This window comes from Lepidochelys olivacea (assembly GCF_965140295.1).
Source record: "Lepidochelys olivacea isolate rLepOli2 genome assembly, chromosome: 10".
Taxonomy (NCBI): Eukaryota; Metazoa; Chordata; order Testudines; family Cheloniidae; genus Lepidochelys; species Lepidochelys olivacea.
Window position 1 is genome coordinate 79,783,089 of NC_140420.1, and position 288,358 is coordinate 80,071,446.

Here is a 288,358-nt window from a genome sequence, read left to right on the forward strand (position 1 = left end):
TCAAGTTTTGCTCTGCAACTCTGTGGACAGGAAACTGTCTCAGTTTTCATTTTAACAAAAGTTCCTCTCCTATTCACAGGAGTCCAGGAGCTGGGGCATAAAAATACCTCACCCCAACTATCACCTGGGTAACACTGACCCTTCCCTCCTCAGCACCAGCTCCATGCCCCCTCTGGCTCAATTTCCCTCAGAGCCATCCCTCCCCCAGGCCATCCCTATCCCCTCAGCACCACCTCCCTCAGGGCCAGCCCTAACCTCTCCCCCCAGCACCATCCCTATCCCCTCAGAGCCACTTCCCTCAGAGCCAGCCCTATCCTCCCCGCAGCACCATCCCTGTCCCCTCAGCTCGACCTCCCTCAGCACCAGCCCTATCCTCCCCCCAGCACCATCCGTCCCCTCCGTGCCACTTCCCTCAGCACCAGCCCTATCCTCCCCCCAGCACCATCCCCATGCCCCTCAGCCCCACCTCCCTCAGCACCAGCCCTATCCTCCCCCCAGCACCATCCCCATGCCCCTCCGCGCCACCTCCCTCAGCACCAGTACCATCCGTCCCCTCCGTGCCACCTCCCTCAGCACCAGCCCTATCCTCCCCCCAGCACCATCCCCATGCCCCTCAGCCCCACCTCCCTCAGCACCAGCCCTATCCTCCCCCCAGCACCATCCCCATGCCCCTCAGCCCCATCTCCCTCAGCACCAGCCCTATCCTCCCCCCATATCACCATCCCCATGCCCCTCAGCCCCATCTCCCTCAGCACCAGCCCTATCCTCCCCCCAGCACCATCCCCATGCCCCTCAGCCCCATCTCCCTCAGCACCAGCCCTATCCTCCCCCCAGCACCATCCGTCCCCTCCGTGCCACTTCCCTCAGCACCAGCCCTATCCTCCCCCCAGCACCATCCCCATGCCCCTCAGCCCCACCTCCCTCAGCACCAGCCCTATCCTCCCCCCAGCACCATCCCCATGCCCCTCCGCGCCACCTCCCTCAGCACCAGTACCATCCGTCCCCTCCGTGCCACCTCCCTCAGCACCAGCCCTATCCTCCCCCCTTGGCACAATCCCTGTCCCCTCAGCCCCACCTCCCTCACAGCCAGCCCTATCCTCCCCCCCAGCACCAGCCCTATGCCCCTCAGCACCAGCCCTATCCTCCCGCCATAGCACTCCCACTGTCCCCTCAGCCCCACCTCCCTCAGCGCCCGTTCCCCCTCCCTGCGAGGCAGGCTCCTCCCTGCCGGCGGAGGCCGGCGTTGGGCGCGGCGCCGCCTCCATTCCCCTGCGGGCGCGGACGCTGAGGGGCCTGCGCGAGCGTCCCGCGCCTCCCCGCGGCCCGATGCAGCGCACGGAGAAGGTGCTGCAGCTGCGGGGCCTGCAGGGCCGCTCGGTGCGCGTCGTGCGGGAGCACTACCTGCGCCCCGACGTGCCCTGCCGCAGCGCCCTGTGCCAGGCCGCCTGCCCCCGCGGTGAGGGGGGCCGGGGGCGCCTGGCGTGGGCGGGAGTGTCGGGGGGCGGGCGGCAGGGGCTAGTGGAGGGAGGGTAAGAGCACAGGGACCGTGGTGCTGGGGGGATAGGCGGCCGGGAGGGGTGGTGGAGGCAGGGGAGGAGGAGTAAGGGGCATGGGGGGGGGCTGTGTGGGGGCACAAGGACTAGGGTGTTTGAGGGGTCTGGGAGGCGGAGGGGGGCGCCAGGGACTAGTGGCACCAGGAGTAGAGGGCATGAGAGGCTGGGGGCATAGGAGGGCAGCAGGCCTGGGGGAGAATGGTGGAGGGTGGCTTTCAGGGGCTAGGCTCCTAGGCTGCTGGCCCCAGGTTTAAGGATCCCCAGAAGGAGGGTACAGAGGGGGGTCACTGAGGAAGCTAGTGGGAACGGGTCGCAGGCACCAGGTGTAGAGGGTAAAAGAGGGATTGCAGCCGGTGTAGGGTGCAGAAGGGGAGCATGCTGGTCTCGTGCAGGGGTAGGCAACCTATGGCACACGAGCTGAGTTTCGGTGGCACTCACACTGCCCGGGTCCTGGCCACCGGTACGCGAAACCTTAAATTAGAGTGAATAAATGAAGACTTGGCACCCCACTTCTCAGAGGTTGCTGACCCCTGGTCTAGTGGTACTGTAGAACTTCAGAGCTATAGACACCTTGGGAATGGAGGTTTTTTTCGTAATTCTGAAATGTTCATAACTGAGAACAAAATGTTATGGTTGTTCTTTCAACAGTTTACAGTTAAACAGTGTTTTAATACAGCTTTGAAACTTTACTATGCAGAAGAAACTGTGCCTTTTAACCATCTTAATTTAAATGAAACGAGCACAGAAACGGTTTCCTTATGTTGGAAAAAATGTCTTAAACTTTCCCTTTGTTATGCTGCACTTGCTTCTGTGCGTGTGTGTCTTCTGCTGCCTGATTGCGTGGTTCCGAGTGAGGTATGTGCTTAACCGCTTATTCATAACTCTGGTGTTCGTAACTCTGAGGTTCTAATGTAGTGGATGGGGTGGCACCATGTGTAAAAGACACTGGAGTCCGGGGTGCAGATAAAGGCACCAGGGACTGGTGGCAAGGCCTGGGGGTATGTTGATACTAGGTGCTGACAAAGGAGATGGGATAGAGGTTAGAAGACAGTAGGTGTAGGGTTCAGGGGTCGCAGGCATGTAGAGGAGGGCTTGGAGGCACTAATAATGAATCTTAGTTTTCCCCAGCCAAAGCTTTGGGGGTGCTGTACCACAACAGATACAATAGTAGAAGGGGGAAAACTGAGTTCTCAGGTTATAATTATCATTGTTAATGAGACCAGTTGCATTGTATCAGTTCTTGGGGAACCTGAGAAAGTCAGTCGATTTGTCAGGATATACGCAATTTAAATATAGTCCACCGATGCTTGCTGTACATGCTGCAGTCCCATGTTAAAAATGGCATTAGGAACAAATGGATACACAGAGAAAAAAAATATAGCTGATCGTAAGAAAACATTATTTGCTCTCCCAACAACCCAGGAATGCTAAATGAAATTAAAACAATCGGTGTTGAGGAACATTTTCCAATGTATTTCTGCCATGAAGGATTTCTCAGGAAGTTTTTTAGAGAGTTAGGCCCAGCAGAATGTGTATGGTCTTCCTTTAGGGTAAACGATAGTGATATTTTAGATCTGAAACCTTTCCTGTTACAGAATTCTCTTCTTTCCAAGCATGTACATTTGTGCAATATTTTATATAGACATACAGGTAAAGAACTCTCTGGTAGTAAGTGGGTATTAACAAATCATGAAATCTGTGGAAGCAGTGGTATGGAAGTACCTCTCTCCCTCTTCTCCCCCCACATGCCCCTCCCCCCAAATAAATCATAGGAGTATTTGTTTCAGATACTTTTAACAAAAAATCTTTTCATGTAAAAAGTAGAGTAAATTGATCTGTTGTCTGCACTTTAAGTGATCTATTTTGTAATGAAATTAGATTTTTGCTCACTTTAATTTTGTAATTGAATTTTCACCAGATTGTTCCATCGATGCAGATCCCTTATGACCCCAATCACAGATAATGTAGTTTGAGAAGGTTGTATTATATGTGATTATATTTTATTTTATTCATTAGAAAAAATATTGTATAAGAGTTAAGGATTACTACGTTTTTCTTTTGCACTTCAGGGAAGTTCTGTGGCCTGTGTTATGCAGGAGGTCAGACTAGATAACACCCTAGTCCCTGTTGGCTTTATAATCTAAGAATCTGTGAACTAGGATTTCCTGGCATGGGGACATTATTAATAAACCACAATTGAAAATGATGTTTAAACTTTTAAACTTTGAATTATATTTCAGATGGGAAATTGTTGTCAGATGATGTGACTCATTATGTTGTCCCTGACTGGAAGATTGTTCAAGATTACCTTGAGATTCTTGAGTTTCCAGAACTGAAGGGTATTATCTTCATGCAAACAGCATGTCAAGCTGTCCAGCATCAAAGGGGTCGCAGGTATCTATGCCATAATAATATACTACTTCTTTAGACTTGTAAAATTTGTTGGAATTGAAATGGCAAAATGTAGAAGCATTTAAGCATGGAAACCTGAGCTCACCAAGACACTGGTTATTTCTAATGTTTAAAAATCCCACAAGAAACTTTATAATGTAATTTGGGGGGTGGGGGGAGAGAAATTGTGACTAGTTGCATATACAGAAGTGTCATTTTCTTTTTCTCTTTGACAGGATAAGAGCAATAGTACAACTTGCATAGTATTCAGCAATCAGATGCCTTCTTAGTAGAAGCTAAAGTCAGTATGATTGCAGTTTTTGCATTTTACATGCTAAAAATGCATAATTGTAAAGCAATATAATTGTATACATTTTATAAAAGTGTTGTACATGGCTTACATTTGTGTTTTGTAGTGTGTATTTCTTTTGTGTTACTATAAAAATGTACATTAAATAGATCAAAGTGAAGATTTTTCTGGCTGATCTGTTTCTGAAATAGTTAAAAAATTACTTGACGCAGACATATTTTGTTGCTACTCTTATGCTCTTTCATCTTTAAAAGAAAATCTAAATGCTAAGTATTATATAATCAATTTCAATTTTTGGTCACTAAAATATATTTCTTGGACATGTAAAGGTTAATAGTGTACTGCAGAAACTATGCAAGTTAATCTGTGCTCTAAAGTCTGAGATACCCAAAAGTTAATCAAGATTGGTCTAGCTGAAGTTGGTCATAGGAATATTACCTGTGAATATTTCAAAGGTTAGATTTCAAGTATGCTTAATGGAAATATTTCTACTTCCTGAGCGGATGTAAGCAAAAAAATGTATGTAAAATACTTCTGGTTATCCCATCATTTGCCTTTTTAGCCCTGGAACATTTCCCTGGCTATGCTTAAGTTTTCTTGTGAGTGGTATGCCACAGCATTTGGGGCATATACTAGCAATATTTTATGGCATACTATTTGACCTTTTGTCTTGAAGTGTATGTCCTCTAAGAACATCTTAATCTTGTTCCATTTTTACATAAAAAGTGTTATGATCCCAATTTTACAAATGGGGAAACTGAGGCATAGAGAGGCTTAGGCTTATCTGATGTCACGTAGTGCTTTGGTGGTAGAGGCTGGGTAAAGCATTGGTGTCCTGATTCGCAACTCCCTTGCCTAACCTATAGCTTACTCTGTAAATACTGTATAGAAACAGCAAAGTATTTCTAAAAGTGTTTGGTGTATACATACTGTTTTAGTAACTGTTCATTTTGCTCTACAAAGGTCACATTCTTTTCCCATTAAAGTCAGTGGCAAGACTTCCATCAACTATACTGGGATCAGGATTCAGCTTTATCGTGTTAAAACTAATTGTTATAATTTTCCTTCATTTTTCCACTAAATCTTTAACTAGAGTTGAAACAGCATTATTAAAAAGGTGACACAGTGTACATTTGTCTTGCTCATATTCCAGACAGTACAACAAATTGCGAAATCTAGTGAAGGATGCCCGTCATGACTGTATTCTGTTTGCTAATGAATTCCAGCAGTATTGTTATCTGCCAAGAGAGAGGGGAGAATCAATGGAGAAATGGCAGACCAGGTATGTTTTAACTAATAATGGGGGTATTCAGTTTTGCACTGAACAAAAAAGGCATGACCGTATGGACCGTTCATGTCTAGAAATACTAGGGCATTGGATATGTAAGACCTAAAGCGGTCAGACTACCTGGCCACAAGGTAATATACAGCATTTGAAGTCCTAGGGTGTCCTTTTGTGATTAAGAATGCATTAAATTATTTTAAAATATATTTGCCTCTATTTTTATGTAATCATAAGTTTATAATAAGTAGATAAAAATAAACTGAACTGAGGTAAATTCAAAGGTGGGTTCTGAAGAGATCTGTAATTGTAGGAGGTAGAACACAGTTTTATTCGAATGTTCAGGCCGAGTAGTTGTAGGCCCTTTCTGAACAGCACCATAGTACTGTGTCTATAATGGAAATAACTTTTAATATTCTTATCACAATAGTCTTCTGGAACACATTAAGCCAAACTTCCAAAACTTTGATGCGTACTTTCATGAAGAAAATGTATGCAGCAACAGGCTTGACTTTCATGCTTGTATTTACATATTCAGCTTGCATTCTATTTGCATGGTCAAAGCAACATTTGCTCACACAGTTACTTGATTTGCACTTGCAATTGTAATATATATGCATTTTGAATTTTTTAGGGGGTAAGGGGGCCTGAGTCTTTTAAAAATAAATTGCTCCATTAATGTATGATACCTTACCTGAACCATAGACTCTCACTGACTTCAGTGAAAGATGGATTGGGAGGAACTTGCTTACTTCTGTCTGAGGTACTTGAGGATTTAGGGCGTGCAAAACTGTTGTGGCTAAGATATGGTGTTCTTAAGCACTGTGCCTAAAACTGGTCACAGTCAGAAGAGCAGCTCTGGCTAGACTTTTTACACCTGCTTTGGAAATGAAGTATACTCCCACCAATGCCTGCTGCCAGACGTTATTGTAGGTGCCAGAATGTTAGAGACATGGCTACATTCCAACTTGTTGTACAACCTCGCACTCAAAGGTGCACTATGTCTTTGTTGCAGCTGGGTCCCATGTGGATGTGTTTTAGGGAAGGAATGACGCTACCTGTTCTATCTTTCTCTGATAGAGCACCCATAATTTTGACTAATATGTTGGCTATTTGCTAACCTGATTTCCAAATCTCTGAGTATGCATGTTAGAAATGTAATCACTGCTAAGTAGACCCTAGAAAATGTCTTAAACATAACAGATGTGATGTGATAGACATGTTAGTGTGAACTGTACTTTTCTAGGAGTATTTACAATGCAGCAGTATGGTATTATAATCACTGCTTGGGTCAGCTGCCGGTTGTTATGGTAACAGAAGATGAAGATGCTATCCAAGAATATGGAGGTGAAACGGAAGGAGTGTTTGTGATTTTATTCAAGGTAACGTGTTAAAAGAAGTAGAAGAAAGTTGCCTTTGTGCAAGATTAAAATAATGACAAATTAAGGACTATAACGTGTAATGTGTATGTTAAGCCGTCTCAAAGATTGCAAGAAAAAATACTACACTTCTAACTTTTAAGTTAGGAGGTATAAATGAAAGCAAGGATTTGGATACTAGGAATATATCAGAATAGATAGAGGTAGATAAAACAGAGGAGGTTTGGAAGAAAACAGCAGGTGCAGGCTGTTCCTTGCCCATGCTTAGATGCTTTGGGGGCCTTTTCATCTTTTTTGCAGTTTTCGTTACATTTTATGTTAGCAAATGATGTCTGCAGTGCAGGTACAGCGCAGGCAGCACAGCATAAGATTCATCTTCATTGTTCTGCTCATGAGCCTCAGCCTTGAGTAGTTGGGACTGTCTATAGTAATGGGAAGGTAGTTCAGTCAGTCTCCATGATCCATTCAGTTACTGGCCTCTGTTTTGAGACTGTCAGCGTGTACGTGTGTGGGGGGAGGAGGACAGTTGATGCCAATTGTTATGTGGACACTGTTTTATTGGTAACCAAACTGAAACTTCGCCAGTTCACTTATGTAAACCACGAAATATTTGCTAAGTGTACACCACTTCTGATTACTACCAACCTGGCTCGTATTCACTCTTGTGACTTGGTGATGAAAGGGGTGTTGTTAGGCTAACAATAACATTTAAACAAACTAACAAAAACCCCACTTCTTTTAAACAGCATCTTAGACTATAAAAAATGAAGTAACTTTAACTAAATCTAATTTACTTTAAATTAGGTCTGTCAATTAATCACAGTTAACTCACACGATTAACTCAAAAAAATTAATCGTGATTAATCACAGTTTTAATCGCACTGTTAATAAAATACCAATTGAAACTTATTAAATAGTTTTGGATGTTTTTCTACATTTTGAAAGATATCGATTTCAATTACAACACAGAATACAAAGTGTACAGTGCTCACTTTATATTATTTTTTATTATAAATATTTGCATGTCTTCTGGAATGGTGGTTGAAGCATGAAAGGACATATGAATTTTCAGTGCATCTGGCATGTAAATATCTTGTGACACGGGCTACAGCAGTGCTATGTGAACACCTGTTCTCACTTTCTGGTGACATTGTAAACAAGAAGCAGGTAGTATTATCTCCTGCAAATTGTAACCAACCTTGTTTGTCTGAGCAACTGGCTGAAGTAGTTACTGAGTGGACTTGTAGGCTCTAAAGTTTTACATTGTTTTATTTTTGAATGCAGTTTTTTTGTACATAATTCTACATTTGTAAGTTCAACTTTCATGATCAAGAGATTGCATTACAGTACTTCTATTAGGTGAATTGAAAAATACTATTTCTTTTGTTTTTACAGTGCAAATATTTGTAATAAAAATAATTATAAAGTGAGCACTGTACACTTTGTAGTCTGTTGTAATTGAAATCAATATATCTGAAAATGTAGAAAACATCCAAAAATATTTAAATAAATGGTATTCTATTATTGTTTAACAGCATGATTAATTGTGATTTTTAAATTGCTTTATAGTCCTACTTTGAATTAGATCTTTCAAAAAGTTATTTAATTTTTATAGTTAAAATGTTATCTGAAACTAAGATAATGATACAAACCCCTTCTACAGTATTTCTGGTAGCAAAGTGATTTAGTGGGGTACTACACTGTTCTTCTCTAGAGATATGGATTAAAATGTGTGTTAGCTTACTGCTGGAATGCGTTTGTGGTATTTAGGATACTGACTACCAGCATCACAGAAGCATTGTAGAGTCTGCGTAGAATTCTGTTGTGAATAGAACAATAGCTCTCTATTTAAAATCTTTTGTGCTCTGTTTATAATGTGTATATACAGAATTACTTGGATAATTTTTGGCCTGACTTAAAAGCTGTCCATGAACTCTACGATTCTATACTTCAATCTCGGCGTGAACGAGAGTCTGAAAGCCAAGAAAACAATGGGAAGGAATACCCTGAACATCTTCCTATGGAAATATTGGAGGCTGGGATCAAATCTGGAAGATATATACAGGTAATCTATTATTTATAGAGCAGACAAAGAAAGATGAGGCCTGGGCCAAGGAATTTATAGTCTAACTCAGAAAACTGTGATATATGAAATAACATTAAATGCAGGAGGTTGGGAGAATGCATTGGTGAGGGAACATGTATTATAAGGCTTCAAAAAAAGCAGTGAGGTGAGGGGGTGGGCTAAAAAAAAATGGAAAACTGTTCCCAGACTAAAAGTGACATAAAAGAAAACATACAGGTAACAGTGAGAGAAGGGATTGGAAGGAGTGTAATGAGCAAAGAGGGAGTATGAGGTAGATAACAAGTAAACTTTGAGAATCTTTTTGTTCCTGTCCCCTTCTTCTCAAACAAAATGAAAAAGTTGATCAGATGAGTCCTGTGGATTCCATAATTTTTTCTTCAATTTCTTGCTGTCATGGAAAAGGATTTGATGGGAGCCTGTTGGTGCTAATCTTCAGCTGGCCTTTAAAGATCATTGTTTGTTTTAGCACATGATTCACACATCAGTTGGGAAAGTAGATACTGTGTTTAGAAGCAACACATCTGTTTTTTAAAAAATACAAATAAAATGTGAAGCTATAATACCTCTCACCTTTAGGTTGTCTGTTTGAATCCAGTTCAGGTCATTAGTAATCAGCATTCTGTACCAGCTTATGGCTGTTCATTGGCTTACGTTCAGCTGTTAGTGGATACATGTCCATGTTATGAAAAATAAAAAAACACCAAAAGAGGCAGAAACCTGGTATCTTCATTGGCAACCTCAGCAGCAAGGCAAGAATAGAATACACAGACTTAATTTTTTGCCTCGTAGGTGGTAACTCTGAGTCAAGACAGGGCAGTGCCATGTGTGTTAGTTTTCACTGACTCTGCTTGTGGTCTGCCTAGTCTGTGGATAAAAATAGAGCTGTAGTAGTCTTCAGAGCTTACATCTGTGCTACATTAAATAAAAAATTTCTAGAAAGAATGCTTGGCTCTTTCAAGAATTCAGTATTTCAACTCTATTGTATGTAGTATGAGCCCCACAAGGAGAAACAGTCTTGTTCTAAATTTCCTATGTAAATGATTATGATGGATTTTTAAGAAGTGAGTACTTTTAATGTATATGAAGTTGGTCATTTTGAGGTGTGGAGATTTTTTTCCCCCCTGTAGTTGCATCTATTGGTTAGTGACTATTGCTTTATTTTAGGGTGTCCTGAATGTCAATAAGCACAGAGCACAAATGGAAGCTTTTGTTCGACTTCAAGGAGCCAGTGGTAAAGAAACAGGTGAAAATATTTCTGATAAAATGCTATATTTAAAGATTAGTTTGAGTGCGTTCCACGCCACCTTCTGGTGACTCCTTCTAGCTTACTCAGGAACAACGGTTCCAGGCTCTCTACAAGAAGCCATACAAACTCCTCAGTCAGTAGGACAGTTGGGAGAGAAAATACAAGAAATTGGGTTGCTCCGGTTTTCTTCATGTGCTGAGAAGGACTCTGAAAACTGCTCCACGTGTATCCCCTTTAAACAATAATCTGTATTTCAGCCTTCCCTTCTCCCACACTATACAGTTTAATGGATTATGGCTCTGTCTGTCCTGCATGGTTTGGAACAACCCTGACGCCCCATAGTTGGGCAAACACTTATGCATGTGTTTAGCTTTGGCTTCAGTGAGACTACTCACATGATTAAAGTTAAGCATGTGCACAAATTTTTGCAGAAAAAGGGCGTTGGTCATTGTGGGCTGATGACAATGTGATTGTTTTATCCAAGACTCCAAATACCAAACTTAGCTTTTTAAAAAACTAAGAGAAAGATTCCTCCTGGCAATGTAGCATTGGTACTTGCCCACAGTCTTTTTTGGGAGCAGTCCTATAAGAACTGCCAGATTACTGGAAACTATTGTTTCAACAAAAAATAGCCAGCGGAGGAGTGGTGTGAATTTTCAGGAATGTATAGTCTATTTTGTTATTATTTTAAACCTAGATCTCCAAAGTGATATACTTATTCATGGTACCAAAGCTCGGAACCGTGCAATCCATGGTGATGTAGTAGCTGTAGAGTTGTTACTCCGGCATGAATGGAAAGGAAGAACTGCTTCTCTTTGTGAGAATGATACTGAAGAAAAGGCACCAGGAGACACCTCCAGTGAACCTATGCCCACAGGTAAAGTAGACAACAGTGCAAAGTAGGTTGAAAGTATTTGCCTTCCTCAATTTATGGGACTGCCTTGTTCTTGTGGTTCCACAAACTGCCCCCTTTCCCAAATTTCCATGTTTAATCATGGAAAGAGATACCATACTAATAAACAAGATTGCAGTTTTGTGTGTAATATATATATACACAATGATTTGATTTTTTATATATATATATATATATATATATATACACATATATATATACACACACACACACACACACACAAAAACATTGTTCAGGTTGCAAAGTCAAGCACTCTGAAGTTAGGAAATGGCAGAATTAAGGTGGTCTGTGCAGCCTTTAATCAGCCTCCTTGTACATATGCGTTATGATGCACGATCACATACTATTTTTTTCCACAGGACCCTCTTTCAGTGCACTGAATGGACAGTGCTCATTAAATAAACAGCTGTTCTATATTGTTTTTTCATTGTTCAATGTGTGGCTCTATGCCTTATTTACTGCATTCTATTCAAACAAACACCTGTTCTCACCTTCAGGTGACATTGTAAATAAGATGCAGGCAGCATTATCTCCCATAAATGTAAACAAGTTTGTCTTAGCGATTGGCTGAACAGGAAGTAGGACTGAGTGGACTTGTAGCCTCTAAAGTTTTACATTGTTTTGTTTTTGAATGCAGTTATGTAACAAAAAAACCCCCTTACATTTGTAAGTTACACTTTCACGATAAAGAGATTGCGCTACAGTATTTGTATGAGGTGAATTGAAAAATACTATTGCTTTTATTTATATTGTTTACAATGCAAATATTTGTAATAAAAATAATAACAAAGTGAACACTGTACACTTTCTATTCTGTGTTGTAATAGAAATCAATATATTTGAAAATGTAGAAAAACATCCACAAATATTTAATACATTTCAATTGGTTTTCGATTGTTTAACAGTGTGATTAATCGTGATTAATCTTTTTGAGTTAATCGCATGAGTTAACTGCAATTAATCAACAGCCCTAGTCAAAACTGTTCATTAATTTTGGGTGTCCAATTTGAGACGCTCAGAACCTGATTTTTCAGAGAATTTATTATATAAAATTTAATATGTTCAAAGTACAGCTCCCATTGACTGCAAACCAGGGTCTCCAGTCAGGTGCCCAGAAAATGAGGAACACACTATTAGTGACTATCTGTGAAAAACTTGGCTTAAGTGACTTCACTAGCACAATTTAGGCATTCTGTGGCAGAAACTTAGATAGAATCCAGTTCTCCAGGGCAGCGTTATTCCCTAGCCTTATTCTTGGAAGTGGTTGAACCATTTTGGGCTTAAATTTTCCAAAAATAATTAGCCTGAGGGAGGCAGCTGGCATGGAAAACTTCAGTAAAAATGGTTAGTTTAACAAATTTATAAGTAACTGAAAATAGATCGATCAATAGAAGATATTAATAATAAGGCAGTGCTGTTAGCCCCACCTATAATATTCCCACGGAGTTATAGTTGCTCAAATGCATTTATCAACAACACAATCGCTAAACATTAAGGTGATTGGCAGTTAAGATGAAATTGGTTTGAATGATAATATCTTGCATACTTTACTACCGAAACACACAGTCTCTCACTTCACAACATATTAACTCTCAAATCTGATAGAAACACTCACGGTGCACACTGCTCCCAATTCTGCATAATCACACTCAAACACAAAACACTGAGTGCAACCTCCTCCTTTCCCATGTTCAAAGTAACATTACCAGTAAAACTTTCAAAAACACCTAATGACAGGTTTCAGAGTAGCAGCTGTGTTAGTCTGTATTCGCAAAAAGAAAAGGAGGACTTGTGGCACCTTAGAGACTAACCAGTTTATTTGAGCATAAGCTTTCATGAGCTACAGCTCACTTCATCGGATGCATAAAGTGGAAAATACAGTGAGGAGATTTATATATACACACACACACCATGAAAAAATGGGTGTTTATCATACACATTGCAAGGAGAGTGATCACTTAAGATGAGCTATTACCAAAAGGTTTTCTCTCCCCCCACCCCACTCTCCTGCTGGTAATAGCTCATCTTAAGTGATCACTCCCCTTACAGTGTGTATGATAACACCCATTTTTTCATGGTCTGTGTGTATATAAATCTCCTCACTGTATTTTCCACTTTATGCATCCGATGAAATGAGCTACTGTAGCTCACGAAAGCTTATTCTCAAATAAATTGGTTAGTCTCTAAGGTGCCACAAGTCCTCCTTTTCTTTTTGCAAAAACACCTAAGTAATTTAAGTGCCCATCTCCCATTGAAAACCAAAGGATCTAGGCTCCCAAATCACTTTGGCACCTTTGAAAATTTTACCCTACCATCATACCAGTAAATTCATACCTACCAGTAAGAGATCTTAAGTTTGCTCAAGTCAGAGTTCAGGTTTTAGGAGATGTGTTCTTCTTTTCCTGTCATAAAATGAAAAATGATTTTGCTGTTGACTATTAAGCAGTTGCCACATTCCACTCCAGAGTTGGCTGCATTTCAATGATGAATTAAGGAGATTCCTGTGGATAGTTTACGGATAAATCGGTTTAAGTCTATAAAGTACACTGGTGTCCTTTGGGATGAATGGTGCTATATAAATTTAGCTCATTATAGCCTAGCTGTGTAAATGTCAGTTTATCATAAACTTGTATTTGAACAACATTCATATTGATTTTGATCAAAACACAAAGGTATAGCTCTCAAAACATATATTCACAATCTAAAGCTCATTAGTCACTTGCTTGCATATTAGATCTTGTTAGCAATCCTAGTATTGACTTGTGGGATACACAAGCTCATGCTGCAGAGTGATGAATCCACCAGACCTCCTACTTTAATATTTCTCCCTAACCCAGTGGTCCACAGACTGGGGGGCACACCCGCCCAGGTGGGGCACAGCAGGGCCCAGGCCAACCCCCATAGGGGGCAGGAAGGGAGCCCCCCCCCCGCTCTGCTCCCCAGCCCAGCTCCGACCCCAGCCGTAGCTCTGCCCTCATTCCCTTTCCACGCCTAGGTCAACTCCGCCTCTAGCCCCGGCTCCTCCTCCACCCCCAGTTCTTCCCCGAGCTCCATCACTGCTGAGGAAGCCTTGGCTGGGCAGTAATGGAGCAGGGGCACAGGTAGATTCCACTACTAGTAACAGAGGCTGGGCACAACAGGCAAAGTTTGGGCACCACCGGCCTAACCATTTGATGTCTAGCCAACGGTACTCCTCTTTCAAAGGTAGAGTTGTTGGAATCATTCAGAAGAATTGGCGAGATTATGTGGTCACTTTTCCATCCAAAGAAGAGAGTCAATCTCAGGGTAAAAATGCCCAGAAAATCCTTGTTACACCTTGGGATTACAGAATTCCTAAAATCAGGATCAGCACACAGCAGGCTGAGGCGCTACAGGTAAATAATATGACTGCTATTTCTGCATTGTGTATGCCAATATGATAGTGCTGGTGTCATATATTTTAATATAATGATTTCAATGGCAGTGAAAGGTTTAAAATTATTAACTTAAGCCACTAACGGTAGTCCAAATTTTGGCCTCACAAGTGTGTATTCAACTAGTTGCTTCATTTCATGCTAATGGGAGCTTATCGGAATCCTGAATTTGGGCCATTAACTACTTATTCAAACAACACTTTCTTTTGGCATCTTCAATTAAGCAATGAAATCTGGACTGTTTCTTCATATTTTCAAATTCTTCCTTTTAGGATAATGCCATGGTAAAACCTGACGAGTATATACCTGAAATCCAATTTGAATTAAGTCTTTAATACATTTTAAAGAGACCCTTTTAAGATAAAATTCATGTTTATTTTTTAAAAGTTGTCTTTGTGATACTAAATTCACTTCACATTATTAAAAATGAATTATTTTAAAATCTAGTGTTCTTTACGGTATTATGCTGTTTATTTTGTGATTTCCTGTGAGCTTGACCATGGAAAATAATTAGTCAACTTCTTTTTGTTTCTAGTGCGTTTCTTTTTCTGGTTGTCATGTATTAACAACATGCTGCAATGTTTGGGTTGCAAATACTTTAGAGGGATGTTTAAATCTCAAGCTATCTATTTTCATGTAATCTTTAAACAAATTACTTGAAAATATTTTGTTAATACTGGGTTTCATGTAATCTTTTGGGGTATTGGGAGGAAGGGAGGGCGAAGTATAATCTATCTAGCATATGTCCTTTCAGACTGAATCCCAAATGCAGTATTATTTGGGCAATGCTTATAGATGTACAGACAAATAAAATAAATACTAACTCACTGCCCCCAAAATCGTATATGTAAAATAAATGTAAATAAATACATGGAAGATGAGGTAAGAGGCTGTATTTTTGGTATATGTAGTGTTTGATAGTTGCTATATCCACTTTTATTTAAATTTTCCTCCTCAATCTCAGTCAGTCCTCAGAAGCAGATGCAACATCTTATTTTCATGGCAGTCCAGCAGCAGCGAGGACATAATAAACATATGAAATGCCGTCATACAACTATTATTTATAGCATTAGCCACAAATGCACTACATGTGAATTAAAACACATGGGTCTCCTTCCTTCCGACTGCTTGTTATAGACTGTAATATATTTTGCGACGAGTAGCTTCAAGTAGCTAATATATATTTTTTTAAATGATCAAGAAGTAAATTCTGGTAGTTTGGATAACAAATTCTCATTCCACCATGAAATTAAGAATTTATCAGCTATCTCTGACTTTTTTTTTTTTATAGATTATGACTCACATATGCTAGTATAAAGATTGTGTGGGGTAGTATGAATGACAGTACTGACTTTAAGTTAAAAACAACATGGCCTAGATTCTCTGCTGCAGCAGAGATCATCTGGAGGCAGCAGAGGTGCTGTCAGAAAGGAGCTATGACTTCTTGATTCTCTGCCCCATTGTACGTCAGATATGCGTGAATGTAGACCTATACGCATCTTGATTTTTAATTTAATGATGCAGATTCTGTTATTAAATGCTTAGCCGTGGTCTTTGATAAGGAAAATGTATAGTCTCCTTCAGTGTGTATTTTATTTATTTTTATGATTGCCAGTGTCTTTGGATTTCACTATTTGTGTCTCTGCTAGCACTTATGTTGATTGCTTTTCAGTAATGCATTGCTGCCCTAACATGAGTTATTGTCTTACCGCAGGACTGTCGAGTTATTGTGCGTATTGATTCTTGGGAGTCAACGTCTGTGTATCCAAATGGACATTTTGTACGAGTTTTAGGACGGATAGGAGATCTCGAAGGGGAAACTGCAGTTATTCTAGTGGAGAATGGCATTTCTGTTGCCCCTTTCTCAGAAGCCCAGGTTTGATTTTTGTGATTAATTGAACTCTTTAGCATTGTGGTTCCCAAACTGTGGTCTCCCAAAGAGAGGAACCCATGGATGGTTTGAAGGGATTTAGCTGATCACCTGGCACCATCTCTCATCCCACCAATTTCCAGTTTCTGAAAATACAGGATTAAGACTACTTTTCCACCTAAGCAATTGCTATCTTTGCACCAAATCATATTATACAATTGCAAACCACAGGGAAAGTGGTTTGAGATAATCTCTCTGTTAAGATGTGCTTCACACTGTGAAAAGGTTTGAGAATTTCTGCTTCAATATAGTCGTTCTAGGTGGAGTTTTAAAATAGTTCTGTCTTTAATATTAGGTGTTCATAATAATGATCCTTTATAGCCCAGTCTTACTATTGAAGTCAGTGTCACAATTCCCATTGATTCCAACAGAAGCAGGGACCTGCTGTCCAAGCAGAGTGTTTTGATTCTGTCATTGTATACTTTTATAAACTGAGTGCAATAAACAGATATGCAAAAGACAAGATACATTATTGATATTTGCAAGACCTGTAATATCACTCAGTTATTAGTCTCCAAAGGTCACTTGGAAGATTACCATATTAAAGTATGGGACATTATTACTTTCTGTAAGGCAAACATGAAGGAAAGACTTGGCGAATACAAAGAGGGAACATGTTTCAAATGTCTGTTTCCTGAACGAAAAATTTATAATCCAGTAATAGATACTGATATTTTGTGGCACTGTAAGAGAAAAAGGGAATTTTAAATCTAGTTTGTAAACTCTGTATATAGAAAATTCATAAAATTATGATTGCCAATACTCTTTGCGCAGACGTGTGAGATGCCTTCCAGTACCTCAGAGAATCCATGGAGGGTGAATCCAGAGGAGGAACTAAAACGCATTGACTTGAGGAATACGCATTTAGTATTTAGCATTGACCCCCAAGGCTGTGAAGATGTGGATGATGCATTGTCCATTCGGACACTAGCCAATGGGAACCTAGAGCTAGGTGTCCATATTGCAGATGTAACCCATTTTGTGGCAGTAAATTCTTACACTGACATTGAGGCCAGAGCAAGGTAAGTTTTATTTACTATGGAAAGTGTAAAGCATATTGGGGAAGGAAGAGGAGCTGGAAGTTTGAAGTGAGACAGTCTTAAACAATATAAAGAGATTACTGAGCGTTGGAAGCCTGTTGCTTTAAAATTGAAGTAGGTAGATAAAGTAGGTGTCATGTTCACAAGGCTCAGCGGCTGCAAAAATATTTAGTGAGCCACTAGTGGCCTGCTGCCTGCTCTGGAGACAGCAGGATTATGGGGCAAGGAATCCCTGTTGACCAGTCTTGTGTCCTTTTTTTAACCATAAAATGTCTCCTTCTCAGTGAGTCATGTCTTGAAGTTTAGTAAACTTAATTAATTTATGCCATTAAAAATATTGTCCTGTATTATTTCAGTGCTGATATACTTGTTTATTTTGGGAGGGACTGTATCTTTACAGAAGACAGAACATCTGTTGCACAGAAAGCAGCCCTTACATGAATTCCAGCGTATACACATCATTGCTTAAAGCATAAGAGAGGCTCTTTTGTGCTATCACACAGCAGAGCCAACAAGTAAAATTTCTGATCCTTAGAATTGTCAGCTGGAAAACTTATGACTGTGAGGAGGATACTGACATACTGGATTTTGATTTGCCAGATGTCAGTCCTTTTCTAGTCGTGCCATTATTTTGAAATTAAAATATTCACACATTGTTTTTATTAAATATATTGCTTTATGCAATTGCAGACTTTTATAAACTTGATATCAAGTAGTGAAGATACATGGTACAGTCTATGAATAATCTACTGTTTTTCAATGACTGTTTAGGTCTTAACCCTGCATTCCTTGTGTACCCACAACTCCAGATTGAAGTTGCATGAGGAAAGCAGGATTGGGCCCATAATTTGTAAATGAATGTTTATTTAACTTGATTGGATTACTGCCTTTGTGTGCATTGTGTAAAACTAACCTTTTGAAATCATGCTGACATTTGTATCTTGTTATGCTGAAGCTATGCTTATGTTGCAAACTGCTTGAGAGATGTACATGAATGTGTCCCTGTGAAGAGTACAATAAATGTGTTTTATGTTCAGGGCAACAACCTGTTATTTAGCTGATCGTCGTTATGATATGCTGCCTTCCATCCTGAGTGCTGATTTATGCTCTCTTCTTAGCCGAGTTGAAAGGTATGATTTTTGTAATATTTATGACTAAAGAGGGATCTACTGATGCATGAAGGATTTACACAAATAACTTTCTTATTGCTACCAACAGCTACTTGAGTACATCCCTTGTTCAAACATCCAGTATTAACATGTTTGGGATCATGTATATAAATATCCCATGTGTAGTGAGATTAATTCTGTAAAACTAATAAGGAATTGTGACCAGGTGCCTGGAAGGGCCATGCTGAGAGTGCCATACTCAGGGCAGACTGCAAGAAATACGGCAGACAATCCCCAAAAACTAGTGGTTCATTCTATAATTAGATTCACCAAGCCAGTAACAAAGGAGCTTCTGCAGTACCACACTGGTTAACCAGAAGCCAAACAAAGTCCCCTTTAGGCATTCCAGAGCCAAGGGCCAAATATCACGCTGTCAGCCAATCCTTAGTAAACTAACTACAGATGTATTAATAAAAAAGAAGTGTTATAAATAGTTAAGGAATCCTATACATACAAGTGATTGGAAAGTCCTAAAATTAGATTTGTAGCAGTGATGGAACAGACTGCTGGCTTGCAAAAGTCTCTCTGGTAATTTCCAAAAGGTTGGAAGGTCCTCAGTCTGCAATTCAAGATGCTCCTTTTAGTTGTAAATCCACAGTCCAGAGAATTAGAGCAGGAAAGAGGCAAAATAGAGGGGTCTCAGAGGTCTTTTATACACTTCGCCATGTGCATGGAAGTTTACTGTTCCAAGCAAAGCCCACAGCCCAGGTGCATGGAAAATTACTGGCCCAAGATGGAGTCAAGGGTCCTACGAGCATATCACATGTCCTTACATGGTTTGCTGAATCGTAGGAGGTGGCCATTGGCTCCTCGTTGTCTGAGGCATCCTCAGGAAGAGCTATCTGGGCAGAATGAATTTTGTCTATGGCCCATTGTGAGTGTGGAGGGTCCTCAAGGGCCATCAACACATAACTGTCTAGCCTTGATGTAAATCTGTCTGGAGGGTGTCACCCAGAAATACAACACAGGTTTAAGATTCAAGCACATAGTAAATATTCATTACTTCAGATACAAAGATGGTACTTGCATATAAACAGGATAATCATACTTTGCAAATCATAACTTTTCCATTGATACCTTACGTGGTACAAAGAAAAGGAGTACTTGTGGCACCTTAGAGACTAGCAAGTACTCCTTTTCTTTTTGCGGATACAGACTAACACGGCTGCTACTCTGAAACCTTACATGGTGTACTTTGTGTAAGATTTATTGCAACTTGGTACCCATGGTGACTGTATTAGTGTAACCAGTCATTTTTATACAGCATCACGGGAATCACTTCTTTAAAAACTTGGGAAACATGTACTTTTAGTTATTTACTTTGGAGGTGTAAGTTAATGTGCATAATGTGTATGTGCATTTTTTTAAATCCCCAAGTTAGACAATTACATGCATTTTAAAAAAATCACTATCTTACCTGTGAAAGAACTGATTTAGACCATGGTCCTACAAAGATTTATACATGTGCTGCCTTTTTATTTAGTGAGAATAGTTCTGTTTACCAGTCCAGTATGTACATAACTCTTTGTAAGATTAGAGCCTTAGTGTGCAATCACAATTAAAATTGAGGTGGGGCCTTTTTATTAAAATGTAATATATTCCCACAACATTTTTTGGCATGTAAGTGTCCCTTTGGTAATACTCCCTTAATGGCCATTCCTCTCCATTTTTAAAGAGATTTTTTGGGATGAATTTCATGCTAACAGCAATTCTACGGGTCAGAGTATAGTTGGTTTTTATACCCATTCAAACATTGGCACCTGAGTCTGTCCACAAAAGGGTATCAGTTGTGCTTGATGGTTCCTGATGCGGACACCTCTACAATGGGAATTGCCATCAGATGTTAATAACTTAGGCAACCAGAACTTAATTTAACTGGTGACCTAGAGATGAAAGGGTCTTCTCTTCTTTGAGTGATTGTCCACATGGACGCCACTCCTGGTGTGTAGGTGCCCCAAGTGTGCAATATAGGTGTCTGTTGGGGTCACACCTATGCCCGAGATGTCCTCAGCCCCCTTCCTCTCCCTAGGGCATCCCTCAGTTCCTTCTTACTGCCCAGGGTTGTGAGACAGAACCTGTGCAGCGTCTGCCTTCTGTTTGCACTGTTCTACAGTTAGTTGTGTTATAGCTCAGTTAGTTACTAGTTCATATAGTTATTTGCCTGTTGACCAGAAAAAAAACAAACAAAGGTTGTTTTTTTTTCAGTTGAGGCTAGACAGCCCTCCCACTCGTACAATAATGCTTGCAAAATGGCAGGAGGTAAATCTCTGGGTTTCCTGTGATGCTTCAGTACTGATTAACAATGAGCGCATAGGAGAAGGACCTATTTCTGAAAATGTTGTTCTCTTTAAACAAACTGAGAAAGCTACAGGAGCCAGCCTGAGGTTGTTCCTCCTTGAGACTTTGATGCAAGCCTCCTATGGACACTGTAAGGAAGGACATTGCTAACCACAGTCCCTCTCCATTAGTGGCCAGGTAAATCAAGATTCCACCCCAAGCTCTTGAGCTTGCCAAGAGTGGAATCCATGGAGGCAATAACGCAAAGAAGAGAGAAGGGTTACTTACCTTCTCCACGATATGCATCTGATGAAGTGAGCTGTAGCTCACGAAAGCTTATGCTCTAATAAATTGGTTAGTCTCTAAGGTGCCACAAGTACTCCTTTTCTTTTTACCTTAACAGTGACTGTGGTCCTTTGAGATGTGTTGTCCATGTGGATTCTATGACCTACTCTCCTTCCCTGCTAGGACAGAGTCCTTCTCTGGGATTTTGCATTGGCGAAGGAACTGAGGGATGGCTGAGCCCATTCCAGCTTTATGCCCTCAGATTGGGGGAGGGGGTGCAAGGACATATGGGGGGGTAAGTGTGGCCTCAATGGACACTGCTGGCTAAAAGAATCCACTCATGCATGAATGAGGCACATTCATACCAAGAGTGGAATTCATGTGGACATCTCAAAGACCCACAGTAACAACTGTTCTTTCTAATTACCAATCACCTGAGCCAATGAGAAATATAAATATAAAACATAGACTTTTTATAGGTTAAAAATAACAAAGATCAAGATGCTCTTGGTACATTTCACTAAGATGCCTTCAAAGTAAATGAAAACATTACAGAACTACTGCACTTTAAAAACAAAAGTGGCGGTATTTCTTAGAAGTAGAATACTGCTATTGCCGATATAATTCATCTTCATGTATTGGCCACGTTGTCCCCAGGGTTGAAAGGCAAGTGCATGAGCGAGTGGCACTACCATGCCCGTTTGTTTCATGAAGTATAATGATAGAGCTGTTAGTACAAGAAACAAAATGGAATCTGTAGGTTTGTCACATGTTGACATCTTTCAAGTTCTGTTTTATGAAAACTGGAAGTGGTTGATTAACTGAGGTTTTTATTTTTAAGGTATGCTGTCAGTGTCATGTGGGAGCTAGATAAAAATTCCTATGAAATCCTGAGAGTCTGGTACAACAGAACCATCATTCAGTCTTCGTACAAACTGGTCTACGAGGTAGCTCAAGGATTATTAGATGGTGACCTAAGTGTTGTTGATGATATCCTAGAACTCAAAGAACTGGATGAGAGAACTAGACAACAGAAGCTGGAAGAATTGGTCTGGGCAATAGGAAAACTGACTGATATAGCTCGACATGTTCGGGCTAAACGTGACAGCTGTGGTGCTCTAGAGCTGGAAGGAGTAGAAATAAGAGTGCAGCTGGATGATAAAAAGAACATTCATGATCTCATCCCTAAACAGCCACTGGAGGTGCATGAGACTGTTGCTGAATGTATGATCCTTGCCAACCACTGGGTGGCAAAGATGATTTGGGAGAACTTTCCTCACCAGGCTTTGCTGCGCCAACACCCTCCACCACGACAAGAGTTTTTTTCTGAGCTCCGAGAATGCGCCAGTGCCAAAGGCTTTTCCATAGACACACGGTACCTTTTACTTCTTAATTTGTTTTAAGCACTCAGAGTGAAATTCCAGTGGTTAACCATAGACAGATATTTACAAACTATGATAAAAGTCACTGTAATTGACTTCTCATTTCAGCGTAGCCTTTCAGTGAAATTGGGTGTTGCCATTCTAACTGAGGGATGTTATCTGAAGCTCATTTGGCTGGGCCAGGAATAGATGTTACCTGAGTCATCTGGAACAGCCTTCCAAGGGGAATAGTGGGGGCAAAAAACCTACCTTGTTTTAAGACTGACCTTGATAAGTTTATGGAGGGGATGATATGAGGAGATTGCCTACAATGGCATGTGGCCCATCTGCGACTGCTATTAGCAAATCGCTCCCGTGGCCGGAGATGAGACAGTAGAGGGGGGGAGGGTTCTGAGTTACTACTGAGAATTCTTTCCCAGCTGTCTGGTGGGTCTCGCCAGCATGGTCAGGATCTAACTGATTGCCAGTCTGACATAGGAAAAATTCCTTCCTGACCCCAAATATGGCAGAGACTCTGGAGGGTTTCTCCTTCTTCTGCAGCATGTGCCACGGGTCACATGCTGGTTTGAACTAGAAAAAATGGTGGATTCTCTGTAACTTGAAGTCTTCAAATCAAGATATGAAGACTGCATTAACTCAGTGAGAGGTTATGGACTTATTAAAGGAGTGTGTGGGTGAGGTTCTGTGGCCTGCAATGTGTAATAGGTCAGATTAGAAACTAGATGATCATGATGGTCCCTTCTGGCCTGAGTGTAAATGTGTCCAAATATTCTGTCCAGTCAGTGTGGAAGGGCCAAATTGTGTTCACTCTGATTTTTAAGACGGTTCTAGCTTTGGTTGCTCCCTAATTCCTCTGGTAGCAACCTGAGGGATTGCCCTTGTTTGAGTAAAGGAGATTCAGTGGAATATAAATTAGTACTTAATGTAGGGAAAGGTTGTACCAGTGAAGGTCGTGATGTGGACTAGTGTGACTCCAAGGGAAGCCCCTTCCAGAGCTCCTGTGAGTACCTGTGTATTCACAACTACATCCTTTTGGTTGGGGTGCAGCTTACCCCACCTGCCATATGTGGCCCGCTCTGCAGACCACTGCTTGTAGAGTGGGTGAAACTAGCTCCTCCGTCCATTTTATGATACTGGGCAACCTCACAGAAATAAGGATAGAGTAGCCCCCATGCTCCAGTTCTGCCTGGCCCTCACATGGCATGCATCAAAGGAGCAGAAGAGGAAGAGTAACTAAATGAAATTTGGCATTTTCAAGTAAGAATACTTGTTCTAGGGCAGAGGTGCTGCTACAGTTTTTGGTATAGAAGTTTTAATGACTAATCTAATTATTAATTACTTGAATGTGTATTGCCTTGCTGTTCTTTAATCGCACGCTCTAATGTTCAGGGACGCGTAATGAAGAATTAATGGTTTGTTTTTGGTAGGTCTAATAAAGCACTGGCTGATTCTCTGAGTAAAGCAGATGATCCCTTAGATCCAACTGTGAATAAATTACTGCGGTCCATGGCTACTCAGGCAATGTCTAATGCACTGTACTTCTCGACTGGCTCATGCCCCGAAGAAGAGTTCCATCATTATGGTACCCTAGCCCTGGTCTGTGTGTCTGTCTGCGCATGGGCAGTTCCATGTATCTTTGTTAAATTGTTTGTGTTTTTTTTTAATTACTTTCTTTTTTCGTCACTGTCTCCCTTTGTCTTAGGACTTGCCCTAGATAAATATACCCATTTTACTTCTCCAATTAGAAGATATGCTGATATTGTCGTCCACAGACTGCTAATGGCTGCCATTTTAAAAGACACTAAAGTAGATGTTACGGTTAATTTGTTCAGCAACAAAGATCTTGAGGAATTGTGTAGACACATCAACAACAGAAACAGGGTAAGATGGACAGCAGCTATGTCTTCAGATGAGTTTGAACAACACCTTGTGCAATGGGCCCTGACCCTGAGCCTCTGGGTGCTACAGTAACACATAGTAAAGTTAGTCTTTTAATTAAATAATTATTAAACATAATTAAATACCAGTGTAAAGTGGAGACCGTAATCAAAGTAAAAAACTTGAAATTGTCATTACAGCTTATACTGAGGCAAAACAGGAAAATATATAACCAGGCATGCAAAGTTTGAGTCCTCTTGAGTGTGTGGTGAAGCATGAGAAAGGCAGGGTATTTCCTACACTTAAAGTATACAGGAACTTGCAACATGTGCTTATTCAATGAGGGATATTACAGAAAATTTAAATAGTAATTCCTTTTTTTTAAATGATTAACAAGAAACCCCAACCTTTTTAAAACCATGTTTCTCAAAGAAGGCTCTGGAGTTGTAAGGATTTGAAAAACACAAACCACACTTAGGGTTTCTCTGCTTCAGCCTGAGCCACAGCATTTTGACAACACAGTAACTACTGTATAGGGAAGCTGGCCCTGTTTTGCCTGTGCTGAAAGCAGCCTTGATGGCAGGAGATGCTAAAGTTTGGACTGAAAATATCAAAATGTCTTTTGATTTTGGAGGGCTGAGAGTCTTCAGTCTGTGTGTCCCTTGCCACAGCTGAGCAAAAATTGGTACCATTTGGGCTAAATTTTGTTCTCAAAGCCATGTGCACATTTGAGGAATAGACTGTTGCCTTTTGTTGACCTGGTTGCTTCCTTTCTCAGCTATTGTATTAGTGCTAAAAATGAATGATTGTTGTTTTAAGAAGGGTAACAATACTTCAGTTTCTTTCATGGGGCATCTCTGAGTTCTTCCATTTCCTTCTCTAATGTTTTTCAGACCTGAAAACCCTTATTCCCAAAATTTTAGTGAGTTTTCACTGAAGTTCTGATGTTCAAAAATGTACAGCTTGATTCTGAGAATATGTAGCTATCTTCAACCTTGGGATAAAAATTTGGGGATTAACCTTCAAAATCTTTTGGTGTTCCTGCTAGAACTATATGCTTGACATTTTCTTTTTTTTTTAAAAAAAAAAAAAGTTTTTGCCAGTTCATAGCCTGATTTGTGTCAGGCAAATTCTGCTGATGTAAGTAAATTTTCCTGTATTGAGCTTTTAACAGAGCAGCTAACAAAGTTGTAAATCTGTAGGGACAGAGCGTGATAAGATCTTGAAGAGACAAACAAGTAATTTAGGTTTAAAGAGTAATGGGACTTGCATCAGTTATGAAAAGGGAGGGTCAGAGAGAATAAATCATAGATTTTAGCTACACTTTTTGCTTTGGATTTCTTGCAGAGGGAGACTGTCCCTCTCTCTTGGACAGAAAGCCCCTTCTACCTCTGCACAGATTGTGTCATCAACGGGGCCTGCAGCAGAAGCTAGCTAAAAGTAGCCTAAGGGCTTGTTTGGACAGTGGGGTAATGCTCACTATGAGAGTGTGATTTCTAAAGTTCAGTAACATGTGCCTTAATTGGTCCCTGTGTAGACCCTGCTGGTGTGCACTAAATATTCCCTAACATGCTTTAACGTGTACAAAATAAATAAAAAAGAGCATGCTGGAGTCAGGGACTCCTGAGATGTTATTTTAACATCTTTCTAAAGTCTTTTTATGGGGCACTCTTTTGACAGGCTGCACAACATGCCCAGAAACAGTCTACTGAGCTTTTCCAGTGTATGTATTTCAAAGACAAAGTCCCTGAAACAGAAGAGCGCTGTACAGCAGATGGTGTTATTTACTCCATTCGAACAAATGGTGTACTTGTTTTTGTACCAAGGTAAGTTAGGGCTTGCTGGTGGTAGAGAAATAAGATTTAGCAGGGTGTATTAATGGAAACTTCTGGTTCTTGAGAAAGGCAGCAGTAGCTAACTATAGCGTAGTTGGTTGTTGGAAGATGGCTCAGTTTTAATGTTTTGGGTTTTTTTTAAATTTAGGCCTAATGGCTATCTGGCTCTTGACTCTAAAAAGCATAAAAGTTCCTAAAAGGAGGAAAAAAGAGGATGATATATACAGTATATCTATTTTGAATTCTTAATTTCTGACCTTAAACGACTGTCTGAACCCTCCTCCTTCTGTTGCCCGGCTTCCTTTTAATTGAAATTTGTGTCTCTAACAGCATAAATTGGAAGTTAGTGTTATTGGAAAATTTTAAAGTAGCCACTTTAAAATTTTCCAATAACAAAATTAATTTGGTCTACTTAAAACTAAGTAAGTGTTTTTATAGTAGAAAAAATGACAACTCTGTTCCCTGGAGGAAGTTTAAAACTGTGCATTCTCCAGCTGTCTCTACTTTGCACTGCATTAATTTCCCCCCATTATTTAACATAAGGGGTATTTAGATTTTCAAGAGGTCAGAGTTGATACCAGCTGTGCCCTATTTTTCTTATTTTAATAACATCCCATCTGTGTCTGAGGATATAAGGGTGGTGGTGGGGAGAGTGAGTAGATGTGACAACACTGTATGGGTTGGGAGCATTTGTGGCTCAGCTTTCTTGGCCAAACAGATGTGGTAGCAGTACCCAGAGGAATTGCTTCCATGATGGTAACGTACCGTCACTTACAGAAACCCGTATCTATAATTATGTTAGCATCATGTGCTGGGGAGTTATCCGCTAAGGACCTCTTACATGACACAATTTTAATCTTGAATTTCTGATCTTGGAAATGTGTTCAAAATAGTTTCTCACACTTCTAAATGTGTTAAGCATGTGATATAACAAACTATACTGAATGGAATGAGTTGGGAAAAGCAGCTGGATCGGTGTAGAGGTTAGAGAGCCCTACATTTCACAGTAAGGAGAGATTTCTCCAGTCCCCAAATACCAGTGAAGAGCAGCTTGTGCTGCTAAAGTAGCAGGGGCACCCTGCTTTCTATTGACAATGTAATTATGCTTCTGATTAGCTTCTTGAGAGGTGTCTGAGTTGGGTGGTGAGATGGACTTTAGCACTGGTTAAATGGAGGGCAGATATGCAGAATAAGTGTGTATCTTTATGGTTTTACTTTTTTGTTCTTCCCCTTCGCAACTGCCTGCTCTTATTTAGATTGTAATTTTTTGACAGAGGGGCTCTCCTCATGACTGTGACACTGAGCACTGTCATTGCTTGATAAATATCTTCCCTCAAACTCAGTGTCAATGTACCTGAAACATTAGGGGCATTATGATCAAGATACAATGCATTCCTATTCATTATTATTTTTTTACATAGATTTAATCCTTCTTCGGATGGTTTAAATTCACTAAAATGATTGATAGTTCTTTATAGTACCATAATATTATTTGTCAGATACATTTGTATCTTCACTTTGTGCGTCTCGTAGGTATGGCATTAAAGGTGCTGCTTATCTGAAAAACAAGGAGGGTTTGGTCATCTCCTGTCAGTCTGATGGCAGTTGTGTGTGGAAACCTGGTTCTCTTCAGCGTTTTCAGAACAGAATTACTTCCACTACAGTTGCTGGAGAATCTTTTACATTGAGTCTGTTTGACCATATAACAGTAAGTCTTAATAAATTTGCTAATGGAAGCACTAGAGCACAAATGAAGGGAAAAAAATAACATTGTGTACTTTTGTTTCTAAGGTAAAAGTATCTGTGCAGAGTTCACGCTGCCATCCTGACACCATCAAGCTTGAAATAATTAGCAACATACCTTACAAGAATACAGCCACAGAGCTTTACCAGAAGAATTTCCACATAATGAAAACTGACTTAGTAAAAGAAGTAACCAGATCTGCAGAGGAAGCTCTACTTGCCCAAGAAAAAAACAGAGTTGAAGTAATTCAAGAAGAACATCAGGAGTATTGCCAAACAAAGGGAGTTAGCTTGTACCAACTGCTTGAGGAAATTAGGGACTTGGCTCTACTAGATGTATCAGCTGGTAACTGAGCATGAAATAGTATTTAGCTGTACTCCACTGAAGCAGGTTTGCACAATTTTAAATCGTTTTTAAAATGGATAGTGTAAGCTGATAAACCATTTTTAATGTTTTCTGCTTTTGCTAATTTGAACTGTACCTTAAGTAAAATTTAACACTGATTTTAGAGTGAAACAGCAGTAGTTGATTTAAGATGTTTTATACATGGTTAACTACTGTATTCTCACTGAAAGACTAAAGATTGTATTGGGGTAAACTACTTAAGATGCCTTTTTAAAAAAACAAATCTGATCTTGATCTAAAAAATAGGTGACTGGACATTGTTTTTTCTAAACTAGATTCTTGTAGGGAACCTATATATATCTGCATAAGCAATACAACACTGATGTAGCCAGACCACCACTAATCTTGCCCCTTTAGTTTTGATCCAATTAATTTAACTTTAAATACCTTTTTAATTCTACAGCTCTATTTACATTAAACCTGAATGAAGCAGTTCTGCTTCACCCTTTATATGCTTGCTACACAAAAGTGCACTTTAAAAAAACCTCAAAGCTGTCTACAATTACAATACAAATTAAATCATGCTTCCAGGCCTTATTCCAAGATTATCAACATAGTTGTGGGTGATTTTCACTGGCCTCTAACTCAGTTACTGTATAAACAAACAAAAATGGTTACTGGTACATGTGGTTTTAACTTGATTACTGGAACCTCTGTGGGTATTTATAACATACTAATGGAAGGGACACTTTAGGGGAGCCTCACTGCCACTATCAAAATTAATATGAAGCTAAATGTAACATTGTTTGATGGCTTTAATAAAGCATGAAAGGATTATCATCTGAAGAAAATTTCTTTGGGGAGGTTTTCAAAGTTAGAAAAGGAAGTTAAACAAACACCCAATTCCTACAGAAAGTCCATTCAACTTTCCTGTATTGGTATACTACCACAATTAAAAAAAACCTATTCTAAACTTAATTTTCAATGAAGTTTTGCAAGCTTTCTGTGCTTACTCCCTTCTCTAAAAGAAAAATTAAAATAAGGGAATAAATACATAGCACTTGTTGTAGGAGGCAAAAATCCTTGAAAAGGATAACCAGAATTCAGATGATTTGTTGATGAATGGCTAAGTCCACTATCAGATACACCCCCCCCCCCCGACCACAGAATGCTTTAACAATTGTAAATCTGAAGCTACTTAACTTCCTGTCATGTGATTGTCTCATGACTTAAGCAACACCAAATGAGTAGAGTGTTTAGAGCAGATTTGATTGACAAATTTGTGTGGGCCCATCATATGAGAGTATGTAGAGAATATTTTTCAAATTTGGTTTCCAAAATTTAATAACTTTTAAGGTGCTGTATAAAATAACTTACTAAAATATAAGCATTTCATAACGAAGTACTGTTACAAAATGCTTCAGAACAGTTAAGACAGGGTGCATGTTGATACTGAGCAAAAAGTTCCTGACACTGAACCATCACTTACGTTCTATTAAAAAAAAAAAACCAAAAACCCCACAATTAACGTGATGTAAAAAACTTTATACAAACTCAGGCTTTCAAGACCCAGGTAAGTTAAACTTGAGGAATGTGAATTGTATAAGTAAAAAAGTCACTTCATAGTATAAGTCCAAGAAATTAATGTCAATATTTTCACTGATACCTTTTTTTTGTCTCTGTGGAAAACGCAAGTTTTAAAAAAACAGTTGAAATAGAGAGTAGGTGTGTTAGTTTCCTTTCTTGAATTACGGTATTGGAGAAAACAGTTACTAGAGCTGATATCTGCTTTTTTACACAGAGAAATGGATTAATTTGGTCCAGCTACATTGATGTCATGACTAAGCTTTCCATAGAATGTCCAAGGTTTAAAGGGAAGGGGGGAAGAAGTCAGTGACACTTGAGCATATTAAGATATCTGGGTCTTTCTAAAACGTCATTGTATCCAGAGGAAAGGTTATTTGATTTCTTCTGCACCTTTAAGTTGTATATCTTTGTCTACAGCTTCCATATCAGTAGCTTGAATTTCTACTTCTGTCAGGTCAGCTGGATCCCGAGCCACAATTGTTTTTAATTCTTCATTTGGCTGGGTGGCAGACAGATCTGTTTAAAAAAGTAAAACATTATTGCCTATGATGTCAAAGTACTCCAGTTTCATTTACCATCTGCAATTTAATTGCTCAGGCTCATACCTCTGAGCCGCCACCCTCAAGAATTCAGGACAGTCACTAATTTGAAATCTCTGACCAGCAAAGATAATTGCACAGGGTTTTGCTGGGAGATGGATAAAGATGCAGCAATCAACTTACTTTCTGCATTTTAGAAAAAAAGTGCTATCAGTTATCCCTAAAGTAGAAGTCTAGCTGCAACTTCTTGGTTGGGAATAATAGACACAGTCAAAATGAACATTTTGCCAAGGATATCTTTCTGTAATAATCCCAGATAAAACCCTAGCAGGAATACAGAGGATGACGATAGAATTTATGTAAAATAATAAAAGATCAAGAGTGAGTGCACATACTTTATGCAGACCACAAATATTCTGTTACTATCAAGTCAGCCAGATCAAAGCAGTCCTGGACGGGGGTTGTTCTAACCCAGCCAAACACTAAGCCTTTACACTGCCAAAATTTTCTTGTTCAATAATCACACCTTCCAGAAATTTATACGCATCCTTTAGCAAAGGCTACTCTATGGGTTTGGACTAGAACTAGAGAAGAAATTATTTTCCCTTGCTAATGACATCTGTTGCAAATGATCCAGATCAGGGGTCGGCAACCTTTGAGAAGTGGTGTGCAGAGTCTTCATTTATTCACTCTAATTTAAGGTTTCGGGTGCCAGTAATACATTAATGTTTTTAGAAGGTCTCTTTCTATAAGTCTCTAATAGACAATAGTTTAGTTATATGTAAAGTAAATAAGGTTTTTAAAATGTTTAAGAAGCTTCATTTAAAATTAACTAAAATGCAGAGCCCCCCAGACCGGTGGCCAGGACCCGGGCAGCGTGAGTGCCACTGAAAGTCAGCTCGTATGCCGCCTTTGACACACGTGCCATAGGTTGCCTACTCTGATCCAGATCTTAACCCAAACTGCAAAAGTCATAGAATACAAAACAGTTGACTAGCTATTAAGCAAAAAAAAAAAATTGAGATCAAAACTAACTGGCACACACTCCTATGGCAGGGGTTCTCAGCCTTTTCCTTACTGAGACACCCCCTCCCCCCCAACATGCTATAAAAACTCCACATCCCAGCTATGCCCCAACAACATTTTTCCTGTATATAAAAGCCAGGGCTGGCGTTAGGAGGTATCAAAGAGGGCAACTGCCCAGGGCCCCACACCACAGTGGGCGCCACAAAGCTACATTGCTCAGGCTTTGGCACCTGGTAGTGGGTCTCGGGCCCCAGGCTTCAGTCCCATTCAGCAGGGCTTTGGCTTTCTTCCCTGGGCCCCAGCAAATCTAATGCTAGTCATGCTTGGTGGACCCCCTGAAACCTGCTTGTGGCCCCAGACCTCTGGTTGAGAACCCCTGTCCTAGGGTACCAGTACTTTCAGGTTAGGCATTACGTTTTTCAACTGTCTATACAACAGCTTTTCTAGACCGCTAACTTTGACAAAAAAACAAACAAAAAAACCCCCAAAACTAATTTGCATCCCCCTTTGACAACTTTCCTAACAAAGAAAAAAAAAAAAGTGTCTATATGACATGCTGGGAATGGATCTATATAGACAAATCACCCCAGAGGAATGGAGTCTGATCTACAAAAAAGGACCAGCAACCTCAGTCTGTAGTAGGATAAGAAAATTTATTTGAGATACTATTTCAGTGGTACCCTCACACCCATCAGGTTAATAGATGGATACATTCTGGAGAAATTGTGGTGAAAGATTTTTATGCACAGATGATGGCCATATCTAGCCAGAGTACTGGGATGGAATTTGTAACCAAATATCACAAATAATTGGATATTTATTACCAATGTATCCTTTGGTAATCCTCCTGGGGCTTCCTAGTGGAAATGGTCACACAGCAGGAAATGAAGAATTATCTTATCTACTATTAGTAGGCTATTGCTAGCCTCCCACTTGGGGAGGGAGGGGAGGAAGGGCAAAATAGTGAACTGTAGAGAAATGTTTTTAAAATGTGGGAGATGGTTGTTTTAGGAAAATTACCAGCAAAACAGACAGAAGACAGATAGATATTTGGTTACTACTCAAAGTACAGTCCTCAGGGGAAAAAGCACACCTGTGCAATTTTTTTGAATATTAACAAATCAGGTATGTCTATCAAATGTTAAATGTGTAATGAGAGATTTTCACTCCACTAATAAAAATCACTAGAAATGACATGTCATGGGTAGTGAGTGTCAAGATACTCACTCTAACATGGTAACACCATGTTCTAGATCACTGGATCTCTATGTATTACTGTGTAATGTTTCTCTCAGCAAAAGCTCAGTTGTAATGGTTGATATATAGTCTCCAATAATTACACAGCTAGAATCTGTAAACCTGTTAAAACTTCCTAAAGAAAAGAAGAAAACCTAGCTCTATAGAGGGTTTTTGAGCCTGCCACTTTCTAATAGGAAGTAAGAGGCAAGACTAGTGGATCAGTCTCTAATGTGTATCCATTACATCATAATTTAACCCCTCTTATATCACCACATTAGCCCATATACACATTATCTTTAGAACCATGAAGACTAGAAACTCCCCCCTCCAATATGAAAGCTTAATTGACAGGTAACTTTCTCTGGGGAGGGGTTTATCTGTGTGGTTTTCTGAATGGTTAATCTTAACTGCAATACAGTGAAAGCTCCCACTTTGCACAGGTAAAGGTTAAATCCTGAAAAATAGAGCATTTCAGAAAACACCATTCAGTTAGGTGTCTACTGCTCCATACAAGCACAACCCCCTAGAATAGGGATGGCCAACCTGAGACTGAGAAGGAGCCAGACTTTACCAATGTGCATTGCCAAAGAGCCACAGTAACACACCAGCAGCCCTCCTCCCCCATCAGCTCCCAGTGTTTCCCACCCGCCAGCAGCACCACCGATCAGCACCTAATCCTCCACCCCTGTGCCTCCCGCTGGCCGCGATCAGCTGTTTTGTGGTGTGCAGGGGGTGGGGAAAGAGGAGGAAGAGCAAGGGCGCAGCAGACTCAGGGAAAGGGGTGGGGGCCTTGGGGGAAGGAGTGGAGTGGCGCTGGGGCAGAGCCAGGGGTTGAGCAGTGAGCACCCTGTAGCACATTGGAAAGTTGGCACCTGTAGTTCCAGCCCCGGAGTTGGCGCCTATGCAAGGAGCCGCATATTAAACCACTGAAGAGCTGCATGGGGCTCTGGAGCCCCAGGTTGGCCACCCCTGCCCTAGAAAATCAGCAGCTTTTTTAAATATATTTTTAAAGCATGTCCTGTGTTCTTCTTTGGTTTGATGGTGTGGGCTTTGAGATTTCTAAGCTATGAACATTACTTATCAGCATTTAAACTGCAAAATTGTGTTACTATTTACCATTTTCTTGTGACTGACTGTTAAATTGCAACTTTGCCTGTCTTCTTTCCAAGGCTAGTTGCCGGTTTCTCTCAATTCTTCGCTGTTGCTCCTCTGTCAGGGCAGTACTTGAGTGAGAATCAAATTTTTCCTTCACATGTTCAGAAAAGGGGTCTAATTCTTCTTCAGGAGACATTTTGAGCCCATTATTTCCCCCTCCACTACCTGTATATAAAAAGGCATGAGTAAAAACCATCAGCACTTTTGAAGCCAAAGCTTTACTATTAGTGAAACCAAAAGTTTCAATGTAGGTCTAAGATTGTAAAACCACGTTAGAAAATAAATTTTAAAATTGTAAAGACTACATTGGTAGCTAGAGATAATTCACTGGTTTAAAATGAGGCTAGATAGTGGGTCTCTGATTTCTATAAAATCTGTGTTCTTTCCCCCTGGAATACTAACAGTGTTGACCAGCACCAAATAGTCCACATTAAAAAAAAAAAAAAAATTAGAAGTTCTGAATGCATAGGGGTTTTTCTGGGTTGCTGGTTTTTCTGTTTTGTGTTTTTGGCTGCACCAGGGCTTGAAGGTTTGAGGTGAATAAGAGGTAGGACAAAGGGCTTGTCTTCACATACAGTCTTGCAGTGCTGCAGCTCTGCCGCTGTAGCCCTTTAGTGAACATGCTACTATGCCAACAGGAGAACTTCTCCTCTTGGCATAGTTAATCTACCTCCCCGAGTGTGGATTTTTATACCGATATAAGTCTGGCCAAATCAATGACACATTAAATCCTTGTTAAAAGGTTCAGATTCTCCACTGTGCCACATTTCCTCCTGGTGAAGAAAAATGGAGGGTTAGAGCTGACTGATTCTCTGATGCTGGGAATCAACAAGACATGTTCAAATACATTTGTTAATTTAGCTGTCTATCAAATGCAAAACCAGTCACTCTTTAGAACTCCTCATTATGTTGCTACAAATAGGGAATACTTATCAGCATGACTGCCATATTTTACAAGATGCAAAATGGAGGTAGAGAAATCGAGTGACTTGCGCAAGTGTACAGAGTATTAGAAATCAGGAGTTCCTGGTTTTAACTCCATTATAGACACATCCCTCTCCCAGCAGAGTAGAGGATTAGGGTGTCCTTTCACTTGAAAGGAATGCATCTCAGAAGTGCCCCAAGGCAATGAGATGGCAGAAAATGTTTTTGAATAGAATTTTCAAGCTGACTTCCGCCAAGCAACTGCTCAAATTTTTCAACTACTTCTGAAAATTCTCTATGAAACATCTCTCTTTGAAATCTGAGGACTGGTCTACACTAGGAAATTAGGTCAGTATATTTATGTCGCTCAGGGGTGTGAAAAATCCAGACCCCTGAGCAACGCAATTAAACTGACCTAATACGCAATGTAGATAGCGTTAGGTCGACGGGAGAATTCTCCGAATACCACCGCTCAGGGAGGTGGATTACCAATGCCGTGCGGAGAACCCCTCCTGTTGGTATAGGTAGTAGTGCAGCTGTGCTGCTGCAGTGTTTTAAATGCAGACAAACCCTGAGGCATCTATCACGGCGGTATAACTGCTAGTGCCATCAGTCTTAATCTCTCTCTTTTTTTAAAAAAAGACAGCAGAATCTTGATTTTATGAATGCCAATCTTACGAACAACCTGTAATAAAAACTATTTTTCCCTGACTGGGAGGGTGGGAGGGAAATAAGTCACATAAATGTGTTGTTGAACAACAAGTGAACATCCTGAGGTCCCTTCCAACCCTGATATTCTATGATTCTATTAGTCTGCAGAAGAGAAGAATGAGGGGGGATTTGATAGCTGCTTTCAACTACCTGAGAGGTGGTTCCAGAGAGGATGGTTCTAGACTATTCTCAGTGGTAGAAGAGGACAGGACAAGGAGTAATGGTCTCAAGTTGCAGTGGGGGAGGTTTAGGTTGGATATTAGGAAAAACTTTTTCACTAGGAGGGTGGTGAAACACTGGAATGCGTTACCTAGGGAGGTGGTAGAATCTCCTTCCTTAGAAGTTTTTAAGGTCAGGCTTGACAAAGCCCTGGCTGGGATGATTTAATTGGGGATTGGACTAGATGGCCTCCTGAGGTCCCTTCCAACCCTGATATTCTATGATTCTATCCCTGCATATTCTGACACCTTGAGTGCATTGACAACTGCCTGGCATTGGTTTGAAGGACAAGAAGAAACTGATGCAGTGCAGCAGACCTACTGTAATTTTGAGTTGTTCAATTTTATTAACTCCTCAATCAGTTTGTAAAATTGGTGTTCTACTATAACATGATTTTAAAAACTAGTGTATGGAGCCATCGCACAGAAAGTCTGATAACTAGACAGACTCTGTCGGCAGGAACCATGTGTTTTAATGTACGTGGCTGTTTAGGGTTGCATTAGATTACTAACAAATACAACCAACAGCAAATACAGCCACATTTATGTAGTTGCACTAATGTCTCACACTGGGTTTGAACTCATGTCTCCTGCATAACATATTTGATCACAAAGCTAGTTAGCTTTTTCTCAGAACTGTTTTTCGTGGCACAGAGTCACCTGAAAATATGAAGTGTCATTCACACATTGTCGTATTATCTTTTTTTTTCAGAAACACTGCAGTGAAAGCATGAGTATTACAAAACACTGTCTGTACATTAACATCTGCGTTCTCTAAAGGTTTTCTGCATTTAATGACAAAATGGTCTATGGACATACATTTTTGTGTCTATGCTATTCTGTAAGATACCTCATATTTACATATGATCAATTAAAATTGATAAAATAAGCCTCACTATTTTTTCTAGTATTAACTCTTGTGCTTACAGTTTATATTTCTTGACTTTACATGCCAACATTGTTCCATTGTCACACAGAGGAGAACCTACACAATATTAATAGATCCTTCCCAAAATGAAGTAGATAAACTGGGCTATGATAAGGATTGGCCCCAGTCACAGTATCTCCCTCTTCAGGCTGACTCACTGTGGGACAATAAGGAGGCCAGAAGACAAAAAAACACTCAACATGAAAAGGAACAAGGAAGTATAAAAAGAATTGACTGAGATGACTGCAACCCCCTATGGGCACAATTTATTTATTGTGTAGCTCCAAGACATCATCTAGACTGGAGATTTGGCCAGATTACAGTCATTGCTATAGAGGCAACAGCATCAGATCACTAATCTAATCAGATCCCCATGGTAACTAATACCTCATCTAGATAATTTAGAACTACTGTTCATAGCACAGCCTAAACAGATTTTATCCACAATGAAACAAGCAGACAAGGAAGGTGGTAATATGTTTCACTAGTTCTGCCACAGAATGATCACAGAGAAAAAGGGAAAGATTTCTTACTGCTTGCTCACCATAAGCAATGAGGACCCAAGGGAGAACTATGGTCTGTTACTTCTCTCTAGTATTACAATTTCTTTCACAACATTAACTGAATCCAACTCACTTTTCATGCAAGGAAAAAAATTTTCCACAGACTAGTAATAAGACTGCTTTCTGGTTCATCTGAAACACTATTTGATTATATAAAGAACTGTTGCATTAGCCACTTCAAAATTCCCTATTGCCATTAAAAAAAAAAAAAAGTATGATTTTGAGATAGTGGAAAGAATTAAAAGGAGTAGTACGTACACAGAGAGCTAAATACAGTAGTGGCAGCAGACACCAATAAGTATTTTTAACAAGAAAAGAATAGTCATATAGACTGACTAGTCTGTTAAAATGGGAAACTTATACATACATAAATCACTTGATGTACTTAACGAACCTTTCAGAGTAACAGCTGTGTTAGTCTGTATTCGCAAAAAGAAAAGGAGTACTTGTGGCACCTTAGAGACTAACCAACCTACTTGAGCACAAGCTTTCGTGAGCCACAGCTCACCTCATCGGGTGAGCTCACGAAAGCTTGTGCTCAAGTAGGTTGGTTAGTCTCTAAGGTGCCACAAGTACTCCTTTTCTTTTAATGAACCTTCCATTTCCTATCAACCACAGACTAGTAAACTGCAAGAGCACTTCGATTCTGCACCTCTACAGGTGAAGTGGAACCCTAATGTTCATTTTATGTCAAAATAGAAAGCTTCTTGAAGCCTCTAACAAGTCAAACATTGTTGATGTCCTGCTTTTGGGTTAATGTATTATCCACTACCTATTTCCCTGCTGAGAATGGATAATAAGATGTTGAGAAACTTCTCCTTTACTGAAAGCTACTCATCTCTAGAGATATATATAGCCTGATCAGGCTGTAGAGGATAGACTTAAATGTGATCAAAAAAAATTTAGCATAATTCTATAAGTCTTCTACAGAGACATGTTATTAAAAGCGAGGACCAGATAATCCTAGGAGTTTCCCCCTCCCCCCATACAAGGATGCAGATGTATTGTTTTTCCATTGTACCTTATTTTTTCATTGACTGTGAAAGTTGAGAACAAGTTAATGTTTAAATAAACTACTGGAACAAGCTGCAGAAAAGCATACATGCCTTCATTACTTGTAAAATCTTCATGCAAAATTGGAAGATCAAGTCTAATTCGCTTTAAGCAGGTCTGAAATGAGAACAGATGCTGTTTATTATAGATCAATGTTTTCACCAAAACATCTTTGCACTATTTCTCAGTAAAACAAGAGAGAGTTACATAAAGCTTAATGTAAAACCTGAAACTTAATTGGTAAATTTATATACAACTGAGGATACAGGGTGTAATCACAGGGCTTCCTGCCACCACACCAGGCGCGCACACCTTTACTAACATTTCAATCACTGATGTCCTGCATAGTCCAGAAGGAAGAAAACCACATTGGGGTCTCTAAGGAAAAGAAAATCAGCTAAATGGTATGCTGCCTTCCATCTACTCACCGTTCTCGCACTTACATCAGAATGGAAGAGAAGCTGAACTTGGCAGTAAGCCTCCCTCTCCCTCCAAAAAATTTTAGTATAAATTTATGTGGGTTAATACCATATTAATTCCTACAGCACTTGATCTTCCACTGCCTTTCCCCAAACCCGGGATTCTGCAGAGTGCAACAATGGACTGGCAGTAAATAGCAGCATAATTACTGGTCCTGCCATACTGATGCAGCTTGAAGCAAGTACTGCGGGGCCTCTGGATTCCATTTCTTTTTTTGGCTCACCCTTAACCAATTCCACTATGCTATACCCGTGTCAAAACTTGTGAGATTTTGAATTACTTTGTTTCCCTCCATATGCTCTTGTATTAGAAGAGATGGTTACGAGCCTGTGTATGTATTAGACCAGGTCAGATAAAATTTAACATCTGTGAGTCAATCAGTTTTAGCAATATAACCTGAATGTCTCCAACAGCCAGGCTAAGAGGAATTGGAGCACATTTTACTTTTAACCAATACAGAGGAAAATAGACAGATTGTGAACAATTGCCTCTTTTGCTAGGCTTTTGGCGACTAAAAGCTTTCCTACTCAGGCCTCCATTCACAGTTGTCTACTGGTCTGCTATTTTTGCCTGTGAGGTATCATCTCTTTCTAGGTGATGGTAAAGTGTTTAACCTGCTGCTAACCTGCTTTCACCCTCTTTTCCCCTCTCAGGAAGATCTGTGCCTTTCTTCACAGTTCCTAACAATTCCTCTTTTTCCCTGCTTCTCTGTTTGGGCTGAAACTCTGTGCTGTTAGAAGTTTGTTTTTCGGGTTCCCCATCTTTCCTTAAGCAGTGCAGGAAACAGCACACCTACTAAACATTCTGCTGCAGATGTAAATGTAAAAATAAATTCCAGCACTCCAAAATAACTTACTTTGGTAATAAAGGATGCACCTACAAGTTACAGCATGTTCTCTGAAATACTGTTTTGAATGAAAGGTAATGTATAATGAACTCTTAAACAATTTATTCAACACTGATTGAGATTGTTAATTCAATTAAATAAAGATGTGCATTTAATTTAATTAATTATTTAGGAGAGCATTATAACTTGTCTTCCTTTTTTGCACAGTATTATTCTCCCAAACTCTGTCTCTTGTACAATATGGTATTTGTAACAAAATAAAAAAAGGACATGACAAGCACTCACTTGAACTTCCTTTTTATTTCCCAAAGACTCTACTCTCTCCATGAAATCATCAAACTGCAGTTTAGGGAACAGCCTATGAGCCCAGTGTTCCATGTGTCGTAAAAGTGTCTTCAAGTCCTCTGTCTGGAACATAAATAAATGACATGCCATTCCAACAGTTGGATAAGTCTGCAGATTATAGCGTGAGAAACATTTTCAAAGACACTGGTAGCTCTTGTTTTTTGCAAGGCTGAAAGTCTCCTGGAAACTGAACAGGTAAGTGTATCAGGTGATCTTACATTGTACTAGATAAATTAATGATTGCTATTATGGGCTATTACGAAAGAGTGTAGCCAATCTATAATAAGAATAGTGATCAGCATTCAGATACACACCTGCATAGACTTTAAAAGCACCTTTTCAAAAACCTATAAACTGAAAATTAATTGTTTTTGTAAACAAAAGCTCTTTAACAGAAGAGAAAAAAACGAACAAGTGCTGAAAGATTCATTGTCACAATTGTGACAATCAGGGTCCAGAGACCCCAAGCAGAGAACAGAAGGTTTAAAACCCCCCAAAAGAGCAGATGAAGCAAATGACTGCGTACTGTATTATTGTACTATGCAAGTGTCTTATGAAAGCTTGCAGTGTTCTGAACTTGAAGATCATGAGATATGTAGACTCTGGTTCTGAATGTGGGTGGAAGGAAGAGGAAAGATGGAAAAGCGTTGTAAAAGCAGGTTTGCAATTGAGGTTTTCTTCCAGAAACTGAGGGGCAGTCATTTGGCAAGTGATGTCAGTGAAACTCTGGATTCTCCCTATGGCTAGGGCATACACTGGGAAACTGTTTAAAGGCAATAGGTATATGGAAGTGTAAAGCCTAAGGTTGCATCTTTTTTATTATACAAGTTACACATTAATGTTTAAAGAACGAGGAGTACTTGTGGCACCTTAGAGACTAACAAATTTATTTGAGCATAAGCTTTCGTGGGCTAAAACCCACTTCACTTCACTGCATGCATGCAGTGGGAAATACAGTAGGAAGATTACACACACACACACACACACACACACCCCATGAAAAAATGGGTGCTGTTATAGTGTATGGCAACACCCATTTTTTCCATGTTCTCTGTATGCATATATATATATACACAGTAGGAAGATATATATATAAAAATGGGTGTTGCCATACACACTATAACAGCACCCATTTTTTCAGTGTGTGTGTGTGTGTGATCTTCCTACTGTATTTTCCACTGCATGCATCCAATGAAGTGGGTTTTAGCCCACGAAAGTTTATGCTCAAATTTGTTAGTCTCGAAGGTGCCACAAGTACTCCTCATTCTTTTTGTTGATACAGACTAACACGGCTACCACTCTGAAACAGTACTGTTTACTCTCCCTTCCTATTTCATCTTTGAATCTGTGGCTTTTCTATTCAATAAACCTTTAGTTTATTTTTACTCCAAGTAAACAGCAGACACTGTGTTCCCCCAAAGTCAACTGATAACTGAGCGGCAAGATTCATGCCTTTAGGGGTGATGAACCAAAGGGGAAACAATCAGAGGTATGGTAGTTAAGAACTCAGGGAGGATGGATTTGGGGAGACGTGGGGATAAAGGGTTATTGGTGTCACCCTGCAAGAAGTAACTAGGCTGGTGGAAACCAGGGTGAGACTTTGTGGGCAGGTGGCTCGTGTCAGGGACCTGAGCCATAGTAGCACAGCATTAAGGGACCCCAAGGTTATACGGCAGGTGATAACAGAACCCCTAACTGGGTGATCCCTAAAACATCACAAAAATAGTCTAACATTAACAGAATTACAAGAATTAAATATAGATATATTTTTAAAACCATCCCATTCTTGCAAACATTTCAGATCAGATCCTTAGTTTTGCCGAAGTCCTTTTCATGCTACCGCTGCTGTGATTCAAAGGGAATTTAAAATGACCTCAGATAGGTTTACACCAAATGCTTTTCCCACCACTTCAAGTGGAGAATCATGTGCAAGGGTGAGACCAGAGCACACAGGACTTCAGCTGATCCTCTAACAATGGAACATTCCAACTCAGTGTCATTTAGAATGGCCCCAAAAATGCTTAAGTACATGCAATGTTGTAACTGAGATTTTACAAAGTCAAGGAATTTGGTGGTTCCCATAGCAATCATAGCAGTCCACATATATTGTATGTTCTATTCTAGTCATGTTAATTTATTCTTTAAGGTTAAAAATTAAATTACAGCTGTTGTGGGAACAATAACTTTGAATTTCCTAGTACTTTTCTAACTTTTATATGTGTAAAACTTAATTAAACCACGTTATTAAGTCAAACTATTCAAAGACACTAACAATATCTGTTGAAAACAGAATAATCAGTCTTATTACCCTCCCGAAGTTTAAAAACAATCGTTCTGTGGGCACATCAAAAGTTCCAGCAGAATGGTTCTAGTTTGGAAAGTTAACTAGAAATGGTTTAAGGTCAGGATGCATTTTTCCGATCATATTTCTTCAGTTGGTGTAGGTTAATATGACTGAAAAATCCCCAACAAGATGCATTTGAAATAGCATTAGCTGGCCCTATTTTAGTTTAGGATGAAATTTTTATACATTTTTAGAAGGTAATGTTTGATTTAGTTCTGGAGCTGTACTTCACTCCTCCCAATTACAAAAAGTAAACCTTTCAACCAAACTATATTCCTAAGAAACAGGATAAAAATTGTTCAATATTTCTTACCTCATGTCCTTTACCCTTAAATTTTGCATTATCAAATACATGTCGCAAGGCTGGAAGTCCTCTCTCTGAAATTAACCTGTGAATATGAAAAATGTCCTGAGTTAATATGGTTTTCAATTTTTTTTTAAGTTATTCAACTAGAAATTCTAAAGCTTACTATTTGTGATTTTTTATTAGGGCTGTCGATTAATCACAGTTAACTCACGCAATTAACTCAAAAAAATTAATCGCACTGTTAAACAATAGAATACCAATTGAAATTTATTAAATATTTTGGATGTTTTTCTACATTTTCAAATATATTTATTTCAATTACAACACAGAATACAGAGTGTACAGTACTCACTTCATATTTTTATTACAAATATTTGCACTGTAAAAATGATAAAAGAAATAATATGTTTCAGTTCACTTCATACAAGTACTGTAGTGCAATCTCTATCATGAAAGTGCAACTTATAAATGTTGATTTTTTGTTACATAACTGCACTCAAAAAACAAAACAATGTAAAACTTCAGAGCCTACAAGTCCACTCAGTCCTACTTCTTGTTCAGCCAATTGCTAAGACAAACAAGTTTGTTTTCATTTATGGGAGATAATGCATGGCACTTTTGTAGCCGGCATTGCAAGGTATTTACATGAGATATGCTGAACATTTGTATTCCTCAATCAGGATCAGGGCCACATTGTACAGTGTCTAATACAAACGTAATAAAAAACGGTCCCAGCCCTAACAATTTACAGTCTATGTGGAACAGAGAGGATGACCAGTGCTAGTATACAGATAACCAAAAGGTTAATATTGAATGCTTCCAAGACACTCAAGTATGATATCCTAGAATAACATTTAGTATACCTAAATGACACATCTTCACAACATAGGGATTCAGCCCTGTTTACTTTCCCATTTAAAAAGAAACAGAAGGATGCAGAAGGAAATTATTTTCTACTCCTTAACAATGCTAACTACAACAAATATAATCTCGAGAGCAAGAATTTGTATAATATCTATAAAAATCAGATTTTACGGCACTTCACAAGACTGGATAACACCTGGGAAAGATCAACAATCTGAAGTCTTATTTTGAAGGATTTCCCAATTAAAAAAAAAAAAGTCAGAAGAAATATTCTTGAGACAGGCTGAAATCTGAAGTAATCTGAAGGACAGATAAAAGATATTATACAGAAAAAATGCACTCTCATATATGACACTTTACCAGTAAAACAGTTTTCGTGTCCCAAAGCGCTTACAATAAAAGTATGATGTAGGATAACAGCACTATAAAGGTAAGTGAAGAACAAAAGGATCAGGTACATTTGGCAACAATAAGCTAAATATATTCATCTCTTAATCTAAAACCTGGTAATGACCAAGTGGTTAATGTGGAAACATATAAACACCCTAAATCATTTCTGCCAGGCAGTCACACAAAGATTACTATTTTTTGAACACTGAAATCATCACCAGTACATAGGAACACTGTGCAATAAATACCTTTGAGCATCTAATTTAGGTATTGGCCTTTTAACTGCCTTCTGTATAGACACAGTAGAATCCTTCGTTTGGGATGGTTTATTTCCATCTTGCTCTGACAAATAGAACACAACATACTATAAATCTATAATGCAAGTGATACAAACTATCATTACTCAAATTAATGTTTTGCATGTTTATGTTCTACTAATATCTCACTGGCTCTACCAGTTGCCAGTTTTCCTCTGAATGTTTACAGAGCACATTCTGTACATGTCACTGTGAATAACTGATGCCTATATGTTCTCTCCTTCCTTTCCCCCCAAATGAACTTTATTAAAAAAGTGTTTAAAAAGAAAAAGGAATATTCCTGGTATCTTAAAAGAATGATCTTTTCTGGCAAATAATAAAACTATTTCCCATCTTAATGAAAAACTCTACTTTTAAAATGTGTTATTTTTATATTTTGTTATATTAATAATTTATGTTATGTTATATTTTGTTAATTAGTGTGAACAACAATACACTGTGTGTGCTTTAACACCAAAAATCAAGGCTATAAATTATAACTATGGTGTCAGGAGTCCTTAAGGATTTTTTTTGGGGGGAGGGGAGAGAGAAAGGGTGAGGAGGGGAAGAGAGGAGGAGTTAGCTGCAACAACAAAATAAAAGGTAACTAGACTAAGGCCTGATTGTGCAAAGATTTACACACGTTCTTAACTTTACACAATGCATAATCCTTTTGCCTTTAACAGTGCATAAAGTTAAGCATGTGTTAAGAGTAAGGCTTAAGTTAAGTGCTCTCAGAGTAAAGCTATGTGAAACTGGTATCTATTTAGGGAGGCAAAACTTTCTCAAGTGCCCTAAGCCAATGGTATTCAAACTTTTTTCATTTGCAGATCCATAACAAATTTCGAATGGAGGTGTGGACCCTTTTGGAAATCTTAGGCATAGTCTGTAGACCCTCACTGCCCTAAACAGATGGTGATTAATTCAAAACTGAATGAAAAAGTAGGGATGCTGACCAGAGCCACCTGAGTAATGGCCATGTCACCTAAACTTTAGAGAGTCATAGTAGAATAACCAACAAAGCAGTACTTTAACAGTATTCTTGTTTTGGAGTCAACATGAGATTTCTCAGAGGATTACAAAAACAAGCCAAATTAATTTATTCGTAATTCTCACCCCCCCACTTTTTTCTTTTTCAAAGTATCCCAAAAAAAAAAAAAAAAAAAAAAAAAAAAAAAAGAGGCTCACACATAATTAATCCCCTCAGGTGAAAAATAAACTGGGAGATACTCTATCAGCAAATTTTTAAAAATCCTTAGGAGTTTGCTAAATGAGTGTAGTGCATTAGATAGAAGAGAAGAAAAGAACAGGGACATTGCAAAGAGAAGTCTCTCTGTGACAGTCCTGATATAACTACAGGCCTGGTAGCCATTGCCAGTTATGAAAGATAGATTTCTGGGAATCAAAAATAAAACAGCTGAACTCAGTGAAATATGGAAATAATATTACTGGATAACCCTGTAGGATATGACTAAGACCCTGATTGCGTAACGTGTTCTGAAAAGGCAGTTCCATGAACCAAAACTGACTTCAAACAGGACTCTGTGTGGTCACATGGTCCATCCTTACCGTTCTCATCACAAGACTAGGGTCTATGTTAATCAGATTTATTACAGTAATACCTAAGGGCCAACCAAGAATGGTGCCCCATTACTATAGGCACTGTACAATCTGTACATAAATTCTTATATTACATGCTTTATTCTCTGAAGTTCAGAAAATTCAACAGTTGGGAAATTCATTTCCACATATCAACATTAGTGTGCTTATCCAAACCAATCTATTCCTGATCAGTAAGCGTTTCACTTTATTCTAAAAGGGATGTAAATCAAGAATCAAGGAATTCATATGTAAAATCTAATATTTGAGAAATGGAAGTTTAACATTATTCATAGTCAAAGTGTACCATCTTTATATAAAACAACTGTCCAGTCAACTTATTTGGCTATCAGATATTCAAGTCTTCCAAATTTTTAAACTAAGAATAAACGAGCTACCATAGTGAGTCAGACCATGGTCCATCTTGCCCAGTATGGTGTCTTGGACAGTGGCCCATACCAGAGCCTCAGGGGGCAATTATGGAGTGATCCACCATCTTGGCTTCTCATGGTCAGAAGTTTAGGGTTGCCCCAAACATGCGGTTGCATCCCTGACCCTCTGGACTAATGGCCATTGATGGACTTATTCCTCATTAACTTATGCAGTCCTTGTTTTTAACCCAGTTATACTTTTGGGCACACAATATCCCACAGCAATGAGTTCCCCAGGTTATCTGTGTGTTGTGTGAAAAAGTATTTCCTCTTGTTTAATAGGCAGCAGGTTTAATACAATTTCTTAAAAGGTAAACAGAACTTCTCTATTCACTTCTTCAAAATCAAGAATGGAGTGATAGGCCTCCAACATAGTCCCATCCCTAGTCATCTCTATTAATCTGAACAGTCCATAAACATTTTTGTTGCCCTTCTCTGACCTTTTTCTAGTTCCACTGTATCCTTTTTGAGATTGGGCAACTAGAATTGGACAGTATTCAAGGTGTGGGTACACCACAGATTTATAGAGTCGCATTATGATATTTTATTTTCTATCCGTTTCCTAATAGTTTCTAACATATGGTTAGCTTTTTTGACCAATACTGTGCACGGAGCAGAAGTTTTCAGAGAAATATCAATGGTGACGCCGAGATCTCTTTTTTGGGTGCTAACAGCTAATTGGGAATCCACCGTTGTATATGTAAAGTTGGGATTATTTTTTCAGATGTGCTTTACTTTGCACTTATCAACATACAATTTTATCTGCCATTTTATTTGTTGCCCAGTCACCCAGTTTTGTGAGATGCCCCTGTAATGCCTTGCACTCTATTTGGACTTAACTATCCTGATTAATTTTGTATCATCTGCAAGCTTTGCCACTTCCCTGTTCACCCCCTTAAAATTAAAATATATCCTGAAGTACTTAATAATTGGATTTTTCTTAATCCATATAATTACAACCTGTTATGCTTAGCACCCTTATTCTTCAGAATGTTACAACTCCTGTTCCATTAAAAAAAAAAAAAAAGTAGTCACACTTTGCAATGTGTGAAAGTATTTTATTACTGGTAATCTGAAGCAAGTGGTGTTCACTGACTATTTGGTTTCTGTGTTGTAGTATTCATTCCTTTTCATTGATATTACAAGAATATAGATTTTTCAGAATAAAAAAGTATATTGAAACATCTATTTTGTTTTACAGATATTTTGATGGGGAGTGTGCAATACAGAAAATGTTTCGTTCCCCTGCAGGGTTTATCATGCACAATCAGGTCCAATTTTAATTTACAGAAGCAGAACAATTTTTCCAATCAATTTTAGATAACTAGAATTTTATAAACCAATTTAACAGAGTACGACACTAACACCACAGTCAATTTCACAGTATTTCAGTATCTATGCTGCAATAGAGATTCTTTAGTTCTAGAAGATATTCACCTTCATTAGCGAGGGCTCCTTCAACATCATCTCTCCCTGGGGAGGAAGGAGGTGGAAGAGGTGGAAAAGTTTCATCTTCTGTATCATCGTACTCAGGAAGATCAAACAAGTTGTTTGCTAGTGGATCTATCATCTTCACAATTAAGCTTTTTCCCCTAAAGAAGAGTGTCAGACATTCAAATAGGTGGGGTGTGGAGAACAGGATGTGAACTACTAAAAAGATACACATACTTTGTCTGACGATACCCGCATTTTATGGAAAATATGTTTGCCAGTTAACATGAGGGATTCAAAACATCAAGTAGTCCAGAAGATTAAAAGGATGGGATACTTACACAGATAATCACAGTGGTAGCCGTGTTAGTCTTCATCTGTAAAAGCGGCAGAGTCCTGTGGCACCTTATAGGCTAACAGATGCATTAGAGCATAAGCTTTCGTGGGTGAATACCCACTTCGTCGGATGCATGTAGTGGAAATTCCCAGAGGCAGGTATAAATATGCAAGCAAGAATCAGGCTAGGGATAACGAGGTTAGTTCAATCAGGGAGGATGAGGCCCTCTTCTAGCAGCAGAGGTGTGAACACCAAGGGAGGAGAAACTGCTTGTAGCTGGCTAGCCATTCAGTCTTTGTTTAATCCTGAGCTGATCCTGTCAAATTTGCAAATGAACTGAAGCTCAGCAGTTTCTCTTTGAAGTCTGGTCCTGAAGTGTTTTTTTTGCTACAGGATGGCTACCTTTAAATCTGCTATTGTGTGTCCAGCGAGGTTGAAGTGTTCTCCTACAGGTTTTTGTATATTGCCATTCCTAATATCAGATGTGCGTCCATTTATCCTTTTACGTAGGGACTGTCCAGTTTGGCCGATGTACATAGCAGAGGGGCATTGCTGGCACATAATGGTGTATATTACATTGGTGGACGTGCAGGTGAATGAGCCGGTGATGGTGTGGCTGATCTGGTTAGGTCCTGTGATAGTGTGGCTGGTGTAGATATGTGGGCAGAATTGGCATCGAGGTTTGTTGCCTGGATTGGTTTCTGAGTTAAATTACTATGGTGCGGTGTGTAGTTGCTGGTGAGAATATGCTTGGCAGGTTGTCTGTGGGCGAGGACTGGCCTGCCCCCAAGGCCTGTGAAAGTGAGGGACTGCTGTCCAGGATGGGTTGTAGATCACTGATGATGCGTTGGAAAGGTTTTAGCTAAGGACTATATGTGATGGCCAGTGGAGTTCTGTTGGATTCTTCCTTGGGCTTGTCTTGCAGCAGGAGGCTTCTGGGTACACGTCTGGCTCTGCTGATCTGCTTCCTTACTTCCTCGTGTGGGTATCGTAGTTTTGAGAATGCTTGGTGAAGATCTTGTAGTTGTTGGTCTCTACAGACCGTAGTAACTCAGGAACCAATCCATGCAATAAACCTCGATGCCAACTCTGCCCACATATCTACACCAGCGACACGATCACAGGACCTAACCAGATCAGCCACACAATCACCGGTTCATTCACCTGCACGTCCACCAATGTAATATACGCCATCATGGGCCAGCAATGCCCCTCTGCTATGTACATTGGCCAAACTGGACAGTCCCTATGTAAAAGGATAAATGGACACAAATCAGATATCAGGAATGGCAATAATCAAAAACCTGTAGGAGAACAAAAAGAAAAGGAGTACTTGTGGCACCTTAGAGACTAACCAATTTATCTGAGTATAAGCTTTCGTGAGCTACAGGTTGTCTGTGGGCGACACTTCAACCTCGCTGGACACACAACAGCGGATTTAAAGGTAGCCATCCTGCAGTAAAAAACCTTCAGGACCAGACTTCAAAGAGAAACTGCTGAGCTTCAGTTCATTTGCAAATTTGACACTATCAGCTCAGGATTAAACAAAGACTGTGAATGGCTAGCCAACTACAAAAGCAGTTTCTCCTCCCTTGGTGTTCACACCTCGACTGCCAGAAGAGGGCCTCATCCTCCCTGATTGAACAAACCTCATTATCCCTAGCCTGATTCTTGCTTGCATATTTATACCTGCCTCTGGGAATTTCCACTACATGCATCCGACGAAGTGGGTATTCACCCACGAAAGCTTATGCTCCAATACATCTGCTAGCCTATAAGGTGCCACAGGACTCTGCCGCTTGCACAGATAAATTGACTGGACAGTTTCATTATGGGACATAAACAGGAGGGCTGGTCAAAAATTGTCCATCAAAACAGTCTTACAAAAATATTTGGTCATATTTTATGAGACATGTCTGCTTTCCATGGAAAACGTGTCAAAAAAATGAAAACATTCTAGGGTATTTTTTATGAAAATAAAAATAATCAACATCTCCTGGAAAAAAAATAATCCAACCAGCTCTAACATAAATCTTTGTGCTTCAAAGCATAGTTTAACCCCAAATTAATGGGGCTAGAAATAAAACCTTCCCATGTCACCAAGCTATTCCATAATGACCGATTATGAGAGGGGTGGGTAACCTACAGCATGCGGGCTGGAAGCCCCAAGCCTTGGCATCCCCCCAGCACAGCTGGAGCCGGGAGCACTTGCTCACCCCATTGCACGGGAAGCTGGTGTTGCCAGGCCGTTAAAACTCTGGTTGGCTCCACACAGCTCCCAGAAGTGGCCGGCATGTCCCTGCAGCCCCCTAGGAGCAGGAGTGACCAGGGAAGCTCCACACGTGCTGCCCACCACCAGTGCCAGCTCCACAGTTCCCACTGGCTGGGAACAGCAGAAAATGTTAGCTGTGGGGGTGGCACCTGTGGGCGTGGGCAGCATGCACCGTGCAGACCCTCCTGGCTGCGCCTCCGCCTAGGGGCCGGACATGTTGGCTGCTTCTGGGAGCAGTGCAGAGGTCAGGCAGGCAGGGAACCTGTCTTAGCCCTGCTGCTAACAAGGAGCCGCTGGAGGTAAGCACCACCTGGTCGGCGCCTGCACCCTGAACCCCCTGTCCCAGGTCAGAACCCCACCCCCACCCTAACTCCCTCCCAGAGCCCACATCCCAAACCTCCTCCCAACCCCCTACCCCAGCTGTGAGCCCGCTCCCGCATGCCAAACCTTGGCCGCAGCCCAGAGCCCCCTCCTGCACCTCAAACTCCTAGGCCACAGCCCCCTCCACTCCCGAGCTCACACCCCAACCACCGTCCCAGCCTAGAGCCCCCTTCTACACCCTGAACCCCTCATTTCTGCCCCCACCCCAGAGTTTAGGGGACACCCCCAGCCTCTACGCCCTCCCCCCCCAGGCTGTGTGTGTGGCCTGCCACTGATTTTTTCTGTGGGTCAGTGGTCCCTGATACAAAAAAGGTTCCCCAGCCCTGCATTGCGAGGATTTTAGTGCTTTCCCCTGAAGCAGCTGGTCCACTGCTAGAGACAGGTTCGACAGGCCGTCAGCTTGACCCACTCGGGCAGTTCCTAAGGTCCACAAAACTAGAGAGAGAAAAATAGTTGGCCTCCGATCTCCTGCAGTTACAGGAGTCCGATGGGTACCCGCAGCAGGAGGCGGAGCCAGCTCCAGGCACCGGTGGCTGTTGGACTGCCCGTGTGCCCCCTACACTGCTCCGCCGGGGGTCGGCGGGCTCCGGGCTGGGCCACAGCTCCGCCGGCTGCGTGAGGCCAGCGGGCGACACGGCCCTCCACAGTCGAGGTCCCGCTCCCCTCTGGCCCCCAACCAAGGCCTGGCCCGGAGCTCGCCTGGGTGCAAAGTACTCACGAGCCGGCCGGCTCCCGGACCGGTCAGGCCACTCACAGAGGCCGGGGGCAGATGGGTGCTTGCCCCACCCACTGGGGAAGACAGAGTCTGAGAGGACCGAGCCGCCATGGGAAGGAGGCTCCCCGAGGCAGCCCCTCTTTCATTCCGTCCCTCAGGGGAGCCGGCTGGGCAGTGGGGAGCGAGGGAACGGCGCTCTGTACCTCAGGGCCGGCCCCGGCCTCGCGCCAGCCCCTCCCCCACGTCCCGGCGGCTGGAAGGCAAATCCAGCGCGCCCGCCTCTGGGATCGACCGGGCATCCGCGCAGCCAGAGGAGGAGGAACGAGGAAAGACCGCGAGAACACGGCCGTGTTCGCGCCCTCTCCCCGTCCCGTCAAAGCTTGGCTCTCCTCCCACCCTCAATGATGAAATCTCGCGAGTGTTCAAAAAAAACCACCGCGCGCGACGCATTCTCGCAGATCCTTTGTGCTTCGGCCTCCCTTGGCGCCAAGAGTCCCAACGGCCTCCCTCGCTCGGGTTGAGGGACTCGGCGCGTGGTGAAGCACCCCGGCTTCTCCCTCAGCTCTGGTCTGCTCGGAGTCTCTAACTCCCTCCAGCAACAATTCTCCGCCTTTTTGAACGAGGCCTCGCCTTCGCATTGTGTTGTTCTTGGAGGCCCCTTATAGTCCTGAGTCAGTAATTTATTATTCATTGCTAATTGATCAATTAATCCAGGAATTAAGGCTGATGGAGCCAAACATACTGAAATAGCGTTGCGACCCGTCACATTAATCATTATTAAATGGCTCCCCCCATACTGACCCTGCCAAGGGCGTCTCTCGTGCGGGCTCGCTGCCCTCCTGCAGCCCGGGGAATGGCCTATTTGCCTGGTCTTAGTTCCCTATAGTTCTGCAGTCTGAAACAAATGATCTTCTGCAATTATTTGTGTGATGTTTGATGTTACATTGGGGGGGAGGGGAGCTCATAACGCAGAAGTGAAGGATGGCTCCAATTTACAGTATTGCCAACCCCAAGTATTCGAAAAATTAAAAGTCAAGCCTGCCAAAAATTAGCTTTGTTCCATAATACATTGTGGGTTCTTTTTATTTTCCTTCTGGGTTTTGAGCCTTTTGGTCAGTCTTGGGTCATGTTTTCACACTTTTTCCATAAGTTGAGGGCTTGGAATCTGCCCCCCCACCCCCAAAAACAAATGATCATATAATGACTAGCTTTCAGGACTTGGGGCTTTAAGGAATGCGTAAGTTATTGTGAGAGTTAACAACATTATCAAATATAATAAAATATAATTGAGCTACACCTAAAAAAAATAGGATTGAGATTTTATCATATTGTTTACTATGGGCTGCCTACGTTGCCCATATCACAAATAAAATCACTTTTTAGTAGGTCTCGGAAATGTAAATTGCAAGTGAAAAAATCATTTTCCAGTGTGTCTTTCATATTTCCATACAAATATAATTTATTTTATTCTTAGTATGACAAAACAACTATTGACACTTTTCAATGAAGCAAAATAACATTTTATCTTTCAGTTAAAAACTAATTTTACATCTGATACTGTAAAACTGTTTCATCACGAATTGCAGGAACATAATATATAGGCAAGAATGTATGCAAAATACTAAGCAGATTATTTGTTTAGTAGCTGTTTGAAACTATTAAAGGTCATACATGTTTGTCAGCATTCCTGTTTGCATTTATTTCTCTGCTTTCTAGATATCGTGTCAAAGCTCTTCAGTTTACTGCAGCTCACTAGTTTGAAAAGAAATCTAGCCAGAGAAATATTAATAGTAACATAGCAAGTGTTGCGCTTACCAATCAAAATACATAACCTGCTTTACATAAAAATATGTACATATATCGTAACTAATTCACATTTAATGTTGGTTTCAATAATGACGTGAAAGGAAGCATAATTACTGAAAATAAAAATTTCATAAACCATAGCAACACTGCTCTTTGTACTACAAATTAATAAATAACAATAAAATCACTATTTACACATTAACAGAAAATCTCCACAAAAGAAGGAATCAAATGAATAATTTATATGTGGTGGTGAAATGTGAATACATTGTTGATTCAAAAGTTTTACTGTGTGTGGATCTTTTTCTCGAGGTTTTCTTCAATTATTAATATATTTTTGTCTAAGAATTAATTGGTTTTGGATTACTTTGGCTCTGCTAATTAAGGGGTATATCTTTGATTATGCCAAAGGTGGAAAAATTGTATTTCCAACTGTTGCTGGCACCCAGTGCCAAGAGGCTAAACAACAGCTGAAGTTGGTTCGTTACACGGTGTGCTACACCCAATAATCACAATGGGGTGGAGAAGCAGAAAAGTTTATTTGAAGCTTCAAATAGGTACAGGGAGATTTGAATCTCAAATGCTGTACACAGAGCAGGAAGTTACACAGGCTTTTATACATCCTTTTTCCCAGCATACTTATCCAATAGCAAGCTGCCCCAAGTATCCATATAGCCAGCCAATCCAGTTCCCAGCTAGTTCCCTGGTTCTCTGTATCATTTATTAAACTATACATAAAGCTGCTTTATTCAGCATTGTTCTTCCATATCTGCCCTGTGTTGCCTTGCTTAGTTTCAGGCAGTCTGACTCTGCAACATATTGTTGCAGATTCTCAGCATAACTGCTGTGTGTGCCTCCAGGCGGGGGGGCCAAGGACACTTGGGCCTAGTATGCAGAGCTGCTGCGAGTGCCTCCAGGCTGGGGGGGGGGGGGGGCAAGGACACCTGGGCCTAGTGCGAGGGGGCTTCATTGACACTCGTGGTCTTCCATCCCCTCGAGTTACCTAGTGGCCATGCCCCAGTGTCCCCAACACAACCATTTGCTTTTAAGTAGTGTGAAGATATCTCGATTTATTCAAAGCCTTGTCTACACTAGAAAACATTTATAACAATTTCTCGTAGTTCCTAATACTGATACAGCTGTATTGAGGTTAGCAACACTAGGATCCGTAACACAGACAGCTTCTTGGTACTGGCCGCTGTTTTCAGTAGCATATTAATAGTGTTCCCTGTTTTCAGTTTTTACCGATTTCTACCAATAAATTAACAGGTTTTTTATTAAAGGAGTTCAATTTTTACTGATTTACACCTGTTTATCAATCCACTCAGTATTTTTTTGGGGTACTTATTTTTGTTAAACACTAATGCTTTACATTCCTGCATCTCCGAAATTGAAGCAGTTTCACAGAAAAACAGAACACATATAGGGTGGTAGTTGGAAAAGTCAAACAATGTTAATATCGCGCTATGGTTAGCTCAGAAGGAGATGCTGCTCACCTATTTCTTTGCGTCCATTTAGTGCAGCGTTTAGTGCAGCGTTAATTGCAATTGTGCACATCTGTGACATTTACTCTCTGTTCTTACAGGAAGAATTAAATAGTCAGCAGTGTTGACATCTAGATCATCATCTATCTTCACACCGTAGAGATGAATAAGGTAGTTTGCAACAATCAGAGCAAAAACAATTTCTACAGTGCTTAGTTCATTGCTTTTGTTATAAACATGAAGTAGAAACTATCAAAAGATTAAAGCAAAGTCTCATACAGAATGTCTGTGTAACAAGTACGCTGCTTTGTTAGAGTAGAATCTTTATACAACTTTACATAAATCATTTTTAATTTACTTCATTAAATAGAAAGTGTATGGCAAGTGATATGGATTGTTTTTCCCGGGAAATGAATAACTAGCCACATGTTGATAAGTTAAAAAAAAAAAAAAATCAGGACTTGCGTGTATTAGTGAAAGGTCTTTTGCTTTTTAGTTGTAAATGAGTTATAGGTGCTACTTGCTGGCTCCAATATTGAACAGTTGTATTTTGTCTGAAAAAGTGGAGAAAATTAGCAGTGTAGTTTCTATTTCTGAAATTTTCCTTTCCAGTTTTGTTCTCCAGAGCAAACGTGACAAAAACAGCCAAGTTTAATGTATGGCATAAAAATGTAAAAAAATAGGAGGTTTACATTTAAATTATTTATAAGTTTGTTATTCCAAATTCTACTCTGCATTAATTTAACAACATAAATTATTATGCCTTCAAGTTCGTTTTTTCTGGTGAAGAATATTGATTTTGTCCATACTATTATTTTTTTCTGAAATTGATCCTTTCACCACTAAATAGACTATATACCAGTCAGTCCTACATAAAGCTGTGCAGGTGTCTGAGCAGTAATATTCACAGTTTTATGTATGCAGTCTAGTTTTAGAAATTGAGCTCTTATTCTATATAGGTAACTGTGCATGGGGTGGGTGGAGATGATACTGGCAATGCTAATGCTGCTTTTTGTGCATTACATAGTGGCTCTCAAATACTCAGGCCTTATCTTTACTAGAAAAAAAAAGGTGTTTTTTACCACATTAGTTAACTTGGTAAAATCCCAGTGTAGATGAAGCAGTTGTTTTCACAAATATTAGCAAGTGAAGTAAACCCAGATTCCTTGCTAGCATTTACTTGGACCTGCTCACGCATGTAAAACTATAAATTGCTATTTCCACACTGGGATTATACCAAGCGTTAGTTACCACATTAGTAACTTTGTTTACCTTGGTTATTAAAACAGGTAGCAGGGACACCTGCCAGCTCACTATTTTGGAGGCATAGTCCTTACTTTCATTAATGTCCATTTTCTGTACATGCCCTATTTATATATTTTTTAAAATATTGGCAAACACGCCCATTTCTACTTTGGCTTTTTTTAAGTGTTCTCATATACTTCTATCATAAACATTTTTTTCAAACAATCATTTTTCCTACATGTTAAAGGTTTATTTTTAAAAACAGACACGCATCTATTAAAAAGATACAAAAAAAGTATATAATTGTAGTTTATGTTTTAAGAAAAAAATGCATTTTAAAATCTGTTGGAGTTTTTTCAGAAAGGGTTAGCAGATTTGGGGCCAATTCTGCTCAGTTACACGGATTTAAATCGATTAATTTTAGTCTAACTGGTCTGAGAGTCACTCTGTGATGCCAGATTCTGCTTTCAACACATTGCTGTAAATCTGGAGCAACTCTTCTGAAGATAGATTAGTGTAATTCAGAGTGGAATCTAGTCTATTCTATATCCGATTTAAAGTTTCAGTGACTTTTAGCACTAGCCAGAACAGACTGGTTTTACTAAATATTTTTGCGGATAATTTGACTATTGATATCTTGGTAAATTAGAGACCAGTTCTTCAAACCTTTACTCCCCTGAGCATTTTTATGCTAGTAATTTCACAGAAATTTGGGATTATGTATCTGAGTGAAGATTTACAGGATTGCATCCTCATTTATTGCATTTTTTAATGTCATCAACAAGAGTTAATAAATTGTTCTTGTTCCTGTAATCAGATCTATGCAGAGTCCTATTGCCTTAAATGAGATTCTGTGCAAAAATAATGGTCAGCCTATGCAGATCAGATTGCAGAATCTGGGCCATTGTTTTTAATACCTTGATATCTATACGCCATAATATTATTTTATTTGTATAGTCAGTCAATTCAGAATATATTTATTTTCTCATTTTAACACAAAATGGCATATTATAGGCCTTAAAAGATAATGGATTAATAAAACACATTTTCCTATTGTTTTACAATAGTTCAGATTTGTGTTTGCAGTATAAGTATATATTTCACCACAGGAGGGAGCAGTCTCTTAATCAGATATTATCAGTTACTTGGGGCTGGGGAGAAGCTATATGTTTGATGATCAGACCTGTGAAAATGATAAAATAATTTTACCTTTTGTAGTTTAAAAAGGGTAGGTATCTAGGAGTGATATAATACATTATTTTGTTATATAAAAACAAACAGTATTGAAGGGAAAGAGTAATTCAAACACTAGGAGAAATTCTGCAGCTGACAGGAAAAAATATTTCCTCAATGCACAATTTTTTCTTTTAACTCACCTTAATAAGCCAGGTGATTCTAGAGAAGAAGACAGAAAAGAACTCCAGTGGAGAAAAAAAGCAGTAGACTTTTAAAATCCCATTGGCAAATTTGTGGGACCGTTATTAGTGCAGGCAGTCACGACAATTGCATATGCAATAGCAGTATTTTGTGTATGAAATCAACCAGTTAGATATCTAAGTGTTCTGAAATTATCATAATTGACATCAGTGGTTAATTGCACATGTAATTGGATGGGCACAGTTAAAAAGATCTGGATAATTTTAAAGTCATTTTTGGCGCTTGGTGAACAAATAAGAGTTTTTTTGTATTCATTGCATATTGAAGATGAATTAAAAGATTTAGACAAAATAAGCGTGTTAAAACAATATATTTTTATAAGCAAATTTAAAGTGGAATAAATGGCTGCTGTAAAGATAAGCTCTGGAGGATAAGAAAAATGGTTTGGAAAATAAAATGATGGCTCATGTATTATCAGAAGAAAAGGACACCCTGAAATGGAGGCGTTCCTAGCAACTAAGAGTTGTTTTCTGGTTATATGAAAAAATAGCTTTTCTTTTGTTATGAAACCTAACAGCCACAGTGAGAAATGGCTACGTCAATTTCTTGTGACAAATAAATCCACTTCTAGTCTAGAGAGAATTCTGTCAAGTGGGTTATCAATGGTAAGCATGTCCCATTCATGTTGATGAGTAGTACATCTAGATCAAGAAGGGCCTGCAAGTCAGGACACTTGTCTTGAATTCTATTCTTCGCTAGAGCAAGTTATTTCACCTTTTGTGCCTTTGTTTCACTATGTGTAAAAGAGGGACCTGCTTCACCCAGGCCTTGTCTTTACTAAGAAAGTAAGAAAAAAGTAAGTTTTTAACATGTTAGTTAACATGTAAAATCCTAGTGTAGCCAGGACAAGTTGTAATTTTAACATTTTAGTTGTATAGTGGGGGTGCTGAAGGCCATTGAACAAAACTGTAAACCCTGTATATGATGGAAACCACTTTAAACCAGGGGGTGCTACCACACGCCCAGCACCCCTGAATGGTGTCTACAGCCATGTTCACATTAAGTATCAATGGCAGGGGTGCCAATTGGGGGCAGGGGTGCCTAGGGAGGCAAAAGGGTCACTTTGCCCAAGGCCCCTCATTTGAGAGGGCCAAATCAAAGGGCATTGCCACCTGTCATGTGGGGTTGCAGCACCCACTCATTTTTGACTGGCGGCCCCTCTGTCAAGGGTCTGCTGGGCCAAACCTGAGTGGTGCTGTGACCTCACCTCCCAGGTCGCAACGATGTGTTAATAACAGCAATCTTTGTATCTGGTCTTCATGCCTATTTTAATATTTATAATGAGTTATTTTCTAATTGTATTCTTAAAGTTTAATTTTTATTTCAAGTATTTATGGGGAGAAATACTTAGCAACCATTAATACACAAATTCAGCTAATGTTTTAATTATAAATACAATAGTTTCAATATAAAGTATACAGAGTAATGATTTTATATCGGGAGTAAAATAAATTGTGCTTCATTGAACACTGATTTAATAGTGTAGGATGATATGCAGAGACAGTATTTATGGTAGACATTTCCTAATTTAATTGCTACTAATATCCTCATAATTCCATTTCACAGTACTTCTGAGAAATTATAAACAAAAGGTTACATGCCAATAGCAGATTAATTTACTGGATGTTGACAGTTCCTTCTGTAATCCTGTTTTAAATACAAAGCACAAATTAAATTGGTCTCATTTAGTTATGTTACAGTGACATTCTTCTGCTTAATTTATTAAGTATTAGCTTAATTGTCGTACCATTAACCTACAGAATGTTCTGGTGACATGGGACCCTAAGATTCACCCTTATGAATTATAAACCATTTGGAACAGCTTAAACATAAAACAAAACTGGCCAACAAATTATTAGAATGCAGCAGAGAGGAAAAAGAAGAGCTGGATTGTGTGGGTTTCCTGTTGTCTTTCTGGAAGCATTGACACTGCAAAGTAGATTGCTACAAGGAAAGTCTAAATGCTAAGATGCTTTTAAAAATACATATAACATTGCTCTTTCACAGAGTATAGCACATTCAATGAACTACTCTATCATGTCATCCAACGCTCATAACTCTGTAATAGTCACAACATTCATATTGTTTTGATCCATTTTCCTGACTTCCGATGGGAATCATGTCCTCCTCTGATCTCACCCTCTATGTCACTAGACATAGCCCATTCTCCTTTCGAGAGAAACACGTTTCTGTATATTTTGCTCATTACTCTTGTCTTGTAATCCCCTTTCAATTTATAGTTTTAACCAGTGGCACCCTTTAAGATTGGGGAGTGGGGGGGAGAACTTCAACCATGATTCCATTCCAGGGGATACTTTGGCACCTGAAAACTCTAGTTTTTTTGCAGGTAATAACTTAGAAATTAGCTAACAGGAACACTGTTCCTAATTCCTATTTGGTAAAATCCAGGCATTCACAAAGGAATCAGCATTTCTGTGTCACAGCCTATGAACCTAACCCAAAGCCCATTGTTGGCAAAGGAAAGACTCCAATAGACAAGTGAGACTAAATGGCACAATAAATGGCCACACTGGGGTACCGCCATTCACTACAAAATTAGGGAGTTGGGGAAAAATGGAAAGTTTTAAGTGAAATTGAAACAATATTTGTGGTGGTGGCAGCTCATACTTGGTTCTTCACATCAGGGAAAGATTACAAGTTTTCTATTCTTCAGCACTGCTCTTGCAGCCTGGCTGTGCTTTACTTTCTGCATTTATCTAAGATACATAGCCTTTTAAAAAAGGTTTTGGAACCTTTTGTTGTCTATGGTTTTAAAACGGAAAAGTTTTGTTTTTTTTAAATAAGTTATAGATACTGGAACTAGGGGTACTGGGGCTGCAGCACCCCCTGGTTTGAAGTGGTTTCCATCATATACAGGGCCAGCACAATGGCTACATGATATCTAGATTATTCTTGGCCATAATATTTTTGGAGATCTTTCTAATTCATCATGAAAGAAAATTTCAGGTTATGTGTTGTAACTTGATCTTTCTCCACTAACATAAATGAGCTGATGCTAAACTACAGGGGTTAAGATGAACATTTTAAAGTTTGTCAAGTGGGAAAGTAGCATTAGAGGGAAAGTATGTGCATTAATTAACAGATGAAGGGGGGGGATGAAATTAATGATGACTCAAAAGTAGATGAGGTATCAAATTTAAAAAAAAATCTCTTAAAAAGTCACTGTCTAATTAAAATGATGGATGTTAGCACCATGGATCTATACAAAATTTTGGCAGCCAAATCTTACAAATTGTTCAGATTGACTTGGGTTTATGTGCACTGAAGGGTTTATACAAATAGTTATGATAAATACAAAGGATTCAGTTGGAAGGATTTGAGAGAGTAAACATCATGTCAATGAAATTCATGAGTGGTACTCAAGTTTGTGAGACTGCCATCCTCAGAAATATTAAAGAAAAAGTAAACAGGAGCTAAGATTACTTACCAGCTGGAAGAGAAGGACATACAGCACAGCAGACACACAGCTATAAGATGGCTGTGTAAGGGCAGGACAGCAGTTGCTTGTATCTGCATAAAAAGATCCATTTTCAGAGCAGTAGCCGTGTTAGCCTGTATCAGCAAAAATAACTAAGAGTCCTTGTAGCCCCTTAGAGACTAACAAATTTATTTGGGCATAAGCTTTTGTGGGTTAGAACCCACTTCATCAGATGCATGGAGTGAAAATACAGGAGCAGGTATAAATACATGAAAGGATGGGGGTTGCTTTAGCAAGTGTGAGGTCAGTCTAACGAGATAAATCAATTAGCAACAGGATACCAAGGGAGAAAAAATAACTTTTGAAGTGGTAAGAGAGTGGCCCATTACAGACAGTTGACAAGAAGGTGTGAGTAACAGTAGGGAGAAAGGTCCTAGAAAAGTGCAATCCTGAAGAAATTTGGTAAGATCAAGGCATTCACAGAGGAATCAGCATTTGTGTGTAACAGGTTGTAGAGCCCTATCCGGCAACCTGACCTAAAGTTCATTGTAGCTAAAGGAAACACTCCCACAGACAAGTGGGACTAAATGGCCATACTGGGGTACTGCCCTTCCCCCAAAAATTGGAGAATTGGAAAAAATGGGAAAGCATTAAGGGTAATTTAAGCACTATTTGTGGTGTGATACCTCATATTGGTTTCTTGACAGCAGGGAAAGATCGCAGGTGGTCATTCTTCAGCACTGCTGTTGCAGCCTGAAATTTGGGCTGGCTGTGGGGATAATTATCCCCTGAATGTGTGTGGGGCAGCAGCCCCCTCCTCCCCTGCTTGAGTAGCCCTGTGTCTACTGATGTCACAAGGGGCTTGCTCCTGCCTTTGTAACATGTCCTCACCTGAAGGTAAGGGGCAGTTGAGTCTAGGCAGATCATGATGAAATTTGCAGCAGGCATCTTCTGACCTAAGCACAGAGGTTCCTTCTCCTGACCACTTCCTGAGCATGTTTGTTTCAATGAAAAGATGAATTTGAAAAAAGTGCTGCGGAAGCCCCCAGCCCTGCTATTGGCTCTGCCAGATACACCTCTGCATTCCTATTGGCTGAGCGAAGACTTGCCAGCCCAGGGAGGGGAGGGGGTCCTCATTGGAATCCTGGGAGGTAAGTGGGCACAAGCCCGCCCATGTCTAAAGGCCCCTCCCCCAGCCTTGCGGGGGGCAACCACTGGGGGAGGGGACTTGGGCGGGGGGGGACAACTAATGAATAACAGGGTTAGGAGTGAAGGTCACACGTTCAAAACTAGGGATCCATCGAACAGAGAACGCTGGACAGGGGCTGGGGGACAAGAGTGAGACTTTTAAGCAGAGACTTGGCTCTGGCGGGGGGGGGGGGCACTCAGCAAAGCTTCCCCTACTGGGTGGGGAGGGGGAAGAGGAGTAAGTGAGGCCAGCAACCTGACTGCTGTCTCCTTTGCGTTTTGCTTTTGCTGCTGTAGTTCTTGCCAGTCAGGAGGTGATTTCAACCCAGCTCCTGATTTCATGACAGCCAGGCGCCAAGCAGGAGTTGGCACTGGCTGGGCCTTTTGTTCTGCTGGATGAGTGTGCCTTGCTGCTCTCACTCCCGGCTGGGGAGGAGTAAGCAACTTGCCTGCGCTGCCTCTTGTTCTGGCTGGGGCGGGGGCAGCCCCCACCCTCCTTAAACGGCGCCAGTGGTTAACAAGGGGGGGTGTGTGGGTGTGATCTGAAGAATAACCGAGTGATTCCAATCACTTAAGTTCTTGCAGACTAGGAGCTGTGTCCGAGAGGTTCCGCGCCCATGCGAAACGGGTGAGAAGCGGTGCTGCACTGGATGCAGTAGTGAGAATGAAGGGAGAGAAACCCTGAGCTCTGGGGAGTAGCCGTAGGAGGATGGGATCCGGAGTCGAGGGGCGCCCTCGATCCCCAGGCCAACATTTTCCTGCATCGTCCCGCCCTGGTTTTCAAAGGAAAAAGAGTACCTTGCTCTCCACAGCTACGCAGGCGCCAGGCTCACGCACCTTCCCCCATACACTTGAAGGAAAACTAAGGGCAAAGGGCAGGGGCTTCCATTGAGCTTCACTTCCCAGTGCCCATGTGCAGCTGCGCCACACTTGCGCACTGGGGGCGCCCGAGAAGTTTGCACATGCACAGTAGCGGAGGGGGACACATTTTGAGAGCGGGCAGTGTTTGCTACCACGGTGCGGCTCGGGGAACTCCTCACTGCTCAGTCGGGGAGTGGCCCCTGGCGCTGGTAGATCTGGAGCTGCTAGGAGAGTTCCTTAACTCTGCTTAGCTAGGGAGAGCCCGCTGGCTGGTGGGAGCGGGAGCTGCTGGAGGAGCCCGTCCCTGGGAGCTGGAGAGATAGCCCTGTAGCCCGGCTGGAGCGGGAACTGCCGGAGGAGCCCCTCACTCTGCCTAGCGGGAGGGAGCCCCCTGGAGCTGACCGGAGCAGGAAGGGGGATTTTCGGAAGTTTAAGCTCCATTATTCCTATTTAAAATGCCTAAAAAGAAGCCCATGCCCATTCAGTTGAACCCGGCTCCAGATAGCTCCACCATCAATGGGACCAGCACTGCAGAGTGAGTACCGCCTCTCTGGGGTTTGGGTGTTACTAGAGGGAGGAGAGGGATGATGAAGTTAAAACACACTATTTGCTCTACTGCTGTGTCTATGGGGATTGCTCCTAAATCTCTGAGTCTGGGGATAACGAGAAACGTTATTCCTGCACACTCTTTAGGACTCCAGCAATGCAAAATGAGAGGATGTTATTTTGCAGGAACTCCTCAATCTCTGTTTTAAAAAAATGCACACAGGAAGTGTTAAAGGGTATTATCAACATGATTTTTTTTTTAAAACCCTACCATTAAAAAAAACACAGGTTCTGTTGGAGCAGCCTTTTATCATGGCCTAATTAAAAAAAATTGAGGTTTTTTGTTCCCTTGCTGATGTGTTCTTTCCGAAAAGACAGTGTATTTGGCGACACAAAATGTCAGAGATACATAAAGTAAACAATGTGGAAAAAATTGAGAATATATCTTCAGTTACAGTTTGTAATTCTAGTAGATACAAAATTTTCAGATGGAAATGTAAATGTGATTTCCAGTTAATAGTATCGTTTTAATGTCTATACTACAGAATAAGTACTTAGCAAATGTCAACTAAATTTTCCTTTTCTAATAGGAAAATTTTATATATGTAGAAAAAGTAAGTTGCACTGGAAATCAAAGCATCATTTCTCTACTTTTATTCTATAATAGACTGCAGTCCATTTTAGTAAATCTGTCTTTCAGTCACCTCCGCTGTCGCATTTGGTTAAAAATAATAATATTGTGGAAACTAGATACTACACCTGAGCTTTCCTGGGTATAATGAAAACATTGAAAAAAAAATTCAGGAGGGAAATAGCTATGCATGGTGGAAAGGGAGGTCTGACTAACTGATTTTGATTCTTCATTTAACAACAACAAAGATTGCAATCCTTAAACCGTTACACTTTAATTATGGGTTACCTGTGAATTTATGGGTAAGGAAACCTGCTTGCTTCAGAAGCCTGTATGTAAACTATCTGTAGTGTAAAAGAATGAAGTATTACAAAAAGTTTGTTAAAGACAACATGTTTGCACTCATCACTTCATTCTTAGCCTGAGGTTATGAGAGAGATAAATAGAGGTTTGAAATACCTACATTCCCTGGACTCACAGGTTGCTGTCCCAGAAAGATTATTTTGGCCCCTCTGCTTTCTTAGGCAGATAAAATGAAGTTTGTGGGTGGGTTTTTCAGAGGACACCTGAAATGGAGGTCCTGTTAGTCATGTGGGGCTGACACCTGCAATTGGTGACAGGTTTTCAAATGAGCTCAACTTTCATTGTTATCTATATAATACTCCAATTTTCAAAACTATGTAGCACCCAGGAGCTCCCATTGTTTTCCCAGATTTTAAGAAGCACTCAGTATGCATTGTGCTGATCTTTTAAAAAAAATCTAACCAACTACTTTGGTGCCTAAATGGGAACTGACTTCTTCTGAAAATCTGTTTTGGACAGCAGGTGTAGAGCTCTTCTGAGAATTCTGGCCTAGATGTCACATGGGGTTTGTTCTGGATTGCTTGGTAAAGATTAATATAATGATATTTTTATAATATTTCCTATTCAAGGACCTTCATGGTGGTTAAAAACATAATTTGATTTAACATTACACATCTGTGAGAGATGGATATCATTATCCCCATTTTACAGAGGAGAAGCTGAGGCACAAGTAAATTTTTTTTTATTTTGATACCTAAAATTAAAAAGCATCTATCAATTGCATCTCTCCAATGTTCCAACTTTCAAGCAATGTTACTCCTTTTATTGGAAATTTCCATACAACATTGCATTCAAATTTGGAGTCCCTTCACTTCTCTTGTTGCAAGTTAATTACATCAAAAATAGAGTCATGAAACTAAGGTTATATAGAAAATGTTTTTTACACTGAAGATATGGATCTCACCGCATTTTCAGTTTCTTGTAGTAATAATTATGTGTTTTTCCCCCTCATTTTGGATCTTTGTTATATGTTGCATCTCATATTTAAACCTTGGGAGGTTTAAGAGGTATGGTAGGTGCTTTTGATGACACAATTAACATAAAGAGCAAATCCAGCAACCTGCCCATGCTTACCCAGAAAGAATTAACCAATCAGAAACACTCAATCTTCCCAACAAATGCTAACCCTCATTGTGATACTTCCTGTGTGACTTTTGATGCATGAAGTAGAGCTGGGAATGAATCCCAAATCTTACTCCATTTCTATGACTTATGAGACCATATTATACTTTCTTTTGCCTTCTACCCCTTCCTTTCCAAGTTCTGCCATGTCATGATTGGTTAATGCCTGCTTTCTACTGCAGCAGAGGTGCCTGAATTTCAGTAGTGTTGTATGCATATCACTTGGAAAGTTTTGGGGATTCTATGGGAAGAAAGGTGTTATGTATTTGTAAGGGTATTAGCCTTTTTGACAGTTCATTTGCTAGTTTTATGCAGTCCTGGCCTATTCAGTCTGGTCATTTTGAGCCCCAAGTTGTTACTCCTTTGTTGGCCTCGTACATATACTTGCCAATCCAGTGCAATTGTCCTGGTTGTTCCTGTATTCTTTCTCTCACCTGTTCTGTTGTATAGTGAAGTTTTTAAAATTTATCTTGCAAAGCCTGATTCTCATTTACACTAATGCTCCTTTATAATACCAGTGGTATAAAAGTGGCTTTAGTGTACTTTAAGAGTATGTACACTGAACATTTAGCCCCTGAATTCCTGGGGCTGTAGCCTACAACCAATGCTTCATTTCCCATTAATCATTCACCCAGTCTATTTCAGATTCATCTGGGGCTCCCCAGTGCACTTGTCAGCCTGTCAAATACTAGACTAACACAGCTACCACTCTGAAACCTATGAAAACTTGGTGCAGGATTGCAGGTCCTCTGTCAAACTGTTCACTTTTATTTTTAACACTACTCCGAAGAACAGTCTCATAGGAGGGAGGATTTTACCACTGTTGTACTCTTTGCATCCACTGCTACCTGAGGAAGTAGGTACACCACAGTGGAAGTTAGTGCAATACTGACCAGACTCAGATTAGTTTTATTCTAGTGCTGCTGCAATTGGAGAGCAGAGATTAGATAGAGAGGGCAACAAGCAAACAGAAAATAAGAAAACTAATCAGAGTGGAAATAATATTTCTTTCTCCTTCTAAATTATTTGTGATAATTCATTGACTTGATATCCAGAAGAAAGAAGGAAACAACATCAATTTTTCATTCCCCTAAAACTTCTGCATTCCCTTCCTCCATCTGAAACTTTGTAAGCATTCCAGGTCCATGTGAGGTTAAATGTGCTCATTCTTAAGGCCAGGCTGGATCGCGCATCCTAGACAGAACCTATTCAGTGAAGCAGAGACAGAGTAGTTTTAGAGATAATACTTCTTTTTATTCTAAAAAAGTTCCTTGTTTATTGTTAGAAAAAAGCAACTCCATGTGATTCCTAGGCTGTGTCTTCATTCCAAAAAACTAAGTGTGTTTTTTATATCGAGATAGGTATCTCGATGTAAAATTCTAGTGGAGCCAAGGCACAGGTAGTTTTTAACCTTGAAGTAGCTAGTCAAGGTAAACCCCAGGTGAAGGAGTGTAGGAATGACCTCTGCTAGCAAAATTGAGCTAAAAACTACAGTGCCTTCTCTCCACTAGGATTTTATATTGAAATGGGTATCTTGATGTAAAAATGCTTCATTTTTCTAGTGAAGACAAAGCCTTTTACACTGCCACATGACAGTCCTGTGATGGAAAATATGAAATGAAAGCACAGCATTGTCTAAGAACTCCTAGCTCCTGATGTCTCTCCTGAGCACTTCTGTCCTCTTAATTTTGCACTGCCTTAATGACTCATCTGAAACACAATAACAGAAGTCCCAGCACAACTAGCAGCAGCAGCACACAACGGGTAAATCTACACTTCGAGCTAGAGGTGTGATTGCCAGCTTGAGGAGACATACTTGCACTAGTGCTCATTGAGCTAGCGTACTAAAATAACATACTTGGGACAAAAAAAAAAGCAAGGTGTTTTTGTGGCACCTTAAAGACTAACAAATTTATTTTGGGCATAAGTTTTCATGGGCTAGAACCCACTTCATCAGATGTATGAAGTAAAAGATATAGGAGCAGGTATAAATACATGAAAGGACTTGGGACAGTGCAAGTGATAGAATGGGCTAGCAGCCCTGAGTACATGCGTAGTGTCTCTGATGGGTGCATGCTCAGAGCAACTAACCCATGCTATGGCTCACGCTGCCCTAGCTACATTTTATATTTAGCATGCTAGCTCAATGAGAGTTAGTGCAAGAATGTCTCCTGGAGCTGGGAATCACATCCCTAACCTCAAGTGTAGATATACCCTAAGGGCTGATTTACAAACAAGCTTGCACCAATTCAGCTAAACTGTTTTCCTAAGCCCAATCTAGTTATTTTAGTGCAAGTCTGTGTTTGAATATTTACTTTGGAATAAAAGTGGCTGAAGATGATTTAGTTAAAAATGGTTACACCAAGAGGCAGCACCTGTGCAGTGCATGGTGGCTCCAAGGAGATTGCTATAGTTGCACCTTCCAAGATAATCTTTTGCTTATGTTTACTAGGTGTTTTTTATTGGGGCTCATTGGAAACTAGCAAATAAAAGGATCAGTATAATGTTGGGTTATAATTTAAACTGATTAAGTCAAGTAAACTCCATAGTTCATGTCTAAATATTGTAATAGCCTCAGAAAATTGAGTAAACGTATGTCTGCAAGAATACCTATGCACAAAAGAGTCTGTAAAGGAGAATCAGGATAAACTTGTGGGGTCTCAACTACAAGTAAAGAGACTGGTTATGAACACATATGGTATTAATAGATCTTCTAAAACTGTGTACTGGATTGTTGTAATGTTGATAGTAAGCACTGTCCTCTTGTTTCCATTTGAGACAAGTAGGTTAACTTGTCTTTCCCCAGAATGACTTCAGTTCCCTTCTGAAAATAGCCATTTATCATAGAAACGTAGAGGTTATCCAGTCCATTCCCCCCATCTTGAAACAGGACCAAGTATCCAGGATGTCTGGTATTGCTGAAGTACTTGCATTTTTAATTTCAGAGGTAGCACTTGGGACCTCTCTAGATTACTGTGCTTGCTCATCAGACATACCACCAAAATGCCGACCTACTAATGGGGCAGTTCCAAAGTTTAATTTTTACCTTGATTAAGTAGATAATGGATACTTCCCTTTCTCTGACACTATAATCTGGACTTGCATGGGGTGTCTAAAACTGTGGGGTCTGTCCTGATGAAAAATAAAAACCATGTAAAGTTTCAATTACAAGTGTATTGACACATTTGGTATCTCTCTTGTGTACTGTATCATGCAAAAGTTTTAATTGCATAAGAATATATGCATTCTGGGTCAGACCAATGGTCCATCTAGCTCCGTATCCTATCTTCCAAGTGTGGACAATCCCAGGTGCTTCAGAGGGAATGAACAGAACAGGTAATCATAAAGTGATCCATCCTCTGTTGTCCACTCCCAGCTTCTGGCAAAGAGAGTCTAGGGACACCATCCCTGCCCACCCTGTCTCATAGCCATTGAAGGATCTATCCTCCATTAACTTATCTAGTTCTTTTTTTAACCAAGTTATAGTTTTGACCTTCACAACATCTAATGACAATGAGTTCCACAGGTTAGCTGTGCATTGTGTAAAGAAATACTTCCTTTTGTTTGTTTTAAACCTGCTGCCTATTAATTTAATTGGATGACCTCTGATTCTTGTTTTATGGGAAGGAGTACATAACATTTCCTTATTCACTTTCTCCACACCAGTCATGCTTTTATAGATTTCTATCATATCGCCCCTGAATCATCTCTTTTTTCAAGCTGAGATGTTCCAGTCTTTTTAACCTCTCTTCATACAGAAGCTGTTCCATACCCCTACTCATTTGTGTTGCCTTTTTCTGTATCTTTTCCAATTACGATATCTTTTTTTTGAAATGGGGGATCAGATATGAACGCAGTATTCAAGATATACCATGGATTTGTGTAGAGGTATTATGATATGTTATTTCTTGTTATCTATCCCTTTTTTTCTTATCTATCCCTTTTCCTAATATTCTGTTAGCTTTTTTTAACTGCCACTGCATATTGGGCAGATGTTTTCAGAGAACTATCCTCAGTGACTCAAAGATCTCTTTCTTGAGTAGTAACAGCTAATTTAGACCCCATCATTTTGTATGTTTAGTTAGGATTGTGTTTTCCAGTGTTCATTACTTTGCATTTATCAACATGGAATTTCATTTGCCATTTTGTTGCCCAGTCACCCAGTTTTGTGAGATCCCTTTGTAACTTTTTGCAGTCTGTTTTGGACTTAAAGGTGATTTGAATTGAAATCTCAAGTTAGATTCTTGTTTGTTTAAGGAATTTCAGAATATTCAATGTACAGAAGAATATACTTTAGCGGCATCCAAAAGTATGCTGAGCTCCTCCAATTCAAATAAAAGAAATGATTTCTGTTCCAAGAAGATAATTCCAAGCCAATTTCAGACATGATACAACAAGGGGTAACAAGGCAGTAGGGTGAGATATAAAATAATGGAGCGGGGTGCCATCAATAAGATTATGTTCTTACTGAACAAGGCTAGTGACAGTATGACGAAAATTTTTTTTTAATGAAATAAAAGGAAGAATTAATAAGTAGAAGATCTAATTAGCACACTTCTTGAGGCATTGTATAAGAAGTGGGTCTTGGGAGGGATTTAAAAGAGGAGAAGATAGTGGCTTTGCAGACAATCTCAGGAAAGGTGTTTCATCCATAGAGGGTGGCATGGAAAAAAGGCCACAGGTGATTGTGGGCTGCTCCCTACTATGGAGAGAGTGCCGTATAGTGAAGACCCGCTAAATCGATGGCAGAGCGCTCTCCAGTCAAGCCCGGTACTCTAGCTCTCCGAGAAGAGTAAGGGAAGTTGACCATAGAGCATCTCTCAACTCAGCGCATTGAAAATACTGGGGTAAATTGAGCTAAGCTACGTTATTCACGTAGCTTGAGTAGCGTAACTTAGGTCAGTTTACCCCCGTAGTGAAGACAAGCTCTGTGAAAGAAGTAGAGAAATAGGGTATATAGGATGGTAGTATCATTGACAATGCAGAGTTGGGCATAGGATGAGATAATCAAATATTGTTTCTTTTAGTCTTTGTATAATGGATCCAGTCCTTAGAAATATTCAATGCACAATTAAGAGTAATTTCTGAGAAAATTTTGAGTAAAGAAATATCTTCGCAGCATTGGACATATTTTAGCCTCTCCTTGCAGCCTGTTCATTCTGTCAAGTGGGATTAAAGAAGCCACTGAATAGCTGGCACTATCCTCTGCTTACTGTTGCCTGTATTTGATGGCCAGAGAAGAGTTCAGGAAATTATCTCATGCAGAATTGGCTTGGAATTCAATTCATAATACAATTTGCAAATGAACTATACAGTGACTCATTTCATATGTACCTCACAGGTTTCCCTTAGCCAAAACCTCTTGGGCCAAAATCTTCATCAAGAAAATTTTGTTCTATGCCTAGTGGGTATAGAAAGGCACCTTGACTCCAAGTAGCACTGCTGTTGTCTCTTCAAGTCTGTTTGATAACATTCTTGCATTTTTACTCTTCTCTTCCTCCTACCCCCCAATTATGATGATTTTTCTTTTGCCATTGCAAAAGGGACCTAAATGAAGAGTGTAACAGAGCTAGATAGGTTGGGCCAGATCCTGGCAGATCTAGTCCTCTGAGGATTTGTCCTATGTGCGGGAATCATTAAGAAGTGTAGGGCTACCAGAGTCTTTTTTACCACCATGTCTTTAGGCTTCCTGCAAGTGGATTTAGACAACATGGTTTAAAAAGCAAACAAACCAAACCCACTGCTTGTCTCAGTAATGCTCCCACTGTATAATTTTTTTTTTTTTTAAAAGATAAGGTTAGAAATGGTCCATACACAGAATTCCCACTGATTTCAATGGGAGCTCTGAGCTTGGAATACTCTACTGGATTAAACTCTAAAGCCTCTGAAAAATGGAATTTTATAATAGCTATAATGGCTATTCAGCTATTTCAATCTTTTGTGTATACAATTATTGTAGATTTATAAAAGCTTCTCTTTTAAGAGCTTATGTTAAAAGCCGTCTCCTTTTTCATCCACTGTTGATAACAGGTTAACCAGTCTTCCAAATATGTGTGGTATGAGGGTGTACTTAGTACATTTGGCATTATGAGTTCAAGATAATTCCAAGATAACTATGAACCTTTTGTTATTAAATAGAGCCTTCAAATTCAAATTAAAACCCTACCCATTTCATATCCTCCAGTTCAAATCTGCATGTGGCTGATATTTTCCTTAATTGCATTAGACATTTTGTTTTAATAATACTAAAAAAGGATAATATAACATTAATTATCTAATATTAAAATAATGGATATTCAGAATCTGCAACACTGTCTTAATTTTCTCCACTGTGACAGGGTGTATCCATTTAAAAAAAAACCCAATAAGTAATTAATTATTTCAAACTAATACAAAAGTATGCACAAACGCTAAACTAATTAAACAAAACCTACATCATTCATTGCTTCTGACAAAATAAAGTCTCTGCATCTGGTAAGGATACAGAAGGATTTGCAGAAGCTTAAAACTGATGTTCCGGCTGATAGCAAGTCTTATTATACATTTCTGACTGTGTGACAGCAAAATATTGAAAAAGTGATTTTACTGTAATTCATAAGACAAATTTGGTTTTGTTTAGTAAGCATAAATTAAGCATCAGCAAACCTGTTTGTTTAGTGAAGTAAGCTATAATGAACTCGAGTGGGGAAAAAAAGCTTGTCAGATCACTTTTAAATTGTCTAGTTACACTCTCAACATTCGCAAAAAGAAAAGGAGTACTTGCGGCACCTTAGAGACTAACCAATTTATTTGAGCATAAGCTTTGCTCAAATAAGCATAAGCTTATGCTCAAATAAATTGGTTAGTCTCTAAGGTGCCACAAGTACTCCTTTTCTTTTTGCGAATACAGACTAACACGGCTGTTACTCTAAATACTAAACGTTAAATAAATGCATATAATTGTTTCCTGTAATACCAAATTTGCAAACACTATTTGTAAGCTCAGAAACTTGTCTTTTTCCCCGACAGAAGTTGGTCCAATAAAAGATATTACCTCACTCACCTTGTCTCTCTGTTAGTCTGGAACCAACAAGGCTACAACTATTTCTGAGATACTTTACTGCATTGTGATTAATTGCATTGTTCTTCTGGATATATACTGATGTACTGTATAAACATGATTAATTTCATAGTGCATTTCTTTCTAAAATCCTGTTTCTCTTTACACACAAAATCTCTGGCTTTATTTTATTAAGCAAGGGAAGAGGTAAATTTCTGTTTTAAACAGTTAATGTATAGCAATAGAATTAGAAGTGAGAGTCCAGCATCACAACAGGGGTATTATAACAGAGCTCCTATAGTTCCATATTGCTACATCCTACTATATCAAAGACCTTTTAAAATATATAAATTACTTAAACTTTGTATTAATTTGTATAAAGATTTTTAAAAAACTAAACGTTCTACTAGAAATGTAATTGATTCAGTATCATGAGAATAATGGCACAGGTTTCCCACAAGTTAAAATATTTTTCTGTTAAGCAGTAAAGTCACAAAAATGCTTTTTAGTTTTATTTATTTGTTTTAACAAAACTGAAGTCTTAAAAAATATTATCCTTACTGATCAAAGGAAAAATATTCTGAACTCCTTCCAGTCTTCCACAGATGCAACATACATGTGAGGTGCTGTACCATCTTGAGCTTGGAAATGGTTAAAATCTTAGCAATGTTAAACAGAGATTAAAAATGTACTTCCTTATTTTAATTGCTACACATCCTACAGTTCTATAATCCAGAGTGACTTTATGTTTTGCTTTTTGGAAATACCAAAACATATTTTTTAATATGCCATATATATTAAAAGGTCAGATTTGCTTTGATTTAGACTGCCAAAGGATAAATGGACAAGTGTTTACCATTTCCCATTTTAAAGAAAAAAGCTCAAAACCATTAACCAGGCAAAATTGATCATCTTTGCTCTCTTTCACGTGTCTACACACAAAATTACCACAGAAAAATTTGTAGGCCTGATTCTCTTCTGCTATGCACCTGGTATAGTCATTCACACCTATGCATAATAAGTCCATAATGTTTCCATTCCCATTTAGTAGCATTTAGAATTTTTGGGGCTCCAAGAACAATACTACCAAACTTGCTTGAACCCAGTTCTCTGCTGATGCATGCTTGCTGCATCTTTCATATATAATTTTAGCTTTGCTACTGCTGTTACTAGTAAACCTCCATTTGGAGGACATGGGAAATGGTGTATACTTGAGTTCCGCCCACCGCAGTTCAAGAAAGAGTCTTCCTGCCCATGCATGAGACAGGAAGCGCAGCTGGTCAGAAGCAAAACAGTGTAACTGACTGTATGTTAAGTTTATTTGTATACCCAAGATACACACACTGAAAAAAAGGTGTGAATTTCTATACATGGAAGAGAGAGAGGTGTTGCGTATAACAGAGTGGGTACCAAATTTTTGGATATGAATGTGATTTGTTTTTTTAAGTCACCCTTTACTGTTGCTAGAAGCAACCTTGGGGATTGCCTGGGATTTATAAGGTTTGCAGACTGTACTGCTGTCAGCCAAAAATTCCTCTCCTAGGAGGAGCAATAGTTGACAACTTCAGGTTCTAACTTGCAGAATTTTCATTTTGTTTCTCCCCCTCCCACAGGTTTTTCTTTGGAGGGAGCAGTCAGCTGTAAGTGTTTTCTAGATGCATATTGTTTTATCATTGGAATGTCATGACCAAATGATTTCTGTTGTGGTAAATGTTCAATAGTATTAGTTCAGACAAATATTGCTTCTGAGGAGACAGTACATTGGAAGGCACATGCCAACTGTACTGCCAGTTACTGCCCCACAGGGAATTAACAACTATTTTGGAGAAGGGAATAATTCACTGCTTAGTAACTCTTCTCAAACATCTGCTAAAGCGGAACTCATTGTTACCCGCAGCCATTCATACAGTCATGCCTGAACTAGAAGAGAGTGAATTGCAATAGAACTTCATCTACTGTCACGTTAATTTATGATCTTGTGCCTATATTTCATCAATTCTGAGACATTCCATCAGGAGAGAGTATGGTGTGATGTCAGTGATCAGATGATACATAGGAAACTAATGTGCAGGAAAGTAGATTATTTTAATTTACAGTCTCTGTGGGACTTGGTACAACAATTCTGTCCCCCAGATTCTCTATAGAGTAATACCTTTTCTTTTCTTTTTTTCTTCTTATGACCCTTATTTTTTTTTAAAGACCTTACCAGCAGCATTTTTGCCTGAATTTTTTAAAAATCTGTTTTGTGCTTCATTGGGGGGGGGGGGTTTGTGGGAGGGGGTATTGTGAGTCAGCAGTTCTGATTCTCAAATGAAGACATTCAAGGATTGCTGGATTTGTCATATAAAGTCACAACAGAGCAGAGGTTCACTTGATTCAATGGCTGGGTCAGCCAGAGCAAGCTGCGTAGTTTATCATAATTATAGACAGATTTGTGAACTTTATATCAAAGGGTTGATTTAATCCCAACAAGCTTTTGGGGGGAATTTTTTTTTGTTTGTTAATTTTATTTTTCTCCTCCACTCCTGCTCCATTAGGCTGGCTCCAGGTTATGACAAAGTTCTTGGGGTGTGTTATGTGTGTGTGTTGCTTCCTTGTCTCCACATATCTAAGGAATGTGTATGAGATCGTGAGTCATGAACTTCTGACTTCTAATCCTGGCTCTGCAGCAGACTTTATAGCCTTAAGCAATTTATTTCATCCCATTGTGCCTGACATCCTCATCTCTGCTATGAAAATAATATTTACCTACCTTTTGGGGAGGAGTTCAAAATGTTTTACAAATCAATTAATCTTCACATGTAAAAGTGCTGTATCATCTAAATGTTATTTGTATGTATAATAACTCAATGGAAGGGCTGTTGTGTGTATGTATTGTAACTGTAAAGTTGACCACCCATCAACTGGTTACACCAGTGGTCCTCAACCTATTTACCATTATGGGCTGCATATGCAGCTCTCAGTGTTATGTGGGCCACATACACAGAATATATATATACTGTCTGTATTACCTGAGAATGTCACATGGGCTGCAGCTGTGGGCTAATTGAGCCACAAGTGGCCCATGGGCTGTGGATTGAGAACCACTGGATTATACAATTGTGTTTGCAGTAGCTGGGTGGCGCAGCTTTGTAGTGTATAAATATATCCACTCAGACTGGGTTGAAGCCATTAGGATACTTTACGTAAGGGATCTGAACATGGGTATCTGGAGAAGAAATGCTAATGCACTAAATGTAGTGATGTACGTATGAAGGCCCATTCTGCTTTGAAATAAAAATATAGTTCTGCATCACAGAAATGGATTATTGAATACAAAACTGTTTAGGCTCTTAACAAAGGGAAAGAGAGGTCAGCTGTTCAGTGAAGGTTATTTAGTTGCTAAAGGATTGGATTGTTACCAGAGTACAGAGGGCTTTACATGTTTGTTGGTAAGGATTAAACTAAATCTTTGGAAAATGGATAAAGTAGCTTGAAAAAAACTCTCGTTTGATTTTTTTTGGTATAGTGTTTGCTTTTATGTATATTGTTGGTAACTTGGAGGTGGGGAAAAAATCAATGATTTTTTTAAAATTAGAATTTACCTTGATTACAGCTAGGCATTATTATTATTTTATTAATGACTAACATCATGTGAAGTGAAATTTTGCTTGTTTTTCAAGACAATTGAATCAGATTTAAAGCACCCTCAAACTTTAGGGAAATTCAGACCCAGATCTGGATCTCCCTTCCATTATAAATTATTAAATGGTGGATTTTTCTGATCATGTCAACTGTAAGTTAATATTTACTGTTAGTACATCATGATGTATTGTATACCATGGAAACATAGGACTATTATTAGTCACTCTTCAAAGCTTTCTGGATATAGTACTTGCTATAAAAATTTTGAAAACCTGTAACTTCCTGGTATTCCATCCTAATGAAAAGTCCCATAGAACAGACTGGCAAACCATAACATGTATTTTTACTGCTGAGGGGCAGTCTGTGTATCCAAAAGAATTTCCGAAGAACCCTTTAAACCTATTCAAGGGACACAGGATAAATGTTTTAAAACGTATTCTTTAAGTGTTTTGTTAATCACTCTGTATTAGAACTGAAATAATTTTGAAAATCTAGCATTTGCTTTCTCTGAATGTTTGTTTGTCTCAGTCATTCAGATCATGTGACTGGCCTGCGGAAGTTCTAATTAGATATATCCACATGTGTTATGGATGGGGAAATTGTTTGTGACATGCAGTTTCTTTCAACAGATTTATATTAGATAGTTACTTGTCAGAAACTGGATCAGAATTCATTTAAGATTTTTTTTTTTTATTTTTTGTTATAAAACTAATTCCAAGTGTAACTGAGTAGGAATGAGTGCCACACTGAAGACATGTCTATATGGAAACACACAGGAAAGTTGAGGTGAATCAGCTGAAAATGTGAAGTCAGTGCACATAAATTTAAAAATTAGTTTAACCTTAGTTTGCTGTAACTTTGAACTAAGGACATAGATGCCTGTCTGAGAGCATCCACTTGGGAGTTTAATGCACTTTAATGTACGTACATAGATTTCACATCTTTGATTTGCCTTAACTTTCTTGAGTGTCTCTATGTAGACAACCCTTTACAGTAGTGTACATCTTTAACAATAAGATCATTAGTTTAATTCAGGAAGAGGCTGCAGCAGCAATAGTTTCCATATACTCTGCACCTTGGGATCAAATTATTTTTCTTCTTGATATAGTTTTCCAAAGGTGAGACATGGGTAACTCTCACCACTCAAACAAAATCTGTATGAAAGCTGAAGCAAACTTTTTTTTTTTTAAAATGGAAAATGTGTAGCTAGCTTGTAGTAGTAACTTTATGGCTTAGTCTATGCTTAAAAGTGAGGTCAACATAGCAGTGTCAGTCAGGGGTGTGAAAAATACACACCTCTGAGTGCCACATCTATGCCAACCTGCTGCAGAGGAGCATGTGGATTGGATGGAGACTTCTCTTAGAGGAATGTCTATTGATAGAGATTCTCTAGGTTTTAGTGAGGAGGAGAGGATGGAAGAGGATAAAGTATGGGCCAGATCAGACGAGAAACATTCACATAAAAAAGAATCTGACGCATCAGAAAAATAAGCAGTGACAAGTTTTTAAAATGCTTGTACACAAATGCTAGAAGTCTAAATAATAAGATGGGTGAACTAGAGTCCCTCGTGTTAAAGGAGGATATTGATATAATAGGCGTCGCAGAAACCTGGTGGAGTGAGGACAATCAATGGGACACAATCATTCCGAGGTACAAAATATATCAGAAGGACAGAACAGGTCGGGCGGGGGGGGGGGGGAGGGGAGTGGCAATATGTGAAAGAAAATGTAGAATCAAATGAAGTAAAAATCTTAAATGAATCCACATGTTCCAAAGAATCTCTATGGATAGTAATTCCATGCTCTAATAAGAATATAACGGTCGATCTATTATCGACCACCTGACCAGGACAGTGATAGTGACGATGAAATGCTAAGGGAGATTAGAGAGGCTATCAAAATAAAGAACTCAATAATAGTGTGGTATTTCAATTATCCTCATATTAACTGGGTACATGTCACCTCAGGACAAAATGCAGAGACAAAATTTCTCGATACTTTAAATGACTGCTTCTTGGAGCAGCTGGTACAGGAACCCAGAAGGGGAGAGGCAACTCTCGATTTGGTCCTGAGTGGAGCGCAGGATCTGGTCCAAGAGGTAATTATAACAGGACTGCTTGGAAATAGTGACCATAATATAATAACATTTAACATTCCTGTGATGGGAAGAACACCTCAACAGCCCAACTACTGTGGCATTTAATTTCAGAAAGGGGAACTATGCAAAAATGAGGAGGTTAGTTAAACAGAAATTAGAAGGTACAGTGACTAGAGTGAAATCCCTGCAAGCTGCATGGACACTTTTCAAAGACATTATAATAGAGGCCCAACTTAAATGTGTACCCCAAATTAAAAAACACAGTAAAAGAACTAAAAAAGAGCCACTGTGGCTTAACAACCACGTAAAAGAAGCAGTGAGAGATAAAAAGGCATCTTTTAAAAAGTGGAAGTCAAATCCTAGTGAGGTAAATAGAAAGAAGCATAAACACTGCCAAATTAAGTGTAAAAATGTAATAAGAAAAGCCAAAAAGGAGTTTGAAGAACAGCTAACCAAAAACTCAAAAGGTAGTAACAAAATGTTTTTGTTAAGTACATCAGAAGCAGGAAGCCTGCTAAACAACCAGTGGGACCCCTGGATGATCAAGATACAAAAGGAGCACTTAAAGATGATAAAGTCATTGCGGAGAAACTAAATGAATTCTTTGCTTCAGTCTTCATGGCTGAGGATGTTAGGGAGATTCCCAAACCTGAGCCGTCTTTTGTAGGTGACAAATCTGAGGAATTGTCACAGATTCAAATGTCACTAGAGGAGGTTTTGGAATTACCGTAATTGATAAACTTAACAGTAACAAGTCACCGGGACCAGAGGGCATTCACCCAAGAGTTCTGAAAGAACTCAAATGTGAAATTTGCGGTACTATTAACTATGGTTTGTAACCTGTCCTTTAAATCGGCTTCTGTACCCAATGACTGGAAGATAGATAATGTAATGCCAATATTTAAAAAGGGCTCTGGAGGTGATCCCGGCAATTACATGCTGATAAGTCTAATGTCAGTACTGGGCAAATTAGCTGAAACAATAGTGAAGAATTAAAGTGTCAGACACATAGAAGAACATAAATTGTTGGGCAAAAGTCAGCATGGTTTCTGTAAAGAGAAATCATGTCTTACTAATCTATTAGAGTTCTTTGAAGGGGTCAACAAACATGTGGACAAGGGGGATCCAGTGGACATAATGTACTTACACTTCCAGAAAGCCTTTGACAAAGTCCCTCACCAAAGACTTTTACGTAAATTAAGTTGTCATGGGATAAGAGGGAAGATCCTTTCATGGATTGAGAACTGGTTAAAAGACAGGGAACAAAGGGTAGGAATAAATGGTAAATTTTCAGAATGGAGAGGGGTAACTAGTGGTGTTCCCCAAGGGTCAGTCCTAGGACCAATCCTATTCAACATATTCATAAACGATCTGGAGAAAGGGGTAAACACTGAGGTGGCAAAGTCTGCAGATGATACTAAACTGCTGAAGATAGTTAAGACCAAAGCAGACTGTGAAGAACTTCAAAAAGATCTCACAAAAGTGATTGGGCAACAAAATGGCAAATGAAATTTAATTTGGATAAATATAAAATAATGCACGTTGGAAAAAATAACCCCAACTATACATACAATATTATGGGGGGCTAATTTAGCTACAACTAATCAGGAAAGAGATCTTGGAGTCATTGTGGATAGTTCTCTGAAGACATCCACTTTTTTGACTGCCGCTGCACACTGTGTGAACAGGATGTGGAGAATATCTTATTGCCCTTATATAAATCCATGGTATGCCCACATCTGGAATACTGTAAACAGATGTGGTCTCCTCATCTCAAAAAAGATATACTGGCATTAGAAAAGGTTCAGAGAAAGGCAACTAAAATGATTAGGGGTTTGGAACGGGTCCCATATGAGGAGAGATTAAAGAGGCTAGGACTTTTCAGCTTGGAAAAGAGGAGACTAAGGGGGGATATGATAGAGGTATATAAAATCATGAGTAGTGTGGAGAAAGTGAATAAGGAAAAGTTTCATAGTAACAGCCGTGTTAGTCTGTATTCGCAAAAAGAAAAGGAGTACTTGTGGCACCTTAGAGACTAACCAATTTATTTGAGCATAAGCTTTCGTGAGCTACAGCTCACTTCATCGGACGAAGTGAGCTGTAGCTCACGAAAGCTTATGCTCAAATTAATTGGTTAGTCTCTAAGGAAAAGTTATTTACTTGTTCCCATAATATAAGAACTAGGGTCCACCAAATGAAATTAATGGGCAGCAGGTTTAAAACAAATAAAAGGAAGCACATCTTCACATAGCGCACAGTCAACCTGTGGAAATGCTTGCCTGAGGAGGTTGTGAAGGCTATGACTATACCAGGGTTTAAAAGAGAACTAGATAAATTCATGGAGGTTAAGTCCATTAATGGCTATTAGCCAGGATGGGTAAGAAATGGTGTCCCTAGCCTCCGTTTGTCAGAAGGTGGAGATGGATGGCAGGAGAGAGATCACTTGATCGTTACCTGTTAGGTTCACTCCCTATGGGGCATCTGGCATTGGCCACTGTCGGTAGACAGGATACTGGGCTGGATGGACCTTTGGTCTGGCCCCAATATAGCCATTCTTATGGTTTTATGTTAACCTAACCCTAGTGTGGATGCAGCTATGTCTGTGAGAGAATGCTTCCATCAATGTAGCTAATGTCTCTCAGGGAGGTGGTCGTACAATGACCAGAAAAACCCCTTTGTCAGAGTAGACTGCGTCTACAGTGATCTTGCTATGCCAATACAGTCTCCATAGTGTAGACATACCACGGGTGGGCAAACTTTTTGGCCCAAGGGCAACATCGGGGTTGTAAAACTATATGGAGGGCTAGGTAGGGAAGGCTGTGCCTCCCCAAACAGCCTGCCCCCTGTCCCCTATCCACCCCCTCCCACTTCCTGCCCTCTGACTGCCCCCCTCAGAATCCCCAACCCATCCAACCCCCCCCGTGCTTCTTCTCCCCTGACCGCTGCCCCGGGACCCCACCCCCTACCCAACCGCCCCTTCTCCCTGTCCCCTGACTGCCCCGACCCCTATCCACACCCCCACCCCCTGACAGGCCTCCTGGGAATCCCATGCCTATCCAACCCCCCCGCTCCCTGTCGCCTGTCTGCCCTCCAGGACTCCCCACTCCCTTACCCTGCTGGAGCCAGCCACATCGCTGTGCTGCCCGGCAGGAGCGGCGGGCCAGAGCGCTGGCGGCGTGGCGCGCTGAGGCTGCGGGGGTGGGGGGACAGCAGGGGAGGGGCTGGGGGCTAGCTTCCCTGGCCGGGGGCTCAGGGGCTGGGCAGGACAGTCCTGCCTCTGAGACATACCCTATATAACAAATCAAACCTTATCTGTTGTCTAAAACATTTGAAACAGTTGTGAATTATGTGTGAGCTGCGTACAACTGAATCATTTTAAGTAAAATTCCAGTCTTGGTTGAGTAAGACCACATCTTGATTATCATATACAATGATAAAATGATTTAGCTAATGCCTTTGGTGCTGAATACTTCATGATTAGCAGTATGTTCAGAACATTCCTCTTCTCTCTAGACATGTTTTAATGAAATTTCTAAATTTACCCTTTTTAAACCTCAGTAGATGAAAGAGGCTAACTGAAACCAGTATTTGCTTTACTGTTTAAGTAAAACTGTGGAGATATTTCAGAGAGTCTGGAAAACATGCCACCCTGAGCTCTTGTACGTAATGTAGTTGTAGCCGTGACAATCCCAGGATATTAGAGATATGAAGTAGGTGAGGTAATATCTTTTATCGGACCAACTTCTGTTGGTGAGAAAGACAAGCTTTCGAGCCACACAGAGTTCAAAGTAGGTCCTGAAGAAGAGCTCTGTGTGGCTTGAAAGCTTCTCTCTCTCTGTCTCTCACCAACAGAAGTTGGTCCCACAAAAGATATTATGTCACCCACTTTTTCCACTGACCAACATTTTTGCACTCTGTAGTCTGCTAGCTGAAAATCACAGGGCCTGTGATTACCCATAATTCCCATCTACTTCAGTTGGAGTGATGGATGCTGAGAACACCTGCAAATCAGGCAATTGGATTTTTTGTGCCACTAAGCACTACACTGTCACACTCCAGCTCTTTCTTTACTGTAACTTGAAATCTAGGACAACTGTATTTTCAAGTCTGTTAGCCCAAGACCTATCCCCATCATTACCATCCCAATCTGTATCTCCTGTTCTTATATAGAGAATATATATATACAGAGATTAATAGGACAGTGGAAAAACAGGACCTCTGTAAGCACAAATAGATTGTTGGTGCTTACAGCTGCTACTGTAATTTCTGAGAGATGTTTACTTTCTATTGCAGTACTGTTTCTTCTAATCCATCATGTAGGTGTATGCTTCTGTCTATAAGCAAAACCTAAATTGTCTGTTTCAAGATTACTGTTGATTATGATGGGGGGAGAATGAATTTTCTTCAGTTATTTCTGAGTTCTTATTGAGTTTTCAGTATCTTTTGTTGTTGTTGGTTGTTTTAACCTCTGGTTGAAACCCTTTTTTATCGCAAACTTGAGTTTGGCGGTAAGGTCTCCCTGTGGAGGTCTTGTTAATTGGGCAGAAGCAGTTAATCACATTGTCAATTTTTGCACCATCATCAGTCCCCATGGCTTCCCTTCTTCCTATGATCTGCTCCAGTGTCTGTTTTGTTTCAGTTCAGTTCATACATGTTACTGAGACTGTCTCCTCGAAAAGCATATGTTTCAGGTTTTCTGTGACATCAGGAACGCTGTGGCAAAGGAGGAAGAACCAAGAGAAGGATTCTTGGTTTTTTCAGTCCAATCTATAAACTACTTTTGCAGATTTATTTTGTGCCGTTGGTTGCAGAGCCCTTACTCTGCAGGATTGTGCCAGAGCCCTTCAACTCATCTGGCCATCTCTTTTCCTTTGTCTGAAGTCCATATCTTCCAGCTTTTGAAGATTGAGGACATGGATTGTCAGTATGGAGAGAGAATATTATACAAAACAAAATGTGCTTGGCTATACTTTCTTTTTACATTCCTTCTATCATTGAAAGTCTGGTTTTTAAATAGAGCTGTTTCCATTTTGGTCCTCATTGATGTTTGTGTCCTGATGATACTAAACCTGAAAATGTGTCTTAATCCATCCCAGAAATGAGGTGATGGCTAATCTGCAGGCAATTCCTGACACTAACCTTTTTTATTTATGGGCTACTCAAGGGCATGCTGGAAATTGAGCAGTTTCTTTGATGACTGACTTCAGTGGCAGCCTTTATATTCTGGGCTGATCCTCAGTGGTTTAAATCAGTGTGGGTAGCTCCACCGATTTCAGTGGAGCATCTGTTACAAGTTATCTTTAAGAAGGCTTATGTTTCTACTTGGAAGAAGCAGGAGGAAAATAGACTGAATCTCTTCTTTCCTTGGCAATATATGAGGACTTCCTCAAGATCCTAACATACTTCTGGCTTCTTGTCTAATCTTAGACTCTCTGCATTGCTTCTTGGGTAGGTGGCAATGGGAGGATGTTGGAGGAAGATCTGGACCAGGCATTAAAGCAGAGGTGGGCAAATTACGGGTGGCCCGTGGGACCCTCCTGACCGGCCCCTGAGCTCCTGGCCCGGGAGGCTAGTCCTCGGCCCCTCCCTCACTGTCCCTCCTCCCCCATACCCTCACCTCGCCGCACTGCTGGCGCAATGCTTGGGGCGGCAAGCTCCTGAGGCAGCGCAGCTGCAGAGCCCGGCCTGACCTGGTGCTCCAGGCTGTGCAGTGGCATGGTTGGCTCCAGCCGGGCTCCAGCCACCGGTGCTCCAGGCAGCGTGGTAAGGGGGCAGGGAGTAGGGGGGTTGGATAGAGGGCAGGGGAGTTCTGGGGCGGGGGGGCATGGACAGGGGTTGGGGTGGTCAGAGGGCGGGGAACAGGGGGTTGAATGGGGTCAGGGGTCCGGGGGGGCAGTCAGGAAGGAGGTGGGTTTGAATGGGGTGGTGGGGGGGCAGTCAGGAATGAGAAGACAGGATGGATGCGGTGGGGGGGGCACGGGTTCCAGGGGCAGTCAGAGAGAAGGGGTGGTTGGATGAGGCAGGGGTCCTGGGGGGGCAGTCAGGAATGAGAGGAAGGTTGGATGGGGTGGCGGGGGGTAGTCAGGGGTGGGGGTTTTGGGGGTGGTCAGGGGACAGGGAGCTGGGGGGGGTGGATGGGGAAGGGGTCCAGGGGGAGGCATCAGAAGGCAAGAAGCGGGTGGGGGGGGAATTTGGGGCAGGGGCCGGGGCTTGGCCACCCCTGGCTGTTGAGGGAGGCTCAGCCTCCCCGAACCAGCCCTCCATACAATTTCTGAAACCCGATGCGGCCCTCAGGCCAAAAAGTTTGCCCATTCCTGCATTAAAGGCTACTTCTGACTGGATACATTCTTCTCGCATTCTTCCTAGCTGCTGGGCAGGTGTTCAGTAATTTGGCATATGCTGAACTACTGTTTTGGAGGAAGCTGTTAGCATAATATGAATTTATTTTGTGGTAGAATTTCTAGAAATTGCCCCTCTAGTTCATCCTCATCAACCCTCAAGGCCTCAGAGAAATTCAGACTGAAGGAAAATGTAACCTCTTATATCATCTGGGGCACATCACATCATCATCTTTGCCTCAGTTTCTCCATAGGTAGATTGGAATAATGATACTTGCCTTCTGTTCTATAGTTCATTGAGTTCTATGGATCTGATGTGGTGTAGTAGAGCTTATTATTTTTTATTCTTCAGAGGAGAGGATCCTAAAGAACAGAACATGATTTAGCCTTTACAGAATGTAGTGAGAATAGGAATTGTGCCCTTTAATTGGTTACTATCAATTACCATATCTTCACTGGATAGAGCTTGATGAGTTTTCTACTCTGTCCCCCCAAAAAGCATTCTTTTAAACTTTGTTATGCTCTTTGTATGAAAGAATGGATCAACCAGATGCATAGGAAGGAACAGGTTGTGTCCAGGCATGTGATAAGTTTGCAGTCCTGTCTGTGATTGCAACAGGAACACTGCGCAATAGTTTTTGCAAAGTGATAGAGCAGTTTTGTTTCAGTGGAACTACTCATGGAGTAAAATACTACTCTGTGTGAGTCAAGGTAGCAGAATCTGGACCTTCGACCCCTATTCAAGAAAGCAGTGAAGCACAATCTAGTTACATTCAATCAATACCTAACATTGAAGTCAGTGAGGTGGAAGCACATACTGCAGGGCTTTGCTGAACTGGGGCTTATAGTTGCCGACACATATGAAGAATCCTATTTTGGATTTTTTTCTTTTATCTCTATTAAATAGATGGACAGATAAATTTAATGCATTGGTGCGAAATATCGGTTGTCCAGTCATTGTGAGCATTAATTTTGAAATCAAATCTATTGTAAAAACGGAAAATAGATGAAATTGACAGAATGTACAGAAATTACTGTTTTTGTGCCAAAGAACAGAGTCCTTTGCACATTTTGAATGAATTTACATATCTTGGATAAATCTTTGTGGACTGTGTTCTGGCTGTCACTTTGTCTTTCAAAATGTATAAGATGTCCTCATGATCTTAGTTCAGAATTTTTTTCAGTTCCCAGATTGCTGTGGTTCATGCAAATCATGTAGTGCACTGCCTACTTTCTTTTTAGAGTTGACAGGTATGTAGGCGCGTAGAAAAGCTTTCCTGTCACTGTTCCAGAAAACAGCCTCCAGTAGATCTGAAGGATACTGTACCTTCTTCTGCAGTCACAGAATTGCACCTCTTTTTGAATAGATTGTAAAAATACACACAGCTAAAATGAATAAAAATCAGCAACTGAACAAGTATTTGAAGTATTCAGGCACAAAGATTTACAGATAACGTATTACCTCAAAAAGTATTTTAAGAGTATTAACGTTGTGGTATATTATTAATTATTCTGTCACGGATGTGAATCCGAAATGATCTTACCCTCTTTTAAAATGTAAATAGAAATCTATTTGGTTTGGTCTAATGGGTTTGGCATTATTGGTAGTGTGCTTTGAAAATGAGGAGTTCTTTTCTGCTTCTCTGGGGCTAGATTGTGATATTACCATCTAGCACAGAGTAAGCGGCAGCAGTCTCCTTTCCTGTCTCCCAGCTGCTCCAAGGAGGGAGTATGCTGCTTCAGGTTTCAAGGTTCACTGTCCAGATTGATGGGCCTTAAAAGTGACATAGCTTAAGTGGTAGCATCTGGATGACATTTTGCCCCTTCAGGAGTCCCTGGTGAGATTATGTACTGCACCTTTAGAAGGCCCAGCTCTGTCCTCAGGGACAAGTAGGGACTAAAGTGGATTTTAGCCAGCTGTTCACCCTCCAGATTCTGGACTGCTCAAGGGGCCCTTTGTCTAATTTAGTTGGCCCTTGGGGCCTGTCTAAATTATGGTAGCCTTTCTGGGCTTCCCTATGGGCAGCAGCACTGGCCAGATTCTCCACTGGTTCTGTGCTGTTGGCCCTGCCTCTGACACATTCCTTCTGATTCCAGCCATGCTCCTGGCATACCTCTGTGCTGTGACTGAGAGAGTGACAGCCCTGGCCAGAACTGGGGCTTTTACCGGGTATAAAGGGGCCGGCGTAAGATTATGAACCTCTCCCCATGTATGGCAATATTATTTATTGATTGATGGGAAGCTGATCTCTGCTACTACTCACACAAAATCTGAAAAAGTAGCCCCAAATACATACATACCTTGCAAGAAAATCCTGCCTTTTTCAATTGGTCCGCATACTTATACCTAAATTTAACTTAGACGTATGCACAGCACATTTGTTCTGGTTTGACTTTATTGCAGTGAATTGCTTCGAAATACAAAAGCAGAATTGTGAAATTACTGCAGTAACAGAAATGTTCCTTGTGCAAGAGGCTGGGAATTATGTCTACAGTGTTGTATCTGAGGCCACGTCTACACTACCCACCGGATCTGCGGGTAGTGATCGATCTATCGGGGATCGATTTATCGTGTCTAGTGTAGATGCGATAAATCGATCCCTGATTGCTCTGCTGTCGACTCCGGAACTCCACCAGGGTGAGGGGCGAGAGGCGGAAGCGGAGTCGACGGGGGAGCGGTGGCCATCGATCCTGCGCCGCGAGGATGCAAAATAAGTGATTCTAAGTCGATCTAAGATGTGTCGACTTCAGCTACGCTATTCTCATAGCTGAAGTTGCGTATCTTAGATTGAACCCCTCCCTGTGTATACTAGGCCTGAGGGCAGGAGGGAAGAGGTAATGCAACATACCCCAAGAGAGTTATGACTAGGCAGGATGGGAACGGAGCCAGCCCCCAACCCTGTAAACCTAATACCTTGATACTGGTGTTGCATTTTCTTTAAAAAGACATAAGTTCTGCTGCTCAGTTGTTGTTTTTTTCCCACCTTTATTGCCCTAGAAGGCATTCTGTAGGCATAGTCCCTCCAGCCTGACTGTTCAGGCATGGCACTTTATAGAATTACAGGGTGCCTTTAACAAATGGAGTGACATTACTACTGCTCTGTTTAGATGATCATGGCTACAAAATCTGGACTCGTTCACTACTGCAGAGTGTCTAATATCTGTGCTTGTGCTGGAAAGTCATAGAAATGAATTAAATGGTAGCACCTGTTTTAAAATAATACTTGGAATACTGAAACATTGGATGGCTTGATTATTTCTTGTTTTGATGGAACTCTGGCAAAGGCATAGCTTTTTGACAATGAAAAACTGACTCCAAGACCGCATACAGCAATGGTGATGAATTTTAATAGGTAGTTTTGTCTTTTAATAAGAGTTTTTTATATAAAGATACAGTATCTACCAGACTTTTTCACAGTCAATTACTACCTCTTCCCGCTGATCAAGCTGCCTTAATGTTTCTCACAGTGCACTGGTCTTAAAGACACTGGTATATGAATTCCCCATAATCTTCCTCTTCGTTTGTTTTGTAAAATTTCATATGCAAGGCCCTGGGACGACAGATCTAAAGAAACTTGGGGATCTGTAGGACTTTCTCCATTCCTCTTGCACCATGTTCCTCACTCTACAACTTAGCTGTTATGGGGAATTTCACCTGGTAAGGATCGAAAGAATCGAGATTTTCCTCTGCTCTTCCAAACTTCTAAGTTCCCTGGGTTAATTCAAATTCTCAGCCTTTGAGAACTTAACTACCAATGTGGTGTTGCTAGAGATTTTTTTTAAGTCGTGCAGATCACCCTTTCCCTGACTAACTGAAATCTTATACTGTATTTCTTATCTGTGGCAATTGATAAGGATATTCCATATGAGCAATATGGCAGCTGTAAGATTTGCAAAGAGAAAATGCTGGATTAGTTGGAATTTTTCTCTTCCTCAAAAAAGATATTGAAAAGTCGTCTGGCATCCTGTCTGTATATGAGTCTGGTTTCTTGGTCCTTCCAGTTGTGTATTCCTACCACTGAGAGAGAATCTCTTGTTTCCTCTGACTGGCCTTCAAGAGGGTGCACGAGCCCCTTAAAGGGAAGCTTTGTAGCAGGCCTTTTGTTAGCAAGTGTAACAGTCCCCCTCAAGACTACTTGCAAATAAAGACGTGGATTTTGGACCCCCTCCCCCAATAGTCAGCGGCATACAGACCAGATTTTTCTAAAGCTGTTATTCCCCATTGAGGCCAGATTTTCAGAAGACCTCAGTCCCCATTTAGGCACCAAAGTCGGTGGCCAGAGCTGAACATGTTGAGTGCTGAACGCTCTGTTATTTAGGCATATGCTTTTCAAAAGTGCTTAAGTGACTTAGGAGCACAAGTCCATTGAATTTCAATGAGACTTGTCCTTCTAAACAACTTGAGTGCTTTAAAAAATCCTGCCCTAGGTGCCTAAATAGGATCTGAGGTCTTTTGAAAGACAGGCCCCAGTTATGGTGGCTGAGCACTTGTACATCCGTCTTTGAGCTCTTTTGAAAATCTGGCCCTTTGTGTTAGACCTAGGACAGTGTGTCTTCTGCATAGAAATCATGTTAGACAAAAATGATTCTTTGGTTTAATACACCTTAATGGACCATATGTTCTTGATCATCACAGGCCCTATTTAATGCAAATAAATAAATTAAGTAGCTGAAAAGGACACTATGAAGGAGTTCAGTTTTAATGGGAGTGTACTGAAGCTCTGGGAAGTTGCTCCAGGTGTCCATAGGGAGACATTTTAAAGGATGCAAAATTTGGATGGGTGACCCAAAGAATATCGCTCTCCTCACCCTCCTGTAATTTTGTAGCTTTCCCATAAAGCATATAGAGCTGTACTTCCAAAGTGTTTTTATCTGTCTTTGTATCTCTTTATTACACAATATGTTCAACATTGGTTAGGAATGTGCATGGAATTTTTGTTGTTTAGTTCTGCTTCAGTGACCAGGTGGGTGAGGTAATATCTTTTATTGGACCAACTTCTGTTGGTGAGAGAGACAAGCTTTCAAGCTATACAGAGTGCTTTTTCAGGTCTGGGAAAGGCACTCCGAGTGCCACAGATAAATACAAGATCAAACAGCTAGTTTAGCATAAATAGTATCAGAGGGGTAGCCGTGTTAGTCTGGATCTGTAAAAGTGGCAAAGAGTCCTGTGACACCTTTATAGACTAACAGACGTATTGGAGCATAAGCTTTCGTGGGTGATCCGATGAAGTGGAGCATAAGCTTTTGTGGGTGAATACCCACTTCGTTGGTATTCGTCGGAAGTGGGTATTCACCCACGAAACCTTATGCGCCAATACTTCTGTTAGTCTATAAGGTGCCACAGGACTCTTTGCCGCTTTAGCATAAATTAGTTAGCACATATGCTAAGGGACCATTCAAGGTGAAGTGGCCCATGACGAATGGACACTCTGGTCTCTTACTGGCGAGCTGTGAGTGTAGCACATGGCCATTTGACTAAACTATAACCTGCTGAAGACTTTAGCTGACATGGTACACTCTCTGACATAGTAAATGGACATGAGGTGAGTGGGCCTGTCAGCATGTGTTCTTTGAAAACATGAGCTGCTTATTCTCATCTGTCAGCAAACTTCCGGTGCAGGATATAGAATTTGCTTGCATCAATGCTCAAGAGTTTACTGTAACATAATAAAGGGTACTTAACTCCTGTTAATCATTGCCTGCTCTTATTTTTATCATGTAATTATCTCAGTAAGAAAAGAAACGGAGGACAGCTGCATTCCCTGAAATATATATTTTACTTGACCTGATGCTAAGTTATTTTTCACTGGGCATATTTGAGAAAATTCTAGTTTGCTAGTTGGCTTTTAGTCTTATGCTTGGGAAGTTAGATGAGGAAAAAGTATGCCTCTTTCTTTACAGCTCAACTTTACAATAGTGTCTGTCTGCTGGACTCCTTTAGCTATTGGGCTTTTCTACATGGGAAAATGTCTTGTTACAGCTATCTTGAAATAGCTATTCCATTATAGTGATACTGGTGTAAATCCCTGTGTGGAACTTGATTCTGGTATAATTACTCTGCTTCCAAATTATTCTGTTTAATTTCTGAATAAAATCACTTTGATCCCAGAATAAAGTGTCCACACAGGGACTTAAAATGGTCTTACTATAGTGCAGAAAAATGATTATAGTATAGTTATGCCAGAAATTTTCCCATGTAGACTAGTTCATATGTAAAGTAGCCTTGCAAAATTACACTTGTCCAGGGTGAGTAGATTGTGCATTTTTCTTTTCCTTCGTTCTTTTTTATTAATTGAGTAAAATATTATATTTCTGCTCATCCTCTTGGTAAGGGTGGATGAGCTGATCTTGTGCGTCCGCTAGCAAATCACTATTAAATTCAGCATTATTGCAATGAGAATAGGCTTCAGTACTGGAGAAATAGACCTCAGGAATTCTCATACTCTGTATACAACTTGCTTAATAAAGGGATAATGCTTAGAAAGAACTAAGTTAACCTTAATTGTGTCTTGTCTAACTCAACCATTCAGACTTCTAACTGATCTAAGAGTAGGGTGGCGTACAAATAATGATTGTGATCATATTCAGGGAAAGGGCTGTTAACAATGCCTAGGTGTGGTTTTGTTTTTTTTAACCCTTTCATGTTCAGATGGTTGGATTAAGTTTTCTCACAAATGGGCTCTTAATTGAACCTGCTTACCCCTTCTTGATGCTAATTCCATGTCTGCTGTGGAAGCTCAAAGAGGGATAACTTCTAATTTTGGGTGCTCTCTTTGGCTCTGAAGGAGCAGTTTAGCGGAAGTGAAGTGAGGGAAGTCATGTGCCTGATAATTTTACCGTCCACTCAGACTTATTGCTATATTAAGATAATTTGTCGCTGCTGTTTAGAGTGGTCTGTGTCTGGCTGAGAACTCAGAATGCATCTTCCCTTCAGCCATGGTTTCGAAAGTGAATAGTATTTATAAAGTGATGCTTATAAATGGTTTTGCTGGATATCATCCTTCACTTCTTTAAAATCATCCCTAGAGAAAGTGTTCCTGCTGCATTCTCTGAAAGGCTGTGAGCCAGCTCCTGAAATCCTTACTCTCACAGTACTGAGTTCATTGGGAATGTTGCCTGGGTAAGAGCTTCATGATTTGGCTGAGCAATAATTTGAAGGCTTGTCCCTAGATATTTGCTGCAGCTGCAATTTATTATTGTTGTTGGATTCAGGAATCGCTGTATCTGCATGGGTTCTTGTTCAGATGTACTATTTCTTAGATATGAAATACTTTTAAGATCTGGAGTTAAATTATGGTTTGTTTTCTTCATGTAGAAGTTGAATGTATTGGCTGCTGTCCCAAATTTAGCTGTCCTTTGAATTGCTATATTCGGCTCTTTATTTTTCTACCAATATTAAATCAAGCTTTCTGGCTGGCATGTTATTGACCAGAATAAGTGGTGAACTTGAAACCTTTTTGACTGATTATTATTGAAGCAGTTTATTTTGTCCCTGAAGTGGCTATTTTATGTATGTATTTTCTGTTTGTGCATGATTTGAATGGCTTAATTGCTTTATTCTATTGGCTATGCTTTATTTGCTCCTGTTCTCTGCCTGTGGTACACAAAAATTTAGTCTCTGGAGGATTGTAATACTTTGGTGTAATACTGGTTGTTGGGGTGATGTGAGTATTAGGTGGTCTTGGTGGCCTGTGACATACAGGAGGTCAGACGAGATGATCTGATGGTCCCTTGTGGCCTTAAACTCTCTGACTTTCTTTGTATCACAATGCAAGTGAGAGGTTTTTGAATGGATTGTCAGATCTTTAATCACATGTGAAGATCAGTGTTTAAAACATTCAGACAAACTTTGCAGGAAGTTGCATATCACCTATTAAAAATCTGAATCCAAAAATAGTTTGTGTGGAGGTGGTATAATATTCATCAAACCATTAACTAGTACTGCGGAGTCATTGAACCCACTAGGTGGATCAAGGAGTTCCACCAGACATGAATTTGGTCCAGTGCCTCAAAGAGGAGGGGGATAGACATTATCTAGCTACTTTTGTATTATTTTGTCTGTACTGAAACTATTTACATACACCAAGGACCTAGTTGTGTGACTCTTGTGAGAGCACGTAAGACGTGATCCAGCAAGATGATGCATGTAAGTGTAAGGATTCAGGGTCTTACTCCAGTAGTCTTTGATTTCAGTGGTACTGCTTCTCTCACCCCTGCAACATTGTTTAGGCCTGGTCTACATGTAAAAGTTAGATTGATCTGGCTATGTCATTCAGAGCTGAAAACTTCATGCCCTGACTCCCGTAGTTAGATTGACCTAACCCCCAGTGTAGATATGGATAGGTTGACAGTAGAGTTCTTTCAGTGACCTAGGTACCACCTCTCAAAGAGGTGGATTAACTATATTGATGCAGAAACCCCTTCTGTTGATGTTGGAAGTGTCTATACAATGGTGCTGCAGTGCCATATCTGTGCCGCTGTAACGGCTGTAGTGTAGACATCTCCTTAGTGAGATCAGATAGCTTAATCAAATTATGCTCTCTTTGCTGCATAGGACAAATTTAGAGGCGCTGCAGAAGAAGCTGGAAGAGTTAGAATTGGATGAGCAGCAACGTAAACGTCTTGAAGCTTTCCTTACTCAGAAGCAAAAAGTTGGGGAACTGAAGGATGACGACTTCGAGAAAATCAGTGAACTGGGAGCAGGAAACGGCGGTGTGGTCTTCAAAGTATCTCACAAACCTTCTGGCCTCATTATGGCAAGAAAGGTGAGAACCTCCGTGGCAACAGGAGCTTTAATGATGCCTTTTCAAAGCTTAGTGCCCATCACAAAGTGACATTGACATACAGAATATTACTAAAGACCACTTCCAGGAGAAGTGGAGATGCCTTCTCAAAATAGCAAAGGTCAAATACTTCTTTAGCCTCCACTTCCCCTATCTGTGGAGATGGTATTATGTTCCATGTTGTCGCGATGAAAGGCCAATAATCCCCTCCCTTTTTTGTTAGCAGCTTCTCATATTTTGTAAAGTAAGAGGTATTTTATTTACTGCCAAAAATTTTCTCTCTCTGACGCAAAATCTAAATACACGATAGAACCTCACTAATGACTAGGATATCCACAACTAATTACTAAATGTTTTGGATTAGCATAGCGGCATATCCTGTCCCCTACGCCAGGCTTGTGTACAGAGGCTTCATACGTTTTACACTGTTGGGGTTGGAGGAGCGGGAAATTCTTCTCCTCATACTTCTCCCTCCACAGGCTGCCGAAGAGGAGTAGACCTACTCTGTGTCTGCTACTGCACCGTCAGGGCTCCTTTATTGTGGAGCAGGGGAAATGGCCGATGGAACCACTGTCTCAGCCCCCCTGTCTCCTTCATTGGAATTCAGGAAGAGCCCCTTGTCTGTGTGGTAGGAATACACTGCCACAGGAAGAGCTCTTTCTGGCGAAATAAAAAATGTAACTGTATGCATTTGGCAAGTGTCATGTAATTATTTAATATTGCATAGCATGCTAGTAAATCATGATTATTAATCATGTTTATTAGAGTAGCAACTAAGGGCCAACCAAGAATAGGGTCCCATTGTCCTAGGTGCTGCAAAAACCTAGAGCAGCAGACTGCCCTGGCCCTGAGTAGCTTGCACTCTCAATAGACAATGCAGACAGGGGAAAGGGATAAACACACAAGTAGCATGAACAATGTGATGGTGATAACATCATGTTATTGCCACAGTTTATTTATTGTTTGAGATGGTTTTAGTTAAGAGGGGATCAGCTAAATGGAAAGTGGAAGGGAGAATAGGGTGGGGGGGGGTGTGTGGAATGAAGCTGACTGAAGAGACTGTCCTGGTGGGTGGGAAGAGAGGGAGAAAACAGCCAATCAGCACAGGGCAGAGGCTATTGGAGAACTTTCTGCAGTTCTCACTAGAATATCCAGGGGTCCTGAGGTCCCTCCTTTGGCTACTTCTGGTTCTACTGGCCAGAGTCTCTGGCTGCCTGTTCTCTGCAGTTTCCCCCCCAAGGTCATATGGTGGTGTGGGTTGGGGAGTGGAGGTGAGGCATCACTTGGACCCTAGTGCCCCCAGTATGGAAGAGGGGTCTCCCCTCTACAGTTCTGGGTCCAGGTGGTTGTTGGGGGCAGGGACAGTGATGGTTCAGCTCCATTTCATCCCCCCACCCCCCAACGCTAGTGCAGCAGTCTGGCAGTTTCTGTAAGAAGAGTAGATTGAAAACTTTCCATCAAAACTCTTTTTCATCTGAAAATTTGGATTTCAGGTACGTGAATTTTTTCATGAGAAGTGTCCGCGTTTTGTGGAGGTTTTCTTTACTTTCACTGAAAACAAAAAAAACCTTTAATTTTGAAATGCTGCTCTGGTATCTCATGAGAACTGTAGTTCAGATGCCTTTTTTCCCCGTTCTCTATGTGCTGGGTTCCCTGACCAGACTACATCTCTCATGAAGCACTGTGGTCAGGAACATCTATTATGCCCTGCTTTGGCTCAGCAAGAGGGGAGGTCATCATAAATCACAGGAGATGTAATCCAGCTATGGAGCCCCTGGCCCAGAAGGGAATGGGGCATGAGGCACCCACATTATAACCCTTGTGAGGCACCATGGCAGAATTTCAAAATCCGAGTTTTCAGCTGAAAGTTTTTAGTTCAAATTTTTGGCTCAAAAGTCCACCATTTCCACAGAAAATTTTCAAGAAAGTGACATTATTTTCATTTGCATCAAAATTTTCCATGGGGAAAAAAAACAATTTCCAATCGGTTCTCTTCAGTAATATACATCGTTACAATGTTCTACTATCAAAGCTGTGGGAATCAAGGCGAGTTGGCCCTTTTTCAGGGTGAGACTTCTGAAGCTTGCAGATCAGTGAGAGTCTCTTGCACGGAACTGATTTACTTGATTTTTTTTTCACTCATTTTATAAAACGTTTAGAGGGAATTTCAGCCTAGTTTGTGTCATTTGACACTTAATTGATTTAATAGCCTATAGGTGATATCTTGGCTTAATTGCTTTTTTTTTAATGTCCCCAGTACCATTTGTTTTCCATCAAGTATTCTCAGAATCTGCACTCTTTATGAGAGAAATAAAAACCCTTTATTTTGCATTAGGCAAAACATAGTCTAGCTAAAAAGTGTAATTTTATAGCTTCTCTTTAGATATATATTCATACTGATGAATTTTTTTTAAATGCCCAAGGTGTGACTGAATTCATTCTTCACTGAATGTATTTGGGACATTGCTTTGCAAACATCTGGACAGATGTCTTTCTGCAGCTGCTTGAAAGCTATTAGACCTTGTGACATATTTTACTATATAACTTCATTCGTGGATTTTTCTCAGTATACATAGTCTCAATAACTGAAATAGATCCATTAACCGTAAATAGATGGAAGAGGAAAAAAAATGCATTGGAACAAAATGTTCCCACTGAACAACTTCTTGAAAAGATGAAAAATCCCACTCCTGGTAATATAAGTAGTATACATCAGGTATTCTTTTATGCTATAATTAATGTCTCTCAAGAACTGTGATTGTCATAGAGCAAAGAGTAACATGTTGCATTTTAACATTATAGTAGATTATCTTTTACTTATCATAATTAGAATTTTAATTTTTATCAAAAGAGCAATTTTCTTACTGCCACTGCAGGTTGGGAAGATTATCTTGCATTTTTGTTTTAATATAGTTGTTTTCTTTTGTGTTTTGCTTGTCTTTAAATTGAGGAAGAAAATGTCTTTACACAGTACTCTCATCTGCAATGTTGGGGCTTACTTGTATAGTTCTAGAATGTCAGAAATGTCCTCCACTTGAAAAATAAATAAATAAAAATCCACACCTTTGGTGCACTCACTGTATAATAAGACTTTTTTTATATCTCAGTTGAGGTCTATTTGAGGTTGTGTTATTTATATTAAATTTGTTTTAGTTGAAATAGACCGACTGTTCCCTAGTGGCCACACACATGCACAGAAAAGTTGCATATTGCAAATTGCATCCTTTGTCAGTTTCACCAGAAAAGCAAGCTATTAACTAGGCATGGAGACTGAGCTATCCCCTGTCTTCAGAGCCTTCTATTCATGTCAAGTTGGTACGGTTCATATGGGGAACTTTCATTGCTCTATGTGTACTGTATCTATTCTGAGGATAATTAGAACTTCACTCTCCATTGCTGTAAATCCAGCATCTTTTCATGAGCACTGGAATTTACATACTGTTGTTTTTATAAAGGGTACAAATATGGAACTCCTCTCCCTCCGCCCCGTAACAGGTATGCCTACAGTGCTTAGTATTATTATTTCAGTGGGTTAAAATAAATATTGTAGCATCCAAGTCATGTATTATTTTTTTTTAATCCTCACTGAGGGAACAATAACAATTTGATTTATTTTACAGTTAATTCACTTAGAGATCAAACCAGCTATTCGAAACCAGATCATTCGTGAGCTACAAGTTCTACATGAATGTAACTCTCCATACATAGTGGGCTTTTATGGAGCTTTTTACAGTGATGGGGAGATCAGCATTTGCATGGAACACATGGTAAGTACATGTGTATCTGTGTGTGTTAATCTAAATTTTGGTATCAGACTCCTGTGAATATAAAATCCAATAGATACCATATTCTGAATATATTCATAGAACTTCTGTTAACATGGGAGCCCTTTCTGCATGTATGAGGAGTGGAATATTGGAGTTCAGCTCTACCGTGAAAATCTGAGGACTTTGGATTTAGCATGGTTACAAGATGGTTATGTTTTTACGCCCTTTCCAGAGACTGATCCTGTCATATCTGTCATAGTCCTACAAAAGTCCCTATTTTCTTCTCCTTTATCCCTAGTCTTTGAGAATCCACATTATAGCGACCATTCTTACAGCCAGTCCACATGCTGTTTAATTAATCAGAGGCGTTACTGTTGAGGAGTGTGAGGGGAAAAATAATCTCATTTTGCAGCAACTACCAGCATCGGTGCAGCTCCACCAAAAGTAGCCATCATTGTGACCACCGGTGTAAAAAGGGGTCAGCTGTTTTTTACCACTTGAAAACGAGTTCTGAGCTGGGTTTTTTGACACAATGTTAAAAATACCTGGACTGTAATGCCAGTGGTGGCTTATCATTGGTGCAGCTTCTGTAAATATAGGTATTTAATTTTTCTAGTGTAGATACATTCCCTCTGTTCTCTCTGAAATGATATCTGCCCTGCCCATCCTTTGTGAAATCTTAGAGGAAGTATAGGGGAAACTAGCAAGACCAGAAGCACCGTAAACAACGGTTGTTTCATACCAACGTTATTTTTTTGACTTTTTTTCATTTTGATAGAAAAGTACACATTATTCTAGCCATCTGCCAACATTTCTCTAAGCCATATGGAGCCCAATGTTTAGAGCAATTTTTCTGTGATTAAAGGTCAATCAAATCCCTCCCTTGCTCATCAGGCAGAGGAGGCTTTGAACAATTTCTGTTCAAAGAACCACATTTTCTTTCAAATAAAATGGTATTTATAGAAAGAAGGTTTATTTTATTTTCTGGGGATATTATATGTGGTTATATTAATTTTGCCTTGACCTTCTTTAAAGGAAATCTTTAGGGAAAATGTATGGTTGCCTAGATGCATGTGATCACAATCTAATTTATTTTACTATGTGCAAACAGAATATGGTGCTATCCAATAATATATATATTTGATGCTTTAAAGAGGCCTATTCCCCAAAGTTGAAACCAATCTTGAGGAAAACTGAATGCGTGGAAATGCTTAAACATAAAAACAGGAATGATGATTGGTAATTGTAGTAAAAATGCTTTGATAGATGCCCAAAAAACACAATTCTGCAATCATGAAAGATTATTTCTATTAGTTAAAAGCCATCTTGGTTAAGAGGAGAGGTGAAATAAGTGCATGCTGTGTGTGAGTGTGTATTACACATACAAATGGAGAAGCTGATAGCAATGAATACAAATACAGCAGTTAGGAAATGCAGACAATTGATAAGGGAAGCTAAACTTATCAGTCAGTAGGAGTAAGAACAATAAGAAGGAATAATTTTTACAGAAACAAAGAAAATCCTATCAATGCAGATTAAGGGGGATTTAAATTATTGTCCAGCTGAAAATATCAGAAGTGAATCTTAACTTCAGCTAGCAACAAGTGCTTGACAAGCAAAATATTCGGGGTTTGCTCTTAAAAGCTGCTGAGCTCCTAGACTTTCATAGCAATTGAAGGTTTCAGAGTAAAAGCTGTGTTAGTCTGTATTCGCAAAAAGAAAAACAGTACTTGTGGCACCGTAGAGACTAACAAAATTAGTCTCTAAGGTGCCACAAGTACTCCTTTTCTTATAGCAATTGAAGGTATCAGCACCTTGCAGGACTGGGGCCTGATTCAAAGGTCTATTGATTGCCTTGGAGAGTGAATCCTTCTCTGTGATGAATCAGTTTCTGAGAAAAAAGGACTACATGTTTTTTCTACATATTATGTAATGTATGTATTTTACATATATATATTTTTGCACTTTTTTCTATTGGTGCTTTTATTTCTTTTGGCTGAATTCACATCTGATTACATGAATGTGAGTACGACATTTAACATAGGCTCATATGCACTTTTTAAAATATTTCCCCTGGGAACGTTGGGGTGCACTCCTCTGAATTATAAAAGCTTGCATTGTAGCTTGCATACTATATTGTTCTCTTTAGGGGTATGAAAAGTGACAGAGTACTTTCCACTGCTGTGTTTTGTAAAAGGCAGCAGAAAAATATTATCCCATGCCTGCGGATATGATTTCAAGAACTCTGGAATATTGCAAATCATCAGCCATGTAACTGGATCTTGTTTCTGTTTTAAAGAAATAAAATTTAGAAGTTCTGTTTTTGTTATGTAGTCTCTGTTCTAGAAAATCTGCACAAGGCTACTGTGAATTAGATCATAATCGGTTGCTAAAAATAAGTATCATTTATACAGCTTTTCTTCTCTGAAGCTCTTAGCAACAGAGTTACTTGAATTTGAAAGGGTGTAAGTGCATGTGTTAGTAACTTATTTAACTCCGGTAAAATTAGTGGAGTAGTTACTCAAGATGAAATCTGAAAAACAATTTTTTTAAATTTTTTTTCTGTTGGTGAGTCATAGCCTGTCCCCTGTGTCTGCATTTGGTGGTGTGCGTGACACATTGGCATCCTCCGTTACCATAAATACTGCCTAGAGTTCGTACGGGACTGGCTATCAGTGGGGTTCCAGGGAATATGCTATCGACAACCTCAGTGTTATTTGTTGCAAAAGAGGGAGGTCGATATTCCCAGATTTCTGAGTGCAGTGGAGCTGATAAATAGTTAAATAATTCCCTACCTAGTGCTCAAAGTTCTTCAGTAACTCCTGTTAACCTTTGAGGTTGGTCTTCAGGTGTCTTTCATAATTGCTATACTGTCTACTCCGAGTGTTAGGGAAATAGAATTACAGAATCAAAACATATACAGACAATGTATGAAAAAACTGTATATGGTTGATGCCTTCCCTATGTTCCTTGTTGTCTTGGATTATAAGCTTTCGAGGGTGTCCATCTCTGTGCACTGTACATAGCACAATGGGGTCCTGATCCTGCTTAGAGCCACTGTGTGCTACTGGACAATCTTCCTGTCTATTGTGTATATTACATCGAACTAGAGTACTGTATTTCCCATCCAGATAAAATGATTCTGAGGTCTGGTCTTGCCTTTATCCCAAAGATCAGCTCAGACCATCACAGATCACAAGATATAAACCTTCCATCCTGTCTAAATCCTGAGCATCTAAAAGAGAGACAGTGGCACCCCATGGACATGCAAAGAACAGTTAAAATGGATCTAAATACAACTGTAGGCTGCGGAAATCTTACTGCACTCCTAGTGCTTTGTCACTGCTGGTCATGGGCAAGGCCTCCTTAGTAAGGAGAATCAGCCTGTGCATCGTGGAATTATACAAGGCCAGAAGACCATTAAATGACGCAAGGGGCCACCTCAGTGGTTGACAGGTCTCAGGTTGTTCGATCAGATTAGTATAAAACTGATTAACCTTTTCTAATGACCAGCTGCACTTTTTTCCCTGATACTCACCACTACAATATAAAGCAAAAAGGATAGTTTATTTCATCATGAGCAATGGGAAACAGCACATTGTCTGCCTTCAAAATTACAAGATTTTTTTCCTCCCAGACTGTAGGCTTTAAAATGTTTTGGATAAATATGATTAATGTTTTAATGTTCAAACACTTATTATTAGGATGGTGGGTCCTTGGATCAAGTACTGAAAAAAGCTGGAAGAATTCCAGAGCAGATTTTGGGCAAAGTTAGCATTGCTGTAAGTATATTTGTAATTTACTCTGGGAAGCAGGGACCAGATGTCTCCATATTATATTAGGATAGTGTCAGATCCAGAAGGCAAAAGCAGCTGGTTTGTGGGATTGAGGAAAATTTAAGTGGGACAGGCAAATATTACTGGGCTTTAAAGTGGTGGTTTTTTTTTTTTTTAAATACATGTCACCACTTTGTAACTAAGGGCATTTGGATGGATCACACACATTCCATTGCGTATGTTTGCTTTGATTTCCCGCTAAGGGATGTCAGCTGCTGTTACTACCACTGTGTGGGAAAAGAACCAGCAAAATAATTCAAATGGTCTGAAAAGACCGCCTATTAAAATGTTTGGAATGTTACCCTTTAAGTATCTGTACTGCAGTAGGTTGTGTCCATGACATTTCTGGTGGTTGTTTGGTTAACATTATTCTCTTTTATGGCAAATTTGAACATGACTGCCTTTATTTTCTCTTTCAATTCTTGCCATGGTGTATTGTGCTTTTGATTGTAGATGACATTTTGAAATTCTTGCTTGGACGAAACTCATGTTTTCATTTTTACTGGTTTTACAGCTTTGAAATGTTGAATTTTCTTTTCTCTAGGTAATAAAAGGTCTCACATATTTGAGAGAGAAACATAAGATAATGCATAGAGGTAAGACCATGCATTACATCCCTGGCTTCTCTTTTCCTTGTATATTGAACATCAGTAGAAATCAAGAGATTTTTTTTCTGTTTGTTTTTCATGCTTTTATGTCTCATCTTGAATTTTTTTTCACCTGACATATTGTTTCTCCAAATCTCTTTCAACCATTAACCCTGTAGCTGGTGGGTGCTCTCACAACCTCAGTACGTTGCAGGTGTGATGAACATTCTTTGAAATGTTAGCATGCAGCTTCCATCGCATCCCGTATGCAGTGGTGATGGTGTAGCTGTGTCGGTCCCAGGATATTAGAGAGACAAAGTGGATGAGGTAATATCTTGTATTGGGCCAACTTCTGTTGGTGAAAGAGATGAGCTTTCAAGCTTACCATCAGATAAGCCCAAGCCAATCAATATGAGACATGTAGGAATTGGTGTTTGTGTGATTACATATTTGATATACTCTCTTGCTTTATGAAGAAAATTGTTAAATACATTATGAAACAATATTTATGACATTATAGTTCTCTAATTGTAATGGGTTTTCTTCTGGTAGCAACAGGTCTATTAGCCATCTTAGCTAAAAGCTTTGAAGAGTTTCAAAGAAATACAACACGCTGCTTTTAATTTCTGTTAATTTCCATTATCACCATTAAGACTGTGGTTCCTCTTTAAATTAAAAGTCACAGGCTTTTAGTAGATGTCTCAGGCATTCATGTGCTATTTATAGAAGTCTACGAATCAGAAGCGCAGCCCTTTATATTTATTACCTAGTTTAACGGTTGTTAACAACATGGGTAATTGTTAAATCACACAAAAAAGAGGCAGGAGTTCAGTTCTAAATCTGCCCAGGTCTTTGAATGGACTTTACCGTAGGGTAAACACCCATAATGTTTCCTGCATCTTTTACCTTAGCCTTTTAAATCCAGCTGTTTTTTAATCGGCTGCATGTCCTACTAAATCAGAAATGGCACTTGTGAAATAAAACATTCTGTATTTTCTTATGTCACTGTAAATTACGCACCAGAGATGGATTGCTCTACATTTTTGTTGCCTCAGCTCATTGCAGTGATTACACAATATAGCTGTTAGTACTGACCATTCAGCTAGTCTCTTGCATCATTTAGGACTCCACAGACTTTTGGTTATAAAAATATTCCATTCATCAGACTAGTCACCTGATATGTGGTTGTTAGCAAAACCAGGAAAGGATTAATAGGAACGCACGTAGATGTGACAGATTGAAGAACCACTTTAAACATGATGCAGCAGACTGTATTTATTACATGTTCTCTTTTGGGTTTTACTAACAGCTGAATATAGGCTTCTGCCAAAGGGGTGATAGGGACTTCATGTGGATATCTGATGGTAGCTGCAAAGGAATGTGGTTTCTAGTTTAGCGCTTAACAAGGTTTCTTGGAAAAGAGACCCACTGTTTTAGGGCAGACAAAAAATGTGACACTTGTACACTCTCAACACCTAGTTCAGCAATGGCATAACTCCTTTGACATCAATGGAGTTGCAGCCTCTTATGACAGTGCTAACTTTGATCCTTCAATATTAAACATTGTAATGATGGGTGTGGGGAAGAAGGAGAATAAAATGAACTATATAGTAGTGTGGCTTTTTTTTTTCTGTTTTGTTTGGTGGTAATGGTGGTTTTTCAGGAGGGGTTGTTTGAGGGGGTTTTGTTTTTGAGATTTTCTTGTTTTTATTTGTTTGCAACATTTAGACTTGCATGTTTTTGTCATTGGTATATTTTTGAGGTTATAAAAGGGAAAATCAAACCACCTCTGTTGGAGATACCGTCACATCTTGTAAAAAGACATCGTTTGGCCTAGTTAGTAGTAGAATGGGAGACCTCCAAAAAACACCTTTGTAGTGTTGGTAATTCAGTAGGTGGCATTCTTCGGTTTGAGTCTGTGCTGAACAGTGCCAGCTGGCCTCTGTTCTGATGGAGATACCAAAAGCACCAAAATGACTTAAAAGCCAAGTCCTATTTTCATCAATGACTTAGAAGCCAAAGTCTCATTGAAAGTCAATGGGATTTAGGCTCCAAAGTCTTGTAAGCATTTTTGAAAATTTTACCCTAGATCCTTTGTAGAAATCCTAGAAATGTAGGCCTGGAAAGGACCTTGAGAGGTCATCAAATCCAGCCGCCTGCACTGAGGCAGGACCAAGTAAACCTTGACCATCCCTGACATGTGTTTGTCTAACCTGTTCTTAAAAGTCTCCAATAATGGGGATTCCACAACCTCCCTTGAAGCTTATTCCAGAATTTAATTACCCTGATAGAAAGTTTTTCCTAATATCTAAACTATATCTCCCTTGCTGCAGATTAAGCCCATTACTTCTTGTCCTACCTTCAGGGGAGATGGAAATCAGATGATCACTGTCTTCTTTATAACGGTTCTTTATATATTTGAAGGCTATCAGGTCCCCTTTCAGTCTTCGTTTCTCAAGACTAAACATGGCCAGTTTTTTTTAATGTTTCCTCATAGGTCAGATTTTCTAAGCCTTTTACCACTTTAGTTGCTCTGCTCTGGACTCTCTCCAGTTTGTCTATATCTTTCCTAAAGTGTGGTGCCCAGAATTGGACACAGTACTCCAGGCCGCACCGGTAACAAATAGAGCGGGTCACCTCCCTGAGTCTTACGTACCACGCTTCTGTTAATACACCCTAGAACGATATTAGCATCACAACTGCATCATAGTATTGACTCATGTTTAATTTGTGATCCACTATAATCCACAGATGCTTTTCAGCAGTGCCACCCCCTAGCTAGTTATTCCCCATTTTGTAGTTGTGCATGTCATTTTTCCTCCCTAAGTGAAGTACTTTGCATTTATCTTTATTGAATTTAATCTTGTTGAATTCAGACCAATTCTCCAATTTGTCAAGATCATTTTGAATTCTAATCCTGTCCTCCAAAATATTTGCAGCCTCTCGCAACTTGGTGTCATCTGCAAATTTTATAAATATGCTTTCCACTGCATTATCCAAGTAGTTAATGGAAAATATTGAATAGTACCGGACCCAGGACTAACCCCTGCAGGACTCCACAAGATTCACCCTTCCAATTTGACAGTGAACCATTGATAACTATTATTTGAGCATGGTCATTTAGGTAGTTGTGCACCCACCTTATAGTAATTTAATCTAGACCACATTTCCCTAGTTTGATTATGAAAATGTTATGTGAGACTGTGTCAAAAGCCTTACTACGATCAAGATATGTCCTGTTTATTGCTTCGCTCCTCTCCACTAGACTAGTAACCCTTTCAAAGAAGGAAATCAGGTTGGTTTGGCATGATTTATTCTTGACAAAGTTATGCTGGCTATTCCTCATAACCCTATTCTCCTTTAGGTGATTAAAAATTGGTTATTTAATAATTGGTTTCAGTATCTTTCCAGGTATCAAATAAGATGTAAATCCAAAATATGGATGTGGTTGTTAAAGATCCTATGGCACATTTTGCAAGGGTAAGACTGACTATTAAGGGCAGGTCTACACTTCAGTTTTACCATCAGATAGGGGTGTGATTATTTTTTTTTATGACGTAGCTAGGTTGGTAAAAGCCCTTCTGACAGTATAGCTTATTTCACTCACCAAACCAATATAAATGGTAGTGGCAAGAGCACTTTGCTAGTATAACTACAGCTACACTTGGAAGGCTTTGCCAGTGTAGTTATAAAAGCAAAACTTCTAAGCGTAGGCAAGGCTTTAGCCTGGTGTCCTACTCCTGTTTCAGTTTGGGCAGCTACATGCTCCTTATCTCAGCTTCTCTTTTTGTTCTTCGGTTGATTGTTCTAAGCTATGGTACAGCTACTGCATTTAGCCCCTTGATTGTGGTATGGGGGGGAATGAAATGATCCTTGTTCTTAGCTTGTATAACAGTTTAAGGACTTGATCCAACAGGAATGTACAAAAGTACTTGGAAATTAGTATACTGATCTGCATCAGAAGATGCTGCACAGGGTGCACTGCTGACACCAACCCAAATGCCTCCCATCTTGTTGCTGTTATGATTCACGAGGGGCTTAGTCCTGAATTGGAGTCGGAATAATGAAATGGCTGCTGGATGCCTCACTAGTTGCCATTGGATTGTGTTTAGGGATATGTTTGGCCATACCCTTCCCCTGCCCTTAGATATGTTCACTTTCTCCCCTATGAAATGCTTCTCACATCGCTGCTTATTACAGGCTCTGCCGAGCAGGGCTGTTCATTCTGTGGAAACTCTACTGCACTGCAGCAAGTATGTGCTGAGCACAGAGCTGCTCAGCACTATGCAACGACTGCTCTGTCAGCCATAGTATTGGGCCCCAACTCTAAAAAGGGGTTTGGGGTCTGTGCCTGGTTGCCTGGGGCAAGTGATGATGGTGGTCCCTTTATTTGTTGTAGTCATGGGCCAGATCCGGATCTTTTCATTTGTTGTTGGTGGGCTCAGATCCAAACCCACCTTACCATTCCAAAACCGGAAGGGGCCTATTTTCTGGTAATTGTTCAGCTGCATCGAGAATCTCTCAAAAACAGGCATTCTCATAGGATTTAGGCCCAAGGGGGTGGAGATCTGGTGAGAATAGTGTTGTTTTATGATACCTAACTGAACCTGAGCTCCAGGAAAATCTGGATCTGAGCACCGAGCACCAACCACCACCTCCTTTCTAGTTTAGTTTGACACTAGATTCTTACTTAAAGATGGTCAGCAGTGTAAAAATGCATCTCTCTTTTCTGAGTTAAATTCTGCCACAGATTGTGTTGAGATACTTCACCTGGGACACCACAAAGCCTGGGTTTCTGTTGGACAGTTAATGGTGATACTGTATTCTGTACCCAGCCTTTTGTACTCAACACACTGAAAACTCACATGGTGGGAAGTGCTTCTTGTTACTTATAAACTCTGAAACTTAGTTTTAGAATTAATTTTAGCTAATATTAGCACTTCTGGACCTCCTGCTGCCAGTCATTATCTTGGGATGCTGGTGTTAGTGGAGTAGTGGAAATCAATATGAGAGATGGCAAACCACTGTTAAAGTGCAGTGAAAAACATTTTAAATAATTTGAATAAGAAGTCTGCTGTTTGAATTTGTTGGTACATATCAAGGAGCTACAGATGTCCTTTTGTTTTTAAATCCCTAATAAAGCTGGATGGAATCTCACTTGCTGTCTCTGGTACTGAGCCTCCATTCTATCACCATCACAAATGGGTGTCACTTTTCACTCCTCTGGTGGCTGCCATATAACACACTCAATAGCAGAAGTTTTTAATTAAAACTTGATTTTAAAAAGTACTGTTTCACAGTTCGGACATGGTGAGAATTGCATCTCTCTATGGGAGCCCTGTGAATGCTGTAAGTAGAATGAGGGATTAATCCAAAACCATTGTAGTTAAAGGGAGTATTTTCTTTGACATCAGGCCTGCAATGGAGCTTTCTTTGTCAAGCTGACTGTTAAAGATTTATGATCTTTCGAATGTATATCTTAAAGTGAATGCCAGCATGTTTCATTGTCTTGATTGGTGACCCATTGAACAGCTTTGACTGATTTTTGGGAGTGCATTGAGGACTCTGACTTTCTGGCTTAGCAGGTGCTAGAGATGAAGCATCAATCTTTCAGTTGATGTGAAGGGGCTGATTGTGTCATTTATGAAGTGATCCCTGCTTTCTGATGTTTGGCTCCTCACTGGCAAGGCTTGGATTGAACTAGTACACAGGGCTAAGGCGTAGTGGCACGTCTTTCACGCTCCTTCCTTGTTCTCTGGAATCTAAGAATCTGTTAATTAAAAAGAGTTTTTGTCTAGCCATTGTTGCTGGGATACACTTGGGTCACGTTTTTGAGACTAACTGATGCTGTGACAGCTGCCTGTTTGCACAACCTGAAATAATTCTGAGGTGTGAAGCCCTGCCCGTTCATTTAGATGGGTGCTAACTCAGATGCCCACTGATAATACCTTAAATGTCAACATTCCTTACAATTTCATTGCTTATCAAAGCATGTATGGAAGAAAAGGGAAAATCTTATTGTGAAGATCTGCCCAAATCTACTGTGAGTGACAGCCCATTTGGCCCCAGGAGTGAGTGGCTTTGGTAGATACAGCCAGTCCTACCCATATACACACCCAATAAAGGAGTAACCTAGCAGAGCCCAATTGGGCATCTTCACCTTCCTCCCAAGAGGGAGTGAAGCTCACAAATGCCAGTGGAACATCTGAGGCTTGTCAAGGGGAAGCCAAACTCAAGGAGCCCAGCAAAGGCAGAGGCCCTTTGTGTATTCAGATCCTACCAAGGGCGAGCCAAGTGCTAGGAGCCCAGAGAACATGCATGATTAGAGCTTACATAATCTGCCATGATGGGTGTCTCCGATGGGCAGAGTTTAGCACTCTCTTTAGTTTCCAGACTTATCCACTTTCCAATCACGGAGAACAGGGAGCAATCCCATAATGAACAGCTGGTAAAAGTCCTCTAGCTTCATTCAGATATATGGTAGACCCTGTAAAAGGCATCGTCCAAAACTTGACCTGATGATACTGTTTGTGCTAAGGGTCTTGCACCACTTAGTCAGGTTCTGACAATTTTTAGCTGAACTTTAGGGCCAGCTGTTCCTTATGGTGGGTTGGCCTGTGCTTTAAGTTTACAATTTGTAAATCAGATAAATTCTGGTGCGGTAGCTTTGACTCTGTTTAAGTGCAGTCATCCCTTGCAGTCGTGGATGCATCAGAGGCTGCTCTTTCAAAGTGCATGGTCCAACAGAAGTTCCTCCTTTACATTCCTTCAGTTTATCTGTTATCCACTTACATGTGCTCCATACAGCCAATGAGCTATATATCTGCAAACAGTGCATTTTGTATTCAGCTTTGTTGTACTGTGCGTTAACAGGGTCAGGAATATATTCAGTTTACACACACTACATATTCTCAGTAGAGAAACTCTTTTAGAGTTGTGGGGTGCTAGGCAAAGCAGAGTGATTAAAATAATATTAAGATGAATCCTTTGTACTTTAAGGTGATACCACGAGCTACAAGATCAAAAGGAGGAGAAGCAGTCAGTATATTTCCTTATCTTGACACATGTTCATATCTGAGTTCCACACAAGTTCCAACTTGCGGACTCTCACTTTCTATAATGGCTCAGTGTAACTCCCTGGTGAGTGTGATACAGGTTCCTCTCTGTGCCCGATTGGCAGAGGAAATGTCTTTGTGATAGCCACAGCTAGAGAGCATTGGCTCTTTAGCTCCAGCAGCAGCTCAGGAGGACCCAGTTCAGTCCTCAGTGTATTGGCCATGTGACTTCAACGGACCACAGAGGGATACTGTATAAATAGGCTGACTTCATGCCCCACCTCTACCCCTTTATCCTGCTATCTAAGGCACTTGGCTGATTTTTAAAGTTAAAGTAGCTTTTTTACTCCCATTGCAGATCACCTTTCCTGAGACTTCCTTGATCGCTGTCTTGAATAAAGAACTCCTAGTTGCATATGGACCTGGAGCTGGGGTACTAAATAAAGGAGAACCCAAGCAAACTAAAGTGCTTGGGAAAACTTAGGCCATGTCTACACTAGGAGTGCTTTGCTTATCTAGCTATACTGTTTATATTATACCACCAAAGTGCTCCTAGTGTGGATGTACCTTGTTACCAACAAAAAAGCAATTTTGCTGGTATAGCTTATTCCAATTCCCCCAAGCGAAATAAGCTATACTGGTAAAAGCACAGTTTTGCTAATATATCTTCATCTACACTGGGGGCTTTTGTTGGTACCGCTCTGTCATACCCCTTCACAACTCTGACCGACATAGCTATGCCAGCAGAAGTCTGTAGTGCAGACTAGGCCTACAATCCTACCACACATAGCAAACAGTATCACCTATTTAAAGTAGGTGGTCTATATTGTACCAAGTTATGTTCCCTTAATGGTGAGATATAAAATGTGAACTCATACCGTGGAATGAAAGTCCCCAAATGGTCCCATTTCAGATTGAAACATATGGATTATCTCTCCAGCAAATAACCCTGGTAACTATGCTGATATTGTAAGATTACAGCAATCAAGTGACTTTCTACAAAAACATGGCTTCACAGATAAATCTCTGCTGTTTTGGGCCAGAACTTTGTAAGAATAGTTTTTTAGTTGTTGTGGTTTGTCACCCATTCATAGTTGGTCCAGAAAATAGACCCCTTCAGGTTTGGATCCGAACCAAGAGAAAAAACATAAGAGGAAAGTTTGGATGTAAAGATTTTAATCAAATTCCTTTGCTCCTTCACACGCACTCTCCCTTCTCTGAAAGGGAGATGCTCAAATAAATTGGTTAGTCTCTAAGGTGCCACAAGTACTCCTTTTCTTTTTGCGAATACAGACTAACACGGCTGTTACTCTGATCCCTTCTCTGAAACCCATAGATGTTCAGATTCAAGTTTTTGTTCTGGCTCAGCTCTACTAATAACATTTATTAATACAGAATGTGTTTTATAAATCAAATATTCTTGTCACAGTTTTTGCAGCTTTGTATTTAATTCTGCTTGGGCAAGACAGTTTAGTCAGTTTCACATTTGGGTTGTCATGAACTTCACATAGTGCTGGTTGTTTTAAACCTTCCCTGCAGTGCTGGAAAACAAAACAACTCCCCTTCCCTCCCCTGAGCTGCAGGCACGTGCTTTCTCTTTCTTTGATCTATTTAAACAAAACATTCAGGATAATATCTATTCTCAGGTAGAGTGAAATACAGAATCAACATTATGGGCCTAAGCTATGTGCCTGTGTCCTTTAATTTTTCTGGACTGTTTCTTGGATCACATTGCATCGTCAATATCTTTTGGAGATTGGGTGGAATTAGGGTATATCTGCTTAATAGGAATCAATAAGTACTTGGAAACTGTAGGCCATATAGCACAGGCATTTGCATTAATGTAATTGACTGCAGCTACTGTTGGTCAGCTGTAACTGACTTTGCAGCATTGCTGGGCAATAAAACAAAGGAACATTATGGTAACACTAAAAAAAAATAGACACTTACATTTTTCACAAAAAGAGTATTTTATCATAAGATGTTAACAGTAGAGTGCTCCTGAGGTCCAGAGCTAGTATATTTGGTCCACAACACATCACACAGTAACTAGCACAACGGGGCCCTGACTTCTAGGCATTACTTTAACACAGATAAATAATAATAATAGTGCTGACCTGGAGAAAGAGAATGAAGGGGAAAGGCAAACTTGTTGGTGACACAAAATTAGTTAATTAGTCAAAAGCAGGGCGAATGATAAAGACTTGCAGAGAGACCAAGTGAAACTAGGTAACTAAACAACATGACTTTCAGCGCTAAAACTTTAGTTGTTCAGGGGTGTGAAAAAACACCCCTCTGAGCAACCAAAGTTTTAGTGCCGAAAAGCACCAGTATAGACAGCGCTTTATCGTCGGGAGCTGTTCGGGGTGGAGTTTTTTTATCGCTGTGAGAACTCTACCCCGGCGGTAAAGCGTGTCTACGCTGCCGCGCCATAATATGGGCAGTGTAGACATACCTTAGAGACACAGGTGGCTCCTGAACTAGCTGTGACCTTTCAGGAAAACTATTCAGGCATCATGATGGACAGTGAAGAAGTCATTAGGGTGCATTAAGAGGAGAATGGAAAATGTTATCCCTTTATATAGATTAACTCATTTGGAATGCTGTGTTTTGTTTTGGTCCTCCTCTCTGAAAGGAGAACTGGAAAAACTTTGGAAGGAAAGAATTAAATCAAGTGGACATAAGGCAAGGATAACTGGAGAAGAGGAAAGGAGGAGGCAGGTAATGTGAAGAGCTTACCAGGCTAAAAGGATTAGGACTCTTTTTTGCAAGGATTAAGCAGAGGTGTGATAAAGGTACATATACTCTTCCATACTACCAGAATAAAAAGGCTCCAAATGATAAGGAAACAAATTTCCATACTGTGACTAACCCATGAAACTCCTTGTTGCAGAGTATTAAGATAAATGGCATGATAATTGTATTGGTTTGGGTGGGTTTTTTTGTTTTTGTCTTTTGTTTTTTTTCAAGAAACCATCACTACATGAATAAAAATAGCAAATAGCACCTGCAGATGAGCCAGGATAAAATTCCAATTGGTATCAACTATACTTTCATATAGGGTTTTTATTCTTTTACATGCTTGTGTGTGTGTAGAGGATGAGGTTATAAGGAGGTTACTTCACGTCCCCATAAACCCTGAAGACCCCCACTGGAAATAAGATGCAAATTTTTAGCAGTGAGGGTAATTAACTGTTAGAACAATATACTAATGGTTATGGTGGATTATTCAACACTGAAAATGTGTAAATCAAGATTGGATATATTTTTAAAAGATATGCTCTGGCTCAGACTTGAGTGAATTCAGGGAAGTTCTATGGCCTGCGTTCTAGAGGAAGTCAGACTCGATGACCACAGTGGTTCTTTATGGCCTTCCTTATGAATTGCTCTATTTAGCACCCTCCTCTCTTCAATGTTGTATATCCATCTTTCTGTCTTGAGAGGACTGGCTGGGAATGCTCAGCGCCATTCCTCAGTTGTCTGGAGGGATTGATGTTAAGTGACATGCGACATGCCCTTTCACCTTCTCCAAGGGTTCAGTACATGGCTCCTGCAGCACACTCTGGCCAGCTCTCCTGTGTGATAGTACAGAGCCTGGGACTGATCTCCAGGGGGTTGTCCTTTCCCTCAGTGTCGCAGCCAAATCTTTCCATTGTGAAGGGTGTTTTGACATGCTCGTTCGATTTGGGCAATACGAATTGCGTTGGGAAAATACTGGGTGCAGGGAAGCTGCTCAAGAGTAATCTGTTTACAGAGGTGGGGGGTGGGCAGTGGAGTTCCAAACATCATGTTCTCGTTCGAATCAGAAGCTTTAAGCAGACAATGAATATGCTCAAAGAATGGCAGGCTTTATTGCAAAGTCCAGAGTTTGCTGGGCTATTGTAAGAGCTTCAATATGTGATTATCAGAGTTGTCAGTAGAAAAACACATGCAAGGCACAGTTTAAGCCTTCAGAGACAAGCTGTATTCCAGGTAGTCCCCAGCACCAGAAGTACTGTTAGAAGTTCACTGACAATGGAATGCTGACATTTTAATTGTTTCTTTTGCCGTGAAAAGATGAAGATGGAATGTTTGTGCTGCTCAGCGAGAGCTGTCAAATGAGATGACGATAGGTTTTTAAAAATTTCTTCTGTGTCTGCATTACATACCAAACCGGTGGGTACGTGCATAAATATAACTAATATAAATATGGCATTCAGCATTTTTCCAGGAGCTGCTGTGGCTTCAAAGTGTCTTATGAACATTCCCACCCTCACCTGTCCCAAAACCAAAACATGGCTAACAAGCCTTGTCTGAAAATCCTTGGGTATCCAGGAGTTTTTATAACCTCTCACTGCTGGCTCCAAAGTGCTGAGCCGTGGCTGCTGCTTTCTTATGACTAGGGTTATCCTGTTTCAGGTTCCCAAAAAGAGGACACTGCTGGATGGGGGGAGCAGAGGGGGAGCTGGAGGGAGGGTACAGTTGGGGGGGTGTTGGAGGGGTGTGTGTGTGTGTACTGGATAGGGGTACCTCAGGGGTGCTGGAAGGGGTACCTGCGGCTTCACCCTTGAGGTGGGGGGGCAGTGTTGCTCCCTGTCACGGTGGCAGTGGCTGGCGCAGACTTGGGATGCAGCAACAGCCATCAGTCAGCACCTCCCTGTGGGGCTCTCTTCTCTCCCCAGCGCTGGGAGCCGGGGTCTGGGTGGGCCGGATCCAGCTGCTGTGGCTGCAGGGGAGGGACCAATCAGGGCGCAGAGACTGCTCTTTCTCAGCTGCAACATCTGTTCCTCAAAAATCACAGACACTGCCTCTTATTCGAAAAATCCACCTGGATAGAGGGCAGAGGATCAAAAAAAGGGGCGATGTCGGGGGGAGGAACCCGGACATATGGTAACCCTGCTAATGAGTGGAATTTCAAGCTTAAAGATTTACTGCAGAGAGAGACCATGGGCTGGATCCCTCCTACAGTCAGTAGGCAGTGACCTAGCTAAGGGGGAGGGAACAAAACCTGGGACCGGTTTTGTTCAATATCTTCATAAATGATCTGGAGGATGGTGTGGATTGCACTCTCAGCAAATTTGCGGATGATACTAAACTGGGAGGAGTGGTAGATACGCTGGAGGGCAGGGATAGGATACAGAGGGACCTAGACAAATTGGAGGATTGGGCCAAAAGAAATCTGATGAGGTTCAATAAGGATAAGTGCAGGGTCCTGCACTTAGGACGGAAGAACCCAATGTACAGCTACAGACTAGGGACTGAATGGCTAGGCAGCAGTTCTGCGGAAAAGGACCTAGGGGTGACAGTGGACGAGAAGCTGGATATGAGTCAGCAGTGTGCCCTTGTTGCCAAGAAAGCCAATGGCATTTTGGGATGTATAAGTAGGGGCATAGCGAGCAGATCGAGGGACGTGATCGTCCCCCTCTATTCGACATTGGTGAGGCCTCATCTGGAGTACTGTGTCCAGTTTTGGGCCCCACACTACAAGAAGGATGTGGATAAATTGGAGAGAGTCCAGCGAAGGGCAACAAAAATGATTAGGGGTCTGGAACACATGACTTATGAGGAGAGGCTGAGGGAACTGGGATTGTTTAGTCTGCAGAAGAGGAGAATGAGGGGGGATTTGATAGCTGCTTTCAACTACCTGAGAGGTGGTTCCAGACTATTCTCAGTGGTAGAAGAGGACAGGACAAGGAGTAATGGTCTCAAGTTGCAGTGGGGGAGGTTTAGGTTGGATAGTAGGAAAAACTTTTTCACTAGGAGGGTGGTGAAACACTGGAATGCGTTACCGAGGGAGGTGGTAGAATCTCCTTCCTTAGAAGTTTTTAAGGTCAGGCTTGACAAAGCCCTGGCTGGGATGATTTAATTGGGGATTGGTCCTGCTTTGAGCAGGGGGTTGGACTAGATGACCTCCTGAGGTCCCTTCCAACCCTGATATTCTATGATTCTATGAAATCTCCTTGAGGCTCCTGTTGTGTAGAATCGCCTCGGTTGTTCTGTTGCAGAGGTGGGGTTTCCCCCCACCTAGAATTTGCTGCTAGGCTGGCCCTGAGCCCACGATGGTCTCTAAGGATCTCTGCCTGCATTGAGGCCCCCTGCACATGCTGCCTGGCAGCAGGCTCCAGGGGAGTCGTACTACCAAGGACTCCCCCAGGAGCTCTTCCTGCCTGTAAAGGGGAAATCGATGTTGCAGAAAAGGCTCCATGGTAAAGCAGTAGGTGTATTATCTTTCCTAGGAGATCTCCATGGGGGTAGGTAGGGGATATATCCCTGTAGATATCTTCTTGGGGCCCTATGTAGCAGGGAGGGAGACTGTACTGTGAAGGCATCTGAGTTCCTCTTCTCTGCAGGAGGGGAGAGCGTCATGTGTGCAGCATCCCCTCCATCTTGAGATCTTGGGGCCATGCTGTGTGTGGCCCTATATTAGGTCAGGGTGTGGATTTGCTGTGACTTAAAGCTAGCGCTGAGTTCTGTGTAGTTACTCTGGATTGATGCTACTGTAGCTCAGCTCAAGGAGCTCTGGAAGGCATTGAAAAAGCACTTCAGTGTGCCTGGGCATCTTCAAGTGACCCGCTCTAGAGCGGTGGTGCTCGGAACCAGAACCAACAACAAGAATTTCAAAAAGCAAATAACACTTACACTCCACTTCTGTTTCCTGGTCCGTATGTCTCTCTTCAAATCAAGTGTAACGTTTTACACAGAGCCCTCCCTATTTTGGAGTGCTGTGTTATCAGCTTTCCAAGATTACCCTGCTACGAACATGAACTGCAGACTGACTCCTTTGGGGATGTGTGGCAAGCTGCCTGGAGAATGTTTTATATAAATTCTGAACTAAAATATAAAAGAAAATGTGCTTGGGGTGGGAGCTGCTAAGGTTCAGCAGCAGTGGATAAAACAGAAAAGATTCTGCTTCAAGCGTGCTGTGCATACAGTGTTTGCCCAGCTTGTGGTGAAGCAGCCAACTTCCTGAAAGCTATTTTAGGCTGTGTCTAATCTATCCATTGTAGGTATTTCCAAGGCCTCATCACCTGCTATCTAAGTACTGTCTGCTTGCTAACAGCACAGAGTGTTTTGTATTCAGTAAAAATGCAATGTGTAGAAAAGAATTTGTCAGCACAGATCTTTCCCCACCTACCTCTTGAATAGTGCTTTGATTTGAGTGATGAGAATATAGTAACTAAGGAGGAATTGAAGTCTGTGTGCTCTGGGGTCACAGATGCACAAACAGGAATTTTGAAAGTTCAATTCCTCCCTCAGTCCAAACCAATTTATAATGACCTTTTTGTTTATTTGTTTTTTTTAAACTCATTGGTGGCATTCTTTGCAAATGTGGCTTCCTGTTTTATAAACCCTGTAATTCATTGGTAATGACTCTCGGTAAGTAGTCAGTTATATTGAGAAACTTCTTATACCTACAACAAAAAGATTAAAAGAAATGCTCCCAGCGCTTTAGCATGCATAAGCAGGTGGTTAGTAGTTGCCTAGCTACTAAAGACCTGCATTAGGCTTCCATTTAGGGAAGTAGTGCTGAATGTATAATCTCAGCCAGTTTTTCTTCCTTCTCGGGTAAACTTGATCTCAAACTAAACAAACATTTAATTTAATGCAGTGTTTCAGTATCAGGATTGTTTTCAGTTTAAAATAGCCCATTTACTCTGAGTTTATTTGCTAAAGATAGGAAATTGCTGTGTTTTTACACACACTCAAATATTTTTATAAGCTTTTGGGATGATAGGACACATGGTTGCATTTCATTTAATGACCCAGTAAACTGAAATGTATAGATTATTAATGATTTTTTTATTGAATATTCCTAGGCACCAAAAAAAAAAAAAGCCATCAAAATGGAGTTAAGTTTGAAAGTACATATTAGCATGTCTGAGACCCGAATGTGAAAGTCCTTACAAGAATGTTGTAGACACTACAAAACGTACATTGGAAAAACAGGAAATTCTGAATGAGATTTAAACATAAACCTTTTGTACCTTCCAGGGAGAGGAAGGGAATCAGGTTGGAAGTTAAAAGGAGAACAAAGGGAGGCACAATGTTACTCCCACCTTTCATGTTACTTTCATTGTCAAATATTCCCATGTTATATATCTATCTATCTATCTCATCCATTCATTTTTTCCCCAGATGTTAAACCATCTAACATTTTGGTAAACTCTAGAGGTGAAATCAAGCTTTGTGATTTTGGTGTCAGTGGACAACTGATAGATTCAATGGCAAACTCGTTCGTGGGGACACGGTCCTACATGTCAGTAAGTATAGCTCTTTTAACTTTGAGTTTACTATGCATTGTGTTATAGTTTTCGGTGATCAGACAAGAAACCACTGCTGCCATCATTACAGTAATTTACAATTATTACTCACTGCCTCACTGAAGTATTCAAGTGTCGCATCAAAGTTCAAAAGTGGATTTGTTGCAGTGCATGACTGATGACTTGGAGTCTTCTAACATTGTAAAAGAGATGCTGATGCAACTGCATTGCAAAAGCCAATGAGCTAATGCTTTTGGGTTTTGTGTGCATGCATTTCCAAAAAAGTGTGCAGAGCTTGTTCTCCTTACACAAGTCTTTGTCCCTATCCCAGCCCCCAAAATTTCTCACTGTTGCTACAATTGCGAGCCTAGGCAAGATGCTGTCTACACAAGCGCTTCTACCATTGCTATCACAGGGTGAGTTAAACCAGTTATAGCAACAGAGGGAAACTTTAGGGGGAAAAGGTTAATGTAGACCAGGCTTAGTGGCTAGTGTGAGACTACTTTAGTGGGTGTTCTCTTTTGAAAACTAGTATTCAGGAATAAAGTGCTATTTAAAGAAGCACTGTGTATCATGTGGCAACCAGCACGAACATGAATTGTGGTTCCCTTTCTCTCTAATGTATGACGGTACTTTTCAATTTAATGCAGATTCTATTAACTCATAAAGCTAGGGCTTTCAGAATTTCTTCTAAAAAAAGAAAGGAGTACTTGTGGCACCTTAGAGACGAACAAAGAACAAATTGATTTGAGCATAAGCTTTCGTGAGCTACAGCTCACTTCATCAGATGCATCCGATGAAGTGAGCTGTAGCTCACGAAACCACCTTAGAGACGAACAAATTGATTTGAGCATAAGCTTTCGTGAGCTACAGCTCACTTCATCGGATGCACGAAAGCTTATGCTCAAATCAATTTGTTCGTCTCTCAGGTGCCACAAGTACTCTTTTTTTTTTTTTTGCGGATACAGACTAACACGGCTGCTACTCTGAAACCTGAGAGTTTCTTCTGTAGCTATGAAATTGAGCCTGGACCTAAAAACAAAGGGGGGGAAAAGGTATACTGCTCATTCTACTCAGAATGGATCCTACTTTTCAGGACACTATCTTCTCCATTTGTCATCTGAGGTGGGTGTCAGATTAGGAGTGAACCAGCAATTTACGTTGCAAACTTGAGCTTTGTGGGTTCTGTTAAACAGCAAAACATTGTCACAGCTCCTCGTTTTTTGCCCCTGACTCTGGTGTTCTTGTTTTTATTTTTCTTCTGATCAGGAACAAAGTGTCGCATAGCTTCAGTTTCCAGTGACACGTCACTTCCACAGGTTGAAGGTCTAGGTCGGTCCCATGGCATTGTATTTCAAAGATCAAATCATGGTGGTGAATCTGTTTGTTCTCTGCAGTAGTGTTTGAAGTTCATTCTTTTGCAGGCAATTACTGATATTGCTCAGTGTCTCTCTTAGCGCTGTTTTTCAAACTACGGCGAAAACGCTTTGCTGGACCATGATAATTTTGCAGGCAACATCTGATTTTGATGTCTCAATACAGTGAGATTAGCTTGGAGCTATTTTCTGTCTCCTGTCCACTATACACTGTTCTGATGCACTTACTGCCATATAGGTCATTTTCATGGCTACTTCCATGCTGCCTTCTACTTCTCATTCATTCACTTTTGTTTTTCATCTAATACTCTTGCAAACTGTAGAATTTATCCCCTTTTGGGGTGGCTTCCTTGCTGCCCAAAATCTGGTAGTTATTCTAAAAGGGCTTTGGCTCCAACTCAGGTGGGACATTGGAGAAGGTCTAAGTATGAACTTGCAGAAATAGTATGTGATTGATAAAACACCAATTACACTTGTTATAGTGGTTCACAGTTGTCATTGGTTGAAGGGTTTAATGGCTATAGACCACTCTGACATCCTATAGGAATATCAGACTGTAAAACTCAGTTTTCAAGGTATGAATGCCTAAATGTGTTCATTAGAGTCTTTGATCTTCGGGAGAACTTGAGGCTCAATAAAGGGGGGCGGGGGGAAGGGCAAAATGAAGTTTTGTATTGAGCCTTCTCAAAGAAAAACATATATGGGAACCATGTGGACTATTTTATATGCTAGAACTACAAGAGGGAGTGTGTTTTCAGTCTTTACCACTGTTTTTGTTGTTGTTGTGTTTTTGGCCACACAATACTAATAAAGCAAGTGCAGTAACTGACTGTATATTTCAGTCTGTGTTTTTCACTTTATACACTGTTTTCATGGACATCTTGAGAACCTTTTCAAGTGATTTTTTTGTTGGAATGGCTGGACTAGTTAGAGTGTGACTGTACCTGAAATACATGTTTCATTTCCCCAATGTGCGATTCAATTTAAAAAAACAAAACCATATTTGTAGCTTATGATGTGCCATCTGTTAGAGATGCTCCTACCTACATACTTCCCACTTGCTGAAAGGATAGGTTGGCATGAGTGTGTACACCATGTATACTGCATTTTTAATCTTTACATGAGATTTTTTTTCTCTTTGTCCTTTCTGTGTTCTAATCTTTTCTAAGCAGAACACAATCCCAATAACGTTACATTTCCACATTTGAATGGTTTTGTATGTGCCCATCCCACATGGAAACTATTTGAAATATTTTCTTACTTTGTTTTTATACTTGTCAATAAAGCACTCCAGGAAACTTACACACACTACTTTTACAAGCTGAACATATGTTTGAATAGCACGGACTCTCACTTTTGAAAAACCTTTTAAATAATTTAAATGTTTTCTTCAGAAGTAAAATAAGTATTTTGAAAAAGAAACATCTGAAATTGGCGTTTATTGTTGCGTAATAAGTACATTCTCCACATTGATAAGTATTTCCTTTTATTTAAAAGTACTTAGTTGAGTCATTGAAATTGTTCTTTTTGTTAAGAACAAATATTTTTAAAAGGTATTTTAATACTCATGAGCAAATGCTAACTGTTTGCCTATTCAAGGAACTACAGGAGCTGTGGTAAACATTTCACCTCTCCTGAATCATGCTATACAGCCTGCAGTTGGCATATTATTCCTTTGAAATACAGTGAATAGATACACACCAATGTGTTGGAGCCCCAGTTTCATTGCATCACAGGAAAGTTGGCCTTTTACAGGGTTTGGGATCCAGCTTCTGTTCTGTGCCTAGTTTCTGCCCAGAGCAGAGGCATTCTGGGACTATAATTCTCATGGTATGGGAACCGTGAGCTGTGCAACAGTGCAATGGAAACCCAAGTGGAATTTAAGGCTTTCGCAAAATGCACTACTGCACAGTCTACAGTTTCCATGTGCCCTCGAGAGCAAAGGCAGGAGAGGTAATATCTTTTATTGGACCAATTTCTGTTGGTGATAGAGACAAGCTTTTTGAGCTTACACAGAGCTCTTCGTCAGGCCTGGAGAGCTGTCCGTTTCAGAATGTCTGTCTTCTGGACAGAAATCTGACGTAGGTAGAGGCTGGACCTTGAACCTCGTTAAAAGACAGGCTTGCCTTGTGACATTTAGAAAATCTTTAAAGTCTTTCTTTCTTTCTTTTTCTTTTTTCTTTCTCTCTCTTTCTCTCTCTCTCTCTCTTTCTTTCTCTCTCTCTCTTTCTTTCTTTCTTGTCCCAAAATAACTTTTATTTTCTTATTTTTCAGTTTACATGTGAGTTCCAGTAATGAATTCTGTTGCAATACTAAGATACTAGCTCAAACACTAGTATTTTCTGTTGCAAAAAGTAGTAAATTACCATTAACAAAATGTTTTAAACACTTCATTAAAGGTACATTTGTATAAATTTAACTGATTTGGGTATCTGACTTGTGCTACTGACGGTTAATGATTCAATATTTATTTTAAAATTGTGATTAAATTGTAATGATGGTCTTTAATTGTTAAAGATCAAAGTACCTGAGGTTTAAGGAACTGATGGGAGTTCAGATTCCATACACTTTAAAAAAGTCAATTATGGAGTCCCTGACTGCCATAACGATTTTTTAAAAAGTCATATTCATATGCTCAAGTGTTTGTTTATTTTATCCATCACTCTTTCCAGGTTATTGCAGTGTGTGATTTTCTTACCTCTTACAGTGTTTTGCCTTTTTTCTTTTTTTGTAGCCGGAAAGACTCCAAGGTACTCATTATTCAGTGCAGTCAGACATCTGGAGTATGGGATTGTCACTGGTAGAAATGGCCATTGGCAGATACCCAATTCCCCCTCCTGATTCCAAGGAGCTGGAGCTGATGTTTGGCTGCCCTGTAGAGGGAGACTCTCCAGTTTCTGAGACTTCACCCAGGCAAAGAACACCTGGCCGACCAATGAGCTGTAAGTGCCTGATGCAGTGTAGCATGTGAAAGTTGGATGGGTTTGATGGGAGGAATACATAGCCCAAAGGTGCGGTGGGACGGGGAATAAGAGGGAAAGCCAGATTCACACTGTTCCCTTCCAGCTTCATGGAGCTCCCAGCAAAAAGCTATTAGAACTTTGCTGCCTTTGTCAAGCAGACCTGTGCTTGTACCCTTCCCCAATGGGTCAATGTGTTTGAAAGAGCAAAACTGTAGTATTGTCAGACTGAATGTATTTCTACCTTATTTTACAAATAGTCTGGTTTATTTTTTAATATATTTCATCCATTTGTAGCCTATGGACCAGACAGCAGGCCTCCAATGGCAATCTTTGAACTTCTGGACTACATCGTCAATGAGGTAAACAGCTGTTTACATCTATCAGAACTCCCTTTTAAACTGTTAATTCAAGATTTTGGGGTCCATATTGAAGGGGGTTTTGTTTTTTTTAGTGTATATTGTAAAACAAGCCTCTTAGCTCTCTTTAAAAACACAGTGGACCAAACTCATCCCTGGTGCAAATGCACTGGCTTGAATGAAGTTACTAGAGCTCCACCTGATCACAATCTGCAAAAATGGTCTGCGGATATCCACAGATATAAAGCTGATACCCATGGATTTGCAGGGCTCTAGAAGTTACACATGGGATACATTTGGCGTAATCTATTGCAACCGAAGATCAGCCTTTAAATAGGTCTGTGGCTTTCCAATGACACGTGGTTAGAGAGGGTGGCAGAGAGTAATATCAAGTGCCTGCTTAACTATCCCTGTCTTTGTTTTACTGGTATAGTTGTTGTATCTCTAAATAGAGTTTAGTTACAATCTAATATTGTGTCAGTTTTGAAGTGTGGTTTTGTGTTTTAGGACAAAAATGCCTGTTAAAACTTGTTACCAAGATTTTCACTGAATTCCCCAACTACAGCTAAATTCACATAATTCCAGTGCTTGTCTTTATTGCATCTTCTTCTATGTGCTGGCAAGGGCTGACCTGCCATAAAGAACAAGAGAAATCCCAGTACCAAGGGATCAACAAACTACTAACTACTAAAGTCAAATAAATTAAATATGATTACCGGTGATTCATGTATAGGCATTGCTAGGACACTCATAATTACCGGTCAGCATTGATGTTTGGTTCTCCTTGAGTACTAGATTTTACCTGGGTTACTGTTACGCTACTGCAGGGGTTCTCAAACTGGGGTTCAGGACCCCTCAGGGCGTCACGAGGTTATTACATGGGGGGGTCACGAGCTGTCAGCCTCCACCCCAAACCCTGCTTTGCCTCCAGCATTTATAGTGGTGGTACAAATTAAAAACACTTTTATATATTTAAGGGGGGTCGGACTCAGAGGCTTGCTCTGTGAAAGGGGTCACCAGTACAAAAGTTTGAGAACCACTGTGCTACTGCATCTGTTTCTAAAAGACAGAACTCCTCTCATGCTCTTATTTCAGAGAGCTTTACAATACCTCTCCTTGGGTCAGTCGAGCAGATTTAACAGTGGGTATCGTTGCGGAATCTTACACTTTGGACTGAAAATGAAGATGTTAAAACATAAAGGCTGATATTTCGCTTAAGCTCTTATTCCTAGCTGCACTGAATCTTCAGACACTGGGACAGAGAGAGGCATTATTATGGATACAAATGAAAATGTGTGTGTGTGTACACACTTGCATTTTCATCATCCTCACGTATAAAATGGCTTCTGTCTTTTATAAGCATTTACTGATGATTCATGTGTGTAATCCATGAGCAATAAATATATATAAATATAAAAGTTTCAAAATCTGACTTGCTGCCAAGTCCATGTCCCTTGCAAACACTTCTCATTCTATAGTAAATGTGATTGCACATGCATTTCCATGGAAACACTAAGTATATGTTTTCATTCTTGAAATACAGCTGGTTTTGGCTTTCTTAATACATTAAGGCCCTGACTGTGCAAACACTTACACACATGAGTAACTGTGTGCATAAGAGTAGGCCCATTGAGTTCAATAGGGCTACTCATGTGCATTAAATTACTCACTAGTTTAAGTGTGTAGATTTAACTCTAATCCAGTAGTTAACAACATGGAGGAAAAGGCAGTGTCTACTCACCTTTACATAAAATAACTCTTGTCTTACCAAAATGCTTCGATTTTAACTAATGATTTTTAATTCAGAACCTGACGACACATTCTCTGTGGCAGGATATTTAAATTAGGCTACAAATATTATGCAAATAAAGATATGTAAATGGCCTCTCCCCCCACCACCACTAGATGATGGCAATGTATACAAATCGAATTATACAGTACATACTTGCTGTAAGGCTGTTTGAAGCCCTCATTGTTGGCAGCTATACATAGAAAAATTTAATGTGAACTGGGCATGGTGCTTAGCAGCATCTGGGTCCATCATCGGCAGCTAAAATTTCCAGAGAAGGGAACTGCGGTGAGGAGCATATAGCTAACATGCAACATTACAGTGTTAATTTGTAACTTTTTAAAAACAGACTCTTCCTTCTGTTTAGTAATGCAGATGGGAGTGCTTTCTTCTTTTAATAAAGATGCTCAATAAGTTAAGATTGGACTGTGGCATTGAATCACTGCCTATCATTAGGGACAGCTGGGAGTAAGCCCTACCCTAGCAAGAGACTCAGGAAGCCTCTGGTTAAATGTGTCACATGGACTCATCCTAGGCAGGGTTAGAAAACACAGAACTTAAAATGGCAGCATCTTATCTATCTGAGCGCTCCTCCTTTGGCTGCCATCAGCGGAGCTGTACCAGCTGTGGCAACAGTAGGAAGTGTGAGGGAAGAATCCTAGTGTAAGCGGGTGCAACTTGCAGTTTGTATAATACACAATATGGTAACGTTTTCCCTTAGGCTAGCTGTCACCTGAGCACCTATAGTTCAGCTATTGCTAATGCCATTCCAAAAACTGGCCAGTGTTGATTGTGAAGTGTAGTAGGATAGGTTTCCTCTCTGAAATCACATGTCAGTGTATCTAATCTCCACTGGTCTGAAAGCAAGAGTCATCTTGTCCTTGTTCCAACGCCTCAGCCCTGAAGGATAGCATGGATAGTGTTGCTGTTACACCACTGGGCCCAACAAGCTATATACAGACTTATAACACAAAAATAATCAACCCCTTGAGATGTGAGAGCATCACTCATTCCTTTTGCTTTAATCTACCATTGATTTCATTTCCAGCCTCCTCCAAAATTGCCCAGTGGCGTTTTCAGCCCTGAATTTCAAGATTTTGTGAACAAATGGTGAGTGTTTTATGAGGTGGTTAAGCTTCAAGGGGACCATATTTGGAACATTAGTTTTGCTTTTAGTCAGAAAATGTATTTGCTTCAAAAGGATCCCAAAGCAAAGAGATTAGTAGTTTCTCCAGATGTGAACGTTGCTACTTTGTGGAGCTGTGAACAAATGTTTTCACATAGTCAGGACTCAGTGGTCTTTATGTAATGTTACCTGCAAAAGGGAATACAGTACAAACTTGGGGCCTGATCCTGTAAATTCTTACTGCTGGGTGTAGTGCTTACAGCCATAAGTAATTCTATTGAAGGTGTGCAGGTTAGGAAGCACTTATACCCAGTAGGTACGGTTGCAGAATCAGGTACTGAATCATCCACACTTTTAGTACTTGGTCCTGTCTCCCCACAGTGATGATTTACACTAGAACTTTCCCCAGTTATCCAAAATTTGTGGCCACTTCAATAATCAAACTTGTAGTGAACAGGGTGTTTTCTATGTGGATTCAATTCCTATGGAAATTTTATGCCTGAAAAATTGTTTAATTTTTACCTTATATTTAACAAACCCGGAATCTTATTTCTTGGTTCCTGGGGCTGAGGCGTCTTGACTAACCGGAGCTGCAGCATTTTCAGCTCCCAAGGGGAGTAGGGGACATTGACAAAACACACAGTGCCAGCCAGCAGCCCCTTCCAGCTGGGAGGCTCAAAAGGAGTTGCTCTTGCTCCTCCTCAGTCAGAAGGATGATGTTTGGGGAAGGGATTTTCAGGCCTGGAAACATCCATATTTTGCACACTGAAAATTCAGTTTAACACACAAATCATAGGAATCCTTGCCAGCTGGGTTCCTGTCATGTATTCCTGCCCCCCACAAGAAACACATAAAGCACAACGCCTGGGATAATTTCATATATGAAGTTACAGCCTTGAGATAATTTTACTACCCATTTATGAATACCTAAAAAAAGGTAATTGCTTAGACCCTTAAATGTATAATCAGTGGGAATTGCACCACTATAATGCTTAAGGGTGCGGTAAGAAAAACTTATCTAGGACACTGAAAAATTGATCAGTACAACCTGCTGGTAAAGCCTGTCTTTTACAAGAGAAAATTACTCAATACCTTTGACATTTTTTATTACCATGTTATGTGTTTTTTTTTTCAGCTTAATAAAAAATCCAGCAGAGAGAGCAGATTTGAAGCAACTCATGGTGAGTGAAAGCTCTTTGCTCAGTTATTAAGAGATTCTGGTCCTTATTAGATAACCCAGTACTGTAGCTCTATGCAGTTTGGTCCTTTAGAAGAGCCCAGGTAGAATTCTCAGCTCACCTGAGCAAAGAAGGAGGCAAAGACTGGTGTAAGCCATCTTTTCACTTGTTGCGACCCTGTGACCAGCACCCTGTGACCAGCACTTGTTGCGACCCTGTGACTGGCTCCTAGCACAAGTTAGTTTGAACAGTCTCTTAGAGAAAATTCTGCCAGCCTGGGATTGGTGGATTGCATCAGGTTCCAGCTCTATTCCTTCCTGCCCCAAGAACAGCCCCCCTGGGCCAGGAAGAGTTGACATAAAAGGTGGCCATTCCAGGATTCTCCCACATGGCAAGAATCCTCAGCTACCCTATAAAGGCAGCTTTAAGGTCACTGCACTATTCTAGTGGTTCACTGTGACCTTAGCAGGACTGAGGATCCAGCTAGTTGTTTTAGGTCCTTAATTTGCGTAATGATAGGTTCTGTCTTTTTTTTTTTTTTTTAAAACCACTATCTTAATAGAAACATCTTTCTGATATTTGTTAATTACAATGAGGACAGATTATTCACCTCTTAAACTTCCCTTTCACTATTTAAATGAGCTGCAGACAGAACAGTCTCTGTGCTTTAATTTAGTAATTAAATTTATAAAATATATTGCAAAAAGAAAAGGAGTACTTGTGGCACCTTAGAGACTAACAAATGTATTTGAGCATAAGCTTTTGTGAGCTGCAGCTCACTTCATCGGATGCATGCAGTGAAAAATACAGTGGGGAGAATTATACACATAGAGAACATGAATCAATGGGTGTTACCATACACACTGTAAGGAGAAAGAAAAGGAGTACTTGTGGCACCTTAGAGACTAACCAATTTATTTGAGCATAAGCTTTCCTGAGCTACAGCTCACGAAAGCTCATGCTCAGATAAATTGGTTAGTCTCTAAGGTGCCACAAGTCCTCCTTTTCCTTTTGCGAATAGACTAACAGGGCTGTTACTCTGAAACTGTAAGGAGAGTGATCACTTAAGGGGAGGTATTACCAGCAAGGGTCGGGGGGGGGGGGGAACCTTTTGTAGTGATAATCAAGGTGGGCCATTTCCAATCTTGTCAACTGCTGGAAATGGCCCACCTTCATTATCACTACAAAAGGTCGTCGTGTTCCCCCCCCCCCCCCAATAGCTCACCTTAAGTGATCACTCTGGTTACAGTGTGTATGGTAACACCCATTGTTTCATGTTCTCTATGTATATAAATCTCCCCACTGTATTTTCCACTGAATGCATCTGATGAAGTGAGCTGTAGCTCACAAAAGCTTATGCTCAAATAAATTGGGTAGTCTCTAAGGTGCCACAAGTCCTCCTGTTCTTTTTGCGAATACAGACTAACACGGCCGCTACTCTGAAACCTAAAATATATTGGTTATCTTCAGAGGAAGAGACAGTAAGTCCATGTTCCTTTATTGTGGCTTATCATCTGTTTGGAACATCTTGGACTGTTTTGGGGGAACATACAGCTTCCCTTTTCTACGATCAGTATTTTTAGAAGAGCTAACATCAAAGGATATAGGGAATTTGCAGCACTCGGTCCCTAGTCCTGCAAGTCACTCTGCATGGGCAGATTCCATTCACTTCATGCAAAGTAACTTGCAAGATCAGGGCCTCAGTCTGCAGCAGAAAGGGAAGATGAATTGAGACTTCCTCTCTCCCAACCCTCAATGTAAATCATGGATCTGAAGAGGTAACCAAATAATTTCCATCACTTAATGTAGTGGAAATGTAGCAATGTATGAAGGCATAATACTGAGTGCATTGTATGACTTTACCTATCTTGGATAATTGTGACTCTAACTTACTGCACACTAAGGTGATTGTCTTTGTAATCAGACACCATATTTATGGTGCATGACAGTTGGGAGTTCCTCGAGAATGTTTTGCAACACATATTGCTTCATTATACTAGCATATAAAGCCTGAAAAATGAAATTAACTAATCAGATCATGTTGAGTGCAATACAAAATAAAAAGAAACAACATGAATGGTGAAAGTAAATTAGACTTTTTTAAAGTTTTATTTCCATGTTAATAATTAATGTTTAATTGTTTTAATCTGTGTCCCATTATCTTGTTGTTTAGCTCATTCTCTTTCCTTCCGTCTCTTTATTATAGATTCATGTTTTCATTAAGAGATCTGAAGCTGAGGAAGTGGATTTTGCAGGATGGCTTTGTTCGACTACAGGCCTCAACCAGCCTAGTACACCCACGCATGCTGCTGGAATCTGAATATTGAGAGCAAATCTTGTACTGTACATCTGTTAAAACAATGCTATTTTGGTCTCATTTCTCAAGCTTGTATTTGTTCAAATATGTATTTCACCTCTTAAGGAAGGAAGTCTGTTCTAGCATGTGCCAAATCCTGATTGTTTTAAATTTTTGTCCTAAATTAATTGGTGTTGTATTGGATTACTTTAACTGACCAAAATGTGTGAGATGTTGAAATTATAGTGCTTGCTGATTAAGTGAATTTGGATATTTTTTGTAATGGAAATCTCACTGGGGGTACTTAGTCCCAGATTGTTTGAGCTCTATCAGGATTCCTTGTAAGTTGGTGGTACTTCAGTCATGCTTATCTAGTCTCACACAAGGTTGTTAGAGATCCTCCTAAACAATATTTGTCAAGCATGCTTGTGCTGTTATCAAACTGTGCATCTCAAAGTTAGTCATAATGCTTTTGTGCAGAGAACTCTTCCCAGTTAAACGGGCAAGAGTCCTCTATTGCCATGAAACACAGGGCATCATAACTACTTTTAGACTGTTTATATTTCTATATTTATTTTTAAATGTATTGTCATACGTGGGATTGTTTAGTAGTATGTGTCTCCTTTAATTGGTATTTTTTTTAAATGTCCTATAGACTCAAGAGCTAAAAGTGCATCAGACTTGCTTCCTTTTAACCCAACTAAAGAAGACTTATGACAACTGTGTGTATAGTGTCTAAAATGTATGAAAATCCTTTTAATTACTTTTCTTTCAGATGGCTACCAGTTTAATCTTATACTAATAAATATATTATCAAGTAACTTCTTTAGAGGATGGGTATTTTTAAATTCTTCAATATAAGTTGGGAGTAATTGGAATTTAACTGACAGCTCTTTGCTGCAGAGCATGTGCACAAATAAAATGAAATAGCTGTTTAAATATGTTCAGGAAATAAGCACCTGTTTGATACTATTGTGTTACATAAACCCCATTCCGATTACCATAAGCCCACATAGGCCTTTTCACTGTCTCCTGTTGAAGTGAACTGGAATCAAATCCTCATCTTTCAACATACATAATTCACTCACCTGAGTCCGCTTGAAAAAGGAGTTTGGTACTAGCTTCTCTCTAACAGCATCACGTACCGTATTTCTGAACAGAGCACTCTTTTCTTACACAGTAGGTAGAGGCTCAGGCCTTCAGTTTACATGTTATTTCTAGAGCTGTGCTGAAACCTTTGCCTGTGTTTTGGTGCCAATGTGCACCGTAGGTGGTGGTGTTTACTCCTTCTCATAACAAGAATGAAGGGTCACTAAATGATATTAATAGGCAGCAGGTTTAAAACAAACAGAAGTATTTCTTCACACAACACCCAGTCAACCCATGGCACTCTGCCTGTTGTGAAGGTGAGACTATAACAGGGTTCAAAAAAGTAGATAAATTCATGGAGGACAGTTGATTATTAGCAGGAATGGGTAGGGATGGTGTCCCTAGCCTCCGTTTGCCAGAAACTCAGAATGGATCACTTGATGATTACCTGTTCCATTATTCCCTCAGAAGCATCTGGCATTGGCCACTGTCAGAAGACAGGATACTGGGCTAGACAGACCATTGGTCTGACCCAGTATAGCCATTCTTATAATCACATGTACCTCTTGCTGCAATTTGCACCTGCTGTGTAAAATCAGATGCTGGTTCAATTGTACTGTCCAGTATGGTTTATTAACAGTGTCCCCTCATTCTGCTCACACCTGTGGGAAATGAGGGACTTTGTTTCTGCCCTTCTTTAGCTGGTGTGGTCAGATGCTATTTTGCAAGTGTTGTCCAATAGTCTGTATGTACCTTGACCCTGTATTGAAAATACTTAACTGACCACTTCTGAATTATGTAGCACAAACCCTGCATATATGAGACTGGCATGAGAAAAAATACTATCCCATGTAAACAAGCAGACTCTAACTGAACAAATAATGGATATTTGGGGGCACCATTTCCCATTGTCAACTGCGTTTCTTGTAAGGAAGCCAGTTTTGACTGCTTAAAGCAATCCCTACCCTATTACGTTTTGTGAGGGTTGTTGCATGTTTAATATTTGCTCAACTGTTATAAAAATGTCCTTTTTCCAGAGGAAACTGTGGCCCTTTGTATTAGGCTCTGGTGCTATTCAGTGAGAGCATTCCACCAAAAGACAGCAAAAACAAAACAAAAACCTCAACAAAAACCAAGTGGTTGGGAAATCTTATGAGAACAGACATTTTGAGATTTCTAGAACTTTCTGATTCCAGCTGGGCCAAAAATACTCAAGACAGCCGTTGTTGTAATCACACGTTCTGTCTCTGCAGCAACCTGAAAGTGCAGAGGCAGGTGAATTTAAAGATCACCCACACTTACAAACCTTTCTCAAATGTTTGTTAAGAGGAATGGGAAAAGATCTGGATCAATATGGATTGCCTGTTTGGCCATCTGGACTCTGTTGTAATCAAGGAATGATAGGGATAGAATAGGTATAAGATCAACAACAACTTTCCCTGGAAGCAATTAAGAGCTACATACATCCTCTTTAAAATTAATTTGACCTTTAAAAACACACTGAAAAGTAGAAAACCTTTTGCGGTATACAAGACATACTATTCTTAGGCTTGAAGGATTAGACTTTTTTCATAGATTCATAGATATTTAGGTCAGAAGGGACCATTATGATCATCTAGTCTGACCTCCTGCACAATGCAGGCCACAGAATTTCACCCACCACTCCTAAAAAAGACCTCACACCTATATCTGTGCTATTGAAGTCCTCAAATTGTAGTTTGAAGACCTCAAGGAGCAGAGAATCCTCCAGCAAGTGACCCGTGCCCCATGCTACAGAGGAAGGCGAAAAACCTCCAGGGCCTTCCAATCTGCCCTGGAGGAAAATTCCTTCCCGACCCCAAATATGGCGATCAGCTAAACCCTGAGCATATGGGCAAGATTCATCAGTAAGTGTCAAACAATTTCACCCTACACACATGAAAAAATTTCCATTGATGGAAATTTACAGACAGTCAAAGTAAGAAAAATGCTGCTTGAGAACTTAGTTTGATTTAAGGATATTTAATTTGTATATTTTGACATGTGATGTTCACAATTTGTTTTAATAGTTATAAAGCTTTAACTTCTTGAATCTCAATGTCTGTTGTCATTCAATAATTGTCTAACCCCGGCCTTATAATTTCCTTCAACTGAAAATTTAAATAGATAAAAATAGGAAAAATTCTTAAACATCTGTTGAAATTTTAAAAATTGAATCCTGCCAAGCCTACCTAGGCTTATGGTAAAAGCACCGACAGCTTTTGACTGAGCTCTTATAGACATAGGCTGAGGTTTGGAAGAGTATCAATCCCATGGGCTTTTAAAAGTGAAGAACCAAACTAAAATTGGATCCCATTCCTGATATTACTCGGTCAGATAATTGTAGCTATGAACACCAAATACATCCAGTACTGTCCAACTAGGGCCCAGTCAACACTGGTTGAATCAGTTAAACTCATTTTAGATTTGAATACTGTTCTATCCCATTCTATCCCAGGCAAGTTTGATGTGCTCACAGTAGCTGCACTGCTGTATTTTGTAATAGCTGGAGTTTCCTGCAGACTGATTGCTTCATGTCCACGTAGATTGTGGCCCAGCTGGGAGGTGACTAATGCATATAATATTGAGGGCAGATAATCCACCACCAGAAGAAGATGGAGACCTTTAAACAGCTGAGCATGGCAGCAAGCAACTCATTCTAAGTAAGATCTTAGCATCAGCAAGGAATCCAGGAGCACGCCTAAAATTGCAAACTGACTTGACCAACTGTGGATATAGATCCATAACCAAAGGAGACTGGACAGTGGCTGTAAACTCAGTGCTTTTCTCGGACATCAGCATCATGTGTCTTGCCTGGATTCAGCTTCAACCAGCTTTTGTTCAGCCAATCACTAACTTGCTGAAAGTGGCACTGTACATTGCAGAGAGAAGGTAGAGCTGTGTTCATCTGCAAAACTGTTGCAATATTGTTGGCAATACAGTCCACATACACATTGAGCAGAAGTGTACAAAGCATTGATCCTTGGATGATACTCAAAGTAAGGCATCTGGTGGCAAAGGAGCAGCTTTCCCATCACTAGGGCTTTGAGCCAATGCTTTCAGAAAGGACAAACCATTCTACCACCCAGGACTCCTACCATCTACCTCAGTTTCTCATGCTCAGCTGGATCAAATGCTGCAGAAGGAGGATGGCAGTCGGCCTCCATCCATCAACAGCAGATCAGCCATTGGTACTGCTAATGCTGTATCCATCCACTCACCTGGCTCAAACCCAAACTGTTTGGTCCCACACTACAAACTATGTTTAAATGGAGTTTAAAAGCTGTTGAGGCCAAGGTCTTGTCTCCAGTAGAAAACTATACCATATGTACAGTAGTAGTGGCCCAGAACTCACAGAACACGTAAATCCTATTTTGCCAACACTTACCACACATCCAGCAACATGTTAACCACTTCAAGTGCATTTGGCTCCAGTCGAACAGTGGCAGGAGGCCTAATTGTAGCATGCAAGCTAATCTGCTAGTGTTTGTCTACATTAGCACTACAACTTTAAAAGCAAGCATAGGCTAAGAACGAATGTTATTTAGACTTCATCACGGCAAGGTTACATGGTATAAAGCATGCCTTTAAAATGGTAGCAAATGTGTGTAGACACTCAGTCAACAATAACATGCCCAAATTTTCCAGAGTAGATGAGGCCTAAGGCTAACTGTTACAGAACGTGTTTTTGCCTTGAGTTTAGGCAAGAGAAAGGAGGGCAACAAGCTGTTGTTGTCTCAAGATATAAGGGGACAGTAGGATGAAGTGCCAGCAAATATACTCACAGCTACAAAAGGGAATGACACAGGTCATGTCCCACAACCCTTACAAACTACGTGTGCAAGAGTATACACACACACAAAAAAATCTGTTTATTTTGACATCCTAACCTAAACTTGGGACAATTCCGGCCCAGAAACATTCTGCCTAGCCTCCCGCAGCTCTGAGTTTGGGGAAAAGCCTGCAAATCATTCTCCTATACAAGACTGAAACTTCAATTACAACAGTATCCAGCCCACTCAGAGCCAGGCTGGTCTTCAGCAACAGAAGATGATGTTATACATTCTAAAACTTAGTTTCCATAACTAAAAACCAAAGCTAAGCTTTAACCAAGAGCCAATAGTCTTTCCTCAAATATTTTCCTACAATCAGGGGCAGGAGCTGTCTAGGAGTTGGCTCATGTTTTATAACCACACCTAGGACACTGAACATATTGCAAACTTCCCCCTCCCCCTTTGTTAAATAAGTAAAATGACACTTATTTGGTTTTCTACTAAGTTTTTGTGCAGGGCTATAATATTGCTATGGGAGACATCAACAGGAGCTTTAAAGCTTAATCCTAATCAACACTAGAATGCTTTACACACATTTTATAAATCAGATTTTTAAAATCTAGTGTATAAACATTTTCTTAGCATGAGAGGTTGACAAGGGTGTCTCAGTTAAGATATTACTTTTATTTTCTATTTTTAGCAGCATAACACAAGTTTGGTTTTCTATGTGTTCTAACATCTATTTAAGGAATGATACAAGAATCAGCTGCAGTGATTTAGTATCTGCAAGTCATCAGGAGAGGAAATGCTTTGTCTGCTGATAAGTGTAACACTAACTTAGTATAATATTACATGAATTCTGGAAGGGCCATCATTTTTCATTACCTAGGTCACCACAATTTCCTAATCTCCACTTTTGTGGAATTACAGTTGGAATAGTTATTGCTTTTAGTGCACTAAATTAGTTTAGTTAACTACATTAACTTTTCCCACCTATAAACAAACAAGTAGTAAACTACATTTTAGGCTTTAAATGTAAAAGGGATCATGCTACATATTTGTGCAACAACTTTTCATTCTTTTAACATCCAAAACAAGATTCTGACAAGCTTGTCATCTGTGCCACCAGTCTAACCTCACTGGAACCCTCCAAAAGTAATTTTCATTCATTTGTATAGTTCATATCTGTGTACAGCACCAAGTAGAATCTGATGGGAAGTTCTGCTTGAACAAAGGGGAATTTCCTGAGTCAAGGATAAATAACACCAGCCGTCTCCCATTTTTTCCCCCCTTCAGGAGTCAGATTCATCCTCCTCCTCCTCTTCATGGTCTTGAATACTTAGCTGTAATTCAGTTTGATTGATAGCAGCCTCATTGTCCATCTGCCCAAGGGTCTGGTATAACAACAAGTTCAAGTTATCAATCAATCAAGAGGAATAGTAAAACTGAGCACTTCTAAGGCATCTTCCCTCTGAAGATCTCAGTGCTAATAAAAAATGAAATAAGCTTCAGCACCTTTCAGAACCTCAACAACCTTTTTAGAGAGAGACCTTTCCGTACTGGAGTCACTGAATAATAAAGCCCACTGAGAGGGTAAGCAGCAACTTCTCCACAGCATAGTTTTAACTAGCTCTGGCCCGATCATATATTTAGCAGAGAGTTACTATTTGACAACGCACCAAATTTCCATCCCCAGTAGTATCCTGGCTAAACTAAGTTACAGCAAAAGCTTTATACTTCCTTGCTTACAGCATGCTAAGCTTTACTGACTGTGAACTAAAACTGTGTAAATGTAAGGCAAGTGTTTCCCAATCCAACTCCCAGAAACAACTTGGTGTTGTTAGGAGGAAAAGAGGGAGAAGTAATTTATTTGGACTCTTAGCTGGTGAGTAGCGTAACAATATAAGAACCCTATGTAAAATGTTTACCAGAAACTTCCTCATATAGAGTGACTCAAACAAAAACAGATAATATTTTGTTGCTTTTCTATTCTTTGATAATTATGCTTCTGTGTAGTATTACATGAGAAATGAGTGAGCCTTCTTCCTTTAAAAGGCACAAGTGTTCCTTACTTTTTGAGCCTCCTCTGTGATACTTGGTGGAGAGACCATTACATTCTTCTCTCTGGAGCTAATCATAGATTGAAGGGCCAGCTCTTCCACCTAGAAATAAGATATTGGAATAAATCTTTCCAGCAGTTATTTCTTTGTATCGGTTAGCTAGATACACTCAAATTCTATTTATTGTTTTTGAAGAGTGACAAAATAGCCATTTGAAGGTAAATTCCAATACATTTAACTCATAGTACCTACTGTTAAGAGCTCTTGTGATGATCTTGATGCGAACTATATATCCTGAACAAACATGAAGCTACACACCAGGTTCTGTATCATTTGTCTTGTGGAACAGCCCACAGCGCAGGAACTATTACTAGTTAATAATACCTTTAAAATTACAAATTCTACTTTTAACACAGTATGAAGAAAACAGGAAGCAAGTCTGAATATAAGCTATTCACCAAAGACACTGCTACATACTGGGTGGCACTCTTGTACCGCTTACTGGTATTTGACAAGTCTAATCTATTTCTGATACATACAAAAAAGCACGTCAAACTGAGCAGAGCTTTGTTGCTCTGCTCACATGCTTTTCTGAAGTTAATTTTACAATACCAAATGTTTTTAAATATGTTGAGTCTAAAGGTGATAAAATGACGGACATCACTTATGAAAACTGTGATGCTGAAAACTCTGCACATGCCAGCATGCTTCTAAAAGACATTATATCCCCTGCCGGAAATGATATATGATCAGTGCATTCCATGGGTGAATTGTCTATTAATAATTCTGTCACCTTTCTCATACCGCAGTCTTGGCATCTCACAGACAGTCACACTCTGCCTTGCAAAACTTTACGGCATTCAAACAATTGCTGCAGGAAATAGCTATGAAAAGGCTGTATAGGTCATGGCAAGCTATCTCCTGAGTGCTGTAATGAAAGGAGCCTTCACTCAAACAATTTTGTCAAAGAACAAGTGCACTTAGTTAAATAATTTATGTTTTAGTATTTTGCACATATACAACATTTTCAATCAAGGATCTCAAACTGTTTTAAAAACAACTGAATTAAGCCTTACAAAACCTCTGGAACAAAGACATTATCTCTACTTTAAACATGAGTAAACTGAACCTATAAAGCAACAAAATGATTTGTCAAAGTTTACAGAATGAATCTTGGAAAAGAATACTGGAGTCTTGACTCCCACGCTCTTGCTCTAATCACCAATCACGCCTCCCAATTTTTAAAGTATTTTAGTTATTAAATACATAAGTAAAATTTAGCTAACTACATCATAATGTCACTTCTTCTTTCAAACAGTATACTATATGAAAAAAAATAAAGAAAAGGAAAATAAAGGAATACACAAACAAATGGAAAATAATACGTTTCTGCTTAGTCTAAAATTTCTCTGTTCGACATACAAGCAGAGATTGTACATGGGGGGGGGGATTAAGGTGTGATTATAGTTGGAAATAGGGATGTAAATACTTTTAATAAAATTAACCGTTTAAACGCTTTAAAAATATTTCGTTTGAACGGCTACCCAGTGGAGTGGCTGGGCCCGCTCTGGCCGGTGTGGGGCCAGCCAGCCTGAGGTTAACGCTTAAGGCGGTTCACTGTGTTTACCGGTTAACGTTTTACAGCCCTAGCTAGAAGAGGGGCCATACAGGACCAGCGCCCTTGTAACGACTCCCAGGGAAGGGGCAGACTTCGAGCCTCCTTCCCTGCAACGGAGCCGGGGGCTGGGGAAGGAACAAGGGCAGGGCTCCAGTGGCGGGGTCAGCGGGATCCAGGGCTTGGGAGGGGCAGGGCCTAGAGGAGACAAGCCGGGCGGACCCCGCTCGAAGGCACCAGAGCAGGGCCACAACGCGCAGCCCCGGCAACATGGGGGCGGAGGGGAGACGCCGACGGGGAGGGTCCCCGGGGAAGGGGAGGCAGCACCGCGGCTCGGGACCGGGACCGGCCCCCCCTGACCTTGAGCCGGTTGAGCTGATCGTGCAGCGCCGCCTTCACCCGGAGCAGCGTCTCCTCCTCCTTCCGCAGCTCCTGCAAGCGGCTCAGCATCCTCCCCGCGGCCCGCCCGCCTCAAGCCCCCTGGCGGCGGCGCGTGCCTCGCCCCACCCCCGGCACCTCAGGCGCCCCGCCAACCGCGGGCGGCCGGGCGGCGCAGGCCGATGACGCGCCTCCTAAGCGCCGCGCGCCGTGCGAGCGGCTGCGTAAAGGCGCCACCGTGTGTGGGCGGAAGTGCTTTGGCGGCGTCCGGCCCCCTTGGAAAGGCGGGACCGGCCGCCATGGGGTCCCTCGCGCCGCCAATCGAGGTCCCGTCGCCGGCTCCGGGGGGCCCACCCCACGCTGAGCCGGGGGCACGGGATGTGGGAGAGCCCGGCCCGCCTGAGGCGGCCCCCCGTGCACGCGCCGTCGTGGCTTCCTGCGGGAAACTGGGAACTGCCACGTGCAGCTGCCAGTGTGTCTCGCGCGTCCCCTCAGGGCCCGCCTCGCGGCCAGGAGGCTGCTCCAGAGCCTGGGCAGAGCGGGAGGCCCCAGGGTCGGTCGCTGGCGAGGAGGCCAGAATGGCAGCTGACACCCAGCCAGGGTAGGGCCAGGCTCACCCAGCAGCGAGCGCACCGCTACAGGCCCTTCCCCTAGTCACCGTCCTCTATTCGAGGATTTTAACCTGAGGGAGGTTCAGGGCCCCCGGGTGTTCAGAATGAGAGGTGTTCGCTACGGGTTGGGACAGGTTGCCACACGAAGCGGTTAGGATGGAAAGCGAAGTTCGTGGTGTGGCTGACAAAATCCGGGGAGCAGGATTTCACTGGTTCGGGCACACAAAGGATGAGACTCTGAGGAGAGCGAAGCAAGTAATGGATGGATTGACTCAAAGACCGTAAGCAGGTGCCTCAAACAGATAAAGACGGTTGCTGCTTGGATGATGACCCCAACCCCAAATGATGGGGTAAGGGGAAAGAGGAAGATTTACATCAAGTGTATTGACCTTAACTGGCCAGTGCAGGTTTCACATGGAGAATAGGCCCACTATAACCTAAGTCTATTTTAAAACATAGGGTCTGATCAACATGCTTTCAATCAGGACCCTGCTTACTAGTTGGAAGCAGGTGGAAAATTTCACTTAAACTGCCCACAATCATAGGTCTACTATTAATGAGTAAATGATTGTCTATTCTTGTAAAGTCCAAATTAACAATCCACTGAAAGTTCACCATTTAAAAGTCCCTCATGACTGTAAAGAATAGATGTTGATAAAAAGGGATAGAGCTAACCCTAACCTAAGAGGCTGTGGCTAAGGAGGCTTTTTTAGCTTTTGTTTCTCTCCTTTAAGGCTTGAAAATGTCTTAGTGTTAATCAAAACACAATGTTATAGTATTGTAGAAGCTTGAGGCAGGGATATTAAGATATTTACAAACAATATCTTGCTTTGGAAAGTGAGGGATTTGTTTATAATTACAAGTCTGTAGTATAGCCGGAAGTCAAATTTCTCTCTTCTACCATCCACTCCTATGCCTTGTCCTCAAAACCATTCTGTCCTTCATTTTCCATGGGGGAATAAAGGGTTGACTACTTAACACTTGAATATGCAATGATTTTCTCAAGGCACTTGTCAACCCCAAAAACACATTATTTGAAAACCTTATAATTCTAAAAGAGTAAAACATGGCATAGGACCCATAAATTAATTTGGTCCTGCTACAAGGCAAAACTTCTCCTTACTCCTCCATAGACCACCACAGTTCCAAATGCACTAGTACTCTTCAGTCATTGGGTAGTTTTCATCTTTCATGTGTAGTAATATAAATAGCATAACAACAAAAGTGTAACTATAGTACCGGCTCCAAATACATCCATATTGTACTCCATCTGTGTGTACACAGTGGTTTTTCACTCCTTCCTGAAATAAGTTAATGATTTTGTGTGCTAAAAACTTGCTCTGTAAGATGCAATCCAGACTCATGCAACTCAGAATAGTCCTCTAATATTTGGGATGGATGGAGGTTTGTCACTGATACTTTACTACACTTCATCTGGCAGCTGGTAACAGCTAAACAAAAAAAAGGCATGAAGCAAACAGAAGAGCTAAGAGGCACACTGGTTTCAGTCACTTTGTCTCCATGCCCTATTATGTAGTAAGGATGGTTTAGGAAGGGTATACTTAAATCCTTGGGCCAGTCTACTCTTGCACCACCCTCTACAAAGATGATGTAAGAAAATGGGAAAACAAGGAAAATCTACAGTAAAGGAATGAGTATAAATAGCAAATCAAATATTTTATAGGAAGTTATACTATATATATAGTATAAAGAAAAGGAGTACTTGTGGCACCTTAGAGACTAACCAATTTATTTGAGCATGAGCTTTCGTGAGCTACAGCTCACTTCATTGGATGCATACCGTGGAAACTGCAGCAGACTTTATATACACACAGAGAATATGAAACAATACCTCCTCCCACCCCACTGTCCTGCTGGTAATAGCTTATCTAAAGTGATCATCAAGTTGGGCCATTTCCAGCACAAATCCAGGTTTTCTCACCCTCCACCCCCCCACACAAATTCACTCTCCCGCGCAAACATATCTAAAAAGCTAGAGGGAATTTGAAATATTTAAAACCTGATAGTAATTCAACCCAACTTCATATAAAAACATCTTTCAATCTCAACTCTAGCTACTAATGTAACCTATTACATTAGGTTTATAAACCTAATGAGAATGTATAAAAATCCATTTAGAGTATTTTAGTCTGATATGTTTCAGAGTAGCAGCCATGTTAGTCTGTATCCGCAAAAAGAAAAGGAGTACTTGTGGCACCTTAGAGACTAACAAATTTATTTGAGCATAAGCTTTCGTGAGCTACAGCTCACTTCATCGGATGAAGCTGTAGTTCATGAAAGCTTATGCTCAAATAAATTTGTTAGTCTCTAAGGTGCCACAAGTACTCCTTTTCTTTTAGTCTGATATAGAGCTCTTGTAATTACTGTTGTACCCACAGTGTGAACAGGTGCAAGTTAAGGGTGCTTTTCAGTAGCTTATGTGTATGGTAAATAAGGTAGTAGCCTTGGACCTAAATGTCAAATCCTTTGCACCAAATTGTGTAGCATAGAGGATGATTAATATAATATGAATGTCATGTCATCCTTAAACATTATGTAGTCACTACCCATAACCAATCACTATAGCATTCCTACACAAGGGAGATAGGAAATAAGCAGTCTACTGTAAGGTGATGCTCAGTACTAATGTGCTATCATATTCTACTTGAAGGCTAGTTGCATATATCTGGTCTATGAGCATAGGTTATCGCTGTTACTCTCCTCCTCTGTTCTTCCCTTGGTGCATTTTATATTACACCATAGAATCTTTAGGACAGGGATTTTTGTGTTTTTTTATGTTTATGTAACTCTAGAGTAAATGGGGTCCTAATTCTCATTAGGCTGTTGGATACTAAAATTGTTTTAGCAATTTTAGAAACTACAAATAAAATACTCTTGGAACATTTGCCTTTATTAGTTTGGCAAGAGAAGTGGGTTGACTAAACAGGCAAACAGATTTCTACTTCTCAACTGCCACCTTGTGGTTGTTACATGTATTGAGTTCTTTGATAGCTAGCAGGGTTCCCTTACTGAGTACCCTCACTATTTTTGATCCAGAAACTATTGGCATCTTATCTGTGATTTCAGATGCAGTTCATTATGGATCTCCTCAACTAGCAGGATCATGTACAGTTACTAAGGAATAAGTTAGGTAGGCAGGCCTTTAAGTATAAGCTCTTGAAATCCCCACTTTTCAAATGTTGGGGTAATGGATTAAAAATTCTGTTTATGTCCCCAGGTGGTTCTGCAGCTTTGAGCATTCCAACAGCTTAACTGAACTCAATGTTAGTCTTTGTGATCCCATGCTAGGTTGATAAGTTAGAGTCTTAGTAGCACATAGTGAAGTTTCACATGCTTCAGCCTACCGTAGCTAAGATTTACATCTGTTTAACCAGTTTCCATTAAAAACTCTGATTTTAAAGTTTTTACATCTGTAATGTATAGTCCCTGCAGAAAGACCTTTGAGAATTTAAGAGGTTATACTGAGAAGCTATTTTTGAATTTGATGTTACATTTGCCTGAAGAGTACAGGATCCTATTTCTAGGTTTAGTTATAAAAAGGCTGCTAATTCAATACAACAAACTGCATTTTATAGATTCAGCAAGAGAAAGCATCAAGCTCATTCCATCTATAGAGGTATAGTACTCCTCCTAGCCTTTGTTGAAGACAAACTTCAACATAGTGGTGCTTACCTATGTTACCTCCACTATGAGGTTATTCTGTCACCGTTGTCTTTCCAAATAAAGTCCAAATTCTACCTCTTCAGTCTCAGAGTAAGCCAGCTCATTAGGTCTTCTTTTTATCCACTCCTGGTTTCCCTCATGCTTTTCCCGTCTAGAATTGCACCCTGTCTCCAGCATCTTCTCTTCAAATCCCTCCAACCACACACCCATGTGTCACTTTACTTTCACGGTTGACCACCCGTCCTTTAGTCTATTCTTCCAGTCTTAAACTTCATTAAATACACAATGTAGAATTTGTCATCTAATTCAAGTCTTCATTTCAATTCTCCTCCCTCCCTTCTCTACACCTTTTTGTAGGATATTACAACTGCGAGGGGGGACAGTGTGTGACTAGTGCACCATGGCAAATTTGACACTATGCAAGTGCTTAAGATAGTTTTCATGACTTAAAAGTACTTGCATAGTGTCAAACTTGCCATGGCACCCTAGTGACAAAGATCCAAGTCAACAAGACAATGTTGGTCAGATTGTTTAATATTAAAACAGGCTTTAGGCAGGGAAGCATCAGTTCTTACTAACGCTCTGGATGTTACACACAACTAAGGCTAGTCAAATTTACTATAAACTGAAATAAATATCTTCAATCTTCTATTGTTTGGCAAGTAGTGAGAGTCTCCATACTTTAGAAGCTGGATGGGTCACAAGGAACAGTCAGTGTTGGCATGGGCACCGTACTATAGATTTTTAATGTTTAAAATAGAATACATGGGTCATAGTTCAATATTAAAGGGCAATTTAACTTAACTTTGAGGTGAAACTTCCTTAGAATAAACCTGCTTATCATCTAGGTATTGTCTACACTAAGGGCTTTCCCTTTCCAAAGTTTCCCACTGGATCTAACACCAACTCCAGTAGTAATTCTGGGAGCCCTAGCCAGTGATCCCACAGTAACCCAGGTATCAAGTTCCCTTTTAATAAAGTTTAGCTACATTTAAGACTTTTTTTTCTTCTTCCAAAACACACCTTTCACTTGCAACCCCCCCCCCCCCATTATGCTTTCTGATAGTTTAGTGTCCACTGTTGTTTAGTCTAATTGCTCATCTATGGTTTAGTTTACTTTCACTGCACCCTTCCTCCCTCCAAAGCATTTGCAGCAGTGGTCACAAACAACAAAAAGACACTCCACCAAGTCAATAGAATATTTATTTGTTGTAAATCCACAGTACAGACTTTAGAACTTAAGTGGATAAGCCTGATGAGTGCATTATGCTGCAGCCTTTGACTTCTTTTCTTGTTTGTTTTTGTGCTGTAGAGGGGGAGGGAAAAAAAAGATTAGTCTTCAGAAACATGCACAGAATATATAATAAATAACGCTTAGATTAGGCATCTAACTTGAGTCTCACATTTTGAGCGTGGCGCAGGATAGTATTGCGTCGCATTGTTTTGGCATATGGATTCAGTTTTATCATGACTCTCAAGTTCTTCAGAGGATTCTTCTTGAGAACTCTACGGTGAATCTTTTTACTGTAAAAAGAATTCTCAATTAGTGTACTTCATGGAGATACAAAACAGTTACTTAAGAGTTGGAATACATTTTACTAAACTCTTTTCTTCCAGAAAAGTGGACCTATCCTTAATTGTCAAAAGACCATGTCACTGCAGTGTCTGAAGGACACTGATAATATCTGTGGTCTTAAATCCAGACACCGTGTATATTTAGTTCGGTAAGGTAAAGTTAAAAGTCAGAAAAACAAGGAAAAAGTGAAGGATTATACTACACGATGTATGGCACTCAGCTGGGAAGGGACTGTCCACATTAATATATTTCATTTAGCTTGGAAAAAATGAAATGGAAGCCTAGCCAGTTTCACTTTCTGGTTTTCATACATTAACACAATATTGTATTTTCCTGGTTGTAAAAACACTGGACAAGGTGTAAATTCCTACCGAATAGTTGAAAAATATGGAAGTGTTTCTAAATATTCAATTTATAGCCAGCTACTTGACCATGTACCCTGAATTAATCTACATAAAGCCAAGTTCTTCACATAAATAGATTTTTAAACCAAGAAACGAAAAGGATAAGAACATTCTGGTTTGCCATGTTGAGTGTCCTACACCCCCTCATCCCAAAAAGTTGAATAAGTGTTCAAATAAATCCTTGTACTTTGTAATCAGATAAAAATAATTACTTTGGTGCACGCAGGGCCTTCTGGATCTCCTGGCTTTTTAAGATTCTTCCAAGGTCTGTATTGGTCATCTTATGCATTGGTAGGCTACACAAAACACAAACATTTAGAATCAAAATTAGGTGGGGATATTTAATCTGTACTCAATTTTATGAAGAGCCAGCTATTTAGGAAACCTTACATCCTCAGTTAAGACTAATCTTACCACTAAACTAAAAGTTACAGAACTTTTGTGTTGACTAATACCATATCACTTGTCAGAATTGTCTTACCAAAATTTTTAGCCAAGTCAGTTTCTAGGTATACATACTTATAGTCACTCTTTAGGGTAGCAGGTTTGCGCCAGGTACCATACAATTCATCCAACTTGCGGAAGGCACTTTCAGTCCAAATGCAGAAACGCCCAACATGGCCACCTGGAGCAAGTCTCAAAAGATTCAGCTTGTTTACATTGAGAAGAGTAATTCCTAAAATGAGACAAGATCACAGTATTTGTATTTCATTTGATACAATAGCAAAATCAGAACAGTTCAGTCCACAAAAAGCAAGTATGGGTTTACTAGTTTTAAAGGCTTTATACTACAAAGATATACAGGCATCAAGATTACAAAACAATGTATGAAATTTAATTTTACAAATGATATTTGAAAGGACAAAAAAATTGAGATTGTATCCGTATCAGCAAGTTATCTTTCTGCTCCATAGGAATATTTTATCAAATAAATGAAACATTTTATCTAATCATGCCAACAATGCCCTTAAATGTACTAAACACATTCTTTCAAGGTACAGTATCCGGCACTTCACCAACCAGAAAGCTCTATTAACCAGCATTTCTGATATCGCCCAATACAAGTCTTCAATCTAGTAACCGGGACTAGTCCACTGCCCAGGAGGTTATGCAACTGCACATTGTGCACTCTACTTTTATGCAAAAGAGGCAGAAGACAAGCAAGCTGATATCAGGGATTTATTCAAAAAAGCAGCTTCCAGGGTGTGTCATAGGGTCATTACAGATTCAGCCCAATCTCCTACACCTTCTAAATCTACAATAATTGTAGATAATTGATAATGACGACCCTGAGGTACTGCAAGAGCCTGAAGTGCCTTCTGAATCAAAGATTAAATTTTATTCAGTATAGTTTTAGTGTTAAGTGTATTTTTAGTGATCTGGGTGTATGCCAAGTGCTGCCCATAGCGATACATATTGTCATAAGATAACCTGCATGCCAGATAAAGCTTTTACAGATACGTATACATATACACACGCTCACTGAATTCAAAATAGTAGTCAGAACTTCCACAAAATCATGCGTTTCAGAAACACGGACCAATGAAGTGGAATCTCATCATTCTAGGTACTCTCATCCAAACAGAAGATCAGAGCCTCCCGATAATAAACATACTGCCATTTGTTCAGTAATTCAAAGTTACCTGGGATATTTCTAAAAGCCTTGATGATGCCATTGTCCTCATTATAGATAATGCAGGGTCCCCTGCGCTGGATGCGACGGCGATTCCTCATTTTACCCTTCCCAGCACGCATACGCTGAGAGGCATAAACCTATGCAGAAAGAGAACATCTAGAAATCCACACAGTACAATTCCCACTATTAAGAGGTAGCAAAATCAAGTAGTCAGATTTTCACCATCATCACTGTTCATCTGAAACACGGACCAGTGAAAAGTTCATCATTCTGGAGATAAATTAGGCTATTAAAATGCTTTTCTATGCAACACTGAAATGAAGAGTCTTAGAAGGAAGCGGGCAGTGATGTGAAGCAGCATAGTGAAAGAGAAATTTGCATTGTTCGGCTATAATTTGGTTTGAACCTACTAAAGTTTGTCAAGCATTTAATTCTTAGCAAAGTGAAGTCAAGATATGAGTAGAGCATATAAAAGCAAACATCAAAATTTATATTATTTACTAACTGAATTATAGCAAATGAAGACTCTTTAGAGCCAACATATTAATTTACTAAGCTGCAGTCTGGCATGAGCAATGTTTTAATGGGAATTTAAAGGTTTACTTGTACTGACAGTAATCAACTCACCTTTTTAATGTCATTCCATGCTTTAAGCTTTTTCAGAAGCAGAACAGCTTCCTTGGTTTTCTTGTAACCCTCAACTTTGTCCTCAACTACCAGAGGAAGTTCTGGGACCTCCTCAATGCGGTGGCCTGATAAACATTTTATGAGAATTTGATTATAAATTATCTGTTCTTTTTTGCCCACACAAATCCCTATGTAATAATGAGCATGTATAGCAAAAGCAGTAATGCAAACTTCATCACAGGACCCCACTGGTGTCCCCTCAAATCACATCTATAGGGACTACTTCTAGGGCTGAGGTTAGTTCAACCGGTCTTGGGCCTCTAATAAGAGTAAATCATAGTGGCGATCTGGAATGTGACTCAAAACTGGTATTTCTGCAACTGGCTATCATAAACTACCAGGGCAAGATTCACATCAACGACAGGCTGTTTCCATTCTGTTTTGTATAACCTCAATGTACTGTTTTTTCAGCTTTACTCAACATATATGCTCCTTTTATTTGAAACACTTCACATGAAGTGGATACCATTAAACAAGTTGTACTGTAATACTGTACAACACTCAACTTCTTTGGAGTGAACTAAATTACCCCATGACCCAAAAAAAAGGGTTTCTCACTTTATCATACAGCCTATCTTATCCATTAGTTTATACCAATGGCAATAAATAAATTGTTGGCACGTTGTGCAGCAGTAAACAGCAAGCATTCTGGAATTTTCAACATACCCACCTTTAGACATGACCAGTGCTGGGAGAGCGGAAGCTGCCAAAGCAGAACAGATGGCATACCGTTTTTGAGTTGTATTTACTCTGCGGTGCCAACGTCGCCAAGTCTTGGTTGGGGCAAACATACGGCCTCCGCGACACATCTATGCATCCACAGTTAAGAATAAAACTTTTCAAGTGTTTTTACAGAACAAGACATTTTAAAGCCTTGCTCAGCATTAGCTATTCGTCAACCATCTGTACCAGCTCACTGACAGCAGGCAACTGTCACTGAGTACAGAGTAAGACTCAAATTACAACATCATGGCAAGCTAAACAAACAGCAATGTGTATCTCAAAAATTAAAGTATCTTTCCTCATGGTAACAACGAGGAGTCCAGTGGCACCTTGAAGACTTAACAGATTCCTCACGGTTATCAGTTAATTGTTTTATACATTAAAATACATTTGAATCCACACAAGTGGATCTGTAGCCTTCATATTACTACAGACTTTTGAACTTTTTATGATGCAGTGCAATCTACAGTACATGTAGAAAGAGGAAGACCCTTCACATTTAGATAATCCTGGTAATTAAATCAGAAGATTTCTGCTTCCCCACTCAAAGAGTTCAATTTTACACCGACTCAATAGTCACAACCAAAATCAGAAGGATACATTTCCAAAAGCACCTTGGCCAGAGCGATGAGTTCCACCACCTCGCACTCGGGGAATACGAGCAACAGCTCTTCCAGTACCCCAAGATTCAGCACTGGTCTGATGTCCTGAAACAATAACATTTTTAAATCATCAATAAGAGTCCAGAGAAAGTGAAACAGTATTTTTTCTAAGTCACAGGAATAAAGACCTCAAGATAATCAGAACTTCCACTGATATCATATAGTTCAGAAACACGGACCAATGAAGTGGAATCTCATCATTTATTTCTATGCAGTGAATGAATTAAGACAGATTTCGAAGCTTGAACATCAATTTGCACAGAGACAACAACTGACACTATACTATTAAACTATCAAAATGTGAATGTAAATTACAAAATTCACTGAACTTTAAGATGGATATACCAAACATACATATTTTCACACCAAGTAGGTTTATGCCTGTTTAGTACTTGGATGGGAAACTCTGAAGGAAAACTTGTAGCATCAGCCCTCCCTGTATCAGGCCATGATCAAGAATGTTGTCTCTTAAATAGAATGTAAAACTGAGATGATGACCTAACCACCAATGGCAATCTGGTATTCTATGGCAGTGGTTCTCAACCAGGGGTACGTGTACCCATAGGGGATACATCAATTCATCTAGATCAAGGTTTCTCAACCTGGGAGTCCTGAGCCCAGGGGAAGGAGGGGGTGGTGGCATGGGATGGATTTAAGGAGGGCTGGAAGTGCAGGGCTGGTGTTAGACGGTGGCAAGCAGGGCAGCTGCCTGGAGTCCTATGCCACAGAGAGCCCCACAAAGCTAAGTTACATGCCTCAGCCCTGGGCGGTGGGGCTTGGGCTTCAGACTCCTGAAAGGGGTACAGAAGTCTGGAAAGCTTGAGAACCACTGTTTTATGGCACTTCTCATAACAGGGTTGTTAACTGATTTTGCCTAGCAAAAATTCCTCTGGTGGTTCTAACTGGCTAAGATACTTTCTGCAGTGTTTGTTTCTGGTTCCACACCAGAGGTAGCTGCAGCTCTAAGTCCTTCTGGTTGTACGGTACTATGTAAATTAAGTCCTGATAGTTTTAGAGCGAAACTTAAAATTCAAATAATGTAAGTGGCATGTATACAGTAAGTTGACAAGTATTATATATTAATGTAATAAAACAACAATCCTGATCTAAATGAACCTATTCAAATTCTGTAGACAAATCATACCTGCAAGTTCACTGACAGCATAGGGTTGTCTATTGTTCTTGCGCAAATTGGTATGAACAAAGTTCACGACATCAGGGCGAATAGGAGCCTTAAATACAGCAGGCATGGTGACATTTTTGCCTGATACCTCCCCCTTTTCGGAGTACACAGATATTAATGGACGAGTACAAGCCTGAAAAAGACAAGAGTTTTCTTCAGCACCGATACGTTAAGTGGTTCAGATTCAAAAACGTGTTAAAAATATTGCTCAGGGTCAAATGTCTTCAGTTCAACAGCGCCAGCATGATGACAGCAGGCAACTGTCACTGAACACTGGATAAGACGCAAATTATATCATCATAGCAATCACTGTTTCCTTTTATATTTATACCAAACGCCTTCATAACACTCTACGAGTAGTCACAGACACACTTGGGAGATCAACACATTTCAGCTTCAGCAACGATGTAAATCTCGCTATCTGTTTTACAAATACGATATCCATACTGAATTTTATTTACAGATACCTAATACAATGTATTAGTAATCTTTTCATTAAAACAAGTTCATTTATGAAATCTGTGCATTTTGGAGCTTTTTTGGTGCTGTAACTAGGAACTTAAAAGTTATTTCACTTACAAAATTATCTTGGAAACCTGAAAAACCAACCAGGCCCAGTACTGCTTTCCCTCCAGTGTCTAATAAGGACCTCAAATATATATGACCAATATTTTGGAAACAAACTCCCGGCCTCAACAAAATGGTGTGGATCGGCCATTAACGTTGTGAGTGAGGAAATATTTTTCATTCCAACCAACTTCTGTTGTGAAAAAAAGAACAAGGTTTCAAGCTACAGAGAGCTCTCCTTCGAGTCACTAACACTGTTTGGCAATACTAAAGGCTTCTCCTTCCCTCCTAAAGGGAAGGAGAGACCTTTAGTATTGCCACACAGTGTTAGTTTTGCTCATATGAGCATTTAGCTAACAACTATGATACATACTATATACTGCAAAAATTCCTAATAATGAAAGTGTCAATTACACTAATTTCCAACACTGACTACATCATGACAGCAATTACGACCTCTTCATCAGCTAGATCTGTGGGCTAGGCTGGCAGCAGACATGGAACTACAGGCTGCTCAAGCCAGGTTCTTGCCTCATGCTACAACGTGGAAACTTGTAACATGATTTCACCCCAAGCGTTTTTCAAACCCTGTATTTTTTCTGGGTGGAAGGGAAGAAGTGGGACGGGGAGAGAGAACAGGGCCCGCATAGTCTATTGTTAACAGTCCTATATCCAACCCTTCCATGCTTTAAGAAAGGAACAGGCAAGAAGCGGATTAAGCCGAAACCAGGCTGGACCTGTCCACATCTGTAGCCCCCCCTCTTCCCCCACTACAAAGAGACTCTCAGGCGGGGCCCAGAGCTGAGCTACGGGGTCTCAGCCATGGCCCGTTCCGCAGGAGCCAAGCCCGTCTCCATTCCCCCATCGCACACCGGCCTGCTCCCCCAGATTACGTCTTCCCTCCCGCCCAGGCCTACTACGCTCCCCCACGCCGGCTCCACGCGGCAGGCCGACCGCTGACGACTCCCAAGATGGCGGCCGTCCGCCCCGCGGCCGGTGCCCTCCACCCGCAGGCGGCCCAGCTCTGCCCACCGATTCCTGTTCCCCGCTCCTTGGCTTACTACTCGCCCCATTCCCCGGCACCCCCCTGTCGACCTGCCACCCGACAGCCCAGGCCCACAGGCCGCGCCTCACCATGCTGGCAGAGGAGCCTCCGGCTCTCCCACCTCACTCCGCCACGGCCCCAACCGGAAAAGGAAGGACCGCTTACTGCCGTCTCCTTATAAGTAACCCTCCACCGCACCCTTCCCTAACCCATCCCTCCCACACTTGCCAGGGACCGGCACGAAAGCAAGTCTTCTAATGTCCCATCCACCGTCCGATTGAGGCTGTGGAGATATTCTCATACCACAGCCTCCCAGGCTTCCCATCCCTCCCGAGCCTGGGGACTATTTTTTGGCGGATGGATTCCGAGGCGGGGCTGACAAAAATTATAATATGAAGGGAAGGGCTTTTTAAAAATAAAATAATGATGATAAACGCGACAAAAATAACGTACAACGAATTGCTAGAGCTCAACAAATTAAAATAGTGTTTTCTGAGCCCGGGCTGTGCTGGGTGTAGTCCCGGCTGCAGGGGCCGTGACCTCGGAGGGGCGGGAAGGCGCGGAGTTCGCTTCGCTTTCCCTGACTGGGAGGCCAGCAGGGCGGGGAATGGGCTCCCACCGGCACCAGGCGGCCCTGCGGCTGTACGACTGCCTGCTGCAGTGAGTGTCCCCGGCGGCTGGCCCAGTCCAGGCCTCCCCGAAGGGGTCCGGCAGCTGCCCGGCTCCGGGCCGCTCACTGAGGGGCCGGGAGACGGTCGTGGGGGGGCGGCGGCGGGAAAAGGAGACGGGCTCGTGAGGAAAAGGCCATCGGGCCTTCCGTTGGGGGCGGCGGGGGGCGGTCGGTGACAGGCCCATGGGGCTCCCGGCTGATGCGCGGGGTGGCTGCCTGCGGGGCCGCGAGCGGCACGCAGCGGACACCCCCGGGGCTGGCCCCACCGGAGCCCTTGCAGCCCCGATCCAGGGGGCGGCAGCTTTGAGCGTTAGCTGCAGCTGGCCCTGCCTGGGCTGGGGCCTCTTATTGCCACTGCTTGGGTGGAGCTGGTCATCGCCCTCGGAGCAATTGCCTTCGCAGACGGTTACATATGATAAATGGGGAGGGGTGCGGGGCTCTCGGGCTGTGCTTTGGCCCCTGCCCTGAGTCATTTCCAGAGCAGGGGAGGTAGGCTGGTTCCGCCAGAGGCTGAGGATTTTGCGATCCAGAGTCGATCATAGAATCATAGAATATCAGGGTTGGAAGGGACCTCAGGAGGTCATCTACGCCAACCCCCTGCTCAAAGCAGGACCAATCCCCAATTAAATCATCCCAGCCAGGGCTTTGTCAAGCCTGACCTTAAAAACCTCTAAGGAAGGAGATTCCACCACCTCCCTAGGTAACGCATTCCAGTGCTTCACCACCCTCCTAGTGAAAAAGTCTTTCCTAATATCCAACCTAAACCTCCCGCACTGCAACTTGAGACCATTACTCCTTGTTCTGTCACCTGCTACCACTGAGAACAGTCTAGATCCATCCTCTTTGGAACCCCCTTTCAGGTAGTTGAAAGCAGCTATCAAATCCCCCCTCATTCTTCTCTTCCGTAGACTAAACATCCCCAGTTCCCTCAGCCTCTCCTCATAAGTCATGTGTTGCAGTCCCCTAATCATTTTTGTTGCCCTCCGCTGGACTCTTTCCAATTTTTCCACATCCTTCTTGTAGTGTGGGGCCCAAAACTGGACACAGTACTCCAGATGAGGCCTCACCAATGTCGAATAGAGGGGAACGATCACGTCCCTCAATCTGCTGGGAATCCCCTCCTTCCGGACTGTAAGTGCTTCAGAGCAGGATTTGCCTCTGTTTCTGTGTCTTAGGCCTGCTCTACACTTAAAAATCAGACTGACCTCACTAGGTCGCTGAGGGGGTATGAAAAATTTCATGCCTTCAGTGCCATATTTAAAATTTTTATGACAGCTAATGTTAAAATTGTATAATATACAGGTTGAGAAAAGAGTGTTTGTACATCTGGGTATAGTGTTTAGATTATCCACAAATTCAAGGTTTGTTTTTAAAGTCATAAGATACGTATAGTGCACAATCAGCAATAACCCAAATTTAGGTGAATGAATTTAAGAATACAGTTTAGATATTTGGCATCCAAGTATTCGGGTACGTTACTCATGAAAAAAGTTATACAGAGAATTGGTGGTGGAAAGCAAAATATATCAATGAGTGAAGATTGTCCCTCAGTAATTGAGAATTTAGGATAGGTTGTCCATTTAGAAAAAAACAGTCCATCAGGAAAGTATTTCAGTTACTTTCCTGATAGCTCAGTGTTTTGAGCATTGGCCTCCTAAACCCAGGGTTGCGAGTTCAATCCTTGAGGGGTCCATTTAGGGATCTGGGGCAAAAATTGGGGATAGGTCCTGCTTTGAGCAGGGGGTTGGACTAGATGACCTCCTGAGGTCCCTTCCAACCCTGATATTCTATGATTCTATGACTGCTCTTCTCATCGGCACTCCAGCTTATCCCTCTTGGTATTGCTGAGGTCCAGTGATGTGTTCTATGTAGATGTCCCTGACCACCTGATGGCGTCCGACGCCATGAGTTGTTGCATCAGCTGAGCATAGTGTTGACCAACTTCACATTCTCTCAGCATTCCCTCATTACTGGGGTCCCATGTGCCCAGGGCTCCGACGATCAGTGCGTGAGTTTGAACCTTGTAGCCCCTAGTTCTCAGGGTGTCTATTACATTGACCTAACATCCAGTATAGATGTGGCTTGGCTGACGAAAGGAGTCTTCCATGGACCTTGCTACTGCTTCTTGGAGAGGTGGATTAACTATATCGATGAAAAAGCTCTTTCCGTTGAAGTAGGAAGTGTCTACACTATGGCAGTACAGTGGCTCTGCTGTAGCAGCTGTAGGTTTATCAACCCTCCTGGTTTGGCCAGGAGTCTCCCAGAACCAGTCTCGATCTCCCGGAGGCTATTAAAGCCAATCCAGGAGATTTTAGGCCACTAAAAGTCTGGCGATGCGGTGGGACTAAAGTAGGCTCCCTACTTGCCTTGGCTCCGTGCTGTCCCTGGAAGTGGCAACATGGCCCGCAGCAGCTCCTAAGAGGAGGCATGGCAAGAGGGGGGTGTCTCTGCACACTGCCCCCGCCCGGAGCGCCAACTCCTCAGCTCCCATTGGCCAGGAACAGGGAACCGCAGCCAATGGGAGCTGCAGGGGCAGGGCCATCTGAGGTAAGTGCTGCCCGGCCAGAGCCTGCACCCCTGCCCCAGTCCCCTCCTGTACCAGAACTCCCTCCCAGAGCCTGCACCTCAACCTCTTTCCCTAGCCCTGAGCCCTCTCCTGTACCCAAACTCCCTCCCGGAGTCTGCACCCTGAACCCCCTGCCACACCCCAACACCCTGCCCCAGCCCTGAGCCCTCTCCCACACCCAAATTCCCTCCCAGAACCTGAACCCCCTGCCCCAGACCTGACCCCCCTCCGGCACCCAAACTCCTTCCCAGAGCCTGCACCTGAACCCCCTCCTGCACCCCTGTCCCAGGCCCCTTCTGCACCCAAACACCCTCCCAGATCCTGCACCCCCTCCTGCACCCCAATCCCCTGCCCCAGCCCTGAGCCCCCTCCCACACCCAAACTCCTTCCCAGAGCCTGCATCTGAGTCCCCACCTGCACCCCAACTCTCTGCCCCAGGCTCAGCCCAGAGCCTCCTCCCATGCTCCGAGCTCTTTGGCCCCAGGCCAGAGCCCACACCCCAGCCTGCACCCCTGCCCCAGCCCAGTGAAAGTGAGTGAGGGTGGGGGAGAATGAGCGAGGGATGGGGGCTGGAGTGAATGGGAGGGCCTCAGAGAAGGGGCAGGGGTGTGGCCTTGGGGCAGGGGGCGGGGCAAGGGTGTTTGGGTTTGTGTGATTAGACAGTTGGCAGCCCTAAGCAGCTGTAGTGTACACATGACGTTCTACATTGCTTAACAGGCTGTCAGCTCTAGCCACATAATTGTAATAGGAGATTAATACAGTTATTAAGAAGTTGGTATCATCTATACTGGGCAAAGTATTATGGCTGATTGATTAATTTAGTAAAATGAGAGAGTAATGGCAGGTGAAGCTAGCTGCAAAAAAGTGAGTGGCTCCTGGGTAGAAGAAACTGCAGTCAGTCTTGGTCTTGCCTTGGTTTGGTGCAAACTTGGGTTTCGATTCTAGAAAGGGATCCGTGTGATCCCTACATGGAGTTCCACATAGGCACACTGGTCTGTTCATGTCTTTCCCTTTGAGGACTGGGGCCTTAATATAATGTCAGAAATAACACCTTAAATTCTAGTGTATTCAAAGTGTTATACCTGAAACTTGTTACTGCTTTCTAGGAAAAAAAGGAGTTTTTCTTGATGGCATTGCAGAGAATATTGAGCGAGAACTGGGAAAAGGAAGAGAAGTGAAACTAAGGCCTTGTCAACACTAGAAAGTTATACTGCTTTATATACAATACTATATGCTCCCCCCGCCGGCCTCCACAATGTGGATGCAGTAAAAAGGTGTTTTATATTTGTTTTGTTATTCCCATAAACTATACCTGTATAAAGCACCTTTATACACTGGTATAAAGGTATAATTTAACTGTGTTCATGCTAGAGATTGCACTAATATAACTGGATTGGTTTAAAAAAAAATTCACAAGCCTAACTGAAATAGTAATACTGGTTCCAAAAACTGTGTGTAGACCAGGCTTAATGCATTTTTAAAAAGAGTAGTTTACTTTAAGAAATGCCAGAAAATTGAGTCTTAAAACATATCTAAAACTTAAAACACTGGAAAAATACCGAGGCTTTGTTTAGATTAGAGTTTTTGGTGCTGTTGTAACCTGAGTTAACTGCTAACATACATATGTAGCCTAGGCGAACCATGACCTGGAATAAACATTTGTGTCTTGGATGAAACATTTTTGGAGTGTCTATGTCAGTATGTACATTCATCTTGGTTAACTCAAGTTATATGGCAGTCATTTAACTTGAGTTATAACAGGCCTGATAATTCATGTCTAGATGAGGGTTGATAGGTTGTGTGAAGCTCTCCATTATATTTTAGGGTCTCTGTCCTGTCCAGCTCTGACAGTATGTAAGTTCTCCAAAGGAAATCTATATGCTGTAAGAAGTGGTATTGGTGTTGCTTTCAGCGCTCTGATAGCGCAGTAATAGATATGGCAAAAAAGCCTGAATTGAATGGTTGCTATTTTTCTCCTCTATAATTACTGAACTTTTGCTGCAGTGTTTTAGATGAGGTGTGAAAACAAATAGCTTGATCAGTTTTGGTCATTAAAAGATCTCGTGGTTGCTTGTCAGAGTTACGGGTATTAACCAGTAAGAGTAATAATATACTGAAATTGGAATATTCCTATTGTTCTTCACTTCCACTTCTCAAACTAAATTTTTGCTGCTGCCTTTCAGTGGTAGATTAGTGATCCATATTCATGCTGCCTGTAAACTGCATTTGGATGCCTCATGGTGAAAGGAGTTAACAGTACATTGTCAGCAAAAAATTACTCTCCATCTGAATACTTTTTACCCATTGTTGTTTCCAGTAACACCTAAGATTAATATAACTGAAAGAGACTGAAAAATAAGACTTTCTCTACATTTGGAATTTGTTTACTCTGCTCACATGGCACAATTTTGTGTTAAAATCACTGACTATGCTGGAGAAATAGTAAAGTAAGTTTTCCCTTCTATTTGTGAGTGTCTCTCACGGCAACAGGGGAGAGAAACACATTTTTAAAAAAACAAGAATTGGGAAGATACAGACCTGATCTTGCAAACTGAGGTGGGTCAATGCAGAGCTTCATTAAATTCAGTGGGGTCTGCTCCCATGGAGGAACTTGCAGGATCAGGGCCTATGATTGTAGAACCACAGAGACTGTTAAGGAGACTCCGGCAGCTGTTGAACTTGAAACTTTTTATTTTTCTAAAGTTTTTAAATTGACTAGATTTGAAATAGATAATTCATGTAGTGTAAATGTAGTTTTATTTGGAGTCCGTAGTGTGCCGTAGAGTAAACTAAGCTCTGAGGCTCATTTGCTTTCTAGTTTTTAGAGACAAATGTATCATTTGGGGAGGGGGGGAAAGAAAAAATAAACTAAGTGAATATTTTGTTTTATTTCAGAGTATATAATGAAGGAAACAAAGGTATCCCCAAAGACCCGTTTCCCTTTGAGGTAAATACATTTTTTCTTTTTTAAAAAAAAATAAGCTTAGAAGTGGTTTGAAAAATTTCTAAAGATATGTCAGAGACCATTATTTTTAAATTTATAACAAATGGGTGTGTAGAAGAGAAGCATCTAATCTTGGGATCTAGGCAAATTTGGCATAATTTTAAAAATGAGTAACATTTAAAAACAGCTTTCTCAAAGGTAGGAAATAAATAGCTGAATAGAAATGACAAATCAAACAGTACCCTTAGTGCACTCCTTTTCTTTTCATATTCAAAAGCCTGAGTAAAGAGCTATGCTTTGCTGCATGCCTTGAAAGCAACAGATTTGGGCTATTTGGGATCAGCTCAGGGACTGAATTCCAAACTTTAGAACCACTCATGGAGAAACTGTCATGAGAAACTCCTCCTCTGTTTTATACCAAGGGGATTACATCTTGAGTACCTCCACTGACTGCAGCTGCAACAGCATGGCATGCGAAGATGGCAATCTCTTAGGTCTTAAGCTATTCGGGGTTTAATAGGTCAATTAAACCATACATTTCCCCTGGAAACCAATAGGCAGCCAGTACAGATTCAGGAGCTGCGATTCATGATATGATGTTATTAAGTGGCTTGCAACATTCTGCATCATCTTAAATTTCTCAGTTGATAAGGTTTAGCTCCATGTAGAGTACATTGCAGCTGTCTTATCTTGAAGTGAGAAAGGCATGGATTATTAATGAATGGTTGAAATTATAGTAGAAAATAGTTTGTTATGTAATTAGTTGTTTTTGAAATATTTATAAAAAAAATGACTTCTAAACACAACGTGTAAATGCAATACATTAAAAAAATGTTCTTTTCTTTTGGCAGGCTGATATCCAAGTATGTTTGGTTGATGCGGGTTGCGGAAGTCCCTTAGAATGTTTTTGGAATGGAAACAGTATGATCTTCATTATGCAGAAAGTGGTAAGTGGGTTTTTTTTGTTTTAAAACAAGAGCTTTATGTTTACATCCCTGGAAACGTCCAAATATATTCCAATTTTCAGATTTACATGTGCATTTCTTTTAAAGGGATATGTTGAATTCACTGACCAAATGGAAGAATCACAAATAGATGATGCCACTTATATTTCAGAGTTTGCACCACAGAAGGATTCTGGACCAGTTGCTCTGTCTGTTACAAGAGCAAAGTAAGTTTCCATAGTTTTATCTTTTTGTTTAAAAGCAGTTTTATACCTTATTCAACACAAAAGTAAATTCTGTGCAGCAATGTAACTAGCATACTAGCTGTTGCGTATAGCTAAACTAAACAGGCAGCAGGGGATGGATCACTTCAAGATTACCTGTTCTGCTCCTTCCCTCTGAAACACCTGGCGCTGGCCACTGTCAGAAGACATGATACTGGGCTAGATGGGCCTTTGGTCTGACCTAGTATGGCTGTTTTTATGTTCTAGCTAATCATAGGAATTTGCAAAGCTGTATATTAATGGGGAGATGACTGTATTTCATCATGGAAAGGGAGCTCATACCTACTAGAAATATTAATAACTGAAGGAGTAATAAACCTGATATAGCAAAGGCACTTGTGAGCAGTCCCATTAACTTAAATTGGATTGCTCATGTGTGTAAGTGTGCAGGACTGAGACGTAAATGACTTTACTGTTAATACACTAGATTTTGAAGTAGAGTTAACAGAAAGGGGTTAGCTAACATCATGTTAAATTTTGTTAATGATTGTTCTTTTATTTCCAGGCAACTGATTTCACTCTATACAATGGCACAAAATCCAAACATGACCCATCTGAAGATAAGCAAACCAGTTGTGCTTCCTCCCCTGTGGGTAAGATGTGACAGCTCTGACCCTGAGCATACCTGTTGGCTAGGAGCTGAGCCTCTCAAAAATGGGAAAAAAATCACAGGGATCAGTTTTCATACGGTTACATGTAATGGTAAGTTCCTCTTGGCTATAACGTTACACAGTCAGCCATTCCCCAAAGTTGAAAGAGGGGAGGACAAGAAATAAATGAGAGTTAATACAGTAACAACCAATATTCCCATGATGGGTGTCCACTTGTGCTCTATAATCTAAATTTTCATTTAAAAATAATTGTCTCTAGCCCAAGTGGTATCAAAAATAACCTTCAAAGTGTGAACGGAATGCAATCAATGCAGTGGTATTGTGTCAGACTGTCTGCAGAGCTGTACCAACAACTTTTAGGGAAGTGAGAATTTCTCCCATTCATTTCACTTATATATAGTAACTGAACCCTACAGAACATTTAAAAATGCCATTAATTTGCACTGCTAATTGTATAAAAGCAATAGAGGGATGATAGTATTTTGAAGAATAGCTTTACGGTGAATGGCACCTTACTCTGGTGTCACAAGTGAGCAGAATTTGCATTGTGAGAATACCGCCACTTATTTTTTCCAGTTTGATCACTTAATATTTACATCTGAGTGCTAAATTCAATTTGTGGTTAGCATTTTCTGAAAGTCTCTCTTCCTTTCCCAGGTCCTACAGCTGATATAACCTGTTTTGCAAGTCTAGAAGACCTCAAAAAGGCACACAAAATCAGACATCGCTCATCTATTGTAGGTTTTTCATGCTTTCCCATGCTTTGAATATTGTAAATTTAATTATTTTAGTTGTAAGATTTTTGTATATTTGTTAATTTGTGGGACTTTTTGGTTAGCTTTATGGGTGGTGTTTATATCTTGATTTGTGTGTGGATCTGTAGCACTGTGAGCTCCTGCTAATCTGGGAAGCAAGGGACCACACGTGGTACCTAACTTCTGGATGTGCGACATTGCAGTTTGTTTGTCTGACACTAGCCAAGTTTTATTTTTAAAGTTCTCTTATAAATGTTTGATTGATGGAACACCTGCCCAGTACTATGTTGATTTGGCATTTTAGGGCTCTTTTGCAGGCTTCAGGAAGTATCACATAACATTCTTTTGAAAATAATCCTTAGAATGGTAGATCTGTTTTAAATGTCTATTTAAAATATATTCATTCTAGGTGGCAACCAAAGGCTTTGCTCAATATGAGCTTGTTCGATCCACTACATTGGAGGATACAGGGATTGAATCAGAGAGTAATATATATATTGATATTACATGGAGTATTGTGGATAAGATTTTACAGACACCTCCACTCACTGCAGCAGCAACATTGGTAGGAGAAAGCCTTTGTCACTGTTTATACCAAGTATTGTAGATCACAGAAAATATGCTAATTTTTGCTAATTACATTATTGTTGCAGTAGCAATATAGTATGTTGATAACATTCATAATAAATAGTTCATGAGTTTTGTTAATAAGGTTTTAGCAAATTTGTATTCCAAACTCAAAATCTGATGTGTATTTTTGGAATTTTCAGAACATTAGACTGGAATCTGGGGACCCCAGGAGTCCTGTGTTCCAGTTACATAGAGAACTGCAGTTTCTGATTGTAAGTATAAATGTGAAATTTCCAATTTATATCAGTTTGGTTGTCAACAATCTGCAAGGAATGGTATTTTTTACGTTTTTTGTGTTCACAGAGTCATAGAAGATTAGGGTTGGAAGGGACCTCAGGAGGTCATCTAGTCAAAAACCCTGCTCAAAGCAGGACCAACCCCAACTAAATCATCCCAGCCAGGGCTTTGTCAAGCTGGGTCTTAAAAACCTCTAAGGATGGAGATTCCACCACCTCCCTAGGTACCCATTCCAGTGCTTCACCACCCTCCTAGTGAAATAGTTTTTTCTAATATCCAATCTAGACCTCCCCCATTGCAACTTGAGACCATTGCTCCTTGTTCTGTCATCTGCCACCACTGAGAACAGCCGAGCTCCATCCTCTTTGGAACCCCCCTTTAGGTAGTTGAAGGCTGCTGTCAAACCCCCCCTCACTTTTCTCTTCTGCAGACTAAATAAGTCCAGTTCCCTCAGCCTCTCCATGTAAACCATGTGCCCCAGCCACCTAATCATTTTCGTTGCCCTCCGCTGGACTCTCTCCAATGTGTCCACATCCTTTCTGTAGTGGGGAGCACAAAACTGGACGCAATACTCCAGATGTGGCCTCACCAGTGTGGAACAGAGGGGAATAATCACTTCCCTCGATCTGCTGGCAGTGCTCCTACTAATGCAGCCCAATATGCCATTAGCCTTCTTGGCAACAAGAGCGCACTGTTGACTCATATCCAGCTTCTTGTCCACTGTAATTCCCAGGTCCTTTTCTGCAGAACTGTCGCTTAGCCAGTTGGCCCCCAGCCTGTAGCAGTGCATGGGATTCTTCCATCCTAAGTGCAGGACTTTGCACTTGTCCTTGTTGAAACTCATCAGATTTTTTTTGGCCCAATCCTCCAATTTGTCTAGATCACTTTGGACCCTATCCCTACCCTCCAGTGTATCTACCTCTCCCCCCAGCTTAGTGTCAGTCACTAACTTGCTGAGGGTGCAATCCATCCCATCATCCAGATCATTAATAAAGATGTTGAACAAAGCTGGCCCCAAGACCGACCCCTGGGGCACTCTGCTTGATACTGGCTGCCAACTAAACATAGAGCCATTGGTCACTACCCATTGAGCCCAACGATCTAGCCAGCTTTCCATCCACCTTATAGTCCATTCATCCAATCATACTTCTTTAACTTGCTGACAAGAATACTGTGGGAGACTGTATCAAAAGCTTTGCTAAAGTGAAGGTATATCATGTCCACCGCTTTCCCCATATCCTCCGAGCCAGTTATCTCATCATAGAAGGCAATCAGGTTGATCAGGCATGACTTGCCCTTAGCGAATCCATGTTCCTGATCACCTTCCTCTCCTCCAAGTGCTTCAAAATGGATTCCTTGAGGACCTGCTCCATGATTTTTCCAGGGCCTGAGGTGAGGCTGACCAGTCTGTAGTTCCGTGGATTCTCTTCCTTCCCTTTTTTTAAAGATGGGCACTATATTTGCCTTTTTCCAATTGTCCGGGACCTCCCTCGATCGCCATGAGTTTTCAGAGATAATGGCCAATGGTTCTGCAATCATATCAGGCAACTCCCTCAGCACCCTCAGATCCATTGCATCTGGCCCCATGGACTTGTGCATGTCCAGCTTCTCTAAATAGTCCTTAACCTGTTCTTTCACCACTTGGGGCTGCTTACCTCCTCCCCATACTATGCTGCCCAGTGCAGCAGTCTGGGAGCTGACCTTGTCTGTGAAGACCAAGGCAAAAAAAGCATTGAGTACTTCAGCTTTTTCCACATTTTCTGTCACTAGGTTGCCTCCCCCATTCAGTAAGGGTCCCACACTTTCCCTGATCATCTTCTTGTTGCTAACATACCTGTAGAAACCCTTCTTGTTACCCTTCACATCCCTTGCTAGCTGCAACTCCAACTGTGCTTTGGCCTTCCTGATTACACCCCTACATGCTTGAGCAATATTTTTATACTCCTCCCTAGTCATCTGTCCAAGTTTCCACTTCCTGCAAACTTCCTTTTTGTGTTTAATCTCACCGAAGATTTGTCTGTTAAGTCAAGCTGGTCGCCTGCCATATTGTCTATTCTTTCTGCATATCGGAATGGTTTGTTCCTGCGCTCTCAATAAGGCTTCTTTAAAATACAGCCAGCTCTCCTGGACTCCTTTCCCCCACAATTAGTCTCCCAGGGGATCCTGCCCATCAGTTTCCTGCTTTTCTGAAGTCCAGGGTCTGTATTCTGCTGCTATCCTTTCTTCCTTTTGTCAGGATCCTGAACATGACCATCTCCTGGTCACTGCTCCCCAGGTTGCCACCCACTTCTTCTATTCCTACCAATTCTTCCCTATTTGTGAGCAACAGGTCAAGAGGAGCATGGCTCCTGGTTAGTTCCTCCAGCCCTTGCACCAGGAAGTTGTCCCCAATACTCTCCAAAAACTGCCTGGATTGTCTGTGCACTGCTGTATTGCTCTCCCAGCAGATGTCAGGGTGGTTGATGTCCCTCATGAGAACCGGGGCCTGCGATCTGGAAACTTCTGTTAGTTGTCCGAAGAAAGCCTTGTCTACCTCCTCCTCCTGGTCTGGTGGTCTATAGCAGATGCCCACCACGACATCACTCTTGTTGCTCTCACCTCTAAACTTAACCCAGAGGCTCTCAACAGGCTTTTCTCCAGTTTCATGCTGGAGCTCTGAGCAATCATACTGCTTTCTTACATATAATGGAAGTCCTCCACCTTTTCTCCACCGCCTGTCCTTTATACCTTTAAACAGTATATCTTTGTCCTTTATACAGTTTATACCCATCCATGACAGTGCTCCAGTCATGTGATTTACCCCACCAAGTCTCTATTATTCCAGTCACATCATAGTTCCTTGACTGTGCCAGGACTTCCAATTCTTCCTGCTTGTTTCCCAGGCTTCTTGCGTTTGTGTACAGGCACCTAAGATAACTAGCTGATTGCCCTGCTGTCTCAGTGCGAATCAGGAGGGCTCCCCTGTTGCACCCTCTTTCCCACTTACCTCGGTGCTTAGGTCTCCATCCCTTGGCAAACCTAGTTTAAAGCCCTCCTCACTAGGTTAGCAAGCCTGCCTGCGAAGATGCTCTTCCCTCTCTTCGTTAGGTGGATCCCGTCTCTTCCAAGCAATCCTTCCTGGAACAACGTTCCAGGGTCAAAGAATCCAAAGATCTATCTCTGACACCACCTGCGCAACCGAGCATTTACCTCCACAATTGGATGGTGTTCTTATTTAGAATCTCCGTAGCTGTTTAAAAGGTTCTTTGAAATTACATGAATATATTTAATGCAAAATAATTTTTAATGCAGTGTTAAGGTTGAGAAATAAAGAACACACAAATCAGAACATTCCAAACATGTCTAACACAGCATTAGCTTGGCAGTATTGCATACCATATACATTTCTTGGTGAAATTTTCATATGGTGGGTAATTTTTCTTTGCAAGTTTAATACACTTTTATATTCTCTGTTATGTGCAGAACCTCAAACAAAATAAGTGTCTCTGGATTTTTTTGTGCTCTTAGGTTCTGGCTGAAGGCTTGAAGACTGGTGTGACTGAATGGCCTGAGCCTTTGGTAGCTGAATCAGCGGTTGAGCTCGTCCAGGAACTTCTGAATGGTATTTTTGTTTAATAATTTGAGATGCTATGATTGGGTGAAATTGTGTGGAGAAGGGCAAATCCTGTAATCAAAATTTATGTTAAGAAAAAAATTGCAAGGGACTTAAAATTTCACAAGAATGAAATGAAAATGCCACATAAGATTATGATAGTATTGGAACTGCAAATGGTAATTTATAAAGGTACTGTAGTCCACCAGAAGTGTTCAAGAAACAGTTTACTTTGTATACCTCTAACTCTCCTGGTGAAATCATGAGAGTCCTGTGCAATGGGTAAACCTTAGTGTTTTTCCCATGTTGTGGAAAATAGGAAGAAAAAATGAAATGAGACAAATAAAAATCTCTTGTACAACAGTTTACAGACTGAGACAGGAAAGACACATGTAAACATAGTGGCCAAGATTTCAGTGACTAGTGATTTCAGTACACCAATCTTTGTGTGCCCAACTTGTGTTATCCAAAATTATCCTGAATTTCAGAAAGTGCCAAATGCCCACTCTTTGAAAGTACATCCTTTTTAAGGTGCCTCAAACGGAGGCTTCCAAAAATCACTAGTAACTTTTAAAAATTCTGGCCACTAAGCGCAAAATTCATGTCAGAGAGGCTACAGACATGCAAGTTTAAGATTATAGAAAATGGATATAGAAGAAGAGAAACGGAGAACTTTAGAATGAAACTGAAAATATCCACAAATTTGCATATAGACTAACAGAGAAGCAAAAAAATGTAAGGAAGAAAACCAGAGATGTTGATGAACAATAAAACCATCGTTTCAGCATTAGTGAAGAGAGGATAGGTGTTAACAAGCTATCACTAGGCAACTATTGTAAAAGTTATTGTAAAATATTGTATATTTATTGAATATTGTAAAAGTAAGTGTGAAAAACTGACAAAACAATTTACTTTAAAAATACACAAGAAGGGACCATCCCAGACTAAACTGTCCTTAATTGATGGGCATATAGAAATAATATAACAAATCCTTCCATTATGCAGCTGAATGTATTAGATGCAGGAGAGTGGTGATTTCTTTTCAACGCATGTGTGCACACCTCCAAACCCTTCTCTTCCACCTCCCCGCCCTTGAGGAGGGCAAGGAACCCATGACAGCATTATGAACTCTTTTTTAGTGGGTGAGGATTTTTTTTCATAAGTCTGATTAGATCATCCACCTGAGGTCCCTTCCAACTCAAATATTCTATTTTCTAATTTTGAATAGAAGAAACAGTGTATAGAAAGACTCACAAAGAAAGATAATACCTGTCAGTATTTGTTATCCATCCAGCTAATGTCTGTTAGTAGGACCAAAATTGTAACATATCTGAGACTCATACTGTTGTTCAGCTGTACAGGATTATAGTGGTGCAATTCCTTTCCCTCCCCCTTCTAGATTTAAAGAATAAACTGGATGGATTTAATACATCGGTACATAAAAATGATGCAGAGGTATGTGTATTTTCAGTCATCCTCTTGTTTCTTTCACTGTCTCTGCAGTACTTTGAAAATTTCCCCTGTTGTCCTGACTCAGCAGGAACTGTAGGAGATCTATTGTTTCAAAGTACATGTAGCCGTTGGGCACTTAACTGAACGCGAAATGCCATTTGTGCCTTTTCAAAATCTCTCTCAATATTTTATAATTTAGCATTTTCCCCGGAGTTTTACTTAGCTTTTAGTACTTGATTGTTATGTTCAAAGAGAAGTAGCTGTGATCTTCTCCAGCAGGCAACACCAATCCTGATGGATAAGAGTGGATTAACTCCACAAAGGTCTGCTTCCTTCTCTCTCTTCCTCTTTACCTATGGGTTGGAGATTTCTCTCTCTGATTTCTTCCAAACACGATCACTTTTCATCATCTTAATCTTCCCCTCTCATCTCCTAAAGTGATCAGTCTCATGCTGCTATTTGACCTTCTTGCATGAAGCGCTTTGATCTCTGTGCCAGTTTCATTCTGCCGCTGGTTTGACTCTCCAGTGGTCCATGGCCTACTGGAGGGTCTGGAAACTGGCAAATTTATCTTTCTAGCTGTTTACGTAACACACACCACTATGGTAATTTCCTGCCTTAAATAACTTCATACAATTTTGTAGGGATTTTAATATTTTTAGTAGTTATTTAGTAATTATGTTAGTATTTTTATTTATTTGTCTTCCTCCCTCCTCACAAATAGTTGAGTTTTTTTTCTTTTTATGGGATGGTTAAGTCAAATAAATTTTCCATTTTGATTGCAAGTCTGTGATTTAATGTACAGCAACAAAATCATAAACTTTAGTCCTGCATCAAAGATCATGGGGAAAACCATACGCTCAGAATAATTTTTTTTTTTTTGTATTTGGTGCATTGCAAGTCATATATTAAAAAAAACAAAAAACCAAAATCACCTGTGAAACCTGTGCAGTAGTAGTTATATCTTTTACTGGTGCTTCTCTAATTCCATCACTGCAGCTGTTTATGACAGTACTTCCTGTCTATACTAGTATAGCCAGTTGTAAGTCACAGTGGAGTCAGCATCCATTTTTTACTCATTCTAGGCAAGAATTCTGGTCAAGCTCTGCCTTGCAATGGCCAGAAACCCTTCTTCCCAACATGAATGTCTTTTTGAGGGCACATAACCTTTAGGAATTAGCTGTTTCCCAAGAGGTTAGGACTGTGGCTCCTCACTGGTTTGTTAAGACTTGGTAAAAGCATGTTTCTTAATTGGTATGAAATACGTTTATTTATCGAACTACTGATTGGGCAGGAGCAGAAATATTAATCTTGAGAATAGACTTGTCCATTGGAGAGGATTTGATTTATGTGGATCTTTAGAACAGCGGTGTGCAAACTGGAGCATATAAGATTCTCTGGGGTTTGTGTGAAGAAACTGGGATCCTGTGAGTCCTGCAGAACCCACTATCATAACAGTGGGAACAGGATAAAAATAGAATGGGTATTATGGGGCAAGACAGGAGCGGGATTAAAAATATAGTCCTCTTGCACTGCAAACAACATGAATGCCCTGCCTAGCAGCCACCCAGCTCTTAAGGCAGCACTGTTGCCAGTAGTAGTGCAGAAGTAAAGGTGGCAATAGAGGGTGGGATGCAATAAATTCTGTGAATGATAAGGTGGGGGCACGATTGGACAAGTTTGCACACCACTGCTTTAGAATGTTATGACAAATGTTTGACTTCATTTTGAAGGAGCATTTTCAAGTAAAACTCTCTCTTTCAGAAAGTCCAGTGTGACTCTGCTGCAGTGGACAGTTCAATAAAATCACTTTTTAATGAGCGAGGAGACCTGGATTTTGCTGAACAATTGTGGTGCAAAATGAGAAAGAGTAAGTGTTTTTTCTCACTGCCTTTATAACTTTTACACATTTCCTATACCACTTTTTTATACATATTTTAAGAAATTGGTATAAGTTTCTCCAAGTTTTAAGAACTGATTAACTCTTCAGGATGGTTATGCCATAAACAGGCTTAAGGATCATTGTCATTCATTTAATCATAAGATAGCATGCTCTATTTACGATATTATAGGAAAGTATGGTGACTTGTGGTATGTGCACATTTTCTCTTTGCCAAGTTGATTGTTGGTTCTGTTTAGCAATAAATAGTGCATACTTACTTTGTTAGTGACAGCCATTTATCTATAAAATAGACTTTACTGGGGCTCACGGAATATATTTAAAGTAGGTAGTTCCTCAGAAAATGTTATAGATGTCAACCTTTGCAAATAATATATGCAGTCTTGAGGGCCTATTAATTAAATCAATTACTGTTTTTTTTATTAACAAGTGACAGTTTTGTCACATAAATGCCTTTTTTACTTGTAGGGCTGACTTGGAAGTCATGATCATTCTTTTCTGATGTGAATATTGCCACATTAATGAATGCCTTTGTAACATCAAAAGCAGATGACTAAAATGTACTCTATACAAATGTATAATATACCCTACTCAGGTATATCAGTACTTGATGGTTTCTGCTGATGCAGAATGCAGACACTCCTCTCTTAAGTGAGGCAAGCAGTTAAGAGCATATATTAGTTTCTGTGGAGCATGAAGCATTGTTATCTGTTTACTTCAGTTTGTAACAAACACCTTGAACTGCAGTCTATAAAGCCTGACACGGTCTAGGACTTAGTTAACTGAGAAATCAGCTCTCTCTCCTCATGTCCTGTTAACAGTATTTATAAACTGTTGAGTTGCTTTCACTGTTGGTTCTGGAGCTGTACTCTAGGGCAGGCATTATCAGTAAAGGGCCATTCTCTGGAACCTGCTCTCACAGACCTCTTGTCAAATTTCATGGTGTAGTGCAAGACCTCTTGGTTCAGTCACACATTTAAACTTATCTTTGGGCCATTCTGTGCAGTACATTTATGGGATTATGTTCTTGGAGTTTTTTAAAGTCCTACATTTTGTGCATTGGTCAACTCTTTTATCATCTATGTGATAAAGGAAGATAGATGTTTTTGTAGCCATTATAAATTAAATATTGGAATAACTCTTCTCTCAAGGTGTCACTTCCTATCAAGACTTGGTAGAGTGTTTCACACTGATTATAAAATCCCTAGAACATGGTGAGATACAGCCTTGGGTATGTATGTGTATCCTGAATATGTTTTCATGATAAAAATATCAGCTTTGGATGTGTAAATAAAGTAGGATACATTTCTTTTAAATGTTTGTAAATTACTCCTCATTTTGACATATTTTAAATTCAGTTTTTAAATAGTTCACTATTAGCTTGTCTCTTTTTTTTTTTTTTATAATGTCTTGCTTTTAAATTATACTGTGTATTTCATCTATATATTACAAGAAAAATCTTATTTTTTTTAGATTCATCAAGGGAGTAGCAGTTTACTAAGCAAGTTGATTCAACAATCTTATCATGGAGCTATGGAGGCTATTTCCCTCAGCGGTGTCACTCCAATTCAAATGCTTCTGGAGATTGGTCTGGACAAAATGAAGAAAGATTATGTCAGTTGTTTTATAGGTAAACCTGTTATTTAAAGGCATGACTGGAAATTCACAAGAAAAGGTTATTTGACCCAAACAATCCATCACCTCTGTTTTTGACTTCTTTTTAACTTCACCTCTCTGTCACCTTAGCCTTTTTCCTTATTGCCCATAAAATCTTTACTTACGACTTAGTGTGTTCCTCTGCTTACTTTTAATTTGAAAATTATCTCAAAATAACTATGGCTTATAACTAAGGCTGTAACAGATTTCTAAACTAATCTTTTTATGTAGGATTTCATAAATGTCAAAATGATAGAAACCTATCAGTCTGAAAAAATCTGAAGGGAGAAATTTGAATAATATCCTATTTATTTAACCAGAGCCTGTTTTTAGGTGTGATAATGCTTTAGGTGGGGAAAAAATGTGTGTCCGTCCTTACTGTCTCTCTTTCCCCCTTCTTGTAATCAAAAGGGGTTGAGGAGAACACAGCCAAGAATACTGACAGTATCATTTATTTTACAAAATTAATAAATTGCATTCTTGAGCCAAACCTTGAAATAGAAGCTAGCACGTAGGGATATTAAAAAAAATAAAATAAATAAAAAAAAATTACTTCAATGGTGTTGTGGCTTTATCTTCAGTCTCACAGTTGCATTGTTTCTTTTGCTTCCATTCTTCTGTTGTCTCCATTTTTGTTGTTTTTTGTTTTGTTCATTTTTGTCATTGTCACTTTTATCTTACTCTTTGTTGGAATTATTATTTATCAGGCTATTACCACAAGACTAATTTAACCATACGTTCCTTTTATTAAATCCAAAGGTCAAATGGCATTTATACAATTGTTCTAAACATGCTTAGAAAGTCTAAATAATAAGCAGTTTACTACCTCCAAATAGTAACAAAACATTTATAAGCATTTGATCAGGATACTTAAACAGGCCAAGCTCAGGGATATCTTAGATCCATAGTGGTCGACTCCATCATGGTCTGGCAGGTATTACCAATAAAGTCTTTAAGAGTTTATTTTTTTATATCCCTTTAACAAACTATTGATGTCATTGCCAATTATTGGACCTTCGGTAAGGCCATATGAAGGATTTTCTTATATAGTCAATTATTACTGCACCTGATACCCAGTTGATTGTGTTTTATTACTATTACTTCAGCCCAAACCTTAAATAAGATAACACTGGTATTTTGAAGGGTCACTACAAGTTTAACACAAGAACTTTTCTTTCTGATGTTCTCATTCTTTTTGGTCACATGCTTTGGGCCTATTGCTCATGCTAATATCCCAGCTCAATTTAAAACCATAGTTCACCCAATCTAATGTGGGCCTATATGCCTACGCTACTTTTTTTCAAGGCTTCACTCTTCACCTTTTCTTCATTCCCTGAGTCTTCCTACCACACTGCCAACCTGTATGCACTCTCATTTGCTCACCTGTTTCTGCTGCTTCAAACCTTACGCTGTTTAGGAGGGAGAAGCATTGAGAACTTTAGGGCTGGTGACCTAGCTGATGCTAGCACCTGCTATGCCTACGTCTGCTGCCCCTTTGCATTTCCATGAATGGAACATGCCATGTTGGTGGCTGGCAACCACTGTCTCCAACACCAGCCACTTCATGTTTCTCTTTGTACTTACAGCAGTGAGTACAAAGAAGTCCTCAGGTGTGGTGATTGCACTCTTCTCTTAGTGTGGCTTCCTGTGGCCACCTGTTTTGCTTATGCCTGAAGCTGCCACAGTGTGTAGCATGTTTTTTGAGTAACAGCCGTGTTAGTCTGTCTTTGCAAAAAGAAAAGGAGTACTTGTGGCACCTTAGAGACTAACCAATTTATTTGAGCATGGGCTTTCGTGAGCTATAGCTCACTTCATCGGATGCATACCGTGGAATGCATCCGATGAAGTGAGCTGTAGCTCATGAAAGCTCATGCTCAAATACATTGGTTAGTCTCTAAGGTGCCACAAGTACTCCTTTTTCTTTTAGCATGTTTTTGTTTCTTTAAAAAAAAATCTTTATTTGTTTTGCAGGCCAAGAACTTGCAACATTAACCTATCTGGTGAGATATTTTAATTCTTATTTTGAAAGCAATATAGAGTTTTGACATATACTTGTTTAGATTTAATTTTCTCTCCAAATTCATAAAGCCTATTTGCAGGATTACAACATATATTCTGAGTTCTCAGCCTTGAAAATTGAGTGTTTTAAAGACTTTTTTTTAACTCTGGCAAGAGGGTAAAGGAAGGAGAAATTAGGTCAAAGCTGAGGTACCACCTTCTATGTCCTTATCTACAGAGCTACTTCCACTTGAAAATATGATAGAACCATGGCCAGGATTTTGTCGGGAGCTGTGAAATCCTGTCCATTAATTTGGATCTGCTCCTGAGAATAGAGTGCTTATAGCTGTTGAAACAAAATTTTAACTTCAGTAGTAGAGAAAATTTACATTCAGCCATGAAGGATTGCGGTTAGAAATCTGGTTTTGTAGCTCTTGCATTTCAGTGCCCCTGAAGGTTTTGCTTGTTTGTCACTCTTTTCAAAAGTTAATAACACTCTGAATTGGTGTTTCATACGTATTTGAAGTGAACACTGTCAACCCTGACAGTCCTAAAATTCTACTATTAAAACACTTTTTCTTCCAAATCATATTCTTAATCATGAAAAGTCTGTTACCTCCTTAAAACTAGGATTGCTGTATGGATAAAATATCAACGTGTGGGATTAATAGTTTAGGTGGTTGGTAACAGCAGCTTAGTCCCCTGGGTAGGGCACCATATTGTAGATTAGGAAATCTAGATTCTCTTCCAGACTCTGCCATTGACTTGCTGTGTGACCTTATGCACAAGAAGTCACATAACCTTTGTGTGTTTTTCCCCATCTCTAAGTGGAGACCATACTTCCCCATTTTTGTAAAAAAGCTTTCAGATCTAGGAATGAAAATTGCACTATGAATGCAAGGTGGTAGTATTTTTGTTAGTATGACATCTCCACATTTCATTTCCAGCTCTCTGGCTCAAACCCAGACCAAAGCCCTGATTCAAACCTACTGAAGTCATTGGTAGTCTTTCCACATCTGTGGTGATCCAAAGTAACCACCATGTTACAGCTGTTTGACCCATGTGAAAAGAATTGGTAGTCTAGACTCATATTGCACAAGCCATCCCAATTAGCATTTTTATTGGTATTTTCAGTAGAGAGCCAAAAATTGCATGGCCATGGAGGTTAAACTACTTTCTCACCCAAGAGGTGGACTTTCCAGGTCAAGGTTGGGGTGTATTTGCAGATTAAAAGGGAACTTGAACTTTTGCCAGTTATTTTGTACATGTCCCATGTATAATCCAGTGTCTTTTTCACCATCACTAAACTTTTTTTTTTTTTTAAAGTAGGGAAGAGTGACATTCTAACTTCACTGGCATTTGACTCAACGTCAACAGACTGCGTGTTCTAGGGTTACTTCATGGTTGTAGGGTTGCATGGAGTGTTGCTTCTCTTGGCTGCAAGAAAGCATGGTGTTTCGGTTACAAGAAATATGCTTAATGAAGCATTCTGAGAACAGGATTTTTATAAATCAATACCCTATTTTCTCATAAAAAAGGGGCAGACAAATGTAGCAGAAAGAGTTGACCTTCAGAATGTGTACAAATTGAGTACTCATCTGATTAGCATATTTAACCCACCCAACACCAATAGTTACCTTTTAAGAGCTTTGTTTATGTCTTGTTTTCAAGTGTATATTTTCTTCTCTAGGACTACTTCATTTCCACATCAGTAGAGCTACAGGAGCAGGTTCATCGCATTCAAAAACTTCATCATATGCTGGAAATATTGGTCAGCTGCACAGTCTTTCTTCACTTTAAACATGAGAACCTCTTCCCTTTGATGCAGTAATTATTTAATTTTTACTTTCCATCATTTAAATGTCAATAATAAATGGATTAGTTAAATAACTAGATATAGTCAAAAGGCAAACTTTTTATAAACTGTATTTTATTGATAATGATTGTGAGGAATGGGGACTGTAATGGGAGCATTTGGATCTTCCTGTTCAATTTTTCTGCCCTGGTTTAATACCCTTGTACTTTTCCCCATCATCTTGTGAAGGGATTCAGGGAACTCACTAGAATCCTAATTTTCATTTTCTTCTCTTCTTCCTTTTCCTTTCTGAGCTCTCAGATCCCAGCCATTCCTCCATTCTGAAATATGTAAAACGGGTATTCAGAAGAACATACCTTCAAAATAACATTAAAAACAAAAATTTAGTGGGTTTTTTTTGAACCTTAGCTTTTTTGTTGCTGCAGATTCTTTCTTGCATGTCTTGTTTTATCAGCCCTTTCAAGTCATGCTTTGAAACCTTGCAATTTTTTGAGGCTTTCATCCATTTAGCTCTCAACTAATGCAAAATCCCAACATATTTCATATGTATTTTCAATGCTACAAAGTTTCTGTGACTGGATAGTGTGAAAAATTAGCCTTCCATTCTAAAAAATACCCTGGTTTTAGAGGGAACATTTGTGAGGAATAAATATTGTGCAATTGCAATTTGTCAAGTATAGTAACTCTTATGAAGTCACTGTTGTGATATGATCATTTTCTGTTGACCTGGGAAGCAAGAGCCAAAATCAAGTTTTGGAATCAAGGTTTTCTGCAAGTGCATAGTAACTGATCTATTGTCATGAAAGCATGAAAATGTAGTTAGTTTTGCATGTATATTTATCTGGGGTTGAGTAGTTGCATAAACACTCGTCCAAGAAGTAATAAGTAACAGTATTTGACTGCTTTTATCACAGGTCCTGCATAAAATACTACAAAGAAAATCCTCTGAATGAGAAGCATGTGTTTCAGCTACCAATCAGACCAGCTGTTGTCAATAAGTTCTATCAAAAGTAAGCCAAACCTCAGCTTTCATAATAGGGAAATTCCTATCTTGATTGAGTACATAATTATTAAGGTTTTTTTGTGCCATTTGATTGTTCCCTCAGTGATCACGCACAAATATGGAGGGTGGAAATAAATAGTGTACCTGGTCAGAAGGAGGTTAAAACAGTATATCAGCTTAGCACTAGTCCTCCTGTTGAACATATGACTTCGAACAACCCAGGTAAGGAACCATTTCTGGTATAAAATATTAAAATGATACTGTAAGCTTGAATTTTTTTTAAATTAACTAGTGATGTATTGTTTTGTTTGACCCAGTGTCTCATACAGCACTTTTTAAACAGTGTGGCTTAAATATTTTTTATTTCCTTTTTATGCATAAGAATCTCTTCAGCAAGGGAGAAATTGACTATATGTAGAAAAAGTGAAACTGGCTAAATGTAAAAAGTGTTGCTGCATACACAAAGTAAACAAATGAGGTGGGGAAAAAACCTTTCTGTTATAGTATTATTAGGTATTAGTTGTAACTATATGAGGTACAAAATTTTCAGTGTGAGATGATTTTCCCTCCCCAGCCTGACAGTTACTTTTAAAACAGACTATAACATAGTTCTAAGTATAACTGTCTTTGAACTTTGGCATCCTGCTTCTGAGCCCAATAGAGAGGGTAAACGTATTGTCAACGTGAAGAGTAGGTGTCCAGATTCACCATGTTGGCTGGAGCAACGTTTTAAAAAACTCTTGAAAAACTAGGGAAGAATTCCAAGTATAGGACCAGTGTAGAGTTGATTTGCCTTTCTTTTGACAGTGACAAAAGAGATTAACATTTTAGTAGATCTTGGACATTTTCTTATCTTTCAAAATAATTTTGAGAGCCTATTAATTTCAGTGGAAGGTGGTGCTTATAACAGATTCTTGAAGCCATCATGTCAAACTTTCTTATGAGCTGTCATTTGTAAGAATACCATGTTAATACTTAGTTCTTTTGTACTGCAGGAGTACTTTGTGATACAACAGTTAATGGAAACACCGAAGAAAGTATGTATTTTATTACCATGGCTAACTGCAGTCAGGTGCATTTTACATAAAAGAATGCTGGTGTACAGATAGATGCTTAGAAGGTACAGTAAATCGAAAATAGTCAACATATTTGCTTCCCGAAGTATATCTAAATATATTTTGTGGTTGGAAGATTGATACCCTATATTTGTTAGTTATTTGTTGTGTTGAAGTTTAGAATCTACGTAGACCCATAATTGAACAGTATGTGTATAGTTTGTTGAAATACTTTGTAACATGCAGTTATTTTAAAAAATTAGTATAAGAGGTAATTGCTTTTAAAACTAATTTTGATAGTTTATAAATTATGAATATGCTACTTTTTTACATTGTTTTAATTTTATTTTTATTGCTTATTGTACAAAGTAGCTGACCAAGAGCAAACAGCATTATAAAATATTTGCTGGTGTCACATGATGTTACATCAGTAAAACCTATTTGGAGAGATGCTCTTCCAGTGCCATTTAAATTTTGTAAAAGAACTTCAGTTTTCTCTAGCCCTATATTTATATTTTGGAGTTGTTCTTCTCATCTAGCCCAAATTCAACATTCCTTTAAATGCAAATAATTGATTTTAATCACTTGTTTTCATTTGTACTTTTGAGTTATTTTTATAAAGAACATTCATATAACTATTAAAACGTTGATTTGATTTACAGTTAAATATAGCCTTTACATTAGATTTGGTACTACTTTTTGCTAGGAGGATGCACATTTATCTAATTGTATAGCATAACGTACATTTGTTCAGTAACTTGAGGCTAAAGCTTTTCTGCACAACAGAAACTGTAAGTACTGACATCTGGAAAAAAGTAACTGCCAGCATTCATTCCGTTGTCAAAACTGAAAATGATATAGATCATACCATATTATTAAGTTTGACCCCAAAATGTAGTTAAAGATGTTTTCTCCCTGATTTTATATACCAAAAAACAGCCTTTATAGTTTGAAAAGGGCTCACTGAATCAGTGTATGAGATTTTTATTTATTCAGATTTATTTAAATTATTTTAATAGATTATTTAAATTTGAATTTATGACAACCTATGCTAAAGCCTAAACTGAATATAAATGAATCTGTCTTTAAAAATAAAAACATATTAAAATTTAAATTAAAGTTAAATTTTGAAATACAGTTTAAATGTGTGTGTTTTCTTAAGTAATTGATTTTTATTCATTCTTCTTGAATAGAAGCTAAGAAATCTATCCGTTTTGTGCACAGTTAACCTGACATCCACAAATGAGTTTGTGTTTTGGAATTTTGGTAAAAGTTGAACATAAAGTCTTGCTTTGAAGGAATCATTTCAGGCCAAGCAATGGCAGGTTGCTAGCCATACTCGGGAACTAGTTCAGTTCTGTATAAGCAGGTGCATCTTGAGTAAGCTGTACTCGCTTACAGCAGGACTGAATTTGGTACAGTATCTTAACTCACATGTCCAAGTCCTTGGATCACATTTTTTTGTCTGTAACATTCTGTAATAAAGAAAGTATTATGAGTAGGGCCCTACCAAATTCACAGTGAAAAATGTGTAATGGATCATGAAATCTGGTCTCCCCTGTGAAATCTGTTTGTCGTGTTGTTGCCACCCTTACATCTGTGCTGCTGCTGGTGGCGACACTGCCTTCAGAGCTGGGGTCCCAGCCAGCAGCTGCCACTCTCCAGCTGTCCAGCTCTGAAGGCAGCAGTTCAGAAGAAATGGTGGCAATATCATGAACCCCTACAATAGCCTTGCAAACCCCCCTATCCTCCCCAAGCCCTTTCTAGGTTGGGACCCCCATGGTTGCAGCACGTGGAATTTCAGATTTAAATATTGGAAACTGTGAAATTTACAATTTTTATAATCCTATGACCATGAAATTGACCAAAATGGACCATGAATTTGGTAGGGACCTAATGATGAGGTAGGTCTAGTGGCCTAAGCATAGGACTGGACATCAGGATTCTTTGCTTCTGGTTCTGACTCTGACCATAAGGCTGTGAACAAGTCAGTTAGCCTATCACATTTATTCCACCCATGTGCAAAATTTGGGTTAATAATACCTAATTATTATTGTATGGGGATGAATAGTTAATGTTTATGCAATGGCATTAAGATTTTGAAGTATGATATGCTCTAAGTATTCTATGTTCATATTTCGAAATTAGCACTTCCATGGTAATTTAAAAATACAGTGATGAACAGGTTGCCAGCAACAGAACTTGCCAACAATCTGCCTATCCTTCAAATATATATTGGCAAGCTTTGAAACAATTTAATCTCAGCCAACTGTTGTCCTAATGAAGAAAATGCAAACTTGGCAAAACATAAAGGAAGATAAAACCTGCAGTTGAATTTTGATAGCTATTAATATTGAGACATGAATTGCCTTTGTAAAATTTCTAAATTATGTCTTATGGCTGAAATTGAATAAAATGTAGAAGCAACAATATGTACACAAAAGTAAAGCTGAATTTTTTTTTTTTTTTAACATTACAGTGTTACGTAAAGGCGGCATCTGTGGAAACCTTTAAAACAGTGTAAGAATAAGAATGACATTTTATTGCTTATGCAAAATGAAGATGTTATGTAAACTTGTAGTTTTAGTTGCGCTTCCGAAGGAGGAACATTAATAGAATAGCACTGATAAGTATGCAGAGTGTGAACACCGTTGGCACAACAATCTCAGTCACCATTTCCATGTGAGTAGTCAAGGGATCTGAAATTTGAGAAAAGAAACAATAATAGATAAGATCTGTTCTAATGGGATAATTTTAGTTATTTCTTCATTCTATTTTTTAAGCAGAGATGAACAGCTTTGAATCTTTTTGAACATAATTTGTTTAAAGCTAAAATAATTTTTTTTACATATTGGCATCTGCATTAAACTGGCGTCATTAGAAACAACAGAAAGAAAGAAATTGTAAAAGCTAGAATAAACATTAACATGTTTTATATATTTTGAAAATCTGCAGCAAGTTTGTTAGGTTCTCTTCATCTATATCTTTTGTGGTAAATTCTGAAACATGTCAGTGCTCAGAGGGTTACAAAAAATTGTGCTTACCATGAATTAGTCTCAGTATATTAGCAGCAGTATTCCGCTGTTCCTCTAATTTTCAAGGAAAAGGGGAAAAAAGAAAATAGTCAAAGAAAAATCCTTGGAAAGCACTCTAACCCTTTGAGGACTGCATTTTATCTCTGTGGAATTAAAATTAAATTGCTTCTTAAACTTTTATTTGGTGATTGTAGTACAAATTATTTTGATGCACATATATATATGTTTTAATATGATAGTAGCCCTCAAAGAGTTGAATGAGAAACACACTTAAACTATACTGCCATGTTAACTCATAGGGATGGACCTGTCATATCTTAATCCTACAATATGGGCCACACACATGTACGATATTCATCCCATCTTCCTTAATGGTTTCAGGTGTCCACTCCAACAGAGTGTTTCCCCCAGTTCAGGAACTGATGACCCCTTCACAAGCCCCAGCATGGGAGATGGAGCAGGAGGCAGAAGGGAGGTGTTGGAGGCAGGCCACAGCACTGTGGATATTCCAGGAAGTGCTGTGGTTTGTAGGGCAGTCTGGAGAAGCTGCCTTAATTTAGATTCTGAGAGCCTGTCTAATTTATGCCAGGAACTTCTCCATTCCCCAGAGCAACAAACCACAAAGGTGGTTTAAAGTCGCCTTAGCTCTCCCTCCCACTGGGTTGCAAATTCTCATCCCTAGTTTTTAGGCTCATCATTCAGAGGCTACACATTTGCCTTTTTTTTTTTTTTTTTTTTTTTTTCCTGTTGCATGATTGCCCTGGATTTGGTTTTTGTTTTTGTTTTTGCTTTAATGTTTGAAAAAAGCATTGAGAAATACTAATATCTGCAGAAGTAAGTTTTTAACAGCTGTGGCTCCTCAGTGTTTTTACTATAATTCTTAAGAAAAGACAATTCAGAAATATTAATAAACTGTAATACAATCCTGTTAGCTGCACTATTTTGAACTACTAGTAGTAAATTAAGAGGTACTGTTTGATTCTGAAGTTTGTCATAATTTTTAAAAAGATTTGGCTTTCTATTTTCAAGGAGAAAATATTTCAAAACCCAGTTTTTATGTACTATCAGTCACAGAAATGTTTTCCCTTTAAACCCATATCATATATATTTACTGGATGAGTAAAACAGAATAAATGTACGGTAGTTACCTGCAGCAAGGAGTTGGTTTGTGATAGAACAAGTCTCTATGGCCTTTTGGTGCCAACTTTTCACCTAATAAATTCAATATTATTTATTATTTGATGTGATACTAATGGTTTCACTAAACTATGAATATATTCAGTCTTCTTAGCGCCATTTTCTATGCCTCTGAACTTTAGTCATTTACAACTCTTTCCAGTACTCTCTTATTCTCACACTACATGTCGATTGTATGACTTTTTATGTTACTTTGTACATGTTATGATGAATACTATTGTAATAAGTTTTCATGTTGTTAATTGTTTGGTACAATACAAAATAAACTGGAAAACCCACTCAATATTTTCCATATTATTTTCCAGGGTTTTTCTTGTTTTAGATATCATGCACATGCAATGTCTCTAAACACAGTAAATTAATAATGTGGGGATTGTGATTGCAAAGTTTTATTTAAGTAGTTAATTTACTTATGTGTTCAAAAACATTGAAAGTGTTATAAAAGAACAATAAGAGTAAGATTAGATTTCATCATTCTCTTCCCTCCCTCATCCCCCTCCCACAATTTGACACAATCCTAAATTAGATGAGTAGGTATACTATAGTAGTCTAAGGTCAAATCCCACATACTTTACTCATGCGAGTTATTTTTTATCAAACTCAAAGCAGAATTTGGTCCTAAATTAGGAATAAGCAGGTTTCATAATTGAACTCACCTCTCTTGGATTTGGGAATCCATTTGCACTGATGATCATCTTGTAATAGTGAACAGATGCCTTTGGGTATCGGGGTTTATTCCCCTTTTTAAAGTCAACATGGTATAATCCAAATCTTTCAGAATAACCTTTATTCCATTCAAATTTATCCAGCAGAGACCAGACAGTGTAACCCTTTACATTAACGCCATCGTTTATGGCTGAAAATAGATTTCAAATTTGTTAACAACCAGATGAAGTTTGTGTCTTCACTAGAAACATAGTGCTAAGCAAGCCCTATTTTATACCAAAAATGAAGGAAAAATTTGGGTTAAAATTTTCAAAAGCATGTAAGTCACTTAGGTGCCTGACTCTTATTGAAAGTCAATGAGACTTAGGCTCCTAAGTCACTTAGGCACCTTTGAAACTGTTATCCTTAGTCTAGATGCACTGGAAGATTTCATAGGAGTAATTACAGTATATTATTAGGTGCAGTTTTTATTTTGTAAATATGGAAATTGATAAATTATTCCAATGTCGAAATTCTGACCTATACTGGGTTCAAAGAGTTAGAATATCAAAATGCTTAAAACCAAATTTTGGAACACATTTTATTGTGACTTTGTCCATTTTTTAAAGTTCACCTTTTAGCATCTCATTAATATACCCTTTCAGATATTCAATTCTCCATTCATCACACAACTGAGTACACTGCAGCTTTTCTGATACTCCATTCTCTGTTACGTAAATGAGAGGATTCCCATACTGTGTCTACAAAGAAAAACATTCATTGGAATAATGAAATGATGTTATGCTTCATACAACTACAATTAATTTTTTAACAAAACTAAATTTCTAGAAAACTGGTTTCAATCTATTTACTAGATTTTTTTTTTATTTTATTTTTAATTTTTTTTAACTATAGTTACGTTTAAAAGAAAAGCATAGTTAAAAATTTAAATTTTTTCTTTGGGTTAGCTGAAGTTTATTATAAACTATTTCTATGAATATAGTGCAAAGAGGCCCCAACTGAGATTGAGGCCCCATTGTGCTAGGTATGTGGCAATAAACAAGACTTCAATATGCAAATAAGAATACTGGTGGATGTGTTGGATATTTATTCCTGACACTGAGATACAGATTCATACCCTGTATTAAACAAGATTGTTAGTTAAACTTCTTTTAAAGAAGACTTAGTTTAAAATTTACCTTAATGAAGTTCAGTAACCTTCTAAATCCCCAGGGCACAGAATATAGCCATTTAGATCCTGGATCTGGCCACTTTGGATCAACCAGTTCTGCCAAATCACGATCAGTGTGGTAACTGGGCCCTTTGAGGGCAGAATAATTTTTCTGTATGATGTAACGAGTGGTAAAATGACTTAATCCCAGGAAATCAGATGTACCCTTGATGTAGCTTTTCTCTTGCACTGAGAAGGTTGGTAATCTTGATGTGCCAAGGCCTTGTTGAACACTCTTTTTATCTATTAAATCAAAATTTTTCAAAAAAAGATGGTAAATGCATCTTCTGCACATGATTGAATCTTTCTGCTTTTCTTTACACCACAAAAGCAAAACTAAACTATCCTAAATTTTAAATGCTAATATTGTGTAGCTTTGAACGAGCACTTTCTCTCTGAACACAACCATCTTCCTCTTTCTACCTTTAAAGAAAGGATAGTAAAGGATAAACTTTACTTGATGTGGCTAAAACAGAAGAAATGTGGTCTAGATTGGGATTTTCAGAGGTGCAACAGGAATTTAGGTGTCCAACTCCCATAGTCTCCTTTGAAAATCCCAATCTTAAAGCACATCACTGGGAGTCAGGTGTTTGCCCCTAACTTGCCATTTGTCCTTGGGCTCATAACTTAACTTCTTTCTTCTGTTTCTCCATCGGTAAAAATGTGGATAATTATACTTTTTAGAGGAGCATGCTACTGTTTGTTTTTAATAAAGACAAATATTTTTGTCTTTATCTGGAATCTTTCAGAAAAAATATTTTTATTAACAATCCTCCTCCAAAACCCTATCCTTAATTTTGACTAAAATACACATTGATCAGATTATGTCACTTTCCCATCATAAAATGTTGTAACTATATTATTTATTCAAGGTGTAAATAGCATGACTTACCTACATAATTCTTCATAACTTCAGGATAGTCTCCACTGTAAATAGGATTTGCAAACCATCCCAAGTAAAATTGTACGTATCTTTCGGCAGCTTCAATATCCTTCTGGCTAGTTAGATCAACAGGTTCACCCCAGGCACTAGTTAAAGAAATTCCAACCATACCTTAAAATAGAAAGTGACAGTTCTGCAGTTATGGATAATCTTTTAAGTCTTACTGCAGAGGCATAATTACACAATGAATGCTTATTACCTTGTTGCTTGCTACGCCATGTCTTATTATAAGAATGCCAGACCTTTGCATGAGTCTGTAATTAAAAGAACATATGTATATGCTAACGTATCGTGCAATAATCCGTACAGGAAGAGTCAATGAATCTGTGACAGATATGGCAATATCCTCTACAAATCTTATTGAATTAAGTTAAACCTTTTTAATTTAAATTTCAGTACCTTCGGAGTTCATTATTTTAAAAATGCAAATATGTATGTATTATTGTGGGATTGTATGTAATGTCTCTAGGGAGGAGACATGGCTAATGTGAACCCTGGGAAGTTGTTACGAGTTTCAAATGTCTCTTAGAAACAATGTGCTGCAAAACAAAGCTCATTGGGATTCCTAGGAAATACTTGGGAGGAGGGAAAGGCAACTTTTCACTTATTGACCCAACCTTCTGAAGCTGGGCCATGAGCAGAAACCCATTGTCTACTGATCACTGTTATGTGAGGACAAGATCAGAGGCCCAGACTGGATAAAAGAGTGATTCTGAGATTCCTGGAGGTGGTTGTTCTGAACCAAGGCAGTTATGAACAGGAAAAAAAAAACCCTTAGTGGGGTTTGAAGGACTGTTCACTGGCCAGAGCTCCTCTTGAAGTTCGGGTGATCTTTGGCAACCTTATTAGCTTGTGTGTAGGTTTTTATTTTTTAAACATTTTTTTCTCTAATGCTTTTACCTTAAGGATAAATGTACTTGCTTAGAAAGAGCTGTCTGGTAACTTATACTGGTAGACAATTCTGCTATTTATAGCCTCTGAGGATTTGGAGAAGGTAAAGCACTGCTGAGGTAGTGTATTCTGCTGGGGAATTCACAGTGTAGGTAGGGAACCTGTGCAGCCTGGTTACACCCCAGTCAGGAGGGAGAGAGATGCATGTCTCCACCCAAGAATGGTGAGAACAAGGGAGCCAGGAGCCTGAGAGTGGATAGATGATGGAAGGTACAGTTGCCCTGAACTGTGACAGAAGCATGGAAGGTAAACTTGTCGCACAAATGCATGTCTGGAAATTGTTACCGTAGGTTTTTCAAAAAAAAAATTCTGTTTCTCATGGAAGCTGTTCTTTTACATAAGATGTCAACCCGATCTATGGGAAAGTCCTTTGCAGCTCCCAAGATGGCCTCGTGAAGGTGACATGAACATTTAATGGAGAGTTCTGTGTTCCTGCAGATCTGTTCTACTGTGTGTCTGTATTTAAATGAGAAACTTTTTCTTTAAATGAAGTTTGTTCACTTTGGGTGAAATCCTGGCCTTGTTGAAGTTAATCTCAAAACTCCCATTGAGATTAGTGAGGCAGAATTTCACCCTTTTGTTTATAGAAGCTACCTTAAAATTCTCTCTTCGTATCTATTTGGCAGTATGTTCAATGAGACACTTAAAAAAACTGTCCTCTGAATTGTTGCAGCTGCGTGCTATGTCATGCACCCAATACTACTTAAATATGCACTATCTCAGCACCAGTAGTTTATAATTCCGTTTAAATTAACTCTTGAATGCTTTTCGGTATGCTGTTCAGAAATTGAATCTTTGCTACAAAACCTTATTTTCCTGGGGAAAAAAAATTAAGACCCACTTATCTCAGTCATAAAATGAGATAGCAATACAAGAAAGAACATATTTCTAGTTTTACTTTAATTATATGATGTGCTGCTTTGTATGCCCCTATTCCACTGAGCTTCAGTCCTGGTGCATGCTCTCCTGTCTCATAGCCCTCTTCAGCAACTGCCTACAAGTACATGAGAAAAAAATTGTAACTATAAGGTCACTCCCAAAATTTGGGAACCAAATCTATGTAGCTCAAAAGACCTGTAGGAAGCCATCAGTAACTTACCCAAGGGTTATTAAAAGTAATCCAGTATTTTACACGATCACCGAACTTCTCGAAACACAGATTCGCATAATCATTAAAATAACTTATCATGCTTATATTCTGCCACCCACCATACTTTTCTTGGAGCACCTGTATATGTAATAATTACAAGAATTAACAGATATGTAACTTAAAATTCAATATGCCATTATTTTTTGATAAAGGTTATATTGTATGTAACTCAGTATACATAGTAGCTAGGCTATGATGTGCACTTAAGGTGATTTAGTGAACTGAATAAGCAGTTTGAATGAGGCAGAATTCAGTGACTCACAGTGGGAATGCAACAGTGCTTAAGTATATAAAATGATAGCTCAGAGAAATTATTGATAACTTGAAAGCATGCTGGAGTATTTAAAATGTTTTCTTAAAATGATCCAGAGTGTGTTTATTTTTACAAACAAGTTAGCTACCAAAACCCTACATTAGACAACATAATAAATTTAAATATTCTCAGACCTGTGGAAGATCCCAGTGGAAGAGGGTCACAATGGGGATAATCTTGTTCTCCAAAAGACTATTAATTGTATCATTATAGAACTTTATCCCCTTTTCATTCACCTGTTCTTCTGGGGAAAGAAATGTTGAAGAAAATGAATTGTTTTTACATCATTTAGATATTAATCATTGGAAAATGTTTTCTAAAATGATATAAGCTACATATATCTATATAGATAGATATAGATATATTACATTGGTGTATGTGTAGGCACCTGTATGCAATGGAAAGGGCTGACATTGTAAGGATCCTGATAGAGAAATAGATATATATTTCCCAGTATATGTGACAAATATATCATGTCATTGTTTATGGTATTCTCGAATGTAGCAAAGTTGTTTTGCTTATATGTGCTTTTAGGTTTATAGTTAAATGGTTATGCTTACTTTTAATACCAGTGGGCATGATACGAGGCCATGAAATAGAAAGCAGGTAATGATTAACTTTCAACTCCTTCAGTAACTGAATATCATCCTGCAAAAAGAAAATCCAATTAAAATATTACTCACTAATCCCAATAGACTTAATTCTTCAGATTATTAATCTACAAATTAAAGCAATTTTAATGGAAGACTTTGAGTTGAGGAAGTGTGAAAGAAGAGAGGATTGCACAAAAACAATGTGCTCTGCCAGTTATTTTCTGTTTTCTGTGAAAAAATGACTATTTGCAGAAGCTGGTGGGGCATGAGTTTATTCAAGTACAAAGAAGTCCTAAGCCTGTGTATTTTACCTCAGTTGATTGCCATGGAAATTGTGAATGTAATGTTAAATTCCGAATTCATTGACTTTACTGTGGAATCAAGCATGGAAAGAAAATGTGTTGTGAAGGAACAAGTTTTCTTACAAAATGTGCCTAGCATCATCTTAAAATATTTTTAACTGACCCTCCCTTTAAAACTAAATAAATAAAATAGGGAAAGTTGTGGATAAGAGCAACCAAGCTTGGTTCACATACCTCTGCCCAGGTCAGAAACTACCTCCATGAGATCTAGCTGCGGGCTAAGGTGGAGATGTCTGGGAGTGTTACTTTCTATGTTTGTGTAATTGCTAAGAAGGAGTCAATGTTCAGCCCTGGACCTCTACCCATGTTCCCTCCTTTTCCACACATAACTTACTGCTCCTACATTTTTTCAAGTCCAAATAGCTATTTGCACATGCAGTGCGATTGTTGGGTATCCAACTGCTTGATTTCCATATGCACCTATATTTATGGATACAGCCTGGTGTATGCCTGCAAAATTAGACTGAAGAATTTGGCCCCAAACATATTAACTCTTTGCTAGAACAAATTCATGCTAGAACAAATTCGTGCTGAAACTCTTGAATATAAGGATTTTATACAGGGTCATCTGCAAATAAATCACCCACGCTGCTAGTCTCCCAGTTTTATGTACAAGGTGCTGTTAATTTGGAATTTATCTACATTTTATAGCATTGTCATATTCTGAAACCCTCACATTTGATATTCGGATCTCCTAGATAGAAATTTTCAGTCTCCTCCCTGTAATACCAGTAAACTCTTCTCTTCAAATCTGACATTTTATTTACATGATTCAAGAACTGTTGGGAAACTTGCATATAGTGTTCTATTTCCAACAGTAGAAAAATACCATAGTGGTTCAACATACCTGTAATAAAGGACAGAACCTGTTTCCCTGCCTGCTGGTATAGGACTATAATATAAAGATTCAAATACAAGATTGTACAGACTGACTGAATTTTGTTTCCAGGTTAGACTCTAGTACATCCTGACCACAAACAATCAAACTACTACTTTCCAAAACCCTGTTCAGTAGATTTTTAACTCGAGTTATTTTCTAGCATAGTGTAAATAGTACAATAGTGTAGTTTTAGGGAGTGGGTTTAGATGTACTATTTCTACTTAGCAAGAGAGTGGAAGCATGGGTCAATGGTTAGGGCATGAGCCTGGCGCTCCAGAGACCTGTGTTCAGTTCCTGGCTCTGGCACAGACTTTCTAGGCCCCTAAAACCTGTGATGATTTTGAAAATCCCATTTGGTGCCTAAATACCTTTAAAATTTGGCCCTTGTGCTCTCTCTGTGCACTACCCTAACTAACAAGGTGAAAACACATTAAAGATTGTGAGAGGCTCAGAGACTGTGGTAACTGGGACTATATAATTGCCTAAGATATAGAGATAAACCAGTTCCTTCTCCTTTATGACACAGGAGTTAATCCAGACCTAGTTTGGAAATATCCCAAGAGTATGTGCAGTTGTGAGGAAAGAGGTCTATCTAGATGTTTACATTGTTCTCATCCCTGGCATCTGAGGAATAGACTGAGATGGGATTGGCCAGCTAATTTACATGAGTTCCTCTCCCAGTAAGCAGCTTCAAGACTCCCAGAGGTAGAGCTATCTCCTTTTGTTTTTCTCTTTTTGCTGGCAGTGTCTAGAAGGCCCCAATATAATTTCATTTTAAACTGTGCAGAGACTTGTACTCTTCCCAGTCCTCTAGATGTTAAGGATGTTCCTTGCTGTGACAACTGGTTCCTGACTCTGGTGTTTGTAGGTAAGTGAAGGCTGAGCTGTATTTCAGATGTATGTTGCTGACAGTTTTAAGTAATAGGCATATTCTGTTGCTGCTTTAGGTCTAGACTGTGTGCCCCCTTCCCTCACCTTGAGATCCACACTTGGATCTTCATCTCTCACACAGAACAGAGCTAAGCTACTTCTGCAGTACTGTTCCCATGATCTAAAGAGAAGGAGGATCTGAATTCAGGGAAGGCAGGTGGGGGACACATCAAGCATTATCTGTCAGAGCAGAAATGATGCAGTCTGGAGAGACCATCCTCAAGGGTCCTGGAGGCAGCCAGAGCCATGGCACTGTGCTGCCTGTGAGCTTGGAAAGGACCAGTGAGGCCACAGATCCACAAGTTTTTGTGGCAGTCTTTTCTGGTTGTAAGGGAAGGGAGACCAGTGCCTGTACCCCTGTAACCTGTACCCCTGCAGTAACGGGGAATTCTAGGAGCAGAAGATATCTTCCCCTTGAGTGGGATTTACTATAGAAGGGCAAGCATAACCTGACCCATAGACCACAAACAGCATTTTAACAGCTCGTCAGTTCATCTTAAATTCCAGTGAAAAAAGGCTTTAGTTTGTACTTAAACATTCCTCTGCAGTTTCTGAGCTGGGGTTTTGCAGTTTTGTTCTGGCATATGAAAACCATATTGTGAAACTGACGAGAGACCATTTTCATTTCCCAAGTATCAGAGTAACAGCCGTGTTAGTCTGTATTCACAAAAAGAAAAGGAGTACTTGTGGCACCTTAGAGACTAACCAATTTATTTGACCATAAGCTTTCGTGAGCTACAGCTCACTTCATCGGAAAGCTTATGCTCAAATAAATTGGTTAGTCTCTAAGGTGCCACAAGTACTCCTTTTCTATTTCCCAAGTAGTTTATGAAAGCAGACTCAAAGAGTTTGGCTTGTTTAGCCTAACCAAAAGAAGGCTGGGGGGAGATATGATTGCTCTCTATAAATACATCAGAGGGATAAATACAAGGGAGGGGTGTTATTTAAGTTAAGTGCCAATGTGGACCCAAGAACAAATGGCTGTAAACTGGCCATCAACAAGTTTAGGCTCAAACTTAGGCAAAGGTTTCTAACCATCAGAGGAGTCAAGTTCTGGAACAGCCTTTCAAGGGAAGCAGTGGGGGGCAAAAAACCTAACCAGCTTCAAGACAGCTTAATAAATGTATGGAGGGGATGGTATGATGAGATTGCCTACAATGGCATTTGGCCCATTGGCGACTGCCAGTAGCAGAAATCCTCAAATGCTGGAGATGGGACACTAGATGGAGAAGGCTCTGAGTTATTACAGCGAATTTTTCCCTAGCTGTTTGCCTGGTGGGTCTTGCCCACATGTTCAGCTTCTAACTGATTGCCATATTTGGGGTTGGGAAGGAATTTTCCCCCAAGTCAGATTGGCAGAGACCCTAAGGGTTTTTCACCTTCCTCTGCAGCATGGGGCACGGGTCACTTGCAGGTTTAAACTAGTGTAAAAATGGTGAACTCTCTGTAACTTGAAGTCATTAAACCATGATTTGAGGACTTCAATAACTCAGCCAGAGGTTAGGGGTTTATTTCAGGAGTGGGTGAGGTTCTGTGGCCTGGAATGTGCTGGAGGTCAGACTAGATGATCATGATGGTCCCTTCTGACCTTAAAGTCTATCACTCTATGAAATGACATGGGGAAAAAAGTCAGCAACAACAGAAATAATTAAGTGTGTCAATTTTTAATCTCATTTCTTGTAACAAATATTTAATTGTTTTCTTTAGAAACAGTGGACCTGATCCTGCAAACCTTTATTGAATGAGGAAAATCGAGGTCTCAAAATCTCTCCTGAATTTTCCCATTGTGAGTCAATAAGGTTTTATTTATGATTTTACCTTACATCTGAACCCTCCACTTACTCCTAGACTTTTCAAGTTTAGTCAGCCCCACTAAGTAATGGAGTAATAACAGTTTCACTAGAATTCCAATTCCTGCAATGCTGGCTCAGTATAGAACAACCATTTGGAATCTGTCTTCCTGTGTATATTTCTTTTCACTGGGACAATTAATTCTAAAAAACTATCCTTTGTACCTTGAAGACTGGACACTTACGGCTGAAGCAAACAACAGTTCCTAGCTTAACAGCTTGGTGTAGGAATCTAGTTGCAGACTTCAAGAGCAGCAGATTAAAGTATCTGTCATATTTGCAGTTAATTCAATTGTGACTAACAACTGTTCAGTATTTTTTCTATATTATGGATATTCCCTGTTTTAATCATACCTTAACTTTGTAGTAGCCTTCACATGATGAATCTGCTGTTTCATTCATAAACACTTTCCCTTTCTTGTGAGTAAAAGCATCCCAGATACTCAGTCCTTTCCCATTCTTGTCCCAGGCTCCTTCAGTCTGGTAGGCAGAACTCCCAACACCCCATAAAAATCCTAAAGGTAACAAGTAAATACATTGATGACGATCTGGAGACTAAAACTAAGAACTGGCTTTAAGGACTAAATGTTCATATGTGTAAGTAACTGGGATGCCCTCAGAATGTTGCATCTGAGTGTGCAAAGTAGGTGGCTTTGTGCCTAATTAAACACTTTACACACACACAAACAAATATGTGTGGTTTTGCACATGCAAACTGGTATCCCTGTAAATTTTTTAGGTTCATCTCTCTGCCCTGAATGGCTCTGTATTATGCATATAATTTCTCTTCAAAAGGAGAATCTTTTACCAACTTTCTTGTACTAAACAGGAATGGGTCTAGAATATTATAAAATTACAGACAGATATAGATTAAAAGTACCAGTTGGAAAAGTGCCATAATAGAAGGAGCCAGGGTTATTCTTTGTCCATTGGAAATCCTCAGCTGTATTCAGACACAGCACCAATACAAGCACATACCACACTTTCAAAACACATGTCTTCATCACTATTAGTGTCTGCACTGCAAAATGTCCACTTCAGAGCCCCACCTGATAAAACAGAAGAATCATTGATGAATGTTGCATCTCATTCACACAGAAGCATATTGTCATTGCTCACAGGGAACCCTGATTCAGACTCTGCAGGTTCAGGGTGCTTTTAAGGCTGTTACAGTGCAGGTGGAAGATTAACCTTCTGTCAGGGTTCTGAGGGTGAGAAAAGGGCTGAGTGCAAAATCCCTGCCATCAGAGTTACTCCCGGGGGGTGGGGGGGAATGTCTCTTTGTTGAAAACTCTTTTGGTTTGGATTTCAAATTTCCCCTGCCATGTCTGTAACCCATATCCTGCACATTGTGCTTGTGCATGATAGCCGGAAGGTGAAACTCATTAGACTGACGTTGTCCACACTGAATAAAATATGTAACAAGCTTCATAAGATTTTTAGATTTTCAATTGTTGCAGTTGTAATAATCTCAGCTCTTACCTTGACAGCGTCCCTTTTAAACATATTCCAGCATTGATTTAAAAGAGTAGTATTTATATCCTGAAGTTATTTCTAACTGGTGTGATTCTTGACTGCAGAATTAGGGTTTCCCATAGGGGGTGCTCAGTTGTGCCCATTACAATTAAGGTTGCAAAACAGTTTGTTACAACTTCATCTTGTCACAGACTTAACTTTTTCTAAAAGGTGACCTCTTACATGCCTGATTCTCAACTGATGGTGAATTTTTTGGGAGACTTTGAGGAAAATCCCTTGAGGTGTTTGAGTTTGAGGAGCACAAATATACATTCAATTTAAAAAAATCGAATCACGCTTTTTTAGCTATAGTTTAAAAAAAAATCTGAGTATTTGAAAGGTGAAACCTGGCATGAAGATAGCCCTCAGAGGGGTAGTGCTTCTGTTTTCTTAAAATATTATGGTGCACATTTAAAGTGTCACTGCATATTCAGAGGCAGCTAGGTAGGTGCATACTTTTCAGAACTTGACATAAACATTCACAACCTTAACTACTGAAACAATTTTTTCCAAATATATTCTGCAGAACTTGGTGAGACCTAAATATCAAGCAGACTTAAAGAAAATGGGGTAATTTTAAAGTTATGAATGTTTAACATCTGCAAGCCCTGGGAACCCACTCAGCTCAAAGAGATAAACATGGCACAGGGATAGACATGGAGGTTTAGCCAAGTAACTGGAACTGCCACTGGATCAAAGATATGATGCTGTGCCCCCATCCCTTGCTGGCCTTCTGCGCATGCCTACAAGGAGCCAGCTTGGAGACTTCTTCTGCAGCATGTGGGGAATGCAAGAGGTCTTCTGCATGGCACCTTTGTGGATTCCTTTTACATAGCCTCCAGTGCAGGGTATAGGTGCTATAATTAGATGATATAGGTTGGGTCCTCTCCCCAAGGGGAAATGGCATTTGAAATGCTCTTTGGTCCTTTCATATTTGAGAGATTTCCATACTGGGAGCAACTGGGTACACTGATCACTCAGCTAAGCAATAAGAGTTTACTTTTGACTAACTTTCTACAGTGTTTCAGCAGTATCTCCTCCTGCCTGCAAATCTAGCACCTGACCCAAAGCTCAAAAGAAGTCTTTCTATTGACTCCACTGGACTTTGGTTCAAGCCTCTAGTGACCCCAGCGTACTGGACCACAAACTCCTATTTAGCACTTATGGCTATTTACAGGTAGGCTCTTGGTAAATATAAAAGGAATGAGTCTGGCTAGAATAAAAAGGTAAAGAAAACTTTCTTCGGTGCACATAATAAAGTATGACTTCAGAGAACATTTTTCCTGCTTAACAGAGGAACTGCACAACTGGTTTGGGAAAATGTATCGGGTACTACATTAAAAGATTGTAAACAATGCCTAAAAGAATCTTCAGCCCTGCATTTGTAATGTCAGAATTATACATTGTAAAGAAAGCTCTGAACAGCACTGGCTTTGACCATTAGGAAATACTTCTGTTTTGGAGCAGCTTGTGGAGCAAAGCAGGAGACTCACATTTGGGGGTTAATCTTGCTCAAGGGATGGAGAAGGCCAAACACTTTGTGAAGGTAATATAGTCTAGTGATGAGGAGGCTGCAAGGGGCACAGGTCCACCAGCAAATCCACAACGGGGCTTTTAAGGCCACCTCTGAGAAGGTCACTTACTCCATCCTGTCAGTCAGAGGGCATATTGACATCTAGTGTATGTGTGTATTTATGGGATTCACCAAGCTCTCTATTTATAAATATACACATACATTCAATAGCAGTTATAACATACCCGTTTGTGAATATGCATGTATTAATTCTATTCAGTGACAGTAAAATACTGCTCTTGAGCCCAATGTTTCTTGCATCACCTCCTTGGATTTTTGTTAGAGCTGACTGAGTATTGTGAGGAAGCAGCAGGGAGAATAGTGGAGCATGTGTGATGTCAGGATGGTTGTTGCATTGGTGTTGGGGTAATAGTTTGTGCTATTGTAAGGAAGCTGGCCTTTTTGGTGTCTGGCTAGATGTTACAATGGTTTGGATTGTATATAATGTCGTCATATATTTGTAATTAGCTGATTCTTATTTTGGGCTAATAATTCACCTGGAGCTAGGGACAGGCACTAAATCAAAATCAATACCTTTTTCTTTTCATGAGGCGACCACATCAAAGACAGCTACAACGGTTCAAAAACGCCATAAGGTTATATTTGAAACATATTTGGAAAAAATTGTTTCAATAGTTTTTAAGGTTGTGAATGTTTATGTCAAGTTCTGAAAAGTATGCACCTACCTAGCTGCCCATGAGTGTGCAGTGACACTTTAAATATTATAAAATAAACGCACTACTCAATATAATCTACGAGAAATACATTTTTAGACAAGCATTTGTGATTTTACAACATCCTTCCTGTACTGAATCAAGTATCTTTTATAAAGAATTAAGTGTCTGTTAGAGCTACTTTTTGTTCTTTTTTTTTAATATAAGCTTTTGCAAATACAACAATGCAAGCAGCTAGTTTATCAATGCCAAACTATAAGTACAGGTTTCAGAGTAACAGCCGTGTTAGTCTGTATTCGCAAAAAGAAAAGGAGGACTTGTGGCACCTTAGAGACTAACCAATTTATTAGAGCATAAGCTTTCGTGAGCTACAGCTCACTTCATCAGATGCATATCATGGAAACTGCAGCAGACTTTATATATACACAGAGAATATGAAACAATACCTCCTCCCACCCCACTGTCCTGCTGGTAATAGCTTATCTAAAGTGATCATCAGGTGGGTCATTTCCAGCACAAATCCAGGTTTTCTCACCCTCCACCCCCCCACACAAATTCACTCTCCTGCTGGTGATAGCCCATCCAAAGTGACAACTCTTTACACAATGTGCATGACAATCAAGTTGGGCTATTTCCTGCACAAATCCAGGTTTTCCCACATCCCCCCCACCCCCATACACACACAAACTCAGTCTCCTGCTGGTAATAGCTCATCCAAACTGACCACTCTTCAAGTTTAAATCCAAGTTAAACCAGAACATCTGGGGGGGGGGGGGTAGGAAAAAACAAGAGGAAACCATTTAGGTTAGACAATACAACTGTTTTAATTTCTAAAACACTCATCCATTTCCTGTACTGTAGGCTTGCAAATATGATCTCTTACTTGTGTAGCATGCACAAGCTGTGACACTCTACCTAGGTAAACGTCTGCACTGCATGACTTTTCTGCTGTTTCTGACTTACCTGTACCTCTTCCTTTCCCATATGTTCTGACTGGGAGAGTCCTCCAAACTGCCAGAAATTTACCAGAGCATTTAGAATAAATTTACCTTCACAGAATAATCACACAGAATTCATCCGATTGTCACAAAACACTAGGAGAAACATCTAGTTGAAAACAGCGTTCTGTTGATTTAAAGCCACAACAAAACGGAACAATCCTTCTCTATTCAAAATCAATGATGCAGAAAAAGATTTAGCTTAACCAGACAAATCTTTTTGCAAAGGAGATTTTACTTTGTAAGCAAAGTTAATTTTTTTTGAATGATCACCACCTAACTGTATGTGCCCCTGAGTTGGGGAGGTCTATACAAACATCTTTATACTTAACTATATTTGGTATCTGACTGTAGGATTGTCTTGTGGCCATCGTTTCCTTTTATACTGAATCATTTTGTTCAAGAATTTCAGAGGGAAGTCTTAAGAGAGTATATACTTTACTTTTTTCCCTTGCTACTGGATAGACCTGGGTTCTATTCCAGGCTCTGTCACTGATCTGCTGGGTAATGTTGAGCAAGTCACTTCACCTCTCTGTGACTCAGTTTTCCCATCTGTAAAATGGGGTTAATGGTACTGATCTCTTTTGTAAAGCTTTTTGAGATCTACTGATGAAAAGTGCTATATAAGAGCTAGGAATTATTATTGTTATTATTTCATTAGAAGTCTTCCTCTCTTATTTGATAATATGCTCAGAAGAGGATGCCTTCTGCTGTCTTTGGAACCCCCTGAAACTAAAGGGAACTGGATGTAGAATTAGGTTGCTATGAAGATCTCAGTGTCAACTCTCAGGGTCCGAATACTGGCTGCTCCATCCATGTGTACAGTAGAAGAGTGGATCCTGCTTACAACTTCTGAGTCCTTCTCACAGCTCCACCAAATTCTTCAAAGTAAAAGACCTTCGCACAAAAAACATGTTTGCTTCTGCAATGTCAGCTCGGTAGCTCAGATATCTCTGATATCGTGGGCCCGCTTTTTGAGAAGAAGTAATTCAATCATATGAGATCCTGTCCCCTGAACAAAGTAGCAGGAATAATAGATAGTATTTTCCAAATAATATGATAGTTAACCTTTTCTTTATTGTGGAAAACAGCTAGCTCCTTCCCAGAATAATTGCATCTCTTCTTTTCCATTTGATTGGGTGCTCTTGTAATTATACCTGTGGGAATCTAGCATACATTAATAAACCAAGGCTTTATGTCTCATATTCAGCACCTTTGTCATATTATAAAATTGAAATTCAGGTTAGGGCCTTTTCCTGTGAAGATATCCCTTAGATATGTGAGTTAACCATGTTGGTGCTTTACCAATTAATATTAAAACAGATTCTGCAGAAGGGTATTTTCCAGTTATGCATTTGCAGTATCTTTGGCTCTGTTTACAAAGTTCTGTAGAAACTGCCATACTTTAATTGATGAGAATGTGAAAGAAGACACCTTGATGGAAACTGTACATAGAAGCGATACTGATAAGTCACAAGATAAATAAAGGATATAACCACCAGGAATATAATCCCTCTACCTTTAAAGTACAGAAAGACAATCTATGGTAATTATAGTTTTAGCAGTACACCATCAACTCACTCCTTCATAAGAACGGCTATACTGGGTCAGACCAAAGGTCCATCTAGCCAAGTATCCTGTCTTCCGACTGTGGCCAATGCCAGGTACCCCAGAGCGGATGAACAGAACAGATAACCATAAAGTGATCCATCCCCTGTAACCCATTCCCAGCTTCTGGCAAATAGGGGTTAGGGACTCCATCCTGGCTAATAGCCGTTGATGAACCTATCCTCCATGAACTTATCTAGTTCTTTTTTGAACCATACAATCATACAAATCTAGAGAATCAGACAATTAAGGATTATATGAATCCCACGACCAGCATTGCTATAAACTACTACTAATCAAAATGTAACATTTATTCCAGGAATCCAGCTTCAGTTCCCCACTGTGATTTGGAAGATTGATGCAGGTCCTTCTGCCTCTTCATTCCACTCTTCATAGGATATGTCACCTTTCCCTTTCATGTGTTATGCCAATATTATAATCACAACATTAGCAACTTCATAGCAGTTGATCCACAATGACAATCTCCATCTTGCTTTCAGTCTCCAAAGTGCACACTCCACCACCATTCTGCACCTGCTGAGTTCCAAGATTGGGCTCCCATTGTGCCAGGGGCCATACATACACAGAGAGAAAGACGGCCCTTGCCCCAGCAATTTAACAATCTAAAGAGACAAGACAGAAAAAGGGTCAGAGGGCAGAGGCTGTTCAAGACAGTCTCCTGCCCTAGGCAAAACTTCAGTGTGGCATCCCCCTCCTACCTTCTAGAATAGAGGTTCTCTCCTGGACGGGCATGTCCCCCTGGGGGAGCACGTCAGACTTTCAGGAAGGGATGAGGTGAGCTTTCTGATAGTTCGGTGGTTGTGGAGGGGGTTGGGGCAAGCCCCAGGTTGCAGGACCACTCTGGTTTGATAGTGGGGGCATCTGGACTATACTTTCATGAGAAGTGTTGCAATCTAGCGCTCCACAGCACTGCTCGGTTTTGGCTTGGCTGACCCCTGCTGCCCTAGGTGGAGTCTGCCACCCTAGGCAGCTGTCTAGTTTGCCAATAGCTAAAGTGCCCCCTGGGGAAGGGAAACAGACTTGCCCAAAGTCTCACAGTAGGTCATTGGCAGAACTGGGACTACAGCTAATTTCTCCTGACCCCTAGTTCAATGCCTAAACTACAGCTGAACTGATGTCTCTCAGGGTTTGTATAGTCTGTAAAATGGTTTTGTTAGGTGTGGGCAAAAGAAGATTTGCAGGGCTACCCAGAATCACAATGGGGATGCAGATACAATGAATCTTAACGCTGTCCTCTGGGAATAGAGGATTCCCCGCTCTCCACTCCTGCAAAGTCTAGAGTTTTTGAAAATGTCATTGTGCACTTTGCCTGGCCACCTTATGTATGTGCCCAGCGTCCTGCCACAGAGACTCTAAAGATACATCTACACTGCAGGTGGGGTGTAATTTCTGTCCCAGGTAGACGTACCTTAAGGCTGCATTGCCACTGAGTAGTTCCCCTTTCTTTGGCGTTGGAAATCCCAACTGTTTAAATCCCACAATGAGCTCTGGCATGTTGGCTGTCTTCATCACATGCAACACACCGCTTTTGCTATGCACACCTCCATGACAACAGCACCCGCTGTGGACTTCCTGACCACAAGCTGGTGCCAAAGTGACTAGTACCTCTCTGTAGTAGCCAATATCAACAGGGCAAACACTGCTTTCCTTTCCATAGGGAGCAGTGATCTCACTCTGGTGGCCTGGCAGTGCAGCATTAGGGGAAGCTCACCTCGTGTGTACAATTAAGTCTCCTTTTTCATGCAAGAGCTATGCAGCCCCTGAAGCTCATCCCAGGATTTGTAAACAAATTGGTCCTGCGGCCTTGGTTCTCACCCAAAAGCAGCAGTCTACCTCAGTGAACATCATACTCCAGGACAGCATGGGACAACTTCTCAGGAGGTGAGCAAAAGCTGTGAGCTTGTGGTCTTTGTCTCCAGCTGTCCGCAGGCCCAACTCACCACAGCTTCCTCAGATCCCTCCTGGCTCTTCTCAAAATAAATCTTGCTGAGTAAGGACAAAGAGGGGAGCAATTGTCTGCTCTGCCTCTTGAGAAAATGTCTAGAAAATGTTACCAGCACCCAGGGACAAATGGGACCTTCCTCCCATTCTCCCACAGTTCCATAGGGCTCCATGAAGGATCAAAGAAGGCCTTTTTAAGCTACTCCAGAAACCACTGCATCAGGGAGCTGTGGTGGTAGGGATAGGTATGCGGGGTAATGCAGCTGCAACCATTGGTGCTCTGTGACTTCTGTTTATTACAGGTTTCAGAGTAACAGCCGTGTTAGTCTGTATTCGCAAAAAGAAAAGGAGTACTTGTGGCACCTTAGAGACTAACCAATTTATTTGAGCATGAGCTTTCGTGAGCTACAGCTCACTTCATCAGATGCATACCGTGACTATCTGTCTGATTATTACCTTGTGTTCCTCCATCTGGCTGAATCCTGTTGTATTCTACCTAGATTGTGAGTGCAATGGAGCAGGGGTGGTCTTTTCAGTATATGGTATATGGTGTTTAGCACAATAATACCTGGCTCTTATATAGCACTTTTTTATCAGTAGATCTTGTAGCACTTTAGAAAGGGAGATCAACGTTATTATCCCTTTGTTAGAGGCAGGGAAACTGAGGCACAGAGAGGGGAAATGACTTGCCCAAGGTCACCCAGCAGCAGAGCCAGGTATAATAGCCAGGTGTGCTAAGGTGCCACAAGTACTCCTTTTCTTTTTGCGAATACAGACTAACACGGCTGTTACTCTGAAACCATTCTTAACTCAGAATTTGTGAATAATCCCAATTGAGTTTGTTGGGATTGCTTGTGTGAGAGAAATTATGCACATGTTTAAGTGGTTGCAGGATTGGGACAACTCTGAAAGAGATGTCAAATGACAAGGAAACACTGCTTGTTGGGGCTGAAAACTCATGCTTTTGGACAGTAGTTGCTGTTCACAGGGTATTTCAGAGTCTGTTTTTTCCCTTGGTATCCTGCAGAACTTGATCTTTAAATAATTAGAAATTAAGTTTTGTTTTTTAAAGAATTAGTAATTCTTTGGCAGGGGTGAGGGACTGGGGGTGGGGGAATCAGAAACTCTTCCCATATTGCAAACTGATCTCCACAGGCAGATGTGAAGATTTGCTTTAGCCTAATGCTTCATGAAATGTTAGTATTTGTGTAGAGTTATACCCTGGAGCAAAGGGCCCTTGCAAAAGCAGCAGGGCTGCAAAGAGGGGAACCTTGGGCAGTGTACTACCTGTGCAGAAAGGGTTCTGGGCCTGCAGATGTTAGCACAGCGGGGTGTTCCCTGCACCACTTGCTACAGTTGGCACAGAGGGGCTGTGGTGGCTGCTATTCCATACTGGAATTGTATGTGGGGAGTGACTCATGCCCATGGAGCATGTCATGAGCTAGACAATGGTAGTTTTTTAACTTTGCAGCCACAAAACCTGTACGTCAAGTCTCTTTATTGCTCTGTTTTGTATTTCTGAAACTGTGATGGCTGCCTCTGAGGGCTAATTTAATAGGAGAAAATTAATGTACAAATTTGTCACCTGGTTGATGAAATAAACTTGGAATAAACCATAATATTGTATGGTTATACGCTGCCAGTCATCCTGGAGGTGCTCAAAGGGCACTGAAACTTTGTACCTACAGCATACAGTGCCACTGAAATGCAGCCATCTCTGGGTTGGAAGGCAGTGACCAGGACCATACCACTCACTGCATGTTGCAAAACAGGGGAGAGATGATGACTCCTGATCAATCCCTTATTATTTTATAATTATTTATACTATGCCATGTATATGGTGGTTTATTAGCAGATAAAGGCAAATTCCTTGGCTTTAGGCACTTACAAATCCAAAGGTCAGGCACCAGGAAAATTCAGTGTTGACAGCAGTTATTAATACCAGTTATGCTTTTGACACACTTCATGTCCACCCAAAGACACGAGTGGTGAAGTGGTGTACAAGAGTCACCAGTGCTTTCGCAGTTGCACTTGATTGTAGGAAGTTCCACTCGTTGGATTCAGGTCTGTGAGCAGCTGAGAGACTATAAGGCTGTTCTCAACTCTGTCTGGCTCCCCCAACTCTCTAATCATCCCCTAACATAGGTAGATCATAAGTAAAACATCCCTGTAACATAGGTAGAATTGGTTGAATCCCTGGCAGCGTGGCACTCTAAAGGTTTTACTAGTATTCATGTGGGGTGACCTGCATAAGCCACTGTTGAATAATTTATTATTTATATTACAGTTTGACCTAAAGGCCCCAACCAAGATCAGGGTCTCATTGTGCTAGGCACTGTATAAACACATTGTAAGAAACAGTCCCTGCCCCTAGCAGCTTGCAGTCTAAGTAGACAAGTCAATAGGACTGCCAGGTGTCTGGTTTTTGACTGGAACATCCAGTTGAAAAGGGAACCTGGGTGCGACCGGTCAGCATAGCTGACTGGATGCTAAAAGTCTGGTTGGCTGCAGTAACTGGCCTCTGCCACTCGGGGGAGGAAGAGCAGCAGCTGTGGCTGGAGTCATGTGAAGCAGCTGCTGTGCTCAGCTGCTGCCACCTGACAGAGAGCAATGACTGGCTTCCAGACCGGGCTCCAAGAGGTAGGTGCCACCACTGGGTGTGTGTGTGTGTCTTGTCCACCCCCCCCCCTTCTGCCCCGCCATGCCCTGATTGCCCTGGCCCTCGCTATGGGGACTGACCCCTCCCTCCACCTTGCTACGGGACCAACGCCTGTGTTGCCTTGGCTCTGGCTATGGGGACTGACCTCACCCCACTCCGACCCCTTGCTCTGGGGACCAACCCCTGCCGTGCCCTGATTGCCCTGACCCCTTGCTCCAGGGCCCAGCCCCTGATGTGCCCTAATTGCTATGGGCCTGGCTCTTGCTACAGGGACCAAGTCCGACCCCTACCAGCTCCGGCTCCTTGCGCTGGGGGCAGGTTCCCGTTGTGCCCCGATTGCTCCGGCCCTGGTCCTCACTACCAGAATCGACCCCTCTACTTCACTGTGCCCTGACTGGGCAGGTGGGCAGGCTCCACATCAGCTCCTCCCAGCCTGGCTCTGCAGGCAGCAGGTGAGTCCCGCGAGCAGGGGAGTGAGTGATGGAGGGTGGGGGGAGAGGAGTGAGCAGGGGATGGGGACTCAGGGGAAGAGGCGGGGCACAGGTGTTCAGTTTTCAGCAATTAGAAAGTTGGCAACCCTACAAGACAGATGAAAGGTGGGAGAGACTGATCACCACCCTCATCCCATTCTTTATAGATGGGAAACTGAGGCCAAGAGAAATTAAATGACTTTACAAAGACCACGCAAAGAGTCTGTAGCCAAGCCAGACACCGGGTCTTCCAGCTCTCTGTCCAGTACCTTAAATGCAAAACTAGTCTTCCTCTTCGTGGACTAGATCTTGCATCACTGAAGTCATTGGGAGCACTGTCACTGACTTTGATGAGTGCAGGATCAAGCCCTAGATGTGTATAGTAATTAGAGTTGAGTGAATGTTTGATTTTTTGGTTTGGGGCTAAATCAAAATAGCCAAAACAAAAAAAAAAATCCAATTTGGTTCAAAGCAAAACTGATTTTTGGGGGGCTTTCTCACTGAAATGAAAAGAATGAAAAAAAAATTCAGGTTGAACTAAATAAATAGTTTGTTCAGCATGAAACAAAACAAAAAAAATGGTTTTTCATTTTGGGTAATTTTTGGGTGTTTTTCAACCCTGTAAAAAAAAATTAGCAAAATTTCTAACCAGAACATTGTTTGGATGCAGAAAGTCATAATGCTTTGTTTCAAATTGGATGAAATAAACCGTTATATCTTTCTAGCCTTTTGTCCATTTTTTCAGCTCAAATTATTTACCAAATTCTACCTGAACTGGTAAATTGTTCTGGTGTGTCAAAAAATGTTTTGGCAAATTTACTATTTCATCAGAAAAAAAATTGCTCACCTCTAACAGAAATGTGGCCATACCAAACCACTTTTATCTCTGACTGTCTGAAACATCATCTACTTTCATCTCTGTATGTTGTTCTATATCTGGATCTCTGCTGGCCTGTTTTTATCTCAAGATATTTTTTCTTGGTTTCACAGTGTAAAAAGCAATTTTTAAAATAAAACTGTTAGGGGTTAAACCACCTCAACTTAAGTAATGATGGGCCATTTACGTTACCGCTAGCGATTTGTCATTTTTTCCCCTTACTGTGTTTGATCTTGAAAAGTTTTATTAGCAACAATTTTGAAAAATGTACCAAAAATAAATCAAGGCTATGTAATAATTTTAAAAGTATTTTATTTTATTGGTGAGTTAAAAGTATGTTAAAAATATTTACCCAGTGGAGTCCATCCAAAAATGTCCTGTGATGGCTGTAAAGTAATATATTGGAAAGTAAATTATCAGATTGAGTTATTGCAGAATGCTGTGAAGTCAGGGGAAAGTCATGATTGTCTCCCATTCTAGGTTTGTCCATGAGATACTTGTCTAGCACTCAGGCAGGGCATTTGGGCTACAGAGACATTTACAAATTGAGGTGCTGGACTATAGCTGTTCCAACGTGCCTCTCTTGTGCACACGCGTGTGAACACACGCTGCTGTCTGAGGCCACCAGCTCTCTGTTCACTCATGCACTGTAACACTTTTTTTACATTCCCTTTTGTTTCAAAAAGAAAAGGAGTACTTGTGGCATCTTAAAGACTAACCAATTTATTTGAGCATAAGCTTTCATGAGCTACAGCTCACTTCATCGGATGCATACTGTGGAAGATACAGAAGACTTTTTTATACACACAAACCATGAAAAAATGGGTGATTATCACTACAAAAGGTTTTCTCTCCCCCCACCCCACTCTCCTGCTGGTAATAGCTTATGTAAAGTGATCACTCTCCTTACAATGTGTATGATAATCAAGGTGGGCCATTTCCAGCACAAATCCAGGTTTTCTCCCCACCTCACCCCAGCAGTGCCGCTGATTTGAAGGTCAGACACCACTGACTTCCTGAGGAAACAACAATCCATTGGTGATTTTCCTGATAACACCATCCTGGCCACTATGGATGTAGAAGCCCTCTACACCAACATTCCACACAAAGATGGACTACAAGCCATCAAGAACGCTATCCCCGATAATGTCACGGCTAACCTGGTGGCTGAACTTTGTGACTTTGTCCTTACCCATAACTATTTATTTTACATTTGGGGACAATGTTTACCTTCAGATCAGCGGCACTGCTATGGGTACCCGCATGGCCCCACAGTATGCCAACATTTTTATGGCTGATTTAGAACAACGCTTCCTCAGCTCTCGTCCCCTAACGCCTCTACTCTACTTGCGCTATATTGATGACATCTTCATCATCTGGACCCATGGAAAAGAAGCCCTTGAGGAATTCCACCATGATTTCAACAATTTCCATCCCACCATCAACCTCAGCCTGGTCCAGTCCACACAAGAGACCCACTTCTTGGACACTACGGTGCTAATAAGTGATGGTCACATAAACACCACCCCATACCGGAAACCTACTGACCGCTATGCCTACCTACATGCCTCCAGCTTTCACCCTGACCACACCACACGATCCATCGTCTACAGCCAAGCTCTGCGATACAACCACATTTGCTCCAACCCCTCAGACAGAGACAAACACCTACAAGATCTCTATCAAGCGTTCTTACAACTACAATACACACCTGCGGAAGTGAAGAAACAGATTGATAGAGCCAGAAGAGTTCCCAGAAGTCACCTACTACAGGACAGGCCTAACAAAGAAAATAACAGAACACCACTAGCCATCACCTTCAGCCCCCAACTAAAACCCCTCCAACGCATTATCAAGGATCTACAACCTATCCTGAAGGATGACCCAACACACTCACAAATCTTGGGAGACAGGCCGGTCCTTGCCTACAGACAGCCCCCCAACCTGAAGCGAATACTCACCAGCAACCACATACCACACAACAGAACCACTAACCCAGGAACCTATCCTTACAACAAATCCCGTTGCCAACTGTGCCCACATATCTATTCAGGGGACACCATCACAGGGCCTAATCACATCAGCCATGCTATCACAGGCTCGTTCACCTGCACATCCACCAATGTGATATATGCCATCATGTGCCAGCAATGCCCCTCTGCCATGTACATTGGTCAAACTGGACAGTCTCTACGTAAAAGAATAAATGGACACAAATCAGATGTCAAGAATTATAACATTTATAAACCAGTTGGAGAACACTTCAATCTCTCTGGTCACGCGATTACAGACATGAAAGTTGCAATATTACAACAGAAAAACTTCAAATCCAGACTCCAGCGAGAGACTGCTGAATTGGAATTCTTTTGCAAATTGGATACAATTAACTTAGGTTACCTTGCATAATGACTTAGCCACTCCCAGCCTCTATTCAAGCCTATTTCCCCTTGTTTTTTCCTACCCCACCCCCCTTCCTCAGACGTTCTTGTTAAACCCTGGATTTGTGCTGGAAATGGCCCACCTTGATTATCATACACATTGTAAGGAGAAAAGGAGTACTTGTGGCACCTTAGAGACTAACCAATTTATTTGAGCATGAGCTTTCGTGGGCTACAGCTCACTGCATCGGATACTGTGGAAACTGTGCATACTGTGGAAACTGCAGAAGACATTATATACACAGAGACCATGAAACAATACCTCCTCCCACCCCACGCTCCTGCTGGTAATAGCTTATCTAAAGTGATCATCAAGTTGGGCCATTTCCAGCACAAATCCAGGTTTTCTTACCCTCCGCCCTCTCCACCCCCCCACAAACTCACTCTCCTGCTGGTAATAGCCCATTAGCTGGTAATAGCTATTATCAGCAGGAGAGTGAGTTTGTGTGTGTGTGGGGGGAGGGGGGGGCGGAGGGTGAGAAAACCTGGATTTGTGTTGGAAATGGCCCAACTTGATGATCACTTTAGATAAGCTATTACCAGCAGGAGAGTGGGGTGGGAGGAGGTATTGTTTCATGGTCTCTGTGTGTATAATGTCTTCTGCAGTTTCCACAGTATGCATCCGGTGAAGTGAGCTGTAGCTCACGAAAGCTCATGCTCAAATAAATTGGTTAGTCTCTAAGGTGCCACAAGTACTCCTTTTCTTTCTGCGAATACAGACTAACACGGCTGTTACTCTGAAACCTTTTGTTTCAAAACACTTTGTCTCCAGCTGGGCACCCAAAAATTAGTGCATTTTTTTAATTTAAATTTTTTAAAAATTGTGGCCATAATAACCTGCCCAGGTGAGTGACTGCATAGAACCCAGTATGCCTAATTCCCAGGCTCTTGTTCTAACCACTAGACCACACTCCCTTACTAGAGTCAGGAACAAAACCCAGCATTCCTGATTCTTAGTCCCTTGCACTAATGACTGAGTTATATTCCCTCTTTGACCTTGGTTAGGCCCCTTTTATCTCTGTGATTTCTTTATGATTATACAGCGCACAAAATGGCATGTAACTGTTCCAAATGTGTGGTCTCAGCTTCTGCAACAGCCCTGACGTATTTGAGATGTTTCTAAAAACCCCACTTATAATTGCTCCTTTGAACAAGAGCGAGAATCTGAGAGCACGACTGTAATTGGATCTGGAATAACATTTTTGTGTGTCACAAAATTACCATGTTTGTATCCTACTATCTCTTTTAGGAGGCTTTTTACCTAACACTGAGCTGTGCCAGTGGTTTAGATTTGCTTGTAAGAAAAAGAACTCTGGAAGCAATTTAAATGATGATGTCTTGCTTCCCAGTAAATCATGTTGCTTTGACTTGAAGCACTTGGAGGAGCATAGGTGTTAATTTAGAAAAGATGTTTTGAACCATTACTTGTGGCCAAGTGCATTCTGATGAAGGAAATGGGTATTTTATAAATGTGGGGGTTGCATTTTATTGCCTTAAAAAAAATCTTTGCAAGAGAGCGCTGAAGGCTCATTCCTGTCTAAAGAACCTATAGGCCACGTTGTTCTGCTGATGCATGTCAGATTTACACACATGGTAGTGATCGCTGTAGATCAAGAGCTAACCATTTTTTTGGAACTCTTGTAGCTAAATGGTGATTTTTTTCATGGTGGGTGATATGTCTTTAAGTAATGACCTGTGATGGCAACAAATACACATTCATTTGAATTGGTTAGAGTTGTCTGAGATAAATGAAGTTTGTTACCTCTGGTGTTTGAACTGTGAGATGAGAGAAAGATCAGTAGTGACACAAGGCTCAGTTCATATTTACCTCGCAAATTTCTAAACTATAATGAAAGCTAATGGCATAATAATATCTTATGTCATCTGTAGCATTAAATGTCTTTATTCTATCTCCAGCCTATTTTTTTAAGCTGGACTGCTTATGAAGGACCAACTTATTTAGAAGTTTGCCATCTTTTTGCAGAAGTAGATTGTAATGACTGGGGAGGATATGGGCAAATCTGCAAAGTCTGTTTCAGCTTCACTTTAAACTTCATTTTAGTTAAACTGAACATTAAAGGGCACATTTTCAAATAGGCTCTACATTGTGTCTGTAAAAAAACCCATGCTTTTATGTATACAGAGAGGTGCACAAATTCCTTCTTCTGCTACCCACACTGGGCTTCCAGAGGATTGCACCTAATAATGATACTTTGCACTGGTTCATTGACATTTCAAAGCTTCCTAACAGATTTTTGATTTTAGGAAGTGATTCTGAAAATCTGTCCTATAAAATATAGTAGGTGATGGGTACTATCGATATTAAGGAGTGCAATTAAGAAGGCATACTAAACATTTGCCCTTAAAAATCTAATTTGACTTTTTTCCTGCTGATGGTTTTACACTAGCCATTGCTCTGATTTTGATATAAATGTTGAGAAACTGCTGAATTCACCAGTCTGAATTTGCTTTTTTTGAAGTCCAATCCCATACTCTACCATCATCTGTTTGTGATCATACAAAAGATACTTATGAATCTTGGGAATGAGAGAAAATGAAGTGATTTGATCAACTACAAAATACTAAGAATAACTTTAGCTGTTTTCCCATCACTGATTATGAGTGTGAAAAGAAAGACACAGCTAGAAATGTTTTTGGGGCACCCGAAAGGTGCTGGAACAAGGGGTGCTGGGGGTGCTACCACACCCCCTGCTTTTAAGTGGGTTCCCTGATATACAGGGTTTATAGTTTGGTTCAATGGCTCTCAGCACCTCCACTATAAAAATTGTTCCAGCACCCCTGCCTATATTGTCCCCAATAACAACAACAATAATAATAATTAATAATAAAGTACTAATTTCTGTAAATCTATGAGCATTGTATAGAAACTAATCTAAATGCAAATCTGGCAATGATTTATAACTTATGCAGTAGCTCTGGCTTTGATGCAATTGACTCAAATCATCCATATAAAATTCAGATTCTTTCCTTCATAGATACTCAATGTAGCTAATCAAAAACGCAGATTTGGTGCTTAGTATTTGTGGCTGTTCAGTCTAAAAATCAGTTTTATACTACATCACCCTACAAATTTTAGCTTCTGAGTCATGTTATCCTCTTTCATAATGTAACATTAGTATATTTCATAATTAGATGTTGTGCAAGCCATCTGATATCTGGACAGCAATCATAGGCAGCACGGGGAAGATGTCATATCCTGATAGTTAATGATATTGGGCTCAATCTTGCTCCCATTGCAGTTACTAGGAATCTTTTCTTCAGTGGGAACTTTGAACCCTTTAAACTGTTCTGTTTTATTCCATTATGAGATAGCATTGTGTAGTGATGAAAGAAGCAGCCTGGGAATCACGATTCTAATCCTTTCTGCAGCCCAGTGTCTCCCGCAAGTCTTGATGTGTGGGCTGCTCGTGGAAGCAGATTAGGTTTTTGATGCTGCCTTTCTGGCCACGCCTCCCTTTGCTCCAGCTTGGGGCCAGATTCTCTGCCTCTGTGCTAGCATAGGGAAAGTGGTTTCAGTGCTCCTGCCTTTTCATCTGCCTCAGGCTTTTTTTAAATTACTCTGAATCTTGGGGCAGTGGTGAGCAGCATTCTCTCTCCCTAGCCTCCCCTGCCCTGGGCCAATTTTTAGTCAGTTTTTGGAACCCACCTGGAGCCTTACCTTCAGTGCCTCCCTGCTGGCTCCTCTGCACCTTTTAGGTATGGCAGAACAGCCTAAAAAGCTCAAATAAATAAATAAAAAATCCAAACTGAGCTCCCTCTATGAGATAGCCTTCCTGGGCTCAGCAGACTGTGAGTTGTGCCCAGCCTGCACCCAGCCTTCCTTTCCTAACTCTGTTCAGTACCAGGGCTATGAGTTGGACAGGCACATGGGATTCCCTCCCAGCAGAGCATCCACAACTCCGACATAGGAAAACGGATCAGGTGTCTCTGGACAGAGTAGGGAGAGGCTCCAAGGACCAGGAGGACCCCAAGGGATCCCTGGAGAACAGAGAGGCAGATTTGCAGGGTCACAAATTCCCCTTAAAATGGATCCTAAGTGCCCTGGAAATAGGGTTACCAGATAGCAACTGTGAAAAAATGGGACAGGGATTGGGGATAATAGGCGCCTCTATAAGAAAAAGTCCCCAAAAATGGGACTGTCCCTTTAAAAATGGGACAGATGGTCACCCTACCTGGAAAGAGAAGCAGCCCCCCCTTTCCAAGTCAGCCAGGAGGACTCTGGAAGCATGTCCCTTCCCCACTCCCTGGGGGAATGGGACCCAGCAGATGAGGGCTCAAACAGATCTCCTGAGAGGACTTCAGGCCTTTAGGAAGGCTAGTGGCAAAAGGCCTCAACACTGCTGCTCCAGAGCTGGTACACTCTAAGTGAGCAAAAAAAGGAAAGAAAAAGCATAAAAGATCAAGGCAATATGAATCATCTCATTCCTTCTCCTCCTCATGCCTCCCTCTTCCACAGAGGATGGTGAATTGTTGGACCCTGACTCTGATCAGGACCAGGGAAAGACTCCGCAAAGGTTTTTTCCTCTGAGGAATTTGAGGCCGTGTGCAACAAGGTTGTATCCACTATTCAGATTCAGCTTGAACAAACCCCAAATCTTCAGAGCAAATTTCTCCCCTCAGAATTCTCCCCTGAGGCTGCAATTCCCTTACACTCCTCCTTGGAGGAGGTAATCAGGGATGAATGGGATACACCAGAGAAGGGCAAGCACATTAGAAAAAATGCCCTTAGGTTATATAAGGTCCAGGAACCAAAGGACCTGATTACTGAGATTGTTCTAGCATTCCTGGCAAGAGATAGTGTTATCCCCTCAGAAGGAGAGTTCAGTCCTACAGACCCTATGGATAGAAAAATGGAGACCACTCTCAAAAAAGACTTTGAGGCCTCCTCAGCCTCCCTTGGGATGCCCCGAGCAGTTTCTTGCTTTGTGAGAGCATCTCTCTCCTGGCTGGAAGATCTCAGAGCCCTCCAGAGTAGATATCGCCCTGACTTCAGCTGTATTTTAAAGAATGTTTCCTGGCAATAGTATTTGTTGCTGACACCTTAATAGATGCGATGAGATTCTTAGCCAAAGTCATGGCCCCCAGCTCAGTGATCAGGCGTCCTCTATGGCGATATTCCTGGAAGGTGCATAGCCATTCGAAGGAGGTGCTGTGCTCCGCCAAATTCATAGGAGCCTTGCTTTTTGGCAGCTGGACAAGGTAGAGGCGAACAATGCTGCAAAATCTAAACAGACCCTCCCAATGCCACATCATGCCTTTAAGAGACAGTACAGACCTGGCTTCAAATAAAGGCACTCCTTTCAGTCTTCATCCTTTCAGAAATGCCAGTGAAGGGACAGCAGGTTCTCCAAAGGAAAGCTATGGAATTGTGGCTTGGGAGGAAAGTCCAGAGGGAGCCCTGCCATTCTCAAAGCCTCTGTATGACAAAGATTGCATAGGTCTCCACTGAGAGCTGAAGCTAGGGAGCAGGATTTCCCATTTCCTAGAGGAATGGGTTGCATTGACTGTGAACCAGTGGGTCAAGGATACTCCCTTGAGTTATGGGCTCTGCTCTATTCATTTTCCATTCAGTCCTCAGTCTTGAATGACCCCCAAAGCGCAATGTAATCCCAAATGAGATTTCTCACCTCCTGGATATAGGAGTAATAGAGAGTTGAGCATTCCTGCAGAAGAAAGATTCTCAGGGTTCTACTCCATCTTCTTTTTAACTCAGAATTGTACAAGGGGAATCTGAACCACTGTAGATCTCAAAAGGCTCAACAAGTAGATGAAGAACACAAAGTTCCAGATGGACACCCTAACCTCTGCAGTGACATTCCTGTTCAAGGAGGATTTTGTGACTTAAGTGGACATGGCAGATGCATACCTCCATGTGTCCTGATCAGATCCTGCCATCGCAGATATCTTCCTGCCTATGGCAGGCAACATTATTAATACTGGACGCTCCCGTTCAGCTTGTTTTTGTCCCGTGGTCTTTACAAAGATGGTGGTGGTAATCATAGCCAGACTCAGGTCAGAGGGGATCCACCTGTACCCCTTCCTGGATGGCATATGAATCAGAGCTTCACCCTCAGCACGGCACACAGAAATACATTCCTGATGTTGAATCTCCTGCCAGCACATGGCTTTACTATCAATGTCAAGAAAAGCGCCTTGATTCCGTCCACCCAAATAACTTGCTTGGGAGTGGACATAGACACCTCAATAGCAAGGATCTACTCATCTCTAGAGAGGTTCCAGAAGATTCAGGACCTCCTGGCATTGTTTTGGAACTTCAAGAGGCCCACTGTAGCACTGAGCATTCAGAGGCTAGGCCTTCTAGTATCATGCATAGGAATCTCTCCTTGGGCACAATCACACATCAAGCGCTTTCCAGGATTCATCTTAAAGGTATGGTACCACTCCCCAGAATGCATGAAAGATCAAGTGAGAGTTCCAGTGCAGGTGACCAACTCCTTAAAATGGCAGCCAGCCCAAGGCAATATCTGTAGAGGCCCCCAGACCTATGAGGACAGATGCCCTATCACACAGATGGCCCCAGGGCCTCCTCTATGGCATTTCACACCATTGACGTGCATGTCAATGTTTTATGATTTTAGCCCACTGCTGTTGTGATCAGCGCCTAGAGAACTGCCCTTTTATGGCTTGAAGATTTAAAATGTCTTGATTTTCTCTCTCCCTCTAAGATCAAAAATGAAGGAACAAGGCAAACAACATAGGTGTGGATAAGAAAATTATGATAAAACAGATCAGAGCTGAGATTAATAAATCTCAGAAAAGCATGAAAAGAGGTAATTACAGGCTCTTTAAGATTACTGTCTTAAGTTCCTTCAATTGCTGGCACTAGGATGATTACACTGTATATCTTGTTCCATGCACTGGTGAGTTGAATATCCATGTGTTAGTTCATATCTTTTTATCTTTTTTTAAATCTACCTTTGTGGAATTTCTTTTCAGTATTATTTCTCAAGGAGCGCTGCTGTCACTAGTCTTCATTTCTGATTTCTCAGAGACATCAGACACAAGAATGACTAGTACAAACTGCTGGTAAGTTCTGTTTTCCTACCCTGTCTTTGAACATATCTGGAAAATTCCAACAGCGTTGTGCTGTGTGATCCAGAATCCCCCTTCTGCAGTTCGAACCAAATATAACTTTTATGTTCACTCAAACCACGTATGACAAATGTTACATCACCATTGCTTCCAAAGACTTCAGGCATAGAGGCAACATGACACTGACTTCTGCTTCCCTGTCTGTTACAAGTGTATATTCCTGTGGCTTGATTGAGGGCATCAACTGCTGGATTTGTATACATTATTCTCAGTTAGGCTGAGGAACTTTGTACTTTGCCAATATTTGAATGTGAAGTTTAAATAATTTAATTTCAATGGGAGTTAAGTGCCCAAATACCTTTGAGGATCTTGCCCTGACCCTTTGTTTCCCCATCTTTAAAATGGAGATAATATTATAGTCCTCAGTACATCACAAAGGCACTGTGCAGCTTAACTGCGAAGTGCTTTGAGATCCTCACATGGATGGGGCTAAGTATTGAGTATTCCATACAGTATATTGTTTGGGGCAGGGACCATCTTTTTGTTCTGTGCTCGTACAATGCACAGCACAGTGGGGTCCTGGTCCGTGACTGGGGTCCCTAGCTGCTACTGCAGTACAAATACATAATAATAATAATTAATAACTAATAAATATGCATGGTATTGTGCAGTAGAAGGAGGTGCCAAAATGGGCAATGTTTTCAACCCCAAAGGGTTTACAATCTATAGGCACAAAAAGATCAGGAGCAGTATAAAAGTCCGTGAAGTTGAACAGGCCCTACTGGACAACTCAGTTTCCAGCATTAATATCGCACGACTTGGGCCACTGAGGATTCGGAGCACTGTGAAGATAATTTGCTCTCACTCTTGGGTCCAAGTGTTCATCAAACATTGCTCATTCCCTCCTCTTAGTGGGAACTGACTTTTTCAAAATGCTGCTTGCTGTTGTGGATGGAGTGTGTATGAGAGGTAAACAAAGCTGTAATGTGGAAGTGAGGATGAATTGATCATACCGGGGAAAAACATATCATGGTATGAAATGATGGGTGAGGGAGGCTAAACTTTATAAACGCTGCAAGGAGCAGCCGTGATTTCTGAGTGTCTGCCTTAGGCATATGAGGCCTGATCCAAACTCTGTTAGAATTTATAGGCTTTGGATCTGGCTCATAACATGTTCTCTTTAGGGAGTGTGCAGGAGGAAGAGTTTGTGATTTGGACAATAAGGTCTAATACACTCAGGACAAATAAGAGGCCTTTTCTAGACTAGGGGAAGTAGCACTGGTATAACTTAAGGAGTGAATTTAAACTGATATAGTTAAACCAGTGCAAAAGGCTATGTGGACACTTTTATTTTTGTTAAGAGCAGCTTATGTCCAAATCAACTTAAACTAAATCAAAATAAATTACTCTTAATCTAAGTAATTGATTTTAAAAGACAGTTCAAGTTATCCTGCTGCGACTTTCTCATGTAGTCACATTTTAAGAAAAAGTTGGGCTTTTTTTTTTTTTTAAAGGTTGCTAAGTGGTGCTTAAAATTGTGTTACTTAATTTGGTTTTTTTTAACACATCATTTGCCTGGTGTAAACAAAGCCAAAAAGAATGTGAGCTGCATTTGTTGATGAAATACTCCAATGTGAAATAAGCCCAACTAAATTTATTTGGAAAAAAACTACATTCTTTACGACTAGATCTGTCAGTTATGCCAAAAGCACAAATTCCAGAATATATTTGTAATAATAATAATGCTAAAGACCGCAAATATGCCAAATTTCCAGACCTGTGGATATAAACTGTATGCAGTGTGCATTTTTCTTTCAGCGCTCATCTGTTCACTGAAGACGTGATCAGTGAGAAATAGCTTGAGACAGGAGATGTGGACAAGAAGGACTGAACGGGGATGCCAATATACTAAGTCATGTTAGGTTTTCCAGAAGTGTTTGCGACCCCCCCCCCATTTTTTTAAGTATCTTATTTTTGTTTTGTTTTGTTTTTGCCCTTTGTTTTTAGTAGCTGGGGGAGCACTAGGATACTACAGTGATGTGTGTCACAGGAACCCCCACAAGGAAATCAATAATTCTGTATTCAGTTCAACACTTAAATTGTATACAATAATTGAGGTATAAGGCCAGACATTGAATGATGAGGCTCAAAAGAAATATTGAAAAGCTACCCATTCATTAAGCTCTGTCCATCTTGTGCACAGGGAACCTTAATTCCGGCATGTCCCACCTTTTGAGTGTGTGGCTTTTTAACCTTAACAAAAGCTTTTTGTTTGGTTTTGTTTTTTAACATAGCTAAGGTGCATCTAAAAGTATTTTAAAATATACTCTTGCTAACATAGTTCATCCATTTAGGCTCAAAGGCTGCTCTTTAAACTGAGGCAGAAATGATAATTCCACCTTAAAAGGACCATTTTACTCGTTGTGGGGAAAAAGCTCATAGCTGCCATCTTCCCTCATCTCTGATCATAAAACTCCAGCTGTCAGTCAAAGATCAAGAAATCTTATAAAATGGACAGGCGTCCCAAGGAAAACTGAATCTCCTCCAAAGCAACTGTATCTGAGCAATGACATCACTCCACAAATGTCTTAATCTTGGCTAGTTCAACCACACTTCCTCTATAGCTAAGAGTAGAGCCAGTACATATGCACTTTTGTTGTCGCTCCCTCATAGCGAATATGTCTGCTAAAAAGACCCACTGAAAGTTGGTAGTTCTAAAAATTAACTGACTTTAACGGTTGTCCGTCATTGAAGGACTTACTGGGAGGATCCTTGCTGTGTAGTTTTGTCCTTCAGCCAATCCTTGCTGCAGTGTAGCTAACAATAATACAAAGCAGGCCTATGAAGTGACAAACTCTCCCATTCTCAAGTAGCTTGATATTAGTAGATCTTCCCCTGCACAGTACTAACATTTAATTTTTACTGCATTAAGCTCACTAAAAATCACAGTGCGTAAAGTTAACCATGTGTAGGGTTGGGGCCTTAGATGGTACTTCTTATCTTTGAAGTATTTTACAGGCAGTTAATGAAAGCAGCATGATCCAGTTATCCACTGGGAATCAGGACTCTGGGTTCTATATTCCTGCCTTTGCCACTGACCTGCTGTATAAAGTTGTGCAAGTATTTTCATCTCTCTGTCTCAGTTTCCCCATCTGTGACATGGGGTAATGATACTGACCAACTTTTGTTAAGTGTTTTAAGGCATGAAAGATGACATGTAAGAGCCAAGTATTATTTATTAGTAATCTATATTCATTTTTATACCATGCTCATCACCACAGTTCTGAGTGCCTATTCTGTGAGCATATTAATTCTCATAACACTGCTTGGACAAAGTTTAGTACAGTTTATGTATTGGGTTAAACCCCCTTCAATTGCTGCCCTTTATTCAGGTTAAATGTAAGAAACTACAGTGGTCTCCAAAACAAAGCCAAGGCCTCTGACGAATTCTAAGGACTGTGCAGAACGGTGTTTGCTGAATATTCTTTTTTGGTGTGTGTTGGGGGGATAGACACAGCACAAGGGGAGAGACACACTTGGACAGAAAGAGAGAGAAGTAGAAAGAAAGCCATGCAGACTAGAAGTGTGGCGTGTGACCTATAGAGAGATTCTGAGTCAAAGTGCTGGTGCTGTGGGCAAGGGAGTCCTGATTTTTTTTGTTTTTGTTTCCTTCTGTGTTTGGAGAAACAGGACTTCATATATTCCTTGTAACTGAACAAGACTGAATCAAAAGTACCTGTCTCCATTCTCAATATCTCTTCTCAACTAGAATAACTAGCAGGACCCCAAACTTTGACTAGCCACTTGAGTCAAAAGGGGTAGCAGTACTATTATCCCCATTTTACTGATGGGGAAACTGAGACACAGTGAGGAGTTATGGCTTGTCTAGGGAGATAGTGCAGCAGAACTGAGATTAAAACTCAAGCTCCAAATACTCTAAACTACTACACCCCACTCCTGAATAATGTCTCTTGAAGGGTAGAAGTAACCCTCCTCCCATCTCTCCCTATCGGAGTAATATTTTGAACCTGACTTCTAGCTTCCTGAAGTGGTTTTCATCTTGTCCTCCTAGAAGAACTTCAAATTTTTTGAATTATCATGTTCAGCTCCATATAATTTCAAATGTATAACAACCCCCCTTGTATTTACACAGTGCAGCAAAACATACCTCTAAGGAGAAAACATTGCTTCACTGTGACTATTGGTCTTTAATGACTATTAGAAGCCTTATAGCTTGTGCCTTGGATTTTAGAGCTCTGATTTCAAGCTTAATGTGGTCAGGAAATATAAAAATACATTTATTTATGTCATCTACTAAAAATCCCAACCTATTTTACAGCTCGTCTAACCCAATCTGTGTTTATACTGGAGATGAATGATCGGTCTGTAGCTGTCTGTGTTTCCAGCCAGACTGAATGGAATGATTCTGCAGCAGAACTATAAATTTTTTTTAATTTACCACATGTGGCAGCTATTTCCTTCCTCCCAGAGCCCACTGCATAGTTCTCAAGGGCATTACAGCTGTTTGACTCCTAACAAGCTGTGTGCGCGGAGTGATATGATTTATTAAACTTTGCTTGGTCATCAAAATGCTGGAAAATACTTCACTCTGACAAATAGCTGTTTACAGTTGCGGAGCTGGACTTGCCTCACTTTTCAGACTCCTTAAAAGCCGTACATCAGCAACCGCTCCCTGGCTGACGTTTGTGCACACTTCATGTGTGTTTAACCTTTTGGACATATGCTTTGTCAATAATTTCTCCATGTATATTTATGGCACCAAGCATACAATCTAGGATGGGGCCCAAATCCGTTCCCACTGAAGTCGGTGGCACAGCATCAGATCTGGGATGTTTTCCAGTAGTTAAAAGCATTTTAAAGTCTGATTTTCAGATGTGCTAGGGGGCCTATGGACCTTTGAAAACCAAGCTGAGTCTCTCCCAAACCATGCGACTGAATGTATTCAGGATGCAACATTCTTCTCTACTAAACAATACAAAACACATTGAAATAGCTCCGTTAAATCTGAGCCGATTAACAGGGATCTTGTGTCATGACTTCTGCTCTGAGAGTTTGACTATTTAACAGCCCCTCTACCAGCTGTCTCTTTGTACAGTAGTACTGGGCATACTCATTCCTGTTTTACTCTACATCATCATGTATTTCTTTAGCCAAACTCCACTGGGAGACTTTCCGGTTGTATCAATGGGTATTGGCCTGCAGTCAATAGGAAACTTTTGAAGGAGAAGAAAGCTTTGAGATCTTAATGCAATATGCTCCTTGTTTCAGGAGCTAGCCCATTTATTGTCCATGCATCTCACTTTGTTTTACCCCATGCCTGATGGACCTATAGTTTCTGTGTCATTTTGTCTTATTCTTGTGTGAAGTCAAAATTAAGGAAAAAGTTTGACAGTGCTGGAGACCAAAGTCTCTGCTGAGCCACATAACTGATGAACCCTGGACAACTGTGGTACAAGTTTCCCCTTCACTACTTTGCCAATGCATCTCAGTCCTGACCTAGAAATGAGAAAGAGAGGTCCTCAAACTCCATGCTCTCTATTCTCCTCAGTCTCTGTGCTTGGCCACTCTTCTGAGTCTTCCAATGAAATTGCCAATTGGTGTCAACTCTGGTGGTTGTTTCAATGATGGAGATACTTGTCCATGTTGAATTGGACTGAGACTTAATCTGAACTGCATTTAAACTGGCAACACAGAGATGAAAATCTCCATATATCATTACTAATCCACTGAGTCATCTAGGCCTCTGATATAACAGTCTGGCAGTGTTTGTCTGAAAACCCACCCCGTTAGCAGTTGATTACTGTTGACTCACTGTTGCAGATGGCCCCTTATTTGGCTATAAGGGAGCTAGGAGTGGCTTTATAGAGAGAGGGCCTAGGGTATGAGCTGAGCAGTTTTGAGGAAAAAGCTGGGAAAAAGCTGAGTTTTCTATTGCTTTATTTTTGTGATCCTCTTGCAAATGAAACAAAACGTCAGGATAGGGAGTAAGTTTTGAGCTGCTACAACTTGTATGGATTGTGTATGGAGCAGGTTGGGGAAGCCACCGGTTCCCACTCAAAGAATTATGCTCATAGATATATTTATACAATATGTGCCTATTTATATCTTCCTGTTAAGACTAATTCATGCAGTGATCTGAGATCATTGACCTCCTTGTGTGCTGGAATACAGACCTTATGCTGGCAATCATTTGCCTGAGAAAGTTGTGTTAAAAGTACCATGAATAGAAGAAAATTTGTCCTCAAGATGTAGGAAAGATTAAAAAAAACCGAAGGTCTTTTCTGGACCAGTTTTTGTGCTGGACCAGGTATAATGATACAGAATCTTGTATAGTCTCTCCTTTACACTGTGACTTCGACTAATTTAATGGCTATGGATATATAGCAAATGTCTACTACAGGGGGTAGGCAACCTATGGCATGCGTGCCAAAGGCGGCACGCGAGCTGATTTTCAGTGGCACTCACACTGCCCGGGTCCTGGCCACTGGTCGGGGGGGGGGGGGGGGCAGGGGCTCTGCATTTTAATTTAATTTTAAATGAAGCTTGTTAAACATTTTAAAAACCTTATTTACTTTACATACAACAATAGTTTAGTTATGTATTATAGACTTACAGAAAAAGACTTTCTAAAAACGTTAAAATGTACTGGCACGTGAAACCTTAAATTAGAGTGAATAAATGAAGACTCTGCACACCACTTCTGAAAGGTCGCCGACCCCTAGTCTACTACATGCTCTCCATCATGCCATTCCATTGGTTGGCCATTCAGTCCTGAGTGGGGTTAAAATGTACCTTTAATTATTTCTTCTTTCCTCTCCTCCCATAAAAAGGCTGCTTTCCCCTGCTACAGTTAATTCAGTCTGAGGCTTTGGAGGAATATTCACCTGGGCAGTATCCAGTCATGCAACTGTTTGGTTTTACTGGGTGCATTGCAGTGTCAGACTGAATTTGAATGGGGTTAATGACAAATATATTTTTGAAATGTCCCAATTTAATATCACCTGGGATTCTTTTTCTTTTATTGAAAAACAACAAACACCTTTCAGCTAGAGATGATTGAATTGGTTCCATTGAAAATCCTCCAGTGACCAGCACTTTTGCCTGCAGCTCAAACCAAACCAAACAGGCTTGAGGATTGAAGAAGTTGAAATAACGTTTTAATAAAGAATTTCCCTTTTCACCTGTCCCACAGTTCCTGGTTCCAGCCGGCACTAGAAGTAGATTTGTCAAAAGGACCTTCTTAATTAATTCCAAGCCCCAGTTTGCAATCTCAGGTGGTAGCTGACCTATGTGACGTGAGTTTGATGGTCTATATCCCAGTGGATGAATGTCCACTTTACAAAAAACAACCCTACAAGTGGCATGAATTCATAGATTTTCATACCAGAAGGAACCAGTGGTCATCTAGTCTGAACTCCTGCAAAATGCAGGTCATTGAGTCTCAGCCAGTGAGTTCTGCACTAAGGGAACTGTTCTTTCTTACTGAATAAGTGAACATTATTAAGCCCAATCACTTGTGGTTGAACTGGAGAATGTTTCAGAAAGACATTCAGTCTGGGTTTTGTTGATCTTGTTGGAAGTCTCTCTGGAGATGGGGAGATGGGACCTGAAGACCAAACCATTGTCTCACCATGAGAGTTGGTCCTTCTAGGTCAGAGTTGAGGCTTCTTGATAGTGGAGTGGGTGGAAGGGGAAGCTTGCACTTTTGCTCTTTGTGCTATACCTGCAATGTGGATTGAGGATTTGATCCAAAAGCCATTGATGTCGATGGGCATCTTTCCATTAATGTAAATGGGCTTTGGATTAGACCCAAATAGTAGACTTCAGTCTGCAGGGCTGCACCTTTCACCAGTACTGAATGAAACACCTTACATGGGAAAGACCATATATTTTTATTTTCATGGGCACAAAGAACTCTTGTGTTCTTTTCCTTAATAGATGCTTTGCAGGATGACACTTCTCTGTTTAACTGAAGTGATGTACTTGAGTAAACCAGATCAGATGGGCTCCAGCCCCCTCACTTATCCTCCAGTCTTTTACTTGTGCTTTATTTTTGTTTTTCCTTCACTGGGTCTGTTTTGGGATGAAATAATATACACAGATCTCTCCACTGAGCTTTGTAATACCAAACAAAATAGGTTAGATTCCTCAAATCCCACAGACTGCTGGGTTTTTTTGTTTAATTTTTTGGAACGGATACAGTTTTGTAAATCCGAGAGACACTGTCATTACCAAGACCTCCTCTGCAAGGAGCGAGCCCTTTTGGCACAAATACACATAACCTTTTTGTTACTGCTAATTTCATATCCTGTGTAGGTGAACAATGAATACTAATGTAGTGCAAATAATTTCTTTTTCAGAGTAAAGGCTCCCTGATTAAAAACATAACATCCAAGAATTTAGGGCCTGGTCCAGCTCCCACAGCTCAATTCCAGTTTTGCCATTGACTTCAGTGATTGCAGGATCAGTCTCATATTTCCAAAATAGACTGTCACAAACAGCTGGAGTTATTTCAGAAGTCTAGAGTTGACTGTAAAATCAGCAGTGGAGGCTTGTGCATGATGCTGCACTAAAAGGCTTGGCCAAAAATCACAGAGTGGGGAAAGAGGATGAAGAAACATCTTTAAATAGGACAATCCCGAGATGAAGGATTTAGAAGTGTGTCAGAATAATGTGGTATGAGGCCAGTGGAAAGCATGAAGGGGCCTCTTTTGTTAATATAAGCAGAGCGGGCTATTGTAAAGCTTGGAAGCTGGTGGTCCAAAGTGTTGTGGCGCTTCCACAACTTCTTAGATTTTACTTGCTCTGTGATGTGATCCAGGCCATTCCTGTCATGTCTTTAACTCCCTGGTAAATGATTTGTTTGGATAATTAAAGGCTGCATCTCAAATGACCAAACTCCCTATTTTCTCTCCCACAGAGAGAGAAAGTTGTAGGTGTCTCTCCCCTGGTTGCCATCTTTGCATTGATCTTCCCTTGTGTGTGGATTTTCTTTAGGGATCATGGCAGATTCAGGATGGACTGGAAATCTTGACTTACCCACCAAGAAGGGACAGCATGAGCAGTATAAGCTTCCCCACTGCTTCCTAGTCAATGTGCCTCAGCCCTGACCCGGAGGAACCACGGCTGGAGGTGAGCGAATCATTCATTTTCAAGGCTGTTTGGGCCGGACTGTGGAACGACCTCACTCTGAGCAAGCTGGTGCATAGGAATGATGCAAGCCGTTTTAATACTGTCAAGTATTTGGCAACTCCAAGTGAGGAGCATTAGCAAAATGATGTGGAGATCCTCTGGAATGCTTTCTGGTACATACTCAGTGCTATTAGCAGCCACTCCTAGTCTTTGCTAAATGTTGTTCTCTGTGACTTGTGAATATTGCTAACCAATATGTGTATCCTCTGCGGTAAGGGCTATATCGTGGCCATCAAAGCCAGTTCCATGTTGGAGGCCTGCAGACGAGCCGACAGAAAGAACAGCGGCAAGCAGAATGTGAGGCACAGATGGGGATGGTAACTACTGCACTTTTTACGAGCACAGTGTGTGCTTCCCCAACAGTACGCTTCGTGGACGGCCAGTGAGGAAGGTAGTGGGGCTGTGGATGTGACTCTGCCCTCCGGGGGGGCTCTGGTAACTCTGATTGTACTAACACTACTCAAGTTGCAGGATTCTGCTGCACATTGAGTAGTTGTGCAAGGGGAAAAGGGCTTTCTGCACCTCTTCTCCCCTCTGCCTGTCTACACAAAGGGATCCAGGAGCAGATTCTAGGGAGATGTTTGTTCATTTGTGATCAATATTATTTACATGCAAAACAAAACCACAAAAATAATAAGCAGACTAGTGGGAGCTCAGAGTGAGAATGTAAATCAAAGGCTGCTCTGATATCATAGGCTCATAGAAGATTAGGGTTGGAAGAGACCCCAGGAAGTCATCTAGTTCAACCCCCTGCTCAAAGCAGGACCAATCGCAACTAAATCATCCCAGCCAGGGCTTTGTCAAGCCGGGCCTTAAAAACCTCTAAGGATGGAGATCCCACCACCTCCCTAGGTATCATGCCCAAGTTTATTTGTTTACACTGAATGTTACTGTAAGACCCATTGTAATTCTTTGGAAGGAAGTTTTACTTTTGCAAACATCAAACAGTACTGAAATTATTATCTGTGACTTGAGCACAGACAGATCAGAGAGGCAGCAAGGTCCAGCAGGCAGTGCATTGTGCTGGCAGTGAGGGTAGGGATTGTCCCTCATTCTGCATTTGTATAGTACCCCGCACAATAGGATCACATCTCAGTTGGGGTCTGTAGGCACTTCCCTAATAAATAATAATAATAATTTCTGGTCATTTGGTTGCTAAGCCATGTTTACTGAACTGCTTCTTGTGATTATCTTGTGAATATCCCTAGCTAAATGGCAGTATTACAGCCTTCCTGTTGTAAAGAATACATAAAAGTCTTGTTTAGGAAATGAAAATCCAGCTGTGCATTGGACAACTATTGCGCTATTAAAGTGCTGTTGTATCCTCTATAGCAATCACATGACACCGCTATGACAGACATGGCAATTTCCTGCAATATCCTGAGCAAACCTTATTGAATTAAGTTAAGCTTTATTGAACTAAATTACAGTATCTTAGGAGTTCATTTTACCAAAAATGCAAATGTTTGTGTAGTATTGTGGGATTGTATGTAACATCTAGGGGAGAGATGTGACTAATGAAAACCCTGGGAAATGGTATGATCTTCGAAGGACTCTTTTAAACGATGTATCTCTCCCTCCTCTGGTAATGCAAAAACCCAGCATTTTGAAGTTTCTCCTTGAGGAGGGGACTTTTGTCTGTTCATCTGTTATATCAGGACAAGATCAGAGGCCCAAATTGTATAAAGGAGTGACTTAGATTCGGGGGTGTTTGTTCTGTGTCAAAGCAGTTATAAACCACGGAAAAACTTTGGGGTAGGGTTTGAAGGACTATTCACTTGTCAGAGCTGCTGTTGCAGTTGGCGTGATCTCTGGTGAGCTTATTAGCATGCTTGTAGGTCCTGTTTAAAAAAAAATCTTTTCTCGCAATTGCTTAGGCAGTCTACTTGGCTGGAGAACTCAGTGTAGGCAGGGAACTGTGCAGCCTAGAAAAACCCTGGTCAGGAGCAATGTTCCCTCTAATTTTTTACATCCATGTGCGGAATGAATTTTGTTATGTGCGCCAATATGGAGTGATGTGTGGCGGGAGTGGGGCTGAGGAGTTTGGAGTGTGGGAGGGGCCTCAGGGCTGGGGCAGAGGGTTAGGGTTAGGGTGCGGGGGGGAGGGCTCTGGCTGGAGGTGCGGGCTTTGGGGTGGGGCCGGGGATGAGGGGTTTGGGGTACAGGCTGCCTGTTAAAGATGCGCCTCTCCCCAGCTGTGTGGCCCTTGATAGCCTGCTGCGTGATCGCACAGCTTAGAGGGAACTTAGGTCAGGAGGGAGAGAGACATAAGTCTCTGCCCAAGACACATGATAGCTAGGAGCTGAAACCCTGAGGTTGGTTGCCCTTTGTGAACCACAGGGGGAATACATCTGCAATTGCCCTGAATTGTGACAGCCACTATGCAATATATATCCAACAACCTTAACAAGTTGTATTTAAAAAAAGAGTCCATTGATAAAATGACAACAACAGATCAGCCTTCCTAATGATTCCCTGCAACTGCAAGAAACTGGTCATGTGGGTAAACACTGACAGCTGATATTTGATCAGTGTTACGGGGAAGGTGACATCTCACTGCCAATACCATACTGGCAACAAGATAACTAAACTGAGCATGTTCTCAATATCTTTCCAAATTTGTGTCTCAGCTCGATGGATGGGCAGAGGAAGTAGTTTGACAGCAAGAATAACTTCAAGTATCAGGGGGTAGCCGTGTTATCCACAGTCTGTATCCACAAAGTCCGTATCCACAAAAACAACAAGGAGACTGGTGGCACTTTAAAGACTAACAGATTTATTTGGGCATAAGCTTTTGTGGGTAAAAAAAACCCACTTCTTCAGATGCATGGAGTGAAAATTACAGATGTAGGCATTATTATACTGACACATGAAGAGAAGGGAGTTACATCACAAGTGGAGAACCAGTGTTGACAGGGTCAGTTCGATCAGGGTGGATGGTGTCCACTCCCAATAATTGATGAGGAGGTGTCAATTCCAGGAGAGACAAAGCTGCTTTTGTAGTGAGCCAGCCACTCCCAGTCTCTATTCAAGCCGAAATTAATGACGTTAAATTTGCAAATGAATTTTAGTTCTGCAGTTTCTCTTTGAAGTCTGAAGTATGTTTCTGAAGTTTTTTTGTTCAAGTATGGCTACTTTTAAATCTGTTATTGAATGTCCAGGGAGATTGAAGTGTTCTCCTACTGGCTTTTGTATGTTACCATTCCTGATGTCTGATTTGTGTCCATTTATTCTTTTACGTCGAGACTGTATGGTTTGGCCAATGTACATGGCAGAGGGGCATTGCTGGCACATGATGGCATATATCACATTGGTAGATGTGCAGGTGAATGAGTCCCTGATGGTGTGGCTCATGTGGTTGGATCCTCTGATGGTGTCGCTAGAGTAGATATGGGGACAGAGTAGGCGACGCGGTTTGTTACAGTGATTGGTTCCTGGGTTAGTGTTTCTGTGGTGTGGTATGTAGTTGCTGGTGAGTATTTGTTTCAGGTTGGGGGGCTGTCTGTAAGCCAGAACTGGCCTGCCTCCCAAGGTCTGTGAGAGTGAGGGATCATTTTCTAGGATAGGTTGTAGATCGTTGATGATGTGCTGGAGAGGTTTTAGCTGGGGGCTTTATGTGATGGCCAGTGGTGTTCTGTTGTTTTCCTTGTTGGGCCTGTCCTGTAGTAGGTGACTTCTGGGTACCCGTCTTGCTCTGCCAATCTGTTTCCTCACTTCCCCAGGTGGTACTGTAGTTTTAAGAATGCTTGATAAAGATCTTGCACGTGTTTGTCTCTGTCTGAGGGCTTGGAGCAAATTCGGTTGTATTTTAGGGCTTGGCCGTAGACAATGGATCATGTGATGTGTCCTGGATGGAAGCTGGAGGCAAGTATAGCGTTCAGTAGTTTCTGGTATAAGGTGGTGTTTATGTGACCATCACTTATTTGCACTGTAGTGTCCAGGAAGTGGATTTCTTGTGTGGACTGGTCCAGGCTGAGGTTGATGGTGGGGTGGAAATTGTTGAAATCCAGGTGGAATTCTTCAAGGGCCTCCTTCCCGTGGGTCCATATGATGAAGATGTCATCAATGTAGCACAAGTAGAGGAGGGGTGCAAGGGGACGAGAGCTGAGGAAGTGTTGTTCTAAGTCAGCCGTAAAAATGTTGGCATACTGTGGGGCCATGTGGGTACCCATAGCAGTGCTGCTGACTTGAAGGTATAAGTTGTCCCCAAATCTGAAATGGTTGTGGGTGAGGACAAAGTTGCAATGCTCAGCCACCAGGTGTGCCATGTCCTCATCAGGGATACTGTTCCTGACAGCTTGTAGTCCATCCTCATGTGGAATATTGGTATAAAGAGCTTCTATGTCCATGGTGGCCAGGATGGTGTTTTCAGGAAGATCACCAAGGCATTGTAGTTTCCTCAGGAAGTCGGTGGTGTCTCGAAGATAGCTAGGAGTGCTGGTAGCGTAGGGCCTGAGGAGAGAGTCCAAATAGCCAGATAATTCTGCTGTAAGAGTGCTGATGCCTGAGATGATGGGGTGTCCAGGGTTTCCAGGTTTATGGATCTTGGGTATCAGATAGAATACCCTTGGTCGGGGCTCTGGGGGTGTGTCCGTGTAGATTTGTTCCTGTGCTATAGCAGGGAGTTTCTTGAGCAGATGGTGTAGCTTCTTTTGGTACTCCTCAGTGGGATCAGAGGATAGTGGCCTGTAGAATGTGGTGTTGGAGAGTTGCCTGGCAGCCTTCTGTTCATAATCCGACCTGTTCATTATGACTACAGCACCTCCTTTGTCAGCCCCTTTGATTATAATGTCAGAGCTGTTTCTGAGGCTGTGGATGGCATTGCATTCTGTATGGCTGAGGTTATGGTTCAAGTGATGCTGTTTGTTCACAATTTCAGCCTGTGCATGTCTGCAGAAGCACTCTATGTAGAAGTCCAGTGTGTCATTTCAACTGTCAGGAGGAGTCTGAGTGTTGTCTGAATGTTTATAAAAGCTCCTTCATGAATTCTGCCCATGGGAGACTGTGTGGTCATGAATACACTAATCCCTATTGACATCAGATTTCTTAACTTCACCATTTGTATTATTATCAGTTATTTATATTATGGTAGCAGTACTATAGCCCTGATAAAGAGCAATGCCATTGTGCTAGGGGCTGTACAAAGCTAGACCATTGCTTCCTTGCTGATGCATAACCGTGCCTTCCTTTTCTGTGATTTCTTCTTAGAATTCATGGTCTGACTTAATCAAATGACTGAAGTCCATGATTTCAAGGAAAGATGCACAAAGACATTTTGTCATTTCGTAAGCTGCTTCTGATCAATAGATATAGCACATGGAAATTTTAGTTGTTTACGTTATAGTGCACCAACAAATCTGTATGGTTATTTCTTCCCAGCTGTTCTATCAAAGCTTTTATATTTATTTCTTTAGTGTTAATGAAGTCAAGGACTGAATAGGAGCTATTTTGTCTTCAGGTATTAGGATCCATCGAATTCAGCACTGAATAAATCATTATTAATATGCCTTCTTCTAAGAGCAGGATCATTTAGTCAGTCTGTTCCATTGAAGAGAGGCCTATTTACAGGTGTCCTCTATTAGGACAGGCATTGAAATCTTGGCCAATGGCCTTTTGTCAAGATGATAGTCTGAACATCCTAATGAATGTCCTAATGAATGACACCTGGAAGGAAAATAAAGCTCTCTTTAATAAGAGAGAGACAGTCTTGAAGACCTTTTCTGAAGAAGAGTGTTCTTGCATGAGCATTCATCTAGGGTTGGTTATAATATAGGCCACTGCTCAAAGCAGGAGTCAGTCAAAGAACAGATGGCAATTAACTGTCACTAAAGCTAAGATTAAACCCAAGGCTCCACAAATGTCAGCCAGTTGTATTTGAGTGTGTGTGGGTGAAGGGGGGGCTGCCTCTTTGGGTTGCTGTTAAGCAAGTGTTGCCATGAATTTTTCAATGAGGAAACACTTTTGGGGTTCCCAATCCTGCATTCTTTAGCCATGCAAAGTCTGACGTACTAAATTCAATGGCACTCCTTGCTAAAGACTACTGGCCAGGTTTTCAATGGTATTTAGGGGCTTGAAGATGCAGCTAGGTACCTAGAATGATTTGCAAAAGTGCTCAGGAGAGTTAGGTGCCTATCTCCCATTGATTTTGATGGAAATTAGATACCTGACCTTCTTGGGGGATTTGAGAATCCCACCAGAAGCCTATCTGCATCTTCAGGCATGTAAATACCTTTGACCATCTGGCTGCATGAGGTCAGTCTAATGTCCATTGAAGTCAATAGAAAGGACTCTGAATCACACCCCGTTTGCATGAATGAGTAAGGATTTCAAGGCTGGGGCCTCAAGGACTGCGAGAAGCAATGTTCGTATAAACTGAGGAGCGGAAAATAATGCTAAATATCATTCATCTTTGAAAAACAGGCTTCAGAGGTGCAGAATTATTTAATTGTTTTTGCCAGTCATGCCTGGTTCCAAATTAACACTGCTTCAGATAACAAGTGTCACACAGGTCAATGCATCAGACATTTTAGCTTTGTTAACGCAAAGCACTTTTGGATTTACACTGGTTTCCTGGGTTTTTTCTTTTCAAAAGCATGAAATTCTGGAAAGATTATGGCAAGAATGCTCTTGTGACTCCTAATAATTCTTATTAATAATTACTATCTTACTCTTATTAAGCATATTTTATTGAGGCGGTTTAAACTAGGGTACTAATTCTGCAAATATTTACCCAGTCCCATTCTGATTGATAGGACCATTAATGTCTGTAAAGTTATTCAAATGCACGAGTGTTTGCAGGTGTAGGGGTTAGATGTATAAAACAATTGCTTCATCTGCTACTGGAATGCAGCCAGCTCTGGGGTGGAATTGTCAGTTCTTTACCCGCACACAGCATGTCTACCCAACAATTTAGGATGAGAAGTGAAGACTACCATGTACAATTGAAGTCATATTTATACTCAGCTTCCCATTCCATGCCCCAACAATACAGAATGCATAAATGACAGCCTGAATTATGGATATTCCTAAAGACAAAAATACCAATAATTCACATCCACCAAGCGACTTTGTTTAGGAAGGCACCTATAACAAGTGATGCCAAGCCCTAAGGCTGCTTTAGAAATTGAAGGTCTTACATATTATGCTCTGAATGGAATGTTTCTGGATGATACATTTTTTTAAAAGTTCTTTGACTTGGATAAGGATTCCCATGTAGCTTAGCTGAAAGGTAACCGAGCCCTCTCGGGTTACGTTGTCTTGTTTGGCCACAGTAATGTTGTCTGAACTGCACTGGGTTGGGAAAGAGGCCATACAGGAAAATAGAACAGGCTCCTTTTGTAACTAATAACTTCCCTAATTGGTAATTAAACTGCCTGCTACTTATAAATGTCAATAAAGGTCAAAATATTTAGAAGCAGAATCGTTTTAGTGGCTTCCCATTCCTCATTGTGTAAGCTGCTCTTTCAGACCACACACATACAGATTCAGATATGGTTAGGGTTCAGAGCCCTATCTTCCCATCAAATTCTTATATCAGCTGGCCCATAAGGGGATACAGCTTTAGTCAATAGGAGGAAGGATGTGAACCAAACCTACTGGGTGAGCATTCCGAACATTTTGCAATAGCACCACAGGCACTGAGGCTGAATTAGGGAAGGGGTGAGCCAGATAGCACATTCATCTATTTTTTAATTCAAAGAAACAGTCTCATGTCTGATCCATGTGCAAAATGACATGAGGAGACTGGGAGAAAAACTGCCTGGTAACAGATTAAATACAAACTGAACTTTAATATGTGAATTTATTGGGCTAAATTCTGCTCTGGTGAAAATCTGGAGTATCTCCACTGGACAAGGAAGGATATGGGGCAGTCTCTGAGTTTGTTCACAGTCTCCAGGTAAAATTAATTTGTATGAATGATTCACAGCACAAGAGCCACTTTGCTTTAACTTTAATTCCCTGTTATTTGTGGGTCAGATTCTGTCCATTGAAATTACTGGGGTTGCAAGGTGGTAAGTGAGGGCAGAATTGGGCTTAAAAAACACAAAGGAAGGGCTTTGTTCGAGCTTTGTTCTTGTGTTGATATTTTACTATTATTTACCTAGTCACAAGTCACTGTTTGAAAGTATATCTAAATCTCCACTCTTTTGGGTTACAGTACCTGGACATTTATAAAATTAAACACCAGAGAGTGTGCTTTTTGTATTTCACTTTTTAAATACAATTTCTTATTAATGTTCTTTCAAATACAAAAATTCAAGCAATTTTTATGATTTCATCTCACTCACGATCCAGTTACCTAATAGAGTTTTCACTGGGAGACAACTACTTGAATTTTTAGGTGAAGAACAAATAGAACAAATACTCCTAATAATTTTTTGGGGGACAAAACCTTTATTGTTTTCTTCATAGCACATACAAAAGCAAAAAAAAAAAAAAGTGTAAGCCCCACCTCTTGTGCTTTGTTTTCCTGGTCACCTTTAAGAGAAAGGTTTGCCTGATGAAGAGAGTCCTTGATATCAGTTGCAGTATGTATAGAAAACTTCAGCCACCCTGGAATTAGAGCTACCTTTGGCGAGTCAAATACAACGGTGTCAACAGCACTTAGAGACTTTACAAAGGAGTTTAGTTCAGAAAATGAAGTGAAATCAGTATTGCAAGCCCCAAGTATTCAGAAATCATGAGTCAAGCCCCCCCAAATCATGATTTTTTAAAAAAATTGGGTTCCTCTTATTTGCCTTCTGATTTTTGAAACTGTAAGCTCTTCTCTGCAAACACGAGGGCTAGAAACTTGGCTTGTTGTTGGTTTTGTTTTTTTAAAGAAAGCTGAGATTCTCATAAAATAACATGACTCCGGAAGCTGGGGTTTTAAGAAAGACACCAAATATTGTGAGACTCACAAGAGTTGGCAACACTAAAAAGTGCAGGACCCAATGGCAACTGCTGAGGGAATTTTTAGTATTTGAAGTGAGATCATAGGGTATGTCTATACTGCACACTAAACTTGGGTCTGTGGGACTCAGGCTTGTGGACTCAATGTTTCCAAGCATGCAGTTGACTGGCTACCCTGCATTGCAAACCTGGGTTTACAATTGCTGGACCTGGGTCTCCTGGTTGTGCTCAGACCTCCAAAATACACCATGTGGGTCTGTGGCTTGAGCTGCATCCATGGTGCAAAATGACAGGGTTTGGCCCTGAGTCTCAGTGGGACTCAGGTTCAGATCCAGCCCTCTAGCAGGATCCTAGGATCCGGGTCCTGAGTGCTTGCTGACCTGCATCAGACTGATTTGTGTGTGGATGGAGACAGTGCTTGGGCTCAAAGCTGCATCAGAGCCTGGGTTTAGTGGGCAGTGTAGACGTACCTGTTGTCACCTAAAATGAAATTTGGACAGGACACCATGGTTAAGACTCTTGCAAAAGCGCCACAAAGTTTTCAGTAACCATGAGTTGTCCAGAGGGCCTCATTCTTTTCATCATATCCAAAAAATATCCTCTGTAGCAGCATAGTGCCCCCGAGCACCATGCTAGGGCATTAATACTGTATTGTACTGATCCACAGGGGAAATCCTAGAACTCAATCCCCAGCAGAGTTTCCTGTGGCACCTGCCTTTCCTTGGAGGCATACTGGCTCTCTTAGCCCAGTGCACTCTGTGGCAAGTCATCTGTACAGAGTTAAAGGGTCAGCATGATCATTTGGTCCCACTGCTGCAGAATGAGAAAATGAGCAGGCAGGCAGCTCTCCTGAAGACTGGGAAGTCTGGAGGAAGTGAGGAGGGCCTGCTCCCCAAGGTGAATAGGGCAGAGCAAGAAGGTCCCGTCTGCCACCCCAGGAACTTGACAGAAGGGAAGGGGTAAAAGGGCACTGAGCTGCCCTGTCACCTGGATGGCAGTGCCAGATAACTGTGGAGCCCAGGCTTTTTGGGGGTGGTAAAAGGAGCCTGGAGTCTTCTCCCACTTTCCCTCTGACAAAGAACAGGCATCTGTGAGGGTTCTTCCATCTTGTCCCCTTTGTCAAGGGAGGAGCACACTGTGCTGCTGGGCCAGGTAGAGAGGAAGGGCCCAGTTAGCTAGCCAAGTGGAGCTAGGAGTGGAAGATGACTTCGACTCCCTCAGGGAACGGATGGCCAGGATCCCCTGGGGGACTAACTTGAAGGGGAAAGGAGTCCAGGAGAGCTGGCTGTATTTCAAGGAATCCCTGTTGAGGTTACAGGGACAAACCATCCCGATGAATCGAAAGAATAGTAAATATGGCAGACGACCAGCTTGGCTTAATGGTGAAATCCTAGCGGATCTTAAACATAAAAAAGAAGCTTACAAGAAGTGGAAGGTTGGACATATGACCAGGGAAGAGTATAAAAATATTGCTCGGGCATGTAGGAATGATATCAGGAGGGCCAAATCGCACCTGGAGCTGCAGCTAGCCAGAGATGTCAAGAGTAACAAGAAGGGTTTCTTCAGGTATGTTGGCAACAAGAAGAAAGCCAAGGAATGTGTGGGCCCCTTACTGAATGAGGGAGGCAACCTAGTGACAGAGGATGTGGAAAAAGCTAATGTACTCAATGCTTTTTTTGCCTCTGTTTTCACTAACAAGGTCAGCTCCCAGACTGCTGCGCTGGGCATCACAAAATGGGGAAGAGATGGCCAGCCCTCTGTGGAGATAGAGGTGGTTAGGGACTATTTAGAAAAGCTGGACGTGCACAAGTCCATGGGGCCGGACGAGTTGCATCCGAGAGTGCTGAAGGAATTGGCGGCTGTGATTGCAGAGCCATTGGCCATTATCTTTGAAAACTCGTGGCGAACGGGGGAAGTCCCGGATGACTGGAAAAAGGCTAATGTAGTGCCAATCTTTAAAAAAGGGAAGAAGGAGGATCCTGGGAACTACAGGCCAGTCAGCCTCACCTCAGTCCCTGGAAAAATCATGGAGCAGGTCCTCAAAGAATCAATCCTGAAGCACTTGCATGAGAGGAAAGTGATCAGGAACAGCCAGCATGGATTCACCAAGGGAAGGTCATGCCTGACTAATCTAATTGCCTTTTATGATGAGATTACTGGTTCTGTGGATGAAGGGAAAGCAGTGGATGTATTGTTTCTTGACTTTAGCAAAGCTTTTGACACGGTCTCCCACAGTATTCTTGTCAGCAAGTTAAGGAAGTATGGGCTGGATGAATGCACTATAAGGTGGGTAGAAAGTTGGCTAGATTGTCGGGCTCAACAGGTAGTGATCAATGGCTCCATGTCTAGTTGGCAGCCGGTATCAAGTGGAGTGCCCCAAGGGTCGGTCCTGGGGCCGGTTTTGTTCAATATCTTCATAAATGATCTGGAGGATGGTGTGGATTGCACTCTCAGCAAATTTGCAGATGATACTAAACTGGGAGGAGTGGTAGATACGCTGGAGGGGAGGGATAGGATACAGAAGGACCTAGACAAATTGGAGGATTGGGCCAAAAGAAATCTGATGAGGTTCAATAAGGGTAAGTGCAGGGTCCTCCACTTAGGACGGAAGAACCCAATGCACAGCTACAGACTAGGGACCGAATGGCTAGGCAGCAGTTCTGCGGAAAAGGACCTAGGGGTGACAGTGGACGAGAAGCTGGATATGAGTCAGCAGTGTGCCCTTGTTGCCAAGAAGGCCAATGGCATTTTGGGATGTATAAGTAGGGGCATAGCGAGCAGATCGAGGGACGTGATCGTTCCCCTCTATTCGACATTGGTGAGGCCTCATCTGGAGTACTGTGTCCAGTTTTGGGCCCCACACTTTAAGAAGGATGTGGATAAATTGGAGAGAGTCCAGCGAAGGGCAACAAAAATGATTAGGGGACTGGAACACATGAGTTATGAGGAGAGGCTGAGGGAGCTGGGATTGTTTAGCCTGCAGAAGAGAAGAATGAGGGGGGATTTGATAGCTGCTTTCAGCTACCTGAAAGGGGGTTCCAAAGAGGATCGCTCTAGACTGTTCTCAATGGTAGCAGATGACAGAACGAGGAGTAATGGTCTCAAGTTGCAGTGGGGGAGGTTTAGATTGGATATTAGGAAAAACTTTTTCACTAGGAGGGTGGTGAAACACTGGAATACGTTACCTAGGGAGGTGGTAGAATCTCCTTCCTTAGAGGTTTTTAAGGTCAGGCTTGACAAAGCCCTGGCTGGGATGATTTAACTGGGAATTGGTCCTGCTTCGAGCAGGGGGTTGGACTAGATGACCTTCTGGGGTCCCTTCCAACCCTGATATTCTATGATTCTATGAATGCACCTCTATTGCTGAGTTGCCTAAAATGAAATCTGAGGGTGTTAGAAGGGCACAGAATACATGTCCCTGCCTCCCATCTCCTGTAGGATAGCACTAGGCTAGGTGGTGGGAGGACTGACCTGAATATCTGGCCTCTGAAAAGTTCCTGAAATAAGCAACATCCTGCTGGCGGATTGCACCCACATTCATTCAATTGGCCCATCCCAGCCAGGCACCATTGCATGATGTGTGTTAGTTGTTAACTAATAAAACATGTGGTTGGCTTTAAATATAGACATATTTATGCCATAAAAGTATCAAAAATGGAATGCACAAGGGTCAGTCATCCAATAGCTGAACGTTGCTTGCTTGCTTGCTCTCTGTTTCTGCCAGAGATTTGATGAAGTGTCTGTGAACAATGATATTGCTAAATCCAAGTGCAAGCATTCAAAAATTGTGAGGCTCCCCCACAAAATCATGACTGTAGCTTAAAATAATTAGATTAAAAAACAAAATAAAATATCCCAAACAAACAACAACCAAATGTTTGATTCTTTTTATTGCCTTCTGATTTCTGAGCCTTCGGGCTGCATTTACTTTGTGTTTTCAAATTTTTCTGTGCAACAATGAAGGCTAGAAACTTACTATTTTAAACTTGAAAACTTAAATTCTCATGCAATCCCTCAATTCCAGCAGCTGGGGCTTTAAAAAGAACACAGCAAATATTGCAAGATTTGCAATAAAATCACAACAGTTGGTAACCCTAGAACAGTAACAGAACATTTGACAAGCAGTTCAGTTTTTTCCATGCACACTGGAAGTCCATGTATCCAAGATACCGTGTTCCCTGCATCAAGCATAAACTAAATTATGTTCCAAGACCCCTGTAGTCTGTAGCACTCCGATACTGCAGATTGAAGATTCTGTAACTGCCTGGACCCATTTAAAATTTTAATATTTTATCAAATAAAATATTTAAATGAATAAAGCAGACAACCTTTGTAGCGCCTACTATGTATATAATTACATATTAAATTTAGTTTGTTCAGGCTACCCTCTCTAAATGTTTAAATCTCTGTGCATTGCAGAATTTGGCATTGGAAAATCAATAATTGTACTAGAGGAATTCTCACGGGGGAAGATGAAAGTTATGGCAGTTGTAGATGGGAAATGCTTGAATTATGGAAAAAGAGGAGGGGCCGTGAAGGTCAAGTGGCGTGTTCTAATTTAAACAGTAATGAGAAGAGGGCCATAAGACAGAAGTGCGGTATCCCCTAAAAGTAGAAAGGGGGCCTAGTCCCTCTAAGCCTCCCCGCCCCATAATTTGAGCATTGGCAGAGGGACTTTGGGGCTTTGGGCAAGGTGTGGGAGGAAGTCTGGATTTGTGGGTTAAACACAATGGTTGGATGTTAAAATAATTAGACCGAAATAGCTAACAATGTTGACAATTAAACTTGCATCATTAGATTTCAACTACACTGAGATGAATGAGGCACTTCACACCTCTCAGAGCTATTGTTGTTTCAGGCTGTCTGCAGACTCAGGCAGGCATCTCTGCGATGGTTTGGACTTGGTTCACTTTTGGAAGGTGATCTTTGCCAACATGAGATCTGGAACTTCGATAAACTTGGATTTAGGAGCACATTTTTGTGGCAAAGGATGGGCTCCAACTCAAAATTCCTGGCCATGAAATCAATGAGTTTGCAGGACCCTGCTTATTCCTCGTAAGGGAATCTTACTGCACAGCTTCAACGTGTTTACTACCTGTTGGTGTTTTACATTGGAGTTGCTTAAACACTCAGCCTTTGGAGATAGTGTAAGGGCCTGTCTACGCATGAAAATTATTCCAGATTAAGTCGGGTGTGAATTTAAAGCAGAATAGCTATTTCTGAATAACTGCATGTGTAAACAACCCCTACATTGAATGTAATGTAACAGCTGTGCTAAACTGAGGTCTCAATTCTCAGAGGATTGTGTGAGCTGGTTTTCAATTTCAGTTCATGTTTCTTCATGGCCCTTGAATTTCACTTTAATTTCTGGGTTCATAGTGAACCTGAATCTTAAAGCAAACTGGATTGGTGTGTGTATATCTTGTTGATACACAAGTATTATTAAAAAATATATATAAAAAATTATTTTAAACTCCATTTTATCTCATGGTTGTAGTAACACCATCAAGGTTCTCACCTTTGGCTTAATCGTCATTTGAAACTCTCAACAATAAAAATTCAGCGGTACGTCAGTTACAGAAAGCTTTTTGCCAGTAATTGTTTGTGTGCACCTTCCTGTCCCAACTCATTTCATTCCAACCAACTGAATTACAGTATGTAAATACTTGGAGGAGGAGTAAAGGAGAGGGATGACCTGTGGCTAATATCATGGTCCCAAGGGTGCTGGAACAATTGGTTTCGTGGGGGTGCTGAGAGTCATTGAACCAAACTGTAAACCCTGAATATAATGGAAATGGAGTGACGTAAGAGGGAGGAGGAAGAGCAGAAAAAGGGAAAGGCAGGAAAAATGAAGAGGGGACGGAGGAAAAGGAGGGGAAGGGAAGCTATATTTGAAGATCCAATTCCACCACTGAGCAGTAAGAGTGTTAGGAGAGTGGTATATAAAAAGCAGTATCTATCTATAGTGTGCATGTGTGTTTATATAAAAAGATTACCATCTAGTGACAGATGATAATAGCGACTGTTGTATTGTTCATAAGTCTGTAGATTCAATAAAGTTATTGTTATGCCCTGCAAATGGCTTCCTGTGTCCACCTCTTAGCAGTAAGAGGGCAGCGGCAGATTTGAAATGGAGGACAAAGGAAAGAAGAGCAAAGGGAGAGAGAGAGGGAAAGAGATGAAAGGGATAAGGGAGGAAATGCAGTGCCACCTCCATATACCCATGGATGCTGGCTAGCATTGCCCATCTGTCTGTCTGTCTGTCATTCAGGGTAGAAAAGTTTAGATGAACAACAGCAAAGCGGCAGAAATGCTTGGGTCCACCTGGCTGGCAGACTGAAATCCTGCAGATAGCACCAGCATGAGTTCCCCTCTGTCTTCATTTGAACTACTTCTTGTGTCTTGCTGTAAGTTATTATGGAGCTAAGGCTGTAGCTGGCCTGTGGAAATACTTGTGATCATTCCTTAGGAATTCTTTCCACAATTCCTTTCTCTTCTATTTCACACAAACTGTAAATCACTGCTGTCAATTATATAACACTCAGCATCAGCAGTGCAGTTTGGCTCTTACATAACATCAAGCAGTGACAGCAAGAGTCAACCAGCAAATGGTGCTGCACATTTTCCTTTACAGTTTCCCAGCACGGCGTGAATGATTTAGATGCCTAGCTCCTAAAGTACTCCATTGGGTTTCCTTTAATATTGCATTATATTACTCATAATGCATAGTCAATTCCATTGGCTCCATTTACTTTAGCAATGATAAATGTCAGAAACTGTATGAGAAGTTTATAAATTTTAAGTGCTTTTCAGGCAACTGTTGCTCTGAGAAATCTTCGTACTGTTCATTACTGACAAAGTGTAAAGGTCATGAAAAATAGCTCCCAGCAACTCTGCTAATAGGTTTCAAAATGCATGAATCCTTTATGACTATGAAGGATTTTAGTGTCAGGATTTCCCTCTCTGTGCTAAACAATTCCGCACAGTTAATATTTAAAAAGGTTACAAGAATTTAGCCAAAAAAACTTGCAACTCAGCTTTTCTCAAGGTAACATTCTCATGATGAAGTGTCAGGTTCCTAAAAATGCTTTCTGTTCAAAATCAGAAATTGGCAGCACTGTACTGTTGGTCTTGAATGTCCTGGCTTTGATGATGTCCATACCTAATGTAACTATTTACACTGTTGGAGAGAAACCACACTTTGGTCAGGCTGGTGTTAATACAAGTCTGCATAGCCCTCGGAATTTGTGTTCATAAGATTGCATTATAGAAGAAGTTGGAGGCTATGCATTGTGGTCCTGCCAGCCCATTCTTTACAGGGGGAATGGGATGGCCAACCGTGTGTTGCTGGCCCTCTGGCTGTTTGCTGGCCACAGATTAGCCTCATATTAGGATGTAAATGGGTCTGTTGGCCTGCTGTCTCACTGCTGAAAACATTATGCAGCAGCTAATAGAGCTGGGAGGAAAAAAAATATCAGAAAGCAAGATGCCAGTAGAAGAGAGTTTTGCAGCAGGATATCGGTCTTTTACTTTTGCATAAATGGTGAAGTAAAGTCCAGGCAATTAGCAAAAAAAAACAAGCATTGAGGGGAATTAGAGACATTTAATTTTACAGCCTGGAGACATTGATCCTATGACAATGGAACATATTCTGTCCTGAGATGTCCATTATTATTTGATTACAGTATTAATAGAGACCCCATTCAACAGCAGAGCCCCATTGTGGTAAGCACTGTACAACAACAGAGGGAGATATGGCCCCACTGCCTTGAAGAGCTTGCTGAAAAAGGTGTGCTCAGACATAAGTGCCACTGAATTCAAAGGAAGCTGCACAGCTGCATTCAAAGATAGAATCTGAGCAATAGCATTTGTCCTTTGAAAGTAACTTTATTGCTATCTAACCAACTTACTGGTGCAGATTTATTGTTTTATCTAATACACTGGAGAGACAGGGGAATAATGACAAGTGCATTATCTCATGGTTGAGCTGTTACATTTGGCTGGCGGAAGCCTCTATGCCTATGTCTTTACTCCAGAGTTAACTCTAGTTAGCTACACTCAAGTTACTCCTCTCGAGATAGCTGAACTCGAGTGAGAGCAGCCACACCAAAAGAGCACTGGAACCTCCCAAAGGGATTAGGATACCGCAACAGTGACAGTTTTAGCACCTGAGAGTTGGGCCAGCTTTAGCTGTCGCCTACACCCCCTCTGGGGTCAGCTAACTACCATGTTCAAATTAAAGGCTTCCATGTGTGGATGGAAATCAAGTTAATGGCAACACTCGAGTTATAACTTCAGTTAACTATGAAGCAAAGATAAATCCTGATCTTCTTAGCCCCATAATCAGTCAGTAGGACTGAGCTACTCAGATGAGTAAGGAAGCAGGATCTTGTCTGAGGTCTACTCCCTAAGCCGATCAGTGACCACCTTATAAATTAAAGTACAGGTTTGCTTTAAACTATGCTTGAACTTGATTCACAAACTGTCTGCAACTTTAATATTTGTAATTTTATCTTTTATCTGTGAATGATTGCCAGCCACAGATTCAGTCTGGTATGTAATTGTAATATAGCAGTAGAACCATGTGGCTAGCAGCATCGACTGCTTTCAAGCTCTGTGATAAACTCTTCCCCCACATGATGGCAGCATGGGAACAGCTCTCTCATTCCTGTTTCTTTGACCAGCACCAGCTCTTCCAGATTTATGGGATAAGCAACCACGTGCAGAAGAGCAGAGCTACATTTGAAAAAAAAGTTTTCAACTATATGGAAATACAAAACACTGCTGTGCAAGTCAGTCTTTAGCTTTGTGTTCTTTCCCTGTATGCTGTTATTGCAGTAGTTCAGTGTTATTTTACATTAGACTTTGACATTCTACTTTCCTGTTTTTTGTGGTTTCTTGTTTCCCTTCCCCCTCTAACAACTTTTAAGGAGATGAAGGATAGGAGTGGAGGTCAAAGTGGTAAAAAACAACACAATGAAGGGGCATATATCAGTGAGCAAAGGCTAATTTACGAAGGGCAGATTGTAAGCAGGTACAGTTCCATACAAAGTCTGTGTGTGTCTCAGTGTCCATAATAAATATGCAATGAGAAGTCAGACCTGGTTTGTCACAGCTTTAGAATCTGTAGCTATTGAAGCATCTGAGCAGTAGGCAATGTGGAAGATCTTTGAAAGAATACAGTAAAAATAATCAGCCACCGCCGGATATGATGCATTGTTTGCTAATCTCAGATCCATTTGGTGTCATAGGGCAGCTGCATAATGATATCAAACCAAGCTTTCTGTCCCTTGCATATCCTACTTAAAAGATGTGCATTGTCGGATTTGGCCTCTTTCATAAGTGAGAATCTTCTGGCTGTCATTTGTCCATAGACCTCCCACTATGTGATAGATGAATGAAAATCTTTTTACGTTTTTTTGCCAGGCTTAGCGAAATGATGATGGTGTATTTAGTGCCTTTGATCTGTCTGGAATGAATATTTTTATTGAAAGAGGCAGATGAGTCATCTTATATTTGACATATACCTGTCTTGGAATGCCTCTCTGTTTGCCTTTTCAAGCTCATCCTCTTTTCTATTTTTTGCATGTGGCTATAAATATTGTTCTCTGTGAGAAGCATGGCTCCATAAAGGTCTGGTGTTTTTTTTAAATGAAAGAGCTCTATTCCAAATAGGAAAAACACACTTAGCTAAGGTTTGTGCAGGGCCTATTTAGTGGTAGAAGGTACTGTGTTTGCCCTGCCTTGCTTTTCAATACAATATCCTGCAGTGTGAAATGAATGGCAGTATTTAGAGGTGTCTGGACTTGATGACTGACGTTTGGAGAAGTTACAAGGCTTTTCCTTTTCCACCTGAACTCTCCAACCTGGCATTTCCACAGCAATGAAATACTTCTGGGGCTGAGATCATCTGATTATTATTTCCCCTTATTTTAATATTACAAATATATTCTTAAACTGCTTGAGTTTTGGATTCTTCAGCAAAGTTCAATGGCATGACAGGGTTATTGGACGTTCTCCCCTAGGATTATTTAGCTGTGATTACTAAACGAAAACTCCAAATGTGCAACAACAACAACAACAAAAGGTCTCAATAAAATTGTTGTTTCTTTGCTACTCTGCCAGCATATTATATAGTCAGTTCTGCAAAATTTAAATTTGTGTTTAAAACAGTTAAAAGCCAGGAATCCAGAAATTTGATTTGCTTCACTATCCAATATTTCCCTCTCCTCCCTTCTTTGGAAAAATTGATCACATTCTGTACTAATCTAGCATTGTTGCTGGTCATAAATTTGTATTGTTCCTGGTGCTTGGACAGCCAATATTTGGTTCATTTTTGCAGAAATATTTTCATGTAATTCTTTTACTATAGAAAAACAAAACATGATCAGGCGTCTCACTCTGTCTCGCACACACAGTACTAGACATGCAAGTGCACATACATTTCTTATGGGACTGGTAGGGAAAGGATAGAGAAATTAGGAGTCGTAAAAGAGTTTCCTAACCTACCTAAAACTTTAATCTTTTTTAAGAAACTGTAATCCTCTCTACGGCCTGATCCAAAGGCCACTAAAGTCAATGGGAGTCTTTCCGTTGACATCTATGGTTTTTGGACCAAGCTACTGGTTTTACTTGTTTGGCTTACAAGCAACAAAAAAGTAAGAAAGTCTTGGGAGATAGATCTCTTCCAGTCTGTCTTTTTGTAATACGTATTTCTTCATCACTTGTTTTAGAATATTACATAGTGTGCGGTTCTGCATTAGGAGATATTTTGTCTGTTGGATTTTTCTGCACATGATTACACAGTAGCCATCCGTTCCTAACATCTGTGTTTATTAAAACCTTTCCAATAAATCTGTGCAGAAAGGAACTGTCTGCAGTTCCTCAGAGTACTGGGGCTGGGAGAGGAGCTGCGGCCCAGAGCCAAGGCTGGGGGTGGGGCCAGGGCCAAGAGTGGCTCCATTCCTGGCAATGGCCCCAGCCTCGGGTCCTGACTGCAGCCCTGCCACAGCTCTGTTCCTGGCCCCAGCCATGGCCCCAGTCCTGGTCCCAGGCTCCACTCCTGGCACCAGCCCTGCTCCCGGCCACAGACCCACCCCCCAGCTGCGGCCCCAGCCTCCACCCCCGGCTCCTGGCCCAGATGCAGCTGTGGCCCCAGCCTCCACCCCCGGCTCCACTCCCAGCCATGGCCCTGGCCCTGACTGTGGCCCTACTCCCAGCCCCAGCAGACAGAGGTAAGGGGGAGCGAGAGATAAAACGTTTGGGGACTGCTGCTCTAAGGGTAGTTAAGCTCTGGAATAGGTTTCCAAGGGATGTTGTGGAATCCCCATCGCTGGAGGTTTTTAAGAATAGGTTGGACAAACGCCTGTCAGGGATGGTCTCGATGTACTTGGTCTTGCTGCAGCTCAGGGCAGTAGACTAGGTGACTTCTTGAGGTCCCTTCCAGCCCTATGTTTCTATGATTCCTTTATTCTACGTAGACCTGGCCTTAGAGTGTAGGATTGCTAAGGTGGCTTTAAAACCCCTTTCACCTTGCCTTCTGCTATTATGCTGAGTGCATCTTGGCCAGACGAGAGGATTTTGCCCTTGATGCTGAGATAATGTGAATGCTTTCGGTACAGAAATTTACGCTGCATGACCAGTTGCTCTGTGGCTTTGGATTCTGGAATAGGTGAGCCTACAGTTCAGCTCAATCAGATGGATCAGTGTAAAGTCACAAGCCATTCCCCTCCCTCCAAGGGTTGAAAACGCAGCCTCTGCAGCATTTCCAGCTTCTGCTGGCCAAGTGAGGGAAAGGGAGACAAAATCCAAGCTCAGCCTTCAGCATGCCCATGTGCTGAACATACCATGCCACCACTTGTCTGGTCCTGCCCAGCTTTTAAAAATGCCTGTAGGTTTTGCATTCAGAAATTACATATACAGCAGTGGTCACCCTAATGTGTGATTAGGCTATGGGTAATTACCACAAACCACTACACAGACAACGCTCTCAGCACTGCTGTTCACAGTGTTCCCGTGGATCTTGTTTATTATTTATTTCCATTTACAATCCAGCATTACAGTGACAATGGCTATATTCATTTTCTGTTATCCAATGGTGTACAATCTTGTCTATGGAAAAACATGGGAGCATTAGCTTTAATTCAGGCAATCAGAGTTCTGAGTAGTTAAGCAGATTTCCAGTGGAGATAGAGGGACATGAACTTCTTTTAGATAACATGACTTTGAGTGGAAGGATGGTCTTGCGGCTAAGTAGCCGGAATGAACTCAGGGGACCAGGATTCAGTGCTTGACATCTGCACAGACACTTGGGCAAGTGATTTATTCTCTCTGTCTTGTTTCCCATCTGTAAATAAATAGATAAATAAAGATTCAAAACCAAAAACCCTACCCCAAACAGAGTTTTGACCCCAAGAAGCGGTAAGTGCCAAACTCCATGATCTCCACAAGGGACTTTGCTATCAGTATTTATTTTGTGTGGAAGGTGCTCAGATACTATGGTGGTGGGTGGCAGCGTAAAACCCTAAGATAGATAAATCCAATGGGCAAAATACTACCGGTACTTCCTTGCTCCCTTTATCAGTCTATCTCTTTAGACTGCAAGCTCTTTGGGGTAGGGACTGTCTTGTATGTATATCTGTAGCACAGCACAAAGGGGCTCTGGACTCTACTGAAATACACACTTGAATATTTTGGGGGGGGGAACTGTGGTTTGATTAATCAAAGTTAAACTGTAGCAACTTTCTTGATTTAGGCTGCTTCTCCACTTGTCCCAACTTATTTCCAGTCCCATTCGGAGACAGATTTCATGGAAATGTGAGCAATCTGTGGCTTTGTATTTCTTTCAAACTGTGTGAAAATTACACATGAGAGGTTTGAATATCAACCCACTCACATCCAGGCCACTAAAGCGTCTAATGGCATCAAATGGGGGATATGCTATTGGGTGCTCTCTCATTTGAGTGTGCTTGGGTATTTGACATAGATAACCCATTTGGGGTCTGATCCAGAGCCTAGTGAAATCATTGGAAAGAATCTTGTTAATTTCAGTGGGCTTTGGATCAGGCTCTATAATATCTGAAGGGACTGTTTTTTGTTCTGTGTGTGTTTAGCACCTAGTACAGTGCAGTCCTGGGCCATGAGTGGTGTGCCAAGGCACTCAATAATATAAATAATAAATTAATTAGTGTTATCGATCTGGCTTCCTCGACCTCCATTGCTGTGATTTTTAGAATGTTGTTTTCCCTTTCTTCTCATGTGTGTTTTACATACAAGTCCCGGTATTTTGGTTTAGCCCACAAACAACATGAGTCTGTTTTGAATGCTTTTATTTTTCCTGCCTAGCACAAACCAGACTTTTCCCCAACAGTCAATTATCTAGAAGGGATTGCGTATGTAAAACCACACCAGAAAGTTAGAACGTTATTTTAACTTCTTAAAAAAGGTTGTATTCAAGTGTGTGTGTGTGTCTTTGGGGTGCATTGCTACCACTGCTGAGTAGTAACAGATTTCAGGGGCGTGCAGGTTGTTTCCCCATTGCAGGAGAAATCAGTGACATGGAATCTGGATATTTTCATAGTATCACGTTATTTACAGTATAGACACCAGTTCTGGAACAGCGGTGGTCACAAACAGCATACAGGCAGTCCTCTCTTCCAGGGTCCTCAGACACCAACACCTTGTTCCTTGGAAGAAACTATGCCCCAAGAACTGACTGTAGTTAGAGAGATTAAGGCAGAGACTCAGGCAAACTCTCCTGCTACTTGCCACAGCTCCTCCAAAAGAAACAAGCATCACAAAGCTTACAACAACACTCGTGTTTCTTCAAAGCCTGAATTATGCTCACACACTGAGAAAAATAACTTTGAATATTATGTGTAGCAGCACGTCCTGGTGGCTCATGCCATAACACTAATTATTAATTATTATCTGTATTGCAGTAGTGCCTATGGGCCCTGCTCTGCCAGGGGCTTTGAAAAGACAACAAAAAGGGTCCCCACCCCAAAATGCTGACAAGACCAGACACAACAGGTGGATACAGCAGACGGGTGAGGAGCACAAGGGAGCAACTTTCAAAATTACAAGTAAAAATAGGTTTTCACTTTTCAACCAGCTCTAGGGATGACAACTGAGGATTTAGATTTCAGTTTCATGTTGGCAGGATAGTTGTTAATCTCCCCCAACAACACGGACAGCATGTTTTAAACCAATACTGTCAAATAAAGGGTTAAAATGTTTTGTTTGCTTCCTTTTTCAGCTGTCCATGGGTTTGCTGCAGGTCCCATATCAGCCGTGCTTGGGTAACAGGCTCTTCTAGTAAATGCTGAGTTGTTGCTGCTGGCAGCTGCTGAGAAACAATCCTGTCATGAATCATGCTTGCAAACACAGTTCCATGATGTGACCAATTCTCAGCCCCCACCATTAACAGCCAGTTCCTTCCTCTCACCAAAGGCAAAAACTCAAATGGCTGAAAGAAATGCATGTTTTGGGGAGCAGTGAGAGCAGATGTACAGTATCAGTTCATATGTCCGTGCACCCTTCACAGACACAATGCAATACTATGGGACAAACTCAGCCCTGGCTTAAATAGACACAACTGTCAAGAGTGTGTTCCCCCAGTGTTGAGTTTGGGCCTTTGCATTCAGACGAAATGAGGGATTAGGCAATGTGAGATGGGAGAAAAAAGATTAATTATAAACCATATGAGGGCATAGTTGTAATCACAGCAGGCTGCTGCAGGTTCAAACTGGTCCACCTAGGTAACAGTCCCCATTTGTGTGTGTGTGTGTGTGTGTGTGTACATATGCATGAACATGAGAGACAGAGAGATAGCTGTATAATGCCACAGCCACAATTCAAACCAGAACGTTTATAGCCTCTGGACAACAGTCCTGCCTACTCTTCTGCTTAGCTAGTAGAACCAAAGCTCAGCTTTATTCATCTGGAATTTGTGTGGTGGAAATCAATGTGGTTTAGAAGACTGGGTATGAGAATGAGAGCCAGGAACTCATGAGCAGAGCTGGGATAGATTAATTTATTTAGCAATTTTTCTTCTCTGCATGAATTATCTGTTAACAGAATTTTGATTCCTACTGATTTGTTCATTATTTGTAACTGTACAGCGATCACTTCCTGGGAAAAGACAGCAGCCTAAGGGCTGTTCTCAAGCTATTTGTTTCTACTGTTTCTTTCACTGTTTTTTGAGGTATCTGAGTGTCACATGAGTTGCATCATGATGATTCTTCTTCCTGATTGGCTGACTGAAACTGTATAAGCGGGAAGAATCAAATCAGGGATTTTGGCACGCAAACACTCCCATGTTGAACCTTCACATGCCAAACCAAAGTATTCAGAAATCATGACTCAGGCCCTAAATACCATGCGATTGGCACAAAAGTCATGTGATTCTAAAAAATAATAAATGTTGAGTACTTTTCATTTGCCTTCCTATTTTTGAGCCTTTAGGGTTCATTGTTTCAAGTGTCCTTCCACAACCATGAAAGCTAGAAACTTACTGAAAAAAATGGTAACTTAGATTTGTAACATAATCACTTGACTCCAAGATCTGGGACTTTAAGAAAACCATCAAATATCTGAAGATTTGCAATACTTGGCAACACTGTGACACACATTCACTTGAGTATTTGGGAAACTTCTGCTCACCTCAGTCATTCTTGAGAACAAAATTATATATGGAAATTTGCAGACAGATAAAAAGGACGGTGAATGCTGTGGAAGTAAATGTTCATTTTCATTTGAATGCATGTTTCTGACTACTCTTTTGCACCTTTGCTTCTGAGTTTTAACCCCAGGTCTGCCACCGACTTGTGTGGCTTTGGAGAAATCAGCTTTTCTGTGTCTTACAAAATGGGGGTAAGAACACTTACAGGAGGTTTATGAGGATTTATTAGTGAATATCTTTATAGTTCTTTGAAGATTTAAAGGGCAAAATATTATTATTGGTGTATGTAGGCAGGTATGTCTCTCGTCTGTGTGCTGCATCTTTACATGGGAGGAGTCTTGTTGCTTCTCTGCTGGGTGGGCCTGGGATGAAGGCAGTTCAAGATGTCTGGGGTTGTGGAGTGAGTCATACACACTGTGCTCTCACGGCAATTTTACATTTGCATTTTTTCTTGTTTTGGTGTTTTCCTCAACCAAAAAGGAAAAAAGTCATTAAGGGTGAAAGTCTGCATCCCTCTTTGTGGTTGGATAGCATAATGTCTTCAGCAGATGCTGTGATTCATGACCTGAGACACCTAACAGATCAAAATGAAAAAGGAATTCAGCATGTTTTCTTTCCAAAAGCATTTTGTAATTGTGCAAAATGAAAGTGACTGTCAGATTTTACAGCATGTTTACATGATCATGTGAAATTGAACTATTTCTACAGTTGAAAATGTCAGTGGTGATAAAGCAGGAATGTAGAAACACATCCACCTGCTACTGTGCCAGCCTGATCAGAATTGAATTCCAAAATACATAATTTGTATAATTTCCCCAAAGTATCCCTTAGGTTGATTTACCTCCCAGAGCTCCTAAAATGTTAGGAAGGATAGTGTGGGAATCATCTTTTGCATTACTGCACTCTAATAATCCTAGTGACATTCTGGAGTTGACTAACTTTATAAAAAATAAATGCAGAACAGACCTGCAGGCTATCTGGCATACAAATTCAATTTTCCAGCTAGTGGGCAAAATTGGGCTGGAAAAATAATGAGATCAACTTTCTTGTGAGATTATCAGACATGCTGTCAAGCGGGTATGTCGTGAACAACCCTTCTTGCAGAATATTTCTATTCTGGACAGTAAATTTGGCTTTGATTTGGTTTTTTGATAGATTCTCAGTTTATCTGAACCAGCTTGCCCATCCGTGACGAGAACTAGACAATTGAGGCCTGCGCATGAAACTGCTGCACGACCTGCAGAACTCCCACGGACTAGGGTGGAAGCTCTGTTGGCAGCAGTGACTGCAGAATGTCTACACTTAGCTCCGGAGCGATCGATCCAGCCGGGAGAGGGGAGACACCTTTTGCAGTGATAATCAAGGTGGGCGATTTCCAGCAGTTGACCCATGGAAAAGAAGCCCTTGAGGAATTCTACCATAATTTCAACAATTTCCATCCCACCATCAACCTCAGCCTGGACAAGTCCACACAAGAGATCCACTTCCTGGACACTACAGTGCTAATACGTGATGGTCACATAAACACCACCCTGTACTCGAAACCTGCTGACCGCTTTGCCTACCTACATGCCTCCAGCTTTCACCCAGACCACACCACACGATCCATCGTCTACAGCCAAGCTCTGCGATACAACCGCATTTGCTCCAACCCCTCAGACAGAGACAAACACCTACAAGATCTCTGTCAAGCATTCTTACAACTACAATACCCACCTGCTGAAGTGAAGAAACAGATTGATAGAGCCAGAAGAGTTCCCAGAAGTCACCTACTACAGGACAGGCCCAACAAAGAAAATAACAGAACGCCACTAGCCATCACCTTCAGCCCCCAACTAAAACCTCTCCAACGCATCATCAAGGATCTACAACCTAACCTGAAGGACGACCCATCACTCTCACAGATCGTGGGAGACAGGCCAGTCCTTGCTTACAGACAGCCCCCCAACCTGAAGCAAATACTCACCAGCAACCACATACCACACCACAGAACCACTAACCCAGGAACCTATCCTTGCAACAAAGCCCGTTGCCAACTGTGTCCACATATCTACTCAGGGGACACCATCATCAGCCACACTATCAGAGGCTCGTTCACCTGCACAATGTGATATATGCCATCATGTGCCAGCAATGCCCCTCTGCCATGTACATTGGTCAAACTGGACAGTCTCTACGTAAAAGAATAAATGGACACAAATCAGACATCAAGAATTATAACATTCAAAAACCAGTTGGAGAACACTTCAATCTCTTTGGTCACTCGATTACAGACCTAAAAGTGACAGGTTTCAGAGTAACAGCCGTGTTAGTCTGTATTCGCAAAAAGAAAAGGAGTACTTGTGGCACCTTAGAGACTAACCAATTTATTTGAGCATAAGCTTTCGTGAGCTACAGCTCTCTTCATCGGATGAATACATGCATCGCATGCATCCGATGAAGTGAGCTGTAGCTCAGGAAAGCTTATGCTCAAATAAATTGGTTAGTCTCTAAGGTGCCACAAGTACTCCTTTTCTTTTAGACCTAAAAGTGGCAATTCTTCAACAAAAAAACTTCAAAAACAGACTCCAATGAGAGACTGCTGAATTGGAATTAATTTGCAAACTGGATACAATTAACTTAGGCTTGAATAGAGACTGGGAGTGGATGGGTCATTACATAAAGTAAAACTATTTCCCCATGTTTATTTCCCCCCCCACCACCCCCCACTGTTCCTCAGACGTTCCTGTCAACTGCTGGAAATGGCCCACCTTGATTATCACTACAAAAGGTGTCTCTCCCTCCCCCGCCGCTCTCCTGCTGGTAATAGCTCATCTTACGTGATCGCTCTCCTTACAGTGTGTATGGTAACACCCATTGTTTCATGTTCTCTCTGTATATAAATCTCCCCACTGTATTTTCCACTGCAGTGATGCAGTGAGCTGTAGCTCACGAAAGCTTATGCTCAAATAAATTTGTTAGTCTCTAAGGTGTCACAAGTACTCCTTTTCTTTTTGCGAATACAGACTAACACGGCTGCTACTCTGAAACCTTTTGTCTTAGTGTTTTCCAAGGATTTTTGGAATTGCTTTAAAAAAAGAAATTGACATTGACAAAAACAACCGTATAAAGAGAGTTCAGTCTCCTGAGAGCTGGAATACTTTGGTCTCATTATTGGCTTGGTGTGGGTGTGGTTGGGTGACATTTAGTGGCCAGTGATATACAAGAGGTCATGCTATATAATCTGGTGGGCCTTAGACTTTATGACTCCATGAGAGCTTATGGAGAAGAGCCCAACAATGACAGAAAGTGTGTGGTCTTGAAACATATCCACAGCATAAGGGTTCTATCTGACATAATAAAAATAACGTGTCTAGCAGCTCTATCATATTTCCTCTACAGCTTTTACCTGAGAGCTGAATTTTATCATCTGGTTGAAGCAAAAAAACCCTCTGTATGTGGGAGGGGTGTTGCAAAATGCACAGATGTGCCTGAAAAGTCAGCTGTTGCTTTGGGACCTACCCAGGTTTACCATACACAAGGATTTATCACATGCTCACATCTGGAGTTTATACAGGGCCCTGACAAATAAATTAACAGTAGCTATCACTTAGCTGTGGTCCAGGGGCAGAAAGTAAACAGTTGTGGTGTACGAAGCTGGAGGTGCTTTACGAGAATTTAGGACTCAGCATCATGTAAATACACTCTGAATGTTACAGGAGATTTCCAGGCAGTGCATATTATAAAGTCAGAGTAAATGGATTTGCATGATTCCTTTGCAGTCTTATAAAGGCAGAGCTTACTGGAGCACATGCAGTCTTATAAAGGCAGAGCTTACTAGAGCACATACAGATTGTGGACACTGAAGACCATCACAACTATACCACCTCATGATTCTAGAATCTTGAAACAGGTAAGTTACCTTTCTGGGCAGTCTTCCATTGATTAAATAGTTCACAACCATTGTCACAGCTCCCCCATTTTGGCCCAGATCCTCAAAGGTATTCAGGCTCCCAACTTCCATTGATTTCAGTGGGCCTTTGTGATTAAAGATGGGTGAGTTGGTTTGAATCAAGTAAGAACTGCTTCTCACCATTATCCAAAACTTAAACCAATTTAAAAAACAACAATTTTTTGGTTAACTTTGTTTTTCTCCCTTTCATTTTCCTCTCCTTTCCACATGTTTATTTTTGGCCAGAAGCAGAAGAAATGAAACCCCAAGACAGATGCCTCCCTAAGCTGTCTGAAACCAGAGAACACAAGAAATCTTGGGAGAGGACTTGTTCTCATGAGATTTGCAGTTTGCTTCCTGTGTGAGATTGGACAATTACATGTGTATCTTCAAATAGGAGACTTTTGATTGTTGGAAAATATTTTAAATAAAAATGGCAGTAGATTCTGACAGGTATCGGAGAATGCAGAAGCAGTATTGCCAACTCCAAGCACCCAAAAATAATGAACCACCCTCCCCACCCCCCTGTGATATTAGTTTAAAAATCATGAGATACTTTTAAAAGTTGAGGTTCTTTTTATTTGTTTTCTGGCTTTTGAATCTTTAGGGTGAAGTTGGGTCACATTTTCAAGCTTTTGTCTGAAACTATGAGACCTAGAAATCTACTTTTTTAAAAGATTGAAACCTGAGAGTCTCATGAAATCACAGGTGACTCCAGGTGCTGGGATTTTGAGGAAAATATCAACTATCATGAGGCTCATCATAAAATCACGAGAGCAGGCAATGCTGCAAAACTTGTCTGTCCCTTAACTTCTCAGCCCATCCAATGTACATGGGGATGCGCACCCAACCCCCAGCCTTTGCAAGTCCTGTCCTTGAGACAGGTGCAGAGGCACTAGCTGGGCCTAGTAAATAAAGGGTTAACTCCAGCTCATTTTCCTCCTCCCTTTGCACAGGTGCTGAGGGACTGGCTGGTTAAGAAGGAGAGAAGGAAGGTGTGGGGGCTCCAAAGCCGGGGCCATACAGTGTTGTAAGTACTTGTGCTCTCGGGCTGATGTTGGGAGGGTGCTTTTGCACAACCACAGGCCACTTGGGAATTTTACCTCACTGCCTGCACTTCCCCCTTGAGCTGCTGGTGGTGTGCACCTGCTGCAGGACTAGGAGGCACCTGTGTGCTGTGAGAGGGGCGAGCCCTGGGCCTACTCGCTGAGCTGACCCAACCAGCTCAGCCGCTGTCACCTCCTCTCGCCACAGTGCAGGATGGGAGAGTTAATGGAGGTAGAAGGCCAGGACAGGTCACATCCTCTGCAGGCTGGGGTGAAGGGCAGGGGCGTGGAGTCAGGGAGCAAGGACAGTGGACAATCAGGGAGGGCTCTGGAGAGTGGGGCAAAGAGGAGGCATGAGGCGAGTTGGTACTTAGGGAGTGGGGCCTGTATTTTTTGTGTAGGCATCTTGGATTTATATGGGAATATTCCCCCTGTAATTGTTGAACCCATGCCGAGCCAGGGCCAAGACAGGGCGTGGAGAGTTCAAACGCCAGGAGCCTGACCAAAAATGTGATTTATTTTTGAAAATCGTGTGTGTGTGTGTGTGTGTGTGGCAGGGGGGTTCTGATTTTTTTTCAGCCCTTAGGTTGGTGACACAGGCTGTGGGACTGGGTGAGCTCCAGCTGCTGAGCTGTCTGTACCTACTCTGTTACCTACCTTTGCTGCCCTACTATATTCACTAGCCCTTGAGGAAAGGACCTGGCTGTCTGCAGCTGTCTGATTGTTTTTATGCTGGGTCACTTCACTAGCCAACAGTTGTAATTTATAAATGATTGTATGTCAGCTGGTGAAGGGGGAGTATGGACCCTGTTCTCCAGTTGTCCGTGGAGGGGTTAATCCCTTCACTCTCAGTCAAGGAAGACTCTCAAGGGCTTCTCCTGAGCAGCACATTAGATGATGGGAGTTGGGTGTGTCTGGCCATGCAAGACAGCGTGCAAAGAGCTCTAGGAAAGATTTAGAAGGAAATGGGGAATTTTTTCCCCCATCTGGGGAACTTGGCTGCTGTGAGCGGCCTTTGCTTTGCACATGGCTTGTGCCTTGACTCTGGCTCAGGAAGTCCAATTGTAGCTGACTGTCCTTTAAAGTGGTAGTATGTTCTTTATGGTTGCATTAGTAAAGCACGCCACAAAGTTGTTTTCCACACACCGGGGAAGTGCATTCTTTCCTGCTCTTAGTGGCTTGTCAGTCGAGAGACCTGATTCTCTACTTATGATTCTTTGACAACAATCTGTAACCCACGTACCCCCTCTTTCTGTTCTATGACTTCAGAGGTGTCAATGGGCTGCTCTACCTTGCATGGTCCCTTAGAATCTGTGTTAGCTACTTATGCTGAACAACGTGTTCCACGTTGCATTTAGCTGTCATTCTTGGAGTACCTTTCCCAGACCTGAAGAAGAGCTCTGTGTGGCTTGAAAGATTATGTTGATCACCAACAAAAGTTGGTCCAATAAAAGATATTACCTCATCCACCTGGTCATATAGTAACATTTTATTTTGCACTAGTGTAAATGATAACTGTGCAAAGTGCAGACAAGCAGAGAATACAGTAAGCCCTTATACTTGTCATGTACTGCTGACATGTATGTGTAGAAGGAAGTAGTGCTTTAAGTTTAGAAAATGTGGAATAAGTCTACTTTTGTATTTTATCTGATTTTTTGTGTGCAAATTGCACCATGAACCTGCTCAAGATACTAGTGTGAATAGATGCTTCATTGGATCTCTTTGCAGTTCCTTTGTCAACAGGCATCACATATGTTTAACTCGCCCCATACTTGAAAAAGAATGTTAGTTTAAATAAAATGGATTAATAGTTGTAAAGAGAAAATAAATGGTTAATTAATCATGCAGCGTGACCCTCTTCATATTTTGAGGGTTGGCTAAACACCCAATCCATAGGGCGTCTGAACTGTGGTTTAGCTCAGCGGTTCTCAAACTTTAGAGACCGGAAGACCCCAATTTTGATTTAAAATTTTTTGAGGACCCCAAAGTCCCCCTGCTCAGCCCTTGCCCTGCCCTGCCCTGCCCCTTCTCCAAGGCCCCACCCCCCTCCCTCCATTGCTCGCTCTCCTCCACCTTCACTCACTTTCACCCAGGGGTGAGGGATGTGGGCTCTGGGCTGAGAGTTTGGGTGTAGGAGGGGGTGAGGGCTGTGGCTCTGGGTTGGGGGAAGGTTGGTTGGTGTGCAGGAGGGGTGAGGGGGGCAGCGCTTTCCTCAGGTGGCTCCCGAAAGTGACAGGCACATCCCTCTGGCAGCGGCTCCTAGGCGGAGGGGGGCTAGGGTGTCTCTGGGTGCTGTCCCTGCTCGCAGGCACCACCTCCACAGTTCTCATTGGCCGCAGTTCCTGGCCAACGGGAGCTTCGGAGATGGTGCTCGGGCCTGGAGCAGCGCACGGAGACCCCCTCCAGGGCTGCAGGGACGTGCTGGCCGCTTCTGGGAGTGGCGCAGACCCAGGGTCCCCACTCCTGCCGCCATCTGTTCCCTGGCATGAAGGAGGTGCTGGGACCGAGGGAGAGGAGTTGATCAGCGGGGTCCACGGACCCCCTGGAGTACCCTCGGAGACCCGCAGGGGTCTATGGACCCCAGTTTGAGAAGTGCTGGTTTAGCCTATGGGTTAAACTTTTCACTGATGTAGCTCCGAGATAACTAGAGTTGCACTGGCGATGAGTCTGGCCCCGTAAGAAGAGGGTTTCTCATGTGGTGGAACTTAGGATCCTGAGCCAAGAAGCACAGAGGTGGCAGAATACCTTGGAGGAAGTTTTTGGCTTGGTTCAAGAGATGAATGCAGGTTCATGTCAGTTCTTACTTTGTCCAAACCAATTTGCTTATCTATAGGAACAAATCTCATCAAAATAAGGTTCAGTTACTCTCTATTGTTGTTTTCTGTGGAATACTGGATTTACTGCACAGAAAGTAGCAAAATGTCCCCAGCTTATTCCCAATATTTGTCTCTGTATTCTGTTTCTAATGGACATACACTCTGTGGATGACTTAAGCTTTATTTGAAAAACATTTCCATGCTTCAAGGGTCCACTCCGCCCATATGCACGCAATTAATTTATTATGAATGTCACCATCCGTTGTTTCCCAACATAATCTTTGGAAAGGTTAATCATAAAATGAAAGAATGTGCCCTGGCTTCTGACACACTGCCTGACAAATATTTTCAACAGACCACCACTAAAGAAACACAGGTGTGGTCTTGCTCTTAATGGATAATGTTGTATCTTTGGAGAAACAAAGATAGATTGAGAGCTTAACCCATTGGCTTCTTGTCTTCTTTTTTTTCTTATTATTATTAAATTTCTATTTGTTCGGTCATTGCTCACCCAGAATTCCCTGGAGGTGATCATATTTCAGAAGGCTGAAATACTCTGTGCTTGGTTTTGAAAAATGCATGAAATACATTATCCTCTTTCATGATGCAATAGGCTTTATCCCAGGGAATTCAAGATGATGATCAGAGTTGTATTGGAAGCGCCATATTTATGTAATAAGCTTTAAACTGTCTTGGACCTTGAAATAAATGGCTTAAGGAATTAAAAAATCTCAGTGAAATGAGCTGTGAATTTCTGGACCTGATCCTGCAGCCTTTATTCAGACAAATCTGCGGTTGCAGTGTTTTTGTTTGAACTTAAGTCAGGAAAAAGGCAACTTCAAAATTACTTTTCTATTTTTGCTTCAGAGCCAAATGGCCCACATGTATCTGCCTCTAGTATTTGGTGACTTATTTTTAAAGCATTTACCCTTTTTTTCTTGGCGTTTCCTCCTTCAGTCTTGGATCTTGCAATTAATAGATGTTTTGCTTCTTGAGAAAGTAATGTATGGGGAAATGGAACACTGTACTGATATCTGGGAAGCTTGTAAGGCCTGATTCTGGCTTTGGACATGGCTTCTACTGAGTTTTGTAGTATTGCTGAGCACTGTTAAAAGTTTGCTTCACCCTAGAGGAGACTGCCTTTCAGGGGTTGGAATGATTCCTGTGTATAGAACCTGTTGGCATCGTAAGTTCATACAGCCCTGTTAATAAGTTTTTTTGCACAGTTATGTTGTATTAGAAAGATGAAAGCTCACTTGATTCTCGGTAGTGAGCACTGCTAAATGCTCTCAGCTCCCTTTGTTGTCAGTGCAAGTTGAGAGCACTTAGCTTTTTGAAGGTTGAGCCCATAGGCTACACCTTGGAGGACAAATATGAAGGACAAGGGAATACTTTTCAGAGTAGCAGCCATGTTAGTCTGTATCTGCAAAAAGAACAGGAGTACTTGAGCTCAAATTTATTGGAGCATAAGCTTTCGTGGGCTAAAAGCCACTTCATCGGATTCATAGAATGGAACATATGCATAGAATGGAACATATAGTAAGAAGATATATACATACAAATAAGTTGGAAGTTGCCATACAAACTGTGAGAGGCTAATTAGTTAAGATGAGCTATTATCAGCAGGAGAAAAAAACTTTTGTAGTGATAATCAAGATGGCCCATTTAGACAGTTGACAAGAAGGTGTGAGGATACTTAATTTAGGGAAATAGATTCAACATGTGTAATGACCCAGCTACTCCCAGTCGGTATTCAAACCCAAGTTAATGGTTTTGAGAGACTGGGTCATTACACATATGGAATCTATTTCTCTAAATTAAGTGTCCTCACACCTTCTTGTCAACTGTTTAAATGGACCATCTTGATTATCACTACAGAAGTTTTGTTCTCCTGCTGATAATAGCTCATCTTAACTAATTAGCCTCTCACAGTTTGTATGGCAACTTGTCTCTGTGTGTGTGTGTATATATATATAATCAATCTTCTTAAAAAGAAAAGGAGTACTAGTGGCACCTTAGAGACTAACCAATTTATTTGAGCATAAGCTTTCGTGAGCTACAGCTCACTTCATCGGATGCATCTTCTTACTATATGTTCCATTCTATGCATTCTATGCAAGTACTCCTGTTCTTTTCACTAGATAGTAGTTAATCTGAATGAAAAAAGAGGTTTATTTAACATGTGACTGGTGCTCCCTGGCCTGTTCTTGAGTTTTCATCTGGGAAATCTCAAATCCCAGTATTGGAGGGTTAATTACTTTTAGCTTCATGTAGCAAAATAGCTAGTTTATTAATGCTAAAACGTTCTATATTCCAGAGTGAAGTCAGAAACAGATGTCACTCTAGTCTAAACAATATGCTCATAGATTCAATATTGGTTGTATTAATTACTAAAAATCTGATCTTGATCATATGTCTTCACGCTGCCAAGGACACTGTTTGCCTCATAAATAGGAGGTTCTTGTTTAGCAGGCTACAGTTGGATGTAATATGTGCGCTTATAAAATTACTAAAAAAAAAGGAGGACTTGTGGCACCTTAGAGACTACGGCTGTTACTCTGAAACCTATAAAATTACTGGTACCCTCAGAACTCTGGTTCTGTAAGGCCCACCAATGTACAAGCTCGGAATCTGATGAAAGTAGCTTTGAAATGTGTGTTTATGGCATTGCTGTCATGCCAGAGCTAGCTGTTCATCTGAAGGGCTCTTTAAAATACAATGTATGTGGGTCTGGATTCTTGGCAAGTACTGTACAATAACCGTGAACAAGACACTTTGCTTGCACAGCTAGCACCGGTAGTTAATTTCCATTTGGTTCCATATGCATGCTCTCACTCTCTTCAGCACTGCAAGTGTAAATTGAAAGTTACATGTTTAGTAAATTGTGTTTTTGTTTCTTTAATCAACATTAATTTCATTGAACACAATGCAATGTGGTGGGCAACATACATTTTTCATGGTTAAAAGTGTTTGACTAAGAAAGAGAGAGAAACTGATAATTGTAATCGTATGTTAATTTGAAAATGATTCTTCTATTTAAAATGAAATAAGCAAGCTGGATATCTGTTAATCTTACAGTAATGTCTTACTGATCAAGAAATGAAATATTGGGGAACACGGTAGCTATTTGAATTATGCTGTAAATAAATCTTTAGGATTAAAGTTTCATTTGTGGTAGATTGTGCCTGCAGATTTTGCTAGTGCCTCTGAACTGTGCATGCAAACTTTGTACTTGCACAAAACAGACAACTACATGTGCAAATGATTTAAACATCCCCTTGCTCTCTGTGCACAGAAGAAGAGTTTAGACTTTAATATTGAATGAGCTTCCTTTTGGGACTTTTTTGTTGCATTAATAAGGAGGCCTGCTGAAAATCTGGCCTTCAGTATTTTGTCTTTATTGCAGAATCTGGAGTATGTGGTATATAGTGTATCGAAGTAACATACATCTTACACAGACAAAAGTGTAGAATAAAGGTTTTATTGGTATGTTTGGGACAGCTCTGTTACTTGTAGTGACAAAACTTGAAGGTGGTATGCAGGTCACACCAAGCGGGCACTGATAATCTGTTAATCGTGATTTATGCAAAATATATTAGAAATTTTTAGGAGTTTTAAAACACTATATTGGGGCTATTTAAAATATGTTCATTTGGTTAGAAGAGATGGGCTAGTTACCATTAGTCCAACTTTATAGGGCTCAGAGGGAGATTAAAAAACTCTAAACTTTTTTTAGCTTGAATCCAGTATCTTCTACTTCCTGGGTTAGAAGTTGGTGCTGTATTTCTTATTGGAAAGCTGGATATCACCCCTTCACATGAAATCAAGTTCCCGTCTCTAACCCTAAAGAACTGAGAGATATTGGCCCTTAAACTTGTCCCTAAACTAGGACTGAATATCAACCTTCTTGGGGTTCAAGCCAGCATACTTTTGGGGAAATTCCACATTTGGGTGGAAAGAAGGAAACTTCTCTCTAGCAGGAAAGTTCCCTTCCCCTCACCCCCACTCCCACCCCACCCCCCAGTGGAAGCTCTTTGAAACAATTCAGGGATCAGAATGTTAGAATACATCCCAGCTGGATGGATTAATGGGCAGAGTGCGGGTGAGGTGATCAAAGGCCACTACACAGTATCACTACCATCTGTGTGTGCAATATGTTATGTCTATGTCATCGAAATAGCCACTACTGCTGCAGTTAATCAGCAAGTCTAGATACCTTTTAAATAGACTGATTCTGATGTTTGTGCCAAAAAACATGGCCCCAAAGTATGGATGTTCTTTTGCTTACTCTGTTGAAGCCCATGCTCAGTGCAACTGCCAGATGACCTGTTTTGCATCTGGATCAGCAACACAAACAGCTGTACATACTGAATTTGGAACACTGCCTCTTCACATTACAAATGGTAGCAAAGCCATGAAAGTATTTGCCTACTGGTATAGAGGCAATCTGAGTAGCCCTGGTGTTGGATCATATTAAAGAAGTTCTGTATTAAAATCACAAATGAGTTTGATTCCCCAGAGTTTAAATTCCAGGGTATTACTAATGAAGAGGTCTCTTGGTTTTTGGTGCTGTTTCTCTCCCTCTATGTGTGAAACTTGCAAGCTGCTAATTGTGTTAGTACATTCTAAGACAGAGTCTGTTCTCAAAGAAATTCACAGAGAGAGAGACTCAAAGCAATACTCGAACAACAGAAACAGCACCCAGAGACTCCCCACCCTTTCCTTGTATTAACAATTGTGATTAAAATAGAGATAGAGGATGTATGTGGATGGATGCTTGGTGTGGATAATAACTGAATGATCAGGGAGGTGCCAACCTAAGAATCCAGTGTCCATCGGCTGAAGAAGGCGTCAAGTGGAAATAACCAGAGGAGGGCAGACTGGAATCCACCCAACAGCCTCAAGAATGGGAGAACCAAAGAACAAGATAACATCTTGGAGCCATCAGGAATGTGCTATCTGCTGATTGATTCAGCAACAGCATGATGAAGCAATTCCCATAGACTGGCATAGGAAGAAATTCCTATAAAAATAGACTCTAAAAAGTGAGAACTTTGGGGTCTGATTCTGCAAACCAACTTCCAGGAGCATCAGATGAGCATCTGACAAGGCCCTGCTCCCTCCTCATGTCCAGGCCACCTGGCCAGTGGCTTGGCATGTTGGGGGGGAGGGATAGCTCAGTGGTTTGAGCATTGGCCTGCTAAACCCAGGGTTGTGAGTTCAATCCTTGAGGGGGCCATTTAGGGATCTGGGGCAAAAATTGGGGGATTGGTCCTGCTATGAGCAGGGGGTTGGACTAGATGACCTCCTGAGGTCCCTTCCAACCCTGATAATCTATGATTCTATAAACTCTAAGGCTGGTAACGATGATAACAACCTTGCAGAGCCTGTGTGTGTGTGTGTGTGTGTGTTTGTATGAATGAATGTGTGAATAAATATGAGATTGAATGGAATGTTATAACTATAACTAACTGCTTACTATGATTCTTTCTGTATTCACAATAAATGTGGTATTTTGCCTTTTTCCCTTTAATAAGATCCTGCTGGTTTTTATTTTATTGGTACAACACTGGGTAATCCTATTCCACAGTGGTGTGACACTGCCCTCTGTCACACCCACCCCTTAACCATATTAGAGCCTGCCTAAAGGAGTAAGTTCTGATCTCTGTAGTTACAATTAGTGTAGGATACCCACTCTTGGGACTCAGTTCACTTGTGTGGAACAGGAGAATTTCCCCAGCCTCTCAAGGTAACTTGGCCCCTGGGGGCAGCAGTAGTGGCTACCAATGAGAGAGAACCTCCTTCCCGCAACCTTTCTGGTCATTACACCCCATGTAATGGTGCCAGCTGCTGCCCCTGGAATCTTCGGTCGGAGCCATGAAGTAGTGTAGTCAGTGTCCTCAGTTGAACCAACTGAAAACTTGAGGGGAGCCCATTCATGCTGATAGCCCTGGTTATTTCTGTGATGGGCTAGCTGAACTCTGAGAATAGGATTGACACCACTGACCAGCCTTCAAGTGATGAATTTCTGCTACTGAACTGAATCAGGGAGACCTAGGATCAAAAAGCTTCACATCCCATTGGCTGGTTTAGGAGACAGATAATCTCTAGTGACACCATTTTTTAAATAAACTGAAGGGAAAAATCCTATATGTCATGTAATCTGTAAACCTGAAAGTGGGATTTGGAAATGGTTCCAGCATTGGTTTGGCAGTCTGTGGGCTAGCTTCACACCCTTCCGAAGACTAGAAGTTCCTTTTTTTTCAGTTGTAATTAAGAAACGCAGGTTTGAAGCAAGATGGCATACCACATGTCAGTAAAACACATTTATACAGATTGAATTATTAAATTTCTTAAATTGTAGCCCTAGCCAAAATGCGAGATCTTGATCAGTGCCTTGACTAAAGGCTTTAGTTAGATAAAATGCAAAGGTATTTCCATCTGCACTCTTGTCTTTTAGCCTTAACAAAGGCTGTATGGGTTACTGAAACTCATCATCTGTCTCCCTGTGGCATACAGTACACCTTACACTATTATTTCATATGCCCTCTACTTGTTTGTTGCAGATGCTCACAGCTGGAAACTCCTTGAATAACAATTCTGGTATCTGAAAACCACAAAGAGTTGTCTGAGTTGGATATGTCACTAATATCACAGATTTCTGGATCTGCCGTTCTCCGCTTCTGAGCTACTTTGTTTTTTACTGATAGCTGGAGTCGGCATTGATTTGGGTCCGTATCTGCTGTAGGCTACAATACCAATTAATCAACAGTCTTGGTTTTCCTTCATCGCTGTAACCCGCTTGAGCCCCTCTGCTAAAAGAAAATTCTGTCAACTCTCTATGTAAACTGAGCCACCACCGCTGTGAATAGCACTGGAATTTTATTTATTAAGTAAAGGCTCTTGGATTTCTAGCCTTTGCTTTGGAATGGCAGCAGTGAAATACTACCTCCCAGTGCTTGTCTCCGGGGAATGGAAGCTTGTAGTAAGCAGGCAGTGGAGGGTCAGGGGTCAATCTCATGAGCTAGGCGGCCCAACCACAGCTGCATATTGAAGGCACACTTTGAAAAGTAAGGAGTATCTTCATGGGGCTTAGCACAAAGTCCTCCACGCCAATGAAGAAACATATGCTGAAGGAATTATATGAAATACACAATCCCAGTTGCTTTCCTCTTGTCATCACTACAGGATACCTTGATCCTTATTCCCCAGTTGTATTTTTGTCTCCAGTCCTGTTTCTTTGGCTGGGAATTAGTGCGAGGTAATGATTTTTATGAACAATGAAAAACACAGGTATGTATTTCCCCTGGGAATTAAAAACAAATAAATAAATGTGGCGGTCAAGACCCTACTGAAGACTATTCATGTGAGTAAGGCAATCAAGATTTGACTTGCTATGTTGAAATCTGTCCATTTTTTAAAAAAGGCAATCCTACATTAAGACATGGTGAAACTGCTAGTGTAATTTTTTTTTAAATTATTATTATTACACTACAAATTGCAATTTGCAGGCAGGTATCTTGAAAGCTTAATGTCTATGGAACTCTCTGTGATTTGAGAGAGTCTAACACTATGTTTATGATTAGAGCACAGGTTTGTATTTTTTTCTCTGTTTTTGCAGTCCATGGGATCAATTCTACTGTTATGAAAGTGGTAATTATTAAAAATGTATTTTACATTTCTCTAAAAATTGGGAATTCTGGGGTGGTGGGGGGGAACAAACCAATTAATGAACCAAACTAAAAATCATCCAGTAACTTTATTCTTTTCTCTGTTAAAGCTTGGGCATAGACAACTAGTAATTTGGGGGGCATTAGCTCCCCCAAAATTTAGGGATTGCATTAAAAAGTAAAAAAAACCACTGAGTTTGGAACAGAAGCTCATTTATCTCACTTTATTAAAAGTGGGAAAATTTAGTCATGGTACAAAACTATTCTTTAAAGTCCTATTCAACAGCTATTATATTGTTGTTCTTTAACTCTGGCTTCCCCAAATAAAAGTTGTCTATGCTTCTGTAGAGTACGTGTGATGCTTACTGGTATTACTCCAGAAAGTAATTAGTTGTACAATACACACGCTGCCAGAGATTGTGAAGAGTAGTCTATGTTATACAAATCAAAGGTTAAAAGTTAAATACTCTTTAACTAATTTTACTTCCTGTATCTGACTTGGTAAGAACACACAAATATGGTACAAAAGCTACTGATGGAGGCAAGATAGAAAATAAGATGCAACGCTGATCTTTTCTAGCACAATAATTTTCATGTCCCGTGTTAGCACATCTGAAGTAAAATGATCGCCTCGCCTGATGGACCACTTTTCAGGTTTTTATTTTTATTCTGAATTTGGTAGAACACACACTTCCAAGCCGGGTTCTGTTTTAATTTAAAATTGACTAAAAATATCCAAATGAGTGATCATAAGGTTAATGAATCATAGAATCATAGAATATCAGGGTTGGAAGGGACCCCAGAAGGTCATCTAGTCCAACCCCCTGCTCGAAGCAGGACCAATTCCCAGTTAAATCATCCCAGCCAGGGCTTTGTCAAGCCTGACATTAAAAACCTCTAAGGAAGGAGATTCTACCACCTCCCTAGGTAACGCATTCCAGTGTTTCACCACCCTCTTAGTGAAAAAGTTTTTCCTAATATCCAATCTAAACCTCCCCCACTGCAACTTGAGACCATTACTCCTCGTTCTGTCATCTGCTACCATTGAGAACAGTCTAGAGCCATCCTCTTTGGAACCCCCTTTCAGGTAGTTGAAAGCAGCTATCAAATCCCCCCTCATTCTTCTCTTCTGCAGGCTAAACAATCCCAGCTCCCTCAGCCTCTCCTCATAACTCATGTGTTCCAGTCCCCTAATCATTTTTGTTGCCCTTCGCTGGACTCTCTCCAATTTATCCACATCCTTCTTGAAGTGTGGGGCCCAAAACTGGACACAGTACTCCAGATGAGGCCTCACCAATGTCGAATAGAGGGGAACGATCACGTCCCTCGATCTGCTCGCTATGCCCCTACTTATACAAGACATACAAGACAATGGAGACATTGTGTCTTATAGTAAGGGTCATATTCTTAAAAAGAGGAATGAGTTTCACTTGTATAAAGCAAAAACAATGGAGGAGTCCTTGTGGCCCCTTAGAGACTAACAAATTTATTTCGGCATAAGCTTTCGCGGGCTAAAACCCACTTCATCAGATGCATGGAGTGGAAAATACAGTAGAGACGTATAAATACACAGCGTATGAAAAGACGGGAGGGCGTATGAAAAGACAAGGACTCCTTGTTGTTTTTGCTGATACAGACTAACATGGCTAGCACTCTGAAACCTGTCACTTGTATAAAGGTATGTCTATATTTGTGCACACAGTTACTGCTAGTGCATGTTCAAATCAGGTGTTGTGTGAAAGAGGCTATTTAGTTGTCTACCTAGCCATTTGCATATGCAAACATTTGATTTGTGCAAATGTAATGGTAAATGCAGGTACAATATTGCATTCACATTCTCTCCATGTTAGACCTCTGACTTTCCTCTCTCACTTATCATGCTAGAAAGGGTGCTGTACATTCTTCTGACACCTGCATTCTTCATAAATGTCTTTATAAAAATGGGTCAGGCCCTTTCAAGACATTTTTTCTATAGGACTTACTCTGGCATATTAGGCTGTGATACCATATGAAAGAATTTACCTACTGTAGCTTTGAAGAATATAGATTTCTCCCAAGAAGCACAACTTCCTCCGGTAAAGGTTTATTGTCTGTTTTGCGCAGTACAGTAGAAACTGGTAAACCCTCTGAGGATGAGACCTAGCAAGACCGTAATACCCAAGGCTGCAATTTTCTCTGTGTCTCTGGGAGAATTTTCAATCTGAGTTAGCACTTTATTTTGGGTTTTGTCTCTGACGTAAATAGAGTGGCTTTGTAATAATTTGTGAATACTGTATGATATTGACCTTGTTATTGGGAAGTTTATTGCATGAATATGTTGGTTTAGCTTAATAGGAGACTTTCAGAAAAGCAAGCAGGAAGGAAACAATGGCTCCTGATAAGCCACTCATATTAAATAATTGAGCGTAATTATGGGACATTGACTCTGAGAAGTCTGGCTTGATCTCTTGCTGAGTCTAAAGAAGTGATTTGGACAAGCAGGGCCAAGGTCTGGGAAGTGAAAAGAATGAAGGAAGCCCGGCTGCATTATAAGGGACTAATTCATCAGAGGGTGGTGGTTGGTGGGGAGCTGTTCGGGGAAACTAGACTGACCCATGCACCTGCTAGGGGATCTGAAGAAGCCAGGCCTATCTAGGCTTCCATCAGGGGGTGGTAAAGCTTTGAGGAAGAGACAAGCATGTAGGCTGTTTTCTCTAAATGCTTTGTTCCTACAGCTAAAACTAAACAATACTTTGGTTGAAGAAAGCTATATGCTCACCCCGTTCGCCACTGGTCACAGACTCAGGAAGAGAAGAACTGCGGATGCAGCACTTTTCTGGACCAGGGTGGTAAGCATGGTTGATACAGGGCCTGGTCTAGGAGTGGGAAAATTGCATGATTTCCACCCCAAGAGAAGTAAGGGCATAAGGACTGACACTTAAAGGGGTGCACTCAGAGAGACCAGGAAGGAGCAGAGATGCAGCTAGCCCTGCAACCACGACAGGCTTCTTGGAACAGCCAACCGATGGCTGATATGTGGCAGGAATAGCAATTGATTTTCCTAACCAGAAAGTATACATTGTTGCTATCAGAGTCTCAGCCTGCTCTTCTAGCCACGTGTTAACCCAAGGGGTTACTGTGATATAGTGTCTGTTGATGCCTGATGTTGAGGATATTTCATTTCAGTGTTAAAAAGATGGAAAGTCTTTAAACCTTACCTTCAATTGGCTAATGTAAAGGGGCCAAATTCAGACAAAGTTCCAAATCTTCCACCTCTGACTCAAGGTCCCGCATCTCCATTTTTATTGTTGCTATTGTTAATGGAGGGCATTGGGAAACAGCAATATCTGACTTCGACTTACTCTTCCAAGTCGATCCCTTACATAGGCCCAGATTCATCAAAGTAGTTCCTAATGTTGATAAATTGTATAGTCAATTGCTTGCCCACACTTTGGTTCATTATTTTGTTATGAAATATACACAAGACCAAATAACCAATGTCAGATTTATTAATATGGTACAGGAGAAAAGGTTCTATACGATGCCAGTCTCCAAAGATCATTTCCATGCAGCGATATTACATTCACTTTACGCAGAAGGTGTGCTCCCCAAATATTACACATTTCAGCTGGCATTATTTATAGGATTTTACAAGTTACACGTTTCCTTACACATCACTAAAATCCAATCAATGTTTGTGACAGTTCCCTAACTTGTTGTTCTATTCCTTCCTTATCTTTGTTTTGGATGCAAACATTCCAGGTACTGGTATGTGAAGGTGCTTCCCTAACTTGTACTAAGACATAGAACAAATGTATTTTGATTTTGACAAATTTCCTATCTGCTTGTGCCAAATGCAAGGTATCAATACATAGCATACGTGAGCAGGACTGTGGTATGGTCCAGTTTAGGTTATTTCACCGTTACAATATTTGTGTCTAATGTTGTTGGTGCTCAATGCATACTAATATATGTGTGTGTGTATATATATATATGGTGTGGATAATACATATTATTAATGTAATATATATTTAAATGCTAGCTAACATATATTAGTCAACACTAACTTTAGGCATTGACTTCAATCAGACAGCAGGAGGATACAGTGAGGTGAACCATAGAAAAGCCTGTAAATAAGAATGAAAAAATATAACTATACCTACTCAATAAGAGTTTAGTAGCACTGAAAGCAAAGGGAAACAACTAGTGACTCTTCAGATATCTCTTTACTTATTAATTTGTAGCATAGCTTTTGCCGCAGCAATTAGTCTTATGACCGTATTTTTAAAGCATAATGTTGAACTATTCCATTATTTTTAGCAGTGTTTGTTTGCATTGTTGTTTCTGGTGTAGCAAATAATTTTTAATACTTTAAAATACACAGGTAAAATGACACCCATAATCCAGCAGGTAATCTTTCCCACAGTTCTTAGAACAGTAGGTGTTGGATCAAAGCTTATGCATATCTTTGTGAACAGTGCTCTGACTGGTCTTCAGAAGAGCTCGTTTACAGCTCTGAACTAATGCTGCAAACCATTTTGTAGAGAGCATTGTCATTTGTTCTACTAGAGTCATTACCACCTTTACTGCACTGCAATAGCACTGCACATTTGTTATAGGAAAGACTTTCAAGATGGTTGGAAGATAACTGTTGTTTATGCCAACCTCCTGCCAGCTAGTAGGAGTCGTAGGCAAACCTTTCTTGCTTGGCACCTGACATAGCAAAGAAAAAGAGATGTAAGGGAGTTACATTGTTTGTAAACCACACAGACAGCCTGCCAGATACTGAAGTGACATCCCAGAAAGGGAACCTGATTGATAAATTTATCAGTTGGGATCCACAGGCATGTGGCTCTCTGGGGACTTCAGTAGCAGGTCAGAGAATTCAAACTTGATAGTTTGTTGAAGGAACATAAAATGATGTTTCATCATTTACTAATGATTCCATAGGCCCTAGTCTGCTCCCTCGAGCCCAGTTTGAGCAACTGGGGTGGATATGGGAACTCCAGGAGGGCCAAGTGAGGGAGGAATATTTCTCCTCTTTTTCCACCCCATTCCCAGAGTTCATGCAGAGTTCCTGGAGCAACTCTAACCTTCCTGCCCTGAAGCCTGCTGCAGCACTAGAATTCCTCCTCCTCCTATGGGAACTGTATCTGAGCAGTGGGGAGGGCTGAAAGAGCCATATATTGTTTCCCTAAATCCTACCCAGTGGGGCTGCACTGCTTCCATTGACATGGAGCCCTTCTGCCTGCCTGGAGGCAGGGACACGATTTACCTCCTAGCAATGATCCCAAAACCATAACACACATCTACAAATTAGAATCAAGGATTTATGAACCTTGGAATACTTCAGCCATGCTTCTAAACTGCCAAGTGTAACTATTCCTGGGCTGTAACCCAAAGTATAGCTTAGTGAAATTCCACCACTTCTAATGGAGATTTTTCTAAAACAATATGAAACATTCTGCCATCCAGACAAAATTATATTCTGCACCTGGAATTGTTGACACTTCCTGCACTGCTCAGATACATAATATTCTGTGAAACGTTCCAACAGATGCCATCACATCCTAAATATCTGTTAGTGTAGGTGGTTATATTTCTAGCAATAACAAAAGGTTAGTTTCTGGAGGACAAACCCCAGGACACGCTATGTGGGACACTGTCCTATCTGTTTCCTTAAATACTGCTGAAGGAATAGTTCTTCAAGTAGTGTTGCTGAACGAAGTCCTCCACTTCAGGGTGTGCATGCAACCTGCGTTTTAGGGGGGGAGGGATAGCTCAGTGGTTTGACCATTGGCCTGCTAAACCCAGGGTTGTGAGTTCAGTCCTTGAGGGGGCCATTTGTGAGTTCAATCCTTGAGGGGGCCATTTAGGGATCTGGGGCAAAAATTGGGGATTGATCCTGCTTCAAGCAGGGGGTTGGACTAGATGACCTCCTAAGGTCCCTTCCAATCCTAACCTTCTATGAATCTATAAGATTGGAGATTTATGGTAGCAGTGCCCGTTTGGCCTGCACGTGCGCCCTACACATCCTTGTGCCCATACCAATGTTATATACGGCAGTGTGGGCAAACTGCCCTTCATTTCTTCTGAATAGTCTCTGGCTAGAGACAGAGTTTAGTGTGGGTCAGTTTCTCTTTAGCGTTAGAATAGTACATAATGTTAGTTCTTTAGTAGTTTATAAGATACTTAGTGCTTTATAGTTGTTGGAACTGTTGTTCCTGTTTCCTTCTCTCCCCCCCACCCCCCCAAAAAAACAACCCCACATTGTTTTCCCCCTGCTGAGGGGTCTAATTTTTTTTTCTTAGATCTGGGATGCCAGGCTCCCCGGGCTTTGAAAGGTACCTCTCCTGTTGAGAAGCCATTCCTGTCAGCACCAGGCATTCTCAGTGTGTACATTGGGAGACTCTCATATCCCCAGCAAGTGCAATATTTGCATTTCTTCTAAGGGAAGATCCCATAAAAATAGGGAAATTAAGTATAGACTATTAATGATGGGTCACGCTTTAAGAGCGGCTTTGGACCTGCGTAGAGAGAACCACCCTGCACCCCTTCTGTTAGCGCCCAATCTGCGTAAAGATCTCGGTCACTGCAGTCTGCCAAGGTGAAAGCAACGTCAATACCCTGGTCTCTGACATTCTCCACGAGTGAGGTACCTATAATCTCTCCATTGATACCAAGAGCTTCCCACTCAAAGACTAAGGATGGGGATAAGAAAGCAGAAGGGAGAGTTCCTCCTCAAAGAAGATTTGGTCACCAGAGACCTCAGGTCCCAAGAGGAGTGCTAGTGAGGCTCTAAGCACTTTAAGATTTCATCTCAGTCCCATGCCTCAGCGGTAAAGGGTGTGGTACCAAAGACCACTGCTACTAACATCAGGGCCCATGACCGGAAGAGAGCAGCCACATTGGAATCCATGATTCCCTTTGCACCAGCACCAGCGCCTCGGGCAGTAGCGTCAGGAGCAACTTTAGAGTCTGTACCAAGCTCTATTGTGCTCTCAGTACCGCAGAAGTTCTGATACCCTAAAGACTTCATGGTACCGATGAGCCCAAGTCTCCCTTCCTTGGGACTTCCACACGTGTCTTGGTACTGAGATCTGCTGGGTCACTGACGGCACTTCTTGTTGTGAGACGCACCACTTCCCTGACTTCTGCTATTCAGAAAGAAGGGTTGTCACGTCCTGTAGAATATGCAGAGGAGCATTCCGACTCAGACTGATAGAGTTTTCAGTCAAAGTCTCTTCATTTTATTCCAGAAGACATTATTCCCCGCTGCAGATGCAAGGAATGCAAGAAACAAGACTTCTGCCTGTAAATACTTGGGACGACCAACAATGGCTACCTCCCCCCATGCCTTATGATACTATTTATTGAGACGCTGGGGCAATGGTACCACTAGCAGTTTCGAGGGGCCCCAATTAAATCCTATAAGGAGCATAGAAGACCTTGTTCCTCAGTACCATTCATCCTTCCCCTCCACTCTAAGTCTGCAGAGGAGACATGGAGGCACAAGAAGCTAGGGTAAACAAGGAGGTCACTCCCTTTACAAATATGTCACCACTGCCATCATTAGCTGATAACTTTCAGCATTTCCAGGACCTGATGAAGTGAGTCATGGACTCTCTTCATACCCTAAAGGACTCTAAGGCTACACTTTGATATTTGGGGATATGCACGCCTGCAAATAAAAAAAAAATGATCAGGTCTCAATTGGTGCAAAGATCCCATCCTGCTCAGTTTTCTGCCTTCTGTAGGCCATCTGAACCGCTGCCTAAGAAGTCAAGATTTTCTAAAAAGAAGCCAGTGACTACCTCAACTGCTTCATCCCAACCATCAACATCTTCCAAATGCCAGTTTTGATGGTTTGGTTGAGAGTCTAAACCACTTGATAATCAGGATTACTTGGGTGCACTACACCACCCCATTTACTCAATTTGGACACCGCCTGTCTCTATTCCAACAGGCATGGGAGGCTATAACATTGGACAGATGGGTATTGGAGGCCATTACAATCCAGTTTTTCCTCCCTTCCACCCCGCTTCCCCATACTACTTCCTCACAATCAATTGCTGAGACAGGCGATCACATCACTCCTAAATCTTGGGGCCATAGAACCAATTCCATTTCAACACAGAAGATCAGGATTTTATTCAAGGTATTTTCTGATACATAAGTAAAATGAGTTGGGAGTTGGAGGCCAATACTAGATCACAGACAACTGAACAAGCATGTCAGACATCTAAAATTCAGGGGTGTCTCTAGCAGCTGTAATTCCTTCCCTGGAGTCTGGGGACTGGTTTGCAACTCTTGACCTCAGAGATGCCTATTTTTCATGTAGCAATTCATCCCTCTCACAAAAGATCTCTTAGTTTCACTTTTGATGACAATCACTACTAGGACCTTGGTAGGACCTTGTACTTTCTTCCACCCCAAGGGTTTTTCTCAAAAATCACCTTTGTCGTCTAGGAATAACAGTCGTTCCATATCTCAGTAACTGGTTCCTCAAGAGCTTGTCTTATCTGGAGGTACTGTTGTCAGTTCGAACAACAACTTCGCTATTCCACTGTTCTTGAGAAATTGGCTTTGGCTTCTACACAGTGAATACTTTTTATAGGAGTGTTTCTGGATTCAGTGATGGGCAGGGCTTATTTCCCGCCTGACAGGTTCATTGCTGTAAAGAACCTTATCCAAAGAATGCAACTCAGTCCTCAATTTCCAGCAAGGACATGTCTGCAACTTCTGAGAAATATGGCTGCTTGCGTTTTTTGTAACACAAAATGCCTGGTTACATCTTTGTCTCCAGGGATGGCGCCAGACAGCTTATGTACCCAACAACCACACTCTGAACAAACAGTGCCCATGATAACATCAGTTGCTTCCCTTTGGGGATGCATATTTAGGTCCTCGCACAGCCCAAGGCACATGGTCACAACAAGAACAATGTTTTTACATCAATCTGCTGGAGTTAAGGGTGCTCAGAAATGCTTGCTTCCACTTTCTTCCCTAATCAAAAACAAGTCAAGATCATGACAGACAATATAGCTTATGTGTATTATATCACTCGTCAGGGAGGAGCACATTCCCCCTTGCTATGCACTGAAGTGATAAAGCTCTAAAACTGGTCCATAGCCAACCAGATAGTCATTTTGGCTTCTTACCTCCCAGGTAGGCAAAACACCATGGCAGACTACATCAGCAGACCTTTTTCCCTAAATAATGAATAGGAGTTATATTCTCAAGTCCAATAAAACATTCCTAGTGTAGGGATTTCCAGATGTTGACCTTTTCATTACTAGAGCCAGCACGGAGAGCAGAAAATTCTATTTCCAGGGGAGAATTCAGTCCCCAATCTCTAGGAGACGCCTTTCTCGTTACATGGGCAAGGGGTCTTTTTTAGATGTATCCACCAACTCCCATTGCTTTTAAAGGTTCTCAACAAAATCTAGCAGAACCAAGCCAGGGACATTTTGATTGCACCAACTTGGCCAAGACACTTTTGGTTTCCTTACCTGTCGCCTTCCATGGTGGCTCCTGATCAATTCTCAACTGTTGTCTCTGAAGGCACGTCAAACACTTCACCCCAATCTGAAAGTTCTGCAACTCCAAGCATGGCTCTTCAGTGAGTCTCAGGACTAGAGCATCCTGTTCATTGGGAGCACAACATGTGCTGTTAAATAGCAGAAAGGAATCGTCAATACACGCTTACCTCCAGAAACACAGAAGATAACATCTTTGGTGTAATCTCCATCATTGTTCACCTCTCGCGTTGTCTCTTTCCACAATCTTGGATTGCCTATTGGAATTGAAAACATCAGGTCTCTCTATGAGTTCCATCAGGGTTCGCTTAGCATCAGTAACCACTTTTCACTTGCCAGTAGAAGGTTTTTCAATTTTTATGCATCCAATCACAATGAGGTTGCTGAAAGGTCTTACAAATCTGTTCCCACAGATTAGGTATCCGACTCTGCTGTTGGAATCTCAACCTTGTTCTTAACTGCCTCATGAAACAGCCTTTTGAGCCACTAGCTATGTGTTCTGACTTACATTAGTCTCTGAAGATGGCCTTTTTGATTGCCATCACTTCTGTGCAAAGTGTTAGGGAGATGGGGGCTCTAGAGGTGGGCCCTCCATTTACTGTTGTAATGCTGAGCCAGTGCAGGTCAAATAATCAGCAAGCTGGGTGACCTAGAAACAACCCTTAAGGGTTATCAAGAGCATATAGAAATGGTAAACAGGGTCAATCCTTCTACATAGTTATCAAAGCCATAAAGACTTGAATCTTTAACTTGTTTACCTGTATTGTTTAGAGAATCAAGAGTAGATGCTGTGTAGTTGTCTGTGTTAAACTTCTAACAAGATATAGGTAAACAGTGTGATCTAATTGGCTTGTAGATGCTAAAATACTGTTCCTGTCTTATAATGCTTCATTACTATATTCTGTTGACTCAAAGATGTAAGATACTATAGGAATTAATAATATTATTTACATGGTCTTCAGCTTAATTATCTATGCTTCAATGAAATGCCTTGATAGTTTGAATGGCTAATTGCTTTATGTGAATGAATGCAGCTAATTACCTGTGTATGCATAGGAAACAGAAGATTAGCTTCAAAGCAACAACATACACTGCCTACTCTTCCTCTGAGGAAGGTCCTGCTGTGACAATTGCTATCAAGAGGCTTATCAGCGTGCTAGAAGACTATACAGAAATAGTCCCAGGCCTGATCCTTTTAATCTCAGATCTGCTTAAACTTTGACAGGGAAGGTCTAAGCCACAAAACTGTGGTCTCTAGGTTTACTCTGGAATTCTTATGGAAGAATTTTGAACCAACTCGACATCTGGATTGCCTATTGAATTATACCCTTTTTTACTGATTCTAGGAAGACTTTTACAAATCAGCAGCCTCCCCCGCTCTGCTCTGAAACTGACCTAAGGACTTCTCACATATCTACATGTGTACTGATCTCTTAACTATTACAACTCTCTTCCTTCTTTTTATATTAAACCCTTTAGTTTTAGTTACAAAAGGATTGGTATCAGCATGATTATTGGGTAAGATCTGAAGCTCATGTTGACCTGAGGATCAGTTTCTAGTCCTTTGGGACTGGTAGACATAACATAAGGTGAATCTGATTTTCAATAACTACTCACTGTAATAGACTTGGCTGTCTAGATGGGATCCAGGGCTGGAGTGCCTAAAGGGGACTGTATTTTGGCTTCTTAGTAACCAGTCTGGTATTACAAAAGTTGTTTGGTTACTGACTTGCTGAATCTGCATATTAGAATAAATCAGTTTGAAGGATTGTCTGCCCTGTTCATTGCAGTTTGCCCAGAGTAAACATTCTCAGTGCATCCTCCAGGCACCCAGTCACAACTGTGTCCTCCAAGGAGAAGGGATCATTACAACTCCATCCAAAACTTTTAACCTGGCTGCAATGGAGCCTGAATAGGGCCCTTTGGTACTTAAGAATGAAAATACATAGTTTGCATGGGAGAATGAAACGGAGACACTCTGAGCTAGTTCCTGCCCACAGTTATACCTGTGAGGTTTCATGGATTTCTGCAGGGTGTATAACTGTGTGGATAACACTGCGGCATCTGGCCCTTTGTATCTCTCACTGTTGTACAATGAAGATGCCTTTTAATTAGGGCTTTTCTGAGGGTAATTTGACAAAGCTGAGTGCTGCTCGCCTTGAAGCTCAGGTTCCAAATGTGTTTGTTTAACTCTTCCTCTGTCATCGGGAACCACTTTAACTTCAGGTGAAGAGACAGGTCCATAACTCAGAAATATCCCCTGGCCCTATTTGTTAAAGCAAGACAAGAAGGGCAGTTTAAAATATGTAGGAACTAAAGGAAACAGGGTACATTAAACTCTAATAACCCTTTATTCTTTATAAAGGCTGGAGAGCAAGGCTTTATGACCATAGATTACTGGGCATTGGTTGATATATTGGCCCTGCCTTCCAGTCAAAGTCTTGAGGTTAAACAGAGCTACACATCCAAAAGCAAACTCCGCACCGAAGTGTTTCAGGGGTCACAGAAGTCATTTAGGATTACATAAACTACCCTGGTAGAACTGTACAGTAGTCTTAACAGGCACTGGGCCATACATTCTACCGTGTTCTCTAGGTCTGACAAATATATAGAGTATTTGTATGAAATCTTTGTGCGAGCAGTACATGATCTGAAAATATTTCTATAGCATCTTCCAGCTGAGGCATTTAAGGCACTTGATCAACACCAATTAATTTAGCATTCAAATGGCTTCGGGCCTTAAGGAAATGTAATCCTCAGTAAGCAACTGGGGGAAACTGAGGCACAGACCTGTCACATGGTTTACCCATGATGTCACAGAAATCAGAGGCAGGCTATGCTGCAAGGTTTGCAAGGATTTAAAGCAACTGATAATTTGTTCTCACCTGCCTGCCTGACTCTGCAGGGCATTTGGCATCTTGGAGCAACAGCGCAGCCATGCGCGCTGAGACCCAAAGTGCTCGTTTGGCTCATAGACTGACTCCAACTGGAACAATCTGGTACAAGGTGATTTAGCCAAAGGAAAACCATGATGAGGGATGTTAAGATGAAATAACTTGCCCTTGTTGTTCTTCTAAAAATCCTAACAATGTAGGAAATTGGCAGCGATCAGATCTGTGTGTCAATATATTTCTCCCCAGTAGGCTGTATTTTTTTTAATAATCTTATGACACCCACCCGAGAGGTTGCTCTGCTCTGTGTCGCATTGAAAAGTTTTGGGGTGTTCTAAATACAAGCGTCTGATGTTACCAATTGTATCCAGAACACAGCCATAGTTCTTTATTAGGTTAAGTAATGAGTTTGTGTGGCTGAGAATCTTGATGTCACTTGGCTCTCTTGCTCTCTTTTTTGCTTTACACTTTTATTATTACTGAAAATACAGGCAGAGGCTTATACACTGTATACAGTTGAATACACTGAACTCTATGAGTAGTTTCCCTACAGTCTGAACATACTCATTTTAATTTCCTGGCTGTGCTATCTTTGAATACTATATTGTTACCTACTGTATTTACTGTACAGAAGTGGAATCTGAAGTTGGGCCACTGCAGCCTCAGGCTGCTCTGGTGTGGCCCAGGGAGACTAAGGTTTCTGCATACAGGACTACAACCTTATCTGAGTGGAACTTGCTATGACCTGTATTCTCTGGGGGCTGCAGGCCCATTAAGGGAGGCTAGAATGTGCTCCAGTCAGTCTCCAAGGGCAGATCCTCAGATGGTGTAAATTACCATAGCTCCATTGTCCATATGATCATAATGGTCCCTTCTGACCTTAATATCTATGAGTCTCCAGCTGAGTTGTGACAATTTGCCTCAGTGGAGGATTTTTTCCAGAGTCGGTGCAATCTTCGGGCTACTGTTCTTGAGCAGTATCTGGGGCCCTTCGCTGGGCACTTGTCAGATCTGAAGCTGGGGATGGATGTGAAAGTTAAACTCAAGTTTTCTCAGAAGTGATCAGCCTCAGACTAAAATAAAGGACACTTTAAAAAATAAAACTATAGTAATTACAGTATTTTATATTATCATTTTTAGTGTTAGGAAAAATCCTAAAGAACATATAGTAATATTAAAAAATGAAGGCGCATGAAAAATCATGCTGATATTGTAACACATCTACTACCATTTGTGCCTATGGTGACCTGGATATTTCAGGTGAGAGCAGGGCTAGAACTTGGATCCTTCTGTTTTGAAAGCATAGCTGTCTGCTACTTGAGTTAAACAAAAATCTCCCTTAGCTGTTAGCAGTATAAGGCCTATCATACGGGTTTCCATTTCTTATTCCATCCTTACATGGCAGTGGATTACTCACCTGCCAGTTCATTACACTATATTAAATGCCTAGCTCTTGCATAGCACTCTTCAACCATCGCTCTCAATACACTTTATGTAGGAGGTCAGTATCCTTCTCTCCTTTTCACAGATGGGGAATAGGTAAGCTTGAGAGAGGTAAAGTGACCTGTAAGGACACTTGCAAGCCAGTGGCAGTGCTGGGAATAGAACACAGTTCTTCTGAGTCCCAGATCAGTAGTCATCTGCTAAGCCACGTAATCTCTCAAAAATAGACATATACAAGACAGAGGGCTGCAGATAAATGTCTGTGTCTCCAGGTATCTAACTTGCCTGTCACTTGGATATCTGAGAACACACGAACAGGCCAAAATGCTGCCAAATCCAAACACTAGCATTTTTTCACCTACTTTACACAGGGTCTGCATGATTGTGCAACGGAGTAGAGATTCTGGCCCCTTATGAGGATGTTGGAGAGAACATATACAAAGAAAAGACCCATGCTCTCAAACTCTGAGGAAAATGCTGCGTTGATGTACTAATGTATTTTAAGAATTGAGAAAGTGTTGCTGAAAAAAGAGATGAATTCCTACATTCCCATTATAAGTAATCCCGGATGGGCATCCTACAATAAGAAGAACTCTCAGCTGCCCACTTGCCTGGCTGTTTTCCGTTGGTGGAACTTGAGGTGGCTATTGTTTCACCATAGCTATGGCTGATGATAAATAAATAACCCAGTTTTTGCTGTGGGATGCTGAAGTCAAGTCTCTGCATGCACAATTACATGTGCATTTCCATGGTCAGTGGGCCAAGTCTCGAGACAGAGGACATAGTTCTTCCAATTTGAAAATATATGATGCTTTTAGGCTATAAGAGAAACTGCAAGGATGTGCAGTCAACTGGCCAAATTCAAACCTCATAAGCAGGTGCAGCTCCATTTACTTCAACAGATGTTACGATTTTGCCACTTCTCAGTTTGGCCCAGTATCTCTTATTCCAATGAATTATCACCAAAAACCTGACATGCAGTATTAGCTACAATTTTACCTCTCTCATAGCTGGGCCCAAAAATGTGTCTAATCCCTTTGTTTCATTGGTGGTGTATCCAAAATCTGAATGAACATCAACACTTCAGGTATAAACATCGTTTCCATGATGTTGTAGCGTGCAAGCTTGTTTTATTTAATAAACCATGGCAGCTATGACATCTCCTTTGATCTCCTTTTTGCAGTGAGAAACTAGTTGCTCTCCCACTCTCCTGCACAGATGAACATTCATTCTGAGATCTCGGTCTGTACACAAGGGTGACAAATTAACAGACTTTCCTTCTGTCCATGACAGAAGGCATTTTGAAACGCCTCTTCTTCTCTGCATAAGCATAGGCTGATTTGTGAGGCAAGGCATCCCCACTGCTTCATATATGAAGATGTAGAAGAGTCAATTGCTCATATCATGTGATTAACATTAGATATTGGCTGAAGGAAGGATCAGGATATTACTGAAATGCCATTGAGGGGGGAGTGTGGAATGAGAAGCCTTTCTTTAGTCCGTATACTAAGCATGAGAGTTCTGAACTGGTGAGGACTCTGCCTTATGGGCGCCTCATTTCCTCTCTTCATTGCTGTCATAATTTGCTAATTCAAAGATACAGTAAGGGAGAGGGATTTAGTTTCAAGAAGAGTTGATTGCTGTCAGGCTGCTTTCAAAGGTATGAAATGGCCTTTTGTTTTACAAACCCACATGGTTCATTTTAATTTGCCTTCTCTTTTGTTGGTTTAGAACAGTCAGTCTCCAGAGCATCTCGCTCTGGAGTTTAAAATCAATGGGAGACTGGGATGCATATGCCTTTATTTTTGTCATGGCAACCCCTAATGACCCTAATCGCACCTGGAGCTGCAGCTAGCGAGAGATGTTAAGAGTAACAAGAAGGGTTTCTTCAGGTATGTTGGCAACAAGAAGAAAGCCAAGGAAAGTGTGGGCCCCTTAATGAATGAGGGAGGCAACCTAGTGACAGAGGATGTGGAAAAAGCTAATGTACTCAATGCTTTTTTTTGTCTCTGTTTTCACGAACAAGGTCAGCTCCCAGACTGCTGCGCTGGGCATCACAACATGGGGAATAGATGGCCAGCCCTCTGTGGAGAAAGAGGTGGTTAAGGACTATTTAGAAAAGCTGGACGTGCACAAGTCCATGGGGCCAGACGAGTTGCATCCGAGAGTGCTAAAGGAACCGGAGGCTGTGATTGCAGAGCCATTGGCGATTATCTTTGAAAACTCGTGGCGAACGGGGGAAGTCCCGGATGACTGGAAAAAGGCTAATGTAGTGCCAATCTTTAAAAAAGGGAAGAAGGAGGATCCTGGGAACTACAGGCCAGTCAGCCTCACCTCAGTCCCGGGAAAAATCATGGAGCAGGTCCTCAAAGAATCAATCCTGAAGCACTTACACGAGAGGAAAGTGATCAGGAACAGCCAGCATGGATTCACCAAGGGAAGGTCATGCCTGACTAATCTAATCGCCTTCTATGATTAGATTACTGGTTCTGTGGATGAAGGGAAAGTGGTGGATGTATTGTATCTTGACTTTAGCAAAGCTTTTAACACTGTCTCCCACAGTATTCTTGTCAGCAAGTTAAAGAAGTACGGGCTGGATGAATGCACTATAAGGTGGGTAGAAAGTTGGCTAGATTGTCGGGCTCAACAGGTAGTGATCAATGGCTCCATGTCTAGTTGGCAGCCGGTGTCAAGTGGAGTGCCCCAGGGGTCGGTCCTGGGGCCGGTTTTGTTCAATATCTTCATAAATGATCTGGAAGATGGTGTGGATTGCACTCTCAGCAAATTTGTGGATGATACTAAACTGGGAGGAGTGGTAGATACGCTGGAGGGTAGGGATAGGATACAGAGGGACCTAGACAAATTGGAGGATTGGGCCAAAAGAAATCTGATGAGGTTCAATAAGGATAAGTGCAGGGTCCTGCACTTAGGACGGAAGAACCCAATGCACAGCTACAGACTAGGGACCGAATGGCTAGGCAGCAGTTCTGCGGAAAAGGACCTAGGGGTGACAGTGGACGAGAAGCTGGATATGTGTCAGCAGTGTGCCCTTGTTGCCAAGAAGGCCAATGGCATTTTGGGATGTATAAGTAGGGGCATAGCGAGCAGATCGACGGACGTGATCGTCCCCCTCTATTCGACATTGGTGAGGCCTCATCTGGAGTACTGTGTCCAGTTTTGGGCCCCACACTACAGGAAGGATGTGGATAAATTGGAGAGAGAGTCCAGCGAAGGGCAACAAAAATGATTAGGGGTCTGGAACACATGACTTATGAGGAGAGGCTGAGGGAACTGGGATTGTTTAGTCTGCGGAAGAGAAGAATGAGGGGGGATTTGATAGCTGCTTTCAACTACCTGAGAGGTGGTTCCAGAGAGGATGGTTCTAGACTATTCTCAGTGGTGGAAGAGGACAGGACAAGGAGTAATGGTCTCAAGTTGCAGTCTGGGAGGTTTAGGTTGGATATTAGGAAAAACTTTTTCACTAGGAGGGTGGTGAAACACTGGAATGCGTTGCCTAGGGAGGTGGTGGAATCTCCTTCCTTAGAAGTTTTTAAGTTTGACAAAGCCCTGGCTGGGATGATTTAATTGGGGATGGGTCCTGCTTTTGAGCAGGAGGTTGGACTAGATGACCTCCTGAGGTCCCTTCCTACCGTGATATTCTATGATTCTATGATTCTAATTAGGGATTGGACCCCCCATTGTGCTAGACGCTGTACCCCAATAGCAAATAGATAGTCCCTGCCCCACAGAGCGGACAGTCCAAGGCCCTGATTTGGGAAAAGCATCCCCGTTCGGGATAGGAACTTAAGCTCATACTTTACACTGAAGCCAATGGGACTTAAGCATGTTCATGTACTTAAGCATATGCTTACATTCATCTCTATTTAGGACAGTGTTTAAGTGCTTTCTTGAATCAGGGCCTCAATAACATCCTACAGTCTGAATTTACGATCTGAGTATATTATAGTTATGCATTAATTAGAATGCTAACTTTTTATTATTCGTTCAAGAACAAACCAGCTACATCTAAGCTCTTGTTGAAAGACAAATGAATGCTAAAACATAGCATAAAGCTATAAATCAGTGATACTCAGATTGAGGCTCAGGAGTTGCAAGTGGCTATTTAATGTGTCTCCTGTGGCTCTTTGCAGCACTTGATATTAAAACACTGTGTGACTTAATTATTAACCAATCTGTTGTTAACCAATGGTAGTTGATAAAATAGTAATACTTGGTCATTTTGCTGTGCGAATAATATAAACTAAATATGTCCCCTGTCATACTGTTTAAATATGAATATATATAGTACTATAGTAAATGAAACAATGAATTCACGCTGCTGTGGCTCTTTGGGTAATGTTGATCACTAATTTGGCTGGGTACGCTTGGATCCTGATCTGAATATTAGGCCCATCTCTTTCTTGTGGCCTCCCCCCCCCAACACACCAACCACAAAGTTCTGATCTCTTCCAAAGATGGGGTGTGGGCGAGAGAGAGAGAATGAGTGAGTATGTACATTGTGCCCTCAAATTTTCTAGGTATCAAACATCTATTGTGAGTCCTGTGTCTGGGATGTTTTTTTAAGGTGAAGTTAAAAAAATGTGCTAAACAAATGGAGCCAGATTTTCATAAAGTGTGGCCCAATGTCAGAGTGCATAGTCTTGCTTTTGCATGCCTAATGACTGCAATTGTGTTTGCAAATTGGATTTTGAGCATTCAGCTGTGGTAAATCCTTTTTTTGCATGCCTACTTAGCCTGCAGATCTCAAATTTGGCCTTGAAAGTGTGAAGGTTAGTCTCTGTATTTTTAAATAGTTATTTTAAAGTTATACAGACTTAATTAGTTACACACACACACACACACACTTATTAAGAGTGTATTTGATTGAAAACTTGTCCATACATGCTGAAAAATTCAAAAGCACCTACATGACTTAGAAGCTTTTGAAAAGTTTATCCCGAATCTTTTACTCATGATTAAAATGTCTGGCAGTGTTTTACTGGCAGTCACTATTTGTGTATACCTGCTTGCATTACATAATCTCAGATGTAGGAAACTGTAGCTATATGAGAGTTTTCTATCCAAACAGTTTCCTGCAATGTGTGTACATTACGCTGGCTGAATTTAGCCATATAAAATCATGACTGGAAGGGTCATTGTTTAAAAATGTTTTCAGAACTTTGATAGCCCGTTTATCAACTGATTCACATGTTTAACTAGTTAATAGGTTTTTCTTTTCAGCACATGGGAATTTCTTTGTTTATGTTAACTGAGTGGCAGTTTCTGCAGTGGGAAGAACTGTAGTTGACTGCAAATCTATTAAAATATGTGGAGTTTGCTTTTGTGATGCAGTTATATAGACCAGTGCAGCAAACCCTTATTCACAGGAATAGTCTTCATTCATATGAGTAGTCCCATTGATCTGAATGGGACCCCTGAACTGGGCTTGTAGTGATATGGATGCGGTTTAAGACTGCAATGGTGACTGGTTAATGTATGGCTTGATTTTTTTTGAAAGGTATTTAGGTACCTAAAGATGCAAATAGGCACCTAATGGGATTTTCAATGGGAGTTTGACATCTAGGCTCTTTTGAAAACTCCACTAGATACCTATTTGCATTTTTAAGCACCTAAATTCCTTTGAAAACCTGGCCCTGTAGGTGCTTGTCTACACTGGCAATTTACAGCGCTGCAACTTTCTCGCTCAGGGGTGTGACCCCCCCACCCCCACACACAAGTTTCAGCCCTGTCAAGCACCAGCGTGGACAGTGCACCAGCGCTGGGAGCTGCACCCCTCGTGGAGGTGGATATTTTAGGGTATGTCTACACTACGGAATAAGGTCGAATTTATAGAAGTCATTTTTTTAGAAATCGGTTTTATATATTCGAGTGTGTGTGTCCTCACGGAAAATGCTCTAAGTGCATTAAGTGCATTAACTCGGCGGAGCGCTTCCACAGTACTGAGGCTAGAGTCGACTTCCGGAGCGTTGCACTGTGGGTAGCTATCCCACAGTTCCCGCAGTCTCCGCTGCCCATTGGAATTCTGGGTTGAGATCCCAATGCCTGATGGGGCTAAAACATTGTCGCGGGTGGTTCTGGGTACATATTGTCAGGCCCCCGTTCCCTCCCTCCCTCTGTGAAAAAGCAAGGGCAGACAATTGTTTGCGCCTTTTTTCCTGAGTTACCTGTGCAGACGCCATAGCACGGCAAGCATGGAGCCCGCTCAGGTAACCATCACCGTATGTCTCCTGGGTGCTGGCAGACGCGGTACGGCATTGCTACACAGTAGCAGCAACCCCTTGCCTTGTGGCAGCAGACGGTGCAGTACGACTGGTAGCCGTCATCGTCGTGTCCGAGGTGCTCCTGGCCACATCGGCCACGAGCGCCTGGGCAGACATGGGCGCAGGGACTAAATTTGGAGTGACTTGACCAGGTCATTCTCTTTAGTCCTGAAGTCAGTCCTATTGAACCGTCTTATGGTGAGCAGGCAGGCGATACGGATTGCTAGCAGTCGTACTGTACCATCTTCTGCTGGGCAGGCAAGAGATGAGGATGGCTAGCAGTCGTATTGTACCATCTTCTGCCGGGCAGGCAAGAGATGAGGATGGCTAGCAGTCGTACTGTACCATCTTCTGCCGAGCAGCCATGAGATGTGGATGGCATGCAGTCCTTCTGCACCGTTTGCTGCCAGCCAAAGATGTAAAAGATAGATGGAGTGGATCAAAACAAGAAATAGACCAGATTTGTTTTGTACTCGTTTGCTTCCCCCCCTCCCCTGTCTAGGGGACTCATTCCTCTAGGTCACACTGCAGTCACTCACAGGGAAGATGCAGCGAGGTAAATCTAGCCATGTATCAATCAGAGGCCAGACTAACCTCCTTGTTCCAATAAGAACAATAACTTAGGTGCACCATTTCTTATTGGAACCCTCCGTGAAGTCCTGCCTGAAATACTCCTTGATGTAAAGCCACCCCCTTTGTTGATTTTAGCTCCCTGTAAGCCACCCCTGTAAGCCATGTCGTCAGTTGCCCCTCCCTCCATCAGAGCAATGGCAGACAATCGTTCCGCGCCTTTTTTCTGTGTGGACACCATACCAAGGCAAGCATGGAGGCCGCTCAGTTCACTCTGGCAGTTAGGAGCACATTCAACACCACACGCATTATCCAGCAGTATATGCAGCACCAGAACCTGGCAAAGCGATACCGGGTGAGGAGACGACGTCAGCGCGGTCACGTGAGTGATCAGGACATGGACACAGATTTCTCTGAAAGCATGGGCCCTGCCAATGCATGCATCCTGGTGCTAATGGGGCAGGTTCATGCTGTGGAACGCCGATTCTGGGCTCGGGAAACAAGCACAGACTGGTGGGACCGCATAGTGTTGCAGGTCTGGGACGATTCCCAGTGGCTGCAAAACTTTCGCATGCGTAAGGGCACTTTCATGGAACTTTGTGACTTGCTTTCCCCTGCCCTGAAGCGCATGAATACCAAGATGAGAGAATCCCTCACAGTTGAGAAGCGAGTGGCGATAGCCCTGTGGAAGCTTGCAACACCAGACAGCTACCGGTCAGTTGGGAATCAATTTGGAGTGGGCAAATCTACTGTTGGGGCTGCTGTGATGCAAGTAGCCCACGCAATCAAAGATCTGCTGATATCAAGGGTAGTGACCCTGGGAAATGTGCAGGTCATAGTGGATGGCTTTGCTGCAATGGGATTCCCTAACTGTGGTGGGGCCATAGACGGAACCCATATCCCCATCTTGGCACTGGAGCACCAAGCCGCCGAGTACATAAACTGCAAGGGGTACTTTTCAATAGTGCTGCAAGCTCTGGTGGATCACAAGGGACGTTTCACCAACATCAACGTGGGATGGCCGGGAAAGGTGCATGACGCTCGCATCTTCAGGAAGTCTGGTCTGTTTCAAAAGCTGCAGGAAGGGACTTTCTTCCCAGACCAGAAAATAACTGTTGGGGATGTTGAAATGCCTACATGTATCCTTGGGGACCCAGCCTACCCCTTAATGCCATGGCTCATGAAGCCGTACACAGGCAGCCTGGACAGTAGTCAGGAGCTGTTCAACTGCAGGCTGAGCAAGTGCAGAATGGTGGTAGAATGTGCATTTGGATGTTTAAAGGCGCGCTGGCGCAGTTTACTGACTCGCTTAGACCTCAGCGAAACCAATATTCCCACTGTTATTACTGCTTGCTGTGTGCTCCACAATATCTGTGAGAGTAAGGGGGAGACGTTTATGGCGGGGTGGGAGGTTGAGGCAAATCGCCTGGCTGCTGGTTACGCGCAGCCAGACACCAGGGCGGTTAGAAGAGCATAGGAGGGCGCGGTACGCATCAGAGAAGCTTTGAAAACCAGTTTAATGACTGGACAGGCTACGGTGTGAAAGTTCTGTTTGTTTCTCCTTGATGAAACCCCCCACCCCTTGGTTCACTCTACTTCCCTGTAAGCTAACCACCCTCCCCTCCTCCCTTCGATCACTGCTTGCAGAGGCAATAAAGTCATTGTTGCTTCACATTCATGCATTCTTTATTCATTCATCACACAAATAGGGGGATGACTACCAAGGTAGCCCAGGAGGGGTGGTGGAGGAGGGAAGGAAAATGCCACACAGCACTTTAAAAGTTTACAACTTTAAAATTTATTGAATGCCAGCCTTCTGTTTTTTGGGCAATCCTCTGTGGCGGAGTGGCTGGTTGGCCAGTGGCCTCCCCACCGCATTCTTGGGCATCTGGGTGTGGAGGCTATGAAACTTGGGGAGGAGGGCGGTTGGTTACACAGGGGCTGTAGTGGCAGTCTGTGCTCCAGCTGCCTTTGCTGCAGCTCAGCCATACACTGGAGCATACTGGTTTGGTCCTCCAGCAGCCTCAGCATTGAATCCTGCTTCCTCTCATCACAATCCCACCACATTTGAGCTTCAGCCCTGTTTTCAGCCCGCCACTTACTCTCTTCAGCACGCCACTTTCCTCCCGGTCATTTTGTGCTTTCCTGCACTCTGACATTATTTGCCTCCACGCATTTGTCTATGCTCTGTCAGTGCGGGAGGACAGCATGAGCTCGGAGAACTTTTCATCTCGAGTGCATTTTTTTTTCTTTCTAATCTTCACTAGCCTCTGGGAAGGAGAAGATCCTGTGATCATTGAAACACATGCAGCTGGTGGAGAAAAATAAAGGGACAGCGGTATTTAAAAAGACACATTTTATAAAACAGTGGCTACACTCTTTCAGGGTATACCTTGCTGTTAACATTACATACATAGCACATGTGCCTTCGTTACAAGGTCTCATTTTGCCTCCCCCCACCACGTGGCTACCCCCTCAACCCTCCCACCTCCCTGTGGCTAACAGCGGGGAACATTTCTGTTTAGCCACAGGCAAACAGCCCAGCAGGAACGGGCTCCTCTGAGTGTCCCCTGAAGAAAAGCACTCTATTTCAACCAGGTGACCATGAATTATATCTCACTCTTCTGAGGATAACGCAGAGAGATAAAGAACGGATGTTGTTTGAACGCCAGCAAACATACACTGCAATGCTTTGTTGTACAATGATTCCCGAGTACGTGTTACTGGCCTGGAGTGGTAAAGTGTCCTACCATGAAGGACGCAATAAGGCTGCCCTCCCCAGAAACCTTTTGCAAAGGCTTTGGGAGTACATCCAGGAGAGCCGCGAATGCCAGGGCAAAGTAATCCTTTCACATGCTTGCTTTTAAACCATAAAGAAAAGGAGGACTTGTGGCACCTTAGAGACTAACCAATTTATTAGAGCATAAGCTTTCGTGAGCTACAGCTCACTTCCTCAGATGCATCTGAGGAAGTGAGCTGTAGCTCACGAAAGCTTATGCTCTAATAAATTGGTTAGTCTCTAAGGTGCCACAAGTCCTCCTTTTCTTTTTGCGAATACAGACTAACACGGCTGTTACTCTGAAACCTGTCATTTTTAAACCATAGTATTTTAAAAGGTACACTCACCGGAGGTCCCTTCTCCGCCTGCCGGGTCCAGGAAGCAGCCTTGGGTGGGTTCAGGGGGTACTGGCTCCAGTTCCAGGGTGAGAAACAGTTCCTGGCTGTCGGGAAAACTGGTTTCTCCGCTTGCTTGCTGTGAGCTATGTACAACCTCATCATCATCATCATCTTCTTCGTCCCCAAAACCTGCTTCCGTGTTGCCTCCATCTCCATTGAAGGAGTCAAACAACACGGCTGGGGTAGTGGTGGCTGAACCCCCTAAAATGGCATGCAGCTCATCATAGAAGCAGCATGTTTGGGGCTCTGACCCGGAGCGGCCGTTAGCCTCTCTGGTTTTCTGGTAGGCTTGCCTCAGCTCCTTCAGTTTCATGCGGCACTGCTTCGGGTCCCTATTATGGCCTCTTTCCTTCATGCCCTGGGAGATTTTGACAAAGGTTTTGGCATTTCGAAAACTGGAACGGAGTTCTGATAGCACGGATTCCGCTCCCCAAACAGCGATCAGATCCCGTACCTCCCGTTCGGTCCATGCGGTAGCTCTTTTGCGATTCTGGGACTCCATCATGGTCACCTCTGCTGATGAGCTCTGCATGGTCACCTGCAGCTTGCCACGCTGGTCAAACAGGAAATGAGATTCAAAAGTTCGCGGTTCTTTTCCTGTCTACCTGGCCAGTGCATCTGAGTTGAGAGTGCTGTCCAGAGCGGTCACAATGGAGCACTCTGGGATAGCTCCCGGAGGCCAATACCATTGAATTGTGTCCACAGTACCCCAAATTCGAGCCGGCAACGTCGATTTAAGCGCTAATCCACTTGTCAGGGGTGGAGTAAGGAAATCGATTTTAAGAGCCCTTTAGGTCGAAATAAAGGGCTTCATTGTGTGGACGGGTGCAGGTTTACATCGATTTAACGCTGCTAAATTCGACCTAAAGTCCTAGTGTAGACCAGGGCCTAGAGCTCTCTCCCAGTGCTGCACTATGACCACACAAGCCACATTAAAGCGCTGCCAGTGTAGACTGAAATTAAAGAAATTACGGAATTACATTATCTGTGATTAACTATGAACATATACTGAGTAAATAACACTAACCAGCTAGAGCAAAACTCTTCTAGGTTAATATATATTAATATTAACCAATGAACAAAGTATCATCCTTTCATCCATCCAGCCATCCAATACCTTCTGTTTACTTCTGTTATGGGAAAATTCTGTAGAATTTAACAGAGTATGACAACAGCTCTATAGCCTTTGTAACTAATTTAACAGAGTTATATTCCTGCTATAAAAGTTGATAAGATGGTTCAGAAAACCTATAAAAAGGATCTCATTCTCTATTAATTTCTGTAGATTTTGATAGTAATTTCCTTAGACTCCTATACATTTCTGTAGAACCCTTTAACGTTCCATCACTTTGGTGCTGTTGCCCAAAGAAAACAAACTTTTGCTGGGGTTATCTATAGAGTTAGTCAGAAACTTTCTGATGCAACTTTCTTCTGTCAGAAAATGTCAATTTGTCAAAAGGGAAACATTTCATGGAAATGTATCAATATCAATGAAACTTTGTTTTGGGAAAAAACCCGAATGGAATATTTTGATTTTCCATTTTAGAATGGCTTTTCATTTCAGTTTTTTTAAAGGTTATATTAGGTAATACATGTACCAAAGTTGAAATTGGAACCAAACATAGCATCTAACGTAGTGAATGCCAGTGAAAATGAGGCAGGATCAGAGGCTAAAATAGGGAAAGAACGAGTTAAAACTTACTTAAACAAGTTAGATGTCTTCAAGTCACCAGGGCCTGATGAAATGCATCCAAGAATACTCAAGGAGCTGATGGAGGAGATATCTGAGTCATTAGCCATTATTTTTGAAAAATCATGGAAGACAGGAGAGATTCCAGAAGACGGGAAAAGGGCAAATATTGTGCCCATCTATAAAAAGGGAAATAAGGACAACCCAGGGAATTACAGAGCAGTCATCTTAAATTCTGTATCCAGAAAGATAATGGAGCAAATAATTAAGCAATCAATTTGCAAACGTCTACAAGATAAGGTAATAAGTAACAGTCAGCATGGATTTGTCAAGAACAAATCTTGTCAGACGACCCTGATAGCTTTCTTTGACAGTCATAGGCGCCGACTCCGCGGCTGGAGCACCCATGGGGGAAAAAATGGTGGCTGCTGAGCACCCACTGGCAGCCCTCTGACCAGAACCTCCCCCTCCCCCCAGCGCCTCCTGCCTGCTGGCGGGCCCCATCAGTCAGCGCCTCCTGCTCCCGCCCAGTGCCTACCGCTTGCCGCAGATCAGCTGTTTCATGGCATCAGGAGGCGCTGGGGGGGTGAGGGTGGAGGAGCGAGGGCGCAGCATGCTTGGGGGAGGGAGTGGAACTGGGCAGGGGAAGAGGTGGGGTGGGGTGGGGCCTTAGGGGAAGGGGTGGAATAGGCCGGGGCCTGGATGGAGCCAGGGGGAATGCCCCCAGCAGATTAGAAACTTGGCGCCTATGGACAGTGTAGCACTGTTGCCCAAAAAAAAAAAAAAAAAAAAAAGCAAACATCATTCTGGGATGTATTAGCAGGAGTGTTGTAAGCAGGACACGAGAAGTAATTCTTCCACTCTACTCCGTGCTGATTAGGCCTCAACTGCAGCATTGTGTCCAATTCTGGATGCCACATTTCAGGAAAGATGTGGACAAATTGGAGAAAGTCCAGAGAAGAGCAACAAAAATAATTAAAGGTCTAGAAAACATGACCTATGAGGGAAGATCAAAAACATTGGGTTTGTTTAGTCTGGAAAAGAGAAAACTGAAAGGAGACATAACAGTTTTCAAGTATACAAAAGGTTGTTACAAGGAGGAGGGAGAAAAATTGTTCTTAACCTCTGAGGACAGGACAAGAAGCAATGGGCTTAAGTTGCCTCAAGGGCAGTTGAGGTTGGACATTAGGAAAAACTTCCTAACTGTCAAGGTGATTAAGCACTGGAATAAATTACCTAGGGAGGTTGTGGAATCTCCATCATTGGAGATTTTTAAGAGCAGGTTAGATAAACACCTGTCGGGGATGGTCTAGCTCACAAAAGCTCATGCTCAAATAAATGTATTAGTCTCTAAGGTGCCACAAGTACTCCTTTTCTTTTTTTTTCACTTTTTCTTGACCATCTGGACATTTGTGATGGCTTTCACACCTTATCTTTTCCTGATGCATTCATTCCTCATTCACACAAACAGAAACCTTCAAAGGTATACAGACAGCAGTATTTTATATTCAGCAGAATACATTGTAAATCAAGCCTTGCTAAATCTTATAACTAAAACAATTCACACTGGGGCTTCAGGCCCTCAACATTTCTCTAATCTATTTATCATAGACACAATACAAAATCCTGTCTCTTACTAACTAAACTTTGTTACAGGTCCTAATTGTAATGCATATTGGAAACAGGATCCCAGTCTCAGACGGTCATTCCTTTGTTATTCCAAAAGGGTGGCTAGCAGAATGAAATCAAAGTTTACATCAGTTCTTATAGTACAATTATAAAATCCTGCTGCTACAAGGACTGTCTATTTGGCTATAGGTGTGTGGTGCTCAATTGTCTCTATCTACTTCGTAAGGGATACAGCGGGATAGGAGAGAAAATAATTATTAAAATTTACAATATTATTAGTACTTACATTCTCAGATCAGTGGGTTCGGACGGAATCCCAAATGACAAACTCTTTATTCAACTTCTCGATGGTAACTGCTGGTAGGGCGGGGTCTTTATATGCGAAGTAGTGGGGTAAGCGCACGCTTGCACGCCTCATGCAAAACATGCTGTAGCGCTATGGCATAATTATCAATATTCTAATATATGCTTCTGAAAACATAATATTATTTAATAGTGTCAACTTTTATCGACTGATAATTATTCTTGGTGGAATTCCGGTGTGATTTTTAAATTATACTATTCTTTCTTTCTTTCTTTCCTGGAAACTCGCCGTGGACCGGCAGCCAGTGGCTCGCAGACTTTCACCGGTCCACGGACCACCACTTTGAGTAGCACGGGTCTAGATAATAGTTAATCCTGCCATGAGTTCAGGGGACTGGACTAGATGACCTCTTAAGGTCCCTTCTAGGCCTATGATTCTATGTTTCTTATTTTATTGGAATGAAATGTTTCAGTTGACCTGAAAAAACACTTTTAAAAAAAACTGTTTGATAGGAAACGTCCAAAACAATAAAGCCCCAAAAATTAGAACAGAAAAAAATTCAAATTTATGGAATTTCCTGCAAAATAGAAAATACAGTTCCCATCAAGGTCTAGTTTTCTGTGATCATAAGGAATTGTATTTCAGCTTCTTTAACACATATTGTCACATTCTCAATAAAACCATCAACCCCAATCTAGAACGTATTCTGTCTGGAAAAGTAAAAAGACCACAGGAAGAATGACTGGAGAAAACTCCAGCAGACCTAAATCATCCCCTATGCAGGCTTTTCCCACACAGGAGACATGGAGTTTCCAGAGTCAGGGCTGGATTAATGCAGGGGCTTTAGGGACTGCAGCCCAGGGCCTCTGGCTAAGGGGTCCCCGCAAAAATAAATTCATAATTATATGCAATTCAGTGGTCACCAACCTGTTGATCATGATCGACTGGTCGATCCTGGAGCCTCTGCCAATCAATCGCAATCTCCGGGCTGCTAAGTCCAGCGGCACAGCAGGGTTCAGGCAGGCTGCCTGCGTGCCGTGGCCCCACGTCGCTCCCAGAAGCAGCTGGCTACTGGCAGGTCTCTGCAGTGTCTGGATGGGGAGGGAGGCTCCGCGCACTGCCCCCATCCCCAGCACCATTCCCGCAGCTCCTGTTGGCTGGGTCCTGGCCCACGGGAGCTGCAAGAGTAGTGCTTGTGGGCACAGGCAGTGCATGGAGACACACTGTCCCTCTCCCCTGACTGGCGCGCAGAGACGTGCCAGCAGCCAGCCGCTTTCAGGAGCAGCGTGGGGCTATGGCAGGTAGGAAGCCTGCCTGAGCCCTACTGTGCCACTGGCCAGGAGCTACCTGTGGTAAATGCCTCCCAGTTGGAGCCTCCACCTCATACCCCCTCCTGCCCCAGGTCAGAATCCCCTCCTGCACCAAACTCCCTCCCAGAAAGAAACTAATACAACAGCTGTTCTAAGTAAGAAGTAGGCTATTTTGAATTAACTATATTTTACGTGTTTTAAGACTGAAATGTAACCACAGAATGGCGTTATGTTAATTAAAAGGCAAGTTTAGTATAGCGTTAATAGCCTCGATGCCATAATAATTTTGTTTGAAATTAGGAAAAAGACTTGTATACAAGGGCCCGACAAAATTGAATAGCCCCAGGCCCACAGGAGAGTTAATCCGGCCCCATCCAGAATCCGTACCTGCAATGTTTTCTTGAAATGAAGGAAGGGGCGGAGGATGTCTCTAACTCTTAGCAACTGGAAGCTCATACGTTCTTAGGAAATCTAGGGCAGCTAGATCCATCAGCATTGCGGGCCAGCTTTCAACCTGTATGTTGCTCACG

The 288,358-nt window shown here is 41.1% G+C and overlaps 7 protein-coding genes across 20 annotated transcripts; 3 read left to right on the forward strand and 4 right to left on the reverse strand.

Annotated features, from left to right (window-relative positions):
- The first annotated feature begins 1,264 nt into the window (after nucleotides 1-1,264).
- On the forward strand, nucleotides 1,265-36,746 carry DIS3L (DIS3 like exosome 3'-5' exoribonuclease). 4 transcript variants are annotated; one of them, XM_084640608.1, is made up of 18 exons: nucleotides 1,265-1,456; nucleotides 3,794-3,947; nucleotides 5,408-5,536; nucleotides 6,783-6,918; nucleotides 8,804-8,980; nucleotides 10,166-10,244; nucleotides 10,945-11,124; nucleotides 14,365-14,534; nucleotides 16,288-16,449; nucleotides 17,278-17,525; nucleotides 18,581-18,673; nucleotides 22,116-22,649; nucleotides 24,084-24,238; nucleotides 24,359-24,537; nucleotides 26,215-26,360; nucleotides 27,903-28,077; nucleotides 28,161-28,503; nucleotides 36,570-36,746. In XM_084640608.1, the coding sequence occupies exons 1-17, from the start codon at nucleotides 1,327-1,329 to the stop codon at nucleotides 28,464-28,466; spliced, it is 3,153 nt and encodes a 1,050-aa protein (XP_084496734.1). In that variant the 5' UTR covers nucleotides 1,265-1,326; the 3' UTR covers nucleotides 28,467-28,503; nucleotides 36,570-36,746. The 4 variants fall into 4 exon arrangements, with proteins under 4 accessions (XP_084496734.1, XP_084496733.1, XP_084496735.1 ...); XM_084640607.1 differs by lacking the exon at nucleotides 36,570-36,746 and having other exon boundaries at nucleotides 28,161-29,298; XM_084640609.1 differs by lacking the exon at nucleotides 36,570-36,746 and having other exon boundaries at nucleotides 6,786-6,918; nucleotides 28,161-29,298.
- On the reverse strand, nucleotides 29,414-62,945 carry TIPIN (TIMELESS interacting protein). 5 transcript variants are annotated; one of them, XM_084640617.1, is made up of 9 exons: nucleotides 62,838-62,945; nucleotides 60,861-60,943; nucleotides 47,742-47,896; nucleotides 44,227-44,320; nucleotides 42,731-42,806; nucleotides 40,014-40,136; nucleotides 38,455-38,518; nucleotides 33,966-34,169; nucleotides 29,414-30,561 (listed from the first exon to the last, which is right to left on the reverse strand). In XM_084640617.1, exons 2-9 carry the CDS (start codon nucleotides 60,878-60,880, stop codon nucleotides 30,416-30,418), a joined length of 882 nt encoding a protein of 293 aa, XP_084496743.1. In that variant the 5' UTR covers nucleotides 60,881-60,943; nucleotides 62,838-62,945; the 3' UTR covers nucleotides 29,414-30,415. The 5 variants fall into 5 exon arrangements, with proteins under 5 accessions (XP_084496743.1, XP_084496741.1, XP_084496744.1 ...); XM_084640615.1 differs by lacking the exon at nucleotides 62,838-62,945 and adding an exon at nucleotides 61,743-61,845; XM_084640618.1 differs by lacking the exons at nucleotides 60,861-60,943; nucleotides 62,838-62,945 and adding an exon at nucleotides 51,644-51,798.
- MAP2K1 (mitogen-activated protein kinase kinase 1) lies at nucleotides 62,642-128,817 on the forward strand. 3 transcript variants are annotated; one of them, XM_084640612.1, is made up of 12 exons: nucleotides 63,036-63,435; nucleotides 74,215-74,241; nucleotides 93,216-93,426; nucleotides 97,065-97,211; nucleotides 100,916-100,993; nucleotides 101,592-101,643; nucleotides 116,805-116,929; nucleotides 121,040-121,247; nucleotides 121,563-121,627; nucleotides 124,462-124,523; nucleotides 125,675-125,720; nucleotides 127,924-128,817. In XM_084640612.1, the coding sequence occupies exons 1-12, from the start codon at nucleotides 63,356-63,358 to the stop codon at nucleotides 128,035-128,037; spliced, it is 1,215 nt and encodes a 404-aa protein (XP_084496738.1). In that variant the 5' UTR covers nucleotides 63,036-63,355; the 3' UTR covers nucleotides 128,038-128,817. The 3 variants fall into 3 exon arrangements, with proteins under 3 accessions (XP_084496740.1, XP_084496738.1, XP_084496739.1); XM_084640614.1 differs by lacking the exons at nucleotides 63,036-63,435; nucleotides 74,215-74,241 and adding an exon at nucleotides 62,642-62,667 and having other exon boundaries at nucleotides 127,924-128,816; XM_084640613.1 differs by lacking the exon at nucleotides 74,215-74,241 and having other exon boundaries at nucleotides 63,039-63,435; nucleotides 127,924-128,816.
- A 2,319-nt stretch (nucleotides 128,818-131,136) lies between these two features.
- On the reverse strand, nucleotides 131,137-137,133 carry SNAPC5 (small nuclear RNA activating complex polypeptide 5). Its single transcript, XM_084640620.1, has 3 exons — nucleotides 136,929-137,133; nucleotides 134,966-135,055; nucleotides 131,137-134,287 (listed from the first exon to the last, which is right to left on the reverse strand). Exons 1-3 carry the CDS (start codon nucleotides 137,016-137,018, stop codon nucleotides 134,186-134,188), a joined length of 282 nt encoding a protein of 93 aa, XP_084496746.1. The 5' UTR covers nucleotides 137,019-137,133; the 3' UTR covers nucleotides 131,137-134,185.
- A 5,293-nt stretch (nucleotides 137,134-142,426) lies between these two features.
- Nucleotides 142,427-149,934, reverse strand: RPL4 (ribosomal protein L4). The gene is made up of 10 exons (XM_084641234.1): nucleotides 149,814-149,934; nucleotides 148,074-148,245; nucleotides 146,868-146,974; nucleotides 146,215-146,353; nucleotides 145,485-145,609; nucleotides 144,865-144,994; nucleotides 143,741-143,897; nucleotides 143,434-143,517; nucleotides 142,645-142,765; nucleotides 142,427-142,547 (listed from the first exon to the last, which is right to left on the reverse strand). Exons 1-10 carry the CDS (start codon nucleotides 149,814-149,816, stop codon nucleotides 142,506-142,508), a joined length of 1,080 nt encoding a protein of 359 aa, XP_084497360.1. The 5' UTR covers nucleotides 149,817-149,934; the 3' UTR covers nucleotides 142,427-142,505.
- A 311-nt stretch (nucleotides 149,935-150,245) lies between these two features.
- On the forward strand, nucleotides 150,246-178,293 carry ZWILCH (zwilch kinetochore protein). Of its 3 annotated transcripts, XR_014713383.1 has the most exons (20): nucleotides 150,246-150,384; nucleotides 155,856-155,907; nucleotides 156,756-156,851; nucleotides 156,957-157,075; nucleotides 157,638-157,834; nucleotides 158,401-158,480; nucleotides 158,908-159,063; nucleotides 159,269-159,340; nucleotides 162,873-162,966; nucleotides 164,357-164,412; nucleotides 166,174-166,279; nucleotides 167,461-167,540; nucleotides 167,783-167,939; nucleotides 169,937-169,965; nucleotides 171,654-171,790; nucleotides 172,694-172,789; nucleotides 172,886-173,004; nucleotides 173,778-173,902; nucleotides 176,317-176,357; nucleotides 177,254-178,290. XR_014713383.1 is itself a non-coding variant. In XM_084641743.1 (19 exons), exons 1-18 carry the CDS (start codon nucleotides 150,332-150,334, stop codon nucleotides 173,867-173,869), a joined length of 1,791 nt encoding a protein of 596 aa, XP_084497869.1. In that variant the 5' UTR covers nucleotides 150,246-150,331; the 3' UTR covers nucleotides 173,870-173,902; nucleotides 176,317-178,292. The 3 variants fall into 3 exon arrangements, 2 of the variants coding, with proteins under 2 accessions (XP_084497869.1, XP_084497870.1); XM_084641743.1 differs by having other exon boundaries at nucleotides 176,317-178,292; XM_084641744.1 differs by having other exon boundaries at nucleotides 150,281-150,384; nucleotides 157,021-157,075; nucleotides 176,317-178,293.
- Nucleotides 176,421-188,390, reverse strand: LCTL (lactase like; the record flags this gene model as incomplete). Of its 3 annotated transcripts, XM_084641746.1 has the most annotated exons (10): nucleotides 176,421-176,536; nucleotides 179,349-179,475; nucleotides 179,914-180,188; nucleotides 180,838-180,999; nucleotides 181,088-181,142; nucleotides 182,738-182,833; nucleotides 182,939-183,067; nucleotides 183,437-183,543; nucleotides 183,863-183,950; nucleotides 188,272-188,390. In XM_084641746.1, 10 exons carry the CDS (start codon nucleotides 188,317-188,319, stop codon nucleotides 176,421-176,423), a joined length of 1,203 nt encoding a protein of 400 aa, XP_084497872.1. The 3 variants fall into 3 exon arrangements, with proteins under 3 accessions (XP_084497872.1, XP_084497871.1, XP_084497873.1); XM_084641745.1 differs by lacking the exons at nucleotides 183,437-183,543; nucleotides 183,863-183,950; nucleotides 188,272-188,390 and adding exons at nucleotides 178,021-178,084; nucleotides 178,726-178,925 and having other exon boundaries at nucleotides 182,939-183,043; XM_084641747.1 differs by lacking the exons at nucleotides 182,738-182,833; nucleotides 183,437-183,543; nucleotides 183,863-183,950; nucleotides 188,272-188,390 and having other exon boundaries at nucleotides 182,939-183,028.
- Nucleotides 188,391-288,358: the final 99,968 nt, after the last annotated feature.

Bases quoted from the DNA above. Each gene is read 5' to 3' on its own strand.
- SNAPC5 (XM_084640620.1), bottom strand. From the start codon at position 137,018: ATGCTGAGCCGCTTGCAGGAGCTGCGGAAGGAGGAGGAGACGCTGCTC. The intron at 135,056-136,928 runs GTCAGGGGGGGC...TCTTATTTCTAG, and splicing joins ATCAGCTCAACCGGCTCAAG to GTGGAAGAGCTGGCCCTTCA. The intron at 134,288-134,965 runs GTAAGGAACACT...TTGTTATACCAG, and splicing joins TCACAGAGGAGGCTCAAAAA to ACCCTTGGGCAGATGGACAA.
- MAP2K1 (XM_084640612.1), top strand. From the start codon at position 63,356: ATGCCTAAAAAGAAGCCCATGCCCATTCAGTTGAACCCGGCTCCAGAT. The intron at 121,628-124,461 runs GTAAACAGCTGT...TTTCATTTCCAG, and splicing joins TGGACTACATCGTCAATGAG to CCTCCTCCAAAATTGCCCAG. The intron at 125,721-127,923 runs GTGAGTGAAAGC...TCTTTATTATAG, and splicing joins CAGATTTGAAGCAACTCATG to ATTCATGTTTTCATTAAGAG.
- RPL4 (XM_084641234.1), bottom strand. The intron at 146,354-146,867 runs GTATCCTTCTGA...GTGGATGCATAG, and splicing joins GCCAAGGTGCTTTTGGAAAT to ATGTGTCGCGGAGGCCGTAT. The intron at 142,548-142,644 runs GTGAGACTCAAG...CCCCCTCTACAG, and splicing joins TCCTGCGCCACGCTCAAAAT to CACAAAAACAAACAAGAAAA.
- DIS3L (XM_084640608.1), top strand. From the start codon at position 1,327: ATGCAGCGCACGGAGAAGGTGCTGCAGCTGCGGGGCCTGCAGGGCCGC. The intron at 5,537-6,782 runs GTATGTTTTAAC...GTACTTTTCTAG, and splicing joins ATGGAGAAATGGCAGACCAG to GAGTATTTACAATGCAGCAG. The intron at 6,919-8,803 runs GTAACGTGTTAA...GTGTATATACAG, and splicing joins TGTTTGTGATTTTATTCAAG to AATTACTTGGATAATTTTTG.
- TIPIN (XM_084640615.1), bottom strand. From the start codon at position 61,799: ATGCCTGCTGCAAATTTCATCATGATCTGCCTAGACTCAACTGCCCCT. The intron at 38,519-40,013 runs GTGAGTGCTTGT...TTCTCATTTCAG, and splicing joins GAAATAAAAAGGAAGTTCAA to ACCTGCTTAAAGCGAATTAG. The intron at 34,170-38,454 runs GCATGTATGCTT...TTTTATATACAG, and splicing joins AGATTTTACAAGTAATGAAG to GTAGTGGAGGGGGAAATAAT.
- ZWILCH (XM_084641743.1), top strand. From the start codon at position 150,332: ATGGGCTCCCACCGGCACCAGGCGGCCCTGCGGCTGTACGACTGCCTG. The intron at 158,481-158,907 runs GTAGGTTTTTCA...TATTCATTCTAG, and splicing joins TCAGACATCGCTCATCTATT to GTGGCAACCAAAGGCTTTGC. The intron at 171,791-172,693 runs GTAATTATTTAA...CTTTTATCACAG, and splicing joins AACCTCTTCCCTTTGATGCA to GTCCTGCATAAAATACTACA.